Source organism: Mobula hypostoma, chromosome 6, assembly GCF_963921235.1.
Source record: "Mobula hypostoma chromosome 6, sMobHyp1.1, whole genome shotgun sequence".
Taxonomy (NCBI): domain Eukaryota; kingdom Metazoa; phylum Chordata; class Chondrichthyes; order Myliobatiformes; family Myliobatidae; genus Mobula; species Mobula hypostoma.
This window is the reverse complement of record NC_086102.1, coordinates 35,908,571-36,116,329: the sequence shown is the minus strand read 5'-3', so window position 1 is coordinate 36,116,329 and position 207,759 is coordinate 35,908,571. Positions and strand designations below refer to the sequence as shown.

The following is a 207,759-nucleotide window of genomic DNA, read 5'->3' as shown; positions in this document are numbered from 1 at the left end:
GCTGACCCCACTCGGGAGAGTTTAAACTAGTTTTGCAGCGGGTTGGGAACCAGAGCTTCAGATCAGTAAGGGAAGGCTCGGACCAGAAGGTAGATGTCAGGGAAAGTATTGAAAGGCAAAATCGAAATAACAGATATGATGGGTTGGATAGTTTGAAGTGGGTATATTTTAATGCTAGGAGTATTATCAGTAAGGGTGATAAACTTATAATATGGATCAGTACATGGAACTATGGTGTAGCTATTACTGAAACTTGGCTGAGTGAGAGGCAGGAATGGGTGATTAATGTACCAAGTTTTTGAAGTTTTAGAAAAGATAGAGGAGGAGATAAAAGATGGGGGTGGAGTTGCTCTACTGATCAGGGACAATATCACAGTTGCATTCAGGGGAGACATAACAGAGGGGCCAGATGCTGAATCCATCCGTGTGGAACTCAGGAATAGGAAGGATGCAATCACACTGATGGGATTGAACTACACTCACCCTAATAGCTATAGGGATGCTGAGGAATAAATATATAATCTGATTAAGGAAACGTGTAAAAAATAATAGGGTTGTTGCAAACCACTGTACCCAGTGTGTCCTTCTGTATATTGGTGACACCCAATTGGGAGACCGCTTTACTGAGCTCCTACACTCGGTCCACCCATTTCAATTATACTTCCCATTCCCATTCCGACGTGTCAATCCATGGGCTCCTCTACCACTGTTATGAGGCCACACTCATAACATGAATGGGAGCGATGCTTCACTACCAGATGAACTCAACACCTTCTATGCCCGCATTGAAAGGGAGAATATAACTACGGCTGTGAAGATCCCTGCTGTACTGGTGACCCTGTGATCTCTGTCTCGGAGGCCGATGTTAGGCCGTCTTTAAAGAGGGTGAACCCTCGCAAGGTGAAGGGTCCTGATGGAGTACCTGGTAAAGCTCTGAAAACTTGTGCCAACCAACTGGAGGGTGTATTCAAGGACATTTTCAACCTCTCACTGTTATGGGCGGAAGTTCCCACTTGCTTCAAAAAAGAAACAAACATACCAGTGCCTAAGATGAATAATGTGAGCTGCTTTAGTGACTATCACCCAGTAGCACTCACATCCCCTTCCTTTCTCCTGGTTTCACCTTTTACCTACTACCTTGTATTCTTCCTCTCCTACCTCCACCTTCTTCCTCTGACTTCCCATCTCTTTTTTCCAGTCCTGACGAAGGGTCTCAGCCAGAAATATCAATTGTTTACCCTTTTCCATGGATGCTGCCTGGCCTGCTGAGTTCCTCCAGCATTTTTTGTATTATATTGAGTATTAAGGTGGCCAAGTGTTTAAGGCATTGGTCTAGTGATCTGAAAGTCGCTAGTTCAAGCTTCAGCTGAGGCAGCGTGTTGTGTCCTTGAGCAAGGCACTTAACCATACATTGATCTGCGACGACACTGGTGCCCAGCTGTATCGGCCCTAGTACCCTTCCCTTGGACAACATCGGTGGTGTGGAGAGGGGAGACTTGCAGCATGGGCAACTGCTGGTCTTCCATACAACTTTGCCCAGGCCTGCGCCCTGGAAACCTTCCAAGATGCAAATCCATGGTCTCACGAGACTAACGGATGCCTATATATTAAGGTGGATAAGTCCCCAGGATCCGATGGGATTTACCCCAGCTTATTGAAGGAGGCAAGAGAAGAGATTGCTGGGTCTTTGACCGGTATCTTTGTGTCCTCTCTCGTGACAGGTGAAGTCCCAAAGGACTGGTGAGTGGCTATTGTTGTACTTCTATTTAAAAAGGAAACAAGGGGAAATTCTAAGAGTCTCACGTCAGTTGTAGGGAAATTGCTGGAGAAAATCCTTAGGGACAGGATACATGAGCATTTGGAAACCCATGGGCTCCATAGTGAGAGTCAGCATGGCTTTGAGCATGGCAGGTTGTGCCTTACCAACTTGATTGAGTTTTATGACAAGGTGAAGAGAGAAATTGCTGGGGAGAGAAGGGCAGTGGATGTTGTCTACATGGATTTTAGTAAGGCATTTGACAAAGTCCGTCATGGGAGGCTCATCCAGAAGATTAAGATGCATGGGGTTTGTGGTGAATTGGTTGTTTGGATTCAGAACTGGCAGAGAAGACAGAGGGTAGTGGTTGAAGGGACTTACTCAAGCTGGAGGTAAGGCAGATGCAAGGAGACAGTACATAATTAAGGGAAAGATCCTTAACAGTGTTGCTGAGGAGAGATAGCTTGGGATCCAAGTTCATAGCTCCTTGAACGTGAATACACAGGTCGATAAGGTGGTTAAGAAGTCTTATGGAATGCTTGCTTTTATTAGTCGAAACATTGAGTTCAAAGGTTAGGAGGTTATGTTGCAACTTTATAAAATTCTGGTTAAGGCACATCAGGAATATTGTGTACATTTCTGGTTGCTCCACTATAGGAAGGATGTTGACACTTCGGCGAGGATGTAGATATTTACCAGGATGCTGCCTGGTGCTACAACAAAAGGCTGGATAACTTGGGTTGTTTTCTCTAGAGCGCTGCAGGCTGAGGGGAGATCTGAGAGAGGTTTAAAGATTTGGTGAGGCATAGATAGAGTGGACATAGAGTACCTGTTTCCAGGGTTGAAATATCTAACACCAGAGGGCACGCATTGAAGGTGAGGGGTTAGGTTCAGGAGGGATGTAAAGGGTAATATTTTTACTCAGAGAGTCGTGGATGCCGGGAATGTGCTGCCTGGTATGGTGGTGGAGGCAAATACATTAGATACTTTTAAGAGACGTTTGGATAGGCAGATGGATGTAAGGAAGGTGGAGATATGGACACGGTGTAGGCAGGAGAGATTAGTGCTCGGGTGTTTTAGCTGATTCAGCACAATGCTGTGGGCTGAATAGCCTGTCCCTGTGCTGTACTCTTCCATGTCCTCTAACTGGATTCAAAGCTAATGTATGGAAGTTAGTTTTGACTACCACCTTGGATAACATGCAAATGAGGCAAAGAAGTGGTCAAGCCCGAGGATGGATAGAACAAATTTGAATTATCGAGGTCTACTTCCGGTAAATTCCTGTTTTTATGTTCTGTGGGAAATCGAAATTGTTGACTTTTCTCCTTTGATACGTGAAATTGAACACTGGGTGATATAGATTGGGAAGAATTATAAGGGGATGTGATAAATTTATAATGACCTTTTGGCATGATCCGGACCATTTTTCAACCAGTCTGCTCTTCTATTTCTTGCAGGGTTTAGCTTTCTTTTAATCAATCATTCATTTACACTTTCAGTTACTATTTATGCAGCTAGCTGCGTTTCCAGAGCTTCTGGGCTCAAACAGGAGAATATTTCATTACTTCACTCATAGGTAGGGAAGGCTGCTCAAGTGACAACCTTAGACAAATTTATGTTTCTTGAGGGATTTTGAGATTACATTTTTAATCCAAAGATGAAGAAGAGCATGCTTAATTAGGATAGGATCAGAGGCAGAGATATTGTCTTTTCTATCAATGAAAGCTGATCAATCACAGTAGCTTTGTTAGCAACTGCCCTCCTCTCTAACTAGGATATCACATCATTGTGCCTGTGGTGAGTTACTTCATTCTTTTTCTTTATTTATTCACAGGTTAGCATTCATTTAGTTGTCCTGTGAACGTGGTGATGCAATTCTTGGTAGCAGAAATGACACAACTGAATAGTTTTTAGGTTATTTCAGCTGGGACTTAATAGCTAAGTATGATATTAGTTAGGGTGTCTGTTACATAGGGCTAGGCGTCTCAGTGCAAAAGAAACAAAAATATATGGAGTCCCAATTTTTACCACTATCTAATAATAAGTTTGTTTCTATATCCAGCAAGAGAGAAGAATTTTTTTTTAACTGGGATGTCTGCATTCAAACGGCTGACCATTTTTGTCTTTCAACGATCACATAGGAACAATAATTACTCGACTGAGGAAGCTGTCATCCATTCAACTTTACTTTGCTAAGGTGGTTTCATTTCATGAGGGAATACAGGAAAATAAACAAAATTAATCTGAAGATCCTAAAACTTGTGTAGCTCGAGCATTATCTCTGCATTTCATGGAATGATGCAGCACAGAAGACAGCCATTTACAGCCCTTATGTTTGTGTTGCTGCCTTAGAAATGTTCTCAGATGCATCCCTGTCTCATTTGCTCACTGCAGATGTTTCTCCACCAGGTTTTATTCACTTCCCCTTTGAACGTAGTTGAATCTGAGTCCAGCATTTCTAACAGCTTGTTGTGTATATTGCCGTACTTGTCACCCTGCTGCTTTGCTTCTGCAGTTTTTTGAATTGGTAACCTCTGGTTCTCTACCAGACTTACTGGGTCCTGACCCCATTAATGCAGAAGGGACCTAGTAACTAAACTTCCTGGGGGTGGGGGGCTGCTTTCTACACATTTAAACTTACGAAGTTTAATGGAAAAATTCTTGTACTCCTGTGTAACGCTCAAAAACTGATTAAAACGTGTTGAGTATTAATTGGAATTACATCCAATAATTGGGAAAATATGCCATTTTTTTTGCTATATTACACTAGAAAAAGAATATAGTGACACAAAGGGAAACTATTTGGCCCATTTGATTTGTATTGCTTCCTGGTGAGCTGACACCTCCTCTCCTCATTTCCATTGCAACTTCCTCACACAGGGCTATTGATTCTCTTCACCATTAACCAATACTAGGGAGCAAGTTACAGTAGGTGTTTAACATACTCGCACATTGAATGTGACAGGAAACCTAAATGGTCATGCAGAGAAAGTACGAACTCTATAGAAAGCATCTGAGGTTGCAGTCAGACCCTAGCCCTTGTCAGGGAAGGTCAAAATTCATCAGCACTTAGAAAGCAGGGATTAAAAAAAGATCATTTGTTAGGGAAGATACTTTCTAACTAATTTGGAAAAGATAACAAAATGTATTTTGTTTTCTGCTTTCATTTCAACAGAAATCACTCTCTTCATGACTCACTGGTCCATTTACCTCTTCCCATCCAGCTGTCTCATTCACCTGGTATTTCCCCTACAACTGTGGTAGGTGTATCACTTGCCCCTCCTCCCTCACTACCAACCAGATACATAAACCACCCTTCCAGGTGAGATATACTGTAGATTCACCTGTACCTTTTCCAGACTACTGTACCACATTTAGTGCTCACAATGTAGACGCCTCTGCATTTGAGAAAACAGGCGCAGATGAGACAGTTATTACACAGATCACCTGTCCACTGCCGCAGCAGCCAGATTGAGCTTCCTGTTTCATGTCACTTCAGTCTCCTTCCTGCTCCCGTATCTACCTGTCTGTCCTCTGCCTTCACCATTGTTACAGTGAGGCCAAATAATTATTAGAACAACATCTCATTTTCCAACCCAATGGTATGAGCAGTGGACTTCCCAGTTTCAGGTAGTTAACACACCCGGTGTACTTCTCCCACAAACACTCTACTGCCCACCTATGTTTCTTGCCCCCATTCATCTTTCCCATTCCCTGCCCCTCCCTGGTCCCATCTGGCCATTTTTCCACCCCATTATCTGGTTTCATCTGTTACCAACCTGCAACTATCCATCCATCATACTTCTATACCCTGTCAGACTTTCTTCTTATCCCCCCTCCAACACAACTATGCAGGCCTTCAGCCCAAACCATTGACCAGTACCTTTTCCACTTGTAGAAGCTGCCTGACTCTTCCACTATTCCGTATTTTTTTAGTAACAAAACTTATTGACAAGGGCAACATAGTTGATGTAATTAACATGGGCTTCAGTACGGCCATGGGCAAAGTTCAATAGGGAAAGCTTTCCCAAGCATTTTGAGCCCTGGCGATCCCAGGCAAGTTTGAAAACTCATTGAAGATTGGCTTAGTAAGAGGAAGTAGTGGGTGATGGAGGATTGATTTTTGTAAATGGAAGCATGTGACAGGGATCAGTGTTGGGTCCGATCGTGGTCTCTCTCTCTCTCTCTCTCTCTCTCTCTCTCTCTCTCTATATATATATATATATATAATATATATAGTGACCACTATATACACATATACATTCACAAGTTGGGTGTGAATATACATGAGTTTAGGAGATTTGATTGGTCGGTTTGTGGATCAAACAAAGATCAGTAGTGATAATTATAGACTACAGGATGGTATTGATGAGTTGGTAATATAGGCAGAGCAGCAACTGATAGAATTTAGTCCTGATCAGTGCAAGTTGGGGCATTCTGGGAGGACGAACAATGACAGAAGGATAGGGTGTCACAATGAATCAGATGGACCCAGGGAGAACTAAACAATGGAGGTGTACAAGTCTGAGGATCACTGAAGATAGCTGAACTAGTAGAAAAGTTGGTGTAGAAGCCATACAGGATAACAGCCTTCATTTGTCAAGGCGTAGAATATTAATTCACCAAAGTTATCAAAATGGATAAACTAATTCATGTTGGATGTTATTATTAAACTATGTTGTCCAGTTAATTTTGGCCCTGACTATTGTCTTTAAATGTTTACCACCATGACTGGTTTGCAGCAGATCTACTCTTTTTGATTAGATAAGTGATTATTTAAAATGTAGACCTCTGGAACCAAGTTGTTTTTTTATCTAAGGAGAGTTATAGAATGGTTGCCAGAACTTGAGAATTGCCAGCCTTAATTTTCTCAGCAACAGCTTTGACAAAGTGTCAGAACAGTACAGTAACATTTTACATTCTGAATTTATGGTGTCTAATTTCCATCAGAGGAATTTCCAGACAATCTCCTCAAAATAATCAGACTTTCTGCTCCAATACCAGACAGGTAACAACCCCAAGGGAATTCTAGTCAGACGGTACTATTCAAAATTCACTCTTAAAATGCAGTGCCTAACAGGTCATATTTTATAATGTTGTAACTGAATATATTTCTTCAGTAAAGAACATTGGAAACTGACGTGATCTAATTTTACCAAAAACTGTACATCAAGCTTATATTGAAAAATATTGAAGCAATGTACTGAAATCTTATCAGATAGCATAATCTTGCTTCTGTGACTGGGTGACAATTGATAACTGATGCAATCAGAAGTTTTATCTAATGTCAGATGATCAGTATTCCCTTGTAGGCAGCAAAAGCTAGCTTCTTCCACCAAGTGCTTATGCTGCCCCCTTCAGGTGTGTTCTTAAAAACCGCAGTGAGCAATAAATGATGCAGCCATGCAAGAACACAGGTTCTATAATCAATCTATATTCATTTAAAATTTCACTTAAGAAATATTTTAATGGCATTATTTATAAGGCTGATTTTTTTACATGTTCCTTATAAATGCATTTATATATCGTACACATCTGTGAAGTTGCCTTCTCGAGCACATCTACATGAAACGCTGTCACAGGAAACCAGCATCCATCATCAGACTCCCCCACCACCCAGTCCATGCTCTTTTCTCACTGCTGCCATCAGGAAGAAGGTGCAGGAGCCTCAGGGCTCACACCAATCGGTTTAAGAACAGTAATCATCCCTCAGCCATCAGGTTCTTGAACCAAAAAGGGATAACTTCACTCAACTGCACATGCTCCATGACTGAAATGTTCCCACAACCTATGGACTCATTTTCGAGGACATTATGTCTCATGTTCTCAATATTTTAATTAATTAATTAATTAATTAGTAGTAGTTCTTTCTTTTTGTAAGTGCACAGTTTGTTGTCTTTTGTACACTGGTTGAATGTCTAAATTGGTGTGCTCTATCATTGATTCTATTATGGTTATTATTTGATGGATTTATTGAGTATGCCTGCAAAAAAAACAAATCTCATGGTTTTATATGGTGACATATGTGTACTTTGATGATAAATTTACTTCTGAATTTTTGAACTCTTTGAAGATTTTTTATTTATTTGAATATGAACCTGATTATCCTTTCTTCGTTTGTAATGAAAAGGGTTTAGACCTTGCAACTGAAAGCATGTTTCATACTTCCATGTTAGAATCAGAATCGGGTTTATTGTCACCTACATGCATCATGAAATTTGTTAACTTAGCAGCAGTAGTTAAATGTAATACATGATAATATAGAAAGGAAAAATGTATATCAATTACAGTAAGTATATATGTATATTAAATGATTAAAATAGTGCAAAAACAGAAGTAATATGTATTAAAAAGTGAGGTAATGTAGGAAAAAATTAAGTAAAACAATTACTGTAAGTACGTATATATATGCATATTAAATAGTCAAACAATAATAATGCAAAAACAGATATAATAAAAGTGAGGTAGTGTTCATGGGTTGAATGCCCCTTTAGGAATTTTTGGCAGAGAGGAAGAAGCTGTTCCTGAATCGTTGAATGATTGTCTTCAGGCTTCTGAACCTCTTTCTTAACGGTAACAATGAGAAGAGGGCCTGACCTGGGTGATGAGGGCACACGATTTGAGAAGAAACCCTGCAAGCAGTGGTATTTCCTTGCCACTGTTGCCTATGTCTTTCCTGACTGCAGAGGATGTTAGATTCATAGGATTCTGTCAGAATAGTCTTGGTGAATAATCATAGGCGACTCAAGTGCAATGCATGGACACAACATCTGGTGAGACGATGGAGAACTCCAGCCAGTAAGCACCCCACAGAGCTGAAGATCTCTCTGCACCTGAGCAGCCCCAGCGCCAAAGAAGAGACCGAGTGTGTGCCCCCTCTGACACCCTAATCCACTCATCAAGGAAAGAGACGATCAGATGTTCTAGATCATCAGACAATGTATCTTGAAAGCTGTTCGATGACGACCCAGATTGGCAGGACCTGTTTACAGAAAAATTGACACCCTCAGAGCCTGGTATATGATGCAAGCTTGATAGTAATAGTGTGCATCAGTGACACAGAGAATGAATGTTTAAGTTGCTAGGTGGTTACTAACAAGTGGGGTTCCTTGTCTTGGATGATACCAAGTTTGCTGTATGTTGGTGGAATGACACTCATCCAGACTGTTGGATTTATTCTATTGTGCTCCTGACTTGTACCTTGAGAAGTATGAGGACAAGTTATTTGTTGAGCATGCTAATTGGCAAAAGCAATCCCGTTTGCTAACAAGAGTAGAGCCACAGACAAGCTAAGGAATCGATTACAGTAAAATCTGTCACTGGGATGATGGACTGTTACAAACACAACCATCTAACAAACTTTATGTCAGGAAGGCACTGAGCTGCAGTCTCAGTCAAGGTTGTGGCTCAGATTTTGTGCTTTTTTAGGTTTGTAGGTATGTTTTAGGAACAGAGAGGAGAGTTAGGGGTCAGGTCAGGGTTTAGGGACAGGGATATTGGGAAGTTAGAGTTCAGCCAGAGTCTAGGCCTCTGTTTTGCATTCAAAGGGCAGTGATGTGTATGTGGGACGAAGGATGTTGTGTATTTAATATTTCAGTAATGTTTGAGTCATATTATAAACATATTCCTTGTTTAAGTATGCTATGCTTTGTTTTATAAATAATTCATTATGGATTACATGTGAAAGCATATGCATGGAATACATCATCATGTGTATGCAGCTCTTTTAAAATAAAAATAAAACTAAGACTTGTTCTCTTGGGCACCCATCTTTTTCTTGCAAACGGTTTAATGTTTTGGAGTTACAAAACATAACAGTGGCAACAAGGATTAAAATGAAGCTGAGATGACTACCTACCTGTTGAAGTGCAGTGAGATGTTCATTAAAAATTGCAGTGAGAAATGGTCGAGTATAAAACAACAGCAAAGCATGTTCTTCTTTTGAAGAGAGAGATACGGTTGAGTTAAAAAAAGGCAGATAATGGACAAATTCACGGATTCATGAACAGTGATTGGGTGATAATAATAATATCTTTTAAAAAGCAGAAATGGCTGGTTACATCAGAAAGAACAATGCATTGAATAGCACAACAGATACCTGGCTCACCTATACTGAACGGATTAAGCAGTATTTTGAAGCACATGAAATAGCCAATGAAAAGTGTGTGCCAAATTTGCTGAATGCATTGGATTTAAACATATAGTTTACTTAGGAATGTAACAGCTTGAACCAAACCAGCCAAAATGAGCTTTGCTGATATCATGAAAGTAATGCTAACCTTTCTGAAGGTAAACACTTCAACAAAAAGGACTTAGCAGAGACCTACCTACAAATGGAGATTGAAGAAGAGCCTGAAGTGTTTCTCACCATAAGCACTCACAAAGGGCTTTACTGCTATAATAGGCTTACTTTTGGTGTAGCATCTGCACCTGCACTCTGGCCGAAAGCTATGGAGTCAGTGCTGCAAGGCTGTTACCTGGCTGACATCATTGCTACTGGTAAGAATGAGAACTACGTCGACTCAGGCCTAGGGGGCTGGTGTCGGGCACGATGACGGACTCTCCACTTCTCCCTCTCCCTCATCAGTGTGTTCAGTTCATCTACATTAGCCGCGCTGCTGTCTTCTAGAACCGTGTTGACCATAGTCTTGGGAGGGCGCCCAGGGTTCATCCTCCCATGCTTGGGCTCCCATATGATTCCCATAAGAATGAGAAAAGCATCGCTAAGTTCTCAAGACAGTGTTAAAAGGATTAGAAGATTATGAACTCAGAGCATGATGCAACAAGTGCGAATTCTTTAAACCAAGCATGACTTACTGTGTTCAAGCAGTGGTGGATGCTACAAGGTCAAAGGATATCTCACAGTTGGGGTCCTTTTTAGTATTTGTCAATCACAATAACAGGTTCCTGGCTACTATGCTCCACCACTTGAACTCATTACTACAATCTGGGAAGAAATAAATGGCAATGGACAAAGCTGTATGAGGTGGCTTTCAAAAAGGAAAAGGAAATGGTGATGTCAGACAGGGTATTCAGACATTATGATCCACATCATTCAGTGAAGATTGCCTGTGATGCCTCACCTTATGATATAGGTGTAGTAATGTCACATATTATGAATGATGAAAGGTAATGCCCCATAGCCTTTGCATCACGCTCCTTTACCACTGCCGGGAAATATTTTGCACAGAGAGGCCTTCAGTCTGTTTGGGGTATATGGGAAAGAGTTTACTCTTATTGCTGATCATCAACTTCTAGTGCCAATTTTCAATCCACAGAATGGAGTTTCACTAACAGCAGCAGCACGAATGCGGAGATGGGCTTCATTTCTTGCAGGACACAATTACAATATCAAATTCAAGAGGACGACTAGTCATGGAAATGGTTTGTCCCATTTACCCTAGGAAAAGGAGAAACCTGGAAAAAAATTACGAAAAGGGATACTCCTCTTGATGTATTCTTCTGAATGTAGATCAGAAGTCTCCCTATTACGGCAAAAATGATCCAAAGGAAGCCAGAAAAGACCCAATGCTGTCTCACATCTACGTAGCAACCCAAAGTAGTGGAATGTGCAGCAGAAATTCCATTTCCTCCATTTTCACCAATGCCAGAATGAAATTGCTCTTGATGGGGGTTGCCTTATGAGGGGTCTCAGAGTTGTTGTACCATCCAAGCTGAGAGCTGAAGCATTGGAGGATCTATGTGCAATAAGACCATAAGATATAGGAGCAGAATGAGGCCATTTAGCCCATCGAGTTTGCTATGCGATTTCATCATGCCTGATCCAATTTTCCTCTCAGCCCCAATCTCCAATCTCGAAAGGACTAGAATATAAATCAAGATTGTAATGCTCAGGCTTTAGAAGGCATTGGTCAGACCACACTTGGGGGTATTGGAAGCAGTTTTGGGCCGCTTGTCTAGGAAAAGATTTGCTGGCTTTGGAGAGGGTCCAGAGGAGGTTCACGAGAATGATCCAGGGAATGAAAGGATTAACATATGAGGAGTGTTGATGGCTCTAGGCCTGTACACGCTGGGGTTTGGAAGAACAAAGGGGTATCTCATTGAAGCTTATTGAATAATGAAAGGCCTATTTAGAGTGGATGTGGAGTTGTTGGAAACATCTAAAGCAGATTTGGACAGGTTCTTAATAGTAAGTGCCCCAAAGATTATATGGAAAAGACAGAAAAATGTAGTTGAGATGTATAATAAATCAGCCATGTTGGAATGGCAGAATCACTGGGCTGAATGGCCTAATTCTGCTCTCGTGTTTTATGGACCCTCATTTGACCAGGCTGTCCTGATGTGAAAGCCAGTTACTCATCTCACCCTTGGAATCCCACTTGGCTCAATGCTGTGATCATGTTGTTTTGTTCTAAATCTAAAGTTGAGTTGAGGTTGAAACCTAAATAGCGCATTGTAATTATCTCATTAATAATAGATGGTGATTGTTGACAGTGCCATCAACATCCTCTGTCATTTTAGTGATATTGAGAATAGATTGATTGATGATAATTGGCTGGATTGGATTTGTTCTACATTTCATGAGCAGGATGCAGCAGGATTGCACATTGTAATTTTTCACAATGTCAGGTTGACGCCAGCATTAAAACTGTGCTGGAACAGAAGGTTAGAGGCACGGCCTGTTCTGAAGTGTGTCTTCAGTGCTAATGATCACAAAGCCTTTGTTGTATCTAGTACTCCCAGCCATTTCTTGAAATCAAATTGAGCGAAACAATTTTAATGAAGACTAAATTTTTGTTAGGGATCTCAGCAGGAAGCAAATCAGAATCAGTATCAGGCTTATTGTCACTGATGTAAATTGTGATTTATTGTTTTGTGACAACAGTACAGTGCAACAATAACAAGTTACTATAAGTTACACTAGACATAAATAGTGAAAATAAGGAACAGCAAGGTAGCGCTCATGGACTTTTCAAAGGTCTATCGGCTGAGAGGAAGAAGCTGTTCCAGACACTGAGTATGGGTTGTCGGGCTCCTGTACCTCCTCAGTGACGGTAGTAATGAGAAGAGGATATGGCCCGGATGGTGAGAGCTCTTAATGATGGGCTGCCCACATGACTCTTTTGTTTGAACTTCCTCACTGTCACCCAGATTGAGTGTTTACTAAATTGGCTCCAAATGTCATTAGAGCCTTGACCCAAATATGAACCAAAAGGTTTCAGAAATGAGTACAGCATGTTCACTAGTATTAAAAGTAGTGCTGGAATGTTACAGAACCAGCAACCCAAAAGTATAATTTTGACGTCCAGTCCTGTGTTTCCATGTGATTCCCTCGTGTGCTCCCTTTTCCTGTTGCATCCAAAGATATCCTAGTTAGTAGGCTAAATGGTTACTGTAAATTACCTTAAGATATAGAAGTAGAATTAGGCCAGGCCATTCAGCCCATCAGTTCGGCTCCGTTATTCCATCATGGCTGATTTAATGTCGCTCTCAATCCCATTCACCTACCTTCTCCCCGTAACTTTTGACACCCTGACTAATCAAGAACCTACCAGCCTCTGCTGTAAGTACACCCAGTGACTTGGCTTCCACAGATTCACCATCTCTGGCTAAAGAAATCCTTCCTTATCTCTGTTCTAAATGGATGTCCCTCTGTTCTGACGCTGTGTCCTCTGGTCCTAGACTCACCCACTATGGGAAACACCCTCTCCACAATGAGGTACCCTCTTCGTTCTTCTAAACTCCAGCAAGTACAGGCCCAGAGCTATTAAACACTCGTATTATCATAATACTTCCATTCCAGGAATTATTCAATTAGTTTTAACAAGATCCCCCTTCATTCTTCTACGCTCTAGCAAGCACAGGTCCAGAGCCATCAAACACTCCTCATATGTTAATCCTTTCATTCCTAGAAACAATGCCAGTGCATTATTTTGTAGATAAGGAACCCAAACCTGATCACAACACTCCAAGTGTGGTTTGACCAATGCCTTATAAAGCCTCAGCATTACATCCATACTTTTATATTTGAGTTCTCTCAAAGTGAATGCCATCAATGCATTTGCCTTCCTTACTGCCAACTCAACCTGCAAGTTAACCTTTAGGGAATCCCATACAAGGACTCCCAAGTCCCTTTGCACCTCTTACTTTTGAATTTTCCCTCCACTTATAAAATAGTCTATGCCTTTATTCCTTCTACTAAAGTGCAAGACCATGCTCTTCCTTGTACTACATTATATCTGCCACATCTTTGCCCATTACCTGGGTGAGGAAGTGGAGGGATGGGTTAGTAAGTTTGCTGATGATACAAAGGTTAGAGGTGTTGTGGTTAGTGTGGAGGGCTGTCAGAGGTTACAGCGGGACATTGATAGGATGCAAAACTGGTGGCAGATGGAGTTCAACCCAGATAAGTGTGAAGTGGTTCATTTTGGTAGGTCAACTATGCTGGCAGAATATAGTATTAATGGTAAGATTCTTGGCAGTGTGGAGGATCAGAGGGATCTTGGGGTCTGAGTCCATAGGACACTCAAAGCAGCTGCGCGGGTTGACTCTGTGGTTAAGAAGGCGTATGGTGTATTGGCCTTCATCAATCGTGGCATTGAAATTAGGAGCCGAGAGGTAATGTTGCAGCTATATAGGGCCTTGGTCAAACCCCACTTGGAGTACTGTGCTCAGTTCTGGTCGCCTCACTACAGGAAGGACGTGGAAGCCTTAGAAAGGGTGCAGAGGAGATTTACGAGGATGCTGCCTGGATTGGGGAGCATGCCTTATGAGTATAGGTTGAGTGAACTCAGCCTTTTCTCCTTGGAGCTACGGAGGATGAGAGGTGACCTGATAGAGGTGTATAAGATGATGAGAGGCATTGATCATGTGGATAGTTAGAGGCTTTTTTCCAGGGCTGAAATGGTTGCCACAAGAGGACCCAGGTTTAAGGTGCTGGGGAGTAGGTACAGAGGAGATGTCTGGGGTAAGTTTTTCCACTCAGAGAGTGATGAGTGCGTGGAATGGGCTGCCGGCAACAGTGGTGGGGGCGGATACGATAAGGTCTTTTAAGAGACATTTAGATAGGTACATGGAGCTTAGTAAAATAGAGGGCTTTTGGTAAGCCTAGTAATTTCTAAGGTAGGGACATGTTTGGCACAACTTTGTGGGCCAAAGGGCCTGTATTGCGCTGTAGTTTTTCTATGTTTCTATGTTCTATTCTCCCAATCTATATCCTTCTGCAAACTTCCTGTTTCCTCAACACTATCTGCCCCTCCACCTATCTTCATATCATCTGCAAACTCGGCCACAAAGCCATTAATTCCGTCATCTAAATCATTGACATATAACATGAAAAGAATCGGTCCCAACACTGAGCCATTCAGATCACCATTAGTCACTGGCATCCAACCAGAAAAGGCTCCCTTTATTCCCACTCTTTGCCTCCTGCCTTTCAGCCAATCTTCTATCCATGTTAGTAGTTTTCCTGTAAAACTATGGGCACCTATCTTGTTAAACAGCATCATGTGTGGCACCTTGTTAAAGGCACCTTGTTAAAAGCCTTCTGAAAATCCAAGTATACAACATTGACTGAGTCTCCTTTATCTAACCTGTTTGTTATTTCCTCAACTAATTTTAACAGATTGGTCAGACACGATTTCGTTTTAAGAATACCATCCTGACTTCGGCTTATTTTCTCGCATGCCTCCAAATACCCCAAAAAACTCATCTTTAACTCCAACATCTTCTCAACCACTGAAGTCAGACTACCTGGCCTATAATGTCTTTTTTTCTGCCTCCTTCTCTTCTTAAGTTGTGTGCAGTTCTGATCACCTAACTACAGGAAGGATATCAGTAAGATTGAAAGAGTGCAGAGAAGATTTACTAGGATATTACTGGGTCTTCGGGAGTTGAATTACAGGGAAAGATTGAACAGGTTAGGGCAACACTCACAACAAGCTGGTTTGAAGATGAGAATGTTTTGGACTTGCATCCCATTGCTGTCTACTATAAGTTAAGCTTGACTATGGTGCCACACTATTATTCTAAAAAGTTTTCAACATGGAGAGCACTAATTCATCAGCTAAGAATAGGTGGCAATCAGGAAAGGTTCCCTTGGTCACATTTGATCTGAGGCCAGGAAATCTCATGATCCATACTGAGATTCCCTACAACAGTTCATTTCTTTCAGCCTGTACAACACTGAACCAGTCCTCTGGAGGGCTTGTCTTGTGAATGAGGCAGAATGCATCCAGGATCATTCTATGTATGTTTTCATTTTGTGTTTTTACCACAATCTCAAACATGACTAAAGGATATTTTAAATTCCCAATCATATAAAATACAAATTTCACGGCTGATATTTGAACCCATATCTCTGGATTGTTAGTTCAGGCTTCTGGGCATCTAAAAGCAAAAACTACAGCCGCTATAAATCTAAAACAAAACTGAATATGATACAGATATTTACCATGGCAGGCACAGCTACGGTGAGAGTGAGAAAACAAGGCACGTTTTAAGTTTCAGAGAAGTGTTTGGGACAGAGCAGTGTCTGGTAACTTAATTACTGCAACACACACATTTAGTTCGAATAGAATATTCAAGCAGAAATAACGAGAAATAATGAAATTTAACCTAATTGCACTGAAGCAGCACAGCACGGGACTGCACAAAGTTGGTTAGGAGCCTGCTGTGCCTTGATCTTCTGACAATGATCCGGCAGTTATCACCGTAATGACCTGCTATCCTAATAACACTGCAATTCTACCACAAGCAACTTTATAAGGCTTACATAATGTTAACTCTATGCAGATGATCTAAGATTAGATTTTTCTAAATGATAATTTTTGAAAATAGTTTTAGTGAACTCATTTTGCCCAAGAAAATATAGTATTTGATTTGGCAGCAGAATGCACGGTTAGTTGTTGTACATCAAAATATTAATTTTCCATTCCATCTATTTATATTAACTGACTGTAATCAAATCTTATTTGTGTTATGTGTACACTTTGAGGCAGTTGTGCATTGCTTAAATTGTAGTACATTAAATAATCTATGGTGAATCAGGAGTTAAAATGAAGTTATTTGCACAAATTGATCTGTATTATGCAATACTGTTCTAATTCAGCAAAACACTATAGTACTTTCCGAGGCATCGATGGATTAGTACCTGAGGTGTTACAGTTTACAGATATATTTTAAAAGAGGTTATAATACTGAAATACATTTTGTCTTGACTAGCTAATCCTAAGGTAGTAACAGTAATTTCCAGTATAATGTTCTCCTGTAAGGAGGAGGAGGAGAAGATGGCGGTGCGTCGCAGCGCGCGTGGCCACTTCAGTGGTGATGTCTGTTATCTGTCAAGTAGGGTACCGTGCACAATTCTGATTTGATAGAGACAGACATGAGAATACGGAGGAACATCTGGAAAACTTCTGAAATGCCCGCTTCACTGCTGCTGTTACTGTGTGGTCCGGAATCTCCGGAGGAGAAGGCCCCGAATCCTCGGCTTTGCTTGTTTTGGCGGCTGGGCGAGGTCGAAGGCACTCAGCAGAGGATGGCGAGCGGGAGGCTGTATCGGAAGGGCTGGTCGGAGGCTCCAAGTTTTCAGATGGACGGACTCAGTGTCGGCTGTTGTTGGGTGCTTCCAATGCATCGGCAGTTGTCAGTGCCTGGAGGTTTATGGCAGGGTATTTCTCCCTTTGCCACCTGCTATCGGGGACTCGGGACTTTGAGATTTTTTTTACTGTGCCCATGGTCTGTTCTTTATCAAATTATGGTATTGTTCTGCACTGCTGTAACTATATGTTATAATTATGTGATTCTGTCAGTGTTAGTCTTTGGTTTGTGCTGTTTTTCTGTGATATCACTCTGGAGGAACATTGTATCATTTCTTAATGCATGCATGCATTTCTAAATGACAGTAAACGAGGACTGAGTGTTCTCATAATCTAAAAATAATGTTCTTGAGTTAAGGTCATGGTCTTATATTAAACTCAGTTTGAAATGATGATAGATAAAGTAATGTTAGTCCAAAATTATTGTCAATTTGCAGCTAATTAATACTCACGTTATTTGTATGACTACTTTCTATCAACCTCAGGTAAGAATTGATATGCAAATAAACAGGGAAATTGCAAAGTTGTCAGAGATGAGCTGCTCCACGAATGGGAAAAGGATAGCATTCTCTTACATGGAAATAAAATAGGTATGAGGTTCTTGGAAATATTTACCCAATACAAAGTAAGTTTGTAAGAGATAATTAAAGTAAGCCATTTCAACTTAAGAACTCTTCTAATGATGTGATATTTAGTTATGAATCACTTGTTCTGCACTGAAAGTTATTATCATGAAGTGGGGACGTTGTCTTCCATATTTGAAAAACTATTGACTTCTTAAAAAAATACTTTTATTTCCTCTTGATCCAATGTTCCATACTTACCAATCTGCAATATGAAGTTGAGAGGGGAATTGATGGGGTAATTATTCCCCATAAAAATAGAAAGCACTATCATTCACATCGAACACAGAAGAGTACAGCACAGGAACAGGCCCTTTGGGCCACAAGGTTGTGCCGAACCAATTAAATTCGTAATCAAATAGCCAACTGAACTAAACTCTTCAGCCTACACAAAGTCCATATCCTTCTATTTTCTTCACATTCACGTGTCATTCAAAATACCTCATGTTTCTGTCTCTATCACCAGCCCAGGCAACACATTCCAGGCATTTACCACTCCCTGTGTAAAAAACTTGCCTCACACCTCCTTTGAAATTACCCCATCTGACCTTAAATGCATGCCCTGTGGTACTAAACATTTCAACCTTTGGAAAAAGATATTGTCTATCTATGTCTCCCATAATCTTATAAACGTCTGTCAGATCTTCTGTCAGCCTTTACCACTCCAGAGAAAACACCCAAGTTTGTCAAAACTCTCTTCATAGCATACACCATGTAATCCCTGCAGCATCCTGGTAAACTTCTTCTGCACCCTCTCCAAAGCCTCAACATCCTTCCTATAATGGGGTGACGAGAGCTGTATGTAGTGCATCCTCCGTGTGCATGAGAAGAGCACAGTCATTTGCATATTGTATGTAGCTTAAGAATGGGCTCTTGCATAGTTTTTGTTCAGGGGAGAAGGCGGCGGAGGTTGAAGATATTTCCTTCAGTGGTGAACTGAATAGCGATGCTCTCCGAGGTTCTCTTTCACTTCCTGTAGCAGCATGCTTAAAAAGAAAGCAAAGAGGATTTGTGCCAATACACAGCCTGGTTTCATGCCAGTACTGATGGGGAATGGGTCAGATAGGTCGCCACTGTTCTTAACCTGATTCCTTTGGCCTCCATGGAGTTGCTGTAGGATGGTGATAGGAAAGGACCAATTTGTCAAATAATCCAAGATATTTATGTTGAGTTAATATAACTAAAGTCAAAATTGGTGAAATTCACAAGTATTTGTTTTACTTTCCTCATTGGTTGTACTGTTATCATAAAGCTAATTATGCTGATATTGAAGCCTCCTAACAACTTTTGTTCAGTCAGTTTCGGAAATAATTTAACAGGCCATTCATCTTCTTGCTGTTTATGAGACTTTAATGTTACAGATTAGTTACCACATTTACACACATGTCCAAAGTAATTTACTGTGTACGAAAGATTTCAGCACATTTCAGTTTGTCACTGTACTAAATAAATACAATTATTTCATAAAATAACTAAATCATTACATCCTTGTTGAATAAAAAGTAAACTGAATAGGATATTAATAAATATCCATCAAATCTGTAACTGATCTAATGTCTCACATGCCAAAAGAATGACCAAGTGCAGTATCTGGCCTGAGGGTTGCCACTGTGGCTTCTATATTTACCCACATAACTGCATCCTGTACTTGGCTTTCTAAAAAATAGGGGAAATCTTAAGTACTGTGATTCTTCAAATGTACTTTTGCATTCCAAGGGGCATAATAGGAAAAACAATTACAAATTACTTATTAGTACTAACAGTGCAAGGAATTTCTGAGGTTTCCATAACCTCCACATGGTATGTTCAACCACATCAGCCTGCAGGTTTCTCTCAAATGTTTGAACTGAATTTTCCTTGGCTATTCTCCTTTACGCGTATGTTCATTTTTCTTCTATTTCTCTCCAAAGAACCAAACACAGTTCTGGCTTTAGTTCAATTTCCTTCATAGCAGGTAGAGCATGCTTTAGTAGAGTTAAGTGAGCTGGGCAGATCAGAGGATGTTATGTTCAAACCCCTAAATACAAGAAAGAAAATTCAAATAAAGTAATCGTTCCTGAATGTAAATCTATTAGTACTCAAAATATCTACATCTAGACATCAAAATAGGACAGTATACTTGATCTTGTACTTTAAGATTGAAGAATAAAGGAGACTACATTTTCTGAAAAGTAACATATTTCTCTATTTTCTACGGTTTTTAAGTTTCTCTAGGGAACATTATAACCCTTATTCAAATAACAAACCACCAGCTAAGAGAAACTAAATAAAAATGGTTTCCATAGCAATTACAAGGTAAGTACACACTTGAAAAATTTCAAGGATTGAAACTGTTATCTGTGAACAAAATATAACAATTAAGTTTTATGAAAACAAATTTGAATAAACAAGTTTAATAAGCATTTTTTTAAACACAAGTATTTTTAATAACCCAAAAGATATTTTTGTGTTTATACTGTTTTGTTAACATGACTAAATTAGATACCTTAATTTTTTGAAAGTTGTGGATAATCCTCTGGCTTTAGTACAAGAATCCTGCAAATAGGACATGTACTTTGTTCCTTCAGCCAGTAATCAATACACTGGAAAAAAAAGCAGTTCTTCAATTATTGGAAAATAATACTTAGAGGCAAGGCAGAAAAAAAAATCTATATTAGTTACATCATTGGATGATAGATAAATTAATTTTAACAAACTAAAGAAAAATAAAGTCTGGTGTCTGTCGATGTGCTTATTTAGGCACTAGAACATAGTGAGTTATAATAGAACAAATTCTTTGGATCTTTGCTTTGTAGATAAGTTACACTGTCCAAGGAAACCCAGTTTGCAGTACTTCTGATAACTTAAGTTCTTCAGTATTAATAAGACATATCAGTCTTAAGTTTTACGACTTATAACATCAGAATTGGGTGGCAAGGTGGAGATATGTCTCTACCAAAGGTGTTCCTTCCCTCTATTAGTCTGTGGGTCACCCTTGGACAAAGTGCAGCACCTGTTTAGCGCACCCCCCTCCCCCCATCTTTGTAAAGACACTGCCCAGACCAAGGCAATGACAAACCACTTCCATATAAAAATTTGCCAAGAACAATCATGGTCATGATACCATGATTGCCTACGTCGTACGGCTTGGCACATAGAAATGATAATGAACATCAGAACATCTTATACAATATTAATAACAAATTTGTGAAGACATGCACTATTCTCTACATTTTAATGCATGTGATAATGCAAGTACTCCTGTTGTCTCTGTTTTAATTTCTGTACTGCATATTTCAACACATTGTTAGGATAATAATGTACAAGTTTTTAGCACATACACTGCATTTTAACTGAGTATATAAAAGCAATTGATGTATTGATTCTAATTTGACACTCAAGCTAGTCCGTTGAAAAGACTTCTTGCGTCAATTAGCATTGCAAAATACATCATAAAACCATTAAAAAGTTTATTTTGTGTTCCAATTCAAAAAAATATATAAAACAAAACCAGAAGCCAGCACCTTTAAGTAATTTTCTTTTTGTTAGGGGATCAAACATTGCATTATTCATGGCAAAACCCAGTAGCAAGGTTCTGCCAGTCACAGTGAGGCACTGGGAAAGAAATTAGAAGATGTTGTAGTGTTACATACTGAAGCACTCTGCTGCAAAGATTACACCAAACTTGACCTTGTGCAGAAGCTTAAATCATTTCATGCTTGTATTTAATGTGGAAAATGCTTCTGTTTTCCTCTGGCCTTGAAGCTATTTCTCACACATTAACTTCAGTCAAACAGTATTTTCTAAAGCAGAAATTTTTGTTTTCTCTCTGCAGGATGGAAATCAGGGTTGTATATTTTTTGACATTGTAAGTTATGCATTAAGAACAAGGTAACATTCAAATAATAGCAACTAAAAGGTATATTCATTTAGATTATTTCTTTTTGCTTTTATTTACAATACTGCATCCAGTTATGTTCTCTCAATCACCAGCTCTGCCAGCTTCAAAGATTTCACCATATTCTTACATCTTCCAAAAAAAAGTAAGATTTTATTTATGCTCCCTTCCACATTTTTGCCAAGTTTTATGTCATTCTAACATGTCAAAATTACATTCTTTGTACCCACGTTCAGATCTTTTACACTGAAGAAGGAAAAGAAGTCTTTTTGTACATGTTTATCAATAATAAGATTATTCCAATCTCTTTGTATCAATACTGTTATTCTGTTTATAATTTTGGAAAATTAATAAAAAGATTTAAAAAGAAAGAAAAGAATCATTCAAAGAACACTCTGTCTGTAGTGACAAATATGTACTTCATCACACTGACAAATCTAAGATCCAACATATCCTTCATTTTATGTCTACAATCAAGCCAGCTTATTAATTCATTAAGAAGTGCAGACGGACATGCCAGGAACAGTGTCTGACATTCTTAAGATTGAAGTGACAACCTGATAAAACAACAGTTGTTAAGCAGCAAAAACATCCACAGGTTGTTTCAATGATTCCGATCAAAGGTGTGCATTCTTTTCACGTCTAGTCATGAATGGTGGAGTAAACTCAAACATCACCATCCTCAAAGAGGTGGACTTGATCACGTGTACCAGGCACTGGCAAACATAAGATTGGCTCCATATCATGTTATTTCAGGACTGCAAAGTGGATGATCTTTGTTGACTCCCAAGACCCTCAGCCTCCCCATGACATTAAGCACTAGATGCAGGAATAGGTTATAGGATAAACCAATTGCCTGGCTATGGTGTTGAAGTCCTGCGCTCCTCAGCTAGCCATCAATTTAACCAAGCTGCTTCAACACATGTGCAACATTAACAATGTCAGGCTATATCCTGTACACAATCCAACTAATTACAGATGAATCAGTCAGCTTTTAATTATCAAAATGATGGAAGATGTCATCAACAGAATTATCAAGAGTCCCTTGTCACCAGTGCCCAGTTTGGGATACATCAGCACCACTGCATTAAACATTCATTAATTAATGTTTAATTATGTTCAAGTTAATTCCAGAGATGACGCGAGAGTGAGTATCCTTTACGTGAAGGCAGCATTTGATCAAGTGTGGCACTAGGCAACCTTGGTAAAATTAGAGTGTCTTTCTCTTAACTTCAAAGGTTGGATTCATACCTTGCATAAATGAAGATGTTTTTTAGTGTTGAAAAACCATAACCCCATCACAACAGGAGATCCTCAAGGCTGAGTCCCTGGCCCAATCAACCTCACCTGCTTTAACGTGGAGAAGTAGAGATGTTTTGTTGGTGATTGCTTAATTTTCAACTCCATTCAAATCTCCTCAGCAAACTATTTGCTCTGCCCACATGTGACAAATCCCAGAAGACACTTATTTTCAAAGATGAAGATTAATTTGTCTCATGTACATTGAAATATACAGTGAAATGTATTGTTTGTGTCACTGACCAACACATTCCAAGGATGTGTTGGCGGCAGCCCACAAGTGTCCCCATGCTTCTGCTGTCAACACAGCATGCCCATGACTTACTAACCACTGGAGGACCCAGAGGAAACCCATGTGGTCACGGAGAGAATGCATAAACTCCTTTCAGACTGCAGCTGGAATTGATGCTGTAAAGCATTATGCTAACCATTAAGCTGCCATGCCGCCAGGCAAGGACTTACAAGTGACAGGTGGCACTCGCATCGCAAAGTGCTAGACGAAGAGTTATTTATTTATTTAAAGATACAGCATGGAGCAGGCCTTACCAGCTCTTCAAGCCATGCTGCCCAGCAACCCATTGATTTGCTCTGCCCACAGGTGACATTTCCCAGGAATTATAGGGGCATGAGAGAGGGTTGGGCAAAATTAGCTAACCACTGTGTTACCATGGTTGAACCACCCATTTCTGAAGTTCAATGATGTTAACATTGCTGAGTTCTCTATTTTTAATATTCAAGCCAGAATATTAAGTTCCTCTAATATTCTTCTAAAACGTCTAATATCATTGACCAGAAACTCAAATGGATCAGTTGTACAAGTACTGCTGTTAACAGCAGGGTCAGGGACGTTATCCTTTGGTAAATGGCTAATCCAAGATCCTTCCACCACCTACAAGGTATAAGTAAAGTGTATGACAGAATGCCTTCTACTTAACTGGATGAATGCAGATCCAGTAGTGCTCATGAAGATTGGCACTATCCTGGGACAGAGCAACTGACTTGACTGGCACTCTATTATCCAATCATTCATTTTTTCCATAACAATTCATGTCCCATGGCAAACAACAGGAATTCTGCAGATGCTGGAAATTCAAGCAACACACATCAAAGTTGCTGGTGAACGCAGCAGGCCAAGCAGCATCTATAGGAAGAGGTGCAGTCGACGTTTCAGGCCGAGACCCTTCGTCAGGACTAACTGAAGGAAGAGTGAGTAAGGGATTTGAAAGTTGGAGGGGGGAGGGGGAGATCCAAAATGATAGGAGAAGACAGGAGGGGGAGGGATAGAGCCGAGAGCTGGACAGGTGATAGGCAAAAGGGGATACGAGAGGATCATGGGACAGGAGGTCCGGGAAGAAAGCCAAGGGGGAGGGGGTGTGACCCAGAGGATGGGCAAGAGGTATATTCAGAGGGACAGAGGGAGAAAAAGGAGAGTGAGAGAAAGAATGTGTGCATAAAAATGAGTAACAGATGGGGTACGAGGGGGAGGTGGGGCCTTAGCGGAAGTTAGAGAAGTCGATGTTCATGCCATCAGGTTGGAGGCTACCCAGACGGAATATAAGGTGTTGTTCCTCCAACCTGAGTGTGGCTTCATCTCCACAGTAGAGGAGGCCGTGGACAGACATGTCAGAATGGGAATGGGATGTGGAATTAAAATCTGTGGCCACTGGGAGATCCTGCTTTCTCTGGCGGACAGAGCGTAGATGTTCAGCAAAGCGGTCTCCCAGTCTGCGTTGGGTCTCACCAATATATAAAAGGCCACATCGGGAGCACCGGACGTAGTATATCACCCCAGTCGACTCACAGGTGAAGTGATGCACCAATATATAAAAGGCCACATCGGGAGCACCGGACACCTATAAAAGGCCACATCGGGAGCACCGGAACACCAATATACATCACTTCACCTGTGAGTCGACTGGGGTGATATACTGCGCCCGGTGCTCCCGATGTGGCCTTTTATATATTGGTGAGACCCGACACAGACTGGGAGACCGCTTTGCTGAACACCTACGCTCTGTCCGCCAGAGAAAGCAGGATCTCCCAGTGGCCACACATTTTAATTCCACATCCCATTCCCATTCTGACATGTCTGTCCACGGCCTCCTCTACTGTGGAGATGAAGCCACACTCAGGTTGGAGGAACAACACCTTATATTCCGTCTGGGTAGCCTCCAACCTGATGGCATGAACATCGACTTCTCTAACTTCCGCTAAGGACCCACCTCCCCCTCGTACCCCATCTGTTACTCATTTTTATGCACACATTCTTTCTCTCACTCTCCTTTTTCTCCCTCTGTCCCTCTGAATATACCTCTTGCCCATCCTCTGGGTCACACCCCCCCCCCTTGTCTTTCTTCCCGGACCTCCTGTCCCATGATCCTCTCGTATTCCCTTTTGCCTATCACCTGTCCAGCTCTCGGCTCTATCCCTCCCCTTCCTGTCTTCTCCTATCATTTTGCATCTCCCCCTCCCCCTCCAGCTTTCAAATCCCTTACTCACTCTTCCTTCAGTTAGTCCTGACGAAGGGTCTCGGCCTGAAACGTCGACTGCGCCTCTTCCTACAGATGCTGCTTGGCCTGCTGCGTTCACCAGCAACTTTGATGTATGTTGCATGTCCCATGGCAGTTGTGATTGATCCATAAAATGTATTTCAGCTACACCTAGGCCATTTTGATAAATCAGTAGTTTGGCAGGTGCTACAGGTAACCCCACATCACGGTTGTTCAGATAATAGAATATTGCTATTACAAATTCACAAATTACTACCCAAAAATTTGAGATACTGAATAAAATTCACTCTCATGGAATTTACATGAGGTACAAAAAATAAATAAAACTCTAAATTAATTTTCAGCTCACATTTCCCAATATAGGCACACATCACATGGCTTTGCATTATGGAAAAGTGTGATATGGACCTTTTATCTAGGATGCAAACCTACCTGCAACCCTGCATAACACGGCTCACCTGTATCAAGAAAGTCAGGGCAACAAGTGCATGGAATCAGCAGTGCATGAAGATTCACTTCTCATTCATACACCAGCATAATGGAATATATCACTCTTCTTTCATCAATATGTATCTAAATCTTTGAACTCCCTCCCTAACAGCAGTGTAGGAACACCTTTACCAGAAGGACTGCGATGATTCAATGTGTGACTCATTATAACCTTCTCAAGCTGTATCATAAAAATGGTAATGAATGAATGAGAAAGGTCAAATTATGTACTTTTCCCTCACCCCTTAAAGGTGGTGTGTGTGTGTGTATTTTCCCTCAATCTTGGGTTCTCCACCAGAGGCCTGGGAGCTTGTGGGTTCAGCACAGTATCCTTGCTGTTCCTAGTCATGCACTCTTCCGGATCAGGTTCTCAGATGTTGTTCATGGGATTTGTTGGAGCCACTCTCTCAGTCCAGGTGTCACAGGTCCAGGTGCTCCTGTCACCACCGGGATTACTCTGGCTTTAATCTTTCACATCCTTTCTATCTGCTCTTTCAAGCCCTGGCATTTCCCCTGCTTCTCATATTCTTTCTTCCTGTTGTTACCGTCATTCCGGATTGTCACATCTATTACTATTGCTTTCTTCTGTTCCTTGTCCAGTAAGACTAGGTCTGGTTTGTTGGCCAGTACTTGCTTATTAGTTTGTATTTGGAAGTTGGTCAGTACCTGCTTATCAGTCTGTATAAGTACCATAGCTCTGTCATTCTACACTACTTTCTCAGATGTTTCCCATTTGGACTTGGGAATGTCCAATACTGAGAGCTGACGTTCCTGTACACAATTCCTGCAACTTGGTTGTGCAGTTGAGTGTCCATTCCTGCATCTTGCACCTTACTATTATATGCTGTATGGCTTCAGCAGATTCCTTACACAGAATGCATCTTGGGTCTTGTCTGGTGTGATAGACCTCCTGTCCCATGATCCTCTCTTATCCCTTTTGCCTATCACCTGTCCAGCTCTTGGCTCCATCCCTCCCCCTCCTGTCTTCTCCTATCATTTTGGATCTCCCCCTCCCCCTCCAACTTTCAAATCCCTTACTCACTCTTCCTTCAGTTAGTCCTGACGAAGGGTCTCGGCCTGAAACGTCGACTGCACCTCTTCCTACAGATGCTGCTTGGCCTGCTGCGTTCACCAGCAACTTTGATGTGTGTTGCTTGAATTTCCAGCATCTGCAGAATTCCTGTTGTTTGGTGTGATAGACCCCTGCTTCTATTGCTTTTGTGCTCAGCGCCTGTTCTTGTGTAGCCATCAGCCACACCTCTGTGCCATCCTTCAGCCCTGCCATTTCCAGCCATTAGTAGGACTTTCTTATGTCAGCCACCTCTGATATCTGGCAATGGGTATCCCGTGCAATGGCACATCCCGTGCAATGGCATGTCCTGCCATGGCCTCTTGTCCTTTGGCGCTGCTTCACCAACTTCCTTTTCCAGATCCCCTGCATGCTGTCTTAGGCATTCCCATAGCAGGTCGTCCTTTGGGACCATCTTCCTGACAGACTCATGGATGTTTCGCACTTCTTCCAGGACTGTGGCCTTGACACTTCCAAGTCCCTATCCTCCTTTATTCTGGTGGGTGTATATTCACTCGGCATTGGACTTTGGATGGAATCCTCCGTGTATTGTTAGTAGTTTTTGTGACTTGACGTCATCAGCTTCCATTTCCTTCCTTGGCCAGCACACTACTGCAGCTGTGTATCTGATGAATGGTAGGACGAATGTGTTGATGGCTCTGATCTTGTTCTTCTCATTCAGCTGGCCGTTTAGGACCTGTCTCACTCTTTGGAGGTACTTGCATGTTGCAGCCTTCCTTGCGTCGTTATCGTGCACCTGCGGGATCCCCAGGAATTTGCAGCTGTCCTGTGCATCTGGTATGTGGCCTTCTGGTAACTCGACTCCTTCAGTATTGATGAGTTTGCCTCTTTTCACTACCATCCGGCTGCACTTTTCCAGTCCAAGTGACATCCCGATGTCTCTGCTGTGCACCCTTGTCAGGTGGATTAGTGAGCCAATGCCTCTTTCATTTCTGGCACTCAGCTTGATGTCATCCATAGTGGTGGTGATGTTCACACCACCCTTGAACCTGTACCCATATCCACTCTTTGAGATGATCTGGCTGAGGGGTTTCAAACCGATGCAGAACAGCAGTGGATACAGTGTATCACCCCATTCCACATCTGATGGTCACCTGTGCTTTGAGTTAACATTGTCCTCCAACGGCCCATTGAGTTCTTGATGAAGGTCCTTAGTGTCTTGTTGACCTTGTCTAGAGACAGGCATGTATTTATAGATATACATATATATAAAAAAATTTAAATGTTGCTCCTCAGGGGAAATTCACAGCCTGAAAGTACTTCTAAACATATCAAGAAGACAGTATGAAAAGAACACTTCTATCGTTCATTTTATATTGAAGTGCAGCATTTTAATCTAAGGAAATGCAATCAAAATATTTATATAAATCAGGCATGACGCTGAGGAGGATTTTCAAACCTTGAGCTAATATTCTCAACAAGTCACATGTAAAAGATATAATTATGCAATAAATATCAATTTACTTCAAGTGAACAGGAAAAATAAATCCCCCTCATGCTGACTGAATAATTTAGGTTTAATAAGGATTACACCTGAGGAAGAAAACAGAATTAATTTATAAAAAAACATATCTATCTTCAAACATACAGAAAAAAAATCAGATTTCCACACTGTTAATGATATACTGAATAATCGCTTAGGAAGCTGAATTGCAGTCTGAGTAGAAACAGTAGTAATTTCCAATTATGTTCTTTGTGATAAGATCTGAGGGAGAACAACAGAACATTATGTACTCATATCACTGACAAGTTACACTGCTACACAGTCCAGAATACCATTATTATTAATTATTTTTGATTGGTATTTTAAGTATGCCTGCTACTTTAACCATCTGCAGTTCAAGTTATTAATAATATAAATATTTATGTTCAAAAAGTCATCAATAGTTGTGTAAAAATGAAAAGCAAACCCACCTTTTTGTGAAAAGTATGCTTGCATTCCAGCTGATAACAATCTTTGTGGGGAACTAATTCCTCATGGCAAATGACACAAGGGTCTTCTTCAATGCTCTTGGGGCAAAAATATAAAATGAACTTAGATTAAAATACAAAGCAACTGGTTTAATAGAATTTGAAGTTCAGGCTAGATGCACTTCAAGCTTAAATTCTGGATCTAAACTTGAACTGCTGTTGGTCACAGATAGTTGTGAGTTGACAGAAGTGGACAGGCTTCGGTTTGAGAGCATCTGCACTGGTAGTATCAGGTGGGTCTTCTATCCTCAGCTGCTGAATACAATGCACCAGTAAGAGCCAGGCATACACACATCAAAGCTGGCATACAACTACATATCACAAAAGATCCATCAGTGGATCCCTCATCCGATTCAATAAACTGGCTGCTGGTGCTGGTGTTTGCTGCCCACCCAACCATCTGCTGGGTTCCTACCCTCCTCTGTACAATCTGTTGACCCAAAGAAAATAAACACTTCTTCCCTATTGATTGACACTCCACGGTATTCATTGCACTCAATGTCTTGCAAATGAATTTCTAATCTATAGCTTAAAAAGCCAAATGAAGTTCACAACAGTAAAAATCTGTCACAGAGGGTTTCTAGTTTTTATCTCCCGCACAGGTCATGGACCTCTCTATATTGCATGTAGAGTGGCTATAACAGAGGTGGACATGTTATGCAAATAGAAACTAAAACCTACTCCAGTATGCCACTGCTGCCAACTTACAAATAAGGGACTTTTTACGGTCTCAAATATGTACATTTCCTAAAAATCCTGATAAGAATCTACTAGATGTAATTTTTAATTTGAAACCTTATTATAATGGATCTATATCTAATATTTATAATATGTTGCTGGGAATGAGAAGTGTTCCTTTAGATAAAATTAAAAATCTTTGGGAACAAGACTTACAGACTTCAATTTCTGAGGAAACTTGGAATGAAATTTTTAAATTGGTAAACACTTCATCGTTATGTGCTCACCACTCTCTCCTACAATTTAAAGTGGTCCATAGGGCCCATATGACCAAGGATAAGTTGTTTCGCTTTTATTTGGATATACCTCCTTATTGTGATAAATGTAATAATGGAGAAGCTTCACTCATTCATATGTTTTGGACATGCCCCAGTCTTGAAAAATATTGGAAAGAAGTATTTCAAACCTTCTTGGTACTTTTTAAAGTAAATTTTAAGCCTAATCCTTTGACCGCTTTATTTGGTATTGTTGAAGGAAAGGATATTATTTTGAAGAAACACACGCAAAAAAAAATGCTGGTGAATGCAGCAGGCCAGGCAGCATCTATAGGAAGAGGTACAGTCGATGTTTTGGGCCGAGACCCTTCATCCTGAACACACACACAAAAAATGCTGGTAAATGCAGCAGGCCAGGCAGCACCAATAGGAAGAGGTACAGTCGACGTTTCGGGCCAAGACCCTTCAGGTCTCGGCCCGAAACGTCGACTGTACCTCTTCCTATTGATGCTGCCTGGTCCGCTGCATTCACCAGCACTTTTTGTGTGTGTTCCCTGAATTTCCAGCATCTGCAGATTTCGTGTTTGCGTTATTTTGGAGAAATCTGATTTGTACATTTTGGGTTTTATTTCTCTGATGGCTAGGAGGGCGCTCTTGCTTAAATGGAAAGATGTAGTCCCGCCCACTCACGTTCAATGGCTGCGTGATGCGATGTCATGTTTAAATTTAGAGAAGATTCGGTGTTCAATTTGTGAATCTAATCAAGACTTTCAAACATTGTGGGGACCTTTTTTGAACTATTTTCAAAACCTTTGATTTGCCGTAAAGCACAGATGATGGCTAATAATATACTTTTTCTTCTTTTTTCTTCTTTACTAATCAGCTTCGGTCTTGGTAGTGGGTTAGATTTTTTTTCCATATTATAAATTTACTATATTTCAATATTAATGAATTAATCAATTTGTATGAATATAGAGTAAGGAGTTTGTATGTGCGATTCAATATAATGTATTTGATATATTTCTTTTTTCTTGAACTCTGTATTCTCCTATGTAGAAAATTAATAAAAAAATATTGAAAAGAAAACTTACTAAATTAACAAACATGAAAACATCATAATATTACAGTCTAACACCCAGTGTCTGAATAACTTGTTTAGGAAATTTAAATAGTGAGAAACTCATAATTAGAAAAGGAATCTACATGTTACTATTAAAGCTCAGGCACATCCTAGAGGTGAATATTGAAAAGTAATGTTTTTCTTTGGTTCCTTTTTTCTCTAATTTCCTCTCACTCACTACATGGATAGACACTAGAGTTTTATTTAAAAAGGAGGGTATTGGTAATGCCTGCCTGCAATAGTTTCATTGTAGGGTAAAGGTTTGTTCTCCGTATTAAGTACTAAATGTATAATTTAATAATATTGCACATTGTACTCCATTTCTGAAATTTGCTAGGATTGACTTCAAAGGAACTGAATTTCTGAAGCAGACGGCAATGTGGCTATGTTACAACATCATGCATTTAATGTAAGTGATTAAGGATAAAGTTCAACCTCACAAGGCGTTCTATCTCATAGTTCGCTTAAAAAGAATGAATTCTCATTCATTCAATTAATCAGAATGTAATATATTGCACATCAGCCATTTCAGTGATTATATTATAGAAATACAACTTTACTTTTTACCTCCTGATGCTGCAGAAACTGTTGTTGATACTCAACACCCATCCATGATTTCTTCTCAATTTGTCCTGGCTCATCAAAATTGCTTAATTCTGACCTAGAAGAGAGATTAAAGCATCAACTTTGCTCAGAGAACTATTCTTGTATAAGAGATCTAAAGGGCATCATGATTATTCAACAGATACAGTTGACTAATGAGTCAGGTTCAAAGACTGTATAGGTCTAAACGCCAGTACCAATTCTTAAGTCAAGAGACAATTGGGACATGTTAGGCTCTCTTACAGGAGTAAGGTGGGTGTGGTTGAATGGAAGCGGAGAACAGGCAGCTATCTGAGTCCATATAATATAGGATCAGGAGGTATTTCTGCACAAATCAGCTCCCAATGCAAAATAAGCACATTTTCATCCCATACATTGACAGATATGGGGAAATAATTCAAGATTATGGACCACGCACAAGGCTACACTGGACCTGGTTTACTCCCAGTGCAGCAGACACCAAATACTTCAGGTAAACCAATGTTGCAGTGATGTTATTTCTTTTATTTGCAAATGAAAAGCCCCATCAGCAACTCCAAGCTTTCACACAATTACTTTTTTTTTGTTTTTTCTAGTTTAACCCAACCCAAGCACAATCCAGCTTTTGTGTAGAGGCTTAGGAAAGATGGAGGCCCTCCACTGGTCGGGGTCGACCATGGTTGTTGTGTCCCAGCTGTCTATGTCGATATGCAAGCAGTGTGATATGGAGAGCAAGCTGTTGCCATGCAGCAGGCTCCCCCTCTCCATGCAACTGATGGGTCCAAAGGAACTGCAGAAACTCATACAGTTTGGCATCAGTGGTGTCACAGCAATTACCAGTCAGTGCTAACCTCAACATAGGACTGCCTTAGGGACTATAGCTCTGGATATTTCCTTGGGGTTTACTACCAAAGCCCATGATTGGACATAGCTGCAAGGGAGCAGGGGTTTGAAATCATATCTGTTGAGTCCTAATGTGCCCGAAACCACTGGTTTTAAGGTGCTAGTAAGCTGCCTTTCTCCCTTCTTTTCAAGAAAGGAGGGAGAGAGAAAAAACAGGGAGTTATAGACCGGTAGCGTGACGTCAGTGGTGGGAAAGATGCTGGAGTCAATTACAAAAGATGAAATTACGACACATTTGGATAGCAGTAACAGGATAGGTCCAAGTCAGCATGGATTTACGAAGGGGAAATCGTGCTTGACTAATCTTCTGGAATTTTTTGAGGATGTAACTATGAAAATGGACAAGGGAGAGCCAGTAGATGTAGTGTACCTGGACTTTCAGAAAGCCTTTGATAAAGTCCCACATCGGAGATTAGTGGGCAAAATTAGGGCACATGGTATTGGGGGCAGAGTACTGACATGGATTGAAAATTGGCTGGCTGACAGAAAACAAAGAGTAGCAATTAACGGGTCCCTTTTGGAATGGCAGGTGGTGACCAGTGGGGTACCGCAGGGTTTAGTGCTGGGACCGCAGCTGTTTACAATATATATTAATGATTTAGATGAGGGAATTAAAAGTAACATTAGCAAATTTGTTGATGACACAAAGCTCGGTGGCAGTGTGAAATGTGAGGAGGATGTTATGAGAATGCAGGGTGACTTGGACAGGCTGGGTGAGTGGGCAGATGCATGGCAGATGCAGTTTAATGTGGATAAATGTGAGGTTATCCACTTTGGTGGTAAGAACAGGAAGGCAGATTATTATCTAAATGGAGTCAAGTTAGGAAAAGGGGAAGTACAACGATATCTAGGTGTTCTTGTACATCAGTCACTGAAAACAAGCATGCAGGTACAGCAGGCAGTGAAGAAAGCTAATGGCATGCTGGCCTTCATAACAAGGGGAATTGAGTATAGGAGCAAAGAGGTCCTTTTGCAGCTGTACAGGGCCCTGGTGAGACCACACCTGGAGTATTGTGTGCAGTTTTGGTCTCCAAATTAGAGGAAGGATATTCTTGCTCTTGAGGGAGTGCAGCATAGGTTCAGAAGGTTAATTCCCGGGATGGCAGGACTGTCATATGTTGAAAGATTGGAGCGACTGGGCTTGTATACACTGGAATTTAGAAGGATGAGAGGGGATCTGATTGAAACATGTAAGATTATTAAGGGATTGGACACGCTGGAGGCAGGAAGCATAGGTGAGTTTTGAACCAGGGGCCACAGTTTAAGAATAAGGGGTAGGCCATTTAGAACGGAGTTGAGGAAAAACTTATTCACCCAGAGAGTGGTTGATATGTGGAATGCTCTGCCCCAGAAGGCAGTGGAGGCCAAGTCTCTGGATGCTTTCAAGAAAGAGATGGATAGAGCTCTTAAAGATAGCGGAATCAAAGGTTATGGGGATAAGGCAGGAACTGGATACTGATTGCGGATGATCAGCCATGATCACAGTGAATGGCGGTGCTGGCTTGAAGGGCCGAATGGCCTACTCCTGCACCTATTGTCTATTGTCTACACCTGGCGGAACCAGGTGTAGTAACTAAGAAGTACTATATAAAATTATGAGAGGCCTAGATAAGGTAGACATTCAAAGACTTTTATTCCCCAGGACGGAAATGATTGTGAATGGATGCCAGATGCCAGTTTAATATCATCTCTAAACTCAATTACTAGAAGGCAAAGATTTAAAGTGATATGGAAAAGTTAAAAGGTCCTTTTTTTTTTACATAGATTGTTATAAATGCCTGGACTATATAGGTTTTAGGTGCTAGGGGAGGGAAGGTGGTAGAAGCAGATATGATAGAGATCATGTGCAGGAAGAGGAGATTTGATTAGATTAGTATGATGGCACAGGGATCATGGGATCTAGGACCTGTTCCTGTGCTATATTATTCTATGTTTTATATAACAGACAAAATGGAGGGATATGATGTTGTGAAGAAGATTGGACTGGCCATGATCGGAATGATTGTTAGAGTGGCTTGAGGATTGACTGGACTACTCTTACTCCTGTTTCATTATATAATGACCATGAAGTGAATCTAAAATGCTGTACCCTTATGAGCTCCCAACCATCACATGATGGGTCAAATCTGTTGAGAAACTTCAGTCACATGACTACAGAGACTCCTTGAGAGGACAGGTGTCTTGCAACAAGCCACTCGCCTTTCTTTCAGCATAACACAATAGCCCCATTTGCTCATAATAAGGGTAACTAAAATACTCAAGGAGCATGGCATCAGCCAGATAACAGCAACAGTTTAACTGGCAGCTTATTCACTAACTTAGTCCTTACACTGCTATCATAGCACACCACGTACTATCTCAAAGCTACACTACAGCATCTCATTGGATTCCTTTGCTGGCCTCTTAAAAATCTGCACGACCTAGGTCAAGGGCAGCACTCATAAGGGATGCCACTCTCTTCAAGTAATAGGTTACACTGACTTGAAAATACATTGTTCTTTCAACAGATCTGGCCCAACATGCCAAAAATTTCTGGCTAATGGTACTATGGGTGCATCCTCACTCTTCCAATTGCAGTGCTTCAACTAGCAGTTCACCAACACTTTCTCAATGACAAATGTGTCACTTACCAGTGAAAACTCAATTCCAAAAATACAAAAACTAAAAAGAAATTAAAATACCACTTTAAATTTAAAATTATCAGAATCAGCTTCATGAAACCATCATATCATATTGAATTAAGACTTACCTGTTTCTATATCCATGTAACTGGCTTGATGCTGGAGTCACAATGGTGGCTGCAGCATTAGTAGCTGAATGTAAATGGAGAGAATGCTGGGGCAATGGTAAACTAGGAGAGCTTGCTTTCCTCCCAGATTTCTACAAAACAGAAATTAGATGAAAAAAACTTGGATAAACCTATATGCAAATATGAACTATTTAAAAATGAAAGAGATACCTAAATTTCTGTTAACAAGTAAAAGAATGGAAAGAGGCATTAAATAGCCTGCCAGTACCTTGTTGGATAAGTCAAATACCTAGTCTGTTCACAGGGACCCAACTTTAACAAACATTAATGCTCAGAAAGGACAGCCATGCGGCATTACTACAGATTCATATTGAAAATAATATCAAAATGTGCTCTCACAGGTGTTGCTGCATATGAGAGAGGGTGAGGGAGAGGGAGACGGCGAGGGAGGTGAGGGTGAGGAGAGAAGGTGAGGGAGAGGGAGTGTGGGGGGAGACAATACAGAGAGGGAGGGGGAAAGAGAGAGATGGATTAACAGGGAGGGGGAGAGAGAGCGTGAGAGGGAGAGGGAGAGAGAATGAGGGAGATAGACAGAGAGACGGAGAGAGTGTGGGACATGGAGAGAGAAAGGGAGAATAGGAGAGAGAGAGGGAGACATTGTGGGAGAGAGATGGAGAGAGAGTGTGGGAGAGGGAGACATGATTAAGTGGGAAAGTACAAGAGAGAATGTAGGATGCATGCAGCATTTTGTATAGCTGCATTGCATCTACAGTTTCAACATGACAAGACTCAAGCATGAAGGTTATGTGCACCTTCAGAAAACAGGGTAGACTGAAGCAAAATGAAAGATGATAGTTGTATGTTTTTAGTCCTTTCCTAATTCAAGTGCATCTCACTCCTGCATTGCTACGACAGTAGTTCTGAAAACACTGTTGATAAGATTGAGAGATTCTTATTTAATGATAATTAACCCAATGTAAAATACAAATTTACAGCTATTAAACCATTAAAATTTACTAATTGTGGTGTTGATATAGAATCTGGATAGTGTAGCTAACTGGTTACATTGAATCAAAGCAAACTTTTAATTGCTTTATAAGTACAGGAAGAAACTTGCAATCAGCTGTTTGCACTCTGCGCAATACAGCAATGGCAATGCTCTCAACTCTGAAATATGATGCTATTGATTTCAACTCAACTGAATTTCAGAGTGGAATGAAAGTACAGAGCCATTGTTTTTTAGTTGCTTAGTACATTCAATCAAGCATGGTTTAGTACCCACTAATGTTACCGTAAATGTTAATCAAACTTCTGTCTTTTTTACATTATTGGGAATAAAGTAATAATTCAGAATTTTTGTCCTTTTTTTTGTAATTTTCTGTTCTGTTGTTGGCAGCAGTAGTTTGAGCTTGCAATAGATCTCCTCCGAATTCTTTTTCATAACTACAATGAAATCAATTATATACTTAGCCAAGCTAAAGAGGTCAGAGAAAACAGTCTACTTACGGGAACCTGCAAAGCAAGCGGGTATCGTGGTTCAGGATTGATGAGTTCTGGAAGATTACTCAGTTTAGCTCCATTTTTGATCAGCTGAATATGATTATTGAAATTTTTCTAAATTAAGAAAAAAAATCAATTTACAAAAACTACATGGGAACACATTTTTCCAATGAATGCTGAATAAAATCAAAACATTATCATGTATTATTTGCTTTACTAACCAAAAACATTTCAAAACCAATCTTGGTCTGCATTAACTTAGTTATCTAATCTGAGTTGGTGTAAGAGAATGAGGTTTTAAGCAAATAAAAGGTCAGAAAAAATGTGAACCTCATTCCAAACATAAAACAATCTGGACTTTACCAATTCAGAAAAAGATTATGACAATTCTAGCATCACAGACTTCTAATGTGGGTGCATTTTTAAAATAAAGTTATGAAATAGAATATTTTGACTCTATCCAAAGTAATATTTCAGAGTGCATCATATATTAACAGAAGAAGTGTCAAGGGTAAATGAAAAATTATTAAACTCTTGCCTAGATATTCCTGAATTTTTAAGATATAAAGACTGCTTTGATATTACTTCTGTGTTGGTACAAAACGTGCAAAAGTGCATTTCTTCAGAAAATATGGCAAATAGGAAGTGATTAACACATATCTAATATGAATTGGAAAAAAATCTATATTAATATCTAAAAGCTATTAACAAAAGCAAAAAAAAACAAACAAAAGATTACTGGGTATTGCAATATATATATACACACACACACACACACACACACACCATTAACAATGTGACTTCTTAAAACATCACATCTAAGATCTTCAGCATTATCATGGAAAAGGATAGAATCAGAGAGGACAGGAACATTTTTAATTGGGGAAGGGCAAATTATGAGGCTATGAGGCTATAAGGCTAGAACTTGCGGGTGTGAATTGGGATGATGATTTTGCAGGGAAATGTACTATGGACATGTGGTCGATGTTTAGAGATCTCTTGCAGGATGTTGGGGATAAATTTGTCCTGGTGAGGAAGATAAAGAATGGTAGGGTGAAGGAACCATGGGTGACAAGTGAGGTGGAAAATCTAGTCAGGTGGAAGAAGGCAGTATACATGAGGTTTAGGAAGCAAGGATCAGATGGGTCTATTGAGGAATATAGGGAAGCAAGAAAGGAGCTTAAGAAGGGACTGAGAAGAGAAAGAGGGAGGCATGAGAAGGCCTTGGCGAGTAGGGTAAAGGAAAACCCCAAGGCATTCTTCAATTATGTGAAGAACAAAAGGATGACAGGAGTGAAGGTAGGACCAATTAGAGATAAAGGTGGGAAGATGTGCCTGGAGGCTGTGGAAGTGAGTGAGGTCCTCAATGAATACCTCTCTTCACTATTCACCAATGAGAGAGAACTTGATGACAGTGAGGACAATATGAGTGAGGTTGATGTTCTGGAGCATGTTGATATTAAGGCAGAGGAGGTGTTGTAGTTGTTAAAATACATTAGGACGGATAAGTCCCCGGGACCTGACGGAATATTCCCCAGGCTGCTCCATGAGGCAAGGGAAAAGATTGCTGAGTCTCTGGCTAGGATCTTTATGTCCTCGTTGTCTACGGGAACGGTACTGGAGGATTGGAGGGAGGCGAATGTTGTCCCCTTGTTCAAAAACGGCAGTAGGGATAGTCTGGGTAATTATAGACCATTGATCTTTAAGTCTGTGGTGGGAAAGCTGTTGGAAAAGATTCTTAGAGATAGGACCTATGGGCATGTAGAGAATCATGGTCTGATCAGGGACAGTCAGCATGGCTTTGTGAAGGGCAGATCGTGTCTAACAAGCCTGATAGAGTTCTTTGAGGAGGTGACCAGGCATATAGATAAGGGTAGTGCAGTGGATGTGATCTATATGGATTTTAGTAAGGCATTTGACAAGGTTCCACACGGTAGGCTTATTCAGAAAGTCAGAAGGCATGGGATCCAGGGAAGTTTGGCCAGGTTGATTCAGAATTGGCTTGTCTGCAGAAGGCAGAGGGTCGTGGTGGAGGGAGTACATTCGGATTGGAGGGTTGTGACTAGTGGTGTCCCACAAGGATCGGTTCTGGGACCTCTACATTTTGTGATTTTTATTAACGACCTGGATTGGGGGTAGAAAGGTGGGTTGGCAAGTTTCAGACGACACAAAGGTTTGTGGTGTTGTAGGTAATGTAGAGGATTGTCGAAGATTGCAGAGAGACATTGATAGGTTGTAGAAGTGGGCTGAGAAGTGGCAGATGGAGTTCAACCCGGAGAAGTGTGAGGTGGTATACTTTGGAAGGACAAACTCCAAGGCGGAGTACAAAGTAAATGGCAGGATACTTGGTAGTGTGGAGGAGCAGAGGGATCTGGGGGTACATGACCACAGATCCCTGAAAGTTGCCTCACAGGTAGACAGGGTAGTTAAGAAAGCGTGTGGGGCGTTAGCTTTCATAAGTCGAGGGAAAGAGTTTAAGAGTCGCGAAGTAATGATGCAGCTCTATAAAACTCTGGTTAGGCCACACTTGGAGTACTGTGTCCAGTTCTGGTCGCCTTACTATAGGAAGGATGTGGAAGCATTGGAAAGGGTACAGAGGAGATTTACCAGGATGCTGCCTGGTTTAGAGAGTATGGATTATGATCAGAGATTAAGGGAGCTAGGGCTTTTCTCTTTGGAGAGAAGGAGGGTGAGAGGAGACATGATAGAGGTATACAAAATATTAAGAGGAATAGATATAGAGTGGATAGCCAGCGCCTCTTCCCCAGGGCACCACTGCTCAATACAAGGGGACATAGCTTTAAGGTAAGGGGTGGGAAGTTCAAGGGGGATATTAGAGGAAGGTTTTTTACTCAGAGATTGGTTGGTGTGTGGAATACAGTGCCTGAGTCAGTTGTGGAGGTAGATACACTAATGAAATTTAAGAGACTACCAGACAAGTATATGGAGGAATTTAAGGCGGGGGGTTATATGGGATGCAGGGTTTGAGGGTCGGCACAACAATGTGGGCCAAAGGGCCCGTATTGTGCTGTACTATTCTATGTTCTATAAGACAGGAATTCCAAAACATACAATCTGCTTTGATATAATATTAATTCAATTGCACTTATCCAATTAGAAAGACTACTGAAATACAAAGTACAAATGTGAGTAACATGAATTTAAAAGTGGAAGATGTACTTGTTCAACTTGAGATAGACAATATACATGGCCCTGGTGGCTAAAGGGATCAGGGGGTATGGAGGGAAGGCTGGTACAGGGTTCTGAGTTAGATGATCAGCCATGATCATACTGAATGGCGGTACAGGCTCGAAGGGCCAAATGGCCTACTCCTGCACCTATTTTCTATGTTTCTATGTCTGCAAAACATTAAAACCCTATTGAGGTCAATGTGAAGTTCAAATATATTACTCATAAGAACATAAGAAATAGGAGCAGGAGTAGGTCATCTGGCCCCTAGTGCCTGCTCCGCCATTCAATAAGATCATGGCTGATCTGACCATGGACTCAACTCCACCTACCTGCCTTTTCCCCATAACCCTTAATTCCTCTACTATGCAAAAATCTATCCGACCTGGTCTTAAATATATTTACTGAGGTAGTCTCCACTGCTTCAGTGGGCAAAGAATTCCACAAATTCACCACTCTCTGGGAAAAGCAGTTCCTCCTCATCTCCCTCCTAAATCTACTCCCCTGAATCTTGAGGCTATGTCCCCTAGTTCTAGTATCACCTACCAGTGGAAACAACTTTCCTGCCTCTGTCTTATCTATCCCCTTCATAATTTTAAATGCTTCTATAAGATCTCCTCTCATTCTTCTGAATTCTAGTGAGTGCAGTCCCAGGTGACTCGATCTCTCCTCATAGTCTAACCCCCTCATCTCTGGAATAAACCTGGTGAACCTCCTCTGCACCGCCTCCAAAGCCAGCATATCCTTCTTCAATAAGGAGAACAGAACTATACACAGTACTCCAGGTGTGGGCTCACCAGTACTCTGTATAGTTGCAGCATAACCTCCTTGCTCTTCAATTCAATCTCTCTAGAAATGAAGGCCAACATTGCATTTGCTTTCTTGGTAGGCTGTTGCACCTGCAAACCAATTTTTTGTGATTCATGCACAAGCGCTCCCAAGTCCCTCTGCACTGCAGCATGCTGCAATCTTTTACCATTTAAATAATAATTCACTCTTTCATTTTCCTTTCCAAAGTGGATGACCTTGCATTTACCAGCATTCTTTCCATTTGCCAGACCTTTGCCCACTCACTTAACCTACCTATATCTTTCTGCATACTCTCTGTATCTTCTGCACAATTTCCTTTTCCACTCAATTTAGTATCATCACAAACTTAGATACACTATACTCGGTCCCCTCGTCCAGATCGTTAATGTATATCATGAATAGTTGCGGGCCAGCACTGACCCCTGCGGTACACCACTCATTATTGATTGCCAACCAAAGTAACACCCATGTATTCCAACTCTCTGCTTTCCGTTAACCAATCCTCTATCCATGTTAATACATTACCCACAACTCTATGTACTCCAGTAAGATTGTCAAACAGGATTTGCCTATGTTGAATCCATGTTGTGTCTGCCTGATGGATCCATTTCTTTCCAGATGCCTCATTAGTTTTTCTTTAATGATTTCTTCAAGCATTTTTCCAACTACAGATACAAAACTAACTGGCTTATAGCTATTTGCCTTTTGCCTACATCCTTTTTTGAACAGCGGCGTGAGGATTGCTGTCTTCCAATCCGCCGGGACCTGGCCAACGCCAACAGAATTTTGGTAAATTATCACCAAAACCTCTACTGTAACTTCTGCCATTTCTTTCAGTACCCTGGGATGCATTTCATTAGGAGAGGGGACTTGTCTATTTTCAGGCCCAGAAGTTTGCTCAACACTACCTTTTTGGTGATAGCTATTGTATCGAGGTCCTCACCTCCCATCGCATCCATAACATTTCTCTTTGGCATATTAGATGTATCCTCCACTGTGAAGACTGGTACTAAATAGTTATTCAAAGACTAGGCCATTTTCTTATTATGCAATATCAATTCCCCCTTCTCATCCTCCAAGGTACCTACATTTAGTTTAGCCACCCTTTTCCACTTTATATAATTATTAAAACTTTTACTATCCTTTTTTATATTTTGTCCTAGTTTATTTTCATAATCTAGCTCCCTTTCTTTATTGCTCACTTAGTGGCACTTTGTTGCTTTTTAAAGTCTTCCCAATCATCCAGTTTCCCACTACTCTTGGTGATTTTGTATGCACAAGCTTTTAGTTTGATGCCTTCTTTTATTTCCTTTGTTATCCAGGCTCCCCTCCACGCTTACTGACCTTGCTTTTAACTGGAATATACTTTTGCTGAGCACCGTGAAAAATCTCTTTGAAAGTCTTCCATTGTTCCACCATATAGCCTGTGCTCCCAGCCTACACCAGCCACTCCTCCCATTGTTGTCTCCATTGTTTAGGCATACATCACCAGTTTTCAACTGAACTACTGCACTCTCTATTTGTATGAGAAATTCAATCATACTGTGATCACTCTTTCCAAGAGGAACCCGAACTACAAGATTACTAATTTTACCTGTATCATTGCACAGGACCAGACCTAAGATAGCATGTTGCCTTGTAGGTTCAGTAACATGCTGTAGCACGGATGCATTCTATGAAGTCCACCTCAAGACTGGCTTGACCAACCTGATTCACCCAATCTATGTGCAAGTTAAAGTCCCTCATGATAACTGCTGTTTCATTCTTACGTGACTCAGACATTTCTCTGTTTATTGCCTGTGCCACTGTAATGTTATTATTTGGTGGCCTATAGACAACTCCCACCAATAATTTTTTCTCTTTACTATTCCTAATCTCTACCCAGATGGACTAAACATTCTGCTCCTTAGATCTGAAATCGTCTCTATTGTCCTGATCTCATCTTTAATTAAGAGCGCTACCCCACCTCCCTTACCTTCCTGCCTATCCTTCCGTATTACCTGATATCCGTGGATATTTAATTCTCAATCCTCTTTACCCTGCAACCACGTCTCTCTAATGGCCACTAAATAATACTTCTTTGTCCTGATTTGAGCCACAAGTTCATTGACCATGTTTTAAACACTATGGTCATTCAAATGAAGTGCCCTTCCACTTATTGTGCTTTTAAAATCTTGTAATCTTTTACTCTTTTGTACTTGACTTACCTTCACTCCACTCTTACTTTTCTCTTTATTTTTTGTTTTTTTCTTTATCCACACTTTTCTTTTTTACTTTATCCATGCTGCTCCAATCTGTTGAACTCCGCCCCCCCCCCCAACTATTTAGTTTAAAGTCCTCTCCACAGCCCTAGTTATGCGATTCACCAGGACCCAGGTCCCATCACGGTTCAGGTGGGTCCGTCCCATTGGTACAGCTCCCTCCTTCCTCAGTACTGGTGCCAATTTCCCATGAACTCAAACCCACTTCTCTCACACCAATCCTTAAGCCACACATTTAACAGTCTAATCTTCTTGACTCAATGCCAATTTACATACGGCTCAGGTAGTAATCCACAGAGTACTTCCTTTTGGTTCTGCTTTTTAATTTAGTCCCTAGCTGCTCAAATTCCCTCAGCAGAACCTCTTTCCTTATTTTACCCATGTCATTGGTACTCACATGGACCACGACAACTGGATCTTTCCCCTCCTACTGCAAATTCTTCTGCAGGTCAGATATGATGTCCAGAATCTGGGCACCAGGCAGGCAACACAGCCTTCGGGATGCGCTATCCTTGCGACAGAGAACTCTGTCTATTCCCCTGACTATACTATCCCCAATTACCACAACATTTCTCTTCTCTCCCCCTCTTGAATGGCTGGCTCCCTGAACTATGGTGCCAGTTAGGTTGCTGACCCGTCCTGCAGCCCCCACTGTCATCCACATAGGGAGCATAAATCTCAAACCTGTTGGTCAAGCTCAAGGGCTGAGACTCCTCCAGCAATGTCTCCTGGTTCCACTATCTTGCTCACTCACAGTCACACCCTCTTGTCCCTGACCACGGACCGAATCTAACGGGTGTGCTTACCTCCTGAAACAGAGAATCCAAGTAACTCTCCCCCTCCCTGATGTGTCGCAGTGTTTGAAGCTCAGATTCCAGGTCATCAACTTTGAGCCTGAGTTCCTCGAGCAACCAACACTTGCTGCAGATGTGGTCACCAGGAATCACAATGGGGTCCACCAGCTCACACATCATGCAGCTACAGCACATTATCTGAACCTGCATCATCCCTTATTTAATTAGCTGTAATTTAGTGACTTATTATTCAACCACTACAAAAGCCTTACCTGCTACTTACCTGTGCCTCCTTGCCAAGGCCTCAAGTTCCCACTCCTACACTGGTCCCTTCACACAATGGCTGCTCTGCTTTGACCCTGCTTTACTTTTATTTGCTCCTGCTAATGAATCATGAATCGATTGGTCCACCACTACTCCAATAAACTGTTAAGAGCTTAGATACTCTGAAGATACCAACGGCCTGCAAGAATGAGGCCCTCTGGTACAAAGAATTCCTAGTCACGTTCTTGTTATGAAACTGACAGTTTGCCTACTTAGGCTTCAAACCTTTTCTGTAATGGTTAATGCATAATTTATCCTCCTAACTCCTTGCCATGTCAATATTATTACTTACAGTATATTCACAAATTAACTGCATCAGAAATTTCCTCTTTTAAAACTATAAATCCTTCAAAAAATCTGCTAGACATAGAAGATATTTGAAATGGTGTGTAAAAAAAAACAAAACAGCTGATGCTCTCAGTCTGTCAGAATTGGAAAACAGCTTGATATCTCTTATTCTATGAACAATATTGATTTGGTTTTTGGTGTTCTGAAAATGCCAACAGCACAGTTTTCATTAAATAGTAGTGGACAGAAGAAACTATCCACTCAATAATGGTTGTTGCCTTTTTTGGAAATGCAACCAAATTAATCTTGTTTCTTTATTCCTTTTCCAGAGTGCCACAAACTTTTCACTACCTTTTACTTCTCCTCTGCAACTGTACATCGTGACATTAAAGATAAAAAATGTTTATTTTCTGGATAACAGAAGAATGTGAAGGAAAGCCAATACAATCAGAAGTATACATCGGCCAACTGTTGGTTCTGTGGTATATTACTCCCTGATAAGATATGTATACAGGTAATAGACTTAGCAGCAAGTGTGATTCTGTTCATGTAGCCTGGATTTATTTTTCTAACAATGATTGTAACAAGATTACTCACATAAATAATAAGTCATTAAAATGAAGTTGATAGTTATAGAAACATATTCAAGACAAATTGAATAGATTTGAAATACCTAATGTCAGTTACATTTACAAAATAGTAATAGTACTCCAAAAGACAAGAAAAGAAACTTCAATTTGTGTTTACCTTTGTATATTCAATCTTGCTTCTGAGATCAGCAGCAGTAGCATCCCATTTGTTCACAGTGGCTTGAATATGTGATGGATCAGCAATTGGCCTGGAATTTAATAAAGGACATGTTTATGCAAAATACAGACCAGCTTATAACCTCAATAGCATCACACCATTTTTCAAGCTTCTTTAATCAAACATTAAGTGTTCAATTGTGCCCTTTACTATTTAAGCAAAGGCTGAGAAAGAGGTTTTTTTTGTTTATATACATAATTTTTTCTTTTTATTTCTTTTTTTATGACTAATTTCATTACGAGTTTGGAAGTCTATTATTCCTATGTTACTTAAAATCCTTTTTGTATATGCTGATTAAGCTTATTCCAATCTCTTTGTACCAACTTTGTTATTGTGTTTATAATTTTGAAAATTAATAAAAAAGATTTAAAAAGAAAGAGAAAGAGGTGTTTATGGTGTGCAATTGAAACTATATATACACACTAAGTTTAACAATAATTTGTGGGCCCCTTTTGAAAAATATGTCTGACCTGGACTTTGGTAACAGAAGGTGGTTTGCCTATAGCTTAGTTAACTGCCTTTAAAGGAACAAAGTGTCTTGCTGAAGGGTCTCGGCCCGAAACATCGACTGTACTCTTTTCCACAGATGCTGCCTGGCCTGCTGAGCTCCCCCTGCACTTCGTGTGTGTTGGTTGAACAGAAATGCTATTCCTAAGTAACTGGAGAGTTTGTGCCACACTATCATTGTCAATTTGATAAGAAAGGATTAATAAGTCATAGAGCTTATTTCCATACAGTTACATAAAGTAATAAATAACTTGAAAAGAAGTAATGAAAACTAAGGTACCCCTTTGTCTTATCCATGAGCATGCTGAGCTGCTGTTCCGTCTCCAACAGAGCTTCCTCCAGGTTACTGAGTAAGAAATCTCTGCGCATCTCCAGCAAAAGACACTGCCACAGAAATAATCTTTTTATTCTGTATTTCTTTAATATTAATCTAACTTTTACAAAATTAAAATACAAATCAATAAGACAGCAAATAAGCAGGATATGGCTTGGTTAATCTATTAACTACTTCTATGAAAAATCACTGTAATTTGTGATTTTAGAAATTTTTGTTGATCAATATTAAGAATGTAAAATCTTGTAATATAAGTACCAACAGCACAGTGTACAATAATTAATTATTTAGCTTGTCAGATGGCACCTGCAGAAAGTAATACAGATTTAAGTTTCATGTTGACAATTTTTCACCAGAACTAGAAAAAAAACAGAAAATAGATATATTTTAAATTGTAAAGAGCAGGAAAGGGAACGTACACTGTAGATGTATGGAGGGAGGTAGGGCTAGTGTTTCGATGATCTTCGTATCAAATGGTTATTTATCTGAAGACACCGAACACTTTTGCTTCATCTGCCTTGCCAGCCAGGATCTCCAGTGGCCACCATTTTAATTTCACTTCCCATTCCCACAGACATGTCGGACGCACAACCTCCTCTGTTGCCATGTTGAGGCTAAACAGAATTGGAAAACAACACCTCATATTCCAGCAACACACATCAAAGTTGCTGGTGAACGCAGCAGGCCAGGCAGCATCTCTAGGAAGAGGTGCAGTCGACGTTTCAGGCCAAGACCCTTCGTCAGGACTAACTGAAGGAACAGTTAGTAAGAGATTTGAAAGTAGGTGGGGGAGGGGGAGATCCAAAATGATAGGAGAAGACAGGAGGGGGAGGGATAGAGCCAAGAGCTGGACAGGTGATTGGCAAAGGGGATATGAGAGGATCATGGGACAGGAGGTCCCGGGAGAAAGACGGGGGGGGGGTGGGGGGAACCCAGGGGATGGGGGGCAAGGGGTATAGTCAGAGGGACAGAGGGAGAAAAAGGAGAGTGAGAGAACGAATGTGTGTATAAAAATAAATAACGGATGGGATACAAGGGGGAGGTGGGGCATTAGCGGAAGTTAGAGAAGTCAATGTTCATGCCATCAGGTTGGAGGCTACCCAGATGGAATATAAGCTGTTGTTCCTCCAACCTGAGTGTGGCTTCATCTTTATAGTAGAGGAGGCCGTGGACAGACATGTCAGAATAGGAATGGGATGTGGAATTAAAATGTGTGGCCACTGGGAGATCCTGCTTTCTCTGGCGGACAGAGCGTAGGTGTTCAGCAAAGCGGTCTCCCAATCTGCGTCGGGTCTCGCCAATATATAGAAGGCCACATCGGGAGCACCGGATGCAGTATATCACCCCAGCCGACTCACAGGTGAAATGTCGCCTCACCTGGAAGGACTGTCTGGGGCCCTGAATGGTGGTAAGGGAGGAAGTGTAAGGGCATGTGTAGCACTTGTTCTACTTCCAAGGATAAGTGCCAGGAGGGAGATCAGTGGGGAGTGACTCCCTTGTCCATTCGTCCCCCCCATCCCTCCCCACTGATCTCCCTCCTACCATCCTTTCCCTGCCTCAATGGAACGTACCTATGCAGAACGCCAAGCAAATGTTCCCTGAATATTTGTCACATTTCTACCGTACATTTCCCTGAAAAGATCTACTCCCAAGTTTCTACCTAATAGCATATTTCCCCTACCCCAATCAAATGTTTTCCCAAATTGTCTGCTCCTATCCCTTTCTAGCGCGATGGTAAATGAGATAGAGTTGTGATCACTACCTCCAAAATGCTCTCCCACCAAAAGATCTGACACCTGACCAGGTTCATTTCCCAATACCAGATCTACATATAAGCCCATCCCATGTATACAGGTCACCATGTGTCAAGAAAAGGTTTCAATGTTCCAAGAACTTGAAACTCTGCCCCCTGCTCCATCTCCTCAGTCACTCATTGCTCTGCGCTATCGTCCTGTTCTGATCTTCCCTACCTTGGTAGACCAGGAGTAATCCGAAGATTACCACCGGAGAGTGCTCTTCAGCCTCCTTCCTAACTCCCTGAACTTAATTCGCAGGACCTCTTTACTTTATTGTCGCCAAACAATTGATACTAGAGCGTACAATCATCACAGCGATATTTGATTCTGCGCTTTGCGCTCCCTGGAGTACAAATCGATAGTAAGTAGTAAAAATTTAAACTGTAAATCATAAATAGAAAATAGAAAAGGGAAAGTAAGGTAGTGCAAAAAAACCGAGAGGCAGGTCCGGATATTTGGAAGGTACGGCCCAGATCCGGGTCAGGATCCGTTCAGCAGTCTTATCACAGTTGGAAAGAACCTGTTCCCAAATCTGGCCGGACGAGTCTTCAAGCTCCTGGGCCTTCACCCAGAGGGAAGAAGGGCGAAAAGTTGGCTGGGTGGGTTATGTCCTTGATTATCCTGGCAGCAGTCTACCCCTCTCCTGCCTATGTCATTGGTATCAATGTGTACCAGGACCTCTGGCTGCTCACCCTTGCCTTCAAGAATATCCTGCAATCATCCAGAGACATCCTGAACCCTAGCACCTGGGCGGGAGGCAATACACTATCCTGGTGTCTCTTTTTGCTGCTGCAGAATCTCCTATCTGTCCCCCTAACTATCGAATTCCCTATGACTATAGCTCTGCCTGACTTCACCCTACCCTTCTGAGGCTCAGAGCCAACCACTGTACTATTGGTCTGGCTGCTGCTGCCTTGCTCAGATAGGTCATCCTCCTCATCAGTTTCCAAAGGGATACTTTGCTGAGGGGAATGTCCACAGGGGGACCCTGCACTGACTTCTTTCTCCCTTTACCTCTCTCGGTCTTCACCCATCTACTCCCTGAATTCTGCACTCTGGGTGTAACCACCTGCTCTAAAGTCTTATCTATCAATTGCTCTGCCTCCCGGATGATCCTTAGTGGACAACCTTTGGGCAGGCTATGTTAATATTCGAGAATCTGAAAATTGTAAGTTTCCCACAAACACAAACCCAACAGACTGCGTTAAAATAACCCTGTGCATTTACAGACAAATTTTCAATTTGCTTCATTAGCTCACTTTATGAAATTTCTCAGTTGCATTTTTATTCACAAGGTAGCCGCTTAAAATGTGATGAACACACTAAGTATGACCAACCAGGGTGGCTCCTACACAGTGAATGGCAGGGCACTGAGAAGTGTGGTAGAGCAAAGGGATCCAGGAATACAGGTCCACAATTCATTGAAAATGAGGTACAGATCATCAAGAAAGCTTTTGAAAAATCAGCCTTCACAAATCAAAGCACTGAGTATATGAGATAGGGTGTTATGCTGAAGTTGTATAAGACATTGTGCCTAATTTGGAGTATTGTGTGCAGTTTTGGTCCCCTTTACAGAAAAGATGTAAATAAGGTTGAAAGTGTACTGAGAAAATTTACAAGGATGTTGCCGAGGCTGGAGGACCTGAGTTATAAGCAAAGAATGAATAGGTTCGGACTTTATTCCTGGAATGTAGAAGATTTAAGAGAGATTTGATAGAGGTATACATAGTTATAAGGGGTATAGATAGGTAAAGGCAAGCAGGCTTTTTACCACTGAGATAGGGTGGGACTACAAGAGATCATGGGTTAACGGTGAGAGGTGACAAGTTTAAGGGAAACATGAGGGGGATCTTGTTCACTCAGAATGAGAGAGTGGAACAAGCTGCCAGTGCAAATGGGGCATGTGAGCTTGATTTCAACATTTAATAGAGGTATGGATAGGTACATGGAAGGCAGGGGTATGGGAGACTATGGCCAAGGTCAGGCAGTTTAAACAATTTGGCACAGACTAGATGTGCCAAAGGGCCTATTTCTGTGCAGTACTTTTCTATGACCTTTTGACTATGTCCTGCAATTTGTATGTTATAAAGACATGAACCACGTTTTTAAAGGAAACAGATACCAAACATCATAAATTATAATCCAAATGCTCATGTGTGTGAAGAATATCAAATTCTTATGGAGAATATAACAAGGGAATCCTTACTTTGGCTTGATTAATCATGGAAAGCTGTTCAACTACTAAAAATGGTTTTAGCATATGGCACCTTCTCAGAACAAATGATTTAGATCTTGTTAACTGACATTCTGTTTTGCGGCATTTTAAGACATAATGCCAATCATGGATTCCTACCCAAATGTACTATATATACAAGATGAAGATGATTTCATTTTAAAAGCAGATGGTGTTATCTCACACAATAAAATAATTGCTAAGTTTCAGCTACCTGATTGATGACAGCACAACAGCCAATAATTCTCTGGCTACACTTCCACATATAAAGCAGCATTTCTACAAAAAAACTTGACACTTCTTTCTGTTTTGCAAAGTAACAGTTACAATTTGTTACAAGCAATACACTTAAAAGAAGTGTTGCAAAAACATTTATTCATGAAGCAAATGATTTATTTCATTACGCTCAACAAATTTTGAAACAAATGGTCATTGAGTCAAAAACCACAATTATAAAATTAAATTAAATTTCAAGAAACAAAATTAAAAGTTGCAATACAAGTCAAAATAAGCATATAATTCTCTGCAGACATATTGGCTTAAACCAAAGAATAATATAATATTAAATATTAACTATCAATTAAGTAGTCATCAATAAATCTGTGGAAACCTAACCAGAGACCTCTTACCTCTTGACTGATTGCTTTTTTTATATTCTCTGTTTCAATCTGTTGTGCATTTGCAATCTCTTCATCCAGCTGTCGCTGTTCATAGCACCATTTTTCCCTGTGAAAATGTCAAATGCACTTAAGACATTGCTTGATAAATCTGCAAGTGGATTGTTGCAAAATAAAAATAGGTAACTCAAATATCACTCTTGAAAAGTGAATGCCGCAAGGGACATGACAGATTAAATAGATTTGCTGGACCGCAATGTAAAAGGTTCCTTGTCTTGTTATTTAAAAGCTCTTAGTAAAGTTCAAAGATCAGTCTAGTATGAAGTCAAAATGAAGATTCATCCATAATTGTGACCTAACACATGTACTATTAAACAAATATGAAGCTGCATCCACCCTACTAGAAGGTTTTAGACAATACAATGACGTTTCAGATACGTGATGATTCTTTTTCTCATGCTATTTCTTAATTTATATCAACACACACTATCACATTTATCCACTAACATCTGTATGACATTAGGTGTGAGAAGTTTAGACCTTCTGATGGAGGTTAAAATTTATTAACTTCAGACCATCATAATCTGTCACTGATCAGAAATACAAGAGTAAATTTAACAGAAATCAGAGAAATTGTCAGCACAATTGCCAGCTCATCTGGCATTGTATTTTGTGCATCTGAAAGCAAAACTCTGAACTGAGACACTGGTGGGAAACAACTTTGAATACAGAAATCACTACCAAAATAAGAAAATCTGATCCACCATTTTAAAAGAAATGCTATTCCAGCGGAGAGTTATTTTCTTGTTTAAAGTATTCCTCCGAATGTGTAAACAAAATTATAATTATAATAATTATTATTAGGCATGGATACTTACCCTTTTAAAGTGACATGCTACTCACCAGCCATGTTGTAACTTCTTTCCCTTCTGTCCTCAACAAAATATGAAGTGTAAGATGGGACCCACTGTTTCAAGAAACTTATTATCTTAAGTGCAATAAGATCTTTTGCCCTTTCTCAGCTCTTAATGCAAAATGTTCGAAGCTCTTATTTTATATTTGATTCCACTTCTGAGAAATGAAGCCTTCAATCTTTTTATTATTTATAGTTTGTGTGTGTGTGTGTGTGTGGAGGGGGCGGGGGTGGAAATAGATTGTATTCGTGACTGAGCCTAAACTTTCATTCCTGCCCCCTTAAGTTCAATGTAGTCAAATATTCAAAACTAAAATGCTTTATAGAATACTTACTGTTCATTTTCAAATTCTTTTTTTAGTTTCAGCAGTTCTTCATTCTTGTCATTCACTGATTTTACATACCTTGGCAAAAAAAAATCATATAAGAAGTCCTAAAGAAAACAACATGGGAATTCTGAAATATTTGAACAAAAGTGAAATATTGAACATTTATATCTAGGATACCAAATGGACAGAAATCCATTTGACAAAGTTTGTAACTAGCTAAATTCTACTTTCAATAACATGCCCAACGCTTTTTCAGGAGCATCTTTGAACATACAACCTTCTCCGTTTCTGGAGCAGGACAGCAAATAGTAAACTCCCTCGGAAATTTTGGAAAACTTTGTAACATTTTTGCTTCTAGTTATTAAAATAAGTTTCAATCAGCATAAAATTACAATGTTAGAATGAAATATATTAAACCCATGTGATTCATTATTAACTTGTAGTGAATAAGATGAGCTATCTTTACCTGGTATGGCCATTAATAACTCTTAGCTGCTCTCTAACATATCACGAAATTGATTCTGGAGGTGTCAATAAATGGTGGTTTCACCAGTAAGATATTCATTCCATGAGTGAATGAACAAAAATGTTAAAAATTGGTCTACTTTTGAAGTCACATTTCTTGAGGATTCATAATTGTATTAGTGGCCAGTATCAACTCTTGAGAATAATTATTTGTGATATATTTTTTCTTTTGAAAAATAATTGGTGATATACTTTTTCTGGTATTAATAGCTTAAATAATTGTATACTTTAGATATCTGTATCTTCATCATCAATTTATATGTCAACTTTCATATCAGAAAGTTTACATAATTTAAACATAATAATGGATAGACTGATGACACAAACTTGAGTGAAACTAAGAAAGATCACTGTCATTTCTGTGGAAATTATACAGCAACATGTGAAAGCATGTAAGTGTTGAGCTAAGATACCCTGCTCTTTCAAAAGGTTTTGAAAACTGTTTCTAACAGACTTGAAGCACCTTCTGAATGCTTTGGAACGTCAGAAGCATTCATTTATAGTTGTAAGCTTTTGCAGCTAACTAAGGAGTTATGGCTTGACCTGGTTCTATCTCAGCCAGCTTTACCACCACCCTCATATGTCCTGACGAAGGGTCTCGGCCTTAAACGTCAACTGCACCTCTCCCTACAGATGCTGCTTGGCCTGCTGCGTTCACCAGCAACTTTGATGTATGTTTACCCTCATATTTGATATCATTTGTAACATGGAATGCTTTGTAAACACATACAATCTTGCCACAAGGTCTGGAGTTACCTTCTCTCCACAAATTCTCACTGTGTTACTTGTGTGAGTTAAGTATAATATTTCTTTGGAGGTTATTGGAAAGAACTAGCTGTTTCTCACCTGCTACAAAATTTGGACCAATAAATTTAATTGACACCTTCCATTTGGAATCTATCCTGTTCATCAATGACTTCTCAAACTGATTTGTCTATACTGTGCTTATAGTTAGTTTTCTCAGGAAACCTTGTGTGCTGAAATAGCTGGGATATGCAATATGTGTGGTGCATAAAGGAGGATATAAAACTTTGAATTAATTACCAAGATAAAGAATACAGATAGACTGGCAATATGCTTAGATTAATGTTTAACTAATGTGACAAAAAAAAGTTCTAGTTTAGTCTACTGTGAATGATTTAAAATAGGCAAGGAAAAAAACACAAAATTGATACCTGTTTCTCCTACTTTCTGGAACCTTGAACAAGATCAAGCAAAGATGCAATTTAGCTTCAAACACACAGTCAGTGTGTAATTCCAGGCACATGAGGACTATCCACAGCAAAACAAATCTCAATTCACATATAATACATCTGTACAAAACTATTTAATGTGCAAACCATCGATTAAAAAGCAATCATAACTAATCCAATGTTGGTCTGTGAAGTGCTGATTAATAAAACACAACTTCTTTGATTCAGTGTTTCAATGAAATTCTTGAAAAGAGTGTAACTGCTATTTGTTTTCCTTATTCTACCCTTTCAGTTGTTGGAACTTCTGTGTTTTGGAAATGAGATTATTCCATTATCCTTTATCAAATCACAGCTGCAGTCTTTCTGCTCCTGTGTAATTATGAATTACAAATAAATGTAGCTCAGACCATGCGATCTGACAGCATATTTTCCACTGCAGAAGCGTAAAGGCTTCTGCTGTAGGCCTACAGAAGAATTCATAACCCAGTATAAATTGGGCATGTTGGGGGAGCAGGGAGGGAAAGAGGGAGTCAAAGTTAGGAGAGCACTCATAATGCAATAATCATAAGTGTTTTATAAAATGATGCATGGCTATTCTGGATGTAAACAGTTAGGGTACCTTTCACATTGAGCTTTTTTAACTCTAAGTAATTCCTTGACTTTCTGTAATTGTGCTTGATGATTTATTTGTTCCTGATCCATCCTGTTAGATTCTTCCTGGAGTTGATGGTGGACTCTATTAACTTCTTGCTGGATGCCCTGCAGAAAGAGAAAAGAAAATCCAATTTATCTTTTAAATAAATACATGTAGGGCTGCAGTAACAATGAGCAAGATATTTACATTAACAGTAAATAGCAAATGGAGGAGAAAAAATTAACTAAACTACCAACAAGCAGCACAAGGAGCTGTAGGGTCCCAAGATGACCAAACAGCACAGCAGGCTTGCTTCCCACACATGGAAGGGGAGAAACAAAATATTCAACCTTAAGTTACTCAATGGGCCAAACCATGCAGGCTGCACCCAAATTCCTATTGTACCAGGTAAGACCTGGTTATGTTTTGGATCCATGATCCAATGCCAGTCAGATCTTGTGTAGTTTACAAATGCCCACTCATATGAAAGGATCCCTGACTTGTAGATCAAGAATTCATAGATAAATTGTTTATATTTTAAGATAATGTGTTTATTCCTATAATTTAAATGATTAAAAAAATATATATAGCACTAATAGATTAGTTATGCGTCTGAATTATAAAATGAAGCTCAGCTTCAATAGAGGTGGAGGTTCTGGACACAGTCCTTCTTTCTATCAAAGGATGAAAGTCCATTTATAATTGCAAGAGAGGTCAGATGCACCCACATCTAGTTATGTACTAAGACTTAAACCATAAGACATAGCAGCAGAATTAGGCCATCTAGCCCATCGAGTTTGCTCTGCCAATCAATCATGGCTGATCCTTTTTTTTAATCTCCTCCTCAACTCCAGTTCCCAGCCTTCTCCTCATAACCTTTGATGCCATGTCCAATTAAGAATCTATCAATCTCTGCCTTAAATACATCCAATGACTTAGCCTCCACAGCTGCATGTGGCAACAAATTCCACAAGTTCACAACCCTTTGGCTAAAGGAATTTCTCGGCATCTCTGTTGTGAAAGGGCGCCCCTCTATCCTGAGGCTCTGCCCTCTCGCCCTAGACTCTCCCACCATGGGAAACATCCTTTCCACATCTACCCTGTCTAGAACTTCCAACATTCGAAAGATTTCAATGAGATTCCCCCCACCCCCCACAAGTGCGAGTACAGACCCAGAGCCATCAAACATTCCTCGTAAGATAACCCTTTCATTCCTGGAATCATCCTTGTGAACCTCCTCTGACCCTCTCCAATGCCAGCACATCTTTTCTAAGATGAGGAGCCCAAAACTGTTCACAATACTCAACGTGAGGCCTCACCAGTGCTTTATAAAGCCTTCAGCATCACATCCCTGCTCTTGCATTCTAGACCTCTTGAAATGAGTGCTAACATGGCATTTGCCTTCCTCATCACCGACTTAAACTGCAAGTTAACCTTCAGGGAGTTCTGCACAAGGACTCCCAAGTCCCTTTGCATCTCAGATTCCTGGATTTTCTCCGTTTAGAAAATAGTCCACACATTTATTTCCATGACCAAAGTGCATGACCATGCATTTTCCAACATTGTATTTCATTTGCCAGTTTCTTGCCCATTGTCCTAATCTGTCTAAGTCCTTCTGCATCCTACCTGTTTCCTCAACACTATCTGCCCCTCCAACAACCTTCATATCATTTGCAAACTTAGCAACAAAGCCATCCATTCCATTATCCAAATCATTTTATACAGCATAAAAAGAATTGGTCCCAATACCAACCCCTGTGGAACACCACTAGTCACTGGCAGCCAACCAGAAAAGGATCCTTTTACTCCCATTCGCTGTCTCCTACCAATCAGCCAATGCTCTAACCATGTTAGTAACTTTCCTGCAATACCATGGGCTCTTAACTTGGTAAGCAGCCTCATGTGTGGCACCTTGTCAAAGGCCTTCTGAAAGTCCAAATACACAACATCCACTGAGTCCTCTTTATCTATCCTACTTGTAATCTCCTCAAAGAATTCCAACAGGTTCATAAGGCAGGATTTTCCCTCAAGGAAATCATGCTGACTTTGTCCTATCTTGTCCTGTGTCATCAAATACTCCATCACTCGTCTTTAACAAATGACTCTAACATCTTCTCATCCACTGACGTCAGGTTAACTGGTCTATAATTTCCTTTCTGCTGCCTTTCTCCTTTCTTAAAGAGTAGAGTGACATTTGCAGTTTTCCAGTTCTCTGGCACTATGCTAGAGTCCAATGATTTTTGCAAGATCATTTCTAATGCCACCACAATCTCTAATGCTACCTTTTTCAGAACCCTGGAGTACAGTTCCTCTGGTCTGGGTGACTTACGTACCTTTAGGTCTTTTAACTTTTTGAGCACCTTCTCTCTTGCAACAGTAACTGCACCCAATTCTCTTTCTTCACACACATCATCAGGCATACTACTAGTGTCTTCCACAGTGAAGACTGACACAAACGGCTCATTTAGTTCATCTGCCATCTCCTTGTTCCCCGTTATTATTTCTCCTGCCTCATTTTCTAGCGGTCCTATATCCACTTTCATTTTTAGCATACTTGAAAAAACTTTCACTATCCACTTTGATATTATTTGCTAGCTTGCTTTCATATTTCTTTTCCCTTCTAATGATTTTTTTTGTTGCTCTCTGTAGGTTTTTAAACATTTCCCAATCTGCTATCTTCCCACTAATTCTTGCTTTGTTGTATGCATGAATGCCTGAGCAGACATGTTAAGACTTGAACGGACTAACATGTCTACTCCCATCTGGTAGTTTTACACAAACTTGCTAGTTAACTGTAAATGAATACCAGCTCACTAAATTGATGTCCTGTCTGTCTTCTATGAGAAAAGCCAAGAAGGTTCTCTCCTTGATATCTCAGCCAAAATACCCCTTCAACTAGTAGTAACAAACCATCTTATCTCTGTCATTTCTCTCACAGCTACTTGCTGGGCTTATGTTCAGATTTGCTATTGCATTACAAATGAACTGCACTACAAAAATAATTAACTGTGCCGTGCTTTGTAAAGTCGTTAGGCCATGCAAGCTGTCAAATAACCACAAAGAAGTAAATTAGACCATAATGCCTTGAGTCTGCTCTTCCATTCTGTAACATCATGATTGACCTGTGCCTTGTCCATTTTTTGCTCTGACTTCAGACTGGCTTATTCTTTCAACATCCAAAAATGTGTTGATCTCAGCTTTGAACATAAAGTTATTCCTCAAGCTTTGCCAGTAATTAAAGTGAAGATCATTTAATTGTTAAATCTGTTTGATATGAAAAGCATAAAAATTGAGCTGGATAATTAAAGCATTTAAAATTCTGTTTTGCATTTTTAATAACACATAAAACTAGTTAAAACATCTAAAAGCACTTATGAATAATTAAAAATAAACTAACTGCATTGAAACGATTCATAAAAGAAATTACCTTCCTTTTGCTTCCTGAATCACAACCCTACAGCATCAATTAAAATCAATTGGGCCAATGATCTTAGTGACAATTTCTCAGTATATATGTTAGGGTATTGCACAGTGAGTTCAGCCATGGAGGAAACGGAGATTAGGCACCGTGAGTATATCTGTACATTTGAAATTTCTGCATTTGATGATCAATACATTCAGAGATGTTGGCATTTATCAACAGGCTCAGAGCCCAGCAAGTACCATGGATCGAAGCTTAGCAAGGGTTCCAGTTTCAATACCCCTTCTCTGTATGCATACTTTGAAGCTGGAACATTTCAAGAGGATATTTGTATACTCACTGAGGAAATGTATCTCTGAAGTGAAGTAGGAAACAAAATGTTAGCATGTGCCTTGGGGTGGAGGCGGGGGGGAGGGAGGGAGGGAGGGAGGGAGAGAGAGAGAGACAGACTGAGACTGTGACTGACTGTGTGGTATGTCGAATTGTCTTGTGAACGATTACCTTTTGTTATACTGCATATCATGGTCTTTCTTGAGGCTTTGTTATTGTTTGCCTGGTGGGTGAGGGTGCTGATGCATTTTTGCTGAAATAACTGGGGGGGAGAGTTGCTGCTTCGCTGCTGTTTGTGTGTGGGAGGGGAGCTTTGGCGTTCTATAGATTTTACTGTCACTCATTCTTTGGGGCACTCTTCTGTTTTCATGGAAGTCTGCGTAGAACAAAAATTTCAGGTTGTATATTGTACACATTCTCTGATATTAAATGGAATTATTGAACTATTCCTGTGTTTTAATATTAAAAATATCAAGAATCTCATTCTAGAGAATTATTTTAAACCATTCAGTGTGGTCAATATTGGATATTTACTCAAAAAGTATTTCCTAATTCGAAATGATTTTATTGATGACAACTACCATACCTGTTAAGGCAGGACTTTTTTTTATCCCTCTTTTATTTCAGAAACACTATTTAGCAAAGTTGTATCCAATGTAATCTGGATTAAAATATCTATAATGATATCAAAATTTGAAAGACTGCACAAGTATCCCTTCCTTTTCCCTGTTAAAGTAAAGGTAGTGGTCAGACCCATTGTACTTTCTTCATAATTTCTGTATTAATGGTGGGTGTTAGGGACATACTGCACTTTCTTTCTCTTTCTCTTGAATTCTTTGTTTCCATCCTTTGATTTCAAGATAGCTTTCATTTTCTATTTGCTTGCAGCTGTCACGCAGATCTTCAATATAACGAGTCAATTCAGTCCTCTCTGCTTCTATTATTTTGAAAGTCTCCTACAGAAAGGAAAATAGAACTTTAACCAAAATATGTCTCAGATTTCAGCATTTTTGACAATTCTAAGTACATAAAAATGATACAGCTAATATTCTGCATCACATTATCAACAGATTGACTTTAAGTATCTGTTTTTGATTACATAGCATATTACATGGCAAAATAAGTTCATCTTCAAAATAAATGGAAAACAGTGTACTGGTGGCATGAATATTTTCTGCTTCTCACATCACCAAGCTCTCTGACCATGGGTAACAAAATATGGGCACTTTAATGGTGCACTCATTCGAGTTCTATCAAGTTGAAATCACTGAACTAATTTCACGAAGGGTCTACGGTGAACAAATCTTATCATACCAACCTAGAATAAACCTAAAACCTGTACCACAGAGCTGAAGGAAATGTATGATAACTAGGAAGTTTATTATTATGGAGAGAAGATAAAAAAAAGTTAAGAATTCAATAAAGTAATTATAATAAATAATTATGGTACCTTGAAATCCACATCGTCAGTATTGATACAAACATTAACCATTCCATTCGAAATCTGCAAACAAAATGAAGCAATGTGTGACAGCAGCAGAAATTTTTCAATTATGTCACTGAACCCAAAAGACACAATTTACTTAGTAGTTAATAGTCTACTAATGTCCACTTAGTAATTCATTTAGCTAAGAACTTAGTAAGAAGTGGGCCAAAACTTAATTTAATAGTACCTAATCATACTCTAGAAGTGTCACAACACTCATAAAAATTATTTATATTGCAGTTACTTTAATTACAACAATATTATGGAATTGCCTCTTCTAAGAACAGTGTCATGTTTTCCTTATAATCCACATGAAAATTCAAACAGATAAATTTCAGAATCAGTTTAGCTTTACTCAATTAACATGACAGCAAACAAACGGGGTCCCGTCAGAGGTGTGCTGAAGTCCTTATACAAAATACGTGTTCAAAATCCCTCATTTCAAAAGCAAGTGTCAAGACAACTGCTAATTAAAAGGCCATGAAATGCAGTTACGTAATCTTTCTATCATCATTGCTATTCCATTTTGAACCCGGAAAATATATATATTTACTGGAATTGAATATTTACACAAATTAATTTGGAATCTAAACAATGCTCAAATTATATTGGTAGAGAAATGGTGATACAAGTACCTATTTTTATTGGTTTTCAGGATGTGCATGCCACTGAATCTTTAGCATTATTGTCATGTCAAATTTCCCCTGAACTGAATGACTTACTAAGCCATTTCAGAATCAACTATATTGGAGTGTGTTTGAGGCAATACATGGATTCTACCGGATAAGTCTCTCAGATAATTTTTCATGAAGTCTATCAGTAAACTAAAAAATTGCCTTCAATGACAATCTATTTGTTTTCACTGACACTTTTACAAATAGTAACTTTCTTATTCTAAAATTGTTCATCAAGTTGAATTTAAATAGCAACATGTTAACCTACTAAGAGGCAGGCACTTGTTTTTTCTTTTGCAGCCCTCTTGAGATTGAGGATTACTTGCTTCCCCTCAAATTCAACATGAAAGCTGCTGAATATGTCATAAGGAGGCACAAGGTGCTTGATGGGTTGTGTGAGTATGTATTTTGTGATATGGTACAACCCTTTCACCATCTCCCAATGAACGGACTAAGTTCATTTCAAGGTGTATAATTTATACATTCTTTTGATAATAAATGTGCTTTGAATCAGGTTCTCAGTATTATCCTGCCTGTTACTTTTGGTGGTCATAGGCTAGACATTCCCAACAATCTGGGGGGGGGGGGGGATATTGATTTTTCAAAAAGTCTTTATTGAATCTTTTCCTCCAGCCAACTGGATAACTCTTCCTGTTACAGAACTTGGAACAAAATATCTGTTTCAGAGGTCTGATGTCAGGCTGATAAATGATATAGTCTGCCCAACAAAGCAGGCTAAGTATAATTAGCACATCAGTGCCAAGCATATTGGTCTGAGGGTCTCCTGTGCCACAGTAACTCACTTCCACTACCGAAGCTATAGAATGCAACAGCGTAACAACTAAAAAGCTTCCTTCTTTTTATTTTAAAGGATTGCCTGATGTGGACTGTCCATCAAACTTGATTAACATCAATCACTAAGTTAGAGTTAGGTTAGTTAAGAGGAGCAAGAGAATTACTTGACTATATCTAATAACATTGGGCTTCAATAGCAATGGAGAAAAGTACAATTGAGTAAGCTTAATGCATTAAAGCATACCATCAGTCGTATACTACCACCATTGATATGGAAAGATTTATCAGCTATTTGATGTTTAGGAGACGACATTTTTGAAGACAATAATCGAATAACAAATCCAACAATATTCATGGACTTCAGCTAGTTCAACAGAATTTAAAAGCCCAACACCTTTAAAACAAAAGGCAGTCTGCTTGGCTGAAACTGCTAATACAGATATTCTATTCCCTTCAATGCAACCATAAGCATGGTGGCTCATAGGGATTATCAACAGGACATAATGTGATAACCTTACTTCCACTGCATTCTCCAGTCTGGGGACATCTACTACAAAGAAAGCCAGGAGTATAAATGTAAAGAGAACAGCAGCCTATGCAATTTCTCTTCAAGTCACAAAATATGCTAACTTGGAGATATTTTACCATGGGATAATTATCATTACTAAAATAATGAAGTATTGTAGTTGAAGCTGAAGGGCTGCTACACCTTTGCAACAACATTGATTTCATAATAAAAACTCCTCAGCAAGTCAGTTCAACAAATTAAAAAATGCTTAATATTTTCATGTACTACCTGAAACCATATACAATTATACAGCCATATACAACCTTCAACACTAGAATGAACTAAAAACATATACTAATTTCTCCCACCAATATTAAAGTATCCTGTATATCATAATTAAAATATCTTATACATCATAATGTCTCAGCCACATTGATCTTACCACGTTTAATCATAGTCAATCAGATGAGAAACAGCTCCTTGGCTCACCATATCTACTTCAATCATTGTGCATATCTATACTGATCTCATTTACTCACATTTAGTCCTTAGCCTTCTATGCCTTAGTGATAGAAGTACCTCTTAACTGTGGTAAGAATGCTTGCCTCCATTCCCTCAGGCAGTCCATTTCAGGTCCACCACCCTATATCAAAAAGTTCTGCCTCAGATTCATCTGAACTTCCTACATTTCAACTTATACCTATGCCCTCTAATGTTAGATAACCCAACCGATGGAAAAAGACAGTTATGACCTACTTTATCTATCCTCCTAATAATTTTATATTGCCCCCTTATAATGTCCCTTTATGAACGAATTGCTTCAATTCTGGTAATTCTGAAATTCAGAGGTGAACTTCTTCTGAACCCTCCCCAGTGCATCCTATTCCTATACTGTGGTGACTAAACATAATACTCCAGGTGTAACCAAACCAATGTTTAAAAGTTATAATCAGACGACCCTACTTTTAAATTCTACGTCATAGCTCATAAATGCAAATAGTCATATAATCTTCTTCATTACCCTATCTGCTTGTGCAGCCACTTCAGTAATCAATGGACTTGTAACCCACGGACCTTTTGTTCATCACTGTTCCTAGACTTTTCTATTTACTGTGTATACCCTACCCTTACAAGACTTCCCAAAGTGCATTATTAGCAATTAACTGGATTAAATTCAATTTGCCATCACGTTTCCCAACTCTTCAGCTGATCAGTTAACTGTAAATATATTGGAAGTGGCAGACTTTGGTGAAAAATAAGCCACTCACCTACTTGCAACTACAGTAGTTTTAAAATGAGAATGTAGGTTCTGTTGATAGTAGATAACATTTATATACTATTTACCTTCTCCTGGCTAGTCTCAGTTTCAGATTCATCTTCACTCCTATCCTTAGAGTCACAGGATTCAGTTGGAGAAGCAGCAGGAACAAGACAAGGTGCAGGGATCTTCTGACTATTCTCAGGATCAGGCACAGTTGTTACATTGCTCTGTTCAGATTTCAAAGCTGAACAGTAAAAGAAAAATAAATTGAAAAATTAAATTAAAATATTAAAACTATATTCCAAAAATTGAGTAGTTACACTCCAAAGCTTTGTGCAAGATTTAAAAGATTACTACACTCTTCAGATATTTCCAATCACTAAGTCCAAAGGCCAAAAAAGGATAAGATTTGTCCCAGCCAACTATTTTCCTCAAGGAACTTTCACTTTCAAAATTCAATTTGCTTGTTTAAAGTTACTGTCTTTTCCTAACAATTAACAATGATTAGTTGGTTGAACAGATATTTTTTCTGAAAATTAAATTCAAGAATGAGGCTGCATACATTTTCCCACTTCTAACCCACTTTTTAATGCTAAATCCCGTTGAAGTTTATGGGTCATAAAAACTGAAACTGTTATATACTCACAAGTCTTAATTTTGTATTTGTAGCACATGTATGCCCACACACTCTAAATTCAAAAGGACCCACTAATTTTGTGCAAATAAAACTTTTACCATTTTAACTAAAATTCATGCACCAGGATTGGCTTGCATGTGTGTTATCTGAGCAAGTGGGGCTGTACATATGAAATAAAAATAAATTGAAAAAATAAATTATAAAACTAAAACCATATTCCAGTAACTGAATAGTTACATTCTAGAGCTTCATGCAAGATTTAGAAGATTCCTACATCCTTCAGTTATTTCCAATCACTACGTCCAAAGGCTAAAAAGGATAAGACTGTGGTACCTTCTCTTCTGCTGAGGCTTTCGAGACCTTTTGTGGCCTTTTAGACCATAGACCATAAGACATAGGAGCAGAATTAGGACATTTGGCCCATTGAGTCTGCTCTGCCATTCGATCATGGCTGATCCTTTTTTTTCTCCTCCTCAACCCCATTTCCTGGCCTTCTCCCCGTAACCTTTGATACCACATCCAATAAAGAACTTATCAATCTCTGTCTTAAATACACTCAACGACGTGGCCTCCGCAGCTGCACATGGCAACAAATTCACCACCCTTTGGCTAAAGAAATCTGTATCTCTGTGTTGCATGGACACCACTCTATCCTGAGGCTGCGCCCTCTTGTCCTAGACTCTCCCACCATAGGAAACATTCTTTCCATCTACTTTGCCTAGGCCTTTAAACATTTGAAATGTTTCAATGAGATTCACCCCTCATCCTTCTAAATTCCAGCAAATACAAACCCAGAGCCATCAAACATTCCTCGTACGATAATCCTTTCATTCTTGGAATCATCCTTGTGAACCTCCTCTGGACCCTCTCCAATGCTAGCACATCTCTCCTAAGATGAGGAGCCAAAACTGTACACAATACTCAAGGTGAGGCCTCATCAGTGCCTTATAAAACCTCAGCATCACATCCCTGTTCTTGTATTCTAGACCTCTTGAAATGAATGCTAGCATTGCATTTGCCTTCCTTATCACTGGCTAAACCCGCAAGCTAACCTTCAGGGAGTTCTGCACAAGGACTCCCAAGTCCCTTTGCATCTCAGAATTTTGGATTTTCTCCCCATTTAGAAAATAGTCCACACATTTATTTCTACATCCAAAGTGCATGACCATGCATTTCCCAACATTGTATTTCATTTGCCACTTTCTTGCCCATTCTCCTAATCTAAGTTCTTCTGCATCCTACCTGTTTCCTCAACACTACCTGCCCCTCCAACAATCTTCGTATCATCTGCAAACCTGGCAACAAAGCTATCTATTTCATCATCTAAATTATTTATATACGGCATAAAAAGAAGTGGTCCCAATACCAACCCCTGCAGAACACCACTGCCATTGGCACCCAACCAGAAAAGGATCCTTTTATTCCTACTTGCTGCCTTCTTCCAATCAGCCAATGCTCTAACCATGCCAGTAACTTCCTTGTAATGCCATGGGCTCTTAACTTGGTAAGCAGCCTTATACGTGACACCTTGTCAAAGGCCTTCTGAAAGTCCAAGTATACAACATACACTGCATCCTGTTTATCTATTCTACTTGTAATGTCATCAAAGAATTCCAACAGGTTTGTCAGGCAGGATTTTCCCTGAAGGAAACCATGCTGACTTTGTCCTATCTTGTCCTGTGTCACCAAATACTCCATCACTTCGTACTTAACAATTGACTCTAACATCTTCTCAACCACTGAGGTCAGGCTAACTGGTCTATAATTTCCTTTCTGCTGCCTTCCTCCTTCCTTAAAGAGTGGAGTGACATTTGCAATGTTCCAGTCCTCTGGCACAATGCCAGAGTCCAATGATTTTTGAAAGATCATTGCTAATGCCACCACAATCTCTAATGCTACCTCTTTCAGAACCCTAGGGTGCAGTTCATCTGGTCTGGATGACTTATGTACCTTCAGGTCTTTCGGCTTTTTGAGCACCTTCTTGCTAGTAATAATAACTGCACCCACTTCTCTTCCTTCACACACTACATCTGACACACTGCTAGTGTCTTCCACAGTGAAAACCAGTGCAAAATACTCATTTAGTTCATCTGCCATCTCTGTGTCCCCCATTATTTCTCCTGCCTCATTTTCTAGCAGTCCTATATCCACTCTCATCTCTCTTTTAATTTTTAAATACTTGAAAAAGCTTTTACCATCCACTTTGAAATTATTTGCTATCTTGCTTTCATATTTGGTCGTTTGGACGTTTGGTCATAGGAGGGAGGAGCAGATGGCGGCGCGGGTCATTCCAAATTAATATAGTGTGTGTTAACTAGGGGGCCGTGCACAATCTGGATTTCATGGAGACAGCCATGAGAAGCATGGAGGAACACCTGGACTAACTTCTGAAATGCCTGCTTCGCTGCCGCTGCTACTGTGCAATCAAGAATCTCCAGAGGGGAAGGCCCCAAATCCTCGGCTTTGCCTATTGCCAGGGCCGGGGTTGAAGTGCTCGGCAGAGATGGTGCTCGGCGCTTGGTGTCGGAGAGCTGGTTGGAGGCTCCGAGTTTTCGGATGGACTCAGAGTCGGACTGTAGTCAGATGCTTCCAGTATGCTGCATCGGCAAGTTGACGGCACTGGATGTTCACCGTCTGCGTGAGATGATGGGACTTTCCAGACACTTTGAGACTTTTACCGTGCCATGGTCTGTTCTTATCAAATTATGGTATTGCTTTGCACTGTTGTAACTATGTTATAATTATGTGATTTTTGTTAGTTTTTAAGTCGGTTTGTCATGTGTTTCTGTGATATGATTCTGGAAAAACATTGTATCATTTCTTGCAACACACATCAAAGTTGCTGGTGAACGCAGCAGGTCAGGCAGCATCTATAGGAAGAGGTGCAGTCGACGTTTCAGGCCGAGACCCTTCGTCAGGACTAACTGAAGGAAGAGTGAGTAAGGGATTTGAAAGCTGGAGGGGGAGGAGGAGATGCAAAATGATAGGAGAAGACAGGAGGGGGAGGGATGGAGCCGAGAGCTGGACAGGTGATAGGCAGAAGGGGATACGAGAGGATCATGGGACAGGAGGTCCGGGAAGAAAGACGGGGGGGGGGGTGACCCAGAGGATGGGCAAGAGGTATATTAAGAGGGACAGAGGGAGAAAAAGGAGAGTGAGAGAAAGAATGTGTGCATAAAAAAAGAGTAACAGATGGGGTACGAGGGGGAGGTGGGGCCTAGCGGAAGTTAGAGAAGTCAATGTTCATGCCATCAGGTTGGAGGCTACCCATACGGAATATAAGGTGTTGTTCCTCCAACCTGAGTGTGGCTTCATCTTTACAGTAGAGGAGGCCGTGGATAGACATGTCAGAATGGGAATGGGATGTGGAATTAAAATGTGTGGCCACTGGGAGATCCTGCTTTCTCTGGCGGACAGAGCGTAGATGTTCAGCAAAGCGGTCTCCCAGTCTGCGTCGGGTCTCACCAATATATAAAAGGCCACATCGGGAGCACCGGACGCAGTATATCACCCCAGTTGACTCACAGGTGAAGTGATGCCTCACCTGGAAGGACTGTTTGGGGCCCTGAATGGTGGTAAGGGAGGAAGTGTAAGGGCATGTGTAGCACTTGTTCCGCTTACACGGATAAGTGCCAGGAGGGAGATCAGTGGGGAGGGATGGGGGGGACGAATGGACAAGGGAGTTGTGTAGGGAGCGATCCCTGCGGAATGCAGAGAGGGGGGGGAGGGAAAGATATGCTTAGTGGTGGGATCCCGTTGGAGGTGGCGGAAGTTACGGAGAATAATATGTTGGACCCGGAGGCTGGTGGGGTGGTAGGTGAGGACCAGGGGAACCCTATTCCTAGTGGGGTGGTGGGAGGATGGAGTGAGAGCAGATGTACGTGAAACGGGGGAGATGCGTTTAAGAGCAGAGTTGATAGTGGAGGAAGGGAAGCCCCTTTCTTTAAAAAATGAAGACATCTCCCTCGTCCTAGAATGAAAAGCCTCATCCTGAGAGCAGATGCGGTGGAGACGGAGGAATTGCGAGAAGGGGATGGCGTTTTTGCAAGAGACAGGGTGAGAAGAGGAATAGTCCAGATAGCTGTGAGAGTCAGTAGGCTTATAGTAGACATCAGTGGATAATGTCTACTACGTAAGACAACACAAAAACTACACTAGACTACAGGCCTACACAGGACAAAGTGCATAAAACAGTGCAGGGCAGTACAGTAAATAAGCAAGACAATACGCACAGTACAGGACAAATTACAATCTAATAATAAATGATGTAGATGTCAGTCTAGTCTCTGGGTATTAAGGAGTCTGATGGCTTGAGGTAAGAAACTGTTGCACAGTCTGGTCGTGAGAGCTCGAATGCTTCGGTACCTTTTGCCAGATGGCAGGAGGGAGAAGAGTTTGTAAGAGGGGTGTGTGGGGTCCTTCACAATGTTGTTGGCTTTATGGGTGCAGTGTGTAGTGTAAATGTTTGTAATGGCGGGAAGAGAGATCCCGTTCATCTTCTCAGCTGACCTCACTATCCGCTGCAGGGTCTTGCAATCCGAGACAGTGCAATTCCCAAACCAGGCAGTGATGTAGCTGCTCAGGATGCTCTTGATACATCCTCTGTAGACTGTGACGAGGATGGGATGTGGGAGATGGACTTTTCTCAGCCTTTGCAGAAAGTAGAGACGCTACTATGCTTTCTTGGTTATGGAGCTGGTGTTGAGGGACCAGGTGAGATTCTCTGCCAGGTGAACACCAAGAAATTTGGTGCTCTTAAGGATCTCAACGGAGGAGCCATCAATGTTCAGCAGAGAGTGGTCACCCTGTGCTCTCCTGAAGTCAACAACCATCTCTTTTGTTCACATTCAGAGACAGGTTGTTGGCTCTGCTCCAGTCCGTTAGCCATTGCACCTCCTCTCTGTATGCTGCCTCGTCGTTCTTGCTGATGAGATTCACCACGGTCGTGTCATCTGCGAACTTGATGTGATTCGAGCTGTGTATTGCTGCAGAGTCGTGGGTCAGCAGAGTGAACAGCAGTGGACTGAGCACACAGCCCTGGGGGGCCCCCGTGCTCAGTGTGATGGTGTTGGAGATGCTGTTCCCGATCCAGTCTGATTGACATCTCCCAGTCAGGAAGTCCAGGATCCAGTTGCAGAGGGAGGTGTTCAGGCCCAGCAGTTTCAGCTTTCCATTCAGGTGCTGAGGAATGATTGTGTTGAATGCTGAACTGAAGTCTATAAACAGCATTCCCACGTACGTGTCTTTTTTGTCCAGGTGGTTGAGGACCAGGTGAAGGGTGATGGCAATGGCGTCATATCATATCGTGATCACTGGTTCCTAAGGGTTCTCTTACATTAAGGTCCCTAATCGCCTCCAGTTCATTACATAACACCCAATCCAGTATAGCTGATCCCCTAGCAGGCTCAATGACAAACTGCTCTAAAAAGCCATCTCATAGGCATTCAACAAAATAGAAACTTTTAGTAAGTGTGAATCCTATTTTGCAAATAGTTTCAGGTAGATTCAGTGGAAGTTCTTCATTCATGGCTATCTTTTCTATAAAGAGATCTAAGCAGTAAATTTGAACTATAACTGAGAAAATAACTTGGTTGTGGCTATTCCTATCTAATGAAAGTTTTCAGGTGTCAGGTGGTTAGCTTTTTCCTGATTCTTGAAATAAAATTTACATACAGTTTGGTAAGATGTAAGAAAAATTACAGCCAATTTTAATGTAATTTAATGCAATCACATTAATAATGAGATAGCAATTCTATAACTTGCTTAATTCTCCTCATTGCAGGAATATACTCCTAGGCAAGTACATGGAAACAATAAGCCTAAGAGATTCTGCAGATGCTGGAAATCCAGAGTAACAGATTCTAGAGCAGGGGTTTCCAAGCTTATTTATGCCATGGACCCTCAAACATTAACCAAGGGTCTGTGGACCCCAAGTTGAGGACCCCTGGTCTAGAGGAACTTGGCAAGTTAGGCAGCATCTATGGAGAGGAACAAGCAGTCGACATTTCAGGCTGAGATTCTTCATCAGGATCCAGCATTTTGTGTGTGTTACATGGAAACGAATTCCACAAGCATATATCGGTAATTTATATGATGACTGAGAAACTGAATATTAAAAACTAAGCATTTCCCACTCAGAGGTAAAAAATTGAAGAGTTGGTGCTATCTTCAGTGAAATTACATTAGTTCCATTAAATTTAATAACTATCTGTAAGATAATTACAATCTACACTGAAACAAAAATTGCGAACTTGTATCTTGTTCTTTTGGCAGAAACCACATTCTTGGAAATAATTTTTTAAGCATAAATGGAATCTCAGAAGAGTTCCCTAACTAATGGAGCATTTATACTGCAGCTATCAATTTGAAATATTATTTATATTCCCTTGTTTGAAATGCAATTTTTCTTTAATGGAGAGTTCACTGTAAACGTAGCATTTATCTCTCAGTTGCTAAAATTTAAATGTTCAGAAAGTACAATTTTCAACATTTCTATGGAAAATTTACAAAAACACCAGGTTGAATTAATAGGTGCTAAAGAACCTAAGAATACATTCAAGTATTTCTTAAAGCAAGCTTGTTCTCGCATCAGAATTTTCAACAATGCAGTTTCAGACTTCGTCTTCCTGTGACTACAACCTTAATAGTTACTACATGTTAGCATGCCCAAAAGTGGATTACAGAACTGCCAAACATGCAATATAGAAGCACAACTATATCCTGGCACTTGGGAAATGTCCTAAGGAATGAGTGTGTTATGGAATTTGCGTTAAAAAGATCATTCTAGCATGGAGATGTGTTATTCACAGCACAGCTATGCTGGGAATTTGGTGCAAAGCTCCACTTTTTATTGATTCTCTCGCAGCAATGATGCTGTGGAGAACTATGCAGCCAAATAAAAGGGGAAGACAGCAGCTTTCATCACATTTACCAGGAGCTAAGGACAGACAGTAGCATCCTAGTTCACCAGGCTAACCAGGTAAACCTTTATGGTTGCCAAACTCCATACAAAGCAGCCAAGGTCAGGGATAAACCTGGGTTTCTGAAGACATGAAGCAGCAGAATATACCTGATCACAATTGTTTTGGGGTACTGTTTACATTATATATGTCTGTTACATGGAAGTGACCAGGTCGTAATAGATAACATCAAATTACGACGATATCTGCGAGGCTGAATAATTCAAACAGATGAAAGTTTACCTTTTTTTATATACAGTATTTGTTTCATTTACATTAGACATCTGAATAAAATTAATGATAAATACAGCTCATTACAGTTAAAGGAAAAAGCAATATTTTGCTTTACTGCCAAAAAAATAATTATTTCTGCTATAAAATTATAAATCTCTGCTGTAGAATTAAATGAAACCTTCACATGGAAATAAAAGTAATCAAAGTGGCTCAATTTTTCCTTCCTAAACACTCGTTACTATAAAAATAGGCTAACTATGATAAGTTATTTTATGGCAAATTATAACAATGAGAAATCAGCAAGAAATGAAGGTGACTAGACTATATATGCAGTAACTGATTTTTCAGTCACCTATCTTTATTTATGTATGGAATATGAGTTATCACTAGCAAGGCATTTTATGTCTATTCCTAATTTCCCTCGAAAAGAAGCTAGTAACCTTCTTAAACTGTTCCTTGTTATGAAAGAAATCTTAGACAAGGGAGTTTCCAAATTTTGATTTAGATGATAAGAGAGGAGCAGAGACTCAGTCTGCCAGCTACATACTTCGGGATTCAACCCTTTTAGCCAACAACATAATGTAAGAGTTACAGTCTGTGCTCTTGTTTTCCTTTGTGCTTCTTCCAAGTTATGCCCCACGTAATGATAGATTGTGCGGTAATAATGATAAATGGTGGAGTATAGTGTTCATGCTAAGGACTTCAAGGACCACACTTACTAACGGACATCTTTGGTGGGCTGGTTCCACTGGTGGCACAGGACATACCTGAGCATCATGATGAAATTGTCCATGACACAAAGCAGAAAATCTGGAGTGCTTCAAAATTCTGACTACTCTATCCTGTTTGGAACATTAAATCTAAAATGTAAGTGTCTGATATCAAACACTTTCCTACTAACATGAATAAAGATGAGCTTAACTTAATTTTACCTGTTTCTGTGGCTTTGGGTTTCTGTGTGATTTCTTGAGTTTGATCCTTAGGAATTTCACTGTTTTGAGTTGGTGTACTGCAAAAACACAAATTACTCAGAAAATAAAGCATCGCCAATGACAAACAGCCTTGACTGTTTCTAACATCATTGGAAGAAAGAAAAGGCATCCGTTAGTCTTGCAAGACCATGGATCTGCGCCTGGAAAGTCTTCACTCTCCAGGGTGCAGGCCTGGGCAAGGTTGTATGGAAGACCAGCAGTTGCCCATGCTGCAAGTCTCCCCTCTCTACGACACCAATGTTGTCCAAGGGAAGGGCATTAGGACCCATACAACTTGGCACCAGTGTCATCGCACAGCACTGTGTGATTAAGTGTCTTGCTCAAGGACACAACACATTCCGTCGGCTGGGGCTCAAACTCACGACCTTCAGGTCGCTAGTCCAATGCCTTAACAACTTGGCCACTTGCTAACATGATTATATGATTATTAAGTACGTTTTAAAAAAATCACTGATACAGGTGTTTTTTGCAGCTATGCTAAAATAACAGAGTAACTTTTCTGACAACATTTTAACATTAGGCCGCTTCAGCTTTCACACTGTTTCACTGAACACATTTAGAATTCCGATCCATGGGTGTAAAGTAAGGCACTAACAGCAACCGTAACTCCTTTTACAAATTTAAATAACAATGCAAATACTTTATGATTAAATCAACTTTAAGGAGAAAATTAAATACTCAAGGAGTTGTGAAGCAAGGAACTGGACCTGCTGCAATTGCCTCTTGCCACAATAAGGTCTACAGCAGATGCAATCTCACTGGCTCTTGACTCAGTCTTGGACAATAGCAAGGCTTCTGACTTTTTGATTACAGCTCAGTGATCAACACCATCAGACCCTTCCGCAGATTCACTACGCTCTGGCTAAAAAAATTCCTCCTTATCTCTGTTCTAAAAGGTTGCCCCTCAGTTTTGAGGCTGTGCACTCTAGTTCTGGATACCCCACCATAGGAAACATTCTCTCCATATTCACCCATCAAGTCCTTTCAACATTTGGTAGATCTCAATAAGATAACCCTGCATTTTCCTAAATTCCAGTGAGTACAAGCCCAAAGCTGTCAAATGTTCCTCATATGTTAACCCCTCCATTCCTGGGATCATCCTTGTGAACCTCCTCTGGACCCTCTCTCCAATGACAACACATCCTTTCTGAGACATGGAACAGTGCAGCAATTTTGGAGTACAGGGTTTGAATCTCAATGGAGCTGTATGAGGTTAAGAAAATGAAAACAAGTGGTCTTGGTGATTTTATACTACAGTTCAACCAATGTACACGTAATTGAATTTCTAGGCAAAAAGAATCCACAAAATAGCAGCAAGTAATCTAAACAGAATAAAACAGTAAGGATTATCACAGTACAGATCTAAAATATGCAATGTATTTTAAAACATCATCTTCCATTTGAAACTTATCACAATTTGTTCACTTACCTCTTATGAAAAAACTTATGGAAATATTTTGTGCTCAGAAACAATGGAATTGTCTTACCTTTTTAATTCTTGGAGCACGTCAGCATCCTGTGGAAGTGCCTGAGGGCCAACTTCGGACTTTTTACCCTGTATTCACACAGCACTTATTTTAATGGCAGTACTTTAAATTTAGATAGATAGACCATTGTTGATGCAAAGAGGCTTTTTAAAATATTAACGGAGGTTCTTAAGCTTGGAATCATATTTCACACTAGATTTTTAAGTGTACGTAATTGTCCTCAAAGATACTCTAATTAAACCAGTCTGAGATTTCAGGGTTGGAAGGTCTAGTTTTAGACATTGTAAATTTTTAAAGAGAACACTACATATTGTACTGTGAATAAATGGTACTGTACAGCAAGCTTCAATTATTCAATGTCCAGACAATGTAACAGAATTAAATGCTACATCTGATGTTCACAATTGACAAAGTCTGGGAATCAGCAAATAGGTGGGTTATAATGTTTACTTTACCAGTTAATATATCAAGTTACTTGCCTCAATTTGGAGTTGCAAATTAGTGCTAAGCTTGAAAACAGTGAATCAATTACACTTAGCTAAACATGTGCATCAACTAACCAATTTATTCCGTGTTTGGTTGTAAAGCATATGAAATAATCACACATCATTAAAATAATTCACCACAAAATCTCAAGATTTATTTCTTGTAATTTTGCACGGCAATTAGATCAGCTAAATCTACAAATTTTTTTTATTTTTTTTATTTAAAATTGGGATGCAAATTAGCCCAATACAAGCAAGAGGATTTTCCTTTTTTGGTGAAGGGCTACATTGTTAATGACAAACTCCTCAAATTTATTCTTATGGATATTCCACAGTAAAGATCTAACATTCTGAGTTTCTACATGAGGATTTGAAAACTTATTTGGCATCTTGAGTATGAATAAATTTCACTGAGAAACGTTTAAAGTCATTTATTGTGTGAATGATGTGTATAGGCACTGACCTCCCTGGATGATTGGGAAGGTCTAGAGGCTAGAAAACAGCATTGCTTTCCCATTCTGGTTCAAATAATGGAGGCTGTTGGCTTACTGTTCATATCAATCTCCAATAGAGCAATGGTTATTGATAACTAAGAGGATGGCAATTGTCATTCTGTAGGTAATAGGAATAATCCTGGGAATTATAAACTTGTTAGTCTTACATCAGTGGTGTGCAAACTAATGGAGAAGATTCTTAGGAAAAGATTTACAATCATTTGGAGAAGCATAGTCTTATAAAAGCAAGGGGGCAATGCTGAGTCTTTATAAGGCACTCGTCAGGCTGCATTTCAAAGGTTTCGAAGGTACAATTTAATGTCAGAGAACTGTATACAATATACATCCTGAAATGCTTTTTCTTCACATTTTCTTAGAGTATTGTCAACAGTTTTGGACCCCATATCTCAGAAAGGATGTACTGTCATTGGAGAATCCAGAAGAAGTTCACAAGGATGATTGCGGGAATGAAGGGGTTAATATATGAGGAGTGTTTGGCAGCTTTGAGCCTGTACTCACAGGAATTTAGAAGAATGCTGGGGGTTCTCACTGAAACCTAACAAAGTTGAAAGGACCAGATAGGGTGGATGTGGAGAGTATGTTTCTTATGGTGGGGGTATCAAGAACTAGAGGGCACAGCCTCAAAATTGAGCGATGACCCTTTAGAACAGAGGTAAGGAGATTTTTTTATAGCCAGAGAGTAGTAAATATGTGGAATGCTCTGCCACAGACTGCAGTGGAGGCCAAGTCTGTACATATATTTAAGGCGGAAGGTGATCGTTTCCTGATTGGTCAGGACATCAAAGGATATGGCGAGAATTCAGGTGTATGGGGTTGAGTGGGATCCAGGATCAGCCACGATGAAATGCAGAGTAGGCTCGATGGGCTAAATGGCCTAATGCTGCTTTGACTTTTTGAAGGATAGATAGTACCTCATGAGCCTGATTGACTTTTTCCAAGGACATGACAAAGCATATTGATGAAGGTAAAGTGGTGGATGTGGCTTACTTGGATTTTACTACGGCATTTGACAGATTTCCCATGGTAGTCTCATCTAGAAAGTCATGGGGCATCAGATCCATGCTAACTTGGCTGTGTGGATTCAGAATTGACATGTCCTCATAAGACAGCAAGGGTGGTAGTAGAGTGAATTCTACCTGCAGGTTGGTGACTAGTGGTGCTCCACAGGCATCTTCTCTGGGACTCCTACTCTTTGTGATTTTTATAAATGACCTGGATGAGGAAGTGGAAGGGTGGGTTGCAGATGACATAAAGGTTGATGATGTTGTAGAGAATGTGAAACTGTCATAGGCTATAAAGGGATATAGACGGGATGCAGAGTTGGAAAAAGAAATGTCAGATGTTGTTCAACCTGGAAAGGTATGAAACAATACAATTTGGAAGAGCGAACTTGAAGGTGGTGTAAAAGGTTAATGGCAGGATTCTCTCAGCAGTATGGAGGAACAGAAAGATCTTGGTGTCCAAGATCATAGATCCCTCAAAATTGCTGCACAAGTTGATAAGATGGTTAAGAAGGCCTATGGTGTGCCGGTCTTCACTCAGGAGATTAAGTTCAAAAGCCATGAGGTAATGTTGCAATTTTATAAAACTCTTGAGTATTGTGTTCAGTTTTGATTTCCTCTTTATAGGAAGAACGTGTAAGCTTTAGAAATGGTGTATAGGAGTTTTACCAGGATGCTGCTGGGTTAGAGAAAATGTCTTATGAGGAAAGTTGAGTTAGCAAGGGCATTTCTGTTTGGAGCTAAGGAGGATGAGAGGCAACTTGATAGAGGTGCACAAGTTTATGAGAAGCACAGAGTTAACAACCAGAGCCTTCTTCCGAGGTCAGCAAAAACCAATACCAGTGGACATCTGTTTAAGCTGAGTGGGGGAAAGTTTAGGAGAGAGATGTCAGAGGTAGAATTTTTTTTTTGTATGTACAGAAAGTGGTATGCTCCTGGAACACACTGTGAATAAGTTTATATGGAGCAGCACAACACTGCGGGCCAAAGGGCCCATAACGTGTCATACAATTCTACATTCTATCAATGCATCTTCTTCAAAAGTGGCTATGCTTACTCCTTTATACTGTATTGTGGCACTTTTGCAAAAGTCATCACTAAAGTTGATGTCAGTGTTTTACATTAATGGAAATGATCTGCATTCCTGTAATAATCTGATGGGCAGGGAACCGATCTGTTTCACTACCTTTATCATGATTTTTATTTCAATCAAATCAAGCAGTTTTAAATGGAAATGACTGTTTCAATAATTTACCATTGTTCAGTAAGAGCAAAAAATTTAAATTACATATCAGAACATTATAACATACCTTTTTCCCTCTTGACTTTTTTCGCCTTTTTTTTGATTTTGAGTCTCCAGTCACCTACAAGCACAAAATAAACAAAATGATTTTAACTACTAAGGATTATTCTTTTAAAAAAAAAGAATTTTGTGCATTATTACGAAGTGATAAGTTTCAAATTAAGATAATCACCAAAACTTGAACAGTTTAATCCAACTTCCAAGCTTAGTTAGAACAACCTAATATTTGCATGGCTTCTAGCATATATGAACAAGAACACAAACAAAATAGTAACTGGTACCTCTTACTATATTGGCGATTATGTCTAGACCAATGTACTATAACAAGTATGCAGTGACATAATTCCTTTTGTTAAAAAATAAAAGAGCAAGAATGGAAATCAAACCTTCATCTATAAATTTTAATAGCACTATCTCAATTATGATCATGGTAAGATTTTGAAAATTATGGAATTTGGTGCACACTATTCAGTTTTGGAACTCTAAATGAAAGTAGCAGAATTCACTATCGAAGCTTCAAGGTTTATTTCTCAAACATAACAGGGTAAACTTTTCCTACACATTTAACAAGTAAACTCTGCAGAAAGAAATGTTACCAAAATCCTCATTAGCACTGTATTTCACTATTAAAGATGATAATAAAACATGAACAACTAAAACTCAAAGATTCAATATTATTACACATAAAATGTTAATTGGAATGTTTTCAATATTCTTTTAAGCCTGTTACTTCTCACTACCTGAAATTGCAAGCTGCTGAACAATACTCACCAAAAAATACAGTACTGTGCAAAGCCTTAGGTACATGTATATAGGCAGGGTGCCTAAAATCTTTGCACAGTACTGTCGTAATTTTATGTATTGCACTGTATTGCTGCCACAAAAAAAGTTTCATGTTGTATGTGAATGATGATAAACCCAATTCAGATTTGGGTCCCTATCGTTGCCTGAGAGTGGGAAAGTACAGAGAGAGAAGAAAAAGGGGAGAGGAGAGGGAGCAGGAAGTACCAGAGAGACATTCTGTAATGATCAATAAACCAATTGTTCAGAATCAAATGACCTTGCCTGGTGTCTCACTGCTTGGTGTATCTGTATCTGCTCCAACCGCCCCCCCCCCCACCCGACACTCCTTCTCTGCCACCTGTCCCACATCCCTCCACCCTTGCCATTCCAAACATCCTTTGCTCACGCCAGATTTACAAACTTGCTCTCAGCTCCACGTTTGCAAATACAGTTCTAGACAAAGGTGTTAAACATCCTAGCTATATGTACCTAAGACATTTGCACAGACTGTATACAGGTGACAACACTTGCATTTCATATTGATTATACAATTAAATTGATTTGAAGAACATGTTTAGATGCACGTGATTCACATCATACTGAACCAACGTCAAATCCAAGCCCATCTCTTCACACCTCCTGGAATTATTATGCTTCAACTTCTCCTTCCTACTTTGAGAAATACTCTAGAAAGTTATACTGCACTGATTAAGGAAAGGCTACAGGAACCAAGGTTTAATTCCGTGGAATTTAAGAAATGCACCAGAGATCTGTGCTTTAATCTAAGCTTTCAGGATGCAATAGGAAACTGATTAGGCAAAGAAAAATATTTCCTTTGGTTGGAAGTCAGGACCAAGAAGTGCAGTCAAAAATTTAGGCCTAGATCCTTCGAGTGAAACTAGGAAATACTTCTACAGCAGAGGGTTATGTATATTTGGAATGCTTCTGCAAATGGCTGTAACTATGTAGTCAATTGTTAATTTAAATCTACTGACAGCCAAAGCAGACTTAAGGAAAAGGCAGGTATGTGGACTGAGACCTGAGTTGTGTCAAGAGCTCTATGAATGACCGGACAAGCATCCAAGGCTAAATAACTCGCTTCACCACAGAAGGTGACCTAACATCACCTTGTTGAGGACAACTAGCAATGAACAATGGAATTGTCAGTCTAGACAGGAGGAAAACAATGTTATTTCCTTTGAGGATCAACAAAAAGTAAGAAAGGAACCATGTCAGAATAGCTTGCTTCTAAAACCTAAATCTCTCATGTGATTGCTTCTTTGTAAGTAGTCCTAAATTTGTCCACAAAATGATGCAATATTTGCTACAAGCAGAGGTAAAGAGACACCAAAGTGTGTGTAAATTCTATATTGGATTAAGAAAGTCACCAAACATACAGCAGCAGGTAATAAAAACTCATCCTCTGAAGTGTCTTTTCCTTTCTGCTCTTCTTTAGTATCGGTCATCTTTGTATCAGCCACTTTTGCTTCGGCCACTTTTGTATCGGCCATCTTTGTATCGGCCACTTTTGTTTCGGCCATCTTTGTATCGGCCACTTTTGTTTCGGCCATCTTTGTATCGGCCACTTTTGTATCGGCCACTTTTGTTTTGGCCACTTTTGTATCGGCCACTTTTGCTTCGGCCACTTTTGTTTCGGCCACTTTTGTATCGGCCACTTTTGTTTCGGCCACTTTTGTATCGGCCACTTTTGTTTCGGCCACTTTTGCATCGGCCATCTTTGTATTGGCCACTTTTGTTTCGGCCACTTTTGCATCGGCCATCTTTGTATCGGCCATCTTTGTATCGGCCACTTTTGCATCGGCCATCTTTGTATTGGCCACTTTTGTTTTGGCCACTTTTGTATCGGCCACTTTTGCATCAGCCATCTTTGTATCGGCCACTTTTGTTTTGGCCACTTTTGTTTCGGCCATCTTTGTATCGGCCACTTTTGTTTCAGCCATCTTTGTATTGGCCACTTTTGTATCGGCCACTTTTGTTTCCGCCATCTTTGCTTTGGCCACTTTTGTTTCGACCACCTTTGTTTCGGCCACCTTTGCTTTGGCCACTTTTGTTTCAGCCACTTTTGTTTCCGCCACCTTTGCTTCAGCCACTTTAGTTTCAAGCTTCTGTCCTAATGGAAAGATGTTAATGTGTTTTAATAAGTACATAAAATCTTCAATAAAAGACTTTCTGCTAGATAAATTTGAAATATTAATTTGCATCAACTTTAGGTCAACCGTAAGGTCAAGAACACATATGACTTCTTAACTGTTAATTCAGGACATATAAACAACTATTTGATTTTATTTTATTGATCCTCAAATCTGATGTTTAATATGGTTGATGAATCCAATGGATCACAGTCAGCATGAATTATTGACAAACAACGTTCTAATACCTTATAATAATAAATCTGAAATAATTTTCTTTTGTATTAGTTTACAAATAATAACCTTTAGAATGTTTATCTAGAATATCACAAATAAAAATTAAAATAGTGCATTTGCATAATTTTGCACAGGTAGCAAAAAGCTTAGATGTGAATTTGGTTGGCATGACTAGTTGGGTCGAAGGGTCTGTTTCCTTGCTGTATGACTCTGTAACTTTCTCCGTTGCTACTACATCCTTCCTGTAATGTGGAACAGTACACAATTTTTCCAATGTAATAATTTGGTAGCAAGAAAATAGGTTGACTAAGCCTGACTAACAGTTTGCTGCCCCATCTTTCAAGTTCATTCCAAACTCAAGCCTTCCAACTCAGTATGGATACCCAATCCTGCCATTGTGTCTTTAGGTTTGTGAAGAAAAAAATGAAAGTGAAAGTAGAATTCCATTAGGATGAACCAAATAAATTTGCACTGAGAAAGAAATTAAGAGAGGGGAAACAATAGTCAAAGTTGTAGCCATTAGTCATGGTGGTAATGGTAGTCAAAGTAGTATCATTATGGTCAAAGTAGTAGTGACTTAACCTTTCCCATCCAGAATGTAAAAGAAATCCACTAAGATGTTATCTGGAATGAGACACAGTTATAAAAGACTCAGTAGGCTGGGTTTATTTTCACTGGGAACAGAGGGGTGACCTGATAGAGATTTATAAAAACATGAGAAGCACAGAATAGATAGATTGTTAAGAGTTTTCTCCTCCCTAGAGACTGGAAGTCCAGACTAGAGGGCACAGGTTCAAGGCGAGAGTGGTGAATTTTGAAGGAGATCTGACAGGCAAATTTCTCAAAGAGGGTGAGTTATTTGAAACAAGCCAACAGTAGAACTGGTGGAGAGGGAAACAATAACAATGTTTCAAAGGTAATGGCACAGGTAGTTATATTGGAACTGTCTAGAGTCATATAGGTCTAATGCAGGCTAATGGAATTAGTATACACAGACACAGCTGGCATGGACAAGAGGACCAAAAGGACATGTTTCTTTGCTGTATGACTCTATGATTCCATGAAGCCACCTGAATAACCAAACATTAAAAACATTTTTGGCCATTTATGAAATCTGAGAAAACACAAAGGATAAAATCTTCTACATTGAGATATTTAATTAATGAAATATTCTTATATGAATTATAGAAGTAGCATATTTCATTATCCAGTATTACAATTATACAGAATTACACGAATTGGCACAGTGGAGAGACTTGTTCTGGAGCTGCTCCGGCCTATGGTCAGGCCACACTTAGATCCCCTCCAGTTCGCCTACCAGCCCCGACTAGGAGTTGAGGATGCTATCGTCTACCTGCTGAACCGTGTCTACGCCCACCTGGACAAGCCAGCGAGCACTGTGAGGGTCATGTTTTTTGACTTCTCCAGTGCGTTCAACACCATCCGCCCTGCTCTGCTAGGGGAGAAGCTGACAGCGATGCAGGTGGATGCTTCCCTGGTATCATGGATTCTTGATTACCTGACTGGCAGACCACAGTACGCGTGCTTGCAACACTGTGTGTCCGACAGAGTGATCAGCAGCACTGGGGCTCCACAGGGGACTGTCTTGTCTCCCTTTCTCTTCACCATTTACACCTCGGACTTCAACTACTGCACAGAGACTTGTCAGCTTCAGAGTTTTCGGATGACTCTGCCATAGTTGGATGCATCAGCAAGGGAGGTGAGGCTGAGTACAGGGCTACGGTAGGAAACTTTGTCACATGGTGTGAGCAGAATTATCTGCAGCTTAATGTGAAAAAGACTAAGGAGCTAGTGGTAGACCTGGAGAGCTAAGGTACCGGCGATCCCTGTTTCCATCCAGGGGGTCAGTGTGGACGTGGTGGAGGATTACAAATACCTGGGGATACGAATTGACAATAAACTGGACTGGTCAAAGAACACTGAGGCTGTCTACAAGAAGGGTCAGAGCCATCTCTATTTCCTGAGGAGACTGAGGTCCTTTAACATCTGCTGCACGATGCTGAGGGTGTTCTACGAGTCTGTGGTGGCCAGTGCTATCATGTTTGCTGTTGTGTGCTGGGGCAGCAGGCTGAGGGTAGCAGACACAAAAAGGATCAACAAATTCATTCATAAGGCCAGTGATGTTGTGGGGATGGAACTGGACTCTCTCACGGTGGTGTCTGAAAAGAGGATGCTGTCTAAGTTGCATGCCATCTTGGTCAATGTCTCCCATCCACTACATAATGTACTGGGTGGGCACAGGAATACATTCAGCCAGAGACTCATTCCACCGAGATGCAGCACAGAGCGTCATAAGAAGTCATTCCTGCCTGTGGCCATCAAACTTTACAACTCCTCCCTTGGAGAGTCAGACACCCTGAGCCGATAGGCTGGTCCTGGACTTATTTCATAATTTACTGGCGTAATTTACATATTACTATTTAACTATTTATGGTTTTATTACTATTTATTATTTATGGTGCAACTGTAACGAAAACCAATTTCCCCCGGGATCAATAAAGTATGACTATGACTATTGCATCTTTTTTATTAAAAAATATGGACAACATTACTTTCTTTTCACAGAGCAAAAACTGCGTGACAAGAGACTGTAACAAAACTTCTGTGTACATATACTTACACAAATGACTTCAAAGAATGTGATATATAAAAGAAAATTAAACATAAGAGTGGAAATATTCACAAGGCCTACTATATTGCATTTGGCTGCTCCAGTGCAAGTTGCTATTAAGAAATGGTAGATGTTTGGATTTTAATTGTTTATCTTTTATATAAAGGAGCTTATGGATTGAGAGTAAGGAAACATAAAACCACCAGTTGCCAGACATATTCTACATTACTTTATTGTAATGGGATAATGGTTTTTATGATGTATCTAGCCACATATTTTTTTAAGATCTGACTAACCTTGGTTTGTAAAATTTTGAATGATTTAAGGAACAGATGAAAGGTCAATAATTTTGCTTTTTTTTAGAAGTTGGTTGAATGGCAGTGATAATTGATTCTGAGCGTGCAGTTGAATGAAATAAATCTACAATGATATGCCCTTATACAAGAGGGAATTTTCTGTTCTCTTGATTCTGCTAAAAGTCATTAAAGAATCACTGTGGCAAAATTACTGCCATCTCTCATTTCTAATTTGGTACTATTGCCAAAATTACTGACTGGAAAAATTTAATCAGATTTATCCAATATTCATTATACACAGGTGAACCATAAATGAGAAATATTAGTCACGACTAGTAGAGTTTGTGCTCTTCAAAAAAACACACTACAACAAAGCTTACCTGCACTCACATCCTTTGCCAATGAACAAGCACAAATAGAATCAATTCCTAAATAAAGAAAAAAATATTGTCACAGAGGAAGTAAATTATTCATAAAACCATATATATTGACCTGAGCAAGCATTAATTCTTCAGCTTTAAATCTATTGTAATTTTGCTAGAATTAAGTCTGAAGCAAGTAATTAGACGAGTTTTGCAATTCATTTCAGCCCTTTCAAATTCACCCAATGTTAAGTATCTCCTTTTTTCCCTCTCTCCACTCATCTGAATTTTTACAGAAATAGTTACCTTGATAAATTTGATTTGTATCCCAGAACAGACAATCATTTTGTTTTCTCATAGAGCCAAAGAACACAGCACAGAAACAGGCCCTTCGGCTCATCTAGTCTAGTCCCTCGACCTGCACAAGGACTATAGTCTCCCAGCCACTTAACTAACCAAATTTCTCTTAAATGTTGAAATTGACCTTGCATCCACCTCGTGGCTGACAGCTCATTCCACACTCTCACCACTCTTTGAGTGAAGAATTTCCCCCTCATGTTCTCCTTAAACATTTCACTTTTCACCCTTAAACTATGACCTCTAGTTCTAGTCTCACCCAACCTCAATGGAAAAATCATGTTTGTATTTATCCCAGCTACACCTCATAATTTCCCCTCGATCAAATCTCCTCTCAATCTTCTACATGCTAGGAAATAAAGTCCTAACTTATTCAACCTTTTCCTATTACTCAGGTCCTCAAGTCCCCACAAAGTGCTTGTAAATGGTCTCTGCACTTGTTCAATCTTATTCACATCTTTCCTGTAGGTAGGTGACCAAAACTGCACATAATACTCCAAACTTCTTATACAATTCCAGCATAATATCCCAACTCTTGTACTCAATACATTGATTTATGGAGGCCAATGTGCCAAAAGCTTTCTTTATGACCCTATCTACCTGTGATGCCACTTTCAAGGAATTATGGATCTGTATTCCCAGATTCCTCTGTTCTACTGCATTCCTCGTTGATACCACTTACTGTGTAGCAACCTACCCTTCTTGGTCTTCCCAAAGTGCAACACCTCATACTTGCCTGCATTAGATTCCACCTGCCACTTTTCAGCCCATTTCACTAGCTGATCCAGATACCGCTGCAAGCTTTGATAAAGATTTAAAAAGAAAAAGAAAGAACGATAATACAGTATTCCTCACTGTTCCTTACACCCCCAATCATATTGTCATCTGCAAATTTGCTGATCCAGTTTCTTATATCATTATCCAGATCGTTGATATAGATGACAACCAACAACGGACCCAGCACTGACACTTGTGGTACATCACTAATCACAAGTCTCCAGTCAGAGAGGTAACCATCTATAACCACTTTCTTTCACGAAGCTGATACCTAATCCAATTTACTACCTCATCTTGACTGAACCTTCTTAAACAACCTTGCATGAGGGATCTTGTCACAGGACTTGCTAAAGTCCATGTAGACAACATCCACTGCCTTGTCGTCATCAATTTCCCCGGTAAGTTCCTCAAAAAACTCAGTAAGATTGGTTAGGCACGACTCACTACACATAAAGCTATGTTGACTATCCCTAATCAGTCCCTGTCTATCCAAATACTTGTACTGTATACTTGGCCCCTTAGAATACCTTCTAATATCTTTTCCACTACTAATGTCAGGCTCACCGGCCTATAATTTCCTGGCTTATTCTTAGAGCCTTTTTTAAACAAAAGACCAACATTAGCCATTCTTCAAACTCTGGCACCTCACCCGCGGCTACGGATATTTTAAATATCTCTACTGGGGCCTCTGCAATTTCTGCACTAGCCTCCCACAGGGTCCGAGGAAACACACTGTCACACCCTGAGGATTTATCCAGCCTAATTTCCCTCAATCTACATAGGGTCCATGGCCTCACACGTACAGACTCTGACGAGTCCGTCACTCCAGTTAAAACCGATGCAAAAAATCCATTTAAGATCTCCCCTCTCTTTCGACTCCACACAAAGATTACCACTCTGATCTGCCAGTGGACTATTTTGATCCTTTGCAATCTTTTTGCTCTTAATATATCTGTACATGCCTTTAGGATTCTCCTTCACCTTGTCTGCTAGAGCAACCTTATGTTTTCTTTTAGCCCTCCTGATTTACTTATGTCTTTACTTGCACTTCTTACACTCAAGTACTTATTTGTTCCTGCCTGCCTATACCTGCTATGCACATCTTTCTCTTTCTTCACCAGGGCCTTACTATCTCTTGAAAACCAAGATTCCCAAAACCTGTTATTCTTGCCTTTTAATCTGACAGGAACATACAAACTCTGCACTTTCAAAATCTCACTTTTGAAGGCCTCCCACTTACCAGGTACTCATTTGCCAGAAACCAACCTGTCCCAGTCTATAATTGCCAGAACCTTTCTGATACCATCAAAATTGGTTTTGCTCTAATTCAGAATCTCAATTCAAGGAACAGACCTATCCTTTTCCATAATTACCTTGACACAAATGGCATTATGATCACTAGATACAAAGTGTTCACCAACACAAACTTCTGTCACCTGCCCTATCTCATTCCCTAATAGAAAATCTAGTATTGTACTCTCTCTAGTTGGGATTTCTATGTACTGATTAATGAAATGTTCCGGAACACATTTGACAATCTTTCCCATTCAGCCCCTTTACAGTATGGGTGTCCCAGTCAATATGTGGAAAGTTAAAATCACCTACTACCACAGCCTTATGTTTCTTGCAACAGTCAGCAATTGCTCTACAAATATGCTCCTTTAGAGCGTCATAGGAAGTCAATAGGAAGTCATTCCTGCTTGTGGCCATCAAACTTTACAACTCCTCCCTTGGAGGGTCAGACACCCTGAGCCAATAGGCTGGTCCTGGACTTATTTCATAATTTACTGGCATAATTTACACATTACTATTTAACTATTTATAGTTCTATTACTATTTATTATTTATGGTGCAACTGTAACGAAAACCAATTTCCCCTGGGATCAATAAAGTATGACTATGACTAAAACCTGCAGACTGTTGGGTGGTCTATAATGTAATCCCATTAATGTGGTGATACCTTTCTTATTCCTCAGTTCTACCCATAAAGTCTCACTAGATGAGCTCCCCAGTCTGTCCTGACTGAAAACTGCTGTAACAATTTCCCAGGCTAGTAATGCTACCACTCTCCCTTTAATCCCTCCCACTCTATCAGGTTGAACAGAACCCCGGAACATTGAACTGCCAGTCCTGCCCCTCCTGCAACTAAGTCTCACTAATGGCTACAGTGTTATAATTCCACATGCTGGTCCATGCCCTAAGCTCACTGGCCTTTCCTCCTTGCATTGAAATGTACACAGCTCAGAACATTAGTCCCCCATGCTCGACCATTCAATAAATGACTTTATACGTACACTTAACAATATCTTTCTCCACAACCTCTCCACTATCTGTTCTGGAGCTCTGGTTCCCATCCACCTGCAACTCTAGTTTAAACCCCCAACCCCCGTGCAGCACTGGAATCCTTCTCTACCGCTCATCTTTCTGTACATTAGCACACACTTGTCTTCTTATTTCTCCTGATCTTATGAAGAGTTACTGACTCAAAACAACTCTCCGTACTGTGCTGCATACCCTGCTGAGTGTTCTCAGCATGTTGTGATATTAGTTAAATGGTGCTTAATATATAAATGAACAAATATTACCTTTGTGTTGTTTAACAATAAGTTCCTCCAAAAGTTCAGAGAGAGGTTTATTAAAGTATTTCTCCATGTACCTCCTTTCAACAAATACAATACTCATTGGCTGCATGCGAAGTTCTTGCAATCTCTTTTCATCCACGCCAAGTTGACCAAGTATCTCCGAAGCTTCATTCCACATTCTGTCAAATTTTTCATAGGATAGATATCTGTGTAAAATATCTTTCAAGAGGTGGTCTCGCATTTCACAAATTCGCCGCAGATAAGCGCCTGGAGATGTGTCTGATCTTGCAAGCCTACCAGTCCAGCCCTTCTTGGGACGGGGAAACTTCTTCATAAACACAGCAAGAAATTGAAAAAGAGGCAATGTGAAATGAAGAGTTTTTGATTTGTCTGTTGAATAAATAATATTGATCCATTTTTTTTTGAAGTTGCTAAAATCTGGTCCCTCCAAACGATTCTTGATTAAAACTTTGTTCTTCGTAATTTCTTCTTCCAATTCTTCTGCTGAGACATGGGCATCAAAAATTCTCCTAATAGCTTCTGTGCCTTCAACATGTATTAAATGAAGCAGGCGGTAGAGATTAACATAGCACCTCTTTTTTAATAGAGGCTTGACTGGCAATTGTGGATCAAATTGTGGACAGAAAGGTCCAGCTGAATGTAAAAATAAAAAATAAGCAATTATAACAAATTATATCTAATACAACAGTTCAAACTTAATTATGCCTTAATTATGAGAAAAGGAAATGAGTTGCAGTAAATTTGAAAAAAAGATGGCAATGTGGTTGCCATACAATGTTTTAAATTTTCGCAGCTCGTAAGTTAAAGAGTGAAACAGTGACTTTAATCTGCCTAAGATTCCATTACAAGGTTGACAAAATGCTTTGCGCCCCAACTGTGTCAGTCATCTCCACTAGAGGCAATAGCTGTTCAAAATTTAAAACATCAGAGCAGATGTACCTGGGATGTATATCAAAAGGTACAAAGATGATTGCATAATGGTACAACAAAACCCAGAGAGCGGAACTGCCCATATACAGTAAATGGAACCATGCATTTTCAGTGAGGTTGTCAAAGGGCAGCAAAATATGAGAAAAAGAAAAAAAACTGAGAATGGACCTTTGGAAAATTCAGGAATGGGAAGTGATACAATCCTCACTGGGTTTCTAGCAACAACTGAATGGATAGGAATACTACAGAACCAAATTTGGGACAACATGGAGAAGGTTGATATCATGTGCAATATTAAACACCACAGGCAGATGGAAAATAATGAGAAACAAATTCCAATGGATATATTAAAGCAGGAGTTTAAACTGAATTTATTCTTTATGCATGATGTTACCTACCAAAATACCAGAACCAGCAAAGCTATACTCATTGGATTTTGACACAAATTTTGCTCCATAAGTACTGGTTCCATTTCTCTTTCTAGCTTCTAAGTATGAAACAGACAGTCTGCAATCACAGTATTCTGTGACTTCCAAGTGAACATCTCAACCAATGTGCCTTTCCCCACCTAGTTCTATTTTTGTTTCACTTGACACTTCCCCTTCTAACCTAAATACCATAAAGTGGTAAGGCAAAGGAGCAGAATTTGGCCATTCAGCCCATCAAGTCTGCTCCACCATTCCATCATTGCTGATTTATTATCCCTCTCAGCCCCATTTTTCTGCCTTCTCCCCATAACCTTTGACACCCTTACTGATCAAGAACCTATCAATCTCCACTTTAAATACACTTGACGACTTGGCCTCCACAGCCGTCTGTAGCAATAACTACCCCCTGACCAAAGAAATTCCTCCTCATCTCTATTCTAAATGGACACCACTCTATTATGAGGCTGTGCCCTCTGGTCCTATACTTACCCACTATAGGAAACATTCTCTCCACATCCACTCTATCCAGGCTTTTCAGTATTTGATAGGATTCAATGAGATCCTCCACATTCTTCTGAACTCCCGAGAGAATAGGCCCAGAGCTCCTCATATGTTAACTCTTTTATTCCCAGAATAATTCTTGTGAATCTCCTCTGGACCACTCCCCGGGGTGGGTTTTAATGTTACAATCAATCCTTCCATAAACTACTTATACAAATTTCCACAAATACAATTCTTCATCATAGCATGTACTGTGTACCTGGCACTCAAGCACTGCTGAATTACACTGTCTCCTGGTCTGGCAATGGCTCACTTTTCAAATTTTGATTTTTGTTTTTAAATCTTTTAATGACCTGGTGTCAGCTTATCTCTGGTGCCTTATCCATAGCTCTATCCTTCCAAAATCTCTGCACTCATCCAATTCTAGTTGATTTTCAGCATCAGAACTGTGCTTTTAGCCCTAGGTTCTGATTAATTCCATAATCCCTAAAATCCTCTTATTGCAAGAATTTTAAGTATGAAGGTAATGATGGTTCACCACAATTTTGTAGTGCTGTGGTTTAACACATACAGAGCATTGTGTACAACTTTAGTTTCTACCAAAAAATGAATGTACTTTCTACTAAGGGAAAGCCACAAAGATTCACCAGACTGCTTTTTGGGATGGTAGGTCTATGGTATAAGGATAGAATGGGGCTAGGCCATTATACGTTAGAATTTAAGAGGAATCAGAGATGGTCTTAATGAAACATACCAGCTTTGAGAAGGAGTTTACAGGATAGGAGCAGAATTTCCAGAGAAGATAGCAGAGGTACGTAATGAGTACTTTGTTTCAGTATTCACTACAGAAAAAGATCTTGGCAATTGTAGGGTGGACTGAAAAGCTTGAGCATGTAGATATTAAGAAAGAGAATGACCTGGAGCTTTTGGAAAGCATCGTTGGATAAGTCAACAGGACTGGATGGGATGTACCCCTGGCAACTGTGGGAGGCGAGGGAGGAGATTGCTGATCCTCTGGCGATGACCTTTGCATCATCAATGGGGATGAGAGAGGTTCCAGAGGATTGGAGGTTGTGGATATTATTCCATTATTCAAGAAGGGGAGTAGAGACAGCCCAGGAAATTACAGTCCAGTGAGTCTTACTTCAGTGGTTGGTAAGTTGATGGAGAAGATCCTGAGAGGCAGGATTTACGAACATTTGGAGAATGTGATTAGGAATAGTTAGCATGGCTTTGTAAAAGGCAGGTCGTGCCTTACGAGCCTGATTTTTGACGATGTGACTAAACACACTGCTGGTGGTAGAGCAGTAGATGTAGTGTAGATAGATTTCAGCAAGGCATTTGACAAGGCACCGCATGCAAGGCTTATTGAGAAAGTAAGGAGACATGGGATCCAAGGGGAAATTGCTTTGTGGATCCAGAACTGACTTGCCCACAGAAGGCAAAGAGTGATTGTAGACGGGTCATATTCTGTATGGAGGTCAGTCACCAGTCATGTGCCTCAGGGATCTGTTCTGGGACTCTACTCTTTGTAATTTTTATAAATGAACTGGATGGAGAAGTGGAGTGATGGGTTAGTAAATTTGCTGATGACACAAAGGTTGGAGGTGTTGTGGGTAGTGTGGAGGGCTGTCAGAGGTTACAGCGGGACATTGATAGAATGCAAAAATGGGCTGACAAGTGGCAGATGGAGTTCAACCCAGATAAGCGTGAGAATGTTCATTTTGGTAGGTCAAATATGATGGCAGAATATAGTAATGGTAAGACTCTTGGCAGTGTGGAGGATCAGAGGGATCTCGGGGTCCGAGTCCATAGGACACTCAAGGCTGCTGTGCAAGTTGACTCTGTGGTTAAGAAAGCATACAGTGCATTGGCCTTCATCAATCATGGGATTGAGTTCAGGAGCCGAGAGGTAATGTTGCAGCTATATAGGACTCTGGGCAGACTCCACTTGGAGTACTGTGCTCATTTCTGGTCGCCTCACTATAGGAAGGATGTGGAAACCATAGAAAGGGTGTAGATGAGATTTACAAGGATGTTGCCTGGATTGGGGAGCATGCCTTATGAGAATAGGTTGAGTGAACTCGGCCTTTTTCCCTTGGAGCAATGGAGGATGAGAGGTGACCCGATAGGTGTACAAGATAATGAGAGGCATTAATCATGTGGATAGTTAGAGGCTTTTTCCCAGGGCTGAAATGGCTAGCATGTGAGTGCACAGTTTTAAGACGCTTGGAAGTAGGTACAGAAGAGATATCAGGGGTAAGTTTTTTTACGCAGACAGTGGTGAGTGCATAGAATGGGCTGTCGGCGACAGTGGTGGAGGAGGCAAATACGATAGGGTCTTTTAAGAAATTCCTGGACAGGTATATGGAGCTCAGAAAAATAGAGGACTATGGGTAACCCTAGGTAATTTCTCAGTTAAGGCCATGTTTGGCACAGCTTTGTGGGCTGAAGGACCTGTATTGTGCTATAGGTTTTCTATGTTTCTATAAATGTGAGGGGATATTTCCCCTAGCTTAGGAGTCAAATGTCTCAAAGCAAGTGGTTGCCAACTTAAGTGCATTAAAGAAAAACTTCTTCACTCTGTGTAGTGAATCTATTACTCTCTACCCTAGAGGGCTATGGAGGCACAATCATTAAATGTATGTAAAACAGAGATGATAGATTCCAAGATGTTAAATGAATCAAAGGATAAGAGTATTGCAGAAAAACAGTGTTTGAAATAGAAATCAGTCATGATATTGAAAGGCAGAGCAGGCATATAAAATCAAACTTTCATAAAATCTGCATAAAACGAACACTCTGACCAAAATTCTGGTTATCTATCCTGTACATGTCACATTTTGTTTGATGATACTTCTGTGGAATATCTTGAGACATTCTAATGAAGTGTCACACTTTATAAGCTGATGTCTACACTTTGTAAACTGTATCAAAAAGAAATATTTTTTTTCTCTTTCCATTACGCACATACTAGTTTCTGGTTTCACCCTCATTTCTGATTTCTGGTATTTTAAATATTTCTTTCCTACCACCTGTCAGATGCCTTTGTTTAATTATTTTCAGAGAGACAGGCAGGAGGAAGTATTTTTCACCACTCTAAATGATAAAGAAGTAACAGTGGATTACCACCACATTCTTCCAAAGTTCTATTATATAGCAGGGAAGAATCCTACTTGTGCTAGTTTATAAAATTGTCGATCCATTTCAAAGCATCCATAATTATAGGCTATCATGCACACATAAGAATCTGGCACATTTTTAAATTATTTATGCCTTTCCTTTATTTTTATTTCTTTCAAAATGGAATATTGCCTCACAGTTGCTATATTTTAGGAATGCCTTGAAGTAAGTACCAAATTCTGAAGGAGGAGAGAAAGAAGCCAGAGATTGTGGTACACATTGGTACTAACAACATAGTTAGGAAAAGGGATGATGTCCTGCAGAGTAAATCTAGTTAGGCAAAAAGTTTAAAAACAGGTCTTATGGGGTTGTAGCCTCACGATTTGTCTCTGTTCTAGTTGCTAATGAATGTAAAAATATGAGTATATGACAGATGAATGCATGGCTGTAGAGCTGGTGGAAAGGATCATTGTGATCACTTGTGGAGCAGGCAAATCCTGGACTAGAATGACAAGTTGCACCTAATCAGGAATAGGAACCAATATCTCTGTGAAGAGATTTGCTCATGCAACACAGGAGGGGGAGGGGAGGTGGTGGAAAACTCAGTAGCAGGTGGGGTGGGTGATTGACCTGGACTGTAGGAGATGTATCAAACAAATCCAGTGAACACAGAAAATATGGGAAAATTATGGAGCGGGAAGATCGTCTCATCTGCTCAACTTTATTTACTTTAATGCAAGCAAATCACATAGATGTAAGCAGAATAGAATTATTGTAATGGAAAGTGTAACTTCCCCAGTATTGATCAGGATTAGACCATAAGAGCTAAGACACAGGAGCAGGATTCAGCCATTTGGCCCATTGAGTCTGCTCCGCCATTCCATCATGGCTGATTTATTATCTCTCTCAACCTCATCCTCTTGCCTTATCCCAGTGCAAGATACTTAGAAGAGGCAGAATTTATTAAGTGTGCCCAAGAATGTTTTCTGAAACGGTATATAGATAGTCCTACCAGAGAAAGGGCAGAACTTGACCTTATCTTTCTAAGAGTAGATGGGCGGGTGGTGGGAATTACAGCTAAGGAACACCTTGGAAACAGTGACAATAATTATGTAATTTTCAATCTAGTTATGGAAAGGAATGTGATTAGTCCTCAGGTTACGGTTCTAAACTGGGGGGGATGACTGATTTCGATAACGCAAGAGTAGACCTGACAAACAATAGATTGGCAGCAAATGCTTGTAGATAAAACAACATCACATAAATGGCAGTCTTCATGACTAGATTAGAGAATACTGGATGACTACGGTTATTAAAAGTTTGATCAAGAAAATAAGGAAACATATAACCGGTGTAGGCAACCACACCTAAGCAAGACCCTTTAGGGATGCAGAACACTTTGAAAATAAATTAGGGAGGTCTGAAATGTCTTTTGCAGGTAATATTAAGAAGAATCAGAAGTATTTTATAAGGAGCTAAGTGGATAGCAGGGAAGGTTGTCCAAGGCTATGGCAAAATTTGCAGTGTTGAGCAGAGTACTGGCAGATGGAACTTAATTCTGACAAGTGTGGAGTAATGTATTTTGGGAAGTCAAATAAGCGTAGGACATATACAGTAAGTGGTAGGGCACTAAGGGACGTTGATGAACAGAGAGCCAGAGGTGTCCAAGTCCACAGTTTCCTGAAATAGGCAACACGGGCTGAAGGGATTGTGAAGATGCATATGGCCATCATAGTCAGAAGCATAATTATAAAACTGGAATGCTATCTCGCAATTTTACAAAACCTGCGTTAGGCCACACATAGATTATTTTGTGTCATTCTCATAACCACACTCTAGAAAGAATGTAATTGTGTTAGAGACAGTGCAAGGTGACATTCCATCATAAATAATGATCAGGATTTCTGCATTATGGAGGGTCTTTCTACATCTGGAGAGCCTAGATCAAATGGAGTATTCTTGTTATAAATCATTAGAGTTGGGCATAATTACGCATTGGCTGGAAAGAGTGAGAGTAGTAAGACAGAAGGAGGGAAGTGGATATGAGAGTTATGCTCAGCTCCAGCATTTCAGTGGGGAGTGAAAATGCAATGGACAAATGGCACTTTTTGAGCATTATTTTGTCATCAATTTATTGTATTGAAATATGAACCAAATGTATGTGTAGTGTTAAATATTCCTCGCAACCTTGTAAGAAGTTATGGTAGATTATCATCTGAATTAATTTCTGTTGGTTTCAAGAAACTGTCATCATGTCCCAGAAACTCTATTCAAGGTATGTGGTTTGTATCATCTTACTTGTTATCAAACTAGTTGAAAAATGGCAGATCTTCAAGTTGAATTAAATCAATTCTGTTCAAATAAAACATTTTAGCTTTGTTTGGACTTTAGTTGGTTCATTGCTTAAACATTTAACTGTGCACCTATGTACAAACGTACCAGCTATCAAAAAGCAGAAAGACATCTCCCCCATCTAACAACAAACCCTACTCTCAGATGCTGAAACTACTTTGCATTATTGGCAAAGTAGTAACTCATCTTATACATAATTAAACTTACAGCTGGGGTATTGGATCCTTCTAAATATACTGTTATCATTATACAAATTTGCAACACAGACCAAAATATTAGATCATATATTGGTACAAAAATTGTTAATTTACTTCTGCACCAAAGGGAATTCAAAAATAAGATTAGATAAAAAAAACAATTCATTTACTTTGCTCATCAAATGCTTTCAGGAAGCTGTTGATATATGGTCCCAGGTAAGGAATGTCATGCTTATGCTCCACTAATGTAAACCACATATCTGCTACACAAAGAATGGTTTTTTTGGTGAATAGGATGTGCATAAAATGCTCTGCTCCTTCCTTATAGCTGTACTTGCATAAATCCTTGCTCTCAGATTCAGTCAGCATTCCTGATTTCAGGAAATATTCATTAAATCTCTTCACGCCATATTCTTCCAATACGTATTTAAAAACATCGGCGTATTTCTTAATGAAGAACATACAGCAGCTGTCACCTACACAACATGAAACCATTGGTTACATAAATATCAGAAGAAGTTTTTAATATAGTCATTGAGCAAGCAATTTACAGAACAGACCTGGATCAGTATTATTTGCATCTACCAAAATGATATAACATTGATATAAAATATTGTTTACATACATATTCCACAGTTGAGCACTACTGCAAGAAATTCAGAAAAGCAAAAAGGAAGTTGATTCTAGTATAATCTTAGCTTCTCTCTTAAATCAAGTGGTAGTGCCAAGTCTGAATCACCGTGAATGCTAGAAATTTAACAACATTAATCAAAGCATCCTTCTCATGACCTTCTGTCCATATAATTTCTCGGCACCTTCGTGTATTTCTGGTGCCACATAGTTACAATGAGCTTTATCTTACCAATAACATTCCTGAAAGCCAATAAGTATTTAAGAACATTTAACAAATTTACTAGACAAACTTTATAATGAGAAGTAGGGCTTTCTCAATTTTGTGATCATTGGCACCCACCAGGGTTCTGCACTGGGATATTCAAGTGACTTAATTTGCAGATGACACAAAGATCTGTGGTGTTGTTGACAATGTAGAAGATTGCAAAAGGGTAGAGCGGGATATAGATCATTTGTGGATATGAACAGAGACATGGCAGATGGAGTTTTATCTGAGCAAGTGTGAGGTGCTGGGAGATCCAACATAAAGGGACAGTACACATTTAATTGCAGGAACCTTAATAGCACTGATGAACAGAAGGTTCTTGGGGTCCAGATGCATGATTCCCTGAGATGCCACATAGGCTGATAGGGTGGTAGAGGCGTATGGCATGCTTGCCTTCATGAGTTGAGGCACTGAGTTCAAAAGCCAGGTAGTTATGTTACAATTTTTTAAAACTCTGATTAGACTGTATTTAGAGTATTGTGTTCAGTTCTTGTTGCCTTGTTATAGGAAGGATGTGGAGGCTTTGAAGACGGTGCAGAGGATGTTTACCGCATGTATGAGAGGCAGGACAAGCAGGAACTTTTCTCTCAGGAGCAGCAGAGGCTGAGGAGACATTAATAGAGGTTTATAAAATTATGTGAGGCATAGATAGAATAAACAGCTAGCATAATTTTCCCATAAATGAAATGTCTAGTACTAAAAGGCATGTGTTTAAAGTGAAAGGGGTAAGTACAAAGGAGATGTTTTTTTTAATAAACACAGACAGTAGTAGGGGCCTGGAATGCCCTGCCAGGATGATGACAAGAGACTGATAGCATAGGAGTGTTTAAGGAATTCATACAATGGCAGATAAATATGTAGTGAAGAGAGGGATATGGTCAATGTGTGCAACAAAAAGGATTAAGTTAAATAGTGATCACTGGTTTAAATAGTTTGGCACAACATCATGGGCCAAAGCGCCTTTCCTGCGCTGTACTACTTTGTTTCCTATGTTTGCAATATACTCTGTAAGAAAAATCAAGAGAACCTATATTCTCTTTGGCAGGTGGCAATTTTAAACAATTAATTTAAGACTTAATTATTGTAACTGAGATAGAGGAGTATTTGCCATATGATCCAGAGGTCTGCATCATATCTTCACTTCTCAAGGAAACCTAAAAGAGCAAAAATGCAGATTGGGCATGGGAAAAGTTTGTATTTTACACCTGGTGAGGAACAAGTCTTTCCTTCAAAGAAATGTGAGAGTCATGGAGAAGAGAATACAGGAAAAAACAAGCTAATGTTACACTGCACATTTTAAGACTTTATACAACACAGTAATAATGATCATTAGGATATTTTTATGTGAATGCTGTGCACATGCTTCTCTCAAAAGCAATTATAAAATAATTTATCGTGTATATGATTATCACTTTCATATCATCATGATCTTGTAAAGTATTTGAGATCCATTAATTTATTATTGAGGTATGGCCTCTGTTCTTTAGCAACCAAATGTGCACCAATAAGCCAGGATGCATCAGTTCAACCCATTACAACTGCAGTTTTCCTTATTTCTGCTTGTGAGGTCCAGCAGAGTTTACTATTTGGAGTTAATTATCTGAGGGAATATATCAGACCTAATGCATATTACAATTTTACTTTGGCTGAACCACCTCTAAATGATGCAAATCAGAAATGGTCTTTCTCTACTGCTATTTAGCAATGTCATCTAATCAAAAAAGGTATTTGGGTTAATGAAGGAAAAATAATTCTAATCCCATAACAAATGTTCAATACTGAAGGTAATCAAAGTAAAAAAAAAATCTGTTAATCAGAATAGTAGTCAAACAAATTAAGAAATACTCACTGCATCCTTGCATATACTCAGCCCAGTTTAGTGCTTCCACATTTAGAATCACTGAGTCGCGCATGTGAGAAACAAACTGTCTTAAAGTCCCATTGTTATTAATCTGTAAAAAGTGATCCAACAGAGCTCGAGTCCGATCATTCCTGACGGGATTTCTAGTGATATTATTCAAGGAGATGAAGTCCAGAACACCAGATGTAAAGAGTTTAAGAATGAGTCGATCAACATCCAACATCCCTTTTTCAATAGTTGCTCTTTCTGCAGTGAGCTCACGCAATAAATAACATTTCTTAGGTTCTTCCATTAACAAGACATCTGCACGGAAACAAAAATAGAAAGTTAATAAAGCAGAGTCCAATATTCACAGCAAACCTTGGGAATGTTTATAGGGACTAATAATGTTTTGATTTGATTCACTGAAAAAATGTGGTATAAAAATATCATTAAGCTACTGTTCTCTTTTCTAGGAAGAAATTTAAAACTAGGCTACTGAATTACTGAATTAGTAATGCACCCAAATCATTGAATACCCAACTTTATTATATGATATAAAACAGCTGTACATTTGCTGAAATGCAAGCATAAATGAAATGTGAATGTTTTCTTCTGATAAAATGCACAGTAACTCATAACTGACAGCAATACTCTACTGGTAGTTTCCCCCCCCCCCCCCGCCCAAAAAAAACAAAATAAAATTACAAACCTTACTTGAACACAACTAACCATTGAAGAAACTAAGAAAATAATTTCTCATTTTTGAGTCTAAACCAGAAATGTCTATATTATTCTGCTGTATTCAAGTCCCTGACAACCGCTGCTTTCCTGAGTTATACCAGTGAGGTACAGCACCATCCACTATTTGGAGTTGAGCAACTGTATAACAGTTTATATCAGACTGCATACACAATACTGGTTGGGTTACCATTTTACTTTGGCGAAATCATTTCTAAATTCAGCAATTGGACAGCTAGATTTTCCTCTGTAGATATTTGGCAAAGCCACATCATCATTTGTATTTTACACATACAAAGAAAACTATTTTACAAAGATTGTACCTCTCCCATAATTACTTAAAAAATGAACTTAAAATTATCTTTTGTGTTTCAGCTCTGTCCTGCTCCTTGACAATTTATTCGAAACATTTATTATTTTACATTTTACCACTTTACATTACTGGTTCAGCTTCTGTGCTTCATCAAACAGTAGTTGGAGACTATCAATGATGGTCATTGCTAAGCATTTGTAAAACAAATGTTATTTAGTTAATTTTCCCATGCTTGGATATTATCCAGATCCTGAATATGTGCAGGCAAAGGCTCTTTCATTTTATAAACTTCTCCACCACTGACCTTACAATGGAAGGAACAGTATCATCAATAAATGGCTGAACCTAGGACAGTGTCTTGAGCAACATCTGACTCAATGTTTTAAGGCTGAATTTATCAATCTTCAATAATGATAACCATTCATTACTGTGTGAAATGTCACAACTTTTCCCTTGATCCCACTTCACCAGATCTCCAGATGATAAACTTGGTCATATTCTGCCTATGCATCAAGGATAATCGCTCTCACTTCACCTATATTTTTCAGCTTCTTATGTCCATGTTTGGAGCTTGTTTAGAATAATGGCTGGAGATGAGAGGTGCTTGCAAAATACAAACAAGAGCACTGCCGCGCTGTACACCTGTCAAGAGTTTTTAGATGTCATTGTTGACTACATCTTCTATCACTTTGCTTTTGACTGAGAGTGGAATAGTTTTGCCCTGCTCGATGTAAACAGGATATACCTGGACAATTCTCCACATTTATCAACTAAATGTCAAGATTGTAATTACACAGGCATAGGTAGTTCTGAAAATATTCTACACAGTGGCTACATTATTAGGTTCTTCCTGTACCTAACAAAGAGGCTACTGAATGTATGTCCGCAGTCTTCTGCTACTATAGCCCATCCACTTCAGGGTTCGACAAGTTGCACATTCTAAGATACTCTTCTGCACACCACTGTTGTAACATGTGGCTACTTTAGTTACCGCTACTATGTCAGCTTGAATCAGTCTGACTATTCTCCTCCGACTTCTCTGATTAACAAGATGTTTTTATCCACAGAACTGCTGCTTATTGGATTTTTAAAAATTTTTTTTGCAATATCCTCCATGAACGTTAAAGATTGTTGCGCTTGAAAACCGCAAATCTCCTTGTTTGATACCAACAATTATTCCACGGTCAAAGTCACTCAGATTACATTTCTTTCCCATTCTAATGTTTGGTCTGAACAACTAAACCCCTTGACCACGTCTGCAAGGTTTTATGCATTGAGTTGCTGCGACATGATTGGCTGATTAGTTGCATAACGAGCAAATGTACCTAATAAGATGGCCAGTGAGTATATATTATAGTAAGAATGTTTCTGCTCCTGTAACTATTTTTATTTGCATCATGTAGAGAGAATCGAATTGACTGAAGTCCATTTTCTATAATGACAGGAGCCTAAAGAAGAAGCTGAAGAAGATCAAACATTTGTCATTTCTGATTAAGATGGTTGCAACTGCTTGAGTCTTATTTTTCACACTCAAGACTAAGCTGTGCCATGACTGTTGATGGAGCTACTTCTTCCCTCTGCAACTGTTTAACTGTCCACCACCATGCATTATCATCTGTGCAAGAGTTGCAACATTTATGAATCCAGTGGTTACAGGATATCTCTATTCAACAGAATAGTTCTCTTTTTTGCTGAATAGCTATTTTGCAACTTCGCTAGGTTTACAATTGTTTTCAGTCTACCTAATACTGTTCCTGGCACATCCTTTGGCAATCTTCACGGCACTATAATTGATTACCTAGCTGGATAGTAACTGACAGAGTGGGGAAACATGTGGAGCCTTTGGGTTATTGTGGTGAGAAAAAAAAAGTGAAAAATCTGCTAAAGGTCTTCAAGTGCCTGAGATGCCCAAATATGAGTTGCTAGATCTGCTCTGACTATATCTATTTAGATCTATAATACTGCCAAATAATAAGACGGAGGATGCTCTTAGAATGGACAGGATTTTAGCTCTCTATGTAATCTGCAATAATCTACCATGACAGTCATGACCAACTATGCTTGCATAAGGTAAACTGCCAAAGACAACTACGTTTATTCCTCATGCTGGTTGTGTCATAGACTATCTAAAACTACCATGTCCTTCAGGGCTTGGCCAAGTTACTCACTCAAAATATATACTGTATCTCTGCTAATTTGTGTATCTTCAGTTGGTAATTAGCAGGTCTCAGATCTAAATAGCAAATTCCTGAAACACTCAGTAGGTCAGGCAGCATTTGAAAGGGAAACGGATTTAACGTTTAAGGAGCAGGACCCTTTGTTAATTCTTTCGCCTTCCACAAACGCTGTCCCAGCATTTCCAGCATTTTCTATTTTTACTTCAGATTTTATCGTCTTCAGTTATCTTTTGATTTTCGATTGACATAGCACCTCATCCACATTTGAACATGTCACGAGACCAAAAGTGAGGTTGCGCCTTTCCTAACTGTAAACCTGTTGCTGGGACACAATACACCTAAGCGATGTGAAGGACTTACAGACATTTTCTTTGAGGTATAATTATGCAGGTACAACTACATCAAGAGTCTTTACTGGTTCTGTTCTCAATTTAAATATCAAACTCCAGATAATTGCAGATGATGTTGCAAGATTAACCTGTTTCTTGGGTGGGGATCATAATTGTAGTGGCATAATTGTTGTGTAATTTTGCTAAAGAATCTGAAATTTCCAAAAGAATAATTGCTGAATACTTGCTTCTGATCTTAAAAAAAGCTAAATATAAAAATGAACAAGAATGAATACTTTTCCAAAGGGATGAACACAAGAGTTCACACATATTAGGGAGGTGCTCTTTTCATTACACAAGCTTGGAACAGCCAGAGATTCCGAATAGGACATTTGCCTTGCATTGGTACAACCAACGATGCTTCTGCATATAATTTTTAGCCAGTTCTGCTTCTCAACTTTTGTTTTCTAAATCCCTTGTTTACACCACTTGAATAGTACAATGCTTACAACTGACATGGCAAAATTGACTCTTTATCAGGGACCTGTATTTCCAACCATAGCAGCCGACTTCATTAACTACAACACTGAAGCTCATCATCTGAGAAGGAACAGCAACTTTCGAAGCCAACAGGAATGCAGAATTAGAAGAAAAGAGAAGAAAATGGAAAGAGAGGCAGCAACAACCAAAGCCCGATATGCCATCTGGAACTACTTGTCCTGAATGCGGAAGAACTTCCAAAGCCAAGACTGGACTCAAAAGCCACTTGAGAGCTGTCACGAACCCCGTGACAGGAATTAAGAACCAGCAGAGATGGAAAACACTTTGGAGTCCAGTATCGCTATAAACTAATAATATTTATTAGTAACTACACAATACAGTAATATAAATGTAGATAAATCAAACAGGTTAGCAATGATTACGTAAAAGTAAGTGTGGAATATATAGGTATGAAAAACCAAGCTTCTTTAAGTCTAGGGGTAAAAAGATACAGTCTTACGATGATGGGTAAAGTTCAGTTCAGTTCGTGGTATTGAGTTGAGTAGTGATGGAGAGAGAGAGAGAGAGGGGGAGAGATTTGAGTCTTCAGGTGAGCTGATGCTGTTGATCTTCTCATCGTCCTTCGGAATCCTTTCAAAGTCACCAACAGTGACTTTAATAAAGGGGACCGGTTTTCTGTGGTGGAGCTATCCCCCAGGTGAAGGTGGACAGACAGACAACTCCCCACCAGTCAACCCCTTTTCCTCCTTCCACTGCAAGAGCGACTGGATCGATCTGCCTGATCGATCCTCCAAAACCCACTTTTCCTGCGGGCACAACAATGCTCATTCAGTGTCCAAACATGTGTCTGAGGTCTGTATCATCTGACCTCCTATTTATCTCACCGTACTGAGCATCAACTGTCATTCAAATAATCCCTCCTTCCTTTGTCTGTGAAGAAATGCAAGCAGGCAACAAGTCCTTGAAAGAAGTATCAACAACCTGCCTTCGGTCACCATACCAACTTTCGAGCTGCTCGGTGCTGTCTCCAAACCCAACTCAGTAGAAATCCAAAGTTACTTCCAGTGCCTTAAAGTGACAGTCCAACTGTTAATCTTCGTCTCTCTCTCTCTCTTTTACAAACAAGCCATCGGTGGTAAATAACTCTCTCTCTCTCTCTTTTCAAAAGCACAGTTAATAGAGGTACTTCAGGAACCCCTCACAGAGTCCATAAGTAGATCAACAGAACGAAGACCATCATCCTCGACCTCGAGGGATAGCCACGACGACGATGACGAAACTAAATTCAATTTTGCAAGCTACTACTGGAACACACACGGTTGATACATCTTCAAGAGGAATTCGCAAGTGACCACCTAGCACTTTTGTGAAGAAAATATTGGGAAAGAACATAAGAACTGACTCCACTGCCACTTGAGATGGATGCAATTAACCCTTTGTACATATTCATTTTTTTTACATTGGCATCTCAGCCCAGTTTTGCACTGACAAGCAAAATTTAATACAGGTTTCCCCTGCCATCTGAAGATACAGTGTTCCTATGAAACGGTTCGTAAGCTGGAATGTCATAAAGCGAAGAAGCAATTACCATTTATTTATATGGGAAAAATTTGTGAGCGTTCGCAAACCCAAAAATAACCTAACAAATCATGACAAATAACACATAAAACCTAAAATAACAGTAACATATAGTAAAAGCAGGAATGATGTGATAAATACACAGCCTATATAAAGTAGAAATACTTCTCTACAATCGTTGCCACACTGTCCTTCGTAGCGAAAATCTCAGGCAAGCGCTTTCAGCAGAAACACTTTCTCCAGTAATATTTAAACTATGAGGCTGCCAAATCATACCAAATAACAAATAAAAATACACAGCCTATATAAAGTAGAAATAATGTATGTACAGTGTAGTGTCACTTACTGGAATCGAGAAGTCAGCGCAGAGGACACTGAAGGTGGTGTGTTAGGCTGAGTCGTCGGAGGTTGGGGTGGTGCAGTGGCCCCCGCCCTCCAGGCCGCCGACTGATACCGATCCGCGAAGGATGCAGCGGTACAGCGGTGGCCAGGACGATCCCAGCACATCTTTAAGAAAAAAGCCGAAATAAACAAGCTAACTAAGTGTCGCCCGGCACGTAAATAATTAGCTTGTTTATTTCGGCTTTTTTCTTAAAGACGTGCTGGGTGCGTCCCGGCTACCGCAGCATTCTCCGCAGCTATGTACCAGTCTGCGGCCCGGGGGCTGGGGTGGTGGGACACTGGGGTGTCATCTCATTGATCAGGGCAGGCAGGTCACCTTCTTCTATGCCTGCCCGCCTCGATGTCGAAGGTCGAGGTTTGTTGTCTGCTGTGGCTGATGTGGAAGGCTTGCTTGACTGCTTAGCCTCGCGCATTTTTCTATCATACAGTTCTTTGTAAGCACTCAAACCATCTTGCAAAGTCGCCCTAAACCTACGTACCCTTTCAAAATTAAAGTCGTACTTTATCATCGCAGTGAAAATCTTACGTAGTTGCTTCACGTTCAGTTCCTGGACGACTTCACTTTCGATCTGTTTGCTACTGCATTCGGTTTCGATTGTTATCCTTTCCTCTTCCAACTGCATCAGGTCTTCATCTATCAGTTCTTGGTCACGGGATGCCAAAACCTCTTCAACATCATCTTCGTCAACTTCCACAAGCCAAACTCACTTTGTCCTTGTTTCGTTCACCACGATCAAAATGCTTAATTATGTCTAGTTTTACGTTAAGTGTAACACCCTTACGAGCCCTTTTAGGCTTTTCCGATACCGTAGAACTCATCTTGCAAACAGCTGCTCACAGGCACCTGCTTAAGCAATGCTGGTGAGAATGCAGTTCCGGGGGAGGAGCTTGGCTGCTCGGGGCGTGCGCTGCCTTTTATCGTAACAGTGAAAACACCTTCTGTTAGCGAAAACAGGTAACTAACGTAGGTCTTTCTTAACAGTGAGGTTTCGTAAAGCGAACGTTCGAAAAGCGGAGGACACCTGTAGTCAAAAATGCGATCATTATTTATATTCTCAGTTTAGACTAGACAACGGGGTGACCCGTTGGGGCACCCTTTGAGAGAAGGGTAGTGCAGTCTGATATGACCAGAATGAACAATAAATTTTCCTGAATGCTATTGGTATCGCTTTGCTTTGGAAACTGAAGTAGTAAACCTCAGTTTATTAAAGAAGAACGACGCGTAGCAAAGCAAATATAGCTCCTCCTAGTTTAATGAAGGACACTTTTGATGGCATCGTTTCTGGTTTATCTGCCATCCAGGACATCTCAAATGTCCTCTTTCTTTCAGGATCATGGTTTCCCTTCTGCTGTCATCAGTGATGCCCTCACCCGCATCTCCTCCATTTCCCGCACTTCGGCTCTCACCCCATCCTCCTGTCACCACAACAGGGACAAGAGTTCCCCTTGTCCTCATCTACCACTCCACCAGCTTCTGGATCCAGCACATTATCCTCCGCAATTTCTGACACCTTCAATAGCACCTCACCACTAAGCATATCTTTTCCTCTCCACCCCTCTCCACTTTCCGCAGGGATCGGTCCCTCCGTGACTCCCTGGTCCACACGTCCCTCCCCACGGATCTCCCACCCGGCACTTATCCCTGTAAGCGTAAGTGCTATATCTGTCCCTACACCTCCTCTCTTGCCACCATTCAGGGCCCCAAACAGTCCTTCCAGATGAGGCAACACTTCACTTGTGAGTCTGTTGGGGTCATCTATTGCATCCGGTGCTCCTGGTGCGGCCTCCTCTACACCGGTGAAACCCAACGCAGATTGGGGGGCTGCTTCGTCGAGCATCTCCGCTCTGTCCACGACAACAGTCAGGATCTCCCAGTTGCCACCCACTTCAACTACACTTCACATTCCCATTCAGATATGTCCATACATGGCCTCCTCTACTGCCAGGATGAGGCTAAACTCAGGTTGCAAGAGCAACGCCTCATATACAGTCTGGGTAGTCTCCAGCCCCTGGGCATGAACATTGAATTCTGCAACTTCCGGTAATTCCCTCCCCCTCCCTTCCCTCATTCCTGTTTCACTCTGCCCCCCCCCCAGCTGCCTATCACCTCCCTCATGGTTCCGCCTCCTTCTACTACCCAATGTACTTTCCCCTATTCCTTCTTCACCTTTCCTGCCTATCCCCTCCCCCACCCCTTGATCTTTCCCCTTACTGGTTTTTCACCTGGAACCTTCCAGCCTTCTCCTTCCCACCTTCCCCCCACCTTCTTTATAGGGCCTCTGCCTCCTCCCTCTTCAGCCCTGACGAAGGGTTCCGGCCCGAAACGTTGACTGATCATTTCCACGGATGCTGCCCGACCTGCTGAGTTCCTCCAGCGTGTTGTGAGTGTTGCTCTGCCACCCTTGTGCCTCTCGTTGTCATTCTGGAGATGTGCAGCCCATTCATCCCATCTCTTCATCTCTTCTGTTGTTTGTTGTTTGCATGCTTCTCTTCCTCTGTCTCTTCTTCTCTGATTTTTTTTGTCCTGACTCTTTGATTCTGGAGTCGTGCGGCCCTGGCCTCATCTGATTCTTGATCTCTCCCTCTCCTTGCCGTTTCCTGACGACGTTTGGCGTCATCTCTTGGCCATAATGTCCCCCTTCCCTTTCTACGCGGCATAATTAGGCTGACCATTTTTTTTTTACCCTAACGCTGGATAGAAGATACGAAGTGCTAACAGCAAAGGATGCTGATTATTCTTGATGATGTGGCTGGCGCTCTCCTAAATGGACGTGATATAGTCACCACTGTCCTTTGACTGCAGCAAAGGGTTTTATGAGTGTCTCGGAGTATGTCATTACAATAGGATTTAATTATCTCTTATTGATGGCTGGCAGTTAGATCTGTCCCAATCCTGCACATGCTGATAGTGATTAGCAGAATGTGACCCCATGAAATAGAGCTGCCCTGCCCTTTTGCTCCAGAAGGTGTCGCTTCTGAGGCTGGCCGTGCGCATGCGTCGGGCTGTCGCTTCCCGATTTCCATGATGGCCGATGGGTCTCGGTTCAAAGCAAGCCTGTTGATTTTTGGCGAATGAGCAATTTTATACGAATATATAACCTTGAACTTTGCCTGCATTCTGTAAGTTAGCACATTTTAATTCGAATTAGCCAAAAAAAGTGCTGCTGTAATGCACCGTTTCCGCTAATTGGAGGTGATAAACAGACAGACAGAGCCTAAGAGTTTTAGTAGTATATAGATATGCTACATTGGACAGTACATTGAATAAGTAGTGAGAAAAGTTTGAACCATCATTTTCTAATAACATTAGCAAACAGTGATACATACCTGGCATTGGCTATCCTTGTGATTGCTAAACAGAAATACTATTAGAGATTCCTGTTTGGTTAAAAGAAACTTGAAATCTTAACAAAATATCTAGAAATCTGGTAGAGATTTATTACCTCTCTTAGGATGATAAACTTCATTGCTTGCACCTGATGCTTGCTTTGTTCTAGAAAAGATATTTAGGAAGATTTTTATTTTCCAATTATCTCTGCAGAGACTAAACCTCTGAACTTCACATCTCTACTGTCGATTACTCAATGAATATAATTGTTGTAGCACCATAAGATATATGTACTGCTTCCTTCCAAGAGCCTAGATGCTTTATAAATCAAAGAATGCCATCGGTTTTTGTAAATTTCATGAAATATAGACAATGTCCACAAAGCCAGTACCTGTTGCTCACTAACAATTGCCTGGAGAAGGCGATGAGCCTACTTGAACAGCTGCAGTAGCTTTTTTATAAAATTGAGTGGCTTAATAGGAGGATAGAAGTTAAGTGTCAGCCTCATTACTGTGGGTTTGGATACACATCCGAGCCAAAGCAACAAAGATGGTAGATTTCATATCCTAAAGGAAATTAGCCCTGATTTTTATTTAAAAAGACAATCTAGTAGTTTTACAATCCTATTACTGATACTTGAATCCCATTCAAATTTAATTTACTGACAGTATTGAAACTGTTTGGCTGCTATCCTGGAACTAGAATTGTGCAGAGTATAGGCACAAACAGAATAAAAAATAATAAGGTCACTATAATTAAAACCCACAGTAAGAGATCATTTGATGAAAATACTCACTGCTTTTGCATGTTTGTTTAAGCATGTATTGAACATTCAAAGTAACTTGTTATCAAAGAACAGATATGTCACCATATACACCCTGAAATTCAAACCTCCACTACAACCACAGTCCTTTGAACACCCCCTCTTGCATGGCTGCTATTTATTTCTTGCAGATGCATTTCTTACCTCACATCATTTGAATTTTGTGCACTGGAATTAATCTGAAACAAATTTTACATTGTGATTAAACAGCGATGTAACATGGTTCAATTTCATCAATAAACAGTATTTCACATTGAGAGTGGTCACATCAAAAACCTTTTCAAAACTATTTTGCAAAACATAATGCATCATGTAGGCTTCCAGAACTAGCAAACAGATTGGGTGACTGTGCCTTTCCATGGATACACAGTACAAATAATGATTTTTTTAAGGAATAACATAAGAAACTGTTATATGCCATAGGGCACTTGAGTGTGCTTTGTCATTTAATTTCATGGCTGATCCCATGCCTTAATCTCTTTCCAGCCTGATCTTCATATGACTGGATTTCCTTTGTAACAGATTTCTACAGATGTGAACCTTGATTGAGTATTCACGGTCCTCTGACAGAGAATTTCAAAGGTTTACAACGGACTGCATAAAAACTGATATAGCTGACTATTGTACAGTAACATCTATTTTTTTTATTGTTCGAGAGGTATACTTGTTCTATTCTACTAAGTACATATTCAACCAAAGTACATAATCTCATATTTTTCAAGATTATACTCTGCCACTTTCCTGCCCATTTATTTCTTTATACAGACATATAAAGAAATACATTCACTTTCCCACATAAAATTAGGAACATTTTATTCTTCTCATCATTCTCACTAATATTAATTGTGAATAGACAAGCCACAGCGTGGTATACCTGTTGGTCCATCAACCAGATAATTACCCATTTATTCCTGCACTGCTTTCATATTAATTTTATGAATGCTTATTTTGTGTGGTACCTGATCAAATAAGATTTGAACAACACATATAAACTTAATTAATGAATATTTGAAAAAAAAAAGCTTTATAGTCCCAGATGATTATAGTCCCAGCATTACTGGACTTGCCAAGCACAATTTTCTACCTAATTATATTATTTCTTAAATATTATTTCTCTGTAACCTACATGATTGATGCAAGTCCTTTTGCTATTTTCCCTTCTCTTTTAGTTAAAAAGATACAAATGTTCTCATAGTTAAATCTAAGGAACTGTTCCAGAAACTAGGTGATTTCTGCAAGATCAAACTTGAGGTAAAATGTCTCTGCAGCCATCTCTTTTGGATTGCCCAATTTTAGCCTCTTTAATTTCTCCAAGATGATGAACCAACCTATCTTCCCACAGAGTAAAAGAAGAAAAGTCACAATTGTCTATTTTGTATAAATTTAAGAGTCAAAACATGAAAAAAATCATTTCTTGTCATCAGACAATTACTGTACCAATGGCTACAGTACAAAAGTTAATATACAAACTTGATTAATGAGTATTTTTAAAAAATTGAAAGAAAGGCTTGCTATATTTTTTATAAGAAAACTCTTTCATGTTGCAAAATCAAGAATTAAGGAGTTGTTGAGAGCTAGAGATGCTTTAGGAATAAAGTTTAGAACAATGATTTTTCCACATAAAGGGTAATAGAAAAAGGATTCTTATTTGCAAAGTCTGTGGCTGCTGTGACAGAATTACAAGAATTACACTGATTGACTTCTGATCATCAAGCTTATTCAATATAATCCAAACCTCCTGCAATTACATTCAAGTATTAGGAGTTTTTAAATTAAAATAATGATCTGATGACGACAAAAACTTAACCTGAATTTTCCAATTCTGACTGAAATAAATGCCCAAATATGCTAACGTCATTAAGTGCAACCTCATTTTAATTAGGTACAAATAGGTAAAGAGGGAAGCTGTTTCACTTCTTCTTGATAAATGAATCAGACCTTTTGTTAATGGTCTTCAGTCAACGCATACTCATGTTCAATTCAGTCAATGGTTGGTTAATGTGATCATGTTAAATGACCACATAAAATATATCATGACATATCAGTTAGGTTATCAGGTGAGCCTCAAATAGAGGCAGAGTAGCATAATAGGTTAGGATGGGGGGGTGAGAGCATGTACTTGACAGTTTAAAGCTTAGGCAGCTGAAATCCTGATTTACAATTATTGAGTAATTAAAATAGTTAAAAGCAGGTTAGAAAAGGAGAGATAACTTGATGAAATACAACCTCAGGAAAGATTGGAGTTAATACGAAACTAAACCATTATTCTATACTCGGAGTGGAGTTAATTCTATAAGAAATTACAATCAATGTGAAGAGCTAGAGGTATAATGTAAGTATATTATGAAACGGGTTAGGGTTAATTCCAAAAAGAACAGAGTATCAGTCTACTGGCAGAGTTATGCCAATGGATTCGAGCTCTGAGTCTGGATGAGCTATAGTTCACACCAAAAGTAGATGCCTTCTGTAAAAATTAATTTTAATGTGGGAAACATAAGAACAAGTAATAAAACTTCTGGAAATATCTATTTTATTACTAAGGATAAAATTCCTTCCTTTTATTTATATATAAAGAATCTACAACACAGAAATAAGCCACCCAGATCAACTTTTCTGTGCCTGTGTTAATGATCTACTGATGTTTGCTCACCCTCCAAATAATTAATTTCATCAATCCCCATAATCTTTCTTTCTCAAAGTTGAATCAAACTTCCACTCTATTTCAGTTGCTATGTATCAGACATTAACATTGTCACCTGTGTGTCTAGAAATTATTTCTAGATTTTGAGTTCTGGCTTGGTTCACGGTGAATTTATATTTGTGTTCCCTCGTCAATAAAATGATAGCTGAAAGTACTAAATAAGATTATTTCATGATCTTCACATTCATCTATAAGTCTTATGTACCATATACTTAAAAATGTACTTACAGAGGATTTTTCCAACTTTTTCTTTTCATCCATTCTAAGAATGGAGATCCTAAGAAATGTGATTAATTATTAGAAATCAACACAGCAATGATGAAAAACAGCCAATGGTTGAGAAATCAAACTATCACAAATATAAAGGCATTTTATTTCTTTTTAAACACAAGAGATCCAGCACATGCTGTAAATCCAGAGCAAAGCACACAAAATGCTATCGGAACTCCAGCAGGTCAAGCAGTATTTATGAAAATAAATAAACAGCTGCCATCTTGGCCCAAGACCCTTCACTAGGACTGAAACAATAGGGAAGACAACAGAATAAAAAGGCGGCTGAGGGGAAAGGGGACAAGCTAGAAGGTGATAGGTGAAGCCAGGTGGGTAGAAAAGGTGAAGCACTGGAGAAGAAAGAATCTGATAGGAGAGGAGAATGGATTATGGGGGGGAAGGGGAAGAAGGAGGGGCACCAGGACAAAGTGGTAGGCAGGTGAGGAGATGAGGTAAGAGGCCAGAATGGAGATCAGGAGGAGGAAGGGTGAGGGGAAAAGAAGAAAGATACTGGAAGGAGAAATCTATGTTCACGCCTTTAGTTTGGAGGCAATCTAGACAGAATATGAGGTGTTGTTCCTCCACCTTGAGAGTAGCCTCATCATGCCAGAAGAGGGGGTCTTTGGACTGACATGTTGGAATTGGAATGGGGATAGGAATTAAAAATTTGGCAGATGGAATGGAGGTGCTCAACAAAGCGGTCCTCCAATTTATATCGGATGTCACCAATATAGAGGACACTGTATCAGGAGCAGTGGATACAATAGACAACTCCAACATATTCACTGGTGAAGTGTTACCTCACCAAAAAGGACAGTTTGAAGGCATGAATGGAGGGGAAGGAGAAAGTGAATAGGAAGGTATAGCATTTCTGTCACCCGCAGGGATATGTGCCGGGGAGAGATTAGTGGGAAGGGACAAATGGACAAAGGGATCATGGAGGAAGGAATCCCTGCGGAAAACAGAGAGTACAGGAAGGGGAGGAGTAAAGATGTGCTTAGTAGTAGGTTCCCATTGAAGAAGTGGAAGTTGCGGAAAATGATGCGTTGGATTTAGAGGCAATTTTAACTAGATAGCTTTTCCTCAGTCCACAGCTAAAGCCAAGAAAATACTTCAGAAGGCGTAAATAATATCAACAGCTAATTTTAGATATATTCAAATTCCACAACATTTCCATTGTTATAAACACTAAATCTGAAGTATGAACTTAAGCTGTTCATGCAAAGATACCAATAAACATACAGTTCCTAGGTCACCGTGGATAGTTGTAGTAAAATGTGATGATTGGACAGAAACAGTCCGAAAGGCAGGCAGCACTTAAGAGAATACAAATACCTTGAGTAAATGAACCTCATCAGATCGAGTAAAATGTTGTTTGACAAAAATTTTAGCCTTTTAATTTGTGATTTGAAGCATTATGCAATGGGAAATATTCAGATAAGTCAGGAACTACAAATAAAATAGTCATATAGATTTATCTTTGCCAAAAGCAATTTTGACTTATATCCAGGTGCCATAATCACTAATTAAAATTGAAAAAGTTAATTGCTAAACAAAACCACAGCCAATCAAAAGTTGGTCTTACTATCCAGAGTGTTCTTTCTTTATGCTAATAAGACCCTTTTGGGGAAATGTTCATGGGAGGGGCACAGAGAGAAGAGTTTATTTATAGTGCCCATTAGTCAAATTGAATAGACAGATCTATTACCAAGGGCCTTTACTAGTAGTTTAAGATTTACAGTTTATTTATATAGACATTTCTACATCTCACTGGGGGTGGGGGGATGAGGTGAGGTGAGGTGAGGTGAGGTGAGGTGAGGTGGGGTGGGGTGAGGTGAGGTGGGGTGAGGTGAGGTAGGGTGAGGTGAGGTGAGGTGGGGTGGGGTGGGGTGAGGTGGGGTGGGGTGGGGTGGGGTGAGGTGGGGTGGGGTGGGGTGGGGTGAGGTGGGGTGAGGTGGGGTGGGGTGGGGTGAGGTGGGGTGGGGTGGGGTGGGGTGAGGTGGGGTGGGGTGGGGTGGGATGGGGTGAGGTGGGGTGGGATGGGGTGGGGTGGAGGGTGTTACCAGAAAACAGGGCATGTCATGATTTTTTGTAATGCAGATTTGCATCATCTGTACATGCATCAGGAAGTGAGTTGACATTTACTTACTGGTTTTCACATAGGTATGAATTTTGTAGGTGCAACTTTGCACTGACTTGGATGACTGTAATGTGGGGTTCACCTATAAATATAAAAAATGCATATTATATCATAGCAAAACATAACTGACTGAAGACAGCTATAGGTTTAAATGCAGGCAACAATATACACTTTCCATGAACATGATCATGAGAAATCAAATCCCTGAAAAGTAGTTTATATTGTATAAATAATCTACTCACACCTTTTGTGTGTAAAAATGCAACTCATCAAAAATGATTTGCATGACGGTTTCTACTCCAATTAAAAACAAAATGATTAAAATGTGATACCAGCTATATTTATTTTAGATCAGTTAGCCTGTGTTCCATTCTCACTTCTCTCACTCCACCCAGGGTCGCTGTTCCTTCATTCAATTTTTCTATCCTTCTCCTAAGCAGCCTCATCCCATTACCAAGAATTATAACCCCCCCCCCCCCGCCACCAGCTGGCTACATCTATCCATCACTCATATTCCTATCCTGTTCAAAATTCAAAGTAAACTTATTATCAAAGTACATATATGTCACCATATACAGCCCTTAGATTCCTTTTCTTGCAAGCAATCATGATAAATATAAGAAACACGACAGAATGAAAGACCACACCTAACATGGCAGACAACAACCAATGTAGGGAAAAATGTGCAAATGCAAAAAGAGAGAGAGAAAAAACAATTATTAATAAATAAGCAATAAATATCGAGAGCATGAGATGAGGAGTCCTTTAAAGTGGGTCTAGTTCAGTGATGGGGCGAGTGAAGTTGAGTGAATTCATCCCCTCTGGTTCAAGACCTTACGGTTGAGGGGTAATAACTGATCAGAATCGTGGTGGTGCAGATCCTGAGGCTCCTGTACCTACTTCCTGATGGCAGCATTGGGAAAAGAGTATGGCCCGGAGGGTGGGAGTCCTGATGATGGATACTGCTTCTCTGTGATTGCGCTCCGTGTGGATGAGCTCAATGGTGGGGAGGGCTTTACCTGTGACAGACTGAGCCAAATCCACTACTTTTTACAGGCTTTTCACCAAGGGCATTGGTATTTCCAAACCAGGTCATGATGCAAACAGTCAATGTACTCTCAACCACGCATCTGTAGATGTTCATCTAAGTTTGAGATGCCAAATCTTTGCAAACTTCTAAGAAAATAGAGGCGCTGCTGTGCTTTCTTCATAATGGCACTTACGGACTAGACCCACGACAGATCCCCTGAAATGAAAACACTGACGAATTTAAAGTTGCTGACCCTCTTCACCTCTGATCCCCCGATGAAGACTGGCACATAGACCTCCGGTTTTCTTCTCCTGAAGTAAAAATCATCGCCTTGGTCTTGTTGACATTGAATGAGAGGTTGTTGTTGTGGCACCACTCAGCCAGATTTTCAGCCTCCTTCTTATAAGCTGATTTATCACCACCTTTGATTCAGCCAACATCAGTGGTGTCATTCAGAAAACTTAAATATGGCACTGGAGCTGTGCTTAGCCTCACAGTCATAAGTATAAAGCCAGTAGAGCAGGGGGGTAAAGCACACAGCCTTGTGGTGTACCTGTGCTGATGGTGAATGTGGAGGAGATGTTTCCAATCTGAACTGACTGGAGTCTGCAAGTGAGGAAATCGAGGATTCAGTTGCACAAGAAGGTATTGAGGCCTAAGACTTGATCCTTATTGATTAGTTTTGAAGCGATGATAGTATTGAATGCCTAGCTGTAGTCAATGAAGAGCATCTTCACTGTCCAGATGTTCCAGGATTAAGTGAAGAACCAATGAAATAGCATCCACTGTCAACCTGTTGTGACGGTAGGAAAATCAGAGTGGATCCACCTCACTTCTCAGGCAGGAGTTGATATGTTTCATCGCCAAACTTTCGAAGCATTTCATTATAGTGGATGTAAGTGCCTCTGGAAGATAGCCAATGAGGCAATTTACCACGTTCTTCTCAGACACTAGTTTGAAGCCTGCTTGAAGCAGAGGGGCACCTTTGACTGCCAAAGCGAGAGGTTAAAGATATTGGTCAACACTATTGCCATTAGATTCACACAGGTCTTTAGTACTTGGTCAGGTTTTTCCAATGGGCCAGATGCTTTCTGTGAATTCACCCTCCATCAGGATGCTTTCTGTTGGTTCACCCTCCATTAGGATGCTTTCATATTATTAGTTTTTTGTATATAAATGATTGGAAGTGACGCAAGAAGAAGAGAGAATTCTACGAAGAAGGAGGAAGCAATCCACCATCTTAAAATATAATACTTCTCCAGTAACATTTTGAGAAAAAGGAAAACAAACACTAAAACTGTAACTAAATAGCTCTCGAGGAAAAAAATATTAAAAGTGAGATATACAAAATCACTAACAAAAAAGCGTACTATCAATTAAGAATGTAAAATGTATCTACACTACGAGATCAAGGCAAAAACCCTCAGAATATAAAATTCTAATTCTATAAACTAAATATTAACTTTTTTTTAAAAAAAGGAAATGAAAAACAGATCAAAGAAAAGAAAAAACAGTGCATTAATTAGTCTTCAGCAGAGGAAGACAAATTGTCGAGAAAAATTTGAGCTTCAGTCGGAGTTTTAAACAAACGACGAGAGTTGTCAGTAACGCTATTTTATAACTCTGACGATAAAATTCTGACATCTGTGGTTTAAAAGCCATCCGTTCTTTCAATACTTCTTGGCTGAAATCCTCAACAAGGTGTATATATTTCAATGCTAGGAGTATTGCGGGGAAGGCGGATGAGTTGAGGGCGTGGATCGACACGTGGAATTATGATGTTGTAGCAATTAGTGAAACTTGGCTACAGGAGGGGCAGGACTGGCAGCTTAATATTCCAGGGTTCCGATGTTTCAGATGGGATCGAGGCAGAGGAATGAAAGGTGGGGGAGTAGCTTGTTAGGGAAAATATTACTGCAGTGCTCAGGCAGGACAGATTAGAGGGCTTGTCTACTGAGTCCTTATGGGTGGAGCTGAGAAACAGGAAAGGTATGGCCACATTAGTGGGATTGTATTACAGACCACCCAATAGTCAACGAGACTTGGAAGAGCAAATCTGCAGAGAGATAACAGGCAACTGCAGGAAACATAAAGCTGTGGTGGTAGGGGATTTTAATTTTCCATACATTGATTGGGACTCCCATACTGTTAGGGGTCTAGATGGTTTAGAGTTTGTAAAATGTGTTCAGGAAAGTTTTCTAAATCAATATATAGAGGGACCAACTAGAGGGGATGCAATATTGGATCTCCTGTTAGGTAACGAATTAGGGCAAGTGACAGAAGTCTGTGTAGGGGAGCACTTTGGTTCCAGTGATCATAACACCATTAGTTTCAATTTGATCATGGACAAGGATAGATCTGGTCCTAGGGTTGAGGTTCTGAACTAGAAGGCGGCCAAATTTGAAGAAATGAGAAAGGATCTAAAAAGCGTGGATTGGGACAGGTTGTTCTCCGGCAAAGATGTGATTGGTAGGTGGGAAGCCTTCAATGGGGAAATTTTGAGAGTGCAGAGTTTGTATGTTCCTGTCAGGATTAAAGGCAAATTGAATAGGAATAAGGAACCTTGGTTCTCAAGGGATATTGCAACTCTGATAAAGAAGAAGAGGGAGTTGTATAGGAAACAGGGGATAAATCAGGTGCTTGAGGAGTATAAGAAGTGCAAGAAAATACTTAAGAAAGAAATCAGGAGGGCTAAAAGAAGACATGAGGTTGCCTTGGCAGTCAAAGTGAAGGATAATCCAAAGAGCTTTTACAAGTATATTAAGAGCAAAAGGATTGTAAGGGATAAAATTGGTCCTCTTGAAGATCAGAGTGGTCGGTTTTGTGCGGAACCAAAGGAAATGGGGGAGATCTTAAATAGGTTTTTTGCGTCTGTATTTACTAAGGAAGCTGGCATGAAATCTATGGAATTGAGGGAATCAAGTAGTGAGACCATGGAAACTGTACAGATTGAAAAGGAGGAGGTGCTTGCTGTCTTGAGGAAAATTAAAGTGGATAAATCCCCGGGACCTGACAGAGTGTTCCCTCGGACCTTGAAGGAGACTGGTGTTGAAATTGCGGGGGCCCTGGCAGAAATATTTAAAATGTCGCTGTCTACGGGTGAAGTGCTGGAAGATTGGGGAGTGGCTCATGTTGTTCCGTTGTTTAAAAAAGGATCGAAAAGTAATCCAGGAAATTATAGGCCGGTGAGTTTAACGTCAGTAGTAGGTAAGCTATTGGAGGGAGTACTAAGAGACAGAATCTACAAGCATTTGGATAGGCAGGGGCTTATTAGGGAGAGTCAACATGGCTTTGTGCGTGGTAGGTCATGCTTGACCAATCTGTTGGAGTTTTTCGAGGAGGTTACCAGGAAAGTGGATGAAGGGTGAGGCAGTGGATATTGTCTACATGGACTTCAGTAAGGCCTTTGACAAGGTCCCGCATGGGAGGTTAGTTAGGAAAATTCAGTCGCTAGGTATACATGGAGAGGTGGTAAATTGGATTAGACATTGGCTCGATGGAAGAAGCCAGAGAGTGGTGGTAGAGAATTGCTTCTCTGAGTGGAGGCCTGTGACTAGTGGTGTGCCACAGGGATCAGTGCTGGGTCCATTGTTATTTGTCATCTATATCAATGATCTGGATGATAATGTGGTAAATTGGATCAGCAAGTTTGCTGATGATACAAAGATTGGAGGTGTAGTAGATAGTGAGGAAGGTTTTCAGAGCCTGCAGAGGGACTTGGACCAGCTGGAAAGATGGGCTGAAAAATGGCAGATGGAGTTTAATACTGACAAGTGTGAGGTATTGCACGTTGGAAGGACAAACCAACGTAGAACATACAGGGTTAATGGTAAGGCACTGAGGAGTGCAGTGGAACAAAGGGATCTGGGAATACAGATACAAAATTCCCTAAAAGTGTCGTCACAGGTAGGTAGGGTCGTAAAGAGAGCTTTTGGTACATTGGCCTTTATTAATCGAAGTATTGAGTATAAGAGCTGGAATGTTATGATGAGGTTGTATAAGGCATTGGTGAGGCCGAATCTGGAGTATTGTGTTCAGTTTTGGTCATCAAATTACAGGAAGGATATAAATAAGGTTGAAAGAGTGCAGAGAAGGTTTACAACGATGTTGCCGGGACTTGAGAAACTCAGTTACAGAGAAAGGTTGAATAGGTTAGGACTTTATTCCCTGGAGCGTAGAAGAATGAGGGGAGATTTGATAGAGGTATATAAAATTATGATGGGTATAGATAGAGTGAATGCAAGCAGGCTTTTTCCACTGAGGCAAGGGGAGAAAAAAACCAGAGGACATGGGTTAAGGGTGAGGGGGGAAAAGTTTAAAGGGAACATTAGGGGGGGGCTTCTTCACACACAGAGTGGTGGGAGTATGGAATGAGCTGCCAGACGAGGTGGTAAATGCGGGTTCTTTTTTAACATTTAAAAATAAATTGGACAGATACATGGATGGGAGGTGTATGGAGGGATATGGTCCGTGTGCAGGTCAGTGGGACTAGGCAGAAAATGGTTCAGCACAGCCAAGAAGGGCCAAAAGGCCTGTTTCTGTGCTGTAGTTTCTATGGTTCTATGGTTCTAATTCGAAATTTAAAACTTTGAAACTCAAACATATCTTTCTGCCGAGCAGCTCGAATCACTTGTTCCTTAACATGAACATACTGAAACCGAATGATGACTGGCCTCGGTCTGGCTTGTTTCGCCAGTTTAAAACGTAAAGAACGGTGTGCACAGTCTAACAGTGGGGGTTCCTCCAATATATCTGAACCAAAAACATCCACTAACAATTTAGAAAAGTATTCAGTAGGATCTCCTGTCTCAACATCCTCAGGAAAACCAATTATTCGCAGATTCTGTCGTCGAGAGCAATTTTCAAGATCAATAGTCTTGGCTTTATAACGCTCCAACTGCTGAGTTACCGAAGTTAAACTTTTTTCAAGAGCTTCAATTTTTCAATCCCTTTTGCGGCCATCTTCGTCTAGTTCTGAGATTCTAACTTGTTGTTGATCGATTTCACATCTGAACGATTTAGTACCATCTTGAGTCATCTTCACCACTCCTTCAATTATGGTGAGTCTTTGATTAATTGTATCCTCTAGAAGTTTCTTCATTGCTTCAACAGTTCGTGGAGCCTCCTTCGATGCTTCAGGATCACCATCTTTTTTTCCATTCCTGCCGGAGCCCTTCCCGTTTTTAACTTCTCATCCTCTGGTATACATTTTCAGTAAGTAAAAGTTCAAAGATGTATTTGTAGTATAAATCGTTTAGTGTAGGTATAGGTAAAGTAGATAACAGTGGTTACATGTAGAAAAGATAAAGGGAATGGAGCAATGCCAAAGTACAGCTCACTCCATGAGCACCCCCCAGAAGACAAACATCACAGCGATTTTGTCAAGATGCCTCCATGTTTTGATTATCAAAGCAAGCATAAAAGGTACTGAGCCAATCTGGGAGTGAAACCTTGTTGTTACCTATGTCACCTGTTTTCGTTTTATAGTAGGTGATAGAATACAACCCCTGCCACAGGTCAAAATCAGAATCAAATCAAGTTTAATTATCATTCAAACCATACATAGATACAGCTGAATGAAACAGTGTTCCTCTGTGGCCAAGGTGCAAAACATTCAAAATAGGAAGCAAATTTCAAAATAATGAATAACATTCAAAAACAGTGAGTAACATAATTCAAAATAATGAGCAAAGAAACATATTCACTTGAAAAAAAACATATATATATCTAAGAACCTGAGCAACAATGTTCGACAATCGATGGTACAATCCCCTGGCAGTGTACAGACACACACAATCCAGTCTATCATTGCACTGCTTGAACACGGAAGGGCAGCAGCAACAGGAGAGGCCAGGCTCCAGCCCAGCGTGGACAGTACACTTCCACGTCTCTCACCTGGTCTGCAACAGGTGGTAAGCCCAAGACTTGAGGCCTAGTTCATGCTACAACTGAGGCTACACAGCTCTCATGACAACTTTCTCAACACCAGATAAGGGTAAAGGACTGCAGCAACTTACATTATCACCATCTAACAGAGTCTTGTAATTGTAATTGAAATGCCCAAGACAATCTCCCACAGTTATACTGCACCAACTCTGATGCTTCCAAGTAGCAGGCCCCAACACGATCTGCAGCCAGGTCAGCTCCTCCGACATCCCGACTGTCTTCTTTCCTGATATCCCGACTGTATCCTTCTTCAACATCACAGCCGGCCCTTTCCGACACCCTGGCTGGCTCCTTCACCAACATCTCAGCCAGCTATGCCCCAACACCAGTCCAGCTTTTCTGATCCACGAACAGCTCACTAATGGAGTAGCCCTGCAGTACCTGATGTTCTTGGAGTAGAATTGTCTTCAGATTGTAAAAAACAAATTTTACAAAGAGAAAAGCACTCTTGGTTGGCCCCTGTGAGGCTGCTGCATTCACATGCGCCGCCATTTACCAGAAGCGTTGTATTGAGCATTCCTTCAGTGATTCAAGTTTGGTCCAGAACTGCCACCTCACATGTGCGTATTTTTTTTTAACTGCGAACTATCTCTCAGATGCTGCAAGCAACAGACGATTTTGAAAATCCTGGGAGTTTACCAACGGTGAGGGAATGGTGGAAGTCGGAACACTTGGCACAAATGGCGATGGACATGGACCCACGTTTAGAACGGAGTCAGCATTTCAGTTGTTCCCTGCCGTCAACCCTTCTTCCCTACAAGCAAATTTAAAACAAAATGCTGCCAAGCAAACAACCCTCACCACTTTATTCAAATCAGTAACACCGTCTGCTTCCAGCAGTTCTAAGAGTTCTGTGAGTCTTCCTTCACCCCTTGCTGCGCTTGATATGATCCTGACGACCACAACCATCCACCTTATCTATGTAAAGCTGCCCGACACCACAACAACCACTTATCTCCCAGAGCGAACACACCTGCCACTGTTGGGGAGTACTGTACACCCTGGGATGTTAACTTTCTATGATTTATTACATTGAATATGACCTTAAATTGATGAAATATAATACAAATGTTGTCTTGTAGTACTGCTTTTGTGTCGTATTGGTATGAAAATGTGAATAAATAACAGATAAAACATATTTAGGAAGCCCTCTGGAACGCATCCCTATTTTCTCCGTTTAAATAATTATTCACATTATGTGTTAACTTCAAGGAACATATCCCCCGCATATTAAGAGGATAGGGTGTACTCCAAATTAAGCCTCACTAATATCCTATACAACTTCAACATAACATCCCATCTCCTATATTCAATACTTAGGTTTATGAAGGCCAATGTGCCAAAAGCTTTCTTTACAACCCAATCTACCTGTGATGCCACTTTCAATGAATTATGGACTTGTATTCCCAGATTCCTTTGTTCTATCACACCCCTCAGTGCGCGACCATTCACTGTGCAAGTTCCTACTCTGATTGGTCCTACCAAAGTGCAACACATGACCTACCACACCCGAAGCCATGCTGACTATCCTTAAATAATCCATGTCTATCCAAATACTTATATATCCAGTCCCTTAAAATACCTTCCAATGACTTACCCACAAGTAATGTCAGATTTATCTGCCTATAATTTCCTGGTTTCCATTTCAGAGCCTTTTTTAAGTAGTGGAACATCAGCTGTCCTCCAGTCTTCTGGTGCCTCTCATCACTAAGGATGTATTAACTATATCTGTTAGGACACCGTCAATTTCTGCACTTGCCTCCCGTAAGGTCCAAGGGCACAACTTGTCAGACTGTGGGGATTTATCCACCCTGATTTGCCTCAGGGTGGCAAACATCTCCTCTGTAATCTGTAAATCTGTACAGGGTCCATGAAGTTAATGCCACTTTGCCTCACTTCGATAGACTCTGTATTTGTCTCTGTGTCCCGAGTAAATACAGTTGAAAATAAGATCTCTTCATCTGTTTTGGCTCCACACATGGATTGCCATTCTGGTCTTCCAGAGGACTAATTTTGGCCCCTGAAATCCTTTTCTCTTAACATATCTGTACAATCCATAAGGATTCTCCTTCACCTAGTCTGCTACAGCAACTTCATGCCTTCATTTAGCCTTCCTGATTTCTTTCTTGAGTGTTCCCTTGCATTTCTTGTACTCTGAAAACACCTCATTTGTTCCTACTTGCTTAAACCTGCTATGTGCCTCCTTTTTTCTCTTAACCAGGGCCTCAATATATTTTGAAAACCAAGGTTCCCTACATTTGTTATCTTTACCTATTATTCTGACAGGCTTTGTACTCTCAAAATTTCATTTTTGAAGGCTTCCCACTTCCAAGTACACCTTTGCCAGAAAACAGCTTGTCCCAATCACATTTGCCACATCATTTCTGATACCATCAAAATGGGCCTTTCTCCAATTTAGAATCTCAATCCATGGGCCAGACCTATCTTTTTGCATAGCTACTTTGAAACTAATGACATTGTGGTCATTGGATGTAAAATGTTCCCCTACACAAACTTCTGTCACCTGCCCTGTCTCATTCCCTAATAGCAGATCCAGTATGGCATGCTCTCTCATTGGGACTGATGAAAGAAACTTTCCAGAACACATTTGACAAACTCTGTCCTATCTAGTCCTTTTACAGTATGGGATTCCCAGTCAATATGTGGAAAGTTAAAATCGCCTACTACAACCTTAGGTTTCTAGCAACAGTCTGCGATCTCTTTACAAATTTGTTCCCCTAAATCCCAAGGACTGTTGAGTGGTCTGTAATACAGCCCCATTAAAGTGGTCATAGCTTGTTTTTATTTTGCAGTTCCATCCATTTCACTAGTTGAGTTCTTCAGTCTGTCCTGACAGAGCACTGCTGTGACATTTTACCCTAATAACGCTACTCCTCCCACTCAGTCACATCGAAAACAGAACCACAGAATACTGAGCTGCCAGTCCTACCCCTCCTGCAATCAAGTCTCACTAATGGCTACAATATCATAATTCCAGGTGTTGATTCATGCCCTAAGCTCATCCGCCCTTCCTATGATACTTCTTGCATTGAGATATACGGAGCTCAGGATACCAGTCGCACCAGGCTCAACCTTTTGATTCCTAACTTTGTCTAAGGTCAAATTGTTGTGGCACTCTGGTTCCCATCACCCTGCAACTCTAGCTTAAACCCTATAGTAGGGGTCGCCAACCTGTCGATTGCAATCGACCGGTCGATCTTTGAGACTTTCCCAGTAGATCCCGACAAAAATCAAAAATAAATATACAAGTACTGTTGTAAAGTGAGCATTATAAAAATAAGTAATATTAATTAGGATAATGGTAATACAGCAATACTTTTGCTACAAAGCTGTTTGTAAAGAGAGATCGTTTCCAGGTTGTGGGGTTTTAGTTCCGTTCTTTCTGCCCAGTGCGCATGTGTGTAACATCCCCGCCATGAACTGCGTTTTCCGCGTAGCTTGTGCTGCATCAAAGTGACCAATTAAACCAGATACACAGCGGTCCCCAACCACCGGGCTGCGAAGAATGCAGCGGTACAGCAGTAGTAGGAACGCACCCAGCACATCTTTAAGAAAAAAGCTGAAATAAACAAACTAATTAATTAGGTGCCGCCTGGCACGTAAATGTCGGCCCAGATCAGAGGCGATTGCCGATTGCTTCGCCTCTGATCTGGGCCGACATTTATGTGCCAGGTGGCACCTAATTAATTAGCTTGTTTATTTCAGCTTTTTTTCTTAAAGATGTGCTGGGTGCATTCTGGCCACCGCTGCACCGCTGCATTCTTCGCGGCCCGGATGTTGGGGACCTCTGGATAAGAGTACAGACTGTCGCAAACATCAACATACGGCACTCACTCGTGATATGCTGAAGCATGGCGGAAGCTCCAGGTACAAATTCCATCCAGAATGGGAAGAGGAATTTCTATTTACCTTGATGAAAGACAAGTGTGTATGTATGTTGTGCCACCAAACACCCGCACTGACTAAAAGAGGTAATCTGGAGTGGCACCACAACACCAACCACCAGAAATTTAAAGACACCTACCCCACCCCACCAAAAGAGCACAATTCATGCCAGGAAAGTTGAGGAGCTGAAATCAGGGTTGAAGGCCCAACAATCGTTTTTCACAAAACATGCTGCTCAAAATAAGGCTGCTATTGAAGCATCATTTCGAGTAAGTCATCTTTTGGCTAAACACAAAAAGCCTTTTACAGATGGCGATTTATTCAGGGAAGCAATGGCCATTACTGCAGAGACTGTTTTAATGACTTTAAAAACAAAAACGACATCACAACCACAATACATAATATACCGCTTGGCCCTGCAACAGTGACAAGGAGAGTAGAGTCACTGTCAGAGGACGTGGATATTTTTCACTACAATTTGATGAATCCCTGGATGTAATGCAAACAGCTCAGCTTGTTGTATTTGTCAGAATGGCTTTCCAGGATTTTACAACAAAGGAGGACTTCCTCACTCTTTTGCAATTAAAGGAGAGAACAAGAGGTGAGGATATTTACAATGAGTTTTAAAAAGACGTCTGTGAAAATGACAACCTCATTCATAAACTGGTGGCAATTACTACTGATGGGGCCCCAGCAATGCGCAGTGTGCACATTGGTTTTATAGCACTAAAAGTCAGTGCCTACTTCGGGTCAACTTATCTAAGTGAAATTGCATTTTCACAGATGAAAAATTATTAAATCTAAGTACAGGAGCTGTCTTACTGCCAGACACCTCACAGACTGTCTCAGACTGGCTGTCAGTAGTTATGAGCCAAATTTCAGGGAACCAGCAATAAGTATTCAGCCCCAGTCATCACACTGAGTGCAACAGTCAACTTTTATCATTCATTTTTCGTGGTGAAATAAAATTAAATAATGAAACTTAGAATTAAAGGTGTGAAGTATTGTAATATTCTTAAAGAAAGATATGCTAGTTACAGAGTTTACTTGTTTGAATTAATTTGAAAGTTTGACAAAAGTATTTTGTGTAATTCAAATACAATTAGCCCAAATAAAAGGCCTCAAATTGGCAGTACAATCTGAGCTGTTTTTTCTCTGAACGATTTAGTAGGTAGATCTCGCCTTTCACTAAGGTCGAGGTAGGGGATTTGGGCTTAAAAAGGTTGGTGACCACTACCCTACAGTGTTGGATCAATAAACCTTCCCGCTAGGAAATTGGTCCCCATCCAGTTCATTTTTTGGAGAGAGAAAATCAGTTGCTATTTCATGCCAGTGACCCTTCATCTCAGGTCTGGAGAGTTGATGCTCGGTAATATCATGCGTTAATGTGGACGCTGTATTTTGAAAGATTTTGCTGCCTGATAGACAACAGATGAATGAGAAATTAAAAAAAACGACTTTCTGCATCACAGAAAGTCACCACTGGCAAAGATACCGAGGCAGAAAGCAAAACTGTTGTTGTTAATTTCATGACCAGAACCAGTACAACAGGGAAGTAACTAAATCTGGGGTTACAGAACTTTTATAATTCGGGTCACAGGAAGTTTACTACTCGATTTACCGTGTACGCCATAAAGGTGAAATTTAAAACTCTTTAAAAATTAGCTCCAATTAGTGGATTAGACAGAATTTTATCAAGGAAACCTTAGGAAGAGGATTCTTGCAGAAAGTAAAAGGTAACTTCAGTGTAGGGCTGAAGCTGCAGTGATGTTCCAGCTCGGCCCCGACTCTCAAACTGCTTCTCAGCTCCTTACTTAGCCGATAACAAACTTCACAACCAGAAGAGGGAAGCAAAATGCGGCACGTTTACCCGAGACGGCCTTTATCTACAAAACCCACATTTATTCACCACTCACTGCGCGTTTTCCCGGAGAGACGACAATTCCCGAGCTAACGCCAAAGAACAAGCCGATCTAGCGGGTCAGGTCAGAGCCGACAACGCCCTCCGCAGCGCCATCACACGGCGCCCATCGCCAACTACAGGCAGCCCGGAGTTCGCCATCGGAAACCCCAAGGGTGAGAGTTTTTCGCGGTCCATTTGAGTGGCAATGGCGCTGTTGTGGGGAAGGGCCATGAGATGTCGGTGGGCGACCCACTGAATACTGAAATTCAGAGGTGTTGGCCATCTTGAATATGATTTCCCACTCTCTCTGTGGGGATGCTGTTAAATTCTACACATTGAATATAAGATCATCGCAGCTTTTCCCCCAAAATATAAGTGTGTGTATTTAATATATCAGTAATATTGTTCCAAGGTTGTCAAGCCGAGGAGTGGTAGTTCCCACTACCTAAAAGTGCTTCTCATGGCATGCAACTCAAATAGCCTCTGACAACCAAGTCCAACTCCTGGCCTTCTCGTGTGGCTTAGCCTCTAAGCCCGGTGGATCTGTTTCTACTGACAGGAGAAGGGGCGAAGTCAGGTCCTGGCGCCTTAAAACCAGTGCTTCAGGTAGATGGAGCTTGGCAGCCTGGGATGGCAGTCCATCTAAGAGAGGGAAACTCTGATTTCAAACCTCCGCTGCCTTGCAGCCATACCCACTCATAGGAAAGGCTTCAGAAGTAAACCCTGAGGACAAATCCAGAGCTGGAGTCCCTAAAGCAGTCCGATGTTGCCTTCAACCTCGTTCTGGCAACTCCTGTGATGACACTGGTGCCAAGCTGTATCAGCCCTTGTCCTTCCCTTGGACAACATCGGTGTCATGGAGAAGGGAGACTTGCTGCATGGGCAACTGCTGGTCTTCCATGCAACCTTGCGCAGGCCTGCGCCCTGGAGAGGACACTCCAGTGTCGCTTCACCGCAATGGCACAACACGGAAAGCACTTTCCAGGTGTAGCTCCATGGTCTCGCGAAACTAACGAATGCCACCAATATTGTAAATATATTGTTTGATTAACCATTCTTTGTTTAAATAATTCATTATGGGTTATATGTAAAAGTATGTGAATAGCGTAAGTCATCACACCACTATGTAATAAATGAACATCTCACTAAAGTAAAAATGTAATCTCAGCTCGAATGCTTTATCTTCCAGTTCTGTGTTTTTCTTTCAATTAGCTTTATGTTTTAGAGTTACAAAATATAACACTGGCAACAAGAAAGATGTAAACAAACTCAGGATGACTACCTACATGTTGAAACACAGCGAGATGTTCGAGTTTAAAAAAAGCGCAGCAAGACGTTCGAGTTAAAATAAAGACAGAAAACAGATGAATTCATGAGTTCATAAACAGAGTACCATGTGATACTAATCATAAATTAAAAAAGAGCAGAAATGACTGGCTACATCAGAAGGATAGACACATTTGATTGCATGAAAGATAATTGGATATTGTATATAGAGCAAATTGAACAATATTTTGAAACAAATGAAATAGTCAATGAAAAGCAGGTGCCAGTTTTACTGACTGTATTGCGTGGAAAAGCATACAGTTTGCTTTGAAGTTTTAACTGCTCTGACCAAACCAGCGGAAATGTGCTTTAACGAAATATCATTAAAGTAATGCAGGAACATTTAGAACTGAGGCCATTGTTGATTGCAGAACGCTTCAGGTTCCATAAGTGGAATCAAAAGGAAGGGGAGTCCATTCCAGTGTACATGGTTGAATTGAAGAAGTTGTCTGAGCACTGACAGTTCAGTAATGGGCTTAATAATTTTTAAGAGGTAGTTTAGTTTGTGGAATCTTACAAGAAAGCATTTAGAAGTGCAGTTGAAATTGCTGTTTCAATGGAAAGACTGAAATTGAGTTGCGGTCATAAATGAAAGTGAGTTTGAACAAAATTGCAATGAACAAATTGTGTTACCATTGTGGCAGGGACTTACATACATCAGACCAATGCAGATTTAAAGGTGAAACTTGCAAGAAATACAACAAAGTAGGATGCAAAGAGCAAGTTGAGTGGACAAAAATAAATGGTCTGCTCAGGGAAGAGAAAAAGATAAAAAGTCGAAGTACTATTTTAAAAAGAAAACTAATCAGCATGCTGTTGATGAAAAATCTGACAATGATGAGAGTGACAGAGGTCTGAATAGCCTTGAGACTTATAATGTGTAAACTAACAGGAGACAAGCAATATGGCTTACACCAGAAGTGAACAGCAAGTTAATTAAAATGGAATTGGACACTGGTTCAGCTTTCTCAATCATTCCACAAAATGAGCTTGAATGACATTTCAAAGATACTGAACTGAAGCCTGTAGATATCCAATCAAGAACTTATACTGGAGAAAAGGTAACTCATGTGGGAATGACGTTTTTAACAACCAATAAGCCACATTGAGCTTGTAAGTACTAAAAACAGAACAGTCAGCATTGTGGGGCTGCGATTGGATGAGACCACTACAACTTGATTGGAGATCCATCCATCAATTGCATGCCATATTCCCTGCAATAGGGTCAAATGAAAGCAAATTAGGAAAGGTACTGGATGATGCCAGAGCAGTGTTCAAGGATGGCTTTGTAAAACTCAAACATATCAAGGGTAAATTAATGTAAAATGAAAATGCCATACCCAAGTTTTACAAAGCCCATCCAGTCCCTTATACCATCCATGAATGAATTGACATTACTTACATCCTTTACATACATGAGGAGTTGCATCTCTGTCTAAATCTGTAATGTGCAATTTATAGTAATTTCTAATAAATAGTAGATACAACAAGACAGTCAATATAGCATAGAAATACAATTGTATCCACGTGACTTAATCATTCTGATGGCCTGGTGGAAGAAGCTGACCCGGAGACTGTTGGTCCTGGCTTTTACGCTGTGGTACAGTTTTCCAGATGGTAGCAGCTGGAACAGTTTGTGGTTGGGGTGACTCGGGTCCCCAATGATCCTTCGGGCCCTTTTTATGCACCTGTCTATGTAAGTGCCCTGAATAGTGGGCAATTCACATCTACAGATGTGCTGGGCTGTCCACACCACTTTCTACAGAGTCCTGCAATTGAGGGAAGTACAGTTCTCATATCAGGCAGTGATGCAGCCGGTCAGGATGCTCTCTATTGTGCCCCTATAGAAAGTCCTTAGGATTTGGGGACTCATGTCAAACTTCTTCAACTGTCTGAGGTGAAAGAGGCACTGTTGTGCTTTTTTCACCACATAGCCGGTATGTACAGACCACGTAAGATTCTCGGTGATGTGTATGCTGAGGAACTTAAAGCTGATCACCCTTTGAACCCCAGATTCATTGATGCCAGATCCCAGATCCAAGAAGGACAGACAGATGATATGTCAAAATTGCAGTCAGTGGGACAAAATCAAAAAAGGGCGATGAATACCTGACTGAATGTGCTATATTTGAAATCACACAGCATACGCATTAAGGTAGATGATTTTGTAGCACAGGTAAATATTGGCAGGTATGATGTTGTGGGCATCACTGGGTCGTGGCTGAAAGAAGATTATTGTTGGGAGCTTACCATCTAGTGATACACCTTGTATCAAAAGGAGACACAGGTAGGCAGAAGGGGCAGGGTAATTATGTTGGTTAAAAAAATGAAATCAAATCCTTAGAAAGAGGTGACATAGGATTGCAAGATGTAGAATCCTTGTGGGTAGTGTTAAGGAACTGTAACGGTAAAAAGACACTGATGGGAGTTATATACAGCCCTCTGAACAGTAGTCACAATGTGAACAAAAAATTACAAAGGAAGATAGAAAATGCATGTCAAAAGGGCAATGTTATGATAGTCATAGGGGATTTCAATATGCAAGTAGATTGGGAAAATCAGGTTGGTGATCGGCCTTGTTAAAAACAGCCAAATGCTACAGAAATTCCGGTGGCCTCAACAGTGGCAGGAGCAGTGCACATGGCACTATAGGAAAGTTACTGGTATGGTTAGAGCATTGGCTGATTGGCAGAAGGCAGTGAGTGGGAATAAAAGGTTGGCTGCCGATGACCAGTGGTGTTCCACAGTGGTCTGTGTTGGGACCACTTTTTTTTATGCTGTATATCAATGGTTTAGTTGATTGAATAGATGGCTTTGTTGCCAGGTTTGCAGAAGATACAAAGATTGGCGGAGAGGCGGGTAGTGTTGAGGAAACAGGTAGGCTGCAGAAGGACTTAAACAGATTAGGAGAATGGACAAGGGAGTGACAAATGAAATACAATGTTGGAAAATGCATGGTCATGCACTTTGGGAGTAGAAATAAATGAACAGACTATTTTGTAAACAGGTAGAAAATCCAAAAATCTGAGATGTAATTGACTTGGGAGTCCTAGTGCAGAACATCCCAAATATTAAGTTGCAGGTTGAGAAGATGGTGAGGAAGGCAAATGCAATGTTAGCATTCCTTTCAAGAGGTCTTGAATACAAGAGCAGGGATGTGATGCTGAGGCTTTACAAGGCACTGGTGAGGCCTCACCTTGAGTATTGTAAACAGTTTTGGACTCCTCATCCAAGGAAAGATGTGCTGGCATTGGAGAGGGCCAAGAGGCAGTTCACAAGGATGATTCCAGGAATGAAAGTGTTATCATACGAGGAACGTTTGATGGCTCTGGGTCTGTACTCACTGGAACTTTGAAGGATGACGGGAGATCTCATTGAAATATTTTGAATGTTGAAAGGCCTAGACAGAGTTGATGTGGAAAGGGTTTTTCCCATGGTGAGGGAGCCTAGGACAAGAGAGCACAGCTTCATAATAGAGAGGTGTCTGTTTAAAACAGATGCGGAGAAATTTCTTTAGCCAGAGGGTGGTGAATTTGTTACTATTGACAGCAACGGAGACCAGATTTTTAGGTGTATATAAGGCAGAGATTGATAGGTTCTTGGTTGGACATAGCATCAAAGATTATGGGGAAAAGGCCGGTGAATGGGGTTGAGCAAGGGAAAAAAAGAGAAGAATTAGGCCATTCTCCTGTGTCTTATGGTCTTATGGTTTAAACAGGGAAGCATGGATATTGGACCACTGGAAAATGACGCTGGAGAGTTAGTAATGGGGGACAAAGAAATGGTGTACAAATGGTGTAAAAAATTCATATTCACCTGTCATTCAACCATTCATGAACACTCATGAACACTCATGAATGCAGCCGGGGTCAAGGTGCAAAACACAGTACCAACAGCCAGACACAGCACAGAACACACACATAGCACATATAAGATAAAAAGATACAGCCACCCAATAAAAGAGACAACACCCACGCAACCCAACACCACCAAAATCAGCTGAGCTCATCTTCTGCCAAGTGAACACTGGGTGGGGGGTGGGGGACGTGGGGGGACAAGGACCCCAGCCTGGATGCCCTGCCACACTGCCCCTGGTGGCATCGGCCCTGGCAGCTGTAAACAGGCAACACCGTGGTTTGAGGCTTAGTGAGTGTAGTTGCTATTACTAAGGAGAAGGTGCTTGAGAAGCTGAAAGGGTAGAAATTCCTCTCATCTCAGTTTATAAAGGGACATCCCTTTATTCCAAGGAATCCTCAGCTCTCTTACTAATGAGAACATACTCTCCATGCCCAGTCTATCCAGGGCTTTCAATATCCTATGGGTCTTAATTAGATCCTTTCTTATTCTTCTGAACTATATTGAGTACAGGCCCAGAAATATCAAACGCTCCTCATAAACCTGCTCCAGTTGGATTGGAGCAGAACTGATGAAGGAGAAGTAAAATCTGCTCACAGGAACAATAATGAGAATTTACCATGGCTCAGCTTTAACGCTACATGCCTAAGACAGAATGTTCTGAGTTCAAGCCCAAGAGTGGTACAGTGCTCAGAGGAGCTGCCATGATAGGATAATCCACCTGATCCAGATGGATTACACTCTGGGGTTCTGAAAGAGGTAATTGAAGAGATTGTGGTAATGATCTTTCAAGAATCATTGGATTCTAGGATGATTCCACACATCTGGAATATTGGAAATGTTACTCCACTGTTTAGGGAGGGAGACAGGGGAAAGGGAATTATAGGCCAGTTTGCCTGCTTTCAGTGTTTGAGAAGATGTTGGAGTCCCTTATTACGGATGAAGTTTTGAGGTACTTGGAGGCGCTTGATAAAGTAGGCCAAAGTCAGCATGATTCCCTTAAAGGAAAATCTTGCCTCGCAAATCTTTTGGAATTCTTTGAGGAAATAACAGGCAGGATTTTCAGAAGGCCTTTGACAAGGTGCCTCACGTGAGGCTGCTTACCAAGAAGTCTATGGTACTACAGAAAAGATACAGGCATGGATAGAAGATTGGCTGACCGGCAGGAGGCAGTTAGTTGGAATAAAGGAGACCTATTCTGGTTGGCTGCTGGTGACTAATGATGTTCCGCAGGGATCAGCATTGGGACTGCTTATGTTGCGCTACATGTCAATGATTTAAATAATGGAATTTATGGTTTTGTGGCTTAGTTTACAGATACAAACATAAGTGGAGGAGAAGGTGGTGTTGATCAAGCCGAGAGACTGTAGAAGGACTTGGACAGATTGGAAGAGTAGACAAACGATGGACAAAAGATAGCGTGTAGTTGGACTGTCAGGAAAGGCAGGCAGATGATAGGGCAAAATTGCAACCAGCAGGGTGACTACCAGTGCATTAGACGCAGAATCAGAAGGGTAGTAGTTACAGTACTCAAATTATTATCCACACAAAATGCTGGCGGAACTCAGCATCAGCAGGCCAGGCAGAATCTATGGAAAAAATTACAGTCGGCCTGGACTGCCAAAGGGTCTCAACCCGAAATATCAACTGTACTTTTTTCCACAGATGCTGGTTGACCTGCTGAGTTACTCCAGCATTTTGCAGGTGTTGCTTGGATTTCCAGCATCTGCAGATTTTCTCTTGTTTGTGACTCAAAGTGTTATATCTCAATGCACGGAGTATAAAAAATAAGGTGGATGATTTTATTGCCGGGTATGTTGTTGTGGCCATCACTGAATTGTGGCTGAAGGAGAGTTGTAATTGGCTGCTGATTGGAGGGACAGGAAGGTAGGCAGAGGGGGTGGCATGGCTTTGCTTGTAAAGAATGGCTTCAAATCATTAGAAAGATGTGACATAGGATTCGAAGATGTTGAATACTTGAGGGTTGAGTTAAGAAACTACAAGAGTAAAAGGACCCTGATGACAGTTATATACAGGCCTCCAATCAATAGCTGGGATGTGGACTACAGATTACAACGGGAAATAGAAAAGGCATGTCAAAAGAGCAATGTTATGATAGTCATGAGAGATTTTAACATGCAGGTCAATTGGGAAAATCAGATTGGTAATGGATCTCAGGAGAGGGAATTTATTGAACGCCTACAGGATCTTTTTTTTTAGAGCAGCTTGTCATTGAGCCTACTAGGGGATCAGCTGTACTATATTGGGTGATATGTATTGAACTGGAGGTGATTAAGGTGTTTAAGGTAAAGGAACCATTAGGAGGCAGTGATCACAATATGATTGAGTTCAACTTAAAGTTTGATAGTGAGAAAGTGAAGTGGGACGTAGCAGTATTTCAGTAGAGTATAGTAAATTACAGTGATATGAGAGATGAGTTGGCCAAAGTAAATTGGAAGGAGATGCTGGCAGGGATGATAACAGAGTAGCAATGGTTGAGTTTCTGGGAAAAATGGGGAAGGTGCAGAATAGAAGTATTCCAAAAATAAAGAAATACTCAAATGGCAAAATATTACAACCATGTCTGTCAAGGGAAGTCAAAGCTAATGTAAAAGCAAAAGAGAGGGCATAAAACAAAGCAAAAATTAATGGGAAGATAGAGGATTGGTAAGCTTTTGAAAACCTACAGAAGGCAACTAAAAGAATCATTACAAGGAAAAAGATGAAATATGAAAGCAAGCCAGCAAATAATATCAAAGTGGATAGAAAAAAGCTTTTTCAAATATATAAAAAAATAAAAGAGTGATGACAGTCATAGTCATACTTTATTGATCCCAAGGGAAATTTGGTTTCGTTACAGTTGCACCAACCAAGAACAGAGTATAAATATAGCAATATGAAACCATAAATAATTAAATAATAATATATACATTATGCCAGGAAATAAGTCCACCAGCCTATTGGCTCAGAGTGTCTGACCCTCCAAGGGAGGAGTTGTAAGGTTTGATGGCCACAGGCAAGAATGACTTCCTATGACGCTCTGTGTTGCATCACAGTGGAATGAGTCTCTGGCTGAATGTACTCCTGTGCCCAACCAGTACATCATGTAGTGGATGAGAGACATTGTCCAAGATGGCATGCGACTTGGACAGCATCCTCTTTTCAGACACCACCGTCAGAGAGTGGGTATAGGACCACTGGAAAATGAGGCTGGAGAAAAAAAATAATGGGGGGGGCAGTGGGACAAGGAGATAGCAGATGAACTGAATGAGTATTTTGCATCAGGCTTCACTGTGGAAGACTCTAGTGGTGTGCCAGGTATTGAAGGGTGTGAGGGAAGAGAAGTGAGTGCAGTTACTATTATAATGGAGAAGGTGCTCAAAAAGCTGAAAGACCTGAAGGTACATAAAGTCACTCAGACTAGATGAACTGCACCCTAAGGCTTTGAAAGAGATAGCTGTAGAGATTGTGGAGGCATTAGTAATAATCTTTCAAGAATCGTAGCATTCTGGCAGGGTTCTGAGGGACTGGAAAATTGCAAATGTTACTCCTCTCTTTAAGAAAGGAGGGAGGCTTCAGAAAGGAAATTATAGACCAGTTAGCCTAGCAGAGCTTGGAAAGATGTTGGAGTCAATTGTTAAGCATGAGGTTATGGAGTACTTGGTAACATAGGACAAGATAGTACAAAGTCAGCATGGTTTCCTTAAGGAAAGTTCTTGCTTGACAAAGCTTTTGGAATTCTTTGAGGAGATTACAAGTAGGATAGATGCAATGGATGTTGTGTATTTGGATATTCAGAAGGCCTTTGACAAGGTGCCACACATGCTTATCAAGTTAAGAGCCCATGGTATTACAGTGAAGTTACTAGCATGGTTAGAGAATGGCAAGAAAGTGGCAAATGAAATACAATGTTGGAAAATGCATGGTCACGCACTTCGGTAGAAGAAATAAATGTGCGGACTATTTTCTAAATGGGGAGAAAATCCAAAAGTCTTTGATGCAAAGGAACTTGAGAGTCCCTAAAGGTTAACTTGCTGGTTGAATCGGCGGTGAGGAAGGTAAATGCAATATTACCATTAACTTAAAGAGGTCTTGAATTAGAGAGCAGGGATGTGATGCTGAGGCTTTATAGGCACTGGTGAGGCTTCACCTTGAGTATTGTGAACAGTTTTAGGCTCATTATCTAAGAAAAGATTTGCTGACATTGGAGAAAGTTCAGAGGAGGTTCACAGGGATGATTCCAGGAATGAAAGGGTTATCATATGAGGAATGTTTGGTGACTCTGGGCCTGTACTCACTGGAATTCAGAAGGATGAGAGTGGATCTCATTGAAACCTTTTGAATGTTTAAAGACCTCGAAAGAGTTAATGTGGAAAGGATGTTTCCCATGGTTGGGGAGTCTGGAACAAGGGGGCACAGCCTCAGGATAGAGAGGCATCTATTTAGAACAGAGATGTGGAGAAATTTCTTTAGCCTGGGACTGGTGAATTTGTAGTATTTGTTATCACAGACACCTGTAGAGGCCAGATTATTGGGTGTATTTAAGGTAGAGCTTGATAGGTTCTTGATTGAACACGACATCAAAGGTTACAGGGAGAAGGTCAGGGAATGGGGCTGACGAAGGGAAAATAAAGGATCAGCCATGATTGGATGGCAGAGCAGACTCGATGGGCCAAATGGCCTAATTCTGCTCCTACGTCTCATGGTCTTATGGTCATGCACTTTGGTAGAAGGAGTAAAGGCGTAGACTATTTTGAAAGTAGGGAGAAAATTCAAAAATCAGAGGTGCAAATAGATTTGCGAGTCCTTGTGCAGGAATCCGTAGAAGTTAACTTGTAGATTGAGCTGGTTGTAAGGAAGTTAAATGCAATATTCACATTCATTTCGAGAGGACTAGAATGTAAAAGCAAGGATGTAATATTGAGGCTTTATAGGCTTGGCCAAACTATGGTTGGAGTATTCAGAGAACCTTTGGCCCCATTATTTAAGAAAATATGTGCTGGCATTGGAGAGGGTCCAGAGGAGGTTGACGAGTATTATACCAGGACTGAAAGGGTTAATGTATGAGGAGCATTTGATGGCTCTGTGCCTGTACTCGCTGGAGTTTACAGGAATGATGGATAATCTTATTGAATCATATCAAATATTGAAAGGCCTAGTTAGGGTGGATATAGTGAGGATGCTTCCTATGATGGGTTGAGTCTAGGACCAAAGGGAACAGCCTCAGAATAAAGGGACATCTACTTAAAACAGAGATGAGAAGGAATTTCTTTAGCCAGAGGTCTGTGGAATTCAATGCCATGGTCTGCTGTGGAGGCCAAGTCATTGAGTATATTTAAAGTGGGGCTAGGTGGGTTCTTGGTTAGTCAGGGTGTCAAAGGCTATGGGAAGAAGGCAGGAGAATGATGTCGAAAGGGATAATAAATCAGCCATGATGGAATGGCAGAGGAGACTCAATGGGTCGAGTTGCCTTAATTCTGCTCCTATATCTTATAATCTATACGTCTTACCATAGTCACACTAAGTCTGCTCTGGCCATTACTACCTGCTTCCCACACTCAGGCCTCCAAGCCTCCAATTTCCATTGTCCATTGCATCCAGCCAACCACTGGACAGGCAGCTTCCTCAGAGTTTATTGATTCTCCCTTATTTCTTCACTCACAGTGAGCCTGGCTAGATTTTGACCTCTGCAGAACCTTGTCTTTGGCCAGCTACACTAGTCTGTGTACTCCGTGATTTATTTGGATTCCAATCCTCCACTTCACGTTGCATCTCACCGCCTTGAAGTTTTAGCTTTTTCCACTTCTGCAGCAATCTGCAAGCCTCATTATACTCCTAGGCCTGTTTTGAACCTCACAACCCCACAAATCTGTCCTGAAGGGTATGTTGGCTGGCCACAAAACCATGGTGTAAGCCACAGTTGTGTGGGTGAATCTCCCAGTGAACATACATTCTGCAAATAAATGCTGAATGCTTGCTTTTAGAGGGAACTGGCTTAAAGAGTCTTCAGAAACTTCAAAACATGTATCATTTAATGATTTTTAAAAGGATTTGATAAAGCTGAAAACTGACAACCTGAACACAACAGAGTTCAGAATGCCTAAACTGATTTGGCCTTGGGTAGAGTGTTACTGTGATGTATAAAAATACAAGTATTAGGGTGAGAAGCGGGAGTAGGCCACTCAGCCTTGAATCTGCTACACTATGTCCCATCTAATTGTAACTTCAATTCTGCATTCACCTCCTATTCCTCCATTTGATAATAAAAAATCTATTTCCTTTGCCTTTAAAATATTCAGATACTGCTACCACTACCTACTGAGGAACAGAGTTCCAAATACACACAACAGAGAAAAGTGTCTATGTCATCTGTTTTAAGTGAGTGGCCCGATTATTTATGAACAATTGACTCAGTTCTAAATTGCACCACTAGCTAAAATAATCTTTTCACATCTACACTGTCAGGACTCCTCAGGATCTTGTATGTTTCCCTCAAGTCACCTCAGTCTTCTGAACTCCAATGAATACACCTCATTCTTCTGAACCCAAGCAACACACACAAAAAATGCTGGTGAATGCAGCAGGCCAGGCAGCATCTATAGGAAGAGGTACAGTTGACGTTTCCAGCTGAGACGCTTCGTCAGGACTAACTGAAAGAAGAGATAGTAAGAGATTTGAAAGTGGGAGGGGGAGGGGGAGGTCCAAAATGATAGGAGAAGACAGGAGGGGGAGGGATGGAATTAAGAGCTGGAAAGTTGATTGGCAAAAGGGATATGAGGCTGGAGAAGGGAGAGGATCATGGGACAGGAGGCTCAAAAGAGAGAAGAAAAGAATGAATGAATGAATAAATAAATAAATAAATAAGGAAGGAAGGAAGGGATGTGGTACGAAGGGGAAGTGGGGCATTAACGGAAGTTAGAGAAGTCAATGTTCATGCCATCAGGTTGGAGGCTACCCAGACGGAATATAAGATGTTGTTCCTCCAACCTGACTGTGGCTTCATCTTGACAGTAGAGGAGGCCGTGGATAATATATCAGAATGGGAATGGGATGTGGAATTAAAATGTGTGGCCACTGGGAGATCCTGCTTTCTCTGGCGGACAGAGCGTAGGTGTTCAGTGAAATGGTCTCCCAGCCTGCGTCGGGTCTCGCCAATATATAGAAGGCCGCATTGAGAGAACCTTTCACAGTATATCACCCCAGCCAACTCACAGGTGAAGTGTCGCCTCACCTTGAAGGACTGTCTGGTGCCCTGAATGGTGGTAAGGGAGGAAGTGTAAGGGCATGTGTAGCACTTGTTCCACTTACAAGGATAAGTGCCGGGAGGGAAATCGGTGGGAAGGGATGGGGGGGACAAATGGATAAGGGAGTTACGTAGGGAACAATCCCTGCAGAAAGCAGAAGTGGGGGGAGGGAAAGATGTGCTTAGTGGTGGGATCCCGTTGGAGGTGGTGGAAGTTACGGAGAATTATATGTTGGACCCGGAAGCTGGTGGGGTGGTAGGTTAGGACAAGGGGAACCCTAATCCTAGTGTGGTGGCGGGAGGATGGGGTGAGAGCAGATGTGTGTGAAATGGGGGCGATGCGTTTGAGAGCAGAGTTGATAGTGGAGGAAGGGAAGCCTCTTTCTCTAAAAAAGGAGGACATCTCCTTCGTCCTGGAGTGAAAAACCTCATCCTGAGAGCAGATGCGGCGGAGACAGAGGAATTGCGAGAAGGGGATGGCATTTTTGCAAGAGATAGGGTGGGAAGAGGAATAGTCCAGGTAGCTCTGAGAGTCCGTAGGCTTATAGTACACATCAGTAGATAAACTGTCTCCAGAGATAGAGACAGAAAGATCTCGAAAGGGGAGGGAGGTGGCAGAAATGGACCAGGTAAACTTGAGGGCAGGGTGAAAGTTGGAGGCAAAGTTAATGAAGTCAATGAGCTCAGCATGCGTGTAGGAAGCAGTGCCAATGCAGTCATCGATGTAGCGAAGGAAAAGTGGAGGACTACAGTATAGGCTTGGAACACACAAAGCCAACAAAAAGGCAGGCATAGCTGGACCCATACAGGTGCCCATGGCTACACCTTTAGTTTGGAGGAAGTGGGAGGAGCCAAAGGAGAAATTATTAAGAGTGAGGACTAATTCTGCTAGATGGAGGAGAATGGTGGAAGAGGGGAACTGGTTAGGACTGGACTCCAAAAAGAAGCGGAGAGCTTTGAGACCTTCCTGGTGGGGGACAAAAGTATATAGGGACTGGACATCCATGGTGAAAATAAAGCAGTGGGGGCCAGGGAACTTAAAATCATTGAAAAATTTCAGAGCGTGAGAAGTGTCACGAACATAGGTGGGAAGGGATTGAACAAGGGGGGGATAAAATACTGTCGAGGTATGCAGAAATTAGTTCAGTGGGGCAGGAGCAAACTGAGACAATGTGTCTACCTGGACAGGCAGGTTTGTGGATCTTAGGTAGGAAGTAGAAACGAGATGTGCGGGGTGTGGGAACAATAAGGTTGGTAGCAGTGGATGGGAGATCCCCTGAACTGATAAAGTTGGTGATGGTGTGGGAGACAATGGCCTGGTGCTCCTTAGTGGGGTCATGATTATGTAAATAAGAGGAGGTATCCGCCATTCCCTCACCACTATTCAGGGCCCCAGTCAGTCCTTCCAGGTGAAGCGACACTTCACCTGTGAGTCGGCTGGGGTGATATGCTGCGTCTGGTGCTCCTGATGTGGCCTTCTATATATTGGCAAGACCCGATGCAGGCTGGGAGACTGTTTTGCTGAACACCTACACTCTGTCTGCCAGAGAAAGCAGGAACTCCCAGTGGCCACACATTTTAATTCCACGTCCCATTCCCATTCTGTTATGTCTATCCACAGCCTCCTCTCCTCATCGTCGTTGTCGTGGCTATCCCTCGAGGTCAAGGATGATGGTCTTCATTCTGAAGGAGTGGCCCACAAAGTGAAGATGCCTGTGCGTGTATTTGTTTAACATGTACTTGATGTTGCACTCCAAGAAGCAAACGATACTTCACAAATCAACCAACTGATTCCAAAGGCATGGAAACCATGACGATTGGAGCTGATGGATTTGTTGCAGCCTTCATCTGCCTTCACATCCTCTGAGTTCGAAGTAACTTTGTCTACCTCTTCCACCGTTGAGGTCTTGGTTGGATTGTTCTTTGACAGGGACCTCACTCTCGACCTTACCGCCATGGGTGACCCTACCAGGAGCATAGCTCCAGAAGGCATTGCTCTCGGGATCACAGGACCACACAAGTTTCTCCACCACGACAAGGTGACAATCAACGGAGAAGACGGCCTCCTCTACTGTCAAGATGAAGCCACTCTCAGGTTGAAGGACCAACACCTTATATTCCGTCTGGGTAGCCTCCAAACTGATGGCATGAACATTGACTTCTCTCACTTCTGTTAATGCCCCACCTCCCCTTCGTACCCCATCCCTTATTTATTTATTTATTTATGTATTTATTTATTCTTTTCCCTTTTTTTCTCTCCTTTCTCTCCCTCTGTCCCTCTCACTATAACTCCTTGCCCATCCTCTGGGCTCCCCCCTCTTTCTTTCTTTCCGTAGGCCTCCTGTCCCATGAACCCCTCCCTTCTCCAGCCTCGTATCCCTTTTGCCAATCAACTTTCCAGCTCTTGGCTCCATCCCTCCCCCTCCTGTCTTCTCCTATCATTTTGGATCTCCCCCTCCCCCTCCCACTTTCAAATCTCTTACTATCCCTTCTATCAGTTAGTTCTGACGAACGGTTTCAACCCAAAATGTTGACTGTACTTCTTCCTGTCGATGCTGCCTGGCCTGCTGCATTCACCAGCAATTTTTGTGTGTGTTGCTTGAATTTCCAGCATCTGCAGATTTCCTCGTGTTTGCGTCTTCTGAACCCAAGTGGGTGCATTCACTTTTTGTATATCATAGTCATACAGTCATTCAGCATGGATGTAGACTCTTCCACCCAACTCATCCATGCTGACCAAACAAGTCCCATTTGCTTGCATTTGATCTGTGTCCTACTAAATCTTACAAAACCTTTCCTAAATCTTTCTGAACATTTCCTCTGAACCTTTTGCATCCATAATGCATATTCCTCCATCCCCTGCATATTCATGTGTGTTTCTAAAAGCTGTATAAATATCAAAGCACAATCAGAAAGTCCATTTGATAGGAATGCCAGAAATATTTGATACATTATACAGTGGATTTTGGTTAATTGGGGCACATTGTGACCAGTACATTATGGCCCAATTAAGCGCCAGTCCCCAATTACCCTAAGTTTCATGGAAAGAGTTAAAAAGTATAAAAAAAAGACAAACTACCATTTAACCAAGTAACAGTTTATATATTTAAATGAAATACACAACAAATTGGAATACTACCAAGACCTCTACAGTACTATAAACCTGTTCCTAATAGTTATTGACGGAGGAATTAATCTGACATGTTCTTTTGATTGTCTGTAGGTGAACAGAATCGGTGCGGACATAATAATAGACTGCCTTCATGCAATATTCAGATGATTGCATCCTCCAAATTTTCATTTTCATTGAAACATTCAAGATGATTAACTTGCTCAAGTAGTGAAATCATTTTCATTCCCAGCCGATTCTGGCATCTTCAAGCCTGATTGCTTGAAACCATGGTAGCAAAACAGTTCCAAGTGTTCTTACTGTTTATTTCTTGCAACTACTTATGACAAAAATCACTTCTTTTTGAACACAAAGAGACATTAACTGACGCTATTTAAAAGCTGATTGCTCTAAGCACAGTATAGTGTCTAACAGCCACACAAGTGCATGCTATTCAAAGATTCAAAGTACAGAGTACAACTCTGAGCTTCATTCTCTGCCATTGAACTTGTTCAAAGAAAACATCAACCCCAACACATGAAGGAAGTACAAATTGCTCAAGTGGCAAAAAGTGAGCGAACAACACATAGAATATCAAACATCAAACCAGGAATCCAGGAGTTCAGCGCCATGCTGACAGCTAAGCTCAGGCTGCAGAACCAGTCATTGCCAAAGTTTCCCAGTGCATTATCGATTGCCCTGATCAAACTGCTCAAAAACAGCAATAAAGGAGGAACCAGAAGCTAGAAACACATGCAACATGAATCTCAAAGTCTCCCAAAATGATTCCACAACCACAAGTCTCACAGATAAATCTTTGTAACATGGAATCCTAGACTCCAACACTTTCATCTGACAGCAGCCAGCAAGAGGGAGAAAAAGAATGATCAAATGCAGGCAAACAGCACTGAACACCCATCCGTCCTCTGTTCTTGTCTTCATAGACTTCAACCTTGCTCAACGCATCAATTGGAGAGAAACAATGAGCCGATCATGGGCTTGCGCCCCATCTCCAGGCCTCCAGTCTGCACACACCAATCCCAACGTGACTGAATTCCCTTGGAGACAGCAAAGCTCCAGATTACTCAATCAGCCCAAAAACACACCATCAAAATGGAAATCAGGTTTACATTATGTAAAATGTAAAAATATCTTTTAAAATATATGACTGACGCTAGTTAGAGTCTGTTTGGTAAGGTTCCTGTACTATTTAAGAGGCATAGTGTCCCAAATAAACAGAGGAAATCCTGACTATTTTCTCTTTTTTTTTGTTTTAAGAGTTGTCCCAAATAAATGTTGCCTTGATTAACTGAAGGGTCAATTAACCAGAATCTACAGTATTCTCTTTGAACTTCTGGTTTGAAAATCTAACCCTCAGCAATTTAATAAATCTTTGAATTGTCTCCAATGTATTTACATCCTTTCTTAGATAACTAGACTAATGTTGCCCACAGTCCTCCGTGTAGGCTCACCAACACCTTATATAACTAAGCAAAAACCTCCCTATTTTTGTGTTCAATGCCTCTCATACCATTAATTAATAACATTCTGTGAGCTTTCCTAATTATATGCTTTACTTTTTGTTCAAATCATGGACAAGGACACACAGATCCCTCTGCATCTCTCAGTGTTCTACAATTTCTCACCATTTAGTTCGCTCCTGCCAAAATTGACAACATCATGTTTTCCACATTATAGTTCATTGCCAGATTGTTGTCTAATCTTCATCCTTTCTGGCCTGCTTAGATGTATTTGGAACTTATTTTCTTACCTACAGTTAAGTCATGGAGTCATAGAAAACTACAGCACAGAAACAGGTTCTTCGGTGTATCCAGTCCATGCCGAACAATTTAAGCTGTCTAGTCTCACTGACCTGCAGCGGACTATAGCCCTCCATACCCCTTCCATCCATGTACCAATCCAAACTTCTCTTAAACGTTGAAGTTGAAATCATATACACCACTTGCACTGGCAGCTCATTCCACACTGTCACCATTCTCTGAGTGAAGACGTTTCCCCTCATGTTCCTTTTAAACTTAAACATTTCACGTTTCACCCTTAACCCATGACTTCTAGTTGTAAGATCACAATCCAAGATAGACCCAACTTCAGTGGAAAAAGCAACATGCACAACACGCTGGAGGAACTCAGCAGGTCAGGTAGCATCTGTGGAAATGAACAGTCAACGTTTTGGGCTGAGACCCTTTGTTGTGTGTGTTGCTTTGACCCCAGTATCTGCAGAGTATTTTGTGTTTAGTGGAAAAAGCCTGCTTGCATTTACCCTGCATAATTCTGTATATCTCTATCAAATCTCCCCTCAGCCTTCTACGTTCCAGGGAATAAAGTGCTAATCTTTTCAATCTTTCTTTATAACTCAGGCCATTCCTGGCAACATCTTCGTAAATTTTCTCTGTACTCTTTCAAACTTATTTACATCTTTCACGTAGGTAGGTGACCGAAACTGCACACACTACTCCAGATTAGGCCTCACTAATATCTTATACAACTTCAACATAAAATCCCATTTCCTGTACTCAATACTTCAATCCATAACGGCCAATGTGCCTATAGCATTTACTTCAAAGCAAACGAAAACCACTGAGAGACTAAGCCTGGAGATCGACACTGTGCACACACTTCAAATAACAAAGTTCCAAAGTCAGAAAAGTTACTTTCAACCCTCTATTATGAAACTACCAAAGACGAGCGATCTTGTAGTGATGAAAAATTATTTAAACTATATTAGTGATATAACGTTCAAATTAGTAAAATAACGAAGTTAGCAGTCGAATGAATGTACTTAACCAAAGTTAGCGATCTAGTTAGCATTCCAATAATGTCACAATTAGTGTCCCAAATAATGTAACTAAGCGATTGAACTAAATTAGCATTCTATACGAATTTAGGCGTATTAATAGCGATCGCATAATGCAGGGTTTCTCAGCCGGGGTTCCGTAGAACCCTAGTGTTCCACAAAATGTTGCTAGGAGTTCTGCGAGAGATCATGATTAAAAAAATAAACACCGTTTTTTGAATTTTGCATAATGTGCGATGCTAGCACTCGTACTGGTGGGCAGTGACGGAGGAACCCAGTTAGCAATCTTATTAGAGGTCTCTCAGCCCAGTGTGGCAGTGCGCAGTAGGACCATGTTTACTTGGTTCCATTCTCAGTTTTTGATGCAAGATAGGGGAGACCACTGATAGTTGGTGAAGGCTGTATTGCACGGAGGGGAGGACAGTTAATTGCAGGAGTACTTCCAAGAAAATAGTAGGCCAGATTTTTCTCAATGCTTTGAAGATGAAGAATGGCTGCAGACACTAGCCTACTGAGCAGACATTTTTCATCATATGAGCCAATTGAACATGTCTCTACAAGGCTCCAGAGAAAATGTTTTGACTTCAAATGACAAGATTCTGTTTGCCTTATGAATTTTTAAAATTTATGAAAGGGAAAGAAAGAAATTAATTTCAAGAAAGGTAAGCTAAGCTTAACTACCTGCTTTTTCAAGAAAGATTGGCTAAAAATTCATTCTATACTCAAAAGAGCATTGACAATTATTTTTGGATTATTATATCTACAACTTACTGATCATGCCAATATACCGTGAGCTGTAGATATAATAATTTTTACACAGGGGTTCTCTTAGAACTAAAGATTATTTCAAGTGTTCCTTCAGGGCAAAATGGTTGAGAAAGGCTGATATAATGTAACTAAATGAAGTTAATGTAAAAAAAAATTTCCTGCTGCCTCTAACCAATTAGACTAATTTAAGTGTGAATACTTAACTATACCCATTTGCTTCTACCATGCTCCAAACCAAGAGACAGAAAATAGATGCCTGCTCCAATGAACAGAAAATAGATTCATAGTTCCTACAGTACCAAAAGCTTTCTTAATGACCCTATCTACCTGTAACATCACTTTCAATGAATTATGGACCTGTATTACTAGATCCCTTTTTCTACTGCACTCCTCAACATCCTACCACTCATTGTGTAAGGCCTACCATGGCTGGTCCTCCCAAAGTGCAACTCCTAACACTTGTCTATTAAATTCTATCTGCAAATTTTCAGCTCATATTTCCAGCTGGTCCAGATCCCGCTGCAAACTTTGAGAGACTTCCTCATTGTCCACTACACCCTCAATTTTGGTGTAATCTCCAAATTTGCTGATCCAGTTATCCACATTATTATCCATAATCATTGATATAGATGACAAACAACAATGGACCCAGCTCTGATCTGTGCAGCACTCCAATAGTCACAGGCCTCCAGTCAGAGAGGCAACCATCCACTACCACTCTCCAGCTTCTCTCGCAACACCAATGTCTAATCCAATTTACTACCTCATCTCGAATGTCAAGCAACTGAACCTTCTTACCAACCTCCCATGTGGGACCTTGTCAAATGCATAGCTGAAGTCCGTGTAGACAACATTCACTGCCTTGCCTTCATCAAATTTCCTGGTGACATCATTGAAAAACTATAGAATTGATTAGATATGACCTACCCCGCACAAAGCCATACTGACTATCGCTAATCAACCCCTGCCTATCTAAATATTCATATACCTAGTCTGTGGAAAGAAGAAGAAGCAAAAGAAGAAGAAGAAGAAGAAGAAGAAGAAGAAGAAGGCCCTTAACTCCGAGTGGAGTCATTGGGACGTCGTCATGATGGCATTATTTTAGCAGGCTTTCTTATTTTTACGAGGCCAAGTTGCTAGCTTGACGCTCAACCCAGCACGGATGGAAAGCATGCAAGGGAGCCAGCTGGATTTGAACTTGGGAGGCTTCACTCTGAAGTCCGGCGCTGATGCCACTAGGCCACCGGCCAAGTCTGTGGAATACCTTCCATTAATTTTCCCACTGCTGTCAGACTCAGCGGCCTATAATTTCCTGGTTCATTCTTAGAGCCTTTCTTAAACAGCAAAATAACATTAGCTATCCTCCAGTACCTCACCTGTCACTAAGGATCATTTAAATATCTCTGCTTGGGCCCCGGCAATTTCTGCACGGTGTCCGAGGGAACATCTTGAAAAGTCCTGGGGATTTGTCCACCCTGGTTGTACCATTAATTAATTTAGAACAAAAAACATAGAATATAGAACAAAACAACACAGGAACAGGCCCTTCAGCCCAGAATGTTGTGCCAAACCAAGTAAGTTAGTAATCAAGTGACCAACTAAACTAATCTCTTCTGCCCAGACAATGTCCATTTCCTTCCGCTTTTCTCACATTCATATGCCTATCTAAGTGTCTTTTAAAAATTCCTCATGTGTCTGCCTCTACCACCACCCCAGGCAGTATATTCCAGGTACCCACCACTCTGTGTGAAAAAAAACTTGTCCTTTGTATCTCCTTTGAAATTACTTCCTCTAACCTCAGATACATGCCCTCTGATATTAGATACTTCAACCCTGGGGAAAGCATACTATTTGTATTCCATATCTTTGGCTCCCGCAATCTTCTAAACCTCTGTCAGATCTTCCCTCAGCCTTCACCACTCTAGAGAAAACAGCCCAAGTTTCTCCAACCTCTCGTTAATTCACATACCCTCTAATACAGGTAGCATCCTGTTCCTCACCCTCTCCAAAGCCTCAACATCCTTCCTATAATGGGTGATCAGAACTGTATGCAATACTCCAAATATGGCCTAAATAGAGTTTTATAAATCTGGAACATAACTTTCTGACTTTTGAACTCAATGCCATGTCTAATAAAGGCCAACATGTCATATAGTCATAGTCATAGTCATACTTTATTGATCCCGGGGGAAATTGGTTTTCATTACAGTTGCACCATAAATAATTAAATAGTAATAAAACCATAAATAGTTAAATAGTAATATGTAAATTATGCCAGGAAATAAGTCCAGGGCCAGCTTATTGGCTCAGGGTGTCTGACCCTCCAAGGGAGGAGTTGTAAAGTTTAATGGCCACAGGCAAGAATGACTTCCTATGACGCTCTGTGTTGCATCTCAGTGGAATGAGTCTCTGGCTGAATGTACTCCTGTTCCCAACCAGTACATTATGCAGTGGATGGGAGACATTGTCCAAGATGGCATGCAACTCGGACAGCATCCTCTTTTCAGACACCACCGTCAGAGAGTCCAATTCCACCCCCACAACTTCACTGGCCTTATGAATGAGTTTGTTGATTCTGTTGGTGTCTGCTATCCTCAGCCTGCTGCCCCAGCACACAACAGCAAACATGATCGCACTGGCCACCACAGACTCGTAGAACATCCTCAGCATTGTCCGGCAGATGTTAAAGGACCTCAGTCTCCTCAGGAAATAGAGATGGCTCTGACCCTTCTTGTAGACAGCCTCAGTGTTCTTTGACCAGTCCAGTTTATTGTCAATTCGTATCCCCAGGTATTTGTAATCCTTCACCATGTTCCCACTGACCCCCTGGATGGAAACAGGGGTCGCCAGTACCTTAGCTCTCCTCAGGTCTACCACCAGCTCCTTAGTCTTTTTCACATTAAGCTGCAGATAATTCTGCTCACACCATGTGACAAAATTTCCTACCATAGCCCTGTACTCAGCCTCATCTCCCTTGCTGATGCATCCAGCTATGGCAGAGTCATCCGAAAACTTCTGAAGATGGCAAGACTCTGTGCAGTAGCTGAAGTCTGAGGTGTAAATGGTGAAGAGAAAGGGAGACAAGACAGTCCCCTGTGGAGCCCCAGTGCTGCTGATCACTCTGTCGGACATACAGTGTTGCAAGCACACGTACTGTGGTCTTCTTAACCACCCAATTAACCTTAACCTGTGTAGCCAGTTTCAGGGAGCTATGGACTTAGACCCTAAGATCCCTCTGTTCATCAACATTGTTAAGAGTCTTGCCCTTAACAGTGTACTGTCTCTTTATATTTCACCAACCAAGGTGCAACAATTCACATTTGGCTGGTTAAACTCATCTGACATTGCTCCACACATATCTGCAATTGATCTATATCCCACTGTATTATTTGCCAGTTTTCTACTCCATTAATCTTGATTTCATCTGCAAACTTACTAACCCACCCACCTACATTTTCATCCAGCTCATTAATATACATCAGAAACAGCAGAGATCCCACTACGGGTTTCTGTGGAACACCAGTAATTACAGACCTCCAGCTGGAGTAAGTCCCATTTGACCTTTACCCTCTCTCTGCTATGAACAAGCTAGTTCTGAATGTGAATTGCCAATTCACCATGGATCCTATGCATCTTAATTTTCTGGATGAGCCTTCCATGAGGAATCCTGTCAAATGTCTTACAGAAAGGCATGTAAGTAATTTCCAGAGCTCTACCTTCATCAATCACCATTGTCACCTTGTCAAAAATTGCAATCCAGTTAGTAAAACATTCAGCATCCATACCTTTGTCTTTTCATTTAAGAAATTGATAGCACTGATAATTATGGCACACTATTTGTAGCAGTTTTATAAGACTGCCAGCGTTCAGTAATACAGAAATAGATCCAATTATGCCTCTCATTTCCCATTGGCCACCCAATCTTACTACCTCTAAGTTCTAAAAAATCTTTTAAGTAGCACATTCATAAAAAAATGATAGTAGAATGTTAGTGTTTATTATGAGGGGCATTGAACACAAAAGTGGGGAAGTTATACTTCAATATTATCGAGACCACATCTTCTTAGGCTGTCCCTTGGATTGAAGGTTATTTGCTTCCATTCCGGTTTTGTGGTTTCTGAGGTGACTAATGAGGCTAATTTGGGAACTGCAGATTCTTCTGCAGATGTGTCAGGAGACATCTAACAAAAAGTTGGAAGGGTAATTTGTGAGATCATGCACTCTTGTTGCTAATGATGGGCTCTTTTGAGGTTCTAAGGGTTCTTGGCAATCTTGGCCCAGACGTTCTCAGGAGTCAAACATAAAATATAGAAGATAAAACAGTACAGCACAGGGACAGGTGTCTTGACCCACAATGTTGTGTCAAACTAATTACACTAATAATTAGACACCTAACTAAACTAGTCCCTCTGCCTTCATAATCTCCATATCTGTCCATTCTCTTGATATTCATGTGCCTATCTAAGATTGTCTTAAACACCTCTATTTGCCTCCATGACCACCCCTAAAAATGCATTCTCGACACCCATCACCTTCTGTGCGTGAAGATAATTGTCCCGTTCTCTTACTCTGAACTTACCTCGTCTTACTTTAAGTACATGCCTTCTAGTATTAGACATTTTAACCCTGGGGTAAAAGATACTTGCTGTTAATACTATGTCTGCCTCGCACAACTTCTAACGGATCTTCCCTCAGCATCTGCTACATCAGAGAAACAACCTAAGTTTGTCCAACCTCTCTTCATGGCACACGCTGTCTAATTGAGGTAGCATCCTAGTACTCATTTTCTACACTCTCCAAAGCCTCCATATTTTTCATACAGTGGAGTGACTAGAATTGAATGCAATAATGCAGATGCGGCCTAATCAGAGCTTTATAAAGCTGCAACATAATTTCCTGACTCTTGAACTCGATGTCTCAACAAATAAAGGCAAACTTGCTGTATGTTTTTTATAATACTCTGTCAACTTGTGCAGCCAGTTTCAGAGTGCAACACACACAAAATGCTGAAGGAACTCAGCAGGCCAGGCAGCATCTATGGAAAAGAGTAAAAAGTCAACGTTTCAGGCTGAGACCCTTCATTAAGACTTTGTGAGAGCTATATTTTTGGATCCCAAGATCCCTCTGTGCATCAATGCTATTAAGGGTCCCACGCTTAACTGTGTACTGTCCCTATGTTTGATCAGCGAAAGTGCAACACCTCACACTTGGCTGGATTCTGGATTTTACATTTTTCGAGGTGCTTTGAAAAGATCCTTGTCTCTTTTTATCTGTTGCTCTGATAATCTGTTCCTATGACAAATTCAGATAAGAGTGTCTGTTTCTGAAGTGGATACTGCATCTGTCCTACTCCTATCCAGCATATAGATGCAAATCTTTAGAGAAATGAATATAATTGTTTTGTAATTTGCAGGGGGTCGGGAACTGAAGTGAAGAGGTAGAGGATGGGGAGTTTAGCGCACAAGTAGAGACAGCTTGTAGGGAGTTTGTGAGGAAGGATAGGCAGATGATAGAGCAAAGATGCACTCAGCCAGGTGGTTTGAGATGTGTCTATTTTAATACAAGGAGCATCATAAACAAGGCAGATGAGCTTAGAGCATGGATCAACATGTGGCAGTATAACTTTGTGGCCATTACAGAGACTTGGATAAGTCAGGGGCAGGAATAACTGCTGATTGAGCCGGGCTTTAGATGTTTCAAAAAGGACAGGGAGGGAGGCAAAAGCGGTGGTGGTGTGGCATTGCTAATCAGGAAAAGGAGGAAATTATGAAGGAATTGTCTACTGAGACAGTGTGGGTGGAAGTCAGAAACAGGAAGGGAGGAATAAGGGTGTTTTTTATTGACCCCCCCCCCCAATAATAACAGTGACATTAAGGAGCAGATAGGGAGGCAGATTCTGGAATGGTGCAATAATAATAAGATTGTTGTGATGGGTGATTTTTAACTTTCCTAATATTGATTGGCATCACCAAGGTGTTTGGATTGGGTGGAGTTTGTTAGCTGTGTTCAGGAAGGTTTCCTGACATAATATGTAGATAAGCCAACTAGAGGAAAGGTTGTATTTGATCTGGTATTGGAAAATGAACCTGGTGAGGTATCAGATCTCTCGGCGGGAGAACACTTTGGAGGTAGTGATCACAACTCTATCTTCTTTACCATAGCACTAGAGAGGGATAGGAACAGACAATTTGGGAAAACATTTAATTTGGTTGGGGGAAATACGATGTTACTATTAGGCAGAATCTTGGGAGCAGATGTTCTCAGGGAAATGCATGGCAGAAATGTCACAAATGTACAGGGAACATTTACATGGCATTCTGCATCAGTATGTTCCACTGAGGCAGGGAAAGGATGGTAGGGTAAAAGAACCATGCTGTACAAAGGATATAAAAAATCAAGTTAAGAAGAAAAGAAAAGCTTACGAAAGTTCAAGAAACGAGGTACTGTTAAATCTCCAGAAAATCACAGATTTGCCAGGAAGGAGTTTAAGAATGAAATTAGGAGAGCTAGAAGGGGCCTTGGGAAGGCCTTGGTGAGCAGGATTAAGGAAAACCCCAAGGCATTTGACAAGTATATGAAAAGCAAGAGGATGAGCTGTGGGAGAATAGGACCAATCAACTGTGGTGGAGAAGCATGTGCAAGGAGTCAGAGGAGGTGGCGGAGTTACTTAATCTATACTTTGCTTCAGTATTCACCAGGAAAAGGAACTTGGCAATTGTGGGGATGATTTATAGCGGGCTGAAATGCTTGAGCATGTGGACATTAAGAAAAAGAATGTGCTGGAGTTTTTGAAAAGCATTAAGTTAGATAAGTTGCCAGGTTTGGACAGGATATACCCCAGGCTACTGTGGGAAGTGAAGAAGGAGATTGCTGAGCCTCTGGTGATGATCTTTGCATCACCAATAGGGATGGGAGGAGTATCAGAGGATTGGAAAGTTGCCTTCTTCAAGAAAAGGAGTAGAGATAACCCAGGGAATTATAGACCAGTGAGTCTTACTTCAGTAGTAGGCAAGTTGTTGGAGAAGATCCTGACAGGCAGAATTTATGAGCATTTGGAGAGACATAATCTGATTATGGATAGTCAGTATGGCTTTATCAAGGGCAGGTCATGCCTTATGAACCTGATTGGATTCTTTGAGGATATAACAAAACACATTGATGAAGATAGAACAGTGGATGTAGAATATATGGATTTCAGTAAGGCATTCAATAAAGTTCCTCATGCAAGACTCATTCAGAAAGTAAGGTGGCATGGGATCCAAGGAGGCCTTGCTTTGTGCATTCAGAATTGGCTTGCCCACAGAAGGCAAAGGGTGGATGTAATTGGTTTATATTCTGCATGAAGGTTGGTGACCAGTGGTGTTCCACTGGGATCTGTTCTGTGACCCTTCCTCTTTTGATTTTTATAAATGATATGAATGAGGAATTAGAGGGGTGGGTTAGTATATTTGCTGATGATGCAGAAGTTGGGCGTGTTGTGGATAGTCTGGAGGGTTATCAGAAGTTACAGTGGGACATCAGTAGGATGCAGCACTGGGCTGAGAAGTGAGAGATGTCGTTCAACCCAGATAAGTGTAAAGTAGTTCATTTTGGTAGGCCAAATTTGAAGACAGAATATAATATAAATGGTAAGACTCTTGGCAGTACGGAGAATCAGAGAGAACTTGGGGTCCATGTCCATAGGAAATTCAAAGCTGCTGCGCAGGTTGACAGTGTTGTTAAAAAGGCATATAGTGTGTTGGCCTTCATCAACCATGGGATTGAGTTCAAGACGTTGTGAGGTATTGTTACAGCTACATAAGACTTTAGTTAGACCCTACTTGGAGTACTGTGTTCAGTTCTGGTCACCTTACTACAGGAAGGGTGTGGATACTATAGAGGAATGCAGAGGAGATTTACAAGGATGTTGCCTGGATTGGAGAGCATGCTTTATGAGAACTAGTTGCGTGAACTTAGCCTTTTCTCCTTGGAGCGACAGAATAAGAGGTGACCTGATAGAGGTATATAAGATGATGAGAGGCATTGATCATGTGGATAGCAGGGGGCTTTTTTCCAGGGCTGAAATGGCTAATGTGAGGCAGCATAGTTTTAAGGTGCTTGGAAGTAGGTTCAGGGGGGATGTCAGAGGTAAATTTTTTCATAGAGAAAGTGGTGGGTGCATGGAATGCTCTGCCTTTGACAGTAGGGTCTTTTACAAGACTCTTAGATAGGTACACGGAGCTTTGAAAGATAGAGGGCTACGCGATAGGGAAATATAGGCAGTTTCTATGGTAGATTACATGATCGGCATAACATTGTGGGCCGAAGGGCCTGTAAAATGCTGAAGATTTCTATGTTCTATGCTCTATGTAAAGTATAATTAAAATGAAACCTCAAGAACTTATATCTAACTTCAAGACATGATTAGGGGAATTGGTGCCTAAGCTTTTTGATATTATGGTGATAAGACCATCCTATGAGCACAGGAAAAGTGCGCTAAATACAATATAATCAATGTACAGGGAATTTTTCACAACTGTATCAGAAGATGTGCAATGAAATATTCCAATGTAACTAAGTATTTATTAGAATATAGAAAGTACAACAATGTAAATACCTAAATTACGGATGACTTACAATATTTTGGCGGAGAGATTTAGCACTGCAAAGCTGTATTGTACTATAATTCTTTAAGGACACAAAACATAACACATAGTGCTAAGATGAATGTTGCAAAAAGGGATGAAATCAGTCACTGATATCGTTTAAAAGCCAAAGTGCAACCAAAAGATATTAAGAATATTAACTACAAATGCAAAAGAGCTCCAAGTCAACAAGTGGTATAATCGCACATTCCTTTGTAAGCACATTCAGCTCTGACAAATCTGGATTCCTGAAGTTAGAAGATGCCAATATGCTTCTGTTCTTTGAAAAAGGTTCAAAACATATATGTGTTCTAAAGAACAACTATATATAACAATTTCTCATAAAGTATTCGTAATGATTCCAGAAAAAGAAATACAGTGGTTAATTGGGCCACTGATTAATTGGGACAGCTGCTTATTTGGGCAACTGTTGAAGAACAAAAACAATTGAGAAAATAGCCATGATGCTCTTTGCTTAATTGGGACAAGAGACTGTTGATGATAAGTTTCTAACTAGTGTCAGTGGCATGCAACTATGTGGCCATTAGACACTGCACTGTGCTGAGGATAAACAGTTTTTTAATAGAATCAGAATCAGCTTTAATATCACTGGGATATGTTGTGAAAATTGTTGTTTTGCAGCAGCAGTACATAGTAATACAAAATAATAAAAAATTATATATTACAAAAAAGAAAAATAATTTGAATAGGTAGTGCAAAAGGAGAGGTAACATAATACTGAGGTCATGATCATGGGTCAGTCATGTCAGTTGTGTGTATTTGTGTTAAAAGATCAACCATTTTTGTCACTGATCGTTGGTGAGAAATAAGCAGTAAGACAGTTCAGAACTGTTTTGCTCACTACGGTTTCAAGTATTCAGGCTTGGAGATGCCGGAAACAGCTGGGAGAGAAAATAAAATTATTTCACTACTTCAACGGGTCAGGAACTATGAAGAATCTGAAGGTATCGACAATCATCTTTAATGTTACAATGAAAATAAAGATTTGGAGGATGCAAAAATCAAAAGCTTTCAATGAAGGCAGTTCATTATCTGTATTAGGTGTCTGCACTGATTTTGTTTATTTACAGTTAATAAAAAGAACACAGCAGCATACTCTGGATGAATTCTTCCATCAATAACTATTAGGAGCTAATACACAATTTTATAGTACTCTGTTGGGAGTTTGTACTGTAATATTAATATGTTCTGTATTTCATTAAATACATAATTTGTTACTCACTTAAGTGGTAGTTTGTTTTTTTATATCTTTTTAACTAATTCCATGAAATTTTGGCAATTAGAATAGTGGCTGAATTGGGCCAAAATGTACTGGTCCCGATGTGTCCCAATTAACCAAATCAACTGTATGTTAGAAGTCTTTAAATACAGATCCAGAAATAAATAATCTGTGGCCAATCTACTAGAATTTATAAAGCATGATGAGAAACATCAATCTTGATATATTCTGTAATTTTCAGAATGCTATTAATGTCTACACTGGCGCTTAATACATATGGTATGAATTTGTGGAAAATTAAGGTAAAAAGAGCTGAATAAATAACAGACTTAAAATTGGAACTAGTAGTTAATGTATGAATCTACAACTTAAGCTGATGGTAGGAGGTGAGAAATTCATTAATCAAGTTTCAGGGTCATGTGGAAAATTCATAAGTGTTCTCGCAAAAGCACTGAGAAGTTAAATAGTTTTGAATAAGATTACTAAAATAATATAAACTTCGTGGAAATATATCTTAATCTCAGTAGGCAAGCCCTTTGTAAACTGCACATGGTACACTTTTACATCCTCATACATGGAAAAGAATATTGAAGTCTTAAATAAAAAACACCATAGGAAGTAATTACAATGATTAATCATGGGATTAATTACCTGGAGTGATTAGATGGTTGGAATTATATTCATTGGACAAATGTAGTTTGAATGGGGAAATAATTGAGGTTTTTGTAAATGATGGAAGATTAATGTTCCAAATATCTCATTTCAATAGATACAAGCAAACTAAGCTATTTGTATGAAATAGAAAGCCAAAAATCTAAATGTCATGTTATTTCATTTCACAGTCTTGTTCCTCTCTGTAATGGATAACTAAAGCATATTTGGATTTATCATATCCATTGAACAGGACCCGGCTCTCTACTTAAAAGCAAAAAAAAAACATGAAAAAGAGAGATGCTTTTTCTGACCTCAAGACATCATGAAGCTTTTACAACCAATGAAGTTCTTTTTGAAGTAATTTGCTGTATTGCTGGTGAACTTTCTGCACGATAGTATAATAAAGGGAATGCAGCAACCAATAGGTGCACAAAAAGATTCTGCAAACAGCAGTTTGCTAATGACCAACAATTTATTTTAATGATGTTTGTGAAGGTTAATTGTTTGTTAGGATTGAAGAGATATCCGCATTGTTTTTCTTCAAAATAATATCAGCTTAATTGGTTACATAGAACTACGAAGGCACACTTAATCTCAGTATAATGTCGCATCTGAAAGACCTTAAAACACTTACAAATTCATTACTGGAAATGTTGACATTCATGGCTTGAGAGGTAAGTTGTTGGTATTCATGTCTGAAAAGAATGTCTTCTTTGATAGAAGAACAGCTGAATACTAGTTCTTCTTTTGTTTGTTAACTTGATGAAAAATGTTGGTGTGTGTAAATGTATGAAAAGTAGTACAGTTTAAAAATCTTTCTAGGTAACATGAAAAGAAATCACAGATATAATTCAAACTTGTTAATGTAAAGGATGATTCTGTTGGAACAGACTAGGTTCAGAGACATAAGACCATAAGACATAGAACATAGAACATAGAAAATAGAAATCTACAGCACATTACAGGCCCTTAGGCCCATAATGTAACCTACTCTAGAAAGTCCCTAGAATTTCTCTACAGCATAGCCCGCTATTTTTCTAGGTTCCATGTACCTATCTAAGAGTCTCTTAAAAGACCCTATTGTACCTGCCTCTAACACCATCGCTGGCAGTGCATGCCACACAATCAATGCCTGTCTTTATCCTAAACACATCTATCAGGTCATCTCTCATCCTGGAGCGCTCCAAGGAGAAAAGGCCAAGTTCACTCAATCTATTCTCCTAAGGCACATTCTCCAAACCAGGCGACATCCTTGTAACACACATCAAAGTTGCTGGTGAACGCAGGAGGCCAGGCAGCATCTCTAGGAAGGGGTACAGTCGACGTTTCAGGCCGAGACCCTTCGTCAGGACTAACTGAAGGAAGAGTTAGTGAGAGATTTGAAAGTGGGAGGGGGAGGAGGAGATCCAAAATGACAGGAGAAGACAGGAGGGGGAAGGATGGAGCCAAGAGCTGGACAGGTGATAGGCAAAGGGGATACGAGAGGATCATGGGACAGGAGGTCCGGGAAGAAAGACGGGGGGGGGAACCCAGAGGATGGGCAAGGGGTATAGTCAGAGGGACAGAGGGAGAAAAAGGAGAGGGAGAGAAAGAATGTGTGTATAAAAATAAATAACAGATGGGGTACGAGGGGGAGTGGGGTATAAGCGGAAGTTAGAGAAGTCGATGTTCATGCCATCAGGTTGGAGGCTACCCAGACGGAATATAAGGTGTTGTTCCTCCAACCTGAGTGTGGCTTCATCTTTAAAGTAGAGGAGGCCGTGGATAGACATGTTGGAATGGGAATGGGATGTGGAATTAAAATGTGTGGCCACTGGGAGATCCTGCTTTCTCTGGCGGACAGAGCGTAGATGTTCAACAAAGCGGTTTCCCAGTCTGCGTCGGGTCTTGCCAATATATAGAAGGCCACATCGGGAGCACCGGACATCCTTGTAAATCTCCTCTACACTCTTTCTATAGTATCCACATCCTTCCTGTAGTGAGGTGACCAGAACTGAACACAGTACTCCAAGTGAGGTCTAACTAAGGTCTTATATAGCTGTAACATTACCTCATGACTCTTGAACTCAATCCCATGGTTGATGAAGGCCAACACACCACATGCCTTCTTAACAACACTGTCAACCTGCACAGCAGCTTTGAGTGTCCTATGGACACAGACCCCAAGAACTCTCTGATCTACCACACTGCGAAGAGTCTTACCATTAATATTATATTCTGTCTTCAAATGTGATCTACCAAAATGAACCACTTCACACTTATCTGGGTTGAACTCTATCTGCCACTTCTCATCCCAGTTCTGCATCCTATCGTTGTCCTGCTGTAACCTCTGACAACCCTCCAGACTGTCTATAACACCCCCAACATTTTTGTCATCAGCAAACTTACTGACCCACCCTTCGACTTCCTCATCCAGATCATTTATAAAAACCACAAAGAGGAGGAGTCCCAGAACAGATCCCTGTGGAACACCACTAGTCACTGACTTCCATGCAGAATACAACCATCTACAACCACATTTTGCCTTCTGTGGGCAAGTCAATTCTGGATGCACAAAGCAGGGTCTCCTTGGATCCCATGCCTCCTTACTTTCTGAATGAGCCTTGCATGGGGAACCTTATCAAGTGTCTTACTGAAATCCATATACACTACATCCACTGCTTCATCTTCATCAATGTGTTTTGTTACATCCTCAAACAACTCAACCAGGCTCATAAGACACGACCTGCCCTTGCCAAAGCCATGTTGACTATCCCTAATCAGATTATGTCTCTCCAAATGGTCATTAATCCTTCTCCAACAACTTTCCCACCACTGATGTAAGACTCCCTGGTCTATAATTTCCTGGGTTATCTCTACTCCCTTTCTTGAACAAGGTAACAACACTTGCAACTCTCCAATCCTCTGGTATTTCTTCTATCCCTATAGATGATGAGGCTTCACGTCAAAGCCTCTAAGTTCCCACTCTGACTCTAGCCCTCACTCAGACGATGGCTGCTGCGCTAAACCCTAACTCTATTTACTGGTTTAAAAAATAAGAAAAACCCACATGCAAGGAGGAAGAACTCACTGCGTTTGGTGCTGCTCCGCCTGCCTTCAGCTGCTGCTGATGCTGACACTTCCTGTGCCTGTGCACTGTGCACTGGCTATTCCTTTTAAGAAAAACCCCCACACAAGGAGAAAGAACTCACTGGAGTAGAATTTGGCCATTTGGCCCATCGAGTCTACTGCGCTGTTCTACTATGGCTGATTTATTATCCTTCTCAAACCAATTATCCTGCCTTCTCATTTTAAACTTTGACGCCCTTACTAACCAAGAACCTATCAACCTCTGCTTCAAATACAGTGGATTCCAGTTAATTGAGCCATTGGTTAATTAGGGCAGCCACTTCTTTGCAACAAATCTTACAGAACAAAAACAAATCGAGAAAATAGTCAGGATTCCCTTCACTTATTTGGGATACTATGCCATTTAATTGGGGCAAGGGTCTGCTGCCAAACATCTTCTAGCTAGAGTCAGTCACTTGCACATTGTGTGGCCATTAGACATCACACCACGCTTAGAGCAAACAGTTTGTGTTCACTGATAGTTGGTGAGTAATAAATAGTAAGACATGGTTCCGGAAGACTGGAAGATTGCAAATGTCACTCCGCTATTTAAGAAGGGGGCAAGGAAGCAAAAAGGAAATTATAGACCTGTTAGCTTGACGTCGGTGGTTGGGAAGTTGTTGGAGTCGATTGTCAAGGATGAGGTTACAGAGTACCTGGAGGCATATGACAAGATAGGAAGAACTCAGCCTGGATTCCTTAAAGGAAAATCCTGCCTGACAAACCTATTACAATTTTTTGAGGAAATTACAAGTAGGCTAGACAAGGGAGATACAGTGGATGTTGTATATTCGGATTTTCAGAAGGCCTTTGACAAGGTGCCACACATGAGGGTACTTAACAAGATAAGAGCCCATGGAATTACAGGAAAGTTACATACGTGGATAGAGCATTGGCTGATTGGCAGGAAACAGAGAGTGGGAATAAAGGGATACTATTCTGGTTGGCTGCCGGTTACCAGTGGTGTTCCACAGGGGTCCGTGTTGGGGCCGCTTCTTTTTACATTGTACATCAACGATTTGGATTATGGAATAGCTGGCTTTGTGGCTAAGTTTGCTGACGATACGAAGATAGGTGGAGGAGCCGGTAGTGCTGAGGAAACGGAGAGTCTGCAGAGAGACTTGGATAGATTGGAAGAATGGGCAGAGAAGTGGCAAATGAAGTACAATGTTGGAAAGTGTATGGTTATGCACTTTGGCAGAAAAAATAAATGGGCAGACTATTATTTAAATGGGGAAAGAATTCAAAGTTCGGAGATGCAACGGGACTTGGGAGTCCTCGTACAGGATTCCCTTAAAGTTAACCTCCAAGTTGAGTCAGTAGTGAAGGAGGCGAATGCAATGTTGGCATTCATTTCTAGAGGAATAGAGTGTAGGAGCAGGGATGTGATGTTGAGTCTCTGTAAGGCGCTGGTGAGACCTCACTTGGAGTACTGTGGGCAGTTTTGGTCTCCTTATTTAAGAAAGGATGTGCTGACGTTGGAGAGGGTACAGAGAAGATTCACTAGAATGATTCCGGGAATGAGAGGGTTAACATATGAGGAACGTTTGTCCGCTCTTGGACTGTATAGTTTAGAAGAATGAGGGGAGACCTCATAGAAATATTTCAAATGTTAAAAGGCATGGACAGAGTGGATGTGGCAAAGTTGTTTCCCATGATGGGGGAGTCTAGTACAAGAGGGCATGACATCAGGATTGAAGGGCGCCCTTTCAGAACAGAAATGTGAAGAAATTTTTTTAGTCAGAGGTTGGTGAATCTATGGAATTTTTGCCACGGGCAGCAGTGGAGGCCAAGTCATTGGGTGTATTTAAGGCAGAGATTGATTGGTATCTGAGTAGCCAGGGCATCAAAGGTTATGGTGAGAAGGCGGGGCAGTGGGACTAAATAGGATAAAATGGATCAGCTCATGATAAAATGGCGGAGCAGACTCAATGGGCCGAATGGCCTACTTCTGCTCCTTTGTCTTATGGTCTAATTCAGACAACACACATCAAAGTTGCTGGTGAACGCAGCAGGCCAGGCAGCATTTCTAGGAAGAGGTACAGTTGACATTTCGGGCTGAGACCCTTCGTCAGGACTAACTGAAGGAAGAGCTGGTTAGAGATTTGAAAGTGGGAGGGAGAGGGGGAGATCCAAAATGATAGGAGAAGACAGGAGGGGGAGGGATGGAGCCAAGAGCTGGACAGATGATTGGCAAAGGGGATATGAGAGGATCATGGGACAGGAGCCCCAGGGAGAAGGAAAAGGGGGAGGGGGGAAAAACCCGAAGGATGGGCAAGGGGAAAAGTCAGAGGGACAGAGGGAGAAAAAGGAGAGGGAGAGAAAGAATGTGAGTATATAAATAAATAACGGATGGGGTACGAGGGGGAGGTGGGGCATTAGCGAAAGTTAGAGAAGTCAATGTTCATGCCATCAGGTTGGAGGCTACCCAGACGGAATATAAGGTGTTGTTCCTCCAACCTGAGTGTGGCTTCATCTTTACAGTAGAGGAGGCCGTGGATAGACATGTTGGAATGGGAATGGGATGTGGAATTAAAATGTGTGGCCACTGGGAGATCCTGCTTTCTCTGGTGGACAGAGCGTAGGTGTTCAGCAAAACAATCTCCCAGTCTGCGTCAGGTCTCGCCAATAGATAGAAGGCCACATTGGGAGCACCGGACGCAGTATATCACCCCAGCCGACTCACAGGTGAAATGTTGCCTCACCTGGAAGGACTGTCTGGGGCCCTGAATGGTGGTAAGGGAGGAAGTGTAAGGGCATGTGTCACACTTGTTCCGCTACAAGGTTAAGTGCCAGGAGGGAGATCAGTGGGGAGGGATGGGGGGGACGAATGGACAAGGGAGTTGCGTAGGGAGCGATCCCTGCGGAAAGTGGGGGGCGGGGAGGGAAAGATGTGCTTAGTGGTGGGATCCCATTGGAGGTGGCGGAAGTTACGGAGAATAATATGTTGGACCCGGAGGCTGGTGGGGTGATAAGTGAGGCCTGGAGGCCTACCGCAGACAATTCAGAACTGTGTTGCTCTCTGCAACTTCAAGCAGTCAGGCTTGGAGATGCCAGAAACAGCTGGCAGTGAAAATGAAACAATTTCACTACTTCAACAAGTTAGGAACTATGAAGAATTTGAAGGTATCGGCAATCATCTTGAATGTTACAATTAAAAGGAAGATTTGGAGGATGCAATCATCGAAAGTACTGTTTGAAGGCAGTCCACTATCTGCACTAGGTGTCTTTGCTGAAATTGGTCCTTTGCAGTCAATCAGAAAAACTTATCAGAAGAACACTGAATGGATTTCTCTGTCAAAAACTATTAGAAACTAATATACAGTTTTATAGTACTTTAGTAGTTTTGGTTGTGTTCTAACTTATTTTGTATTTCATTTAAATAAAGTATTTATTACTCAGTTAAATAGTAGTTTGTCTTTTTTTATACCTTTTAACCATTTCCATGAAACTTCGGCAAACCGGGGCAGCCACTTAACTGGGCTGAAATGTACTGGTCTGGATATGTCCCAATTAACCTGAATCCACTGTATTTGGCCTCCACAACCATCTGTGGCAATGAATTCTTCAGATTTGCCACCGTCTGGCTAAATTAGTTTCTCTTCATCTCTGTTCTAAAGGCACATTTCTCTATTCTGAGGCTGTGCTCTCTGATCCTAGACTCCCCCACTACAGGAAACATCCTCTACACATCTACTGTATCTAGATCATTCAATATTCAATTGGTTTCAATGAGATCGCCCCTCATTCTTCTAAACTCCAGTGACTACAGGCCCAGAGCCATCAAATGCTCCTCGTAAGTTTCCCGAAATCATTCTTGTGAACCTCCTCTGGACCCTCTCCAATGACAGCACATTCTTTCTTAGAAATGGGGCCAAAAATTGCTCACAGTACTTCAAATGCAGTCTGACCAATGCCTTACGAAACCTCAGCATTACATCCTTGTTTCTATATTCCAGTACTCTCAGAATGAATGCTAATATTACATTTGCCTTCCTTACCAACAACCCAGCTTGCAAATTAAACTTTAAGGAACCCTGCGTGAGGACTCCAATGTTGCTTTGCACTTCCGATTTCTGAACTTTCTCCCTATTTAGAAAATACTCTATACCCTTATTCCTTTTATCAAAGTGCATGACTGTACACTTCCCAACAGTATATTCTATTTGCAACTTTTTGGTCCATTCTCCTAATCTAAGTCCTTTTACAGACTCCCTACTTCTGCAACACTGCTTGTTCCTCTACCTATCTTTATATCATCTACAAACATCTCCACAAAGCTTTCAATTCTATCATCCAAATCATTGATAATGCAAGAAGAAGTGGTCTAACACCAACCCCTGATGGACACTACTAGTCACTAGTAGCCAACCAGAAAGGGCTTCCCTTTATTCCCACTTTTTGCCTCCTACCAGTCAGCCAATTTTCTCTCCATCCTGGTATCTTCCTTAGAACATCATGAGCTCTTACCTTGTTTGGCAGTCTCATTTGCAGCACCTTGTTAAATCTAATTGAACAAATACACTGAGTCTCCTTTGTCTATCCTGCCTGATATTTCCTCAAAGAGTTCCAACAGATCTGTCAGGCGAGATTTCCTCTGAAGGAAACCATGGTGGCTTCAGTCCAAGCAGTACCCTGAAAACTCATCCTTAATAATGGACTCCAACATCTTCCCAACCACTGAAGTCATGCTAGCAGGCCTATAATTTCCTTTCTTTTGCCTCCTTCCCTCCTTAAAGAGTGAAAAGATATTTGCAATTTTCCAGTCCTCCAGAACCATTCCAAGAACCAGTGATTCTTGAAAGATCACTACAAATATCTCCACTCTTCAGAACCGTGGTCCAAGTGACTTATCTCCCTTCTGACCTTTCAGCTTCCCAAGCACCTTCTACTTAGTAGTAGCAACTGTACTCACTTTCATCCCAAAACTCTCGAATTTCTGGCATACTAGTAGTGTCTTCCACAATGAGGACTGACACAAAATACTTATTAAGTTTGTCCGCTATTTCTTTGTTCCCCATTAGTACTTCTCCTGAGTCATTTCCAGCAGCCCAATGTGCAATCTCACCTGTCTTGCACTCTTTATATATTTGAACAATCTTTGGGTATCCTATTCCTTCATATTTCATCTTTCCTTATTGCTTTATAGTCGTCTTCTGTTAGTTTTTAAAAGCTTCCCAGTCCCCTAACTTACCATTAATTTTTGCTCTATTGTATGCCCTCTCTTTTGCCTTTTTGCTATCTTTGACTTCCTTTGTCAGGCATGGTTCCCTCATCCTCCTATTAGAATACTTATCTGGGATGTATCTATCCTATGTCTTCCAAATTGCTCCCAGAAATTCCAACCATTGCTGCTCTACCACCATCACTGCTAAGGTCCTCTGCTGATAAACTTTGGCCAGTTCCTCTCTCATGCCTCTGTAATTCCCTTTATTCCACTGTAATACTGATACATATGACTTTGGCTTCTCCCTGCCAAGCCACAGGGTGAATTTTATCATATTATTATCACTGATGCATGAAGGTTACGTTATGTTAAGCTCGCTAATCAAATTTGGGTCATTACACAACACAATCCAGAATTGCCTTTTCTCTAGTGGGCTCAAGCACAAGCTGCTCTAAAAAGCCATCTCATAGGCTTTCTACAAATTCCCTCTCTTGGGATCTAGTACTAAGTTGATTTTCCCAATCTGCCTGCATATTGAAATACCCCATGACTATTATAACATTGCCCTTTTCACATGTCTTTTCTATCTTCCATTGTAATTTGTAGACCACATCCTAGTCACAGTTCCCGGCCTGTATATATCTCCCATCAGGGTATTTTTACCCTTGCAATTTCTTTGCTCTACTCACATGGACTCTATATCTTCTGATACAATGTCACCTCTTTCTAAGGATTTGATTTCAATTTTTACTAACAGAACCACTGCACCCCTTCTGCCTACCTGCCTGTCCTCTCAATATCATGTTTATTCTTGGATGTTCCCTCCTATGATCTCCTTACAGCCACAACTCAGTGATGCCTGCAATGGCATACTTGCCAATGAAATTGCACCAGAAGATCATTTACCTTATTCCCTATACTGCATGCATTCAAATATTACATCTTCAGTCCTATACTCATTACCCTTCATGATTTTGCCCTCATGTTGCACTTCAACTAGTCCCACTGACTGCAATTTTGCCCAGTTGTCTATCTGTCCTTTCTTACAGTCTCACGACACACTGTAACAACTTATATAACAACTGCCCCATTCTCAGCCCTATCATTCTGGCTCCCATTCCCCTGCTAAATTAGTATAAATCTCCCAATAGCTCTGTCCACAAGGATATTGGCCCCCCTTGGGTTCTGGTGTAACCCATCCTTTTCATACAGGTCATACAATCTTCAGAAGAGATCCCAACGATCCAGTAATCTGAAACCTTGCCTCGCCCTGCACCAATCCCTCAGTCACACACTTATCTGCTAAATCATCCTATTCTTTTCCTCACTGACACATGATGCTATGGAAAGAATGAATTAAGGAAAGCAATGTGAAAGCAGGAGGGACTGTCAATCTCTCAGAAGGGATGGATTGTTTAGATCTAATTGACTGAATCGGGCCAGATTTTCCTTGGATTTTACTGCATACCTTGGTTAACACATTGACTGGGATTTCCTTGGTCTGCGTTCAACCACAGTGAATATCAGAAAATGGGCAGATTTAGTTAAAGTCATATGCTCTAATTTATCTAAAATTCATGTATTATTGTATCTATACTGTACCAAACACAAATGTGGGCAATTCTCTTTCAATCTAAAAGGTAAACTACAGGACACAATGCTCTGTACTTTCTGGAGCTTATTTGGTTGCTAAATAGTTCCATATGAATTATCAATTACTGATCTGTTATGACATAATGTTGTTATGCAAAACCAATGAAAAATTATCAACTATTGAACAAGTAGGTTTAAGTGTATTTTGTTTAGTTACAGTAATTGAAATTCATCTTTAAAACAATTAATGGTTCTGCTATTTACCTTTTTCCCACCTCCTCCCTATTTATCCTCCTCTCCCCTGAAGATTATCGATTATGCTGGAATGTGTTCTGCAAGTACATCAGCAATTTGGCCATTTTTCATGCATGGGGAGATACAACGAATGCTGACCTCACTTGATTTCTACTTGAGGCCACTTCATTTAGATGGTGGATGCCTTGCATGTCTTTCCCACCATGAGTTTGCAATGCCATGTCTGTGATGACCCATACCAATCCCGGGCTGAGCTCACCTGAAACATGGCAAACAAGGGTTCAGATTTGGAAAATCCCTGGTTCATTAGACTCAATACTAAACCAAGCTGCATACACACTAAATTATCAGAGTAGCTCTCACTTTATTTTGCATTCTACTCTCATACAATGCAAACCGAAGTAGTGTCTATAAAGCTTTCTATTTTACTCATTTACATCATAATATCTATATCTGCTTCTGATGTGCAGATTTTACCCAAAATGCAATGTTCAGTAACAGTAAATGGAGAAGGCAATCAGTATGATTAAGCAACATTATATTTTGGAATTTAACCAAATTGATTTTCCAGTCTTATTTTAGTAGAATATTTATATTACGAAGTGTAATTTTTAAGTCATATCATCTGGCATTATATTTTATACTCTTTTTTCAATAAAATGAAATGATTGCCTAAAAACGATGTATGCATATAATCTTCTTCATTCTATCACAACACATGATCCCAGGTAGGTGCAGTCAAAATGACCTAGAGTTAGGCTTACCTTTCCTAGTAACATTGAAACTATAACATACACTACAAAGTACGGCTTGTACTGCTGTTGGTTACAATAGGACTTATCGCATCTAGAAAGCTCTAATGGAAGTCTGAATGGTGCACAAAATCTTCAATGAAGGGTAACTTGTTTATTTTTTAAATCTTTTTTTTTACATGATTTCCAGCTTATTTTAAGGTGCTTTTTTTCTGGAATCTTCGATACAGTAGTATACCTGTTGCAATCATGACAATGCAGGTTACAGCTAAGATTCCCAATCCTACTCCAAAGCCAGTGTACACACTTAAGGCCTGTCGAGCAGCTAAAGCTGATGCTGGAGGTGAAAAAATAACAGATAATAATGCACAAGAAATAAGACAATCAACATTGTTTACATACACCAGCAATGCTAGATTCTTGTATGATAAAAAACAATTAGTGAAAATGTGAATCAAACACTTGTTTGAAATAAAAGTATCAATTACAGCACATCGGAACAATGAAGAGAATAAGGACAATGGTGTGGAGGATGGCAAACCATATATTCTGGGCTACAACTAATGACCTGCCACAAGATGCATGTGTATAGGTATCAGTTGCTGACACGTTTGGGCTCAGATTCAAAGCTTAAAATGGTGTGGCAGTTCTCATTCCTAGATTTAGACATGTGAAATGACATGCAAATGAGGCAATAAAGTATTGTACCATCCAATGAAATATGGGAAAAAGCAAAAAGTAAAGATAAAACATTAAACATAACATACTGTCTATCCAGTGAGCAGTCAGATTTAGAAGAGAAGTCATGAAACATAAGTGTTGGTAGGATTTTCAAGTTGATAGCTGCCTCAGAGATTACAAACATTATAGGGGAGGGTACGTCGGCTCAGACCATAAGAGGCCTGTGTTGGGCATTTTCATGCCTTACAAGGCGCAAATTGGAAGTCTGTATGGGGCGCCACTCCTCATATAGACACTAGAGCAATATGTGGTTAAGTGCCTTGCTCAAGGACACAAACATGCTGCCACAGCTGAGGCTCGAACTAGCGACCTTCAGATCACTAGATGAATGCCTTAACCACTTGGCCACGTACCCAAACATTATAAACAAAACTTTACATGGTGCCTTGTTTCTATTCTGTAATTCGTAATGAAAACATCCCATGTCAATGAATGTAGACATTTGCAGTTGAACCTTAGACTGAATATTTATTTAACAAGGACATTCATTCCAATAGGTCTTATGTCATCATTGAAGAGACTGAAGAAACATTTGTTTAAAACGTATCAGTGTCTGGTTCCTGATCGTAGAGGGGTTCTACTGTTATAACACATGTAATTCCTTCTTTTTTGCTACAGAATATGAGAAATATGAGAAATAGATACATGATGCTGCTTGTCATATGCGGGTAGTAGGGCAAGTATGTATGGAAGCAACTGGCTGTACTGAATTCAGGAAGTTATCTATGGCCAGTGTAAATATGCAACAATTAAAAACATAATCACCTGCAGTATAAAGGTTGAATGTTGTTGAATTGAATCAGAATCAGAATCAGGTTTAATATCACTGGCATATGTCATGAAATGTGTTTAATATTGTTATTTTTTCTAAATTATGTGAATAATTGTTCACTGATCACAAGGTCTGTATGTTGATGGGAGAATATTGTATAGGAATAAGTTGACCATTGCCAAGCATATACTAATGAACATTAAAATATTAAAAATATCAAAGAAAAATCCCATTCTTAGCAAGGGTGCAAGATTAAATGCCTATTACTATTTGGCATCTGCTCTCATTTATTTTTTTCCCCTTTATGTTTATGAAGTACTTTCTGAAGCAGTTGAAAGTTCCTTTTAACAATAAACTCCCTTACCTGAAACATCATTTGTGTTCACCACTGTAGGTAAAAGTACAGAAACAAAGTGATTATGAGTAAATGTTAAAAAGGTTCTCACATAGGTTAGCTAAACTTTTTATCATTGTTTTTCCCCTGAGTTATCAGTATTGAAGTCCTCCACTACCCAGGAGGAGGCCATATGGTTCATCAAGTCAATGCAAGGTTTCAGAGGAACCTCATTTGTTCCATTCCCAAGCAAAGATATGCACATCAATTTCCACTTGAATAACCAACTACCTGTGCAAGCCGAATTGGGTGAGGTGACAGGATATATTATTCTTAAAGGATTAGAATCAGAATCAAAATCACAACAGAATCAGGTTTATTATCACTGGGATATGTTGTGAAATATGTTGTTTTGCAGTAGCAGTGCGTTGCAACACATAATTAAAAACTATAAATTACAATAAGAGGTGTATGTACAAAAATTAAATGCTGATACTGGAGAAGGTTCAAAGGAGGTTGACAAAAATGATTACAGGATTGAATGGTTTGTCATATGAAGAGCGTTTGGTGGCTCTGTGCCTGTATTCACTGGAATCCGGAAGAATGAGGGGTGACTTCATTGAAACCTATCGAATGGTGAAAGTCCTTGATAGAGTGGATGTGAAGAGGATATTTTCTATGGTGAGAGAGTCTAAGACCAGAGGACACAGCCTCAGAATACAGGGGCGTCCTTTTAGAATGGAGATGAGAAGGAATTTCTTTAGCCAGAAGTGATGGATCTGTGGAATTCTTTGCCACGGGCAAATGTATATTTATGGTAGATGTTGACAGATTCTTCATTGGTCAGGGAATGAAGGAATACAGGAAGAAGGCAGGATTTTGGGGCTGAGAGAAAAAAATGAATCAGCCATAATAAGATGACAGAGCAGACTTGATGGAGCAAATGGCCTAAATCTGCTCCTATATCTTATGGTTCATTGTCCTTTCAGAAATATGATGGCGGTGGGGAAGGATCTGTTCCTAAAATGTGTCTTCTAGCTCCTGTACCTCGTCTTTGATGGTAGCAATGAGAAGAGAGCATGTCCTGGGTGATGGGGATCCTAAATGATGGATGCTGCCTTTTTGAGGGAGGCTAGTGGCCATAATGGAGCTGCCTGAGTTTGCAGCAGCTTTTTCTGATCCAGTGCAGGGGTTATTCCATACCAGATGGTGATGCAACTAGTTTGAATGCTCTCCACAGTACATCTGTAGAAATTTGCAAGAGTCTTTGGTAGAAGTTTGGTGTCCCATAGTGTTTATTGAGCCCAGCAACTTAAAATTATGCTGCCTCTTTCCCATATGTACAATTGCTGAATAAAAAATCACAATCAACAGACAATGACACTGTGCTATGCTCAGATTCTAAGCCATTATTCTGCCCAGCATTATCAGAGCCTCAGTTTCTTGGAAGTTGTCCTGAGACCAGATGTTAACATTGGTCTACTTATTCTAAGGATTTTGTTCAGGTGGCATTTTTCCAATGTCTTGAGATGCCTGATGTGCATAATCCAAGTCTCAAAAACATACAGGAGGCTGGAGCTTTTGGTAGACCATGAAATTTGGAGGCATATTAGAGGTCCATATACCTCTAAGTACCCTTTTCGCCCGTCAACTAAAGACTGAGTTGGCAACAGTGAATTTCATCTTCAATAACTGCATTCACCAAGAGGTTATTGCTGATATATAAAAAATGGATCACGTGATCCAGGGAGTCACTCTGACTTTATTGTTAGAAGGTAATATGGTGCCTCTGTCCTGCAGAAGTTGAGTATAAGGCCAATTCTCTTGAATGCTTCCCTAATAGTTTTGACAATGGCTTGGAGCTCAACCTCCAAAAGTGCACAGAATCAGGTATCATCTGTGTCTGGAAGCTTTACTTCTGAGGTTTGAGTGATTATGCTTCTGCAGTGTAGTCTCTGCAGACTGAACAGCTTCTCATTTGCTCTGTAGGTTAGCTCCGCTCCTGTGGGAAGTTTGTTGGTGGTGAGATACAACAAGACCAATTGAGAAAATGCTGCCGTTATGATGGAGCTTTGTTTGACACCAATTTTCACTGAGAATGGTTACAGTTTAGACCCATTATGTAGTATTATAATTTCCATGCCATTGTGGAGTAAATGTACGAGTTTCTGTGAATGGCAGAATTTGATGAGTGCATTCGACTGTTCCTACCAGTTGGTGGAGTAAAAGTATTTACTGCGATCAAAAAGGGGCATTAGGTAAGATATCGCATCCACAACCTCAATTTACACATATATTATTGGGATGGTTGCCCAAACTTGTGCATGGGCCTACTGGTGCTATAGAAAATTATAGTACAATGTTGGTTTCATAATTTGACTGGTCTTCCTCTACTTTTAACATAGGTCCAGGAACAATCTTCAGCTGGAATAATTTGTTATTTAGTTCAGTTAATGTAGCACTTCATATCTTATGCACATTTTAATTTAAATTGAATTAACAAAGACGTACCATTATCATTCTTGGTCAAGACAGGCTTGGAACTAATTACTGAAGGTTTGGACAATTCCTCGGGTGCTGGAGTAGTGAGTGTGACTGGGGCTTCTCGTTTTCTCCTTCCACATTTCTAAAAGAAACAGAAACATAATTAGAAAAGGTTTTCTGTGACTAAAAATTGGTAAAAAAAAAGCTGACCTTTATCAGTATGGAGTGCATCATATACCTCCACATCTGGAGTCCTTCAATCTTAAATTAAAACTGTACCAAAAGTCACAAGATACCAAACCTCAAGATAGAATTGAGAAACAGCACTCCGTCTTTCTACTAAGCACAGAATGAATCTATCTTTCCCACTTATACCTCTACCAGATATTTTTTAGTTGTTGCTTAACACATATTTACACTGTCACTCATTGTCTCATTTAATCTGACTTTCATTCTACCACATTACACATGTGATGCTCCTTCCTCTTCCTTCCTTTTAACTCTTAATCCCTCCCCACTCTTTTTAAAACATACTTACCTTGAAACCTTCAATTATTTACTATTATTTCTTCATTCAATTTGGGCTCGTTTTTCAGTTTTAATTATTGTTTGATGAAAAAATGGTGCTGTTCAAAGAAATCAGTAAAGGTAGAGCTCTACAGATTTTTTAAAAAATCACAGCTCACTCACTGTTATGTTGTTATTCCTCTCCGTGACTGGTGCCGCATTGGGCAGAAACCTTGCCATTTCATTAGCATTTGCCTGTTTCTCACGAGGCCAAATTGCTAGTTCAACGCTCAACTCAGCACGGATGGAAAGCATGCAAGGAGCTGGCCTGATTCGAACCCTGGTCCACTCGCCTCGAGGTGCAGATGTGACTACACCGCCGGCTGGCTTCACTCGCTGCTATATTGACATTGGATTTGCCAGTGTCTAATGATCATCATCACAATCACTTCCCTGATGATGTATCCCACGAACAAAGGAATTGATCAATAATCTGTAATGGGCGTTTTGAAAGCTACATATAGCATTCTTAATGCTGAGTAAATGCAAGTGTGAATTTTATTGCTAGCACTGAGTTCTAACAGTAAAAATAGAACTCTTTTTCCAAGTGGTGTTCTGAGGAAGCTTGTTCCGTGAATTACAGAATTGTACAGCATAGAAACAGGCCCTTTGGCCCTCAACATCTATGCTGACATTGTAGGGTTCGTATTATTTATGATCATACATTATGTATTATCATTTAAAACTGAAAAAAAATCAAGTTCTGTTCATTTATTTCGATCCTTTCCCATCTCTGGGAAAAGATAATTGACCTGCAATATTAATTCTTTTTTGTACGTCTGTATATTGCCTGACTGGATGACAATTAGGATCTGGCTGAATTATGATGACTCCAGTACATTTTGGGATATAGTTCACATTTTTACCTGCAGAACGCCAGAAGTCCTGCCCCGTTAGTCCACTAATTAGAGTGGGAACCTTGGAACTTTAAGTCCTACACTTCACTTTAGAAAGGAAAGCAATAAAGTATGTCTCGACTCACATTAAATTCACTGCAAGCAGCCTTGGCACAGAGACGTGTAATGCAATGTAGGTAGAAGGTAGAAACAGCCAGGTCTCGGTGCTCAGTGAAGCGGAATGCTTCAAAATAGAATCTCGCAGACTGATCCTTTCCATTTGACATGATGTTGGTCTGTGGTTCTCTATTGCATCTATAAAGTTGAATAAATTGTTTTAGTTCATATCTCCACAATGAAAAAGGATTTTGTGGAAGCAACAGAAATGGAGTTGAAGGATATCTCATATTTTATGGTGGAAGTTATTTGAATTAATCGAGAGGATAGCGGAGAGCTTGGGTGATGTGTACAAAATAAGAACGTGCTGTGGCGACCCATTTTCTAGCACCCATGAACCGGCTCACAAAACAGCACGCGCAGGCAGAGGGCTGGCCCCAAAAAGGGTGCCAGGCCATATTCTAGCGCTGTGTGTAGCACCGCTACAGTGTAACATAAAGAAATGCAGCACATTATTAAAGGGGGAAATAAAAGGCCGGTTAAGGATAAACATAGCTTATTTAATCCCAGGGGCATAATTGAGGCAGGCTTCCCTTCAATATTAAACATATGGAGCCCCAAAGCTGGAAGGGTAGTGCTTTTGGGCACCAAAGGACCATCCCCAGTGAAGTCATTAGACCAAACCCTATAGAGGTAGGATGTTCAAGCAACACACATAAAAATTGCTGGTGAATGCAGCAGGCCAGGCAGCATCTATAGGAAGAGATATAGTCGACGTTTCATAGGATGTTGATGGATTCAATATTGTTAGGCAATTCCCTTGTTTCAAGCAGTTCAGTGAAACACTGGGACCGAAATCCATGGAAGGTTGGTTGCGGAGTGACCTTACAGAGGCCAATAAAATCATGAGGGTACAGATACGATGAATGGATATGGGCTTCTTCCCATAGTAGGGAAGTCTAAAACTAGAGGGCATATATTTAAGGTAACAACATAAGATAAGACCATAAGATATAAGAGCAGAAGCAGGCCATTTGGCCCGTCAATTCTGCTCCTCCATTCAATCATGGACTGATCAAATTCTTTTGGTCATCCCCACTCCCCTGCCTTCTCCCCATATCCTTTGATGCCCTGGTTAATCAAGAATCTATCAAATGCACCCAATGACTTGACCTCCACAGCAGCTTGTGGCAACAAATTCCACAGATTTACCACCCTCTGATTAAAGTAATTTCTCTGCATCTCTGTTCTAAATGGACATCCTTCAAACCTGAAGTTTTGCCCTCTTTTCCTAGACTCCCCTACCACGGGAAATAACTTTGCCATATCTAATCTGCTCAGGCCTTTTAACATTCGGGAAGAGGGAAAGATTTAAAGGGCACCAAGGGGCAAGTTTTCTGCACAGAGGGTGGTGGATATTCGGAATGAGCTGTCAAACAAAATGGTGGAGGCAGGTGCAGAAAAGAGAGATCTCGACGGGTACTTAAATGAGCAAGATAAAGAGGGTTATATAATTAAAGCAGGCAAATGGAGTTATTATAGATAAGTGCAACGACTGGCATGGATATGGCAGGCTAAAGGGGCTGATTCCATGCTGTATAGCCCTGTGTCAAGTAATTTGGAAGGCAAGATGTGCTATAGGCTTTTACTGCAAGTGAGTGAACAATCAGTCTCTCCGTCGTTGTATAGCATTTCAGGTTTCTTAGCTGGCTTGCAATCTGGACCTCAAAATGTTGAAGATAAGGGTACTTTTCAAGTACTTCTGAACTTACCAGCCCAAGGTGGCAATTTGAGTTGGAGATACTATTTTATTAATCCCACTTAACTACTGTTCTATTGAACACTCTTTCACGATTACTATATTTGGAGGCACACAGCTTCTGCCCTTGACATGTAAGAAACAAATAAAAGTCCATGCATTTCAAGCTCAAACAATTTCTCTGATATTTCCCAGCACAGTTTGATGGTATGGTTACAGCTGAAAGCTGACAGGCAGAAGTTCTATACAGTATGGACACCAGGATGTGCTGTATAGTACAAGTTATCTTGATGGTTGATAAAATATAAATGATCTTGAAATGAATGTATACTCATGTACACATACAGTTTTTATCGGAGAAATAATGGTCATCTATAATGTGTTGCTCTTGATAATATTCTGATACCTGTTGAAATATTTCCATCTTATCAAATTAACGGCAAGGTACAAGTGATGATAAGACTTCACCTTGAAACAACAATACTTGCCATTTGCAAATAGTAATGTGATAAATATTGCCAAATGGTATATTGAAGAATGCAGTAATTACGACTTTCCCTTCTATTGGGAGAGCAAACTTTCTTTCAGATATTGTATACAGGTCAAATTCAGCTGATATTACAGCACTGTAGGAGCATCTCTTGTAGACACAGCAAAGAAAGATACTTTCTGATCAGCCTTGAAAATGCAGATTCCATCATGGAAATGCTGCTTAAAATGTTTCCGCATAAATTATACGTTCCCAAGATAACAGAAATTTCAAAGCAATTGGCGCCCACATTGCTTTATGTGGTACAATTTAAATATCATCAGAATAATTAAGGAATAACTAATGAAAGATTTTATAAGAATCTGCAAACATCCAAACCACACTCCTAAAAATATCTATTGTTGAGAATTTCCCAGTGCTTGGGATTGTCTACAGATACAGCTGTATATTTGTCAACTGATTTAATTTCACATTAATACTTCTTCTCAAAGATAAAGCAAGAAATTGGTATCCAATCTGGTATTCATATTTACAATATCTAATAGTGAGCTTCATTCTAAAACTGATGAAAGCTTCCACAAGGGATTTTTCTGCTTCTTTAACTCCTGCCAAATTAACAATTTGGGATGGAAGAGATTTGGGGGAGGTAGAGGGAGAGGTTGATTGTGTTTTCTTGTTGGTGGGAAAAAGCCTGAGGCAATATATTAATGCCATTGCTTGCATCTTTACGAAAACACACCAAAACATATACAATTACAAATGAACTCCATAGATGAGGGATAGGAAATAGCAAAAATGTGAAATGTATGTAGAAAAATTAGCACATTTGCCCAAGAGATAATTTTTTTGTGGTAGACTTTAAATGTGGGCAAAAAAGTGGAGGTTTAATGAGGGTATATTAATGATTGAAGCTGATAAGAGGCAGAATGAATATAATACAAAAAATAAAAACATAAGATAATGACAATACTCAGAAGGTCAGAGAGAATCTGTGGAAAGAAAAACAATTATAGAAATTCAGGATGATAGCCCTTCTTGAGAACACCCTCCATCTTTTAGGATAAGAAAGGTGCAGTAATTGCTAGAAGAGGTGACAATAATAGGCTAGAATGTGACAGTGGATGGGGTTTAAATAACAGGATACTTAAGTTCAATTTGTTGAAGAATACAATAAAACATTGAGTGGTGATAGGAAAATTATAATGAGAATTGCTCACGTTGTATGCAGATGACCTTTGGAAGATGAAAAGCCTTCAAAAGGAACACTACATTTTATTTCCTGCTTCTCTCTGAGAATTCTCAGTTTACTTTTATAAGGGAACAACAGAAAAAGGCAGGAATATACACAAGATTTTCATCATCTTTATGTTGTCCTGAGGTAACTGGAGAAATGAATAATTGTGCTTACAAGAGAAGTTATTTACTGCAGAGCTGAATAAATTGAGAGGCTCTTTCTGGATCTCATGTCTAATTGTTTTCAATGCAGGGTCATCTTAAATCAAGTGAAGTCAAGGCTATTGTGTGTATGTACAGATGCAATGAAAAACTTACTTGCAGTAGCATTACAGGCATATGAGATCACACAAGCAGCATTCAGAAGAAAAAAAACATGAATTAAACATAAATTATACACAATTTTTACAAAAATTGCCCAATTAGAACAAGCTATTGTAGGCCCTTGTACTTCATCTTCAAATCTAAGATTCTGAGAGGAAGTCCATAAGACAAAGGAGCAGAAGTAGGCCATTCGGCCCATCGAGTCTGCTCCGCCATTTTATCATGAGCTGATCCATTTTATCCTATTTAGTCCCACTGCCCCGCCTTCTCACCATAGCCTTTGATGCCCTGGCTACTCAGATACCTATCAATCTCTGCCTTAAATACACCCAATGACTTGGCCTCCACTGCTGCCCGTGGCAACAAATTCCATAGATTCACCACCCTCTGACTAAAAAAATTTCTTGGCATTTCTGTTCTGAAAGGGCACCCTTCAATCCTGAAGTCATGCCCTCTCGTACTAGACTCGCCCATCATGAGAAACAACTTTGCCACATCCACTCTGTCCATGCCTTTTAACGTTCGAAATGTTTCTATGAGGTCTCCCCTCATTCTTCTAAACTCCAAGGAATACAGTCCAAGAGCGGACAAACGTTCCTCATATGTTAACCCTCTCATTCCCGGAATCATTCTAGTGAATCTTCTCTGTACCCTCTCCAACGTCAGCACATCCTTTCTTAAATAAGGAGACCAAAACTGCCCACAGTACTCCAAGTGAGGTCTCACCAGCGCCTTATAGAGCCTCAACATTACATCCCTGCTCCTATACTCTATTCCTCTAGAAATGAATGCCAACATTGCATTCGCCTTCTTCACTACCGACTCAACCTGGAGGTTAACTTTAAGGGAATCCTGTACAAGGACTCCCAAGTCCCGTTGCATATCAGAACTTTGAATTCTTTCCCCATTTAAATAATAGTCTGTCCGTTTATTTTTTCTGCCAAAGTGCATAACCATACACTTTCCAACCTTGTACTTCATTTGCCTCTTCTCTGCCCATTCTTCCAATCTATCCAAGTCTCTCTGTAGACTCTCCGTTTCCTCAGCACTACCGGCCCCTCCACCTATCTTCGTATCGTCAGCAAACTTAGCCACAAAGCCATCTATTCCATAATCCAAATCGTTGATGTACAATGTAAAAAGAAGCGGCCCCAACACTGATCGCTGTGGAACACCACTGGTAACCGGCAGCCAACCAGAATAGGATCCCTTTATTCCCACTCTCTGTTTCCTGCCAATCAGCCAACGCTCTATCCACGTATGTAACTTTCCTGTAATTCCATGGGCTCTTATCTTGTTAAGCAGCCTCATGTGTGGCACCTTGTCAAAGGTCTGCTGAAAATCCAAATATACAACATCCACTGCATCTCCCTTGTCTAGCCTACTGGTAATTTCCTCAAAAAATTGTAATAGGTTTGTCAGGCAGGATTTTCCTTTAAGGAATCCATGCTGAGTTCTGCCTATGTTGTCATATGCCTCCAGGTACTCTGTAACTTCATCCTTGACAATCGACTCCAATCATAGGAAGAGCCTATGATTCACTCTCAACACTGAATTTTCTATTCCTAATGACTGTCAAGAAATATGTAGATCATAGGAGTAAAGGAGTGAAAATACATACTTTATACTTTATAGTCGCCAAACAATTGGTACTAGAACATACAATCATCACAGCGATATTTGATTCTATGCTTCACACTCCCTGGATTACAAATATTAAATATTAAAGATATTAAAAATGGTTAAAATTAGTAAATATTAAAAATTTAAATTATAAATGATAAATAGAAAATAGAAAAATGGGAAGTAAGGTAGTGCAAAAAAACCTGGAGGCAGGTCTGGACATTCAGTGGCCATTTTATTAGATACACCTGTACACTTGCTCGTTAATGCAAATCTCTAATCAGTAAATCACGAGGCAACAACACAATGCATTAAAACATGCAGATGCGATCAAAAGGTTCAGTTGTTGTTCAGACCAAACTTCAGTATGGGGAAGAAATGTGATCCAACTGCTTTTGACTGTGGAATGATTGTTGCCAGACAGTGGTTTAGGTATCTCAGAAACTGCTGGTCTCTTGGTATTCAGAGTTTGTAGAGAATCATGTGCAAAACAACAAAAAAATATTCCAGTGAGTGGCAGGTCTGTGGCCAAAAGCACCTTGTTAACTAGAGAGGTCGGAGGAGAATAGCCAGACTGGCTCAAGCTGACAGGAAGGCGACAGTAATTGAAATAACCATGTGTTACTACAGTGGTGTACAGAAGAGCATCTCTGTATGGACAACGCATCAGACCTTGCAGTGGATTGGCTACGCAGCAAAAGATCACAAACATACACCTAATGGCCACTTTATTAGATTGGCTGATTAGAGATTTGCATTAATGAACAGGTGTACAGGAGGTGCCTAATAAGGTGACCACGCCTGTGAGGAGAAATTAAATTTAGGTTGATAGATAATCATCACAGCAAGCTGTTAGCTTTGGAACACTCACCCAATGAAGAGGTCGTAGGTTTGGGAAGAATTTAAATGAAATAGTGAAGTTGATGCATAGCAACGATCAAGAAGCACATTGAACCTATGTGGATAAAGATAAATCATAATAAATATACAGGAAGCTTTATCAGTTACGTATTTCTTTTACTTTTCTACTGATTTCCGTTGGCATCCTTTCAAATTGTTAAACTTGTATCCTCCTGACAGGAAGTGTCACAATTAATTTCTCATTAATCTTTGGTGTCAGTTCCAGCTGACTTTGCCAAGCACATTGGGATCAACATGACAGGTCAAGATATAGAATGCCCACGAGATAGAAAATAATGAAATCTCCAACTGAGACAGTTGGTTGGAATATTTGCAGTACAAATTGTGATCAGTTCCACAGTTAACCAGTTCCAAATTTAACCATTGGATTATTTTAATGGACTCTTTTGGGGACTATTGCTGTATGTTAAGCATTCTGAAGGTGCAGGAAATTCAAAGTAACATACATAAAATGACACTTAGCAGTTCTGGAAGCATCTATGGAAAAGAGTATGAGGCCCTTCACTAGGACTCATAAAATATTGCCATGTACTACTGTGACCACAAAATTACCTTATTTCAGGGTATGAATCTCTCAGATATTAGAATGCATATTGCCTCCAGCCTGCTGAATTTTGATAAGGTTGTGGTCTGAGAATTCTAGGGGAATTGGTGTGGTGGGACACTTTTTGCCATTGGAATGGACAGCCAGCAGGGTGCTCAAAAGTAAAGCGGGTGTGGCTAGGCCAGGTAATAGGAATGCCTTTAACTCCGGCTTTTAAATGGAAGTAGATAACAGTAATTTATCCACTTCATCCAAATCATTTTCAAGTTACATTTCAATAGAAATGAAAGTCAGGTGCTGCTGAATCAATGTTGCCCTTTTTACATATTGTGCCAAGTCAAAATTAAGTTAATTTTTCTCGTTACAGTTGGTATATTGTGCAACATTCAAGTATAGACATTTATTCAGTGTATTATGGTATGAAGTATTAGTTCTAGTTTTAAAACAGAAATCAACTTTCATTCTGCATTTTAAAACCCATCTAATAGAAATTGTTATCCTTTATTTATATTTTTAATAATGTAATGTTGCCTTCCTGGTCATGGAACCTATCAGTTATATTTATTATGTGAACATTAATTTATGATGTATAATTCAGAAAGGCAAGTTTTGGGTGGTGCAAGAACAGTGTTCATGAAAATGGCACACCTTGCTCTAAATATTAAAAGGTATTCAATAACTAAATACCGTTGAGATGCTAAGGTTGTCTGCTGTATGATTTCAAATAACAGTTTATCTGTGAAATTATTCATCAAGGAAAACCTCCTGAATTCATGACTGTTTCCAGTTTTGATTCACAATTGCTCAATTATGCCCTGCAGTTAATTAGTCAGTGCTGTCAGACAGAAAAAAACTCTAGAACCACATGTGTTATGATATATTGAATCTTTGTGCAATCCTATAATCTGTAAAAAGACCGGATTAATTTACATTTGATATTTCTCAGGCCTGTGGTCTGTTGTGAAATGGAAGACAAAGCAATTCTACTTGTAAAACTAAAATTATTTTTACTCCTCTTACTTATTTGTTAAATTGACAGCTTTTACTTCTACGTAAATCTTGGTTTTCAAGTTGAGTCCTTTGTCTGGAATGATCAAAGAATTTGTATAATCAGCGTCCTGAAAAAGAATACAGTTTTAGCATACTTTTGGTTATGGTAGTTTTACAATTTTTGTACATTAATTTGGTTGATTAGACGTTTGTTTTTTCTTTTTTTGGACTTTTATCTTCTGATATCACCTTGCCTTGAAAACTGTTTCTTGAGCTTTTTTCCCCATTTAATTTCTCTTTTGCTATCACATGATCTGTTTTAGCTTTATCATTGTATTTTCCTTTACCTATTAACAGTATGCAGGTCCTTTCTTTGCCTACATCTCATTTCTTTATGCAGCAAGGTTTCATTTCAGAATGACTTTCCTTTGCAGCTTTCTTATCCCTCTTGTTCCATCGCATCTGATTTTCTGTTCTCGTGAAGGCCCTATTTTAAGGGTTTCCCGCACTCGGAGAGAGAAGCTGTCATGGTCTGGGAGGAATCTCATACATTACTGTACCTCTAAGGAGCTAGTTAAACTGACACTGATATTAGAGATTCTGCAGATGCTGTAAACCTGACCAAAACACTCAGAATGCTGGGAGAACTCAGTAGGTCAGGCAGCATCCACAGAAGGAAATAAACAGTTGGCATTTCAGGCTGATAAGAATAAGAAGGTGGTGGGGGGTTAAAGCTGCTAGGTGATGGGTGACACCAGGTGAGGTGAAAAGTGTCTGGGTGGGGAGGGAGATGTAAGAGGCTGGAGTGAGGTGATAGGCAAAAGAGGGAGATGAAGATGAAGGAATCTAATAGGAGAGAGCAGTGGATGATGGGAAAAAGTGAAAGAGGAGGAGAACCAGATGGAGGGGGTGTGCAGGTCATGAAGGTGGGACAGGGGAAGAGAAGGGGTGAAACAATAGCCAGAATGTTCCTCTATGACAATCTGCCATCAGGTGGAGGCTACCCAGGCAGAATTTGAGGTGTCGCTTCTCCAAGCTGAGTTTAGCCTCATTGTGGCAGTAGAGGAGGCCACTGAAAGACAGACTGACTCTGACCATGGGGGTGTGCTGTAAACCCAAATGGAAGGATGTTGCCTTTATTTTAACCATTCTATAATCCTGCTTCCATTAAGATCTGAGTTTAGAATCACAAAATTTCCCTCTTGTTCTCACCATCCCACTCATTCTTTGGCAATTTGTAATGTTTCATTTCTAACCTTTCCCATTTCTGATGGGCCATTGATCAAAAATTTTTATTCTTCTGTTCATGGATGCTGCTAGAACTATTTCCCGTACTTTCTGTTTCATTGCTATTTTCTAACTTCATTTTGCTTTTGTGGGTTAAAACTGTTACATTGAAAATCTCCACAACTCTAATGAATTACACCTGTTCCTTCCTCTCACTAAAAATCCTGATACTTCTATTAAACCTGCATAAAGTTCCCTTACTGATTCTGAATTATTATTGTAGTACTGTATCAGTAAGAAAGATAACTTGCTACTTCTTTTGTCTGAGAATCAGCTATTACCTTATGATAAATGATACCTATTTTGAAGGTTCTCAGTAACACCAGTTCAGTCTCAGTCCCCTTTCCTGTAGTATCCTTTCCTGCTTTGTCATCTGGTTAAAAAGCAGGAAAGGACATTGCAATTCATGAGGTAGGTTTTATACAACCTCACTGTTTTTACATCACACAAATCTCTTTTCTTTACTTGCTTTCTTTCTGCTGAATGGATTACGTTATTTACTTATATGTTAAGTTCAATTTCTCTGAACTGATCTATCCATTCAGTAAACTTTTGATTTCTTTACAATCCTATACATTACCTTCTCAATGGAACGGCACCTCACCCTGTACAGTTCACTGAATTTTGAAGTAATAGCCAGAAAATTGGAGATGCTAATAACCCAATAACACAAAACTCTGTTTCCAAATCTTCAGCTTCTTTCCCAAGCACCTTCATTGGAATACATTTGATGTATAAATTAAACCAAATTAAAGACTAGAGATTCTGCAGCTGCAGGAAATCTTGAGAAACACTTACAAAGTTCTGGAGGAAATCAGCAGATTAAGCACCATCTATGGAGGGGAATAAACAGTTGATGTTTCGAGCCGGGACTCTTCATGGGTCTATTGTGAATTAAATTTTGGTGTAACTTTGCAACCTTGATATAATAATAGGTATCAAATAACTTACACTGTAAAGTTGAAGTGTGAGGGTGCTGCTGAAGGTACCATTATTGTCCTTGATGGCTATGCTTACTCCTGCACTATAAATGTAATCAAATTAACACATTGTGAATTAACAGTATGAAATTATAACCACAGGAGGCATTAAAGTTTCTTATTGGAAAAGTTAATTAAATACGAAAAATAGCTAGATAGGCACTTGAAGTACATGGCCTATAGTGCTACAGATCGAAAGCTAAGGCATAAAACAAGTTTACATAGATTTCTTTTTGTCTGCCTGAATAGATAAACTGGCTGCAGTTCCATATTTATCACAGTGGATCCCGTAATATTCTCATTAAATCAAATAGAGGTTACATAGATGTTTTCTTTCTGGAAATGTAGCTTTTTGGAATCAGTTTTGAAATTGACAGTGTGTTCTCTGTTCATAGGGTGGAGATGAAATCAGGAAGCTGTAAAGGCCGTAATCGTTATTAACATGTCAGTGTGGATACCGATACTCACAAACAAGGGAAAATTGGCAGATGCTAGAAATCCGAGCAACACACACAAAACGCTGGAGGAACTCAACAGGCCAGGCAGCATCTCGGAAAGGAGTACAGTGGACATTTTGGGCCAAAACCCTGTGGCTGGACTGGAAAAGAAAAGCTGGGGTGTAGATTTAAAAGATGGAGGGAAGGAAGAAAGAAACACAAGATGATGGGTGAAACCTGAAGGGGGAGGGATGAAGTAAAGAGCTGGGAAATTGATTGGTGAAAGAGACAGAGGACCACGAAAGAAAGAAAAGCGGGGAGAAGCACCGGGGGTGGGGGGGCGGGATGAGTGGTCAAGGAGATTAGCCATCAGGCTGGAGGCTACCCAAAGGGAATATAAGGTGTTGTTCTTCCAACCTAAGTGTGGCCTCATCAAACTGATGACAGGACATCAGCCATCTAGACTTCAACACTCCTCTCTCCTATTCCAACCCCACTCCTTCCAAATGCTTGGCACTCTACTCCCTCCACGCCAATCCTAACTTCACCATCAAACCCGTAGATAAGGGAGGTGCTGTAGTAATCTGGTGTACTGACCTCTACCTTGCTGAGGCCCGATGCCAACTCTCAGACACCTCCTCTTACTTGCCCCTCGAACAGAACCCCACTAAGGACCACCAGGTCATTGTCTCCCACTCCAACACCAATCTTATTGACTCTGGTGATCTCCCATCCACTGCCACCAACCTCATGGTTCCCTCACCTGCACCTCCCATTTCTACCTCCTACCCAAAATCCACAAACCTGCCTGTCCAGGTAGACCGATTGTTTCAGCTTGTTCCTGTCCTACTGAACTCATATCTGCATACCTCAACTCTGTTTTATCCTCTCTATTTTAATCCCTTCCTGCCTACATCCGTGACACTTCACACACTCTGGATCTTTTCAATAATTTCAAGTTCCCTGGCCCCTATCATCTTATTTTTGCTATGGATGTCCGGTACCTGTACACCTCCATCCTCCATCAGGAAGGCCTCAAACCTCTCCATTTTTTCTGGACACCAGACCTAACCTGTTCCCCTCCACCACCATTTTCCTCCACCTAGTGGAACTCGTCCTCACCCTAAATAATTTCTCCTTTGGCTTCTCTTTCTGTTTTCCGCAGAGATTGTTCCCTATGTGACTCCCTTGTCCATTTGTCCCTCTGGACTGATCTCCCTCCTGGCACTTATCCTTGCAAGTGGAACAAGTGCTACACCTGCCCCAACACCTCCTCCCTAGCTACCATCCAGGGTCCTAAACAGCCCTTCCAGGTGAGGTGACATTTCACATATGAGTCTGTTGGGGTCATCTACTGTGTCCAGTGCTCCCGGTGTGGCCTCCTGTATATCAGTAAGACCTGACATAGATTGGGAGACCGCTTCGCCGAGCACCTATGCTCTGTCTGCCTGAGAAAGTGGAATCTCCCAGTGGCAACCCATTTTAATTTTACTTCTCATTCCTATTCCGATATGTCCTTCCATGGTCTCCTCCATTGTCATGATGAGGCCACACTTAGGGTGGAGGAACAACACCTTATATTCCATTTGAGTAGCCTCCAGCCTGATGGCATGAATATTGACTTCTCTAACTTCTGATAATGTCCCCCATCCCCCCTTCACCATTTCCCATCCCCTTTTCCCTCTCTCACCATATCTCCTTGCCTGCCATCGCCTCCCTCTGGTGCTCCCCCTGTTTTCTTTCTTCCATGGCCTTCTGTCTCTTTCCCCAACCAACTTCCTAGCTCTTTACTTCATTCCTCCCCCTCCAAGTTTCACCTATCGCCTGGTGTTTCTCTCTCCTCTCCCTCACCTTTCAAATCTACTCCTCAGCTTTTTTTCTCCAGTCCTGCTGAAGGGTTTTGGTTCAAAACATTGACTGTGCTTTTTTCCATAGACGCTGCCTGGCCTGCTGAGTTTCTCCAGCATTTTGTGTGTTTTGAAGACTGATACAGTCTGATGCAAGAATCTCAATCCTGTTTCTGTTTGGTATGGAGGGACTAGGCTGGGTAATGGTCTTACAACTAGCATAGCTAAGTTTTTTAATATGTAAGCTTCTTATTATTCTAAATTATGATGCCAGTGTGCAGCAATGCAATATAGAAGCTATCATTTTATTTGGAGTTTGCCAGAGGGTGGTGAACTTGTGGAACTGTTTACCACAGGCAGCTGTAGAGGCCAGGTTGTTGGATGTATTTAGGGCAGAACGTGACTGGATACAGCATCAAAGGTTCCAGGGAGAAGGCAGGGGAGTGGGGCTGAGGAAGGGAAAAAAGGATCAGCCATGATTGAATGGCAGAGCGGACTCGATGGGCTAAATGGCTTAATTTCTGCTCCTGTGTCCGATGGTCTTATGATTTGGGGAAGTCGGTTCGAGAGATTGATGTAAAATCTGCTTCTTAGTCTCAATATATCATGTAAATGAAGGAAATGACCACGGTTTTATTTAAGGCAAATGGCAAAACCCAGCAGAAATGAATTTAAAACTCATGCATTTTAATTCCAAAGTCATACCTGGGAGAGAATTCAGCTAAACAAATAATAAGCAGATTCTTTACTTACACCTGCAGCCTGGTATCATTCAGAAAGTATTCCAAAGGGTAGGAGCAGGAATACAAATACACCAATTCCTGATTGTACGTTATGACATTTGTTACTGGATCATTGGTTTCTATCATACCGCTGATATTGACAAATTGGATGTTTGAAAAATCTTTAAAAACACCTGTTCCTTGAGTACTGGTGATCTGTATATAGAACAAAATATATTCAAATGCTGATGTAAAATTATCATTCGAATATTAACTAAGACTGAAATACATTCTTAGGCAGTGGCTTGTAATATTACACCATGCCCTCTTGAAAAACAATCTGCATTTTATTTCTGCAAACCTCCTGTTCTTTTATACTTCAGTGCCTCACAGATGGTAACCCTGATTAGGTTGGAAACTGGCCATTAAGTTATGGTCATAGACCCCAACACTGAAATGTTCCCACATCCAATGGGGACGTGGGAACTTTCAATGCATTTTTAAGGACTCTTCATCTCATGTTCTCGATATTTATTGCTTATTTATTTATTATTATTAGTAGTTCTTTTGGTATTTGCACAGTATGTCATCTTCTACACCCTGATTAGACACCCTAGTTGGGCGGTATTTCATTGATCCTGTTATGGTATTATTCCATAGGTTTATTGAGTATACCCACAAGAAAATGTACCTCGGGGTTGCATATGGTGACATATATGTACTTTGATAAGAAAATTTACTTTGTCTTTGTATTGCTCAACATAGAAACTGATAGTTCAGCTCACCAAGAACCAATCAACAATATTAAAAACGATACAAGAACTTCCTTCAGATACTTAAAATGTAGAAGAGAGGCGAAAGGCTGCTGAAAAATTATCTGAAGAGGCAGTAATGGAGGATAAGCAGAATAAAACTTTAGCATCAGTCTTCACTGTGGAAGAAACTAGAAGTATGCCGTAAGTTTGCGAGTGTCAGGGGAAGAAGTCTGTGAACTTGCCACTACTAGGGAGAAAGTGCTTGGAAAACTGAAAGGTCTCAAAGTAAATAAGTTACCTGGACCAGATGGTCTACTCACCAGAGTTCTGTCAGAGGTGGCTGAAGAGATTGTGAAGGTATTAGTAAATGATCTTTTAAGAATCATTGGATTCTGGTGTGGTTCCCAAGGACTGGAAGTGTCACTCCACTCTTCAAGAAGGGAGAGAGGCAGAAGAAAGGAAATTATAGGGCAGGTAGTCTGAGCTCAGTGTCTGGGAAGATGTTGGGGTCAACCTTAAGGATGTGGTTTTGGGGTACTTGGTGGCACGTGATAAAATAAGCCATAGTCAGCATGGTTTCTTCAAGGGAAAGTCTTGCCTGACCAGTCTGTTGGAATTCTTTGAAGAAATAACAAGCAGGATAGACGAAGGAGAATTGGTTGATGTTGTGTACTTGGATTTTCAGAAGGCCTTTGACAAAGTGCCACATATAAGGCCGCTTAACAAGTTTAAGAGCCCATGGTATTATAGGAAGGATACTAGCATGGATAGAGCATTGGATAATTGGCAGGAGGGAAAGAATAGAAATAAAGGGAGCCTTTTCTGGTTGGCTGCCAGTGACCATTGATGTTCCACTGGTGTCTATGTTGGGACCGGTTCTTTTTAAGTTATACATCAATGAGTTGAATGACAGAATTGATGGCCTTGTGGCCAAGTTTGCGGACGATATGAAGATAGGTGGAGGGGAAGGTAGTTTTGAAGAAGCAGAAAGGATACAAAAAGACTTTGACAGATTAGGATGATAGAAAAATAAGCGGCAGATGGAATACATTGTTGGGAAGTGTATGATCATACACTTTGGAAGAGGAATTAAAAGTGTAGACTATTGTCTAAGTAGAGAGAGAGTTCAAAAATCTGAAGTGCAAAGAGATGTGGGAGTCCCCGTGCAGGATTCCCGAAAGGATAATTTGCAAGTTGAGTCTGTGGTGAGGAAGGCAAACGCAATGTTAATACTCATTTTGAGAGGAACAGAATATAAAAGCAAAGATGTAATACTGAGGCTTTATAAGGCATTATTAAGGCATTGCCTGGGGTCTTGTGAGCAGTTTTGGGCCACTTATCAAAGAAATGATGTGCTGACATTGGAAAGGGTTCAAAGGAGGTTTACAAAAATAATTCTAAGATTGAAAGGCTTATCATATGAGGAGTGTTTGATGGCTCTGGGCCTGTACTCACTGGAATTCAGAAGAATGAAGGGGGACCTAATTGAAACCTATTGAATGTTAAAAGGGTTCAATAAAGTGGATGTAGATAAGATGTTTCCTATGGTGTGGGAGCCTAAGACCAAAAGAAGCAACCTCAGAATAGAGGGGTGCCCATTTAGAATGGAGATGAGGAGAAATTTCTTTCACCAGAGAGTGGTGAAGCTGTGGAATTCGTTGCCACAGTCGGCCATGGAGGGCAAATCATTGGGGCCGAGGTTAATAGATTCTTGATTAATCAGGGCATTAAGGGATACAGAGAGAAGGCAGGAGATTGTGGCCGAGAGAGAAATAGATCAGCAATGATGAAATGGTGGAGCAGACCTGATGGGACAAATGGCCTAATTCTGCTCCTATATCCTATATCTTATGGTCTTATGATCTTAAACCTCTCTTACATTAATTCTGCAGTGGTCTCACTCCCCACATTCCCATTAAACCTCTCCATGCCACCTCCAAGGATCTACTATTCATCTCCATACCAGGGGCATTTTACAATGAGCAGTTAACTTGCCAGCCTGCACATCTTCTGGATGTGGGAGGAGACTGGAGCTCATTTACCACAAGATAGTACAGTGCACAGTCACAGGGAGAACGTACAAACTCCACATAGAGAGTACCAGAGATCAAGATTGGAACTGTGAGCAGCAGCTTTTAACCCTTCCACTGTGCTGTGCTCATTCTGGGCTTTGATGCTCAAAAGGCCATGAAGTATTTGTATAAAGAAAATATATCTTTTCATCATCTTTTTGAATCTGGCTCTATCTTCCTGCAACCAGGCAACCATCTACAGAGCAGAACATCTTGAATGAGTGTAGCAGTTGGCAGATGCAGCTTTAATGCAGTGCGATAGGCATTTGTGTACACCAAATGATGGATTCTCTCCTGAAATGTATTGAAGCACTTAGATGCAAATTGGAAGATTTTGCAATACCAACTCAGTGAGAAAAAGAAAGTGCAGGATATTTTGAGAAAGGTTAAACTGGAAATTTGGCGAAGTAAACTATCTTAAGTGATTCCCCTGGTCTTTGAAGAAGCCCCTTCAAATGATGACCATGCTCTATGTGAAGAACAAGTCAAATTTAAAGTTAGCACCCTGGAAAATATCTGAATGATCTGCACTCTGAAATTTGGCTGAAAATTCTTCTTCAATCGGCATATTCCTAATTGAGTTTGTCTCTGTGCTAGGCCCAGTTCTAGAAGATCTGCCTCATTTCTCTACAATCTGAAGAAGACTCACTGCCCAGGAGTAAAGAGACTGGATCACTAAAGAATCTGGCAACTGATTTTTCTGATATGTAGCCCACTAATTTTTTGCTACTCTGCATTAGGTATACGTGATACCTGATGACATCACTTCTACAGCTGTTCAACACCCAGCAGGCAAACTAAGACAATATGGAGAATGCATATTTAGGCCTTTTTGCATAGATTATGGTAGCTAACTATATACTGAACAAAATAGTAAAGGTAATGCAGAATCATATCAAAGTAGAGGACTACAGTAGCTTCCATGGAGAAAATGTAGCAACTCTATGTGTATGTTTTGGTCAAAGGTGTTTATTCTCCTATCCAGAACTGCTTGACCTACACTGACAGTTGTTTCGCTGCGCAGTCTGAAAAACCACAGATGGTAATTTGTGTCCTATCAGTCTATGGTTGAAGATATCACATTGTTTCTGCAAATGATCCATGAGCAAACCATTGTCTGGGACTGTAACAACACACAATAAAATTGTGAATTATGATCTTTTAAGAATTAAGATTGAGAATCAAACAATGTAAATCATTTAAGATATGGTCACACATTTTATATTTTTAAAACTATTTCTTAATTTTCTGTGGAAATTCATAAATGTACACTCAGTGGCCACTTTTTTAGGTACACCTGAACAGCTGCTCATTAATGCAAATATCTAATTAGCCAACAATTTGGCAGCAAATCAATGAATAAAAGCATGCAGACATGGTCAAGAGGTTCAGTTTTTCTTCATATCTAACATTATAATAGGGAAGGAATGTGATCGAAGTGTCTTTGACCATGGGCGTTCTAACTGGTTGCATCACAGTCTGGTACGGAGAGTCCACTGCATAGGATTGGAGAAAGCTGTCAACTCAGCCAGCTCCATGGTGGGCACTAGCATCCCCAGCATCCAGAACACTTTCTAAAAGCGATGCTTCAAAAAGATGGCATCCATCATTAAGGATCCCCATCACCCATGACGTACCCTCTTTTCATTGCTACCATTAAGGACGAGGTACAGGAGCCTGAAGACACACACTCCTTGTTCCAGGAACAGCTTCTTCCTCTCTTCCATCAGACTTCTGAATGGATAAGGAACCCACGAAGACTACTTCAGTAATTTTCCCTCTCTTTTTGTACGAATTACTTAATTTATTTTTTAATATATTCTTCTCAATGTAATTTATAGTTTTTATTATGATGTATTTTAACGTACTGCTGTCACATACCAAAAATTTCATGACATCAGCCAATGATATTAAACCTGATTCTAATTCTGATTCTGAGTTATTGTTGGTTCCTGGCAGGGTGGTTTGAGTACCTCAGAACTGCTGATCTCCTGGGTTTTCCCTCACACCAGTCTCTAGAGTTCACAGAGAATTGTGTGAAAACCAAAAAATATTCAGTGAACAGCAATTCTGTGGGCAAAAACACCTTGTTAATGAGAGAGGTTAGAGGAGAATGGCCAGACTGGGTCAAGCTGACAGGAAGGCGACAGTAACTCGAATAACCATGTTTTACATGGCTATGCAGAAGAGCATCTCTGATCATACAATGCGTCGAACCTTGAAGTGGACGGACTCGAGAGCAGAAGACGATGATCATACACTCAGTGGCCAGATTATTATTTACCTCATATACCCAATAAAGTCGTCACTGGGTGTATATCTATGATTGCCAAGTAGTAAAATGTATACAAAAATAAATTATGAGTAATAATTTACTTTTGCATTTACTTCAGCCAGTAATTTTATCTTTTTGGAGTTAGTAACCACATTGGGATTGACCAGTTATAAACAGTACATACTCTTCCAATTCTATTTTCAGTTTTAACATGTAGTGTTGTTATAAGTTATAATTTCCAAGGTAATTTCCACATATTTTTGTTGAACAGCAAACTACTCCAACATATTTCTTAAAGTACGAAATTCCTTCAGGTGACTATGACTGACGTACCGTCAGTTTGTTTCCACAAGATGTAGAGTTAACATCACTGATGGGAAATGAGAACTTAAGAACAGGAGGAGAAGTTGATGCATCCACCGTTCCATGGCAATTTGAATTTTCTTTGTGGTTGTTTAAAGCCACCTGACTTTCATTATAACCAGCAAAGTAAATTGGGCACAAAAAGATTGACAGCTGAACATCTTGTGTTCCACAGACCACTTTGATATCATCGTTACCTGTTAAAAATACAAAATATATTTTCGTATCACATTTGCAGTTTCTGACAGTTTAGAAGTTGCACCATTATTGTTTTATGGCTGATACTTGACAGAATGTTTTTAAACATGGAGCAGGTTATTGACATGTCATCACTCCCATGAGATCGTGACTTTGAGTCCAGACTTAAATCATTCCCTAGTATCACTTGCATTTCTTTCAATAGCTAACCACCAAGTATAAACTACAGCAGACCTGTGTGCCTGCTCCAGGCAGGATAAAATCATAGAGCTTGGAATCCACCAACCAGCATCAAGGAGAGCTCTCCAGGTCTGAATCTGTTAAGTTAAATTATCCAGAAGAAAGAATGGAAAAGAACTGGATTATAACGTTAGAGGGAATGGTTGATAACGGCATGTTATACGAAAAGTTAAAGTCTTTGATTTCTAATTTTGCCCACACTGATTTCTGGACTTGTCTTCCTTACTAGTCCAGATCTATACTTGATCTGTTTGGATGATGAACCCTTTCTGTTGCTGCTTGCAACTTCTTGTTGTATCTATGGTAGGAGATAAATGGATATGTTGGATAAATGAAGATTTCGTTTTCAATTTCTGCAAATCTTTCACCAAATACTATAGGACATCGTGCTTGCTCAGTTATATATTGTCATATGCTCAGTAAAATTTCATTTTCCTGCAGAAGTTGTATTTGTAAGCTTCACAGAAGACTTAATAATTGAAACTTAATTTCTAAATATTATTAGTATTCATTAAGGTGCATTGGAGTGTAAGCAAAATGTATTAATTTAGAGCTACAGTGAGGAACGGACCATTTCGGCCCAACGATTTGCAATGCCCAGCAATCCACCTATTTAACCCTAGCATTTGTGAATGACTGGCATTGCTCAAATTGCTTTCACAGGCAAACAATTCATCTTATTTTATATGCGCCCATGTCTATTGATTCGGCCAAATTTTGCATAATATTATCCCAAAGCAATCACTATATTGAATTCTTAACACAGATAATATTGGCTGCATAAACAAACAGTGTGTGCAAGTAAATGTTTCCTGTCACGATTTTCTTATTTTTTTAATATTTCCACCCCTGCAGTTGTGTGCAACATTACAGACCTTGCAAGTGCCTGTTATTCCACCCCCATACACCTTCTTCATAAATAATTAAAGGACAGAAATGTAATAACAAGGTTGAGAGACATTTCAGGGAAAACGTTCATTTGAAGAATGATGGAGTCTAGGGCTTACTGCTTGAAAGAAGGCGGTAAATCCTTATTACATTTTAAAATTATTATGATTGTACCTTGATGTGCTGTAGACTACAGGCAATGACTAAGAGCTGGGATAGAATTAGTTTAAATAGCTCCCCTATTTTACATGGCAAGAACATGATGTTCCAAATGAACTCCTTTAGTGCCCAGTAACCGTGATATTTTGTTTCAACCTTGTCCCAGATTTCACCAGTATCTGCAACAGCATCATACAGAGGCCAATTTTGGCCCATGTGAAAACTTTCTAGCAAAGGCTATCAGTTGTGGTTTTGTGCCGTGGCATTCGACTGCTTCTGTAATGTGAATAAATTCAATTAACTATATGATCAGATACAATAACGAACAGGATCGAAATAGCAAGAGAGAATCACTAACACAAGATTTCCTCGTGTTTGCGTTTTTAAAATCTGCAGATGCTGGAAATCCAAAGCAACACACACAAAATGCTGGAGGAACTCAGCAGGCCAGGCAACATCTATGGAAAAAAGTACAGTTGACGCTTCGGGCTGAGACCCTTCATGAGGACTGAAAAGAAAGATGAGAAGTCAGAAGAAGAGTAAGAAGGCAGGGGGAGGGGCCCTCCTCCCCACTGTTTACTCTTTTCCACGGATGCTGCCTGGTCCTCTGAGTTCCTCCAACATTTGTGTGTGTTGTTCTAAATAGCAAGAATATCTTTGGAAATGCTGTGAGTGGGCAGGAATCTCTGGCAAGTGAGAAAACACTTGCACTGGCATAACTGAAGAATGTAAAGATGATTGATCTTATAATTTAATATTATAGATCTCTTTTTTTAATGGGATTACCTGGAAGTCGATAGGTTGATCCACAGTCTTGACCGTAAATGCTAAGAGTTTGAGAATATGTTTCCTTGAGAAGTATAATACCAATTAATGAACAGATGGGAAACAGCATCTTCTCTGTTTAATAGTCAAACACCTGTAAATAAAACACAAACTAAAAAAAAATTGCCAAGGTTCCACCAGACATACATCTCATTAAGCACCATTTCTGCTTCTTTTCATCATTCCATTCATAGTGAGGAAAATACAATTGGTCCCAATTTTTTTGGCAATACCTCTGTATCTACCTTTAAGTTCTCAAGGACACCTTCTCACTCAGTTCTCTTTCCTTATCTCCAATCTCGCTGTTTACCCATGATCACGCTGTTCTCCTGCTGAGTTATCGTCCAGATATCTGTTGTCTTTTAAATTATGTAAGCCACTTGAATGGCTCAAGTACTTGGCTCTTGTTACCACCAAGTTTGAAAAGAGAAGGGTAAAAAGACTTAGTGATCATATAACAACATATAGAATTACAAATCAGGATTAGGAATAGGATGATTCAACTTTAACCTCAACTTCACATTCCTGCCCACCCTTAAACATGATATTCATCATCCTCCTGCTTGTGAAGAATCTGCCTACCTCTCCTCATTCACTCTCTTCTCTCCCATTTACACGTGCCCTGGGAACTCCATAGGTATACAAAATTATGAGGGATATGGATTGGATAAACACAAGCAGGCCTTTTCCATTGAGGTTTGGTGAGATTAGAACCAGAATTCATAGGTCGGTCTGTCTGTCTATCTATCTGGCCCTTTGAGCCGCACTGCCCAGCAACTCTCCACTTTAACCCTAGCCTAATCATGGGACAATTTATAATGATCAATTAACCTGCCAACTGGTACGTCTTTGGACCGTGAGAGGGATCTGGGGCATCTGGAGGAGACCCACGCACTCACGGGGAGGAACGTATAAACTTGTTACCGAGAACACTGGCATTGAACTCCGAACTCCGAAGCCCCAAGCTGTAATGTCATTGTGTTAACTGCTACACACCCGCGGGATGAAAGGTGAAATATATAAGGGGAGGATGAGGGGAAGCTTCTTCACTCAGGAGGTGGTGATAATGTGAAACGAGCTGCTGGCAGAAGTGGTGGATGCAGGTTTGATTTCGACCCTTCAGAGAAGCTTGGTTAAGTACACGGATGGGAGGGGTACGAGGGCTATGCTCTGGGTGCAGGTCAGTGGGACTAGGCTGTAATAATTTGGCTTGAAGGAGGTGGGCCCTAAGGGCCTGTTTCTATGCTGTGGTGCTCTATAACTCTATGATGCAATAGCAAATACCGGCTGGAAACTTCAGAGTCCCAAGATCAGAGAATATAGGGAGTGATCTGCCATCAGATAGGTTTCTTTGAGTTACACAGGTATTAGTCTCAGTAAATCTTTGGGCTTTCTCAGAACCCATAAATGCAGAGTTGCTTCTTATGGTACTGTTGTACTATCATCAGCTTTCTGTTATCAGAGTGTAGTGTGCTCCCTTTAGATATTTTTTCTTGTATCTAATGTGTGTATTAGGGGACCGGTGAGTTCTGGGTTGGACATCCTGCTCGCTTAAGGAAGGTGAAGCGTCTCTCATAGCCTCTCCTTTCCAGGTATGGTGATCGTATGGGACCACTGGTTGGCTTGTCATGCAGGAGGTTGCTTGCATATGGCCTCTTTCACACTAGTGTGCCTCACATGGTGTCCTTGTTCTTACTGAGTTTGCCGTGTCATGGCGCAGGTGCGACCGAGTTCCAGCGGTACAACCGGGCGGACAGGCTGGGCTCATCTGCCTTGGTTGGCAGCCGGCCTAGGAGAAGGACAGCTCCGATTCCAAACCCAGGTAGGTGGGACTCGTTAGCCTTGCTGGTCAGTCTGTCTAGGAGAAGGAAAACTCCAATACTCAACCTACAGCCTTGTGGTTGCCGCAGTCATCGCAGCTCGCTGTGCCATTGTGGAATGTCCCCCAGCCTAAGGAGCGGCATCAGTCCACGTGCAATGATCCTCACTATAAACCTACGCCATGCAGGCGGGAATAAAAGTCCTACAGCGATGGAGTTTACTCCTTCCTGATCTTCGCAAGTGACCAACCAGCCATCATTGTCAGCAATGTGTATATTCAGTGACCACTGACTCATAGAAATGAGTTGTAGACAAAAAGAAATTGTTGGTAGGGAATGAAAGATAGGGCAGTTCGATCCAGCTGAACTCTACCTCTCCACTAATATTAAAGAAAGGTTTGGCCAACATCTTCAGGTGTTTCTGCTTACACAGTAATTTACTCCATCGAGGCAAAAAAGAAGTAACTAATCATTCTCATGATAGTAATCAAACAAATAATAATGATATATAACAAAATTTTGGTGACATTTTTGAATAAATTCATAGTAATACGTAATCATCTGTCGTACAAATTGCAATTTGATAACTAACGCAATTTAACAATAAAATCAGAAAAGTAAGTTAAATAGATGTGGGTAAATTACAATAACTACACTTTTTAATCTGGATATTTGGCAGTATATGCAGCCATACTCTGAAGTTAATTTGATAACTAACACAATTTAACAATAAAATCAGAAAAGTAAATTAAATAGATGTGGATAAATTACAATAACTACACTTTTTATCTGGATATTTGGGAGTATATACAGCCATACTCTGAATTTTAATAGGCATCCATTAGTCTCATGAGACCATGGATTTGCGCCTTGGAACGTTTCCAGGGCGCAGGCCTGGGCAAGGTTGTACGGAAGACCAGCAGTTGCCCATGCTGCAAGTCTCCCCTCTCCACGCCACCGATGTTGTCCAAGGGAAGGGCATTAGGACCCATACAGCTTGACACCTGGTGTCGTCGCAGAGCAATGTGTGGTTAAGTGCCTTGCTCAAGGACACACGCGCTGCTTCAGCCAAGGCACGAACTGGTGACCTTCAAATCACTAGACGAATGCCTTAACCACTTGGCCACGTGCCAACTCTGAATATTAATGGTAGTATTACATACCTGTAGGCTTTGGCCCCTTTTCTCTCTTTTTCCAAAGACATTGGTTTTTGCGTTAAGTGAGTGGTGGAGCTGAAGCCTGTCATTACTATGGGTCATCAGAGCTGAACCTTGCTGTGGATCAGCTGCCAGCACTTTGTCACTCCAGAGACCTGAGCATGACTATCCAGACTGACTCGACGTCACAGTAATAAAGTTCTGCTATTCCATTTAAATTCCATTACTTTTGGGTGAAATATTTAAAAAAACGATGTCACCCATTCTTTTAGATGGACTTTAAAATTCCCCAAGCACTCAAGGGTGGAACAAATTGTATTACACTCCGTGTCCTAGTCAATTACCCTCAATCAATACAATACTTGCAAAATATATAGTCTGGTCATTATTCCCTAGCTGTTTTGGTGAGGTTATTGACAGTCGTTCCTGCATGGCTACAGAGGCAGCACTCTCACAGTACTTTTTCATTCTCTATAAACTATTTTATAATGTTCTGAAGGCAGTGCGAAAGGCATAATATTTTTTCGCCTTTTCTCTTCTGAAGGGACAATATGTTGCTGATAATGCAGCCGTATAGTGCTCATGCTAAAGAGAATATTAGTCATAGGTGATTCCAGAGGATGAATGTCAGCCACCATTTGACAGCAAGGGAAACATTCTGAATCTACATCTATCTGCACCCAGTACAGTTTTCACATATGTATTTTGCAATCACAGCTACAGAAGAGCTTTAATGCCAGTTCTGGTGAGGAAACTGCTCTTAACATCAGAATCAGAATCACAAAGCGAATCAAGTTTAATATCACCGGCAAATGTCACGGAATTTGTTGTCTTTGCAGCAGCAACACAATGCAGTGCATAAAAATAAAGAAAAAACAACGTGAGAATTACAGTCAGTGTATGGAATAGTAAAATTAAATAGGTAGTGCAAAAATAAAAATAAAAATGTAGTGAGGTAGTGTTAACGGGTTCAATGTCCATTTAGAAACTGGATGGCAGCTGGGAAAAAGCTATTCCTGAATTGTTGATTTGTGCCTTTAGGCTCTTGTATCTTCTCCCTGATGGTATCAATGAGATGATAGCATATCCTGGCTAATGGGGGTCCTTGATGATGGATGCCGCCTTTCTGAGGCATCGCTCCTTTAAGATGTCCTGGATACCTTGAAGGCTCAAGCCCTTGATGAAGCTGAACGAGCTCACAACTTTCTGCAGCTTCTCAGTGGTACATCCAACTGAAATCAGCTGTTTGCACATCAGGAAATCTCTAAATGGCTTGGTTAGCTAGTGCATGAACTTGGCTGCCTATCTAATGCTCCAGGGTTAAACATTGGACAATTTGTAACAACAGTCTTTTGTCATTTTGTTCCATGTTAAGACCATATGTTATAGGAGCAGAATTAGGCCAGTCAGCCCATCAGGCCTGCTATACCATTCCTTCATGGCGGATCCCGGATCCCACTCAACCACATACACCTGCCTTCTCGTCATATCCTTTGATGCCCTGACCAAACAGGAGATTATCAACCTCTCCCACAGACTTGGCCTCCACCATCGTCTGTGACAGAGCGTTCCACTGATTTATGACTCTCTGGCTAAAAGAAATTCCTCCCTACCTGTGTTCTAAAAGCTCGCCCCTCAATTTTGAGGGTGCCTTCTAGTTCTAGATACTCCCACCATAGGAAACATCCTCTCCACATCCACCCTGTCTATTCCTTTCAACATTCGGTAGGTTTCAGTCAGTTCCCCCCTCCCCACATTCTTCTAAATTCCACTAAGTACAGGCCCAAAGCTGCCAAATGCTGCTCACAGGTTAACGCCTTCATTCCCAGAATCATCCTGGTGACCCTCTGGACTCTCTCTAATGACAACACATCCTTTCTGAGCTATGTGGCCCAAAACTGTTGACAATACTCCGAGTGCAGCCCGACTAGTGTCTTGTAAAGGCTCAGCATTATCTCCTTGCTTTTATATTCTATTCACCTTGAAATAAATGCCAACATTGCATTTGCCTTTTTCACCACAGACTCAACTTGTAAATTAACCTTCCTGGAGTCTTGCACAAGAACTCCTAAGTCCCTCTGCACCTCTGATGTTTGAACCTTCTCCCCATTTAGATAGTAGTCTGCACTATTGTTCCTTTTACCAGAATGCATTATCATACGTTTTCTAACACTGGATTCCATCTGCCACTTTTTTGTCCTTTCTTCCCATTTGTCTAAGTCCTGTTGCAATTGCAATGCTTCCTCAGCACTACCTGCCCCTCCACCTATCCTCGTATCATCAGCAAACTTTACTACAAAGCCATCAATTCCATTATCCAAATCATTAACAAACAAGTAGTGGTCCTCATACTGACTCCTGAGGAACACTACTAGTCACTGGCAGCCAACTAGAAAAGCCCCTTTTATTCCCACTCACTGCCTCCTGCCTGTTGGCCATTCCTCTATCTATGCCAGTAGCGTTCCTGTAACACCAGAGGATTTTTTCTTGTCAAGCAACTTCATGTGTGGTGCCTAATCAAATACCTTCTGAAAATCCAAGTAAATGGCATCCACTGCTTCTCCTTTGTTCACCCTGCTTGTTACTTCTTTGAAGAACCCTATCAGATTTGTCAGACAGGATTTCCCATTACTGAAACAATGCTGACTTTGACTTATTTTCTCATTAGTCTCCAAGTACCCTGAAACCTCATCCTTAATAATGGATTCCAACACTTTCCCAACCACTGAGGTTAGGCTAATTGGCCCATAATTTCCTCTCTTTTGTTTTCCACCCTTCTTAAAGAGTGGAGTGACATATGCAATCTTCCAGTCCTCTGGGACCATGCCAGAATCAAGTGATTCTTGAAAGATCATGACCAATGCATCCATTATCTCTTCAGCAACCTCTCTCAGGACTCTGGGATATAGTACACCTTAACACCTTTGAGTTTGCCCGGCACTTTTTCCTTTGTAATAGTAATGGCACTCACTATTGCTCCCTGACAGTCATGGACCTCTTGCACACTGCTCATGTCTTCCACATTGAAGATTGATGCAAAGTACACAGTAAGTTCATCTGCCATTTCGTTGTCCCCTATTAGTACTCACCAGCATTATTTTCCAGTGGTCCTATATCAACTCTGACCACCTTTTTACTCTTTATATAACTGAAAAAAGCTTTCATAATCCTGCATTATATTATTGGCTAGTTTGCCCTTATATTTCATCTTTTTCCTTCTTATAGCTTTTTTGGTTGCCTTTTGTTGGATTTACAAAGCTTCCCAATCATCCAACTTCCCACTCACTTTTCCTACCTTATATGCCTTTTCCTCAGCTTTTATGCAGTCCTTAACTTCCTTTGTCAGCCACGGTTGCCTACCCCTGCCATTTGAGAATAACTTCTTCTGTGGGACATATCTATCCTGCAGTTTATGAACTATTTCCAGAAATTTCAGCCATCTCTGCTCTGCCGTGTTCTCTGCCAGTATCCTCCTCCAATCCACCTGGGCAAGCACCTCTCTCATGCTTCTGTAATTCCCTTTATCCCATTCCAATAATAATAGACGTGGCTTATGCTTCTCCCTCTCAAACTGATACCATAATAGTTTTTTATGGTCCATAATGTTGGACCTCCAATGGAAATTACTTCTCCAATGTTTTCTACAAGACAGATTTCTACTGAACCGTAGAATGGACAATGTGAATGAAGTTAAGCTGAAGAAAACTTCAGTGTCTAGATAGACCAGACCATAAAATAGACTGTGACGCTTTAATTTGAACTCCACTCTTGCATTCTTGCTTCTGAACATGATAATTTTTCCTTTTTCTTAAAAATTCAGAATAAAAATATCACAATATGCTCAAAACCAATGTTTACAACATGTAGAGGATCTGCCTAAATCACCCTTGTATGTAATGGGCCTGAGAATTCCAACTTAAAACATGTTACACTATTGAACAAGCAAACAGACAGTTGCAGTTTCTAATATACTTCATTAGTAAATTACAGATTGAATTAATGCATAACAAATAACATACCAGTTGCGGACAGTCCAGAAATCTCAGTGATGCATCTCTGTATAGTGCCGTCTAACTTAGAGATGTGTTTTCCATGTTGCAGCTCTTCTGCTTATATAGGGTTCTTCCCAGAACAGATTAAGTTACATTGATGTCAGAACATGACACTGTTTTTCATATTTAAATTTTAAACTAAAATTTTGTTTTTTTTATTATTATAGGGCACAAATATGCCTGAGGCAAGATTTCAGAACTAAATAAGGGACTTGTCTCCTCACACAGGTATAATGTTCTCAGCTATTGTGATACTATTTGAAAGCCCAAGTATTTGTTCTATTTACAATCAATTGATCCAAACAATATGGATTACATTTGCCTCCTTTTCTTTATCTTTTATCCACGTTCAGTTGTTAAGGGCTAAAATGGTAGATGTTCACAATTGTGCTTAAGTGAGCTTTGTGCATAGAAAATCAAAAATCAAATTGCAAAGGTTTGGTCAATTAAGATAGCCATTTAATGGTCAGTTCGTGCTTTTCAAGCAGCCAAGTACACATCACTCGTGGATCAGGTGACTACATTGTTGTTCTTGGTATAATGTCCATAAAACACCCCAGCAATTTTAGGAGCCTGTTTTGGCGAATTAAATCCAACCCTCCTTCCTCTTGAGGAAAGCTGATTTTGAGTAATAAGGAGAGAGCAGAAACTAAACAAATACTTGATGTCTGTTTCTTGAAAGTTAAGGAAAATCTCTTGGAAATAATGAAGGGCTATAGCTGTAGAATAAATAAAGAGCTCAAATAAATTGGTGTTAGTAAAACCCCAACATTAATACCTGCTTCTGGTTCTTGTGTTTAGTTTGTGCTGTGGTCTGAATCTAATAGTGTGAGTAAATCCTTAGAATTCTATATGGAATAGATCACCTCAGACCTGGTGTACATGATGTGGTGGTTTTATTTAACTTCACCATATTACCTCTACTAGCTGACGCCCAGCAGGCCTAGAGTTGTATCTTAGGTGATTAGGAACATTGACTGAGCCCTAGCAGAGTTATAAAGTTTCAATAACATTATGATTGCTAGAGCTTGTACTTATTACTTTGGTCATAAGACAACTAAGTAAAGGCAAAGTTAATAATGGTATAATATTTTATAACAATCTTGTCTGGCCATCTATATTAGTGGTTGTATTTTTTTTCCTTTTTGTGAAGAGGTTTGTGCTGAGTAAACACTCCCCCATCAATCTTCAGGAATCATGATAGCCAAAGCCAATTTTGCCAATGGAAACTATATCTTAAAAGAAAAGAAAGTGCTTCACCTTCACTAGGATGTGTAAAGCTGCATTCAGGCCCTCTAAAGTTCGCAGCTCGAAGTCTGAGGCAACTCATGCCATAACAGCTAAGGTAGTATGGTAGAAGGACAACAATTTCAATGACTCTTCCCCTAAGGTTTCTAGAAAAGCTCTCTTCCAATTCTGTATGTTTTCCAAAAATAAGAACCTGCAGGTTAGAAAAGACCAGGAACATGGCAATTCCATGCCAAGAGATCTTGCATTCTCTCTCAAAGCCATATCAGAGAATTGATTACTATGCTGCATATCACAGCCTGCGGCCGATGTAGGAAGGACATGGTGATCTGTATCCTGCCCATCTGTAGTGGTACAAGAATTTGTGTGTGGCCTTGGGAACAGCTACCATCTTCCCATGCAGCTTTAACTGGCATCCCTGGTTATCAGCTTGACCTACTGGACTCCCTCTGGGGAGGGAATTTCTCAGCTGGAATTTCTCATTGCAAAAATGATGGGAGAAATGTTCTGTGTTAACCTTGTTTCCTTGTTTATTGTCAATTTTAAGAACTCATTCAAATATCAAAGCTTTGTACCAGCTGTTTATGTACGTAGCAGATTGCCATCTTTACATGCCTGCACCCTGCAAGTAACTTTGTTTGTTTTGTATGGTAATTTTGGTGTTATATCTTGTATCAAATGCTGAAGCTCCCGACTTTGTTTCCTTGGCCTTGATTTTTGTGGATCATATACCTGACAGATTGATCCAGAGTTTAATGAACTGTTATGTCATGTAATGTTGGGATGAAGATTGCCTGATATCAAGCATTCACTTCCTGCAGCTAAATTAATTTCATAATCAATCTGAAAACAATGGAATAGAGACAATCACACAGACATATGCACATGATAGGCAATATCACAATATCACAGTCAAGCACTAAGAATGACAGATTATCATGTCTGCTGAATAGGCCATTGGCCAAAGGAGACTGCTGAAGCTGATGGAAAAATAGCATCACGAATTAATTGTCTTTTTGAAGTGAGGAGTTTGCAACATACAATGACAAAGCAGCCAGAGAGCATTTTTTTATGCGGTGTACAACATTCATGGCTTGAAATTTCCTTGGAGAGATAGAAACAGCAGTTATTCCTTAAATAAGAAATTTTGAACCCACTTCTAAATACAAAAATGTCAGATTTCCTGGGTGAGGTCACTTGTACAGCCACTCAACAGCATGTATATTTCTGTAGATGACATTGGAGGTTTCTGTTTGTTCAGCGGAATCTGAGATTCCTCTGTACAGACTTAAACACACACACACACACACACACTTTAGTTGTATGCTGGGGATCAGATGTATAAAACTGGAATACAGAAGTAAAAGAGCTTCCAAGTCCATAGTCGATGCTAGTTGGCACGAACTCTACCGCCTATTTGGAACGGACCTGTGGAAGTGCGTTAAGGCAGTAAACAGTGCAGTCACCGTTGGCTCATCACTGAATTCATATTGATGCATTCGCAGTCTAAATTTAGTTTTCAAATTACATGGGGTTAAACAAGAGCAGATTAATCACATATTCAACCCGGTATATGCATTCTGCTATCTAATTTAACCCAAAATTGCATCAATAACCTCGCTACATGTTTCATCACTAATTTTATATTATGTGATGGAATTATGAACATGTGCCACTTGAACACAGCGAGCAAGGAAACAAGTCAGACAGAAGAAATAGGCTCCTTCATCAGACTTCCAAAGAGTTTCAATAACCCAATGCAGTCTCTATGTGTGAGTGCTACGAACAATTATCAGCTTAGAATATTGAAAGAAGTAAAGGAGTTGGACTGTGTCCAATCAGCGAGCGGGAGCATGAGAAGAAATGACGAGTTCACTTAGGCATGCGGCTGAAAATTAAAGATGGCAGGGCTTTGCAGGAGTTTTCTGAGTTGGACTGGATCCAATCAGAGAGTGGGAGAACGAGAAGAAGCAGTGATTTTACTTATGTACGTGACTGAAGATTTGAAAAGGCAGTGCTTTGTGGCAGTTTTCGTTGTTGGACTGTGCCAAATCATTGAATGGGATTCATTAGAAAGGGCGAATAAAAATAAGATGGGGCAACCAGAGTGGCCATTGTGTGAATGGGTCAGTGTTGACGTGACCTTGGCTTGTCAGGCTTGGGTGAGGTGAGTATCTGCAAAGTTAATTCCTCTTCTTCTTTATTCTTCATTCCTCATCTGCTAGGGCACATTTAGTATAGTGAGAATGGCTCCAGGGGCTGTGTTTTGTTCTGTGTGTGAGTTGTGGGAATCCTGGGACACCTCCAGCCTCTTGGATAATCACACCTGCACCAGGTGCACTGAGCTGCAGCTCCTCAGAGAACATGTTAAGGAACTGGAGCTGCAGCTCGATGACCTTCAGCTCATACAGGAGACCAAGGAAGTGATAGCTAGGAGCTACAGGGAGGTAGTCACTCCTAGGTTACAGGAGGCAGGTGGCTGTGTGACTGTCAGGAGAAGGAAGGGAAGTGGGTAGCCGGTGCAGAAGGGAAGTGGGTAGCCCTGTGGCCATTCCCCTCAATAATATAATGTTTAAACCCACTTTGGATACTACTGGGGGGTGCTGCAATGATCACATCTCAGGCACTGAGTCGGCTGGTGTGAGTCAGAAGAAAAGAGAGGTGAAGAGGACTGCGGTAGTGATAGGAGATTCTATAGTTACAGGAATAGAAACAAGATTCTGTTGATGTGCTAGGGATGGCCAGATCGTATGTTGGCTCCCAGGTGCCAGGGTCAGGGATGTCTTGGATCAGGTTCATGAAATTTTAAAGAGGAAGGGTGAGCAGACAGAAGTCTTGGTACATATTGGCACCAATGACATAGGTAGTAAAGGTGATGAGGTCCTGAAGGAATATTTTAAGGAGCTAAGTAGAAAGCTGAAAAGCAGGATCTCCAGGGTTGTAATCTTTGGATTGTTTCTTGTGCCACTCGCCAATGAGAGTAAGAATAGCATGGTTTGATAGATGAATGTGTGGTAGATGAGCTGGTGCAGAGGGCAGGCATTCAAGTTACTGTATCATTGGGATTTCTTCTGGGGAAGGTACGACCTGAACAAAAGGGCTGGGTTACACCTGAACTCAAGGGGGACCAATATCCTTGTGTACGTTTGCTAGAGCTGTCTGGGAGAGTTTAAACTAATTTGGCAGTGGAATAGGAACTGGAGTGATGGGGCTGATGATGGGGTAGTTGGTTTACAGTCAGAGACAATGTGTAGTGAGACTGCTAGTTGCAAGGAGAGGTGATGATAAGGCAAAATTGCCGTCAACAGGATGAGTAGCAATGTAAAAGGGGACAAATCGAAAAAGGTGAGTACAGGACAGAAGGTGTAATATTTAACCATATAACAATTCCAGCACGGAAACAGGCCATCTCGGCCCTTCTAGTCCGTGCCGAATGCACACAATATGTGGAATAAGGTGGAGCTAGAGATCGGCAGGTAGAATATTGTGAGCATCATTGAATTATGGCTGAAAGAAGATTGTAGCCGGGAGCTAAACGTCCAAGGATACATGTTGTATCAAAAGCTGGTATCATTATTTATTCCACCTGGGTTTCTTAGTGCCAGTTCGCATTTTATTTCCTAAGAATTTTTTAAAGGAAAATATCAATGTTTTGTTGAAGTGTAATTGGATAAACCCATCAACTATAACAGTAGGAATTCTACACTATGGCCATTAGTTCTACAGCACAAATCCTGTGATATCAATATAATATGCAAGTGTCACATTCAGGATTATGAATGACTACTTGTTCACCATTCATGCTTTCCAACTTTAGTACTGGCAGCAAGGCCTTCTGAAAGGCCAGTGAAACTGTATTTATGCAAGCCCAGTGAATATCACAGGAGATATTAACCTGTCAGTACTATAGACTACTGTATATCGAAAATTTCCAGCAAGACTGCTGTTTTTGTCAGTGACCATCAGTTTATTAGGTTTTAAGCCCAGTTATAAAGTTTGAGTTTTCTTGTTATTAGAGTAAGACAATCACAAGTCAGGCCACGTGAAAGAATAACACAAGAAGCTGGGAATAGTTTTGATTTATGTCAAGCTGAAGAATGTTCTCTTGCATTGATTAGTTAACATTTTTAACATCTATGACATCGGATTGAAAAAAATAAACCCTGTGCAACTAAAGCACTTGAAGTAATAGGATTTAAGTTCATGAATACAGAAAGGAGATATCTGATCGGGTTGAATTGTTAAACAAGCTCAAAGTTAGTATCAAAATACAAATACACCATATACAACCCTGGGATTCTTTTTGTTGCAAGCATACTCAATAGAATAATAATGAAAGTACCAAGTGGGTGTTCAAACAGTGAGCACAAGACAACGACCTGTGCAAATACAAAATGACAGAAATAATAAATAAGTAAGCAATATATATCAAGAGCATGAAATGAAGAGTCGTTGAAAGTGAGCCCATAATTTAGTGTTGGGGTGAGTAAAGTAATTCCCTCTGTTCAAGAGCCTGATGGTTGAGGGGTAAAAACTGTTCCTGAGGCTGGTGGTGTAGGTCCTGAGGTTCCTCTACCTCCTTCCTGACAGCAGTGAGAGAAGAACGTGGCCAGGATGGTGAAGGTTCCCGATGATGGATGCTGCTTTCCTTTGACAGTGCTCCATGTAGATTAGGTCAATGGTGGGATGGAGGTGGGCCGGGGTTACCAGTGTTGGACTGGCTCTGCAGGTGAGGTAGTTGGGATGCAGTTGTAACTAGTTGCAAGTCATATTCCCTTGTTCATTCCCTGATTGAAGATTACTGAATTACATAATCCCAGTATTATGCTATTCCCCAAAATTCCCAGATTGTCCTTGTGGTTTAACATTCTGAGATAATCCACATTCTTCCACGCAGCCTATCATTTGTCTATCTTTTATGGAATACCTTTATGTGTGCTTTCACTTAAAGCTGTTACTGATTTTGCAAAGTACTGTTTTGAGAACATCTACTTGCAAAATATTTCCAGTACACTTTTTATATTGGCGATGTTATTAATATAGTTATGACTGTAAAGTGTTGTTTTTCTCAGAAAGACACTATATTTATATAGTGCCATTCTCATCCCTTTTAGAATAGCCGAAATTATTCTGTAGCCAATGAATAACTTTTGAAATACAGTCACAGTTGTAATATTGAAAACTCCACACCCGTTTGGTGTAAATCCCCCACAAAGAGCAATGCAAAGGTGACCAGATAATCTGCAATAGTGACGTTAACAAAGCTATTTATCTTCCACATCAACCTTAGAGAGCAGATGGATCTTAGGACTCTCATTTCACAAAGTAATTACACTGTCAGAATTGACAACACAAGTACTAAATACAGGACCTTGTTAATAGACTAAGATTATTATACAGAATGAATCACAATCTAGAAGATTAGTTATATATGACAGCTGTCCTAATCAGCTTCATTACAATTTTAATATAGAGAACTGTGTAGTTTGTGTTCTATTTAGATTACATTACATATGTTATTTTGAGAAGTAAGTAATTTAATATTCTCTTCGTCATCTTTATTCACTTGCTTTTCAATTTGGCCCATTTTGTTGCTTTAATAAAAAGGGTCAGACAATACGTGTCACTTCTCAAAAGGAGATAGGATAATCATATTGCAAATTATCCCTGATAACCATGACTCCTGAACGTATTTTTTTCTATTCCCTTACTATTTTTTTTGATTGGAATATCTGTATTACAGCCAACAAAGGGTAAAAAAAATTATGGCAGTGTATGAATTTAGTACTTGACGAAAAAAATAACATGGAAACAAAGATTAATCCCATAATTAAACATTTCATATTTAAAAAGGTGAAAGGAATTATTTTATGAATTCTTGAATATGTTTGTATACTGTTGCTCCAGTAAGTGATTTAACTATTGATATTTTAAAATTCAATTTAACTTGATAACAATCCTTACAAGTCTAGCTGGGAACTCTGGAATTTGGTAAGAATCTGCCAAAAAAGAATATTTCTATGAGGTGTCTGGTGGAAATTTAGTTCAAGTTCTTAACATGAGTCAGATTTATTTAGCTGTTATTCTTTTAAAAACTGTAGCCTAGAAATTGTTTTGCAGGGAAACGTTTATGTAGGCGTTCTGTGATCGAACTTTGACTTTAAATGCCGTCAGTCCCAAGTCAATCATGCCAGTCACAAAGTTGGTCTAGGCACTTCGGTGTGCTATTTAATTGAGCAGAAAATGCTAGAAACACTGAGTGGTGTACCTAAAATTCTTCCAATGTCAGATTAAATGGCATTACTATACATCCACAACGCTATTCCTTGCACTATTCATCTATACCACGATTTCTGCCCATTGACATAAACTGGGATTCAAGGGGCCCACCGAAGATCACAGTAGCGCAGGCACTCCAACCAGAAGTCCATGCTAGATTATTGGTCCTTCCATTATTTAAATGATGGATGAAGATGGCGTCAGCAAACAACAGAACAAGGGCGACGTCCTTCAGTCAGTTCACAAAACTGCTCCTTTCACTTCTTTTGCTGCTGCCGCTTCTTTCAAATGCGATTCTGCTGCTCTGGGAGCCTGTGATCTACATTTTGGCGGTGGGTTTTCTAGCCAATAGGGTGAATTTGTGCTTTTCTCTCTCTGAGGGACTTTGGTGAGGTTTCAAGTGACGTATGCGGCCAAGGCCAAGAAGCCTGAAGATGGGATAAAAGCCTGTGATTAACTTGACTTCTTGCCGATCCCACCATTTAATACATCGAGGAAGATTCAAATCAACGATTTTGAGAGCAGAAGGCAAGCCGCTGTTCAGCGCCATCTGCTCTCACTCACTGCTGCCAGAGGGAGGTGCCTGAGTGACCGGTTTCTCATTTTCTGCTCTTGGAGGAAGGTGGCTGTGTTGACTGGTCTCCTCTCTCTCTCTCTCGCGCGCGCTCTCTCTCTCTCTCTCTTTCTCTCTCTCTCTCTCTCTCTCGCTCTCTCTCTCTCTCCTCTCCCTCTG

At 40.4% G+C, this 207,759-nt stretch overlaps 2 protein-coding genes across 3 annotated transcripts; both read right to left on the bottom strand.

The window, feature by feature from the left end:
• Nucleotides 1-19,276: 19,276 nt before the first annotated feature.
• LOC134347934 (uncharacterized) lies at nucleotides 19,277-125,253 on the bottom strand. 2 transcript variants are annotated; one of them, XM_063050582.1, is made up of 27 exons: nucleotides 125,192-125,253; nucleotides 112,403-112,475; nucleotides 110,212-110,260; nucleotides 107,427-107,461; nucleotides 106,575-106,624; nucleotides 97,100-97,414; nucleotides 94,523-94,828; nucleotides 86,804-87,454; nucleotides 83,103-83,150; nucleotides 78,805-79,538; nucleotides 76,632-76,685; nucleotides 73,321-73,388; nucleotides 71,774-71,850; nucleotides 63,095-63,255; nucleotides 59,738-59,791; nucleotides 59,094-59,243; nucleotides 54,522-54,661; nucleotides 52,191-52,259; nucleotides 50,955-51,051; nucleotides 46,243-46,346; nucleotides 45,396-45,486; nucleotides 36,989-37,096; nucleotides 35,483-35,613; nucleotides 31,816-31,909; nucleotides 29,119-29,214; nucleotides 20,425-20,521; nucleotides 19,277-19,956 (listed from the first exon to the last, which is right to left on the bottom strand). In XM_063050582.1, exons 3-26 carry the CDS (start codon nucleotides 110,242-110,244, stop codon nucleotides 20,426-20,428), a joined length of 3,762 nt encoding a protein of 1,253 aa, XP_062906652.1. In that variant the 5' UTR covers nucleotides 110,245-110,260; nucleotides 112,403-112,475; nucleotides 125,192-125,253; the 3' UTR covers nucleotides 19,277-19,956; nucleotide 20,425. The 2 variants fall into 2 exon arrangements, with proteins under 2 accessions (XP_062906652.1, XP_062906653.1); XM_063050583.1 differs by having other exon boundaries at nucleotides 125,175-125,225.
• A 40,625-nt stretch (nucleotides 125,254-165,878) lies between these two features.
• Nucleotides 165,879-196,701, bottom strand: si:ch211-103f14.3 (zona pellucida-like domain-containing protein 1). Its single transcript, XM_063050178.1, has 10 exons — nucleotides 196,608-196,701; nucleotides 190,131-190,357; nucleotides 184,727-184,911; nucleotides 181,661-181,733; nucleotides 179,453-179,550; nucleotides 177,839-177,922; nucleotides 171,568-171,736; nucleotides 170,046-170,160; nucleotides 167,565-167,588; nucleotides 165,879-166,024 (listed from the first exon to the last, which is right to left on the bottom strand). Exons 1-10 carry the CDS (start codon nucleotides 196,699-196,701, stop codon nucleotides 165,879-165,881), a joined length of 1,215 nt encoding a protein of 404 aa, XP_062906248.1.
• Nucleotides 196,702-207,759: the final 11,058 nt, after the last annotated feature.

Coding starts and splice junctions, on each gene's coding strand:
- LOC134347934 (XM_063050582.1), bottom strand. CDS start 110,244: ATGGATGAAAAGAAAAAGTTGGAAAAATCCTCT. Junction 107,462..110,211: donor AAAAGTTGGAAAAATCCTCT/GTAAGTACATTT, acceptor AATTTGTTTCAG/ATTAATTCCAGTGCACAAAA. Junction 79,539..83,102: donor GGCAAAGGATGTGAGTGCAG/GTAAGCTTTGTT, acceptor TCTTTCCATTAG/GACAGAAGCTTGAAACTAAA.
- si:ch211-103f14.3 (XM_063050178.1), bottom strand. CDS start 196,701: ATGTGCAAACAGCTGATTTCAGTTGGATGTACCACTGAGAAGCTGCAG. Junction 179,551..181,660: donor TCACACTTCAACTTTACAGT/GTAAGTTATTTG, acceptor ATTCTTTTTCAG/GACGCTGATTATACAAATTC. Junction 167,589..170,045: donor CTTGACCAAGAATGATAATG/GTACGTCTTTGT, acceptor TTTTACCTACAG/TGGTGAACACAAATGATGTT.